Here is a 216802-nt window from a genome sequence, read left to right on the forward strand (position 1 = left end):
AGCAATCTCTGTACCCAGAGCGGCGCTCGAACCGTGGACCCGGAGAGCAGGAGTCCCTAGGTCTGCCCACTGAGCCAGCCCGGAAAGGGGAGTTTTTAATGGGTCTAGAGCTTGTTTTACAAGATGGGTGATGGTGATCGCTGGACACTATGAATGTATTTAATACCACTGAACAGTGCACTTAAAAATGGTCAACACGGCCAATTCTGTTATGTGTATTTTACCACAATGAAGAAAATTGAGAGAAGCAAACCAAAACCCAACTCCCGAAACTGCTAGCACGGAAAGCATGTATATTTCAGAATTTCCACTGCCCTTTAGCCAGTCGTTTGGTCCTCTCTAAGCCTCAGTTTCCTCATTGGTAAAATGGGCACGAAAAAGCAGCACCGAGCGCTTAGGACCGCGTGGAGGGCGAAGCGCGACCATCCCTGCAAGGATCCTGGGTCATAACACCCAAATTCAGCCAGCGGATTGGCCCACGAATCCTCCCCGGGGCCCGCTGTGCGCACCGCCGTCCGGGGAACCGGCGCACGCGCCAAACAAGCTTGCGGACGGCCGCGGGCAGGCAGCAAACAAGTAAACATCACACTTGTAGCAGCTCTGTTACCACTGGGACCCGGGTCCCGGGTTCCGAGCTCCTCGACGGGAGAGGCGGCCCCGGGGGCGGGCCGGGGCGGGGCCCGGCGGTTTATACGCTCGCGCGCCGGGGCGGCCGCAGACAATACGCTTCCCGGCCCGAGCGCTCCGGACGCCGCCGCCGCCGCCGCCGCCACCTCCGACTCGAGGTGAGTCCGAGCCCTGCCGCCCCGGCTGTGGCCCCAGCCCCTCTGCCCTGCGCCCCCCGCGCCAAGCCCGAGCCCGGCAGGTGAGCGCTCAGAGAGCGGCTGGAAGGTGGGGGACCTGTGCCCAGGAATTTTCCGTCCCGGGCAGCTGTCGGTGTGTCACTTTCGGGAAGCTGGCTGCGTAACGCACCCTCTCTGGCGGGGTCTCCAGGCCCCCGCCGGCGACTGTACCAGCCGCAGCCCGCGCGGGCCTCAGTCTCCGCCTCCGTGCAATGGGGCGCCCCCTCCCCCTGCGCCCCGCCCCGAGGGCCGGATACCCCGTCGCCCCGCACCGCCCACCGGCTCGGCCTCCCGGGGCCCGGCTCCCACCGCCCGCGAACCGGGCCGGAGCGCGGGACCGCCAGCCCCCGGCCGCACGGCCCGGTGTCCACCCGGAGTCCGGGAAGATGGCGTCGGGCGGTGGCCCCCGCCGGGACCCGGGGCGCCCCGAGTCGCCGCGCACCTGCCAGGGGCCGGAGAAGGGCTTTATTGTGGCCGCGGGGAAGTCCGGAACAGGAACTGCGCGCGGAGCGGGGGCGCGGCCGCCGCCCGGCACCTGCCCTCCGCCTGCACAGGTGCGCCCGCCGGCGTCGCAGACCCACTGGAGGGGCCGCGGGCGCGGTCCAGCCGGTGGCCCGGAGGGGTCCCGCCGCCAGCCCCGCGCGGCCAAAACAAGGCCGGGGACGCTTGGGGTGTGTGTGTGTGGGGGGGTGGTTTGCGCCGGCCTTGGTTCGCTTTCGCTACGAGCCCCGGCCTCCTGGGCGCGAAACCGCTTTGTAAAACCGTTAATCGTTACTGTAATTTTCGCTGGCAGGAGCCACCCGGGGGGGGGGGGGCGGCGGGGGCGGGACGTTGTTGCTGCGGCTGCAGTTGTAACACTTTCCCCAGCACCTACCGTGGCCGGGCCCTGGAGCGGGTCGTCTTTGAGCTGCGCTCCAGCTCCCCAGGAAGGGAGGCTTATCAGCTTTCTCCTTCCCGCGCGAGGAGGGGGGCGCACGGGGAGTTCTGTGCTGGCCTCGTTTGCGCATGGAGAGTTGGTTCCAGGAGGCGGCCTGCGAGCCGTCAAGCCAGAAAGCCCAGAGCCGTCGTCTGGAAGCCCCGCCAGAACTCGCCACCCGGCCACTTTCCAACGGTGTCTGTCTTAGACGGGCCCCTCGGCCTTCTGAGCCTCAGATTGCCCGTTCTGTGAAATGGGTCTGCGAGGCTTCCCACCAGGTGTGGGGAACGCCCACCCAAGTGATGGTGGCTGTCAGTGGCCTCCCTTAGAGTGAACACTTCAACCTTATTTCCACTTATCTTGGGCGTGCCTTTGGGGTGATTCTTCGGAGTGGCACATCGTAGGAGTTTACTAGTGTGGTTTTTGCACTGGCTCTTTAAATGGTCTGTCTGAGGCTGTAGCTGGGTCTGGATCCCAGCTTTAGCACCTGGCTGGTGCTGCCCCTCTTGCCCGTGGCTTCAGCTTTTACCACCCTTCCCTTCCCGCTCCAGGATTTGGGGGATTTCCCACCATTTTAGCCTCAAGGTCACAGGGCTGTCACTGATGGCTTTGGCTGTGGCCGCTTGAGCTTTACCAACCTTACGCGGTACAAGTTTATTTTTGCCTGTTTTTGGTTTAAAGTGTCTAAAGCATCTGGGGAGACTGGCTTCCAGGGTGTGGGCTTTCAGCCAGGGCCTCAGAACGCCCTCTGGGCAAGAAACCTGTTTCGTCAACCTTCTAAGATGGCTGCCAGGTGACTTTTTTTTCCCCCCCTTTTTTTGGTGGGAACTACCTCGACAAGGATGTTTCTGCAAGCACCAGGGATCCTGTGAGGCCCTCTATGGGATGGCGAGAGGCCTGAAACAAAAGGAGTGATGATAGACTTAGCTCAGTCCCTGGGGGCATGTGGGTATCAGACTCGTCATCTCTTCCCTATCTCGGTTCCATGCCGCCTCCTCTGAGCAGTCTTTCCTGATTACCTCTTCAAAGGTGCAGCCCTTCCTCTCTTTCTGCCAGTGCCTCTGAGCAAGGACCCCAGTTTACATTTTCTCGGGACACTAAAGAGATTGTGCTACCCTTCTGTGCTTAGTGACACTGGCCTGCAGCTCCATGAGAACAGGAGGACCAAATGTCACCCTTAGTGGAGTATCCCCAGCAGCGCACAGCCTGGGCGTGCTGGGAAGAAGCTGGATGGAGGGTTGTATGTGTGTTAATTATCCTAAGTTTTTTTTTTTTTTTTTTTTTTTAACGTTTATTCAGTTTTGAGAGCGAGCATGAGCGGGGGAGGGACAGAGACAGAGGGAGACACAGAATCCGAAGCGGGCTCCAGGCTCCGAGCCGTCAGCACAGAGCCCGACGCGGGGCTCGAACTCCCGGACTGCGCGATCATGCCCTGAGCCGAAGTGGGCCGCTTAACCCACTGAGCCACCCAGGCGCCCCCGTATCTTAAGTGCTATTAGGTGGGTATGAAAGCTGGGTTCACGGAGCTGCAAAGAAACCAGCGAGCAGTGTCAGCCCAGTTCAGTTCTCTTCCGATCGGCCCTCTAACATATGGAAGGGGCTGCTGGGGGATGGCTCCATCCGCTGGTGAGCCTTGAAGCTGACCCCCGAGGTATTTTCCCCTCTCCCTGGAAAGCATCCTGTTTTTAGCGAACCCTATTAAGTTTGTAGACAATTAATGGCTTCTTGCTTCCCCTTGCCTCCAACCTAGTGGATCCCACGAGAGTCTGGCTGTTTGTTCTCCCTGCTCAGAACAATTCCAAGAGGTTTCAAGGAAGTTCCCGGCACGCTCGGGTTTTATTGTGGGTCGCGGCCAGGAAGCCTGCAGCGGGTCCGGAGTGGACACAGGCAGCCACTCCCTCAACTTTTTGTCCTGCCGCTGGTTGGCCGGGGCCAGGCCCCGGGAGACATACAGAATGTAAGCAAATAAGGCCACGGCCCCCAGTTCCTTGTTGGCACCGAGGCCGGCGGGAGCGAGGCCGGGGCCGGGTGGGCAGCTGATTTTCGTAGTGTCAATATTAGGATGTGACAATACAAAACACCCACCGGGCCTTGCCGGGCAGCGCACGGTAAACCTGTTTTTCTGGAGGCGGGAGAAGGTACCTTGTCACCCGGACGGAGAGGAAAGTGCAAGCTTAAGAGCCAAGAGCAACCCGTCTGGCTACTTGGGGGGGCGTCACTGTGACATGAAGTTTTAGGATGGCGAGTTCCGGCCCCCCCCCACCCCCCCCCCAGGTTGGCACTTGTGTGCCTGTGGCTTGGAGCTCAGAAGAGGCAGAGTTCAGAAGGGGAGGGCACGGATCTGCCGATTGCCCACACGCAGACGGTGACGCATCAGGAAAATCCCAGCTCTGACTGGCAGGTGGTCAGCACAGTATGCACCTCTCCCGAGCCCCGGGTCCCAGGTTCGTGATAGTTTCTCATTAGTGAGCACTGACTGTGTACAACGCACGCAGCCTCCGCCTCCTTCTCAACAACTGCCCTTCCTACTGGGCTCTCAAGAGGTGAGGGTCTCCTAGCCAGGAATTGCCTGTCCCTGTGATCTGTCCCTCGATCGGTTTTACAGTCTATTACCTGCCTCCCCTGCCCCCGCATTGTCCCTGTTCACTAGGTCCCTGCTCTGAACTGGGGCAGACAGACAGGTAAACATTTAATGAGACTATCAATGGGCTAGGTGCCCAATCCAGGTCTGTTTGCCCAAGGTGCTGGGATAACTCAGGTGAGGAGCAGTTAATTCTGTCTTGGGGAGGGCAGAGAGGAGGTAGGCTCTGGGCTGGGTCTGAAAGAAGAAGCAGGCATCCTCCCCCCCCCCCCCCCCCCCGCCATGCCAGCCTGGGGGAGGCAGAAGGAGGCCAGAAAGTCAGGTTGAGGGTTCAAAAGGGCCAGCCAGGGTGGCTGGCCTCTGGGGACCTGAGGACTTTGTCCTAGGGAGGAAATGGGAGTCCCCAAAACTACTGACCAGGATTCGGGGAGTAATTAAAACTCTTTTACACTGAGGGAACACCCAAAACTCCGGAAGAAAGGATCCCTGAGGGCTGTGTCTCTCTCCCTGGGCCCTTCAGACCTCAGGCCTAGCAGGGCACTGTCTTTGACTCCTTTTAAACACATGGTAAGAACTTATTGTAATTAGTTAATGCTTCTTTAACGATTTTATTTGTTTATTTATTTTTCATGTTTATATTTTGAGATCAAGAGAGAGCAGGGGAGGGGCAGAGAGAGAAAGACCAAGGATCAGAAGCAGGCAGCCGGAGCCCAATGCAAGGTTCGAACTCCTAAACGGTGAGGTCATCAAAGCCAATGGTTAGACTGAGCCACTCAGGCACCCCTGAAGATTTTATTTTTATTTTTAAAAAAGATTTTATATTTTAAGTAATCTACACCCAGCGTGGGGCTTGAACTCACAACCCCAAGATCGAGAGTCACATGCTCCACTGACCAATCCAGCCAGGCACCCCCACCACCGCCAGAACTCATTTTAAATACATGCTTTTTAAACTTAAAAACTGCAGGCCCAGGTAGTATCTTGGCACCCTGTCCTTTCTTTTTTTTTTTTTTTTTAAACTTTTTTTTAACGTTTATTTATTTTTGAGACAGGGAGAGACAGAGCATGAACGGGGGAGGGGCAGAGAGAGAGGGAGACACAGCATCGGAAGCAGGCTCCAGGCTCTGAGCCATCAGCCCAGAGCCCGACGCGGGGCTCGAACTCACGGACCGCGAGATCGTGACCTGAGCCGAAGTCGGACGCTTAACCGACTGAGCCACCCAGGCGCCCCGGCACCCTGTCCTTTCTAATGATGATGGAAAAGCACAGGGATCCACCTGGGTCCCCTTTTGGATACCAAGGAGGACTTTGGGATCCCTTGGGTTCTCCTTGCCCTGTTTCCACACCTGCTTTCTGTTCACTCTATTGAACTGTGTGTTATAACAAAACACCACAGCCTGGGTAGTTTATAAACCACAAATTTATTTCTCACGGTTCTGGAGACTGGAAATCCAAGGTCAGGGTGCCACAGACTTCCTGTATCCTTGAGTGGGGAACTGGGGGACCGGAAGGGAGCTTTCCTGGGCCTCTTTTAGAAGAACACTGATCCTGGGGTGCCGGGGTGGCTCTGTCGTCGGTTAAGTGTCTGACTTTTTTTTTTTTTTTTTTAATATTTGAGATAGCACAACGGGGGGTGGGACAGAGAAAGAGGGACAGACACAGAATCCGAAGCAGGCTCTGAGCTGTCAGCACAGAGCCCGATGTGGGGCTTGAACTCACAAACTGAGATCATGACCTGACCTGAAGTTGAAAGCATCCCACTCTTGATTTCAGCTCAGGTCATGATCTCATGGTTCCTGGGTTCGAGCCCCATGCTAACAGGATAGAGCTTGCTGGGGATTCTCTCTCTGTGACCCACCCCCCCCCCCACCCCCCCTTGGTGCATGTGCGAGCTTTCTCTCAAAATAAATACGTAAACATGAAAAAAGAACACTAATCCCATTAGTGGAGCCTGCCTGATCTAATTGCCTCTCAAAGACCCCGCCTCCTGATACTATCACCCTCTGCGTTAGGTTTTCAACGTATGAACTTGGGAGTGGACACAGACATCCAGAGCACAGCAAACCGGGGTAAAGCCAGTTGCAAAATCAGTCGCCAAGAGAATTCTTGTGTTGTACTTTCTCTAGGTTGGAGTGTCTTCATAGCTGCTTGAGCAGGAAAGGACATAAAAGAAAATCTCCCCAAGGCCTGTTTTCCAAACGAGGAATTAGGGGTCCAGAGGGGCTAAGGAACTTGTCCAGAGCCAAACGGCCAAGCTGGACTAGGACCCAGGTGGCCCAGCAGCCGAGTGCCCCGTGGCACAGTGTCCCTGTGCATAGGTAATGAACAGAAGCAGTGAGACGTGGGTATTTGCATAAATGCATCACAGAGGATCCTCATTTTGCCATGACTTCTTTCCCTGTTGCTACGCCGACCCACCTCTTTCCATTTTCATGGTGGCTGACCTGACCCGGTGTGGATGGGATGGTGGGGGGCGGGGAGGGGGCACTGGTTTTGCATCATTTCCACTAGCAAACATTCCTGAGCGTACTGAATCGGGCCCAGCTTGGGGCTCCGGGGACCTGGGGTTGAATCAAGCCTGAGCAGACTCCCGCCTGACTTTGACCTAAGCCAGCTGCAGGGGCCAAGAAAGTGTCTCGAGTTGGAGGCCAGGTTTAATGCGGCTTCCGCCCTCGCCTCGGGTGCGGGACAAGCCCTTCCCAGTTCTAAACCTCATTTGAGTGGTGGGTGATGTTCCTCTGTCTCCCGGAGGGGTCAGGCCTGTAAAGTGCCTGATGCCGAACACTGCACACGCGTGGTTTACGTTCGCCGTCATGCCAGCCTCCCCGCTCGTGTGCTCAGAAGGCACGATGCTCACGATGTATCGGGCCGTGACTGGGCCCTACACACGGCCCCAGCATGTCCGTTGCGTCACTGTTCAGTGGGGAAACTTACCTGGCGTTTCAGGCCCCAGCAAGGCTTTTTTTTCTCGTAATTGTCAAAGCTGCCTTCCTTTTTCTAGTATCGTCAACCTGCGTTGCTAGGCCGATGTATTTTTGGAGCCCGGGGGTGGGGAGCATGACTGGGTGGCCGAGAGGCTCTGAATTTCCGTTCTCAACCTTCCTGATCCCCCGTCTGTGAAGTGGGGCAGACACCTCCTCCTGAGGGAGGCTGGACTCAGCAGCTGCACAAAAGAAGGACGTGGGATCCCCGAGAGCCCTTAGCAGCAGGCCCAGAGAGGACAGTCCTTGCCCGAGGCCACAGAGGCCAAGCCGAGATGGGCCACCTGGGTTCAAGTGGGTCAGGCCAGCATCTGCGCTGGGTTTCCGGGGGTGGAGGGCTGCGGGGCTGTGGCTCCCGGGGCCCATTCCAAGCTGCCACTTTCCAGATCACCGAACAACTCCCACAACCCTCCAGGGGTGAATTTCCAACTTGTCTTTCTATCTGAAACCCCTTTCTGCCTCCTTCCTTCTCTCTCCTTTTTCTCTCGCTGCTCCCTGTCTCCCCCCCCCCCCCCCCCCCCCCCCCCCCCCCCAGTTAATTTCTCCCATCACTCAAGGGAAGTGAGCCCTGCCTGCCTCAGAGGAGCGGTTTTGGGCATCTGCAGGTTCCTAAGGGTGGAGGCTGGAGGCCAGACTTCCCCCCACCAGGTGGGGAGGGTGGGTTGGCGACTTGATTCCTGAAATAGACCTTTAAGGCAAATTATTTCCATTTCCGAAACATTCCAGCTGTTAACCCCAGAACAGTTTTTGCTTTATTTTTTTGAATCTACGATCACAGCACGTGGGTGATAGTAAAGGTTCGAGAACACAAAAGCGTACAGTTAAAAAGATTCAGCCCCCTTCCCCGCCCCTGGTCTGTCCCAGAGCGACCCCTTCCCCTCTTCACTAATCTCCTTGCCTCTTTCAGGAGATGATCTGTGCAGATAGAAGTGTTTGTTTATGTCCTTTATTGTTTACACACACGCTGGGCAATACAGTTACAGTTACGAGCTGTTCTGTTCCCTGCTGTGTGCATGTAGCCATGTGCTTTCAAGATCCTGGCACATCAGCGCTCACAGGTTGGTTGCTTATGTTTTTCAAGGCTGCCGGGTACATGCAGGGGTCTGTACAGGAACAGTCCTAGAAACCAAAGGTTCTGTGCATTTGCTACTTTGGTAGATACTAATCTCCCACTCTCCTGGGTTTGTTGATTCCTTAACCAGCTTTGGAGCCCCTGCTGCGGGGCAGAAAGGGGGCAACAGCTGTATCTGTTAATCTTACTCTTTGCTCTGGAGGCTGTGCTATTTCCATGCAGAAGAGCCCTCTCTGAGCTAGGCTCAGAATCAGGTGACTGGTCCTGGTCACACAGCGGTGGCAGAACTGGGAATGGAAGGAACCTGGGTCTGTCTCGGCTGAGGTCAGGGCTTTAATGCTTGAGCGAGCACCTGATGCTTTGAGCGCTGGGTGCTCTGTAAACCAGGACCCCACCCTCGTCGTGGGCAGCGGCAGGGCTGGGGATTGGGTCGGGTGTGGGTGGGAAGCCCCGATGGAAAAATACTGAACTGAGGACCCACGGTTTCTCGGCTGGGTCCACCCCGCAGCCACTGGCCCCGTACCCAGGACTCCAGTGACCTGTGGGAATTGGTGGGGCTCCAGGGGTGTGGCCACCTGTTCCAAGGCATGCAGGGACACATGGCAAGGCTAGGCTTGGGGAGACTCAGGAAACCGCAGGCTGCTGGGTCCAGAGCCCGCCCCTCACCATCTCCCAAGCCCCGCAGGTGTCCTTGTGGCTGTGTGGGCTGCACTCTTCTGCCCAGAGGCGAGATTGGCATCCTCAGCTCTGCCAGTAAAAGAGCGCTCCTGGCTGGTGTTTCCACGGGATGTGTAGGAGGGTGAGCGTGTGGGCTGCAGCCTGGGTGGGGACGCATGGCTAGGTACGCCTGCCTTTTTGCAAATCTGCTGGAAGAAAAATAGATGCTTAAAAGCAGTCCAGGCCCCTGGGCCACCAGTGACCTCAGTAACGGCCTTTGTTTGGTCATGTGACAAACGTGCTCTGTGCCGTGTGCCGGAAGCCAGAGATCAGTGACGATGGCAAGCGCCGGGTTTGTCACCTTACGTGGTGTTGGTGTCGGGACATTAACATTACTCTTTAATTTCTCGGTTGTTATTTTTTGATTAAAATTTTTTTTAAATGTTTTATTTAGTTTGAGAGAGACAGAGCATGAGCGAGGGAGGGTCAGACACACACACACACACACACACACACACACACACACACACACACACAGAATCTGAAGCTGTCAGCACAGAGCCTGACACGGGGCTCGAACCCACGAACCACGAGACCATGACCTGAGCTGGAGTCGGAGGCTTAACCGGCTGAGCCACCCAGGCGCCCCAAGTATCCTCATTTAGAAGGGGGAGAAGCTGGAGGCACAGAGAGTCCATGCTCTAAACCCCCAAAGAGGAAGAAACAGCAACTCAGTGTGGTCGGTTGGAGATAGAAGGGACCAGGGACAGGGGCTGCCTGAGCTCCCTGAGCCCCTCCCTAGCCTGGCTCAGAGGACCTAGGAAGGCAGTGCCGGGGGCTGAGCTCTCGGCAGAGCGTGGTTCACGGAAGCACGTGGTCTTAAGTGTGTGGGAGCCTTGGCCAAGGTTGGATTGGCAGTGCTGGGGCTGGTGAGGTGGCCAGGGGGAGAAGAGAGGGCCCTGATAGCCGCGTGCCACAGCTCCCGAGGGGACTGGGGAGCCGAGTGGAGCGGTGGCCAGGTCAGATCTGAGGCTGCTGCACGGAGATCAGATTGGAGAGATTCTGGTGGAGACTGGAGGCCGGCTGGGCATCTACAGAAGAGCCGGGCGGGAGGTCACCAGCTCTGGGCTCCCCTGGGGCGGTGGGACTGCTTCAGGGACCATGGCTCCCACCTCCCTGACCACACTCTGATTTCTCCCCCTCAGATCTATAGCCCTAAGGCCCACCCAGGCCTGGCTGGGTGAGCATTTCATGAGAATCCTTGCACAGGGCTTAAGTCAGGGCCAAGTCGGGGCCGGACAGAAGTAGGTGCTCAGACATCAGTCTGGATTATCGTAGGCAGTTTGTGCTGCTTCTTGCCTGGAAAATGAACCCTATTAGTTTGGGGTCATTAATCCCCAACTGATAGATGAGGAAACTGAAGGCCTTGCCCGAGCAAGTGAGCACTGGGGTTAGGAGGTTCACCCAAGACTCCCCCCACCTGTCTAGAGGGTCCCATGCTGGAAGCTTAGCTCCAGTGAGCAAGCACAGACCTGGAGAGGGGAGCCTGTCCCCGGTGTCTGTCCCCGGTCAGCTCAGACTGGAGGTCAGTCTGGTGGGCTCGGGGGACCCTTAGGAGGGGACGGTGTAGACCCTGCCCCCAAACAGTTCAGTCTGCTGGGGCCGTCCCACCCTACTGCACACCCAGCCCTGGAGCTAGTGAGACGCAGGCCTCCGCCTCCCCCCTACCCTCCCGCCCCACCCCTGCCAGCTGGGGTGCTTGTGGTCACTGTCCCTGGTCAGGCACATGCTCCTGCCGGGCTCAGGGGCCCCATTCCCATTTGGCGCCCAGGGATCCTGGGAGGGTCTTCTGGAGGCGGATGGATGCTGGGACAGTGGATGAAGGGGAGGCTCAGGCTGCGTGCCCACCCACCGAAGTCCCGTAGTGGCCCCTTGGCTGCGGGGAGGCAGGGCTTTCCATGGGAACACACTGCAGCCTCTGGGGAGAGAGCAGGCCCCTTGCTGGGGTGTGGTGTTGAGGGTAAGGGCTGCTGGGGGCGGATGCAAATGAGGGCTGGGGCTGCTTTTCTTGGGGGATTGCCATTTGCATAGACACCAAGCTCCCTGGGGCCTGGGGGCAGCCAGAGGCCCTGGTCACAATTCCTTAAATGCCACCCCAGTGCAAGCCGAAGGGTGTACTCAGTCCTCAGACTCTGTGCGGTGTTAAAATAGCTCAGCTGTGAGAGTTGTCTCTCTCTGGGTCCTTCATGCCCTTTGCTGAAGTTTGATACGTTTTTCTTTTTAAAAATTTTTTTAAGTTTATTTTGAGAGACTGAGTGAGTGAGCGGGAGAGGGGGAGAGAGAATTCCAAGCAGGCTGTGCACTGTCAGCACAGAGCCCAGTGTGGGGCTTGAACCCACAAACAGCAAGTTCATGGCCTGAGCTGAACCAAGAGTCAGACACTTAACCAGTTGAACCACCCAGGTGCCCCTTACATTTTTCTCCATAAAAGCTTTAAGGATTTAAAATTTTTTAAAATTGTTTTTAAGTCTTTTCTTTCTTTTTTTTTTTTAGCTTTTATATTTGAGAGAGAGAAAGTGAGTGAGTAGGGGAGGGGCAGACAGACAGACAGAATCCGAAACAGGCTCTGAGCTGTCAGCACAGAGCTTGACGCGGGGCTCGAACTCACGGATCGCGAGATCATGATCCGAGCCAAAGTTGGATGCTCAACCGACTGAGCCATCCAGGCGCCCCAGTCATGTTTAAAAAAATCAGATTCATTCCTGGGGTGCTTGGGTGGCTCCGTGAGTTAAGCGTCCAACTTCAACTCAGGTCATGATCTCGCGGTTTGTGGGTTTGAGCCCCGCATCAGGCTCTGTGCGGACAGCTCAGAGCCTGGAGGCTGCTTCGGATTCTGTGTCTCCCTCTCTCTGTGCCCGTCCCCCACTCGTGTTCTGTCTCTCCTTCAAAAATAAACATTATTTTTTTTAAATCCAATTCATTCCTGACTGCAAGCCTTCTATGTCTGCAAATACAGATTTATTTGCTACTGTATTTTCTGGTTGCCTTGTTGCTGTTGGTTTTTGCGTGTTGATCTTGTATCTGGCAACCTTGAAACTCTTCCGTGATTCCAAGAGGTGATTCTCTTTGTTTCCTACGTGAATGTTCATGTCCTATCCACGAACCGTGAGATCATGACCTGAGAGGAAACCGCGAGTCGGACGCTTCACCGGCTGAGCCGCCCAGGCGCTCCTCTTTCTTTTTTTTAAAGTCCGCTCTATGCCCAGCGTCAGGCTTGAGCTCATGACCCCAGTATCAAGAGTCATGCCCCAGAGACTGAGCCAGCCAAGTGCCCCACACCTCGTAGCTTTTAACTGCTACCTAGCATTCCCCGGAACAGATGAATAAGGATTATGCACTCAGAACGGTGCCTGTGCTGCTAGGTTGCTGGCAGCAACGTTTCGGGTTTTTAGAAATGCCACTTGACCCTCCCTGTCGGGGGCGTGCTGGCCTGATGGTGTGGGAGGGAGTCGCTGGGTCTCAGGCCTGCAGGTGCCCTCAGCAGGTGGTAGCACCCCCGCACCCCCCCCACCAGGTCTGACCCGACGGCTCCTTTCAGCCCACAGGGGATGGTGCTGCCCTGACAGGTGCGGTGACATATGTCAGGCCACGGGCTCTTTGTGGCCGTTGTGGCTGTGTTTACACGTCTGATTTCTCCAGCCCTCGCTCCTGCTACAGCTGCCTTTCAAGCTGGGCTTTCATCTGGAACAGACGTGAGCCTACTGGCTTCCCTTTAGGAAACCGAAGCAGCCCTCTTGAGGCCAATTCTGGGCATCTAGTCTCTCTGGAACAATGCTGTTCTTGTGTGGTGTCCTTTCTCAAAGGCCGGAGTGCCCCAGCCCCTCAAATACCTGTCTGCGCCCTTGATGACATCACAGCGCGCCCAAATCTGACCGCGTTTTGGATGCTGTGTTGAGAATAACCTGTCTAGACTCGCCCTTCAACACCTGGAGGACCCAAACGCTCTTCTCTGCTCCCGTGAACCTGTGTCCTGTCTTTGTGTTTCCAGTCATCACCCTTTAATGCTGAAAGCAAGTTGTGTGCGCACTCTGGCGTAGACCCGGTGTCCCCGGAGGGTCCCCGCGTGCGGGATCCACTTCAGGGATGAACATTGTCCACCCTGGACCTGGGGAGCAGTGAGACTTCACTCTCTCTCTTCTTGGCTTAATCCTGAACTTTTCTAAGCCGCCAGTGTCCTCTTACTAAATACCTGCCTTGAAGGTTAGGGATCCGACGAGATGACGAGAAGGTTCTATCAACTCAGGGCAGGCTAACGTGAAGAATCGGAAAAAATCGGAAAGCCCAGGCCGTTATCGTAAGACAGTGGGTTGAAGTGCAAAGGTCATAACAATTGGTGCCCGTTCCCGCAGCATCACACCTACTAAGTGACACAGCTGGGATTTGAACTCGGGTCCTTTGGGTCCACATCCTTCGTTATATTCTGGACCTACGGCTGTTCGGTACAGTGTGGGGTAAATTGTGGTGAATCGGGTCACAGAATCCTACCTATCACCGGCGACGACTTGGGAGTCCACAATTGGACTAGGAGTGCTAAATACGTGAATGGTGATTTGAACATGTTGAGTTTTCTTTTTCTTTTAAGACCTTTTTTTTTTTTTTTTTTTAATTTTTAATGTTTATTTTGAGAGGGAGAGAGACAGAGAGAGAATAAGTGGGGGAGGGGCAGAGCAAAAGGGAGACAGAATCTGAAGCAGGCTCTCCACCGTCCACACAGAGCCCGACGTGGGGCTCGAACTCACCAACCGTGAGATCATGACCTGAGCTGAAACCAGGAGCCGAAATCAAGAGTCAGACGCTCAACAGACTGAGCCACCCGTGTGCCGTGGGTTTTATTTTTCTTCCACGGCTGGGCTGGCTGTGGCTTGTGTTTTTGCGAGTGTTGGGTCATGCCATCAGAGAGCCGGGCTCTGTCCCTGTCTCCTCTGCATATTCTTGGCACGCTGGGTATCCTTAATGTTCAACACCCTGGGTTATAAAATGGCTGCTGCCGCTCCAGCCTTCACTCCTGTGTTGAAGGCAGCAGGGAGGGGGAAGAGCCGCCCTGGCTGAGGCCGCTCCCTTTCAACTCCCGCGTCAGACTTCTGAGGCCTCGTTGACCGGAACTGGGTTATGTGCTCCCCACCAACTGCAAGGCATGCTGGGAAAGTGAGGACGGGAGAGTCCCGGTTGGCTTAGACGCACCGGGACTCAGTCAGTGTCTCTCTCCCCCAGAGAAGGAATGTCTCACGCAGGATCCCTCTCCAGGAACGTCTTTTTGAGCACCTTCCTGCAGGAGCATGGCCCGGAAGTTCTGGACGTTCCTGGCATGACCGATCTCGTGGAGTACTATGATCCTGGGCCCTCCCCTAACAGGTAGGTCCCAGAAACCCTCTGGGAGCCCCACCCCACCCCCCCATTTCTGGTCAGTGACTTTCAGGATATGGTTAGAAGAGCAGGCCTTGTGGGCTCCCTAGGCAGGGCTCCAGAGCGGAAATTCCCTAGGTGTGGTCGTGGCGGCCTTGCCCTGGGCCCGGCAGCTCTGCTCTGATAACCAGCCCACAGAGGCCCTCAGCATCCAGCATATTCCCGGGACGGGTCTCGGCACTGCTACCAAAATGGCTTAGACCTGTGGCTTTAGGGCCGGGTGTCTCCTGGCCCTCAGTGACCACGATCGCCTCTTCACGGCCTTCTGAGTTGGTTCCACATTTTAGAAAATCAGATGGCGCCCGAGGCGACTTCCCACATGGCTCCTGTTAGGGCGGCAAAGAAGGGGTCTTCCCAGGATCAGCCCCTGGCTTCTGGATGGTTCTCTTCTGCCTTAGGCCTCAGGATTGATTCTCTTAATCTCAGTTAGGCCCTGGACCTGGGCACTGGGGCTGGTTGGGATTTCAGAGCTGGAGGGACCTGAAAGCCTGCTTCGTCTTCTGTCCCTGCCCCACTTGTAGATGGCAACAGGGGACGTTCCGCCTGGGGCAGTGTTTTGCTGAGGTCCCACAGGGTATTGGGATAGAGGTGGGCCCTCAACCCTCCATCCGACCTTTCAGCACCGCTGGAATAAGAGAGCACGGACCCGGGGGAAAGCTGGGCAGGTGGCCGGGGCTGAGCCGGGATCCGCAGGGAGGCCTGTCTGCCTGGAAATTCCCAGACGGAGTGTGCGGGCAGACCCCCGAGAGCAGGGCTGAAGCCGGCCCACTGCCCGGAAGGTGTCGGATTTGGAGATCAGGTGTGAGCGCGGGCACCTCTTTCCATCCGCGATTCCAATCAGTGAGCGTAGGGGCCCGGGAGCCCCTCCTTTCTGAAAGGAGTGAGGACACCAGGAGGTTTGAGGATTGGGAAGCAGGGAGCAGGTCCTGGAACCCCTCCCACTAGGAGGAGGGTAAGTCGAGGCTTCATAGGAAGCCAGTCCCAGTGATCCAGGGGGCTCAGAGCCCCAACCTGCCTAGCCCCCGTTGGGTGGTCTCTCCAACCTTGAGTTACCCTTGGAGGGGAGGGGGAGGCTGGAACGGGGCGGGGCGGGGGGGGGCAACCGGCTGTTCACGCAGGCGCTAAATGGCTCCTTGCCCTCCCTCGAGGGGCCCGCACGTCAGGGAATGCACCTGCGGACGGGGCCTCGCTGGCTTTTTCTGGCTGGCAGATTCTCTGCTCCCACACCTCGCTCTGTTGCCCCTGGCCTCCCAAGAACCCGGGCCCGGTGCCTGGTGGGCCTGGGTGTGTGGGATCAGCGCACAACCACACCCCTGTTCCCTGTGCCCTCCCTACAGCAACAGCCCCGACGATGTGGCCATGCGGCTGGCCTTCATCGGGGACGAGATGGAGGTGAGGTGGATGATGCCCCGCGTTGGCGAGCTGCCCGGGATGGCCATGTACAGGTGAGCGGCGCCCCCAGGCCCTGGGAGGAAATCGCTCCCCTCCCAGGCAGCCCCGAGCCCGCAGCCCCTGCTCCCGGGCACCAGACGAGCGGAACCCAAGTGCCTTTCTCTGCTTCCTCATCGAGCGGAGGCCGAACGTTTGCAAAAGGGCCTTGACCTCACGTGCTGACGGGGAATGCCGAGTGTGCCCGGGGGGCTGTCTGTGCGTCCTGCGCGGAGGCATCTGTCCTGAGCACGTGTGCCTTCACGATCTGCCAGCATCTCTGTGGGTTCTCAGAACCTCCCAGAATTTCTCAAGGTGGGGGTGTTCGAGACCAGAGTGAGAGTGGTTTCTTCTTGGTCCCCCGAGAGGCAGCCTTCTGTTGGCGAGCCTGGGCCTCCATCACAACAAAGATCCTCTGGACGGACGACGTGCTCCCCTGGACCTGCCTCCTTGGGCCTGCGGGCAGAGGAGCGTTTTCCACAGGGCCAGCTCCAGAAACCAGACCAAACCCCCCAGTGGCCTGGGGAGGGCGGGGGAAGGAAACAGGAAACTGGATGAATTTTAGGCCCAGAAACCGCCCATGGAGAGAGGCCCTCATCCATGGAGCCGCCCGGAGAAGGGGGATAGGCTGGCGGTGGATGCGAGGGGACGGGGCCCTCTGCTCCCCACAGGGGTGCCCTGAGATGAAGGCCGTCTCTGTCCCTGTTCCTGCAGTAATGGCCCCGCCTCCCCTCCCGTTTGTCTCCCAGCTTGGCCTTCACCTACAACCAGACGGGCCTGAGAGGTGTTCTCAGAAGTCTCGTGGATGGTCTGGCCAACCTCAGGGAGAACATACGGATCTGGGGCTTCCTGACCCTCAGGAACAGGGTAAGATCTCGTGAGCTTGACTTCTTCCCCTCCTGCACGTGGTGACACGCTCCCTGGGGCATGTCCTCTCGGGGCGCCACAGGCCCCACTGACTCCCTGTTGTCTTGTCTCGCCTGCTTCTCCTCTTCGCTACTCGTGCCCGGTCCCAGAGGCCTCTGGCTTTGAGGACTCCATGCTCGAATTCAGGAGCGTGTTGGCCGGCATCCCCGCCTGCCCTCGTGCTTCGTTGGGCAGACGTGACTGGTTCCTCCCTCCTCTGCCCAGCAGGCGCCTCCTCCCCCTGAGCACCTCTCCTCACCCCTCCTCCTTCCTCCGGGGCCCGAGTCGCCAGCAGACTGGCAGCCCGGGTGGCCTGGCTTCTCCTCCTCTGCCCTGTCCTCGGGGGCCTTTGCCCCACCCCACCTGTGCTCTCTTTCTGGCCACCTCGGCCCAGACCTGTCCCGTCCGGAGCGGGGCGCTCCTGTGTCCCCCACCTTCCCTGGCTCGTTCTTCCCACCCCACCGTCCGCCACGCGGGGCTCATCCCCGTGTCCGCGGAGCCGGCGTAGGAGGCGTTGCGGAATGGGCACCCCTGTTCCAGGCTGGAGGTCCTCACCTCTCTCCCCCTCCCCCTCCCCCTTCGTCCCACAGGTGTCCCCCAACTCCGGGCGCGGGCTGGCGCTGTCCCTGCTGCTGCTGGTGTTGCTGCTGGGCTGGGGGCTCCACCTCCTCCAGTGACTGTCCCCTGCTGCTCAGCGTGGGGGCGGGGCTGGCCTCGCCCCCCTGACCACCACCCTGGAGGTGGCCTCAGTTGGTTTTGTTGTCTTTTTAACTGTTTTCTGATGATCCTTTTTTTTTTTTTTTATATTTAAACTCTGAGTGCTGGGACACTATTGAGGTTTCATACTAGTTTTTTCTTTTTCTTTTTGTAAGAGAAATGAATTCATTATACCTCTGGGGCCGTTACTGGGTAACTGCCCGCGCCAAGGCCTGGCTGGGCCTGCTCTCCGGGCCCCACACCGCGCAGTGGCCGGTCCTTCCTCTAGCAGGTCGGTCACAGGGCGGGCAACGGGGGGAGTGCTGGCCGCACCCCCGTGTCTGTGATGCCCGCAGCAAAGAATCTGCTGGAATAGATTTGGGAGGGGTAGGAGAGCTCAATAAAATGTTGGTTTCCAGCTGGTCTCTGGTCCTCTCTGGGGTCTGCAGCATGGGCTCCTCTTGCCCCGCGCAGGAGAGTCAAGGCGGGTAAAGGGGGGCAAGGGGAGCGGGCGGAGAAAGGGCGGGGCGGGCGCCCAGCCACCTGCGCGTGATCACACAGCCTGCAGGCTCTTTCCTGCACCTGCTGTCAGAGTTAGGCCCAACACGATCAGGTTTACTCCTCAGCCCTGCCTGGTGCCTGAAACCTACTGTTAGGGATTATTTCCTTTGGGCTGTCAGTCTCTTATAATTGGGCTGCCTACCCTCCCCGTGTTTGGCCGTGTAGCCTGTGGGGCTACTCACATAGGTGCGAGGGGCGGGGGAGAAGGGGCACCAGGGCCAGGCTTCCCACCGTGCGGGCTCAGACTGCCCCAGGCCTAAGCCTAGTGCTCTTTCTAGACCGCCAGGCCCTCCTCCCAGAACTTGTGCTCTGACTCCCTGCACCTCCACCCACAGTCCCCGATCTCAGATGCCAACGCTGGGCTGGGGTGAGCCACTTGCCTCCAGCCCCTCAGCCCCCCATCTTCTCCAGCCTCCCCTTGCTGTCCCCTCCAGGGCCTAGGCTTGGGGAGCCTTCCCTGCCCTCCATTCAACTCCAGAGCCGTGCTGCGCCCCACCTTCCAGCCAGGCTGGTCAGGTCCTGCCCACTCCAGCTGCCCCCTCCCACCCTCACAACTGAAGGGACCCTCCCAGCCACCACTGGGCCTCCCAGGCTGCAGCTCTGTAAGGTCTGGCCCTTCACAGTCTTGAGGCCTGATTTCCCCTCCTTCTCCTGTGTCAGTTGTCCCTTGGGGCTATGTCAGGCCCTCCCCAGGCTTCGCAGGGCAGGCCCAGAATCCCCCAGTTCCCAGGTCCTCGCTGGGAATGTTCCATCCTGACCCCTCGCTCCACCCAAAGAACACTCCATCCCCAGACAGGCACCACTGAGCTTGGAGACCTGGGAGTGACCCAGGGCTTGCCCTGTGTGGGTGCCCTGACCCTAAGGCCCTGGGGATCCACTGCATAATCGGTAGGTCGGGCCGTGGCTAGACCCGTTCTAGAGGCACCTCTTTTTTGTTTTTTGTTTTTTTGCATTTTTTTAATGTTCTTATTTATTTTTGGAGAGAGAGAGGGAGACACAGAATCTGAAGCAGGCTCCGAGCTCCGAGCTGTCAGCCCAGAGCCCGACGCGGGGCTCGAACTCACGAACCAGGAGATCAGGCCTGAGTCAAAGTTGGACGCTTAACCGACTGACCACCCAGGTACCCCTAGAGGCACCTCTTCTGAGAAGTCTTCTGTGACCACCAGCTTGCTCTCCCCTAAAGTGTGGGGACAGAATTGCCCACCCAACCACGTACCCAGCTTAGAGGTTAGATGTGGCCAGGGGTGCCCGTGGCTTCTCCAGGAGTTTGGGGTGCTTCAGAGAGCGGAGGGAAAGGAAATGCTGTTCATGGAGCCCCCGGGTGTAGCTGATGCAGTGGCTCCCCCCTGCAGGAACTTGGGGACCCCTCCCCAGCGTCCTAGGGTTTGTGATACTCGCACCCATGGACACCGGAGGAGCCCCTACTGTGCTAGGCTTGGGCACAGGTCCTGGGGGTGTGAATACCTGGTCCCTCAAATCTCCCATTGTTTTTCGGGAGGGAAAAAAGCACACGCAGATAAGCTAAGACCTGCGGGCTGTGTTCCGAAGGCGGGAAAGGACTGAGACAATGGCGGGGCCGGGGTGGACGAGCCACGGAAGACCGGGCCCGTCTGGAGACGCCGGCTGTGGCGAAGACGAGAGGGGAAGGGTCACCCAGCTACTGGCAGCAGCACGTACAAAGGCCCCAAGCCGGGGAGACCCTCCCGAGCACGAGGGAGGTGGCCGCGGCCAGTGTCTACTCCGTTCGTGCCAACCCCGGGGCCTTGATGAGCCGGCCCCAGCGTCTGCGCCCCCACGCGAGGTGGCGGCCTCTCGACCCCCCGAGCCGACGCGACTGCGGCCGTCTGGAGCCAGCACTTTACTTGTCTCCTCAAGAAAGCCCACCCCTCCAGGTGGGGAAACTGAGGCCCAGAGAAGGAGGAGGCTCGACCAAAGTGGCACCAGGATCCGCCGATCCCCGATCCAATTGGGGTCCTCTGACCACCAACGTGAGCCGGTCCGGGCAGTAAGATGCCGAGGTTGAGGCCCACAGACGGGGAAGGGGGCGCAGCCAAACCCAGTCTGGTTCATCCACGCGGCAACTTGCACCAGCTGCAGACAGACAGCTGAGCGACAGTGTTACCGGAAGTCACTCTCCCAACAACCGCCAAAAGGCAGGACCGGAGGCCCGTCCCTCCCCGGCAGGGGGCAGACCGCGTGGTCGCCCGGGGGCCTCATGATTCCTGAAGCATCTCTGCGTGACGCCCCTGTCTCCTGGGCCTCTGCAGCAGGTCCCAGGGGACCACAGGGTCCCACTGCCACAGGGTGGACATGGACCCTGACCCCCTGGGGAGACAGGAAGTACTTTCCCAGAGGAGGGGATGAGGCTGCGGAGGCACGAGGGGCCCCCTCTTTGCGGTTTCAGAGGCTTTTGATCAAGGCCTTGGGTCCAGGCAGCATTTCCGCACGTGAGGCAGCAAGACCGGATTCTCTTAGAAGGTGCCCAGGGAAACCCGGTCCCGCCAGGCAGGGAAGCGGCCCCCGGCCCCTGGCGGACTGAGGGAGGCAAGCTGCCGGGAGGACCAACGGGCCAAGGGTCTCTGGTAGCGAGGGACCCGAACGCGGTGGCAGGTGGGATTCCTGCCTCGGGGTGGGCCGGCACCGTGGGACCAACTATGGCACAGGGTATTTTCCTCGGGGGGGGGGGGGGCGCGAACCGACCCGCATCCTGCCAAGGAGCCGGACGCAATTTCCACCACCACCCAGACCCTGGGCTCCCCCATGACTCTCCGCACCTCGTGACTCACCCAGACTCCAAGTCTGCAGGAGCAGGGTGGGCGAGGGGCCGCCCAGCCCGGGTCTCCCCCAGTGGAGGTGAACACTGCCTGCTTTCATCTTTCTGTCCCCCCCCCACTACGGCGCAGAGAGATCTTGCCAGCTTCCTGGAACCTTCTTTAAGGTAGGACCATATGTCCCTTGACTGCTGTTCCATCCCCCTCCTCTGGCTTGGACCGGAGGACCTAAGGACCTGGTAGCGCCATCCCAGACCCCCGAGGAGAAGGGCCGTGGCCCAGAGAGGCAGTGAGGCCTGCCACGTGGGAAGTCTCAGCTCCCGCTTCTCCAGCTCCCCCCTCCTGTGGGACCGCGTTCCTCGGGGCCGAACGAAAGTCTGCGGCACCATTCCCCCCACTGCGTGGCCAGAGAACGAAAGCCTGGCCTGGAGAGCATGGTCTCCCAAGGCTGCCTGCGAGGGAAGCCCTCGGTGAAGAGGGTTCAAACGGACTTGGCAATTATTTAAAAATAACAGCAAGGTTCTCTGTGAATATTTGAAAATTTCCACAACAAAATTTTAAGAGAGAGTTACTTCGTCGCTGAACTCCAAAGAGCGGTCACCTTCAGGCCAGGGTGAAAACCGGGTTCGTGGTCGTATCTGCAGGGGTTCTCTGGGGCTGCGGACACACGTGGGCGCGTGGGGGTCACGATGCCTGGAAGCGCTATGGGCGTGGAGCGGCCAGGAGCCGGGACGGCTGTCCACGTTGTGCGCCACAGTCCCCCACGATGCAGTCCAGTTCCGCCCAGAGGCCAATGGGGCCCCCGTTGAGAAACACTGCTGAATTCAAAAGGAGAAACCTATCCAGGATTTGACACGTGCCCACACAACAGCAACATTTCCAGACAAACGCGGCGGTTTCTTACCAATGTTTTTCCGCTATCGCTGATCCATGAAAAAGCCACCGAGAAGCTTAGGATTACCCCTCAGTATCAGTGCAGGAGCTGCGTCCACAGAGAACCCGCACTTTGCTCCCGCTGTGGGGCCGGCGGGGAAGCTCAGTGAGGATCGCCCGTGCCAGGCTGGGTCACGGGCGCACAGTAGACACCCGGCGATCACCGTGTGAAGGGACGCCTGGGGGTGGGGGAGGCAACAGGGCCCCCGGCCAGCCTCCTCAGACCCCTCCCGCCTCGCTAAGGACCCTCTTCCCCACCAGGGCAGGGGCCACTCGTTCACAGGCATACAGCAGACACTCAATACTATCTGTTGGGTAAGCAAACGAATGTCGCCCCGGGTCTCCCAACTGCTAAGTGATGGACGGGGTGGACAGAATGGCTGTCAAAGCCGACCGTGTCTTGAAGCCCTTTGCATTCAGTGACAAAAGTGCGAAGGTTCTGGCGATGGGTGTCCACGGGCTGCCAGGGCAGCGGAGGAGCCCGCGTGGCACCGGCCTGCCTCGTGGCCACGCCGGTATGCCCACGGCACCCACAGGGCAACAGGCCCAGCCTCGCAGTCCCTGGGCCCACCTGCCAGCCTGGCGGTGTCTGCCCACTTCACAGAGGCGCCCCCGTGCCCCCAGGCAGGGCTGGCGCGGGAGGAGCCAGACCCCGCCAAGACTTCCTGGCATCTTTCCCCCCAGCACCGCACACGCCCCAGGGGGAGAAAAGGAGACGTGCACCCCGTCAGCTGGAGAAATACTTGCAGCGCTTTTTATGCGGCATTCAAAGCACTTTGCAGGCCACGCCTCCCCATCACTCCGGGAGGAGGAAGCCTGCAGGAGGGGGCGGTCCAGCCCCCCCCCCCCCCCCCCCGCTGCAGCCCCTCCCGGGGGGCCCCCTCCCCCTCCCTCCTGCAGGGCCAGGCTAGGTCCCGTTGTCCTCCGGGTCCTCCAGAACGTCCACGTGCCCATAGGACCTCCAGGCCTGCAGGTTGCAGCTCTTGAGGATGCCGCCCAGCTGCTTCCCCGGCCCTACTTCGAAAGTCTCGGGGAACTCCGTGCCCTTTCTCCTCCCGTAGACGGCGTGCATCGTCTGCTCCCACTTTACCGGGGAGACCACCTGCCGCGCCAGCAGTTTCCGGATGTGTTTCGGATGCCTGTACCTGTTCCCGTCGACGTTTGAGTGGACGGAAACCAGAGGCTCCTTCATACCGACCGACTTTAAAGCTCGGGCCAGGGGCTCCACGGCCGGCTCCATTAGGCGGGTGTGGAACCCACCGCTAACCGGCAGCATCTTGGTGCGTCTGAAGTGATACTTGCAGGAATTCTTCCGGAGGAACTGCAGGGCCTGGAAGGACGGGAAAGGGAGTTTCAGCCAAGGCCGTCCTAGGGGGAGAGGCACAGGGGGAGACGGTCGCCAGCGGCACCCGTGCGGGAGCTGCTATCCCCGCACGCCCACACCTGTCCGTCCGACAAACAGCCGTGAAGGACAGGCTCCCTCCCCTCTTTGCTCCAGTTCAAACCGGCCGTGCAGCTGGCACCCTGCGAGTCCCCCTCTGGGGCGCGGCCACTCGCACAGCTACCGTGCAGGTGACCACCGCGGGGCTGGGAAGCGCGGTCCCTCCCAGCGCGCCTCCTACGCACCTTGGGGGCCCAGGGGAAGTCACTCAACCTCTCTGAACTGTTTGCATCCGTAAAACGAGCACAACTGCACCTGCTGCGCCAGGCCGCTGGGAGGTGACCCGACGGGAGGTGTGAGAGGCTGGGACACACGGCTGGTTTTCAACGATCTGTCAGCTACCCTCCGAAATTGTTCGTGAGCCTCTTTTCTTATACTCCGTAAACCTCAAGAGAAAAATGCGGGAGGCTCCAAGATTCGTTTCCTTCTATTGGAACCCCTTCTTCTGAGCTTTCTCTAGAGAAGAAAAGAGCTCTGTCTCCCAGAAGCCAAAAGCCTTCTCCTGAAGGGGGTCTCAGCTCAGAAGGGGCCTCCCTGGCCAACCCGCCCCAACTTGGGACTGTTTGCAAACAACGGCATTTGCAAATATTTAAAAAGTAGTAAATATTCTTAAGGGACCCTATACCCTCTGGACACAGCCCAGGTCCTGCCACCCCGACGGCCCTCCACTGGGATCTGCTGCGGGGCTTCCAGGGCACTAAACCGTCTGTCCGGCCTGGTCTCTCCAGGCTGTCCCCACCCGCAGCGGCTCAGAGGCTGGGCAGCCGTTCCCCAGAAGACCGAAGGGAAGCCTCGGTCACAGCAGCTGTATGACCTTGGGCAGTTTTGCCTTACCTCTCCGTGCCTCAGTTCCCTCTTCTGTGAAATGGGGATAATGACAATAGTTACCTCCCAGGCTACTAAGGAGAACTCTGCTTGGCACACAAGCACTATATACGGGTTAGCAAGGATTTTGTAGGCCAAGCCCATCCACGTCCACTGGAAAAAAGTACGTAACAGGATGGCTCTTTGTGTCCCCAAAGGGCAGAAGGATTCGAGTTTTGGCTGGATGGCACTCGTTCACCCGTCCCTGGGGCCCTCCCTGCACGAGTGTACTTCGTCTACCCGGGCACGGCCGACGCAGCCTGTGGCTCGCCGCGTCTCGGTGTCCTGTGCCGGGAGCCCGTCAACTCAGCACCGCTCAGCACGCTGTACCCGAAGTGTGAGCCACGTCTGCGGGAAGCAGTGAGGGGTCGGGCTGGCTGTCACTGCAGCAGAGTCCAGCCTGTCCTGACGCTTCACATCACCATCCCTCTCCCTCGTCCCCCCGCCACTGAGGGGCACCCAGGAGCCCCCTCCGAACACAGGCCTTCCCACCGTGCCCGGACCGCCTGGGCAGCGGTGTCGACACGGATGGCTACTCTGTGGCACTTCCTGCGTCATTCGGCATCCTTCCACGCGAGGTCTCTGGACTCATCCAGCTCAAGTCCGAGGTTAGGGCCACAGGACTCGAGGCCACGGCCTCGGTGCAGCGGGCTCCTCTGCGGCTGGCCCTTGGCCCAGGCGCCGGTTTAGCAGAGGCCAAGGAGTTTTGTCACATCAGCCGTTGCACAGGGACTGCCTGCTCAGGGAGACCCCGCCCTCGCCTGAGCTCTCTGCTGTGGCACTTCCGAACCCCCCACAGGGCCAAACCCGGGAGCCCGGGGAGTCGTCATCCTGCGTACCCGACTGTCCGGGAGCTCCTGAGGGAGACACCGGCCCTGACTTGGGAGGCCCTCCTGGCCCACTCCGGGCCCTGCCGAGGCTGTGAATGGGAATGAGCAAGCAGCTCCATGATGAACGTGGGGCCACAGTCACTGGTCTTCCCGTCATCTCAGAGCACAAGAGGGACCGTGGCTCTCACTGGTTCAGAGGAGATTCACAAAGACATCGGGCACATGGGCAAGGCCTCACAGGGATGATGGATTGAGCGCAGTCAAGTGGAGGAAGAAGGTTCCAGAATGAGACAGACCGGAGCTCCATTCTGCCTCCACCATCTCTAAGCACTGGCCGCTCTCTCTGCCTCAGCTTCCTCATGTGTAGAACATGCTTCTGTGGAGCAGAGACTGGCCGCAGGGCCGGGACGAGTCGGGTAGGCACGGGCCCGCCCCTGCAGCCCCTGGTGGGACCCTGTGCGGACCCACCTGGCATCCCCTGGGCCAGGCCCTTTCCCGTGGTGGCTCCCTGCCTCTCCGCTGAGACGCCCTCCCCCTGCAAACTTACCCTCCCAGCACCACTCCTGGTGGTGCCTCAGGCCTTCTGGGAGCCAGCCTGACCCTTGCTATGCCCCAAACCTGAGGTCACCTGTTCACGGCTTGTCAGTTTGTGTACCCTCAGTGCTCATTACAGAGGAGCTGCTCGGGAGACGTCTGGAAACACAGTGAATGGAAGGAAGGACAGAAGGAAAGAAAATGAACTCGGGACAAAAACAGACACCTAAGAAAAGACGCAGCAGGAGGGAGCAACCTGGCAAGAATGGCTTCTCTGTCGCCAAGAAAGCAACCAGATCAGAGGTTGTGAGAATCGCAGAATTGACAGGAAGGCCCTGGATCACCTGGTCCAGCCCCTTACCTTCCACGAGGGCCAGGTGATCTGGTTATTTGCCCAAGGTCCTCATCTATGCGTGGCAGGGTGGGGACAGTAGCCCAGCCTCTTGCCTTTCTGCAGTGCTACCCCTGACTCTGCCCCCTGCTGGCCCTCAAGTACTTCCCAAAGGCCACGGCTGGGCAGAGCGCCCATCACGCCACCGTGGGCTCACGAGTGTGGGTGGAACCTTCCGGGCTGGACTGGGGTCTATGAAGGCTGTTCCCATCAACACCAACCTCCAGGTGTCCTGAGATCACCCTGCAATCAGGAAAGAGGTAGCTGGCCACCTCACACACGGGGTTCTCTATGCCCAAAGTCTTGCAGTGCTCCCGGGCTTCCAAACAGGCGAAGGTGAACTTGGACTGAGGCTGGCCAAGGACAGACAGCATCCCACTGGGGACAGCTTCCGAGGCTTCCTGCATGGCCTCAGCTCGGATTTTCACCGCATGCAAACCTATCCGGAGAGAAGCGCATTTGGAACGATCAGGGCACATGAGGAAGGAGGGATGCCCGGACCCGAAAGACAAAGCACAAGTTCCACACTGCGGGCTGGAGACGCAGACGGTGGTATCTGTCACCAGTCCGCGAGGCCACAGTTCCACTACATCTGTACCCATGACACAGGGGCGGTACTGCCATCACGAAAAGGGTGGGGGCGTCCTTGGCACCATAGAAATTAAAGCACGGAGCTCCCGGCCTCAAAGCCGGCTTGATGTACAATGGTGGTTCTTAACCAGGGGTGATTCTGCCTCAGGGCGGTGTCTGGAGACACTTACTGTCACAAGAGCGGAGTGTGGGGGCTGTCGGGGGGGCATGTGCGCGTGCTACCGGCATCTGGCGGGCGGAAGCCAGAGATGCCGCTTGACATTTTGCGGCGCACAGCCCCACCCCAAACATGGAATGTCCGGCCCCAAACGTCAACAGTGCTGCTGTTGAGAAGCCCCGGTGCAAAGGAACAGACTTTGAGCTGTACTGCTTCGGGCAAGTCACGACCTCCCGGGTCCAATTTTTAGTAAAATCAGGATGAGAAGATCTCATCAGCCTGGATTGTTGTGAAAACTGGGAATTGGTGTTGCAACAGTACAGGATTCTCATAAATCCGGCTTTGCTGCCCCCACTTGGGGCTGGAGAACAAGGACACCGCCAAGGCAGACAAGCCGAAATGCAGAGCTCCCGGGTCAGTGCAGCTCAAGTGCAAGGTGAGAGGACAGGCCAGGCAACTCCGCTGACCGTGACGTAAGAGGGGCCTGTAACCTCTGGACGTCCATCGTCCTGGTCCTGGGTCTGCTCCCTGGCGGGTGGGGGGGTGACCGGGCCAAGGAGAGGGTAAGGGACCAGTCCAGGGTTTGCTGGGACAACAGAGGTGTGAGGGGCACCCCCTGCACCCTTTCTCACGCATGTTCCTTCACTTGGCACATACACTCATTTGTACTGGCTTGCCGGCCCCTTACACAGGTAAGGCTGCGGAGCGGATACAGAGACGGCCTGAGGTAGGAGGTAGAAGACAGTATTGCACGTCCTCCCATGCAGGCATTAAGTAAGCATGCAAAACGTCAAGCGAAATAAAACCAGGAATACACATATGCTCTGATCCTGCAAATTATGTGCACATAAAACTACGTACGTATAAAATAGTTTTATTAGGATGTGTGAATATGCAACATTTCTTATCGCTTCCTTAATAGTGCCATAACGCTGCATCAAAGTAAAATGCAGTAAAAGCCAGTTTCAAGTGTATAATTCAGTGGTTTTTGTTGTTTCCATAAAACACCCCGTATCTGCTAAGTAACCTCTCCCCACTTCTCCTTTCCTCCACCTCCAGTAACCTGTCATCTGTTGTCTCTGTGGGTTTGCAAATTCTGGATATTTCATAGAAAAGGGGTCACATAACATGTGACCTTTTGTGTCCAACTTCTTCTACTGAGCATGCTTTTGAGGCTCATCCACGTTGCACCATGTATCAGCGCTCTACTCCTCGTCATGGCTGAATAATACTCCCTGACGTGGCCAGAGCACAACTTGTTCATCATCTGATGATGGACATACGGGTTGTTTCCATCTGTTGGCCATTGCGAATAATGAACACTTTTATGAACATCCGTGTACAGGTTTTTCTGTGTGGACACGTTTTTATTTCCCAGGTATGTACCTATGGGTAGAATCACTGGGCCACAGGGTAATTCTATTTGTAACTTCTTCAGGAACACTGCCAAACTGTCCTCCACAGAGGCCGCACTGGTTTACAGTCTCACCAGCGATGTCTGAGGGTCCTATTTTTCCATTCTTGCCAACGCTCATGATTACTACTATTATTATTATTTTAGTTAAAGCCATCCTAGTGGGTATGAGGTGGTATCTCAGTGTGGTTTTGATGTGCATTTCCCCAATGCTGAGTGATGTTGGAACATCTTTTCATGTGCCTGTTGGCCATGTGTATGTCTTCTTGAGAGAAAAGTCTGTTCAAGTCCTCTGCCCATATTTAACTATAGGTGAAACAGTTTATGAGCAAAACTCTTAGGAAGGAAAGGAAATACTTAGGAAATAAATACATATTTAAAAAAAAAAAAAAAAGAAGTGAAACTGACAGGTTCAAGATCAAACAGTCAATTACCCTTTTTCATTCCGGGACTGTCTGCTGAACACCTATCACGTGACAGGCACTGTGGTGTGTGAGTGGACTGAGAACACCCAGGACAGGGTGCAGGGCAGTCAAGCAAGCAGAGTTCAGGAGATTCCAAAAAGAAAGAAAATCCCCAAGGAACCCTTCAGGCTTAAAAGGGAATCAAGGTAAAGTCTGGTCCTCGGGTTCCCATGCTATTCTCATCTATGTGCTCCTCTATCACCCGAGTGGCTCTAGAATGGTCTCTGGCAGTGTCCTTTGTCCCCAGTTGAGCCCAGCAAGAGAATACCCCAGCACACAACCAAACCCCTTCCTGGGTACCTTCAGAAAATTCCATGGCTCCGGCAAACACTAGGGCTGCAAATTCTCCCACACTGAATCCAGCAGCAGCAACACAGTTCTCAATAACCTGTGGTGACAGAGGCAGGACATGAGGCCAAGTTCTTGGGGGGGGGGGGGGGGGTTCAGTCTGGGGCTCTGCACCTGAGAGCTGGCAGGGTGTGGAGAGGCTCCAGAAGCCAGGAGCCGCTGGCCCGGCGCTCCAGCTAGAAGAGGGCGCTCCTCCTACTGATGAGGACCTTTCCTGGCCAGGCAAGTTAAAGCCTGCTAGCTGGTTCTGTGGTGAGCTGGGACTCCAACCCAGGGCTCTGGACTCTCTTGCCTCCACCCTGGAGATGCCCCTAAGGCCCGACGGAGCTGGAGGGAGCTAAGGAGAGAAGAGCATGTCTCAGAGTCAGAGCTGGATTTGATTCTTAGCCTGGGAGGGTTCCCTAACTTCTCTGAGCCTCAGTTATCCTGTCTGTGGAATGGGGACAGGGCAGAACCTACCTCACAGGACTACTGAGAAGGTTATGCAAAGATCATGTCTCTGAGTTGCTGAAGCACAGACCTGGCCCAGGGTGAGTTGTTACCACCACGACTCAACAGGACCACTCCACTAAGTCTGTTAGTGTCTCTGAGTCACCTTCCCTCATCCACAAAGTAACTGTATTTACCTCACCAGGTTGTGAGCACAAAGGCTGTAAAGTAGGGCTTCACATTTCCTGTTCCGATATCATTAAATAGTAACAGCAGTCAATTCACACCTTCAAGTGAAGTGACATTCTCGCACCTCCTTCTCCTCATGATCCTTCATTTAAGGTTGAAGTTTAATCCTTCTAAAATAATTCAGTAATGGGGCGCCTGGGTGGCTCAGTAGGTTAAGCTGCTGACTTCCGCTCAGGTCATGATCTCACAGTTTCGTGGGTCCAAGCCCCGCATCGGGCTCTTTGCTAACACCTCAGAGCCTAGAGCCTGCTTCGGATTCTGCTTCCTTCTCTCTCTGTCCCTCCCCCGCTCATGCTCTGTCTCTATCTCTCAAAAATAAATAATTTAAAAAAAAGTTAAAAAAAATTTTAAAATAATTTGGTAGTCAACAAATGACTAGGGTTATTTAAAATTGCAGCCCAGCCCTCGACTTCCCAACCCCTTTCCCTGCTCTATTTTCCTTTCTAGTACACCCTATGCAACATGCTATGGCATTGACACAAATAGTTCTTCTTCATTATCTATCTCCCTTCCCCGAACACGCAGGCTCCCCTAGGGCACGGATCCCTGTTTTGTTCAGGGCTGTATCCCCAGCGCCTAGAACAGCGCCTGGCGCCGAGGGGGAACTCGGTGGGAATGTGCCCCGTGCATCAGACGTGGGAGCACTGGGGCCTGGCAGGTGCGTCCTGGCCTGGCTGGCGGAGCTCGCGCAGGGCCGGGCCTCACCGCGGGCTGCAGGTGATGCAGTTTCTCGACGGCGGCCAGCGAAGCCACGAAGACGGCGGGCTGGCAGTGCACGGTGCGGTCCAGGGCCTCCTGCGGCCCGTGCAGGCTCAGCTCCAGCAGGTCGTAGCCCAGCACGCTGCGGGCGGCGGCGTAGAGCTCGCGGACGCGCGGGTAGCCGAGCAGCCCCCGGCCCATGCCCACCACCTGGCTACCCTGGCCCGGGAAGAGCAGCACCGAGCACTGGCCCGGCGGCCGCCGCCGCCGCGCCGCCGCCTCCCGGGGCCCTTCCTCCGCGGCTGTGGCATCTCGCAGCAGCTCCGCCACGTTCACGGCGCCCGGCGGAGGCAGCGGGAAGTTCGAAGCGCCCCGGCGGCAGCCCGCGCCCCAGTCCCGGGCCCACGCAGCCCGCGCGACCCGCACGCTCATGGCGAGGCCGCTGCCCCCGGTGCGTTACCGTGGCGACCGAGGCTCAGTGAGGGCTGCGCGGCGCGGCGCGGCGCGGCGCGGTCCTTGTCGCATTTCCCGCCGGGCGGGCCGGGTCTTCCGGGGGGCGGGAAGAAAGGTTCCGCGGCTACTGGTTCCGCCCCGGCTCCGCGAGCCTGTGCGGCTGCGCGCCGGGGCCTGGGGTGACCCAGGCGCTCGCGGGAACCCGCGCCGGACCGAGTAAGGGTGGGCACCGCACAGCCATCCGCCGGCGCAAGTAGTTATTGAAGGAACGGCGAACGCGCTGTAATACTCACTCTTTCTACCTAGCTTGTGAAGGGCGGTTGAGACGCTTCCGCGTTGTTCCTCCTGCCTGATTTCTCAGCAGCTCTGTGCGGTAAACCAGAGAACAGCTCTCTCGAAGAATCTTGTCTACAAGCCGAACAGGCACCTGTAAGCATCCAATGAGTATCTGTTCCATTGAACAAAGCCCTGGATGTTTTTCAGACATTAGCTTATTTTGTATGTATGTATATATGCATGTATTTAATTAATTGATTGATTAATTTTTTTAATTAACGTTTATTTATTATTGAGACGGAGAGACAGAGCATGAGCATGGGAGGGGCAGAGAGAGGAGGAGACACAGAATCCGAAGCAGGCTCCAGGCTCCGAGCTGTCAGCACAGAGCCCGACGCGCGGCTCGAACTCACAAACCCAGGGAGATCATGATCTGAGCCGAAGTCAGACGGTTAACCGACTGAGCCACCCAGGCGCCCCTTAATTTATTTTTAAAGTAGGCTCCATGCCCCATGTAGGGCTTGAACTCATGGCCCTGAGATCAAGAGTCGCTTGCTCTACTGACTGAGCCAACAAGGCACCCCGTGGCATTATTGGCTGGTTTAATTCCTCACGGCAACGAAGTGATGGATAGGTGCTGTTATTATCCTCAATTTACAGGTGAGTGGGCAAAGGCACAAAGACTGAATGATAGGTGGTTGGAGACAGAAGGGGCATTCGAAGTGGGGGTTATAGGTTTCTGAGCCGTAGTGTGAGGCTGCTCAGGGAGAGTGTAACTCTGACCTCACCCCACTTACCCTCTGCTCCTCTCTCATTTCCTGCCAGCCCAGGAGACAGACAGACAGACAGACAGACACACACACACACACACACACATCATAATGAGAAAGATCCAGATAGAATTACATCAGCAAATCTACTTCAGTGCGTTCGTCCTAAGAATCACATGTGCAAAGCCCTAACTCTCAGAACATCCAGTGCAGCCTTGCTTTTAACAAGGAAAAAGTGGAAATAAGCCATATATTCGACCAGAGGAGATTCCTTAAACGGGTTACGGCAGATCTATATGACTCTGTGGTCATCAAAGATGTGGAGGAGGTTTTCAGGTTAAGACATGAATAGAGCACACGCTGCCTCCAGAAGCCTATAAATTCACAGTAAAGGAATCTTTTAAAGACGTAAATCCGCAAGGACAGGGAGAACAAGAAAGAGGGCCCTTGCAACAGAACTTCTGGAAGCTGAAAAGAAGGAAGACCAGTATTACCTGACTTCATAAACTCTGGATAGCCAAATCCCTCCTGACAGTGGGGAAAGGTGACCAAGTCCTATTTATCAGCAGATTCCTCAAAAGCTTAGGAACTGGCAGCTTATAGACCTAGGGGTGAAAGAAGATTAAAATAAAGAGGTATCTTGAAGGTATCTTTGAAGAACAGATATTTATTTAAAAACAATTTTTTTTAGTTTTTTTATTGTTGAGAGAAAGAGAGAGAGCGCAGGGGAGCGGCAGAGAGAAAGAGAGACACAGAATCCAAAGCAGGCTCCAGGCTCTGAGCTGTCAGTACAGAGCCCGACACAGGGCTCAAACTCCACAGATCATGACCTGAGTCAAAGTCAGACACTTAACCGACTGAGCCATCCAGGCACCCCAATCTTTGTTTATTTATTTATTTTATTAGTGCTTATTTTGGAGAGCGTGAGGGGGAGTGGCAGAGAGAGGGTGGTGGGGACAGAGGATCGGAAGCAGGCTCTGTGTTGACAGCAGAGAGCCCGACGTGGGGCTCGAACTCACAAACCGTGAGATCATGACCTGAGCTGAAAGCAAGAGTAGGATGCTTAACCAACTGAGCCATCTGGGTGCCCCAAACAGTTAGATCTTCAGGCCCCTCTCTCGAGCCACTGAGTGGAACCCCTCCCTCATCTGGCAAACATCTGGGGTTTAGCTCTGGAAAGGACTGGACAGGGACAATGGTGAATGTGGGTACTCTGCTAAAGTGGTTAGATACTGAAGGCCGAATGCAGAGATCTCCAGTGCTCTCCCCCACTAAGCTCCCAGAAACCTGGAGCCAGGCCCCTACCCTCCACGGAAGGGACTCAAGGATCGTGGGGAATCTGACCAGTTCAAGAGGAAATCTGAAAGATCTTGACAATCCAGGAAGTTCCCAGACAAATGGCCAGACAAGTTCCAACTTACAGTGGTGTTAAACCAACAAATACTATCCACACACGTGTTTTCTTTCCTCATAATCATGAGCAGCCAGCCCAAAATTCCCAAGCATCTGAGGAAAGCGTCTTACAAACAGAACACACACACACACACACACACACACACACACACACACACACACCCCACAATGCATGGGATTCAGAGACTATGGTAAGAGAAGAAAATAATTGTTTTAAGAAAACTATCACAGATAGTTGAGAGGTAAGAGAAGGTGCTGTATCCATGAACAAAATCAACACAAAATTATATATAAAAAAAATTTAGAAAACAAATAAGAATCTCTTGGAAATTAAAAAGAGGACAGCAGGAATGGAAAGCTCAATAGAAGGCCAGGAGGAGAAAGTTGAGGACACCTCACATTAGGTAAAATATAACAATCCTGAAATCCGAAAATCAAACCAAAACCAAAAGCCCTTGAGAAGTGGAAGAGAAAAGGAAGTTACGGGACCAGCCTAGGAGGTCGAGGATTCTGAGTAACAAGGGTTTCAGAAAGAGAAGTGAGAAAATGGAGGGAAGGAAATCATCCAAAAGAAATTCAGTTTCTGAAAAACGAAGGGTACGAGTTTCCCGTATGGGAGGGCCCCCTGAGCACAGGCACAGTGGATGAAATTAGACCCCCATAGAGGACTACCCTTGTGACGGTCCAGACCTCTAGGGATAAAAGTCTTAAAATCTTCCGGGAAGAACAAAATAGGTCACATGCAAAGGCTCCAATCTCTGAATGACTCCGGCCTGCTCATCAGCCCGGCGTCAGCAGGAAGACTGAATGTCTTCAGGATCTGGATGGATAACAGTCTCCAACTTTGAGTTCTTCCTCAGCCAAGCATCAGTTAACCATGAGATAGAAGGCAAGATTTCTTTTTTTGAAAAAATATTTTTTTAATGTTTTTATTTTATTTTTGAGAGACAGAGCATGAGCAGGGGAGGGGTAGAGAGAGAGAGGGAGACACAGAATCCGAAGCAGGCTCCAGGCTCCGAGCTGTCAGCACAGACCCCGACATGGGCCTTGAACCCATGAGCTGTGAGATCATGACCTGAGCCAAAGTTGGACGCTTAATTGACTGAGCCACCCAGACGCCCCTGGATTTCTTTTCTTTTCTTTTCTTTTCTTTCTTTCTTTCTTTCTTTCTTTCTTTCTTTCTTTCTTTCTTTCTTTTTCTTTCTTTTTGAGTTTATTTATCTTGAGAGAGACAGAGACAGTGTGAGAAGGGGAGGGGCAGAGAGAGGGAGAGAGAAAATCCCAAGCAGGCTCCACACCGTCAGCATGGAGCCTGATGCGGGGCTCGAACTCAGGAAACCGTGAGATCATGACCTGAGCAGAAACCAAGAGTTGGACTGTTAGCCGACCGAGCCACTCAGGCGCCCCTAGAATGCAAGATTTCACAATGGCCCTTCCTACACAGTCTTTCTCAAGAACCCCTGGAGGATGGGCTCAGCACAAACATGGGTGGAACCAACTAGGAAATGAGCCAGCCAGCAGAAGGGGTCTAGGGCATCCCCGAGGTGGTGGCGAAGAGAGACCCGGAATGATGTGTGCCCCACGCCTACGAGGGCTGCCATCACCAAGACCCTAGCAGTGGCTCTGCTGCCTCCTTGGGAACAGAATCCCCAGTGAGCCCGGCCCAGATTCTTGTCTGCACTTGGCCGATCTGGATCACAGGGTGGTGAGACCCTCTTGTCCCCTCCATTCCCTGCTGCCTGGCTCAGCTGCCTGTTCCCCCCTCTCAGAAGTGTGCACCCCTACTCCTGAGAGCTGAATACAGGTCCGGTGAGCTCACAAGCAACGAGGCAGAAAAGCCCAAGCCTCTGCCCATTTCCTGCGAAATGCCCATGTCGCAGCCACAGACGTGCCGGCAGGGGAGCCTCACCCCCAACCTTACCCTCTGCCCCTTCAGGGGCTCTTGCCAATGTTTGTCAGAGGCCCGATCCAGTCTTCCCTTCCGAGGGGTCTTCCTCTGGTCTGACCGTCATGCCCACTCTCTCCAGCCAGTTTTGTGCTGCCCCGCTGTTCAAAGCTAATCAATAGAGTTCTCAGGGAGTCATAGCTGGGTGGTATTAACAGAACTCTAAAGGAAAGCACGGCCATGTTTAACACACAAGTCCAGTTAGAGGTGATCTTGGGGTGGCAGGGAGGAATCAGAATACCAGGAGGCCCCTGGGGCGCTGGCAATCTTCTATTCCTTGACCTAGGGAGTGGACACTCAGGTGCCTTTTTATTTTTATTTTAAAGTGTACACAGCATTTTATATATATTTCTGTTTGTAGGGAACACTTCACAATTAACTAAAAACACTGTAGGCAAACGTTTGCTAGCGGAGAAAGAGGCTTCTGGTTTATTGTAAGGGGAAGGAAGAAAAATTATAAAACCATTTACAGCGTGAAGGCATTCTTGTAAAGGAATGTGTGACGCCCTTAGAAAAGGGCGTGGACAGGGGCGCCTGGGTGGCTTGGTCGGTTAAGCGTCCGACTTCGGCTCAGGTCATGATCTCACGGTCCGTGAGTTCGAGCCCCGCATCGGGCTCTGTGCTGACGGCTCGGAGCCTGGAGCCTGTTTCAGATTCTGTGTCTCCCTCTCTCTCTGCCCCTCCCCTGTTCATGCTCTGTCTCTCTCTGTCTCAAAAATAAGTAAACGTTAAAAAAAAAATAATAATAAAAAAAAAAAGAAAAGGGCGTGGACAAAGTCACTCACTGAAGTATAGGCAGTGTTTTGCTCTCGGCGATGGGTGAGTAGGTGGCTTTATGTTTTCCTCTGTGTTTTCCAATTCCTTTACAATAAATGTGGATTTCTCATGGAATAAAGTAAACTCGTAAATAACATATAAGGAAATACTGTGCCTGAATCGCGGTTGGAATTGGGAAGCTGAGTGACACATCGGTTAAGAGTGCAGCTCCTGAGGGCGCCTGGGTGGGAATCCTGACTCCATCGCTCTGGCGCTGTGTGACCTCGGGATGTTCCCTCCCCTCTCTGAGCCTGTGAGGGTGTTTTCCATGCCTCCTTCCTGGATCGACTGAGGCCAAAGTTTGGGTTTGGTTGTGTTGTATCCTCCAGGGTTCAGCCCAGCGCTGGGCACCTTGCAGCGCTCAAGATACAGGCCAAATGCCCGGGAGAAGCTCCAAGCTCGGTGCCGTGGAGTTCAGAGGTCACCGCCCACTTAGAATGGGGGTGGCGCAGAGCTGGGGTTCTGGAAGAGCTTGCTGGCGCAACACTGGAGAGCAGTCAGACTCGGACGCGAAGAGGTGTCCAGTAGGGGGTGAGGGGTGCTTTGGCAGGGACACAGAGGAGGGAAAGGGTGGGGTAGTCGGCTTGACCCCATTTTGACAGGGCCTCCGGTGCCAGTTTGGACTGGATCCTAAGCAGCTGGAGGGTCCTCAGCAGAGGAGGGCAGTGGAAGGGACCAGAGGGGAGCTGGGGGCCAGCTAGAGGCTGCGGCTGCTGCTCAGAGGAGGGACAGGGACAGTGGCCCAGGCTCGAGTGGGGTCTGTGGGGCTGGGCAGGAGCGAGGCGGAAGTGATGGGAGGTTTCCAGGCACACCGGGTGCAGCATCGCTATCTGCACGAAGACCTGCAGTGTGAGCCCCTCGGGCAGCGGCTGGCCCCTCCAAACTGCAGGGTCACATCTGTGAAAGGTGTGTGCACTTCACACAAACCTTGTGTGTTTGTTCTCAGTCCCTCCCTTTGGCCCTGGCAAGCAGCAGACATGTGGGGGCAGAAGTCTCTTGAGCCTTGGGCCCCATGTGTAGTAGGGGTGAGGCTGGAGGGAAGCTGCATTGTCTCCTCCCCACGAGTCTTCCGGGGGAGGTGAGCGGGCCACTTGGCCAAGCCACAGGCACCTCCTTACAGGAAGTGGGTGAGGGCTGCCTGGCAGCTCCCTGGGAGGTGTGCCCAGACCAATTTCATCAAGGACAGCAGTCACAGGACCAGCTGCCACAATACTTTGAGGGACCCAGGAAAATGTTTTAATTTCTTTTATTTTAATAAACTAATCAGTTAACTTAATTAACGAATTAAAATATTTTACTTTTTAATGTAAGCTCTACACCCCACATGGGGCTCGAACCTACAACCCTGAGGTCGAGACTCACATGCTCCACTGACCGAGCCACCCAGGCACCCCACCTTTTTTTTTTTTAAGTAGGCTCCCCCTGCCCAATGTGGGGCTCAAACTCACGACCCTGAGGTCAAGAGTTGCATGCTCTACTGGCCAAGTCAGCCAGGAACCCCTTGTTTTAATTTCTTTTAAAATCAGAAGAAAAAGAAACAATGTAGCCTGGATTATACTTGTCTTTTTATCAAAGCAATCAAAGGAGGAAGGGGCTGCAAAGGCCCAAATCATTTGTGCTGCAGCCGGGAGGCTCCAAGCTACTGTGGTTGGGGAGAAGGAGCTATGGTTCATGTTGGTCCCCCGAGGACCAAGTTGGGCAACTTTGGCTTCTGCAGGCTGAGGGTCCCTCGGCCCAAGGACAGACTCTTGGCTTCAGTAATAAAGCAGCACCTGTAGATGAGGAGGTGAGGGGTCCAAGGCCCGGGGCTGGACATGCTGGGCCCATCAGGGTGACTGACAAACTGGAGGTCACCTCTGGGCCGTGATGCTTGCAGTCTCCCCTCACTGAGTGCCAAGCGTCTGCAGGGCTCCCTGCCCACATTGCTCTGTGGCATCCTCATTAGTCCCGAGCTGTCGTGCCCATTTTACAGATGAGGAGATGGAGGCGGAGAGAACCAGTCACAAAGCGGCTGAGCCAGGACTAAGAGTCCAGCCTGCCTCGTGCCCGGGGCACCAGTTTAAGGAACTGGGGTACTCTTCCGGGGATGGGGAGCCAGGGCTACTGTATAGGGGTGTTCGGGGCTTTGCTATCAGGGGGCGTAATTCCCCTCCCTGAGGTCGGGCCCTGTTGCCCCATTTTATAAACGGGAAAGGTGAGGCTCAAGAAGAGAAGCGACCTGTCAGCCGGCGCAGCCGGGAAGGTCACCACGGGAAGGACTGGGGCTGACGGAGCCTCGGGCGCGGAGGCGGAGGCGGAGGCGGAGGCGGAGGCGGAGGCGTGCCTCGCTGGCGGGAAGGAGGCAAAGAGTGAGCTCTCCGGCGGCTTCCAGCCAAGCGGGGCGGAGCCGGGGCGGGGCGGGACCGGGGCGGGGCCTCGCGGCCGGGGCGGGGCGGGCCGGGGACCTGGGCCGCCGCCTCCCGCCGCGCAGTGCCTTCCCGGAGCGCGTCCCCGCGGCTGGTGAGTGGGGCCCGGGCGCCGAGGGGGCAGCGGGCGGGGCGGCCCAGCGCAGGTGCGACACCCGACGGCGCCCGGCCGCCTGCGCGGGGGCCGGGGGCGAAGTGAGGCGGGAGGAGGCGGGCGGGAGCGGCGGGGCGGGGATCCCAGGGGCGGCCGTGGGGCAGCGCTAGGGGCTCGGCCGCCGGGTCAGCGGGCAGGGCGGCCCGGGCCCTGACCTCCGCGGTCGGGGCTGCCGTACGGCGGGGTTCCGGTGGGCGAGCGGGAGACGGAGGGGGAACTAGGGCAGCCTCGCCGGGGCCCGGCCCTCCTCGCCCCGCCCCGGCCCTCTTCGCCCCGCCCCCGCCCCGCCCCTCCTCTCCGCGCCCCTTCCCTCCCCTCCCCGCCGCTCGGGTCTGGAGGGAAGCGCAGCCCCCGGAGGGACCGGACGCTCCCGGCTCCCGCCCATTCCGCAGATGTGCAAGCAGGGGTGGGATGGGAGGAGGGCGAGAGTGGCTGAGCGGGATACCGTGAGGACCACAAAATGCCCGAGAGACCTCAGGCTGCTGATCAACTTGAGACACTCCATTTCTAGGGGAGGAAACCCAGGCCAGATTGGGAGGTTACTTGCACACAACCGGTTAAGGCCCCAGAGGGCCTTAGAACTGGGTCCCAAGATTCCCAGTTCGGTTCTCAGGTACGCTGTAGCCTGGACAGAGGTCTGGTGTGGGCAGAACATCGCCTAGGACCTGCCTGTCCCCTGGCCCTCCTGCAAAGGAGCTCAGAGCCTGGGGGGGGGGGGGGGGGCTCCCGCTGTGAACACACTGCTAGTTCTGGGGTCCACCCTGCTGGCCTGGCCCGGCCTGCGAGCCTCTCTGGCTGGCCTGCTAGTGCCCGATGGTACCTGGTGCCGGCAGCAAGCTCTAAGATGGATGGCAGAAGGGGCTGGGCTTGGGCCTGCCCTAGGGGCCATGGCCTGGGGCTGTTCCAAAAGGGTCATGGGGCTAGCAGAGGGTCAGAGGAGGCTGTGCACAAGAAGGGTGCCAGGGTGCCTGGCACACAGCAGGCTGTTGACCGAAAGGCCTAGCTGGAGGAATGTGGGCCTGGAGCCTCTTCCTCTGCGGGCAGAAGTGGGGAGCCTCTGTGGGGGATGCGGGACAGCAGTGGCTGATGCCTCCTTCATGGAGCAAGGGTGTTTGTCCACTTGCCTGGAAAGGAACCGGGGAGCAAGGGGTGGGGGTAGCAAGCCTCTTGGTGGAGCAGGGGGTAGGCTGCCTCTTTCCGTTTCTAGAAGGCTGCTCAGCACACCCAAAGGGAGTCTCTGAGGGAATCCTTTCAACTGAGGGAAACTGAGGCTCACCCAGGCGCCCTTGTCCAGGGTCACACAGTGACAGCGGTGGAGCCAGGGTTTGAACCAGTGTGGTTCAAAGCCTTGCTTCCTCCACCAGGCTCGAGAGGCTACTTTCTCTGCCTGCTGTGTGTGTGTGTGTGTGTGTGTGTGTGTGTGTATGTGTGTGCGCCAGGCACACATTTGTGCCTGGCAGTGACGGAATAACAGCTGGCTGGATCTGCCAGAAGCCGCTGACAGTGGGTTCCTTGGGGTGGGGTGGGGGCTTGGGCTCAAAGGGAGGGAGCCTTCTTTTTAGTATATACACTTTTGCCTTTTCAGTATTTTGTTTTCAAATCTGTTTCTCTCTCTTTTTTTCAAAGTTTATTTTGAGAGAGAGGGAGGGAGGGTGGGAGAGAGGGGGGCAGAGGGAGAGGGCGAGAATCCCAAACAGGTTCCACGTCCATGGAGCCCCACGCCGGGCTTGATCCCGAGACCCTGGGATTATGACCTGAACCAAAACCAAGAGTCAGATGCTTAACCCATTGAGCCACCCAGGTGCCCCTATTTTTACTTTTTTTTTTTTTAAACTTATTTCTGATTATGCAAGCTATGCCTGAATATGCTCTTTGTGTTTAAAAAAGTAGTCATCTGCCCCATAAAGCAAATACTCCCTTGTCACTCCCAGCCCCACCCCATCCCAGACCTCCCAGGTCACCAGCTGGATGGGGATCCTTCCTGACCTGTTGTCTCTTATGCTGGGTACTTTCATAATGAAGAAGATTCACAAAGGTTATGAATGAGGAGGATTCGCTGTGAGTCATTTAAAAGTAGAAAGGATCGGGGCACCTCGGTGGCTCAGTCGGTTGAGCATCCGACTTCGGCTCAGGTCATGATCGCGCGGTCTGTGAGTTCGAGCCCCGCATTGGGCTCTGTGCTGATGGCTCGGAGCCTGGAGCCTGCTTCGGATTCTGTGTTTCCCTCTCTCTCCGCCCCTCCCCCATTCATGCTCTCTCTCTCCCTCTCTCTCTCTCTCTGTCAAAAATAAAATAAACATTAAAAAAAAAGTAGAAAGGATCTTCTGTGTCTCCTTCTCTCTCTGCCCCTCCCCTGTTCGCACTCTGTCTCTCTCTGTCTCTCTCAAAAATAAATAAACATTAAACAAAAATTAAAAAAACAAAAGTAGAAAGGAGCTTTAAAACAAGTCCCTGGACAGCGGTGGCTTGAGTGAGAGATAAGGCCGAGGAGAGCTGGGCACAGCTGGGGAGGCGAGGGTGGGAATCAGAGAGACAAAACTCTTTTTTTTTTTTTCCTGGGGAGCAGTTTCTGCCACCCCCAGGGAACAGGAGGATCCCCTGAGACTCACTAGCTCAGCCCACACTTCACAGATAGGGACATAGAGGTTTGGGACGTGAGATCTTAGGGCCAGAAATGGGTCTGGAATCTCTTGGCCAGGAGCGAGGCATCTTAAGGACAGGTCCTGACTCCCACGCTGAGGGGAAAAGGATTCAGATCCTATAAGTGCCGCCCCTGGGCCAAGGTGGGGTCTGATGCCCTGTGGGGGCTGGGACATTGGTGCTGGGGCTGAAGAGAGTGAGCCTGTTGACCCTGACAGAATCTTCTGACACTGGGCAGAGGGTGGGACCGCTGAGGCCAGCAGACTCCCAGCTCAGGGGTGGGGGTGCTTTGGGCCTCAGAGTCACACAGATCTGGAAAATTCTGCGACTCCCTGTGCCTCAGTTTCCTCATCCGGACGGTGGGAATAGTAACATCCACCACGGAGGCTGGGAGGGTGTGGCTCAGGGTCCCCGGAAGAGAAGCAGCTGGTCGCCTCCCCTGCAGCCACTGTGACGAATTAAGTAATGACCAGCAGCATGGGCCTGGCCCACAGCTTGCCATCCACCAAGCACCACCCATGATGCTCATTCCCCAGAGGCCTAGAACCTTCTCCTGACCCCAGGTCCTGAGCCCTCTGTGTTGGAAGTCCTCCTCTGGGAGTGGCCCCTGGCCGTCTGTGAAGCATCTTGCCCCATTTAGCACCCTGTGCCTGACTGGCTGATGTTTTCTCAGCCTTGGGTCTATGCCACGGGGCTGTTTCTTCCCCCGGAGGAAATGGGGTGAGTGGCCCCAACACTGGCAGCACAGCGCCTCGCTCATCTGGTCCTCGCTTGGGCCTCCCCATGACCCCATGAAGCCGGCCGGGCAGGTTTTCCACGCAGCTGATCAGCCCTCGAGCCCTTTCCCAGCCTTGGGTGCTCCCTCACCTTCCCCAGCCCTCCCTGGGACCCCATCCCAGAGCACACCTCTCTCAGGCCAGCCCAGCCCAGTCCAGCCCAGCCGAGCGTGACTCAGCCTGGTGGGTCCCCCCCATCGGGTGATTCAATGGCTGAGCAGTCCCCAAGAGGCCACAGGAAGCTCCCTGCCCGGGCTCTCTGCGTGGGAGGCATCTGGCCTTTCTGTGTTCGACCTTCGGGGCGGGCAGACTCTCAGATCCCCTAGGCCCAGTGAAGCATAACCACAGCCAGGCTCTGGAAGGCGCAGCCGGGGGTGGGGCAGGAACACGGACTCAGACCCTACTCTGTCCCTGAGGCCTTAGGGAAGCCACCGCCCTCTGGTGGCCCTTGGTTTGTCCTGTACCCAGGGACCGGGTTGGTGGGGTGTAGGGCCCCCTGGCCCTGTGAGAGAGTCCTGTGTGGGATTTCCTGGGCACGGGCTGGGTGCTGTGGCAGGGTGACACGGGCGCCCCTGCCCACAGCACCTTGGGGAGGAGTATGGACCCACGCGGCAGTGTGAGCACGCCTCAGAAACATCACGGTCAGCGAAAGAAGCCGGGCCCCAAAGGCCCCGTGGTGTATGATGCCATTTACATGAAATGTCCAGAAAAGGTAAATCCACAGAGACAGAGGGCTGGTTACCAGGGGCCGGGGGAGGGAGGAGCAAGGAGTGTACGGGGGTTCATTGAGGGTGATGAAAACGTTTCAGAACTTGGTGTGGATGGTGATTACACGACATTGGGAGCGTAATACTGTCACCGAATTGTGCGCTTTAAGGGGTTAATTTGACGTTATGCAGATTTCACCTCGATTAAGAAAAAAAAGTAGGAGAGAAAAAAAAAAAAAAAAAGACAAAACCCGGGACCGGAGCCACTGACAGTCTCAGAGCAGGAGTCTTGTGGTGGAAATGGAGGCTCGGAGGCTCTCGGTGGCGCTTGCAGTGGGGTCTGGGGCCCGGGCTCAGGGCCTGATGCAGTGACAGATGCCGAGCGTAATAAGCAAGGGACAGTGCAAGCTGTTATCCAAACCAGGATACTTCTTTTTTAACGGTCTACTTGGAACCAACTTGGGACTTGTAGAAAAGTTATAAAAGTCGTACCGAGAGTCCCCACGTAGCCTCCACCCAGCTGGGAAGTCACTGTGGTGTGGCGCTCGCGACCATAGACCCCCAGTCACCCTGAGGAGACTTGAAGTCTGACATTCAATGCCTGACCCCCAGCCCCTCCCCTCAGTGTCCGGGCCTCAGTTTCCCTGCCGGCATGTGAGGATCAGGACGGTGTGAAGGCCTCCCACCTGCTCAGCCATGTCCCAGTCTGGGGGAGACCTAGGGCACAACCTGTGGCACAACCACAGCTCCTGCGGTTGCCAAATGCTGTCACTTTACTGTGGATCCAGCATATTTGTTAGGCAGGCTGGGCTGTGTCCCCATTGCATAGATGAGAAAGCAGCTGAGGAGGCCCGAGCCCGTCACATGTGTCACCAGGTCACATGCTGGTGAGCCCAGCAGGACGGCTGGGTCCCAGGGCTCTGCGTCCAGAGTTCCACATCCACCTGGCAGGAGCACAGGGCCAGGGGTCCTGTCGGTTGTGGTGAGATAGACCCTCAGGCTCACCTGTTCTGTGCTCTCTGGAAACCAGAGGGCAGCGCAGGAGGGCGGGGGAGGGAGGAATCAGTCAGTCCCCAGATGGCAGAGCTGGAATCTGCTAGCACTCTCTCGATTGTTTCCTTTAAAATGGTCTTCATTATAGACGTTTTGGAAAACAATAAAGACGGAATGAACGTAGCGTTGTAAATCCCACTGCCAAGGGCAGCCCATAGAATCCTCGGCTGCCCGCTTGCAGAGGGGTCCCCGGCCGACGCCTGTCCTGCTCTGTGCCTCTGGTCTTCCGCTGGCAGATGGGATGAGATGTCATCGTTCCCCGCAGGGCAAGGATTGAAGGGTGGTGGGCGGTCAGTCGTTCCCCAGCAATGTTAGCTTTGTGATTATGACGGTTCCTAACATCTTCGTGAATCTGTTACAGGTTTTATTTTTGTGTTTTATTAGTTTTTTAAGTTTATTTATTTATTTTGAAAAGGAGAGATCACAAGCAGGGGAGGGGCAGAGAGAGAGGGAGAGAGAATCCCAAGCAGGCTCTAGGCTGTCAGCATAGAGCCCGATGCGGGGCTTGAACCCACCGACCACGAGATCATGACCCGAGCTGAACTCAAGAGTCGGGCGCTTAACCGACTGAGGCACCCAGGCACCCCAAATCTGTTACAGTTTTTTAAAAAAATTTTGATGTTTATTCTTGAAAACAAAATTTTAAAAAATGTTTATTTTTGAGAGAGAGAGAGAGAGAGACAGAACATGGGCAGGCAAGGGGCAGAGAGGGAGACACAGAATCTGAAGCAGGCTCTAGGCTCTGAGCTGTCAGCACAGAGACTGATGCAGGGCTCGAACTCAGGAGATCATGACCTGAGCTGAAGTCAGATGCTTAACCAACTGAGCTAACCAGGCGCCCCTGTTACAGTTTTTAAAATGCTTATTTGTGTTATTTATTTATTTTTAATTGGGATCATTCTGTAGTGAATTTTATATTCTTTCCTCACTTATGTGGAGAACAATTTTCACGTTATGAGAGTCCTCAACAGCTGGCTTTAGGGGTTGACCGGCCCTGATGGCTCCCCATTGCCTCCAGAGCGAGCACACCCCCCCTTCCCTGCACCTGCTCCCCCACCGCCCGACCCCCTCAGCCCATGCCCATGATTCTCTTCACCCTGACCGCTCCCGCCCCCGTGTCCCTGTGCAGGAAGGGCGCACTGTGCCGCCACGACCTTCTTTTCTTTGAGCCCGGGTCAGGGGTGCCCTTTCTGACTGAGGTCTGTGTGCCTCTCCGGGACCCCCACTCTGTCTACCCTGGGCCCCAGCCCCCGCCCCAGGAGGCCGTGCTACAGGTTTGCTGAGCTGAATCTGGGTGGGTGGCTTCTTATCTCCTGCATACAAGCACCCCCAGATTCTCCAGTTAGGATCAGGCTCTGTCAGCGGGAGCCCAGCCTCCTCATTTTATGGTGGGGAAACTGAGGCCCAGTCAGGGTGCTCACAGGCTTAGAGTCCCACAGCAGGTGCGGTCAGAGCTGGCCTGAGATGCCCCCAGCTGGGGGTCCCCCTTGCTGTCACTCTGGATTCTCAGCCCCAGTGAGCAATTCAGTCTGCTGAGAGCCTCACTGGCTGCTGGGCGCCTAGTAGGTTCTCCGAGACCTCAGGGCTGCGGGGCAAGGGGGCGTAGCTGTTGAGCACAATGTACAAGCCTGATGACTGGGTCCCCAGCCCTTGAGGTGGCAGCATCCAGGCCTGGCGCAGGGGGCCTTCCTTGCCCTGAGCCCTGCCAGCCTCTCAGGGCCGCCGAGGGGACCTCACCAGCCCTGAACTCTTGCTAACTCCTGTTCTTTCCCACCCACCTCCTCAATGAGCCTGGGCGTCATGGAGGGAGCAGCTTTTGGACTGGGCAGAGCCTGGCCCCAGAGTGCTGTGTGGCTGCTTTCCCTCTCTGGCAGGCAGGGCAGGATGGTGATTTTAGGGTGGGCCTGAAGGTTGGTGGTAAAATGCTCCCCTACTGAGCTTGGCCTTGGTAGGCAGTGTTGATATCCCATTCTACAGAGGGGGATACTGAGGCCCAGAGGGCTGAAGTGATTTGCCTGAGGTCACAGTGAGTCAGTGGAGAGCCAGGGTTTGAGCCACGCTCTGTGTGATCCCAGCTACTGAATGAATGAATGAGTGATGAGAGAATGAATGAATGAGAAGTGCTAGAACATAAAGTAGAGGGTGTGGACTGATGCAGGCTTCCTAGGACACCGAGCTGTCAACTGGCCTGGGGAGGAAGGGTTGGGAAGACTTCTTGGTGGAGGAGACACGAACTGGTCTTGAATCCAACTTGACAGGAGCCCCAAGGTCAAGGGTGAGGGTAAGAGAGAGGACAGGGCCCTGGCCGCTGAGGCAAGAGCTGAGGTTGGGGCCACCTGTGGGGGCAGGGGTGACCCCAGGCTCCCGCCAGTCAGGGCAGCCTTCTGGGTCGGGGGGCAGGAGTTTGGGTGGAAATGCATTCGTTGCAGCCAGTGCACTCGGCTGGCAGGGGCTGCCTGTGTGAAGCTGGCCCCTCCCCGCCCAGCGCCTGGGGAGGCCTCGCCCCAGTTCTGGAGTGCCGCCCCGCCCCTCACCCCACCCCTCACCCCCACCCCTGTCTTCTCTTTCAGAACTTTCCAGAACAGCAGCCGCAGCAGCAATGGCCCCGCCTTGGGTGCCCGCGGTGGGCTTCACTCTGGTGCCCAGCCTGGGGGGCTTCCTGGGCTCGTACTATGTCCGCGGGGAGGGCCTCCGCTGGTATGCCGGCCTGCAGAAGCCCTCCTGGCACCCGCCCCGCTGGACGCTGGGCCCCATCTGGGGCACCCTGTACTCGGCCATGGGGTAGGTGGGCGGGGCCGTCCTCCCCCTTCCGAGGCTGAGGCTCGAGTTTAGAGCTTCCCCACGTGCTCCTGGGGCCGCAGGCACCGTTTCCTGGCCGGGTTTGCCAAGCGAGGGTGGAGGCAGCTTCGGGACCGTTGCTCCAACAACTGAACTTTCTCCTCCAAGGCCTCCCGGGAGGGGCGGGCCGGATGGCGCAGCCTCACGCTGGCACCCTGGCTGTTTTTGCAACTCTGGGGAGGGGGGGGGGGGGGGAGAGCCTGGCTCAGTGTGTCAAGTCCAGACCTGGGCGGCTTCCAGGACCCACAGCGGCAGCAACAGGAACGGCACTTCTCGCAGCTACCGTTTGTCGAGCACCTGCTCCGTGCGAGGCTGGGTCTGGGTTAATTTGCAAGGCCACCCATTTGACAAGGGGTCTGGAGAAGACACACAGCAAGTAGGGACCCTGCAGGAAACCCTGTGGCGAGACGGCGGCAGCTGGGCGGGTGAGGGCACCCTCCTGGTGGCTCTAATGGGAACTGCAACCGGCCGCTGCGGCCTGCTTCCTGCCCTGGAATGTTCGTTGCTTCCCTGCATCCTGAGTCTATGCCAGCCCAGGGTGGGGCTGCAGATGCCAGGCGCCCGGGGAGCAGGTGGCACAAACCAGGCTGGATGCCCCCCGGGGTTCTGATGGGACTGAGACACCCACAAGTCCGCACAACCCGGGTGTCACGTGGGCATCACCCCCGGAGTCCCAGGCCCTGCCAGTCAGGCTCCCAGCTCTTCCTGTGTCCTGCTTTCTCCTCCCCGATCCTGGCCCAGGCATCACTATGTCTATCTCATCTTGCTTCAGTCTCCAGGCCTCCCCCTTCTTCTTGGCCTTCCTCCTCCAATGAGATCCTGATAAAGCACAAATGTGACCCTGGTCTCTCTGTCATGGGACCCTGCGGAGGCTCCCTGTGACCCTGATGAGGTCGAATCTCTCATGGAGTAAAGACTTCGGGCTCTGGCCCTGGCCACCCGGATTCAAATCCTGACTTTACCTGCTGGTTGCCTGCTAGGGGGTCTTAAGAGAGTCACTTCACCGCTTTGTGCCTGAGTTTCCTCACCTGTAAAAGGCGGGTGACGACACTGCCCACCTTCATTTATCACGAAGATAAAACAAGTTAATGCTCGGAAAGTGCCAGGGCAGTGCCTGCGTGTGTGAGAGCTGGAGGACGTCACCTGTGCCTGTGCCGGTCCCATCCCCGGCTGGGCCAGGAGCCTTTCTCACTTGTGTGCCTCACGTGCTTTGCTCTTCAGAGCCTGATGATGATGATGGCAGATATTTATTGAGTGTTGCATGTGCCAGGCGCTGACCCAAGCACGGCCAGTGTGTTAACTCACATCCCGACAGCAATCCTGTAGCGAGAATGAAGGCCCAGAGAAGTCAAGCAACTTCCCTGAGGTCACAAGGCAGTCAGCGGCAGAGCGTGCCTGAGCCGTCACTGTGCCGCCCCATAGGTGAGCTTTTGGGTCTCTTCCCTGCTGGTGCCCTGACCCGTGGTCTCTGTTTCAGGTATGGCTCCTACATGGTCTGGAAAGAGCTGGGGGGCTTCTCGGAGGAGGCTGTGGTTCCCCTGGGGCTCTATGCCGGGCAGCTGGCCTTGAACTGGGCGTGGCCTCCCCTCTTCTTTGGCACCCGACAAATGGGTTGGGTAAGTGTGGCCTTGGCCAGTCCTCTTGGTCCCTGGAGATGGCCTGTGGAGGAGTGGCCTTTCCGTGGGGGACATGGGGCATCACATCCTAGATGGAGTGAGCGTCTCGCGACGGGGCGGCTCATGGTCAGGATCTCTCAGAAGCTCAGGGGGCCGGCAGCCCTCCACGCTGCTCCTCCTTCAGTGAAGGGAGCACTGCGGACTCCTGATGGAACCAGATGGGCTTGCGGGCTTGGTTGGGGGGCCATTGTATGCTGAACACAGCACACCTGGTGATGTGCCTCTCTCACCCAGCAGGGATCGGGCGGGGGTGATCGTTCCCATTTTACAGATGGGAAACGGAGGCACACAACGAGGGAGGGGCTTGGCTGGGTCGCTGAGGGGTGGGATGGAGGAGTGTTCCCTCGATCACCGCCTGTAAGCGGCCAGCTGGGACGCACGTCTCGTGGCTACGTGAGCCTCAGGCCTCCCTGACCCCTCTGCCCGTGTCTCTGCAGGCCCTGGTGGACCTCCTGCTGACGGGTGGGCTGGCAGGAGCCACGGCCGTGGCCTGGCGTGGGGTGAGCCCACCGGCTGCCCGCCTGCTCTACCCGTACCTGGCCTGGCTGGCCTTTGCGGCCGCGCTCAACTATTGCGTGTGGCGGGACAACCAGGGCCGGCGCGGCGGCCGGAGGCTCGTCGAGTGAAAGCGCGCCTCGTCCGAGGACTGTGGCTGCCCGCCGGTCAGGTGGTGCCCGTGGTGGTGGCCCTTCTACTTCCGTGGCCACCGGGCCTGTAGGCGTGCCCGGGTCTCAGCCCCGGGGGCTCACCGCCCGCTTCGGAAGTGCTCTAGGCCAAGCTCCTGCCCCAGAAACAGCGTCCTGTGCTTTCTGCCCCTGCTCCAAGCAAGCTCTCAGAACGTGGAAGGTCATAAGGCAAATAAAGTTTTTAACCTCCTGGCAGTGGCCCTCTTACTTGGGCAGGGGCTGCTGGCTGCGGGTGGGGGCGGGAGGGACTCATCCTCCTGTGGGATCTGTCCAGGCTGCACCATCCAGACGGGGCTGGACCAGGTCAGTGCTCACCCACGCTCCTCGCGCCTCCCCCCAGACTCTCTGAGAGGCGGGGTGTCTTGCCTGGCCCAGAGCAGCCTGGGTTCAACCCGGAGCCCACACCGGCTATGCCGCGGCTTGGCTGGCGTCCGGCAGGCTGGGACCTCGGTCCTACCCACTCTCTAAGCCCCCGGGAAGCTCAGCCTGGGGCGTGGGCCCACAGTTGGCCTGGGCCAGCACCTCGGCACCCTCAGCTGGCCTCGGCCGGGATGGGGCTGGGCCTAGAGCTGGGGACACCGCCTGACCTGCCCCTTGGGTGGTGGGACTCGTGCCGGCCTCACCCCACCAGAAGCAGCCTCACAAACACCAAATCGGCAGGAGGGCGTGTCAGAGGCAGTAAGGCCTGTGTCCCGGCTGCTGGGAGTCGGTGAGGTTGGCGGCCCCCCCCCCCCCCACAGGCAGTCTCCCCCTGGGGCGGTCCCTCTGCTCCGGCTACGAGCTCCCACATTCCGCGTGCGTCCTGCCTCTGCCGCTCGGCCGCCTGGTGCCCGTGACCTGCCGTGCCTTTTGTTGCCTGGTTTTGCTTGTCGATTACCCAAATTGGCAAAACTTTGGTGTTTCGCTCGGTCATCTCGGGAGGCCGGATGCTTCGCGGCCCGTCTCCCCTTGTTCTATCCCCACTTTACGATGTCAGGAAAGCTCGGGGAGAGCCAGCTGACTGCATTGTTCTGAGAGAAGGGGCGGCTGTCTTCCGGGGCCATCGCCCTGCTGCTTACCCTCAGCTCCGGCGGATTTTGGAGCCCAACAGACGATGCTCTGCAGGAACGCGGCAGCCTGGCAGCCAGGAGCACCTTGGCCAGCTCCCCACGCTGTTGTTCTGACGCTCGTGAGAGCAGAGGGGTCAGATGGGGGACTCTTTGAGCATCCTCATTATTTCCGAAGTTCTCCAAGAAGGTCAGGGGGCCCCCGGATGTGTCACAGCCACCCCTGCGCCTGCCAGATGTCCTGCACTGAGCTTTTTTTTTTTTTTGTACTTAGCACTTAACTGCACCCGAGACTTCTGCCATCTTTTCCGTGATGCTGGTGCAGGCGATTTTTTGCCCCTTCCATTCACTTGTGGGTCCGTTCATCCCTAGCAATATCCCACACACTTCCTACTGGCCACATACCACGCACGGCCACAAAAATGCCTGACGAAACGGACGAGAGGCAGATGCACTTTGCCATTTTGTTTGCTGGCTTTCTTGTGATGCTTCCCCCCCCCTCGCACCCCCTTCTTCATACACAGCGTTCTCTTCCTTTCTGAGCTGTGGTCATCCACTAGGAACGTCAGGGTGCTGGCAGTTTCCACGTTCGTTTAACAGGAAAACCCACACCTCATGGATGGGTCACGTCCTTCTGGGCTGTGCTCTTTGCTGGAGCTACTTCGTGCCGTTGAAATCTGAAATCTGGGCATTTGTCTCCTTCTGCAGCTGACTGGCCATAAAGGACACAAGGCCATTCCCGCAGCCCAGGAGGGCTCGGCCGACCGTCCGCAGGGGCACAGCAGTGACTGTGGGTGTGAGCTGAGCACTTTAACGTGTGGTCGGCCACTCTGAACCCCGCAAGTGGAAGCCTCGTCTCTGGTGCTAAGAGGTTCTCCTACATTGGCGCCTCTCCAGGAGAGCGCCACCGAGTCCGGGGGTGTCGCTGTGGCCACGGAACATCACGGAGGGTCTTTCTAGATGTCACTATGAGCATCTTAAGCTTCACCTTTCGGATTTGTGTGGCTCTGTGGAACATTGGTACAACTGATACCGTGGCTGTGGCTCCCCGGTCAACTCCAGATGTCCTGCGCTTACAAATTTCTTACAAATTCTCCGTTTTGATGAATTCTCAATGCAAACAAAAGGACTCCAGGGAAGATAATACCAGAAAGAGGCATTCCCCGGGGATAAGAACCGTCTCCATGGCAAGCGGTCTGGGCTTCAGGGACGGTGGAGGCCCTGCTTGATGCCCTTCCTTGGGGGTTGTCTGTGTTTCGCTGATCAGAGATGCGAGGACAGCTAGAGTGGGGGACAGCCCATTTATAATTAAGGAAAGTCTGGATCACGGGGTCTTCTGATCCCAGCCGTGCCTGCTCGGAGTGTCCGGGTAATCAGGTTTTAAGTGGACTGGGAATGAGCAGGAGTGCCACCCCTGGTAGGCAGCTGGATGAACAACCTGGTGTGAGTGCCCACCCTGAGGGGCGCAGGAGGCCCCTCGCAGGGCACGCTGGGGAGGGGACCTCTGCCTTCCTGTCGTCAGCTCCATCACCACCAGGGGGCGTCGCTGCGCAGGCTAGCGGCGCTCACGCCCCTCCTGACACTCTGGCTGCCCTAAGAGCGGTTAGGGTCTCCTCTCACCCCCGTCCTCAGGGTGAAGAAACGGGCAGAAAGAGACTCCCATTGCCCGAGGCCCCAGAAGTGTGTGCCGGAGCCGGGGTTCAGGGCTCGCGCGAGGACAAGGCTCCTGGGCGTTGCCTGTGATGAGCCTCAGCTCCACGTCTGTCCCCACGGCGCTCCGCTCCGCAACGGAACCGGTGCTGGGAAACCCAACTTTGGGTTAGGAACCTGCTGTGGTCTGAGTGTCCCCCCCCGAATCCCTGTGTTGAATTCTAAGCCCCGATGTGATGGTCCTAGGAGGCGGGGCCTTCGGGAGGCCTTTAGGTCACAAGACGGAGCCCTCATGAGCGGGATCAGTGTCCTTACAAGAGACCCCGCAAAGCTCCCTTGCCCCTTCCCACCTGTGACCAGGAAGAGGGCCCTTATGACACCATATCCGCGGTCCCCTGATCCTGGGCCCCCCACCGGCCTCCGGAACCGCGAGGAAGGAAGTCTTGTTAAGCCCCCCAGTGGGGATATCTGGTCACAGCAGCCCAGACGGACCGGGACGGGGAACCTGGAAGCCTCACCGCGATCTCGTCTCTCCCATTTTTCAAAGCGCCAGTCTTGGTATTTTGGTTTTCTTCCACAGCCCAACAGGCAAACGGCTGACACGCTGCACCAGGCCTGTGGTTCCAGGGCCTCCCAAGAGAAAGCGAGGCCAGAGTAGAGAAGGCATACTTTATTGTGATACGAATCGAGTCAAGGAGAGGACGGGACGCCAGCGGCCCTCCAGGGAGACGACCCAAGACGAGGTGCCCTGCTCTCGACACCTGTGCGTGGCTGGAGGGAAGGGGCGTCCCCCCGGCCGACAGGCTGAGGTCCTGGGTGACAGAGGCCGACAGACACAACCAAGGAGACACAGAGATGGAGGCACAGTCAAGTCCAGTTTTGCCATGAGGATCACTCTTGGCTTCAAAATGAAAGCAGCTCCCCGCTCCCCGGGAGGCAGACTGGCCCCCCTGCCCTGTCAGCGGGGCCTGGGCGTGCTGCGGCTACACACAGGCTGGCATCTGACTCCAGGTTTCGGAAACAAAAGCATGGAAAGGATAAGAAATTTCGATTTACTCCCGTAAGCGAAAAACTAACAAAAACCCAACATTTTGACTCTAGACTCTGGTGGAAGACGACATCTAACTATGACGCGAAGTTCTCCCTGGAATCATCTTTGTCAGCTCTCCACTGCCTGGTGCCCTGCTGCCCACACTTGTCCCCGAGGCCCCTCGTCAGGGAGTCCCAGCCGACGTCGGACGAGGGGGAGAGCGCTGCTGTGCCCGGCGGGCGGCGAGGTCTGCGGGGGCCACGGAGGTGGGAAGGACGGCCTGCTTTTGCCAAATGGAAAGGCAAGAGCGATCACAGGCGGCGGGCACGAGAAGCTTGCTGGTAAAGGTTTTGGTCGAGGTTGGGGAACAAGAAGGCTGGCAGGTTCCCAGGGGTTTTGGGGACACGGGGTGCAGCGGGGGACCCCGACGCCCTGCCCTGGGGGAGCCACGACGCACAAGCAGCATCTGGAGAAGGAGCCAGCCTGGCCCCGTTCGTGTTTGGGCTCCACAGGTGCCTCCGGGGAAGCCTGTTTGTGGGGACGCCTCGTCACGCTCCCCGGAACCCGTCTTCCGCCGACACCCTGGAAACACGGCAGCCCGGGAACCAAACTCTTTGGAAAAGCCTTTGGCTGAGCAGAGATGGCGGTGAGGGGACTGTGCACGGGGGCCTGGCACTCAGCCCCAGGGGACACGGTGACCGGCCCTGCTCCTGAGTCAGGAGGCAGAGGAGGACCCTGAGCCCCCAGAGGTGGTGCTGGGGCCAAAGCTCGAAGGCGAGGCTTGTCCGAGGGAGGACGGGGAGGAGGACTCTGCAGAAGCGGCCCGGGGAGCTGAGGCTGGAGGACCCAGCCTCAGCAGGACCCGCGGGCACCTAGACCAGGCGGCTGACGTGGCAGTTGCTGGGCTCGTCCAGGTACAGGGTGCTGAAGACGTCGTTGAAGAAGGTCGGGTGGTACCTGCAGGCTCGCTCGCAGTCCGGGTTGAAGTTCACCTCCAGGATCTGTGGCTGCATCACCCGCCTCCCTGACGGCGCAAGAGCAAGGGCACCTCACTCCCGGGAGGGTGGGCTGGGCCCTGGCCGCTGGGGCCTCGGGGCACAGGGCCCTTTCGTTTTGAGCTTCCCCCTGACACCGCAGCCCACCGCCCTTCCTGCCTGTGCTCTGCCCTGGGGACCGCCACCCCTTGGTGGTGCACCCCCCAGACCAGACCTCCCGGCGAACGTGAGGCAGAGTACAACCCGAGGGGCCCTGACCGACAGAGGCAGGGAAGCGGGGGACGCCCTCTCTGTCCCCTGGGGGCGCCGGCAGGGGGAGGGCTGGATGATCGGCTTTGGCTAAGTGGAGAGGGTGTGGTTTGGATTACAGGCGGGGTGGGCGGGGGCCTCACCATCTGGACGGTCGTCCCACTTGAGCATGAGGTCGATGGCATACACAGCCCGGGATGAGGCATAGTCGCAGAGGCCCAGGGGCGGTGGCTTGGCACATGCCGCTTGGAACAGCTCCGTGAAGGCCTGGAAGATCTCACCCTGGGGACGGGGGAGGTAGGGCTGGGGGGCTGCGTGGCTCTGTGGCCGGGACCAGCCCCCAGAGCCGCTTTTGACATGGGCTCCCTGCCTCCACGTGGGCTGCGGCCCCTAATGGCCCAAGACCCCTCCTCCTGCAGCCTTCGCGTCTCCGCACCCGGCCACCCCCTCTCGTGGGTCCGCCGCCCCTCGCTCGTGGGTCTGACTACCGCAAAGCAGCCGGTCTCCTGCCTCAGAGCCCCCTGCTGCCCTCTGCACCGAAGCAGACAGAGCAGCACCAGAAGCAGCTGCTCTAAGAGACGGAGGCCAGCCTGTGTCTCCAGCCGTGTCCCTGCTGTCCCCTCAGGTTTGCAATTTCTGGGGCAGGTAGGGCCTATTGCCATCGGGCCGTCCCCGTAGTGCCCCGAATCCCCTCCAGAGCACCCCACAAGGTCTAGAGTGGGGGGAGGGTTGCAGCTCACACCATCTCCTTCCCTAGTCTCGGTGGGAGGAGCAAAGACCCCTACCCGCCCGATGCCGGCCGGTGAGGGCAAGCCCCAGCCTCTGCGGCTTTGCTCAGGACTCACCTGGACGCTCTTCCAGGGGAATTCTGGGTATTGCTTCTCAAACTCAGGGATGAACTCATCATAGTGCACCTGTGACAGACACAGGGACCGTCACGCTCTGCCCGGGGCCTCCTCCGGGCCGGGAGCGGGGAGGCCTGCCCCACCTTAATTTGGGGCCTCTGACACTCGCCGGGGCCACGTGTCGGTGCCAGCCGCCTATCCAGCACCCCCACCTCTGGGCACAAATGGGAGGCAGGAGGCAGTCTGAGCTCTGGATCTTACTATAGACTCAGGACAAGCAGATTTACTTGTCCGAGCCTCAGTGTCACCGTCTGTAAAACGGGAGGATGCTCCCTGCCCGGCACTTATTTGCAGGGCTCTCGTGAGGCTCAAGTGAGACGCTTAATGCTGAGGGGTCAGCAGACTGCAAGGCCCGGGGGGACACAGCACCACGCCGGTCTCCATGCACGGGGGGCAGAGCCTGTACCCGCATCTGCAGGGCCCAGGCCGGAGCTCACCGCTCAGCACCAGCTCAAAGTGCCTGGGGACGGCAAGATCTCCCCAGGCCAAGGCTTCACCCCAAACACACCTGCATGAGCTGGCAGTAGGCTCAGGCTTCTTCCTGCAAAGGACGAGCCACGGTGGGCTCATTCACAACCTGTTGGACATGTGTCCCCGCACACAGGAGCTTCAGGGGAAACAGGACCCTTGGGGCATCACACAGTATACAGGGCGGCCCTCGGTTGTCTCAGAGACAACTTCCAACCGTGTCCTAGGGTCCCATGAGGGCTCAGGGTCCCAGGCGCCGGCCGCCAACACAGCCCGGGACCAGAAGCAACCGCTGGGCGTGCACGTGGGCAAGGCCACTCTGGTCGCACAGTCATGGCGAGGCGTCTCCGGGAGTGGTCAATGCAGCACGTTCGTGAATAGTGAACACCGCACGTGGCCCAAATGTCTATTAGCAGGTGAGTGACGAGCCCATCCCGGGGACAAGAACACCCCCGGCCGCATTCAGCGATAATGATGGATCTACACACACGATGCTCAACAACAACAAAAGCCACAGAAGGATTTGCTCCATGGCATTTACACACAGACTCGTATAGGACGTGCAAAACAGTCCTTTGAATGATTTCGGGAGGTACGCACGCTGAAAAGAATGTGCCCGGGAAGGATAATCACCCCTTTCAGAGGAGTGGCTCCTTGTGGGAGGCAGGGCAGGGAAGGCCACCTGCAGGCCTCGGGCCGAGCAAGGGTGCGTGAGTGCACGTGCCCTACTTCCTGCCTGCCTCAAACAGCAGGTCAGGGAACAGGGAGGGCCTCCGGGAGGAGGCAGCCTCTCTCTCCTCCCCTCCTTCCTCCACCCAGAGCCGGCCTCTGCCTCCGCCCAGGCCACGCCCACCTGGCCAGGTGCACTGCTGGCCGGCTGGGGTGTGATGCCCTCACCTCGAAGGGAGCCTTGCCCTGATGTCCCCTTGCTCACGGTGCCCAGATAGCACAGGGCACGGAGGATCCAGGCAGGGTCACAGGCCAGCAACAGCAGCAGCCGGCCTTGGGGGTGAGGGTGGCGGCACGTGACATGCACCCTGTGCCTCCCCACCCCCACCCGCCCTTGTGCCGAGTAGATGCTTCCAGGGGAGACCTGCAGGCCACCTGCCGCAGGGCCCGGGGAGGCCGCGGGCACCTCAGACAGAGCTGCGGGGGTGCCGTTCTGAGATTAACACAGGTACCCCAAGTCCGCTCCTCTGACCGTCTACACAGCCTGCCCAGAGGACAAGCCGATGGGTGTGGGTCTGCACCCGCCGCCCCGGTCTCTACCTGCTTCAGCACCACCTCCGGGTCGTAGTTCATGACAGTGAAATGTTTCTCGTAGTCGTCCAGGTCATCGAGCGCGAAGGGCCTGCGGGAGGAGCGCGCAGACACGGGAGGGTCCTGAGCGTGGCCGCGGCCGAGCAGGGACAGTGCCCTGAGCGAGCCCGCCGGACGCCTGTCCCCCCATCGGCGCGAGGGGGCGGCCCCGCAGAGCTTGGGTCAGAGCGAGCGATGAGCCGTGAGGACGCCCCGACGGCCCGGACACGTCATTGCGAGACTCTGGGGTCGGTGCCTGTTCCGCAAGGACCGTCCCCAGCGGTGGCTGAGGCAGGCAGGGCAAGAGCCCCCGCCATTTACCAGCTCAGCGGGCCACCTGCCGGGTGCGCGGTGGGGGAGCAGCCCAGGGCAGGCCTTCTGACCCCCGAGGAAACGAGGGGCCCCGCTGCCCACCCCCCAGCCAGTCTCCCAGTTACCGGTTGGAGAACCGCAGCCAGAATACGTCGTACACGAACAGCGTCAGGGGCTTCACCGAGCGCAGCAGCACGACGTAGCGGACGTCAAACTTGACCTTCCCCACGTCTTCTCGCAGGAATAAGACTGGACTTTCAATGTATTTGGACACGACCTGGAGGGCACAGACGCAGGGTCGCGGGCGGGCTCTCACCTCCCCTGGGCCGGGACCCAGTGCCCGGAGGCACCCCAGCCTCGCCCCATCCGCGTCCGTCCTCACTGGCCGCGGCTCGTGCGGGCCGTCACATTTCCTGGGGACGCAGGTGCGCTCCTGCCCCGGTCCCGGGAGCGGGCCGCTTCCCGTCCTGGGGTCCACGGAGGCGCGTGCACCCTGCACCTGGCTTCTTCCTCGGCCTTTGCACACCCTGTCCAGGCTGTGGCAAGTTCTGTATCTTAACCTTCACTTTAACCGAGGGAAAGGATCCCACCAGTTTTTGGGTTTTGAAAACTGAATACAAATCCTCAGCCATAATCCCGCCGACTCCCCGTCCGCTGTCTGGAACCCCTGCGACAATCATCCCCGTGGCGCGCTTTCCTTGGCTTCCGCCCAGATGCGCTGCGTCTCACGAAGCCCCCGACGCTGCCCCTGTGCCGTGTGTCCCTGCAGCAGCCTCGTCTGGGGCCCCGAGGGGCTCCCTGGCCTGGCCACCTGCCCCCCTGCTCGGCGGCCACTCCTGGTGCAGCACGTGGGGACTCTGAGGTCAGACACACCAGGGGCAGCTCCGAGCAAGGGCTCCCCCACGTCACCTGGACAGTCACACGGCCCTTCCCTGCCGGCCAGGCTGGTGGAAGGAACGGAGTGTGGGCTTCAGAGACACCCATGAGCTGAGTGACCCGACACCGGGACCTGCCCGCACACGGGCCCTGACGCCCGAGTCCCCTTTGCCCCACTGACTCGGCGGCCAGCCGGTGCACTGAGGGCCCCTTGCCCCGGAGCGCCAAGGCCCACCTTGGGGGTGCTCTCACGGTGCCGGATGACGCTGTGGAGGCTCCTGGTGATGTGGGTGTCGAGGCTGCGGGCCAGGTTCCAGGGCTTGCAGATCCAGTGGTTGTCCTGGCCCCTGAGAGCATATGGGGTCGGCTGGGCTGCTCCCCGGGCCCACCTTCCCAGGCAACGTCTCCCCAGGACCGTGGCAGCCCTAGGAAAGGGGCGCCCAACCTCCCGCAGGGAGCAGTGGCAGGTGTCACAGAGGGGGCGTTAGGGGCCGGACCTCAGGGAGCAAGGAGGAACTCGCTCGGCAGGGGCGTGGAGAACTCCCCCCGCAGTCACGGCCGGCTGCGGCACCGAGGCCACGGTCAGCACGAAGCCGAGGCGCGGGCCGGGGGGCCGGTGAGGACGGGTACAGGTAGGGTGGGGGCTGTAGGGACGGGGCGCATGTAGGAGTCTCCGCCTGGCGGGGGCTCTTACCGCCTCTCCCGCTGCTGGAAGTAGCTGACGAACTGGGGCAGCTCGGTGCGCAGGTTGAAGGTACGGGGCAGCCAGGCTGGGCCCTCGGGGCCCCCCGCCCGGCGCGCGATGGAGGCCAGGCAATCCTTCACGGTCAGCAGGTTCTCGCAGGGGAACTGGTTCAGCAGCACGTTGGGCCTCTCCTGGCTGAGCCTCCTGGAGGGCCGAGGGAAACGCGGGCAGCTCGGGGTGGCGAGGGGACTCGGCCTGGCTGGCGGGGGGCGGCGGGGGGCTCACCTGTAGTCCTTGAAGTGGGAAAAGTTGTAGAGAATGTCCGCGTCCGCCTCGCTCTGGGTAAAGGTGAAGCGTGGGTGGGTGAGGTGGCCGAGCACCTGCTGGACGTCCGTGTAGACCCTACAGGGAGAAGTCGGGCTGAGCCGGGCCCCCGCCTATGCTCGCCACACCCCTGCCACTTGGGGGCGCCCCGCCCGGGGCTGATGTTAAGGAGGACGCGGCTGGGTGTAAATTCGACCCTGCGGTCCCAGCGCGGGCCCTGAGGGCGGACAGCCAGGGTCAGACCCCAGCCTCTCTGCTTGCCTGCCGAGGGTGGGGCAGCCACACACCTACCTGTATGACCCCAGGTCCCCCCGTAAGATGGGATCACGGCCTAGCTCACACTCGTCACTGGGATGAAACGGGCTAACCCGAGTGTTTAACAAATGCAGGCTTTCCTCCCACGTGGAAGCAGGAAGGATGGACACACGAAGAACCCTGCCCTCAGAGAAGGCAGCTGGTGCCCTGGTGCCTACAGGTGAGCATGTGGCCCAGACAAGTGTCCTGGATGTAGCCCCGCTCCACACCAGTGCTCACTGCTACCTGCCTGGCCCTCGCTGGCCCCGGGCAGAGGTGAGGACAGAGCCTGAGAGCCTGGGAGCCTGGTTGCGGGGTACGGCAGAGACAGAAGGCAGTCAGTCTGTGGCTGGACCAGGTTTGCGTAGACCGAGGGCTGGGCCCCGCCTCCGAGCCTGCCCTACACCGGGGGGGTGGGGGGGTTCGGCACTGACTTTACACCCTCACCTGTACATGGAGTACCTGCTTCCCCCTGGGGTCCAGCCTGCACCTGCCGGCCTCGCATAACCCGCCGGCCCACCCCTGCAGACCCTCCTGGGCGCCCTGCGCCTTCACTGTCCGCACAGGCTTCCTGCCTTCCGGAGGGGCCGCTGCACGCAGGCCATCCCCTCACTTTTCACGGCGCTCTCTCTGTGATCCTCAGACTCTGTGCCTAACACGTCTGTCACTGCCATGTCGCCGAGAGACGGCAGGCTTCCTGAGCGCCTCCCTGTGCCAGGCGCTGTCCTAGGGGTTGTGGGAACTCGGGGAAGTGAGGGAAGTCTCATCATGAGCCGAGAAGGGAGCTGCGCACCTGAAGACGTGGTCACGGGGATATGCCACCGGACTGATGGCGAGTGGCAGCTTCTCCTTGTTTTCCTCCAAAATGGCCTGGAAGGAAAGCACCGAAGGTGGAAACAGACCCTCGAGAAAGGGAGCACGTGAACACGCCCCCCGGCCCCCACCCTGGCACATCGGGGTTTGAGATCTCAGGGGGCACACTCAGACCCCAGCCAGAGCCAGAGCCCTCTGACCACCCTGCCCTGGGATTCTGGGCCTCAAGGCCCCACAGGTGCCGGACTGCCCGTTTTGTGTCAAAAAAAAAAGAATCTTCCCGAGGCTCTCTCCAAATCACAGGCAGCTGAGAAGACGTCAGGCCCGTCCTGGGAGGGGGCTGCCCGGTCCCAGCGGAGCCCCGAGGTGCCGCTGGAAGCATAAGCAGCGTGGTGGTTTAAAACACCCCCACGCTCAGCAGCCCTGCGGAGGGGGCCCACGTGGCTGGGCGGGTGAGCGTCGTGGAGGCAGGTCCTCAGCCCCATCGAGCCTCAGCTGACAGCCTGGCTATGCGAGCGGGGCTCCGAGCCAAAAGCTCCCCCGACGCCTGTTCCACAGACAGTGGGGGTGAGATTACAAACGTCTGCTGTGTGAAGCTGCTGTCTTCGTGTCCCTTCTTATCCAGTGACAGCTAACTAATACCGGCTACCCCAGGGCTCAGGGCTCAGGGCCCAGGCCGATCTAGATGGTCAAATGGGGAAAAGCAACCAGGGGGTGACAGACAACCAGAGTTTGGCCCCATCGCCTCTTCCTGGGCAGTAGAGGGCATCCCAAGGAAAAAAAAAACCCTAATTCGTGAGTGCAAACTCCACTCTGCAGTCTTAGCTCCTGAGCCCTGAGGTCGGAAGGCCACGTCACCTGCTTGCTTGCCCGCTGAACAACCTCACCACCAGGAGGAAGTCTTCATCCCTAAGCAATTCTTAAGCCTTCCCTCCCTTGCATTCACTTGTTCACTAAGCACCTACTACGTGCAACTATCCTACGAGGCTCGGAAACTCGCCTCAAACTCAAGATGAGTAATCACAGTGATCGCGCAGTTTTCCGCAGGGACGGTTCGACCGCCACTGGCTTACACGGAATCCCCCAGAAAGGTGCCAATAGTTCCATCATCATGGCCTCGTCTCTCCCAAGCAACAGCACTCACGGAATCGACGCCGCCACGCGGCGCGTGCCATCCCCACTCTTCCTGACTTGTCTACTCCTTCCCACGATCCTCTGAGGCGCTCGGTGAGCGTCTGATGTGCCAGTGTGGGCTGGGAGATTTCCACACACTGGGGCGAGGTTGGAAGCCTCTGCCCACAAGCTATCAGGCGCCCCTGGTATTGGAGCCCAGCTCCCCCACCAGCTGTGTGACCGTTTGCAAGTTACTCAACCTCTCTGTGCCTGTTTCCTCATTCTCAGTGAAATGGAGATAGAGACGGGACCTTAAGGCCTACTGTCGTGAGGATTATAGTCAAGCATACCCATAGGTGCTAACCACAGGGTCACTCGTGGCCTGGTTTCCAACTGGGACCAGCCAATGGGAAGCAGTGGCGGGAGATCAGAGGGCAGGGGAGGGAGGAGAGAGGGGCCAGGGTGTCTTCCCTGCCCAGCCCTGCCTGGTCTGGTCTATGTTCCTAGAGGCTCCCCCTTTCCTCCCCTGCCCTGGGCCTCCCTGACCCCGACTCCCTAATTTGCCCAAGAGGCCGCCACAGAGCACCTTTGTTGCTCGTAACAGTGACGCCGATGACTACTTGCTGAGGGCCTACTGTGCGCCAGAAAACGCGCCTTGCAGTGTTCGAGTCCAGCGTCTGTCGGGGGAGGAGGAAACGGTACCGAGTGGGGATCTGTAACCAAGTCGCATGGCCCACGCTGTGCCCCCCAGTCCCGGCGAGGAGTCCCCGAAAACGAGGAGGAGCGGCACGGACGGCCAGCAGCCGCAGCTCTCTGATCGCCTGAGAGCGTGGTTCCCGGCAGCCGGCCCCTGGGGTCTGGGCTCAGGGCTGGCAGCAAATGCTCACTGCCTGGGCTCCGAGCCCGTCTCTCCGGCACGCCCAGACTCTCCGCTGCCCCCCCGCGCTAGCCAGCTGGCGCTCAAGAACATTCGGTGACCGAAGAACATTCCAGAAGCCACCAAGCAGGGAGGCCCAGGGTCGGAGGGGGACGGTCACACCTGGTAGTGCTGGTCCGGCGGCTCGGGCGTGGAGGAGCTGACGTCCAGCATGTCGGCGGGGACCCAGGGCAGCAGCCTGCACCTGCGGATCAGAGGGTCCGCCTCTCCGTAGGCAAAGTCTCGGGTCACCTCCTCTGCATCAAGACACGTGGCCCATCAGGAGGCAGCGGGAAGCCAGGGCCCGGGCCCATCCCTCAGGGCGGGCGGGGGTCGGACTTACCGCCCGTGTCCAGGTCCCTCAGGGGCCACAGCAGCGTGTAGGCCACCTGCTGGGGCATGTAGAAGAAGGGCGCGGTGGCAAAGCTGGGCGTGTCCGAGTGCTGGATGCGCGAACCGAACTCGTCCATGATGTACCACACGGGCACCTTCTCCTCGGCCGTCTGTAGGCGGAGCACACACAGCCGCCTGCGTCCACCGGTCCGCCTGCCTGCCCCCTTCTGTGGCACATCCTCTCTCCCAGCCGCCCATTCACCCGAACGGCGGCCCGTCTACACCCAGCTCCCAGAGCCTGGAGCGACTATCACATGCACCTTTAACCGGGGCCTCCTGGGCCGTTCTGGGCTGACCGCAGCGATCGCTTGCGTGGGACAGGTGTTAGACCACGGCCGCACGGACGTGTCTGGCTTTGTGCGTGTGGCAGGGAGAGAGCGAGGGAGGCTCCTCGGAGGAGGGGACATCTAAGCTGAGACCCCGAGCAACAACTTTTGTCTCTTCCCAAACTAAAAGTGGCAAGGGGCTGGAGTGTGAGGGTGAGTCTGGGGATGCTGGGGGGGGGAGGGGCGGTCATGACAGCAGGGACTCGACTCTTCTGGAGTCAGTGAGGAACAACTGAGGGCTTTCACGGGGACGGGACAACAGAATCTGAAAGCATCAGGAAACAGACAGCCAAGTCACGGAACTCAAGTCTACGGTCAGAGAGAGGGTGGTGTCCCACGAGCTCAAAGGCCCCCAGATACACGGGTCCCCAGCGCTGGGTGGCCCAAGGCAGAGTAACAGGCCCACGATGAAGCCACAGGGAATGAGGGGCCCCACGGAGAGGAGTCTGCTCACCCCAGGGTGACGGCTCTGGGGCCGGGCCCTGGCTCTCCTGCCCAGGGCCGTGAAGGCCCCCGTCCCTGTCCGTCGCCCGCCCCCCCCCAGGTCCAGCTGCCTGCTCACCCCGTGGGACAGTTGGTAGGTCTGGTTGAACCGCCACATCTCCTCCAGCACCAGGTCCACAGCCTCCGCGCTGGGCAGCTCGCCGTGGAACTCGACGCCCATCAGGTTGGCCATGCGGTGCAGGAGCCCGGGCACCTGCTGCAGCTGCTGACGCGCGTGCTCCACGCGGCACGTCCAGGCGTGGTCGATGAGGAAGATGCTGCAGGCACAGACCAAAGGGGGCCGTGAGGCTGCCCCACGGGCGCGGCAAGAAGGGCAGGACAGAAGGGGCCAGCAGGAGATGCTGAGGAGGGAGAGGCCTGCGGCTGTGGCCTGGGGAGGTTTCTCTCCCTCTTCCAATTCTGAAAAAGCCAACGGGGTCTCCGCATCCCATCCGTTGGACCTTGCCTCCCATCAGTAGGACCCTGCCTCATACCCGTGGGTCCCTGCGTCATATCCGTGAGACCCTGCCTCCCATCAGTGGGAGATCCTGCCTCCCATCAGTGGGCTGGTAAAAGAACCGAATGCGACCAAACATACAACACGCTGACCACACACCGTGTACTTGTGTTTCTGCCCATTGCTATTCGTCACTGTAACAACAAGTGTCTTCAACTGGATATGGAACTGCTGCACAGGTGTATGCCCCCCTCCTTGCTGCCTGCAGGCCCGGCACACGGCAGGTGCCCAGCAAAGGCAAAAGCTGCCCACGGCGGAAGGCCAGCGGCAGGCAGCCGTGCACAGAGGCCGTCACTCGGGGCTCACGCACGCGTGCCGGGGGCTTCAGGGCACTTCCTGGGAAAGCCCGAGGCCTTTTTGTGGGAGAGGCTTCAAGTCTCCACACATACGGACAGCTGTGCCCCGTGTGGTCCAGTCCCCCTGGAAGAGCCCAGAGGGGCGTGGCTGCACGGCCCTCACACACGGCGGTGGGAGCGCGTTGGAGGGCCAGGCAGGCATCCCTACCGCGCCGCGGGGCCCGCTGGGCCAGGACGCTCCGAACACACAGGCGTGTGGTTTGCCTGCGGGGCCACACGGCCCTCACCTCCATTCCCTTGAGGAGATGAAAGGAACAGCAAATGCTCCGGTGTTTCCTCTGGGTGGCAAGATCAGCAGTGTTTATTTCATTGTGCTTGTGGTACTCTTTGTTTGCCTACCCGGCAAGAGATGGAGATTTATCCTTGCCCTTGTGCGCAGGGGATACAACCGTAGGATGCAGGGCACCCAGCCGAGCTTCAAGGTGGGATACCTGGGGGTGGCCCCGGGCAAATGCTCACCAGGGGGGGTGGACACAGCACATATGGAGAGAGGATGAGGTTGGAACCCGGCAATCAGAGGAGATTCACGAGGCTCTAACGGGAGAAAGGCCCAGGAGCAGGGAGGGCTGTGGAGCTGAAACCAATGTCCGGAGCTCCAAGCCCAGGACTCCGCCCGCACCCCCTCCTGAACCTGCCCGGTGGCTGCTGGGCCGGGGCCCCAGAGCGGCACGGCCGGGAACAGAGCAGGTGCATGCGGAGGCTGCTGCGCTGAACTTGACGTGAGAGGTGAGTCTGCAAGTTTCTGAGCGAGAGAGCGTGTGGGTGGTGGTTCCTGGCTGCTGTCATGACCTGTGTGGCCTCTCCCGCCCCCTCACAGGCTGGCGAAGGAGGCCAGAAAATCTTTGCAGAAGAAGAGGCCAGCCAGACCCTTCCCGGACACAGAAGATCCTGTCCCTATGGACACAGGGGCCCGGTGACCTCGAGAGGCCGGCAAGTTTCCTCCTCAAGGTTCCAAGAAAGTGCGGAGGACGGGCCCGCCATGGCTGACGCCAGCTTCTTTTGGTCCCTGGGAGGCAGGAGTCCTGGGTTCGGTCTGAGCTCCGCCCCATCTACCCTGTGGCGCTGGGCCCTGGTGCCCCCCGCCTGAGAAGCCAACCAGACCACAACGCTCACAGTCCGGGCATAAAGCCCTGGGAGAACCTGTTTATGTTTCCTGGGCTCCACCCAGAGACCCAGATCCCGTAGGACCGGAGACAGGCCTTCAGAGAAGGCCAGGCTCACGGGTAAGGCTGCCTTGCACCCACACACACGCTCTGAACCAGCTGGCGAAGAGGCCAGTGCCCGGCACACAGAAAACACTAGTGCCTGAATTTACCGCTTCTGGCCTCGGTGACCCCCCCAGGAAGGAGCCCATCCTGAGGGCCACGGGATGGACGACGGGCGTCTGGCCTGAGGCTCCTACCTGTTGGGGTTGGCCGCCTGGAGCCCGTTCTCGCTGGTCACGATGACCTTGTAGCAGAGCTCGCTGCCGGGGTTGGGCTTCTTCCTCCGCACTTCCCGGGCTGCCTCGCCCTCACTCTCCTCCTCTACCTCCTCCACTTGCATGATCCCGAACATCTCCCCGGCATCAAAGACCTGGGGCCACAGCAGGCGTGTTGACGGGCTACCCACCATCCCGCCCCCCCCCCCCCCCCAGCCTCAAGGACCAGCTAAACCCCTTGGGAGAAGCAGCACCTATTTATTATCCGACTACCCATCTTACAGGTGGGGAAACCGAGGCTCCTAGAAATCAGTCAGGACTGGGACCTAACCGCCGTCACCAGCTATTGTCCAAAGTCCCTCAGCCCGGGACACCCGGTCTTGGAGGTAGGGCTGCACGTACGGGGCGGAACCCTATCTAGTCTGGTCTTTACTGCGCAAGGAGGGGAGTCCTGAAAGGCAGCGGGCGGCCCCGGTCATGTCAGAAGTGAACGTAAGAGGTGGGGTCTTGGTGGCAGGGGATCCCACCCCAATTCCACCAGAAGAGCCAATCCCATACCAAGGCAGCTGAGGCAATCCAGAAGGAAACAGGTGCCCTGGAGCCTCCCACAGCCACCACGCCTGCCCAGACAAGAGGCAGTCTGGGTCTGCACAAAGCGGGGCCTTGGCGTGTGGTTGGAAGATAAGGGCCCGGGTCCTTAAGTTTCCCTGCAACGGACAGTGCCAGCCCTGTGCAGCCGAAGTCAGCCCTCTCCTGCTGCCCCCTGCAGCCACACTCACGCACTGTGTCGGCCACGAGTTGGCAAGGGGCCTCAGGGCAGATTCTGGAGCCAGCCTATGGGGCCTTGGACAAGTCACTGAACCACTGTGCCTCAGTTTCCCCATCCCTCCAACGGGAACATCAGAACCTGCCTCAGAGGGCTGTTGGAAGGATTAAATGATTAAGACACGAAAAGCTTAGAAGCGCCTGAGCCCGGCAAATGACGCAGAAGCACTTGCTGTCATCACTGCACTTTGGAGACCAGTCTCTCACCAGGGAGGAAGGCATCCTCTGCCTTCCAGGAGAGCTGAGTGTTAAACCGATAGAACAGTGCACGGTAGGTCCCTGGCACAGAGCAGGGACTCCACGAAGGCCAGTTCTCCCCCCAAACCTACTTCTCATGACTCTGACAGAAAAAAACTGCATTCCCAGCAGAGAGAAACCAGCTACCTATTCAGGCACAAGCAGCTTTTTCTGTGCTGGGCAGGTGGGCACTTTGGGGTGTGAACGTGGACCCCTCATGATCTTGCCTAGGGAGCTGGCAGCCGAGTGGCACAGAGGAGTAAGGTCGGGCCGTGTGACAGGCCCAGGTAAATGGTGCTGGGGCCTGGTGGGAGGGGAGGGTTAAAGCGGGGGAAGCTGTGGCTAGGGGTGGTGGTCAAAGGACCCCAGGCAGGGGGGCACAGAAGCTGGGGGTAGGGAAGGCTGTGGAACCAGTCAGGCTCCTTGGAAGACAAGGGGAGCTGCCTCAAGCCAGGCTCCCTAAGCTGTCTGAGCCTGGGGAAGGCTGCCACCTTCCTTCCAGCACAGAGCTGCTCAAAGGACTGGAATTCACACCCTGGGTTTCAATCTAGAACCCTAACTCCTATGCGAGGGAGAGGCACAGTGGGGCAGTATAAGGCCTGGGGATAGAGGGCCTGCCTTTGGTGGTGGTGGGGTGACCATGATCCCTTCTGGGTCCAACTACAGAAGGCCCTAAGGGTGTAATGAAGGGGTGTGGTCTTGCAGCCAGGAAGTTCCTGCCGGCAGCGGGAGTTGCAACTTATTTTAAAACACTCCCCACCTTTTCCAACAGAACTGATCTGAAGTAAGGCACCACGGCCACGGGCCCTGGGGGGAGTTGGAGGGGCCTGGTTCCTGTTGGCAGGTGCCCACCCCCACACCTGGCCCCCAGTGGCAGCAGGCTTCACTGAAGACAATGGGTGCAGGTTTGGGTCTGGCGATGTGATGACTCACAGCTCTGCCCATAACCCCTAATCGCAAGGGAGGGTCATGGAAAAATACTGGCTGCCCCTTGGTAGAGCCACAGCGGCCAGTGCCAGTGCGGAGGGGACGCTACACTCCGGTGACCGCCCACCATGTGCTGTGGCACCTGCTGAAGCTCATCTCCTGCCTCCCCATCCAATCCCCACTGAGACTGTGGGAGCTGGGGCCCTGTTCCACCGTCGGGCTTTCCAGATGGAGACTCTGGCTTAGCTGGACCAGTGACTTGTCTAAATGAGGGTTTACTGCCCATGGAGGCTCGCTGGACTGGGGCCAGGGGGTTCTCCCACATGTGTGCCTTTTACCCAGCACGAGGACCTTCTTATCCTAACAGATTGGTGGGGTCCCCAGCACATGCCTGGGACCCGAACCAAGTGCTCAGGAAACACTGGTAGAATTGAGAGGGCAAATAAAACAGGGGAAGGAAACTCACTGTTTGCTACAAGAGGTAGGTATGTACCGAATGCCACTGACATCGCGTCTGTTTTACAGCAACTATGTGTTAGGAGCAGGAGGGTACCTGGTGAACCCCGATTTCCCACAGAAAAACTGGCTGGGTGGGTGGGGTGGGGGTGTGTCCAGCAGCTAGGCTTGGGGGACAACCTCTTCCTGGATCTGGGGGTCCCTCTCATCACCTGTGCCCCTCGGTCAGTCTTGGCCCCAGGGAGCAGCAACCCCCCACCCCACCCCCCCAAGAAGAGCCTAATTGCAGCTAAGAAGGCCCCACTAGCTGGCCTGTTGCTCTGGCTTCAGCACCTGGGCAAACTACCAAAAACCAGGGACCGCTCTGATCAGCCAGCACCCGTGGGGTGCCACACTGGAGGCCCAGGCTAGATAAGACTGGTGAGAAGGGAGCTGTCCCCACAAAAGGGCACAGAATCTGGAAGCATGTCAGCCCTTTTCTTCCTTTCTGTAGAGTCCTTTTCCGTCTCCCACAACCTCGGTTTTCTTTCATTTGCAAAATGAGGGTGGGGGGGGTCAAATCGAATGATGAAACATGTAAGAGTTCTATGGCCCCAACAGTTCAAGCCACACAAATTCATGGGGCATCTATTCTCCTTGAAGGAGTGGCTGAAAGCAAGGCACAGGTTCCCGAGTCTGACAGACCTCAGGAGGCTCTTCCTCTTCCTGTGACTCAGTTTTTTCAACTGCACAATGGGGATGTGTGTGGGGCTCGGAAGCGTGGAGAACTCAGTACAGGGCCCGGCACAGAGCAGGAGCCCCAGGCACTGGGCTCTTGCCGCCACTCTTGGGCCCCAAAGTCTAGACACCTCCTAAGCTGCCAAGGAGGCACCATCTAAGTCGGTCGTCACGGCGTTCGTGCTCTTCGCGCCTCTCCCGCCTCGTCCCCGCCGCGCCCCAGCGCCGACACACCCCCAGCGCGTCGCCCCCCCGCCTGCCTACCTGGGCGCAGGACGGCGCCTTCCCCCCTCCTCCCCCAGGCACCCTAGCAGCCTCGTCGGCAGGAGACCCCCGGGGCCCCCTCCCCTGCCTCCCCACCGGCGCACCTGGCCCGGCCTCCCCTCCAGGGCCCCGCCCGCGGCCACACCCTTGCCGCTTCCCCGGCTCCGCTCGGCACCCCGGGTCCTCCCGCGTCGCCCCAGCCCGCACCTCGTGCTCCAGCTTGTGCAGGAGGCGGCCCCAGTACCGCTCGGGGACCCCGGACGCGCGCAGCGCCGGGCCGTGCAGCGCCGCGAACTCGGCGCGGGCCCGCGCGCCCTCCTCCGGAGTCAGGCCCGGGCTGCCGCGCTCGGCAGGCGGGTCCCCCGGCCCCCCGTTGGCCTCCATGGCGCCCGCACCAGCGCCGGCGCCGAGTCCCACTCCGCCGCCGCCCCGCGGGCCCGGCCCTCCCGCCTCGGCCCGCCCGCCCCGCCCTCCTCGCGAGCTCCCCGCGGCCCCCGCCCACCGCCCGCCCGGCGCCGGCTCGCCGCGGGCCGCCGGGGGCTGAAGCTCCGGGAGCCGGACCCGGGGCCCGGCCGCCCGGCCGGCCGAGGGGCGCGTGCGCGAGTGCGTGAACGCGCGGGCTTGCGCGGCGAGGAAGCGGGTGGGGGGACGCGGGCGCGGGGCGCGTTGGGGGGGGGGGGGTTCGGTGCTGCCGGCGAGTGCGCACGCGCGTCTGCTGGGGGCGGTGTTTTCTCTCTCGCCCCGCGGCTGCCCCGGGGCATGCCGGGAGCGAGGCCGTGCGGCTTCCACGCGGTCGGAAGCGGAAGAGACTCCAGACACCGTCCGAAAAGGAAACTGAGGCCTGGAGTCGGGGCCGGGCCCGGCGCCCACTCCGCTTGGAAGGCTCGCAGACCCCGGGGGTGGGAGGGGGTCTCGGGTTCTTTGGAAGGCTTCACCGGAGTTCGGTGCTGCCGCGTAGTGGCGCTTCGATACCCGTAGTGTGGATTCAAGATGTACATTTATTCAGTTAAACTCAGAGGGTTTTTTTGTTTGTTTTGTTTTTAAAAAAATTTTTTAAATGTTATTTATTTTTGAGACAGAGAGACCCGAGTATGAGCAGGGGAGGGGCAGAGAGAGAGGGAGACACAATCCGAAGCGGGCTCCAGGCTCCGAGCCGTCAGCACAGGGCCCGACGCGGGGCTCGAACTCACAAACCGTGAGATCACGACCTGAGCTGAAGTCAGACGCTTAACCGACTGAGCCACCCAGGCGCCCCTTTAAAAAAAAAAAAAAAAAAAAAAATTTAATGTTTTTATTTATTTTTGAGACAGAGTATGAGCAGGGGAGGGTGTTTTGTTTTTAAACAAGTGGAGGTAGTTCAAAGGTATTTCAAAGTGCGATTACAGAATTTCAAAAATCATTCTTTGAGCGTTCTGTGTTTTCAAGTTCTTCTGTTGCTTTACAGGGCTACGTTTCATGATCTTGTTTGCAATTTTGCAATCGTAATTTGCTACAAAGCTTCAGGACTTTTGTTTTGGGTTTTTTTTGCGGGGGGGGGGGGGTCCTTCAGTGGCCGAATACTTTGATTAAAAGTTTTAAACCGAATTTGGGTAAAATGCACCATTTCCGAGGACTCGTTAAATGTCACTAGGACACTTAACGGTGGTGTACCAAGACCCACGCTTCCAAAGTGCCCTTGTTGAGGGGCCCAGAGAAAACTGTTACCCCCATGTGCGAGTACAGTTTTGTATCTACCATTGCCCTTTTTTTTTTTTTTTTTTTTTTGAGAGAGAGAGAGAGAGAATGAGCAGGGGAGGGACAGGGAGAGAGAGAATCTTAAGCAGGCTGCACACCCAGTGCACAACTTGACTACTGGGGGTTTGATCTCACCACCGTGAGATCATGACTTCAGCCGGAATCAGGAGTCAGTCGCTTAATGGACTGAGCCCCCCAGGTACTCCCCTACCATCACCTTTGTCACACAAATTTTGTAGTTCAGTTATTCTAATTATGAAAAAAAAAATATTTGTCAATTTTGGCAACTATGATTTCTAATCCAATTTACAGCCTGTTTGGATGAAATCATTACACCCGATTCCAAGTACGTTTCTGCTCTGTGGGGGGTTCTTAATTTAGTGGGAACGTTAGTCCCTCTCTGCTGTGCCCATCACACTCTAGATGGGTATTATCATTGCAAAAGAAATGCAGTCTGTGTTCAACTTTTTTACTGAACTTAGCTGAGTAGCATTCCCTGTAATGTTGGGTTTTTACTTTGTGATGAGACGTGGGCAGGGAGAGAGAACTGTCAAGGAATTCTTGAGACAGTTTCGGTGCAAAAAGGTGGTTTTATTAAAGCACAGGGACAGGACCCGGAGGCAGAAAGAGCTGCGCTGGGCTTGTGAAGAGTGATTGATCGTATGGAGAAGGGAGGATAGAGATAAATGAAGTTCCCAAAAGGATTTTCAGATGTTTTTTAAGGAAGACTTACAGGATCCTGGAGATCTGGCCGTTGTTAAGCTAAGATTGTTTTTTGTCTCTAGCAAGGCATTCAGACCGTTGTGAGTTCCTTGAATGTCATTCTCTGCCTGTGTCACATAGTTACGAACGGGCTGCAAATTGTAAGGCCACTCAATTTCATCTGCATTTCTTTTGCCTTCGTTCTCCTTGTCACTTTGGACAGAATAAATTTCCAAAAGCTTCATTTTGATTCCATAAATTGGATGGAAAAAAAAAAATGGAACCATCTTAGGATTTTGATATTACATCGGCATCCTCTGTGGAGTAATTCCTCAGCCAGTGGGGCCAATGCATCTAGAGTGATGGCTTTGCTTCCCACAGGAGAATGAGAAAACTTGGAATTGGAACAATGAGTGAAATTAATGTAGAAAAAGTCATTTGATCTAAATGAAGTCATGATTTATGCAGTGACATGTCAACCCGCTTCTGTGACCGCACGTGTTGATTCATTTTTGGGGCACAGTCTTCGAAAATAATTCCCAACTTTCGAAGTAGATGGGATGCTTCTGAATTGGAATTGTGTTATCTGACGTGGCTCGTGGTTAGTGACATCTTTTCAACCCCCATGGTGGAGGGTAAAAGTTGCCCAGTATTTTGTGGAAGTTTCTATTTCGTAACCAACTTTGACGTCGGGCTCTGTGCTGACAGCGCGGAGCATGCTTGGGATTCCCTGTCTCCCTCTCTGCCCCTTCCCTGCTCACTCACTCTCTCTCTCTCAGAATAAATAAACTTAAAAAAAAAAAGAGAGAAAGGACGTAATCAACTTTGAGAAATGGAGATTCAGGACTTAATTTTAAATTAAATGTGGACTCCTCTTTTGTAAGTGTCGTGCTCCTGAAAAGATTTATTGCACTATAAGAAAAAGTACTACTTAGGGGCGCCTGGGTGGCTCAGTTGGTTCAGCTCAGAACTTCAGCTCAGGTCATGATCTCACGGCTTGTGAGTTCGAGCCCCACAAGCCCCCTGTCTGTGCTGACAGCTCAGAGCCTGGAGCTTGCTTCAGATTCTGTGTCTCCTCTCTCTTCCCCTCCCTCGCTCACGCTCTCTCTCTCTCTCTCCTTCAAAAATAAATAAACATTAAAAAATTTAAAAAAAAAAGAAAAAATACTACTAAACAAAATATAAACAAAAACCCTGCATCCCATACGAGAAGGGACAGACAAACTGCCGAAGCAGGAGTGTTCAGTCTTCTCTGCACAATCCAGAGCAGAGCCTCTCAGCCTCGGTTTCCCACGCACATCTCGTGCATGCCGACCCTGTCCTTTCCCTGGCCTCCTGCACCTTGTGAGCTATAGAATAGGTCACAACTCAGGTGGCAGGTAGGCAGGGATGGCAGGACCTCACTGTGAATATTAGTGAATCACAGTGTTATTTGTAACTGGGTAAGAATGAAACTACTTCACTGGCCTGATCATCACGAATAAGAACCATGCTATATTTTTGACCATGCACTACGGCCTTATGCCCACGTAGATAGCATATGTCCTACTTCTTTTCTTTTTCTTCGATGTTGATTTATTTTTGGGAGAGAGAGCACAGGCAGGAGCAGGGGAGGGCCAGAGAGAGAGGGAGACACAGACTCCGAAGCAGGCTCCAGGCTCTGAGCTGTCGGCACAGAGCCCGATGTGGGGCTCGAACTCACGGACCGCGAGATAGTGACCTGAGCCAAAGTCGGACGCTCAACCGACGGAGCCCCCCAGGCGCCCCAGCATACGTCATACATCTAATAATTATATTATGAGCAACTCTGTGTTGCACTGGCTGAAAACCCACCTGTCATCCCTGACACCACATCTTCCTCCCCTCCGTGTAAGTCTGGAGTTATCCACTCCAAGGGACCGTAAACCCAGCTCGAACTGGCTTAAAGATAAAGGGTATTTAGGGGTGCCTGGGGGGCTCAGTCAGTTAAGTGTCTGACTTCCGCTCAGGTCATGATCTCACAGCTCGTGAGTTTCAGCCCCGGCGTCGGGCTCTGTGCTGGCAGCTCGGAGCCTGGAGCCTGCTTTGCATTCTGTGTCTCCCTCTCTCTCTGCCCCTCCCCTGCTCGTGCTCTGTCTCTCTGTCTCTCAAAAATGAATAAACGTTAAAAAAAATTAAAAAAAAACCCCAAAGATAAAGAGTATTTATTGGCCCATACAATGTTATGGCCTGACTGTGTCTACCCAAATTCAGATGTTGAATTCTGACTGTATTTGGAGAAAGGGCCTGTGAGAAGATAAACGTTACATGAGGTTGCAAGAGTGGGGTCCTGATGGGATAGGGCTGATGCCCTTACAAGAAAAGGAATAGATATCAGAGTGCCGTCTCTGCCAAGTGAGGACACAGTGAGAAGCCAGGAAAAGGACTCTTACTAAGAACCAAACGGGTTGACCCCTTGATCTTGGACCTCCCAGACTCCAGAAGATAAATTTCTGTCGTTTGAGCTACGCAGTCTGTGGTGTTTTGTTTTGCCAGCCAGAACTGCCATATGACACTTCACACAGGTGTTCAGACAGGCTTCAGGTCCAGCTTGATCTAGGCGCACACAAGCATCGCTGGGATCCGGTTTTCCTATCTTGTCCCTCAGCTCTGCTCTTCTGTGCACTGGCTTTCCTCTCCGATGGGCTGTCCCCTTGTAGTGATAGAATAGTTGTAGCAGCTCTGGCCGCATCCTCCCAGAGGTCATTCCCACTGGGAGAGGGAGCCTGCGTGTCTGTGTTTCTCTCGCACCATGGTCACGTCCTGTGAACGTGGCTGACCCGTCCCTCTGACAGGGCAGGCCTGTTTTGCCTTCCCTTCCCCAGATGCAAACCCGATGGCGTCGGGTCTCTACTTGAAACCTCGCGTGGCTCCCCAGTGCCCAGGAGTAAAAGCCCAGCCCCTCATGGGACCTCCTGGCAGCACCTTCTCCCTCGCTCTTTGAGTCCTGCGCCTCTGGCGCCCTCCAGCTCTTGCAGTGGGTCGCACAGCCTCTGCTGGGTGTGTGGGGGGGGTTGCTCTGCCCCTTCCGCCTGGGGGCCCTCGCCCTCCGCTCCCCTCAATTCCAACTCATCGTTTGGGTAGCATCCGAAGTGGCGCCCCCTTTCAGGAGGCACTGAATGTGCAATTTGATTGACACCGAATCCCGCCTCTGCTCCCCTCGCCCCTAGGAAGAAGGAAGGAGAGGAAAAAGGAATTTCTATCCCGAAAATTGCAAGCCCCGGGGTGACCTTTGGTCCCTGCAATCTTCTCCTGCCATGGGCTGTGCTGAGGGTCCTTGTAGAACACGGGTTTTTCATACACCCTGGAGCCTAAACCCAAGACAAGGATTCACCTGTTGCTCAACCAAAGAGGCAGAGGTTGGCTTCCCTGCTGGGGTGGGGGGTGGGGAGGTGAGGGAGTGAGGAGGTGGGGGGAGTGGTGGGGGGGCGGGGAGCCCGCAAGGAGACTGCAGGCTGGTAGCTTCCAACGTTTTTTTTTTTTTTTTTTTTTTTTTTTTTTTTTATTTATTTTTGGGACAGAGAGAGACAGAGCATGAACGGGGGAGGGGCAGAGAGAGAGGGAGACACAGAATCGGAAACAGGCTCCAGGCTCCGAGCCATCAGCCCAGAGCCTGACGCGGGGCTCGAACTCACGGACCGCGAGATCGTGACCTGGCTGAAGTCGGACGCTTAACCGACTGCGCCACCCAGGCGCCCCCAGGCTGGTAGCTTCCGAAGGACATGTGTTCAAACCCACACTTTCCCTTTGTTTGCCCATAAAATAGTACAAATAAAGCGAGAAGGGAAACCCTGCGGAAGTTGTCAAGCAACAAGGGTGTGGTGCTTTTTCTCCGTCTCGATTTTCCCTTCCTTCTCCTGGAAGGGAGATCCTTGTTCTGGAAGGGATGTTTGTGACTTCCGTGCTTTAAACTATTCCTTCCAGGGGCGCCTGGGTGGCCCAATCGGTTGAGCGTCTGACTGCAGCTCAGGTCATGGTCTCAGGGTTCTTGGGTTCGAGCCCCGCGTCGGGCTCTGTGCTGACAGCTCGGAGTCTGGAACCTGCTTCAGATTCTGTGCCTCCCTCTCTCTGCCTTTCCCCCACTCGTGCCCTGTCTTTCAAAAACAAATAAACGTTAAAAAAAAATACTCCTTCCTCACATGTGCGTGTTATGTTTACTTAAGCAATATATGGTTCGGTTTTGCTTGTTTTTGAGATTAAAGATATGGTGTTATTAACTTGGGAAGCTTTTTTTCAGTCCACATTGTGGTATTTTGTTTTGTTTAGACTTGAACTGTTTTTACTCACATTTTTCACACCAAATGTGTGTGTTTTTTGCCCCCCACCAACCAATTCTCCACCTGCCTCTAATTCAGTTTGATTCTGACACGGTCTACCCGGAGCTAGCACAGACCCCCACAGGTGAAGGGCTCAGTCCCCAAGGCTGCCCCCACCTGACACCCCGGACCCACGTCCCAGGGGGTCACCCGTGCTTCTGACCAAGCTGCTATAAATTCAGGGCATTCCCATGACCTCCTCCTGGGGTTTGATAATTTGCTAGAATGGCTCACGGTGCTTTCCTTACTACCACTGGCTTTGGATAAAGGATACAGCTCAGGCACAGCCAGCTGGAGGAGATGGTAAGGCACAGCCTATGGGGGAAGGGGTGTGTGGGTTGTACCACCCTTACGGCACCTCTGCATTGCCGCCAACCTGGAGGCTCTCTGAACCTCCTTCTTGGGGGGGTTCTATAGAGGTTTCATTACGTAGCCACAACCGATTGAATCATTGGCCATAGGTCAGGGGGTGGAGCTCAAAGTTCCAACCCTCTACACAGTCTTTCCAGTGACCAGTGACCAGTGACCAGCTCATCCAGGGACCCCAGCCCCTAGTCCTTCATTAGCCTGCAAAAGACATCACACTGGGGGCTCTAAGGGTTTTAGGAGGTGTATGCCATGAGTTGGGACAAAGACCAAATCCAAATGCCTATTGCTTTTTTCTTTATTTCTTTTTTTATATTTTAGAGAGCGTGCACGTGTGCAAATTGGGGAGTGGAGCAGAGAGAGAGAGAGAGAGAGAGAGAGAGAGAGAATCCCAAGCAGGCTCTACACTCACAAGCCCGATCCCATGACCCTGGGATCATGACCTGAGCTGAAACTGAGGGCCTGGTGCTTGACCAACTGAGCCACCCAAGTGCCCCGGGGCTTCTCTCCTTTTTAAGGCTGAATCCTATTCCGATGGATGGACCATGTGTGGTTTATCCTAACATGTTCCTAAAGGAGCACTGATGTTCCTGTTGATGGGGACTTGGGTTGCCTCTATCTGTTGACGATTGTGAGTCATGCTGCTGTGAATATGGGTATACAAACTTATCTTTGAGACCCTGCTTTTCAGTTCTTTTGGCTATATTCCAGAAATCTCCTTAGACTTTTAAATTGTTGTGTGAAACCAACAAAACAAAACAAAACAAAAAACCAAGCAACCGACCAAACAAGCAAAAACAACCTTGCTGTTTACTGTCACTTATTTGGAATATTAGTATCATTTATGAGATTGTTTTTTCTCCCGTTGAGTGCATGATGCCAGACGATTCTCCAGATTATCGAAGAGAGTAATGGTTATCAGTCTCTTTGGGGTTCTGGATTTCTTTGAGAAGCTAACGAAAGCCGTGGGTCATATTCCGAGAGAAACACATGCATGTGTATGTGAGCACACACAGCATCGATTGTGCATCTAATTTTGGGGGTCCCATAGTGACCGTGACTCCAAGATTAAAGCTGCAGCATAGGGACGCCTGGGTGGCTCAGTCAGTTAAGCGGCTGACTTCGGCTCAGGTCATGATCTCGCGGTTTGTGGGTTCGAGTCCCGCATCCGGCTCTGTGCTGACAGCTCGGAGCCTGGAGCCTGCTTCCGATTCTGTGTCTCCTCCTCTCTCTGCCCCTCCCCCAATCGAGCTTTGTCTGTCTCTCAAAAATGAATAAATGTTAAAAAAAAAAAAGCCTCAGTGTAGAGGAACATCTCCTTTTTCACACTATGAGTCATGAGGAGCAGTGGAATTCGAGACACAGAAATTTTACCTCCTGGCCGCTCATTTAGGAACATGTCAGTTCCCTGACTTCGGGTGCTCTTAACATGCAGATCTCAAACCCACTGCTTTGCCTTCCAGAAGCTTACCTTAGCTCCTTCACTCTTAGCCCCCAACAACAGCCAAGGAGTGTCTGGGAAAAAAACTTTTTTTTCTGATTCCAGTTCCCTTCCTTCCCCCTCTGGATGACCTCTGATGAATGAGGGAAAGGACCAGCATGTAGGTTCATTTCCTGTTTATTATTAAAGTGATTTCCACAAATGGTTAATTACATGCATACGTATGAAAGTGATGGAGAAAACAAAACCTTGACTACCGGGGGCAACTAAAGGGAAAAAACACGGTTGCGTTGGTATTTGGCCACTCTTGTAGGCAGAGTGATTGCCTGGGCCTTCCCAGGACCCAGAGGGGAGGCTGGGGGAACAGGGCCCCCCGGGGGCTGTTCAGAGGTCCTGTTCCACGAGCCGGGACGGACTGGGTCTGCTCAGACTGGTTCTGATCTCGGCGGATTAAGACCTTCCCCGGGGATCTACGGGGCCTCTGAACCGCACGACAAAGTACTCGGGAGGCATCGGCGAGCTTTCTTTTTTGGCCCCTACTTTTCAGCACGCTGTTTTTGAGGGACACCCGCATTCTTTAATGTTCGTGTGCCGGAACCTGCAAGGGGACCTCTCCGGGGTTGGGGGCCACTCCGCGCCAGCGCCCGGCTGCGGCCGAGCCTGCCCTGTGGGGGAAGGGACCTGTCCACGCGGGGGAGGGGGCGGAAGCCGGTCTTCCTCTGAGTTTTCAGCTCCAGAGGGAGGGAAGGTCGCTACGTGCCCCCGCCCTCCACCTCCCTGCCCTCCATCCCTGCCCCCAAACTCCCCACCGCCAGCTCTGCCTCAGCTGCGCTTCCCGAGCTGCACAACCGTTAGCAACATTTCACGGACATTCCGGACCTTGGGTTTCGAGGGGCTTGGGTTTGGTTCTCCCTTCCAGCAGTTATGAGCCATTCGCCTCGGGCGCGTCCCTGGGCCTCCCAGAGTCTCAGCCTCCGCAGGGGATTAGGGTCAGGCCCGCCCGCCTCGCTGGGCCATGGGGGGGCTCAGGCCTTTCAGCGCCTCCCGTTGAGACTTGAGGGGTACAGTTTCGGGGGTCCTGCTCTCTGGGGGCCATGTGTGCAAGGGGCCGGGAGGGGAGGGGCGGCCTGCCTGTGGCATCTCCGAGATGCCCTCTCCGAGAAGCAAGGCGGCCTGGATGACGCGGCCTCCGGCCCCGTGCCTGGCATACAGCAGGTGCTCAGCACTTACCCCGGGGCGTGGGGGGCCGGGGTGGGGGAAGGCTGGCTCCTGCAGGTGGATTGGGGCGGGGGACAGGGGAGGCAGCCATGGGCGGATCGAGCTGTCGGCTCTGTGTGTGGATGAGGGGTGTCTCTCCAATGTCAGCCCTTCTGCCTCTGGCCTGAATGATGTCACCTTGGCACCGTCACCCTGGTCAGAAGGGGCTGAGCTGCCACCACGTGTATCTTTGGTGAAGAAAAGGGGCTTCGATACAGATACGGTTTACCAGGTTGACATCTCCAGGCGTGTAGCAGAGGAGGTAAAAAGCTGAGTCCCGGGGGAACAAGAAAGGACCCTCCCTTCTGGAGCATGGACTGTTCTGGGCGGGGCACTGGTGCTGCGGCGGGGGGAGCCCGCTGTCCCGTGCGTGGTGACCAGGGTCTCCTCTGTATCTCTCTCTGCTGGTGGAGAAGAGCGGCCATGTCGTGAGGCCGGGCTGGCGACAGCTTCTCCTTTGGGACACGGACTTCGGGACTCCCTGGGTGACCCCTGCTCTGCTCTGCCCTCCTGCCGACACTCTCCACCCCCCACCTAGGGTAGCGGGAGGTGCTGGAGGGAGGGACTGCCTTCTCCGGAAGGAACGCCGGGGTCTGGCCACCCCCGGGCCAGCCAGCCTCAATCACCTTTATCTCTGTGACCAAGAGGGACTTTCCAGGGGATCCTGCCAGCCAGCCCCACGGCTGTGCAGCAAACGTTTGCTAAACGACTTAACCTAGCTCAGTATCTTCTTTTCCTGCTGGGGGTGGTAGTGAATGATTATTCAACCCCCAAGATGTCACAGAGGCAGGCACTCCAGCTCCAGCAGGCTGGGGGCCTCTTTGGTGGAAAATGGGTGATGTTGGCCACGTCCCTGGGAGAGTGAGGGTTCGGGTAGGACACAGGCCGGAGGCAAGAGGTTCTCTTCGGGCTTTCAGAATCGGCCTCTTGGGGCCATTGCTCTCTGGTGACTTTTTGGCCCGGGTCGCAGTTTACCTACGTGTCCCAAACCAACGGATGGCAGGAGGGAAAGCTGTCTGAGGCCACCATCTCGGGCCCCACGGCCTCCTGGACTCTGTCACCACAGAGGTGAGGAGGGGCTGGCAAAGGCTGACCCCGGGGAGCCCGAGCAAGGTCACCACCACTGGCAAATGCCACCAGCGGGGGCGAGGGGCAGAGGCAGAGTCTGAGACTAAGGGGAGGAGGGAGGCCGGCACAAGGCCACAGCTGCAAGGCTCTGGCTCAGGCAAGAGGGCTGCCTGATTCGGGGAGGCAGACGAGGTGACCCCAGCGTTCACTCGCTGAGGGCCCAGCCGGCCCCTGAACCTCGGGGCAGGTTCTCTTCCTTTCCTTGGTGTGTCTCCTCAGAAGCAGAGAGCCAGGAGACGCCAGAGGTGCGGGGCAAAGGGGCTTCCTCCAGGTCCGCCGCTCCTGGGTCCCACCTGACCGCCGTCCGCCGGTCACCCGCTGCAGGGGCACCTCGGGGCGCTTCCCTGGTCACCCCAATGCCAGGCCCCAGGCCTTGGCAGCTGCTTTCAGTCCTGGCCAGCTGGGCAAGCTTTTGTTTCCAGAAGCTTGTTCCTTAGCTCTTTTCCTTGGGGTTTATCGACCGGCCAGACGCCGAGGGTCCTTGCCGGGCGAGGGGCGGCGGTGGCTGGGATGGGGCTGCGGTGGGGGCTGCTTGAGGCCGATGTCCCATCCACGAGTGGGGCGCTCCTTCTGGCTCAGCCCCTGCACGTCTCCAGTCTCCCTCGGGCAGCCCGGGACTCCCGCACCCTCGTCCTTGGCTTCCGTTCTTCAGGACTCACGCGGGGCACCCGCCCCACCTGGGCTCGGTCCTTCCTCTCTCTCTCTGCCAGCACTTCGGCACCAATCTGCCGCCAGCTTCCGGAACACGGATGCACGGACACGCATGCTTTGTTGCCCGGGGAGCTCTCCCAGGACCATCAGGCTCTGCGGACCGGGGATGGCTCTGGCTTTAACAGGTGGGACCCTCAAGTTTCCCAGTGTGGGGCTGAGGGCTGACCCCATGCCCGGACGTCTAGTCCCCCTGATGGTGTGGGTGTGGGGGGGCACTTGGATTGGGGCGGGAGGGCTGAACGGTAGGCAGCTGGCCAACTGGGGTTGCCGGCGACCCTGTCCATGTGAAGGGCTAGGGGCCCCGCATCCGTCCTGCCGTGTCGGGGGGACGCCGGGCAGGTCTGACCACAGCGGTGGGGAATGCCGCGGAACGTGGGTGGCCTCCCACTGGAAGGGCTGGTGGACTCGTGGGGTTTGCAGGTGGCAACTGCCAGAAGCCACCGAGCGGGGCAGCAGCAGGAGTCGGAGAGAGGTCCTGTTTTGAGAGCATTAAGAAAATGCTCCCCGCCCCCCCCTCTGGGGAGGTTGCGGCCGGAGGCCCATTCTGGACGACACCCGTCTGATTTCTGGGCCTGAGCAACGGCTTGGGAGGGAGGGCGGGCCTCTTTCTGGAGAGGACCGTGACCGGGGGAGGGCGGTGCTGGCCCAGGGGGGCTCCCGACGGACACTGACCTGGCCGCCAGATGCAGCCCCCTCCCACCCCAAGGTGGACTTGGGCGTAGCCGGCGCTGGAGGGAGTGCCGCTCGAGCTGGGGACTCACCGTTGCTGATGTAGGCGGAGGCGGTGGCTGGCCCCTGAGCTCGGAGCCCATCGTGTGGCCTGCCTTGTCATCGGCCCCCAGACCCCGCTCGCCTGCCCTCGGGCTTCGCCATCCGCGCCACGCTCCCTGGCGTGTGGGGGCAGGAGGAGGCGTCTAGAGGCACTTGGGATGGGTGACTGGAGTTCAGCTTTCAGACTCTCCCGTGTGTCTTGGAATTTTGAGTGTTTGTTAACCCTAAACATACAGACCACTTCCTATGCGTGTCCCACAGCGGCAGCCAGCGGGCAAGGACTCAGCGCGTTGGGGGGGCTTTTCTGGCTTCCCGCCTGAGGGGCGTACCGTGCACCCCGGTCAGACTCCGGACTTTTCTTCTTTAAGGACGGACTCTACGAGGGACGCGGCGTGTCGCGGCGGAAGGAAGGCTGCTCTCGGGGCCAGGCCTCCCGACACTGGCCACCTGCCCTCCCCGGACGGGTGGGACGGAGGGGTGGGCTCCTGCCCTCGGAGGCGTCGCGTGGTGGCCCGTGCTCCCGTGGGAAAGGGCTCACTTCCCTGTGGCACGCGGCCACAGTATGGATGCCAAGGTCACGCCTCAGGGCCAGCCACACGCCCCTTGCTGCGTTTACTGCTGGGCCCCTGTACCCACAGGAGAGGGGGCAAGGGGAAACCGTCTTCTACCACATTCCGTCTGAAGGCAACACTCCAGCAAAGCCTCGGGGCCCAGTTCCCAAAGAATCCGCACTCCAGGTGGGTCCGGAAGCAGCCTGCCGTCTCCCCTTCCTGCAGGCTCCCTCCTACCTTCTCCCCTTCCCGGAGGCTCCTGGCCCGCAGACACAGGGGCAGCACGCTCCTGGGGAGGGGTGAGTCACTCAGGGATGCCGGCGACAGCTCGTGGGGGAAGAGATGGGTTGCAATTCGTATTTATAGTTACTAAAGAGCATTTTCCTAAAGTACCCACAAATAGAAGTATATATATATTTATCTTTATATTTATATATATATAGGACTTAATTAGATGCTCTATCAAGGAAAAGCACAAATCTACAGTTTCCTCCACCAGCAGCTCTTTTCTGTCCCATCACAGAATCCTTAGAGCCCCGCCACATGGCGCTGCGTCCTGGGCCCGAGGCCGGAGGAGTCGGGGTGTGGATGCCTTGCAGGTGTAGACACTGGCTTATCAGAGCTTCCCAGATGCCTTCCCGCACCCCTCCTTCCACAGCCTGGCTTCCTGTCTCCGATTAGGCCTCTCAGAGCCTGCCTGGAGACAGAGGCAGCCACACTCCCCTCTCTCTTGAGGCGTCGGGTGAGGCCACCCGTGACCCCCGAAACGTGCACTCTGCCCAGGAGCCGGCCGCGTGGTGGCACAGAGCGTCCTGGCCGCTCAGGAGAGGGCACTGTCCTGGAATCGAGCCGGCGGAGGGGGGGGGAGGGAGAAAGGCCGCCTCGAGCAGTGTTTTCCCAACGGGGCGATCCGAGGGGTGCGGCGGGCTGGGGTCTCTGCTTGGACGCGGTCTCACCCCCACGGGCCGGTCAGTGTTTCCGAAGGGCAGGTGCCCCGGTGACTTCCCGAGGCGGCGCGGAGGCGTGTGGAGCCGCCTTTTGGCTTCCGCCGTGGAGGGAAGGCACTCTCCCCTCCCCGTCTGGGTACCGGGCCGTCCCCAAGCTGGGCGGCTCCACGGGCATTATTTGTAGGGCCGCAGGAATCGGGACACTTTGGAGCGCAGCAGCTTGATGAAGGACCGTGGGAACATCTCCTTGGACTCCTGGGCTGTGTACTTGAAATAGTTCTGGGGGTGTGCCAGCACGTCGAACAGGGCCTTGATGAGCTTTTTGTCCTGCAAGACACGGCGAGGCGGGCGGTGAGGCCGAGTGGGGGGCCGGGGGCCCCCGCCGCTCGCTTCTCCAATGTCTGGGGTGGGGTGTCCGTGAGGACGGGGGAAGGAGGAAGAGTCTACACTGCTCGGTGGGTTTCAGGATCCCACAGACTCTCTTTGCCACGAATTGCTTTTTGATTTAAGGGTTTACTGGTTTGGACTTGGCAATGCAAAATATTTTATTTCAAATGGGTTCTGCAAAACCAAACCCAGGTAGGGACGCCCGGGTGGCTCAGTCGGTTGAGCGTCCGACTTCGGCTCAGGTCATGATCTCGCGGTTCGTGAGTTCGAGCCCCGCGTCGGGCTCTGTCCTGACAGCTTAGAGCCTGGAGCCTGCTTTGGACTCTGTCTCCCCGTCTCTCTCTGCCCCTCCTGCGCTCACGCCTCTGTCTCTGTCTCTCTCTCTTAAAAAATAAATAGACGTTAAAAAAAATAAAAAAAAACAAACAAACCAAAATAAGACGTGCAGCTGAGGCCCTGGCTTTTGAGGCCCACAGTCTGGGGTCTGAGAGCTCAGCCCCGTGTACACACCAGCCTCTTCACCGGAGGAGGGTGAGCCTCGGCGCTCAGGGCGGGGCCCGTGCGGATCTGAGCAGCAAGCGAGGGCCAGAGGCCGCCTGCACCAGGACTCGCTGTCACAATGAGACTTGGGCCACATTTGCTGCCCAGGGCCGGCTCTGTCCTGGTGCCCGCTCATGCGCTCTCTCTCTCTCTCTCCCTCCCTCCCTCTCACACAGGCACTCACACATCCTTGCCCTTGGGAAACACAGAGCTCTTCCTGTTTTCCAGGAGCAGGGCCAGGTGCTGGGACAGGACCCCCTGCGTCTCCTCCACTGAGAGGGAGGGAGTTGACTGAGGCAGGCGCTAACAAGGAGGGCTGCGTGGGGCTCTAGGAGTCTGTGACCTGCCCAGAGGGGGGGGCGCCTAAGCTGAGGGCAGGACAGTGGGACGTTCACTGAGGAGAGCGGCTGGGGAAGAACGCTCTCGAGAGGCCCTGGCGAGGGAGTGGAGGGAGCGTGGAGGCCTGAGAACCGCTCGGAGGCAGGTGGTGGCCTTGCCGGTCCAGGTTTTGTCCTACGTAATGGAAACGCTTCTAGCTCTGGAGAGATGCTCTTGGCTGCAGGGTTAGAGCTGAGGGCAGAGGGCCCGGGGTGGCAGGGAAGGGGTGAGGAGGAGAGTCAGGATGGACTGATGGAAAGGCCAGCGTGACCTTCTGGTTCCTACTAAACAGAAGGAACTAAACAGGCTCCAAAACGTCTAGGCCTCACCCCGGTTGCAGCAGCATCAGGGGCAAATCCCTCTGCCTACAAACCGCCTACTATGTGCAGGGGTGTGCCAGGCCTGGGGCTGGAAGACCTGAACTCTGCGAGCCACCCGTTTCTTAGAGGGGTTGCCTGGGGCCACCGGGCAGGTAAGTGACAGCTAGAATAGCAGTCAGCGGGGGCGGGGGGACTGGCCTGGTCCTGCTCTTGTCCCGTCCACCTCAGCTCCCGGGCTGGGAGAGCCGTCTGCCTACAGGCTGGGCTGGGGCCAGACCCCCAGAGCCCGAGCAAATCCCTGGGTCCGGCCTGGCCACTGCCCACTGAGTGACGGCCACAGCCCCCCTCGACGACAAGGAGGCTCTGCTTCCCAAGCCCTCAGCAAGATGAGGAGCCAGGCGGTCCCGAGGGCGGGGGTGGATTCTACCGACTTTCAGCTCATTTCACAGGCGGGGAAAGTGAGGCCAGCAGAGGCTCAGGAAGCTGCCCAAAGACCAGTCACCAGGTCCTGGGCCAGACACCCACCGGGGAGCCGGCCTCGGACCTCCCGGTCTGCAGGGACAGACGCAGGAGCCAGGCCCCGCCCCCAGGCCCCCCCCCCACGCCCTCCTCCTCTCTTGTCACCACCCTCCCCCGCTCACGTCTCGGGCGTGGGGGGCGGGCGCTGGGGGCAGGGTGGCCCTGGGTCATCACAGGCCACTATCCTGGGATCACACGGATCCTTTCCCATAAAGAAGCTCACTCACTTTTAAAATTTCCTGGTGATTCTCCGAGGCGTAGAGCCGTCCGTCGCGAACGATGTCTTCGATTAATTGCTGGTAGTCCTCTGCGAAGCCCGCCGGCGGGGAAGGAAGGGCGGTGAAGGCTCCAGACCCTGCCTGCCCTCCCCCCTCACCTCTGGCCTCTGCCCCGACCCACTTTCAGGCTTCAGCCCTCGGCCAGAGCAGTCCTGCCTCCGAACCTCCGTACCCTCCACCCAAACTGTTTTCCTCGAGCTTTGGCTAGTGGGAAACTCCTACTCAACCCTCAGAACCCTGCCTGGGCGGCACCTCACGCTGAAGCCCACAGACGCCACTAAAGGCTCCCTCGTCTGCACCACCCCTGCCCCCGTGTGCCTGTCATCTCTGTGTCGGCGGGGCCGGCCCGGGCCGGGCGCACGGCGCAGCCACACGTACCGTCGTAGGTGACGTAGGGCACTTGGAACCCTCTGCCGCTGTTGCCTTCGTTGGACTTGAACTGGATCCAGAGCTTCCGGGAGCGGGAGGTGAAGGCGATGGGCCTCTCGTAGGTCTGGCAGGTCTCGTAGGTGGTGATGGACGTGGGTGAGGCTGGGGGCAGAGCCCAGGACCTGAGTGGCTCGCTGAGCCACAGCTCTGCACCTGGCCCCTGTCCTCCTGCTTTGGGCCGCGTGTCCCCCCCGACCGGTCGGCCACCCGGGCCCCACATCCAGTCCCCCGAACAGTCCGGCTCTGATCTCCACCCTCGTTCCCTCTGCCTCAAGTGCCTGTCCTCACCCTCAACCCCGGTTCCCACTCATCCTGCGGAGACAGGTTTGTGTCTCCCCGTCCAGGAAGCCTTCCTGACTGCCTGCCGTGTTCCTGCGCTGCTCTGGTGAACCCTTTGTCACGGCCCCTCTCTGCTGGGTTGTCACTGTCTCCCCCGGGGGGGAGGGACGCTCCCCCAGGACAGGGCTCATGCCTGTACCCAGCACGAACCAGGGCCGGGGTGGAGGGTCACATTTGGGAAGCCCCCTCTCCCTGTGAACAGATGAACAGGAGTGAACCTGCTGACCCTGGGGTGCGTGGGGCTGGCCAAAGGGTCCCCCAACTCTTCACTGCTCCCTGGGGAGCCTACCTGAGGTGCCCTGCAGGCGGGAGAGGCTGACCCCCTAGAGTCCAACCCTGCGGGCAGGTGACAGAGTGGGTGGGGGGGGGGGGGACGGTCGCGGGCTGGGCTCGGACCGGCTGTGGGATCCCGGGCAGGCACCATGCCCTTTCTGGCCTCTCGGCTACACTGAGTGGGCGATGCACACACGTGGTAACAAGCAGGACAAGGGGAACAGAGTGGACAGAAACCCCTCAGTCTCCCTGTGCCTCAGAGACATTCCAGCCCCAAGCGGGCAGGTGTGTCTTGTGCCTGCCTGCGTCCACCTCTTCCTTCCGTAACGTTCTGACTGGAGCTTGCTCCCCGTGGTCCCCACGGCCCTCCAACAGCAGTCAGGCGCCCTGGCCTAGGCACCTGCTGCAAGGGACTTCACCTGGTTCCTGGGGGGACGCCGGTGCTTCCCCGCCTTTCTCGTCCTCACCCACCGCGCCCACTGCTAGAGCCGGCCTGCTGCCCGTGGCCTGAAGTCCCTCTACGAGCCCCTGACGGGGGTGACGGGGCGGGACGCGGTGACTCACAGAGGGGAAGGTTCAGGCTGTCTGACCCTGGGGTGTCCTGTGTGTGCACAGGCTGGCCCTTAGCTTGCGAGTCCCCGAGGGAGCGGGAGGCGGGCGGGGCAGGGGTCGCTCCCGGGGCCTCACCCTAGGTGGGGTGGCGGGACACTTGGGGGGAGACTGGCTGGCGGTCAGCGTGGGGACCGGACCCGGCCGGGCCCGGCTCCCGCTCAGGGTGCGCCCCACGCTCGCCACCCTCGGGGCAGGGCTTGAGGCAGACAGAGGGGCGCCGAAAGCCCGCCCGCGGGTGACCCTGGGCGGCCCCTCGCTGCCCTGCCACCACCTGCACCTACCGCTCTTCCTCATGACCAGGACGTCCCCGCACTCGTCCTCGACGGGCAGGAAGATCTCGGGGACCACGATCAGGATCCTGCGCTTGGGGGGCGGGGAGATGTGCCAGACGCACTCCGTGTTGGCCGGGTAGTCGCCGGGGTAGTTGGGGGACTCGATGTAGCCCGTGTAGTCGCCGAGCTCACCGCCACAGTGCTGGTCTGTGGGCACCGGGGCGCGAGGGCCTGCTCAGGCCGGCTGCACGGGTGCCCCAGAGGCCCGGCCTCCCCCCGGCCTCCCCGCCAGCCGGGCCTCCAGATGCGCTTCTCACGGGGTCTCTCCCGTGGGGGGCCCCGCTCCCTGAACCCCACTTCGCCCACTCACTCCACACCCCACGCACCGCTAGGCGCTGAGTGTGGTCACCCTCCCGGCCGAGCAGGACGGCTCAGGGGACAGGCAGGCAGCACGGTGAGGAGAAAGAGACAAGCTTCCCCTTGTTTTCCTTTTTAGCCAAGCCGTGTAACCCCGAAGAGGCCAAAAGTGACGGCTCGGTGAGCCGAATAGTTTCTAGCCTCAACCTGACAAAGGAGGCCACCTTAGTTCCGCAAAGAGAACTGAGGGGAAGTATTTAAAAAAAAAAATTTTTTTTTTTTTACATTTATTTATTATCAAGAGACAGAGCGAGACAGAGCATGAGCAAGGGAGGGGCAGAGAGAGAGGAGGAGACACAGAATTTGATGGAGGCTTCAGGCTCCGAGCCGTCGGCACTGAGCCCGACGCGGGGCTCGAACCCACGAACCGTGAGATCACGACCTGAGCCAAAGCTGGACGCTTAACCGACTGAGCCACCCAGGCGCCCCTGAGTGGAAATATTAAATATACAGCATTTTCTTACACGTTTTCATTTAGAAGACTCAAAATTGCTGGGAAGCATTTCATTTTTACACTTATCTTCCAGAAGCTTCCCCTCCTATTCGGTTTCTCCGCTTTAACTCACGAGGACATTTGAAACCCTGTCTCGGGGCGCCTGCGTGGCTCAGTCGATTGAGCGTCCGACTCTTGATTTCAGCTCCGGTCGCGATCTCACGGTTCGGGGGTTTGAGCCCACATCGGGCTCTGTGCTGACAGTGCTGAGTCTGCTCGGGATTCCCTCTTTCCGCTCCTATCCTGCTGGTGCTCTCTCTCTCTCTCTCTCTAAATAAATAAACTTAAAAAAAAAAAAATAAAACCCTGCTTCTGTGGAGCTCGCCCACTGTCCCTGCTCTTCTGCCCCTGGAGGCCACGAGCCGTGGGGATGCCCCGGGGAACAGAGGGTTCCACCTCTAGGATTAAGTCCCCTTCGCGGGCCTTCAGGCTGTTCAACATGCCAGCAGCCCAGTGTCAAAGGGCTAACTGGCTAGAAGTCGCTTACGAGAAGGGTACGACACTGGAAAAGCCGTCCCCAAGGACTCCGAGAAATGAATTAAAAGGTATCTGAACTAAAGGTAGCGTCCTGTCGGGCCCAAATGACTTGCTAAGTGAGGGAGCGGCGTATCTGCTTCCCAAATTGTCTCGTGCTGCCCCCGGCACTGATGTCCTTTGGCTAAACCGAGCTCCTCTTGGACACGAGAAGGCCGTGTGCTGGTCGCTGCAGCCACACGCACGGAGCGCGTCCTTCCCGGGTCCGAGGTCATCCGCTCTGTGTCCGCCTGCCGGTCCGGCCGTGCGTGCCTTCAGGGCGGCACAGCCTGGGCCTCCGCGGCTGCCCCGCACGGGGCCTGGCTTTTCCCTCCACAGGCCCGGAGCCCGGGGCAGGGCCCGGCCGGGCACAGGGGCGCAGGCTGCCCTGGTGGGCGGGTGTCACGCGGGGCAGGTATACGTGCCGGAGCAGGGAGGAGTCCTCCGCCGGCCCGCGGGCACCACGCGAGGTGAGCAGCCACCCTGCCCCCGGCAACGCCCCCCAGCCTTCCCAGCGCCCCGGCCGTGGCAAGAGCGGCACCTACTTTTGCAGTGCGTGACGTTGGTGGAGCCGTCGAAGTCGGTGCTGGTGTTGCCCGGGCAGGTGATGCAGTGGTTCTGGCCGAACTCGGGCTGGTAGGTGCCCACGGGGCAGCGGATGCACCGGTGGGTGGTGGTGTTGTAGTGGTGGCCGGGGGAGCAGTGCACTGTGGGGCGGGGACGCCGGTGGGCAAGGGCAGGGCGCGTTCTCGCCAGGGCCTCCTGCCCTCGAGGCCTGTCTCGGCACAGAGTTCGAGGCCCTCCTCCACCACCCAGGGACCCCCCCGCCACGTGCGCCCGGTCCCGACCCTGCCCGCAGCCGTGCGTGTGTTCGGGGGCAGCAAATGGGACACGAGACGCTGTGAGGCCGGGCGTGGGGTGGCTCCAGAGGTGCAGGGATTTTGAGTGGAGACTCGAGTCGTGCGCAGCTGGCCGGGAGGCTCTCTGCGGGGAGGAGGCGGCAAAGCGCGGGCCCGGGGTGGGCTGCACGGCTGCCGGGTGTGGCCGGGGGGCAGGTCAGAGGCCACGGGGACGAGCTCCCGGGCCCAGGGGTCATGCTAGGCTTTGCTAGGCTTTGCTCTGAGTGAGGGCACCCGGGGCCCTGGCATGTTCCCGGCGGCCGCTCTGGGGGGAGGGGTGGCAGGACAGGCGGCAGGGGCCTGGCTCAGGGGTGCCAGTGGGGTGGCGAGAAGTCATCGGTCAGAGGAGCTGGCAGGGGCTGTGCACAGACTGGGAGTGAGTGCCCAGGCCGGGGACCCCGAGCACGACCGGGCGGGGGGTGGGTGAGGCTGAGGCGTGCTGGGGCCACAGGCACGTGGGAGGTGTGGGCTGGGAGTGGACTTGGCTCTGGCCTTGAGGGGAGCGGTGACCGGGGGGCAGCGGGGCAACAGACTGACTAGGGGGGTTCAGGAGAGGGCGCGCGAGAGAAATAGAGTCCACACGCTTTTGCTACAAGGTTCCCAGTAAGGAAGAGAAGTCCTGGCAGGAACTGGAGGGGGGGTGGGGCTAGAGAGTTACGACTTTTCCTTCCAGAAGGGAGGCTTCAGAGCAGTCTGTCCGTTCCCAAGAACACGGGGGTCAGTGAGCGGGCAGAGTTGTCCCAAAGGCCTTGGCGGGCCGGAGCGTGTGGACGGGGAGGCGGGCTCATTAGGGACACGTGGTGACGTGGAGGGGAAGGTGTGGCTGGACCGCAGGGTCCCCACGGCCCAGGTGAGCTGAGATGCCCGACCTCGCCCCACTGTCCCTGCTGCCCCCGCATTTCTTCACCTCCCCCAACCTTCCTTCTAGCCAGGCTCAAGGCTCCGTCTACAGCCACTGCGCCTCCTGCCCCTCCCATCTGAGACCCTCGGGCAGGCTTGTGTTGGGCCCTGCGTCCCTGTCCTAGCGTGCGGCACGGTGACGGTCACCAACGTCCGCTGCCTGACAGCTCCCGGCTCCTCCGCTGCCCTTGGAGGTCTGCCACCCAGGAAATGAGAGGGGTGGAGGGCAAACGTCCCCCAGCAGCCCAGCCCGCCTCACCTCTGGCCTCGCAGTCTTGGAAGGAGGCTGTGCCCTCGTGCTTGGTAAGTATCCCTCCTCCGCAGGGGAAGCAGCCCGTGCGCCCAGGCTCTGGCTGGTACGTGCCCACCGGGCAGGCTTGGCAGGGCCTGAAGCCATCCGGGGAGAAGAAGCCTGGGGAGCACTGACCTGGAAGTCAGAGGTCACGGCTCAGGCTGGCCGGAGGGGGCGCCTGGGTCCCGACCCTGCTCTCAGCTCTCCCCTGCCCTGGGGAAGGGCACTAAGGGGGTGGTGGGAGGGACCTGGCCCCAGTTTGGACGTTGCCAGTGGCTCAGGTGCTCTGGGACCTTGGCCGGGCCTGGCTTGACCCTTCCCGCTGGCAAGAAGGGCTGCGGGTTAAAGGGCAGGTGGCCTTGCTGCTGAGCTGGGATATGCGAAGTTGGAGGAGGTCACTTCCATCAGAGGGGCTTCCCCCAGGGGAAGGACCACACTGTGCCCTCGCGAGAGGAACGGGGGCTCCAGGCTGGCGCACCTTGTCTGTCTGCAGGGCTGGGCCGAGCAGAGGGAGGGGGCTCGTGAGGTCCCTGAGGGCTCCGCTGGGACAACGGGAGGGGACAGCACATCCAGCGGGAAGTCGGATGTAGAGGGCGCTCCAGCACTGAGTGAGGGGTGGGTGGGGGGCCCTCTCAGCCCAGACCCTGAAATCCCTGTTCCTACCAGTGGCTACTCTCTGCTCTCAAACAGTCACCTTCCTGCCAAGAGCAGAGGCCATACTCCTAGAGGGCACAGTCGGCCAGCCCGCAGAGACTCAGGGCTGGGCTCTGATCTCTCCTGTACCCCAGAGAAGGCTGGCTGTGGTCTCCGCTGTCCTAAGGATCTCACTCATCCACCCTCGTGGGCACACCTTTCCCCACCTGTTCTCTTGGGTGGTCCCCACGATGGCCTGGGAAGGGAGGCTGATGGGTGGGGGGTATGAGCCCATTTCACAGATGTGGTCATGTGAGGTGTAAGTGGAAAAGCTCTTTGTAAACCAAACTGTGCTTGGTAAATCAAAAAAGGGCTTTCCAAACCATCTACAGGGCAAACTGTAAAGTTCTTTATAGAGTACAGTTCTTGCCGAGTATATGGGGCGCCCCGTAAAGCATTTCGACGATGAGGCAGTTCTCCGCACAACGTAATGTGTTTTGTCAACCGTGAAGCGCTATGTGCCTCTGCGACGGTAACTTGACCTGTAAGTGACCGAGTATTTGTAAACTGTCAAATCCTTTCTGAACCGCACGCTGCAACTTTCAAGTGCGCTAAGTACAGCCCGTGCTCGCCGGCACACAGACGCTACGGGTCTGCGGCGTCCTTTGTGAGGGCAGCGACGTGGAAGTCATACCGGGCTCTGCGAACGGCAAAGAGCTTTACAGACTGTCACAAGGTACCAGGCCTTTGCTTTGGGGACCTCAGTGGAGACAGGAGGTACTCCCAGCACCCCCACCCCATCCCAACCCCTCCCTCCTGGGGGGGCCCGCACTCGCCTCCACATTCGGACACGTTGCGGGCACCAGCTAGGCTGAGCCCGTCGCTGCTGGGGCATGGCGTGCAGCTGAGTTGGCCGTCCCCGTCCTGGTAGGTCCCTGGGGCGCACGGCACACACTGGCCCGGCTCTCCGCTGAAGTGGGTGCCAGGCCCGCAGGCCACTGCAAAGGCAGAGTGGAGAGATCGCTGGTGGCAGAGGTGGGAGTGGTGGCCGGGTGGTCTCTCGGGCTCTGTCCTACCAGATAGGGTGCATCCCTCGTCCCTGGGGCTCAAAGGGCCAGGAGGAGCCCAGACCCATCTCAGGAGAGAAGGAGCAAGGCGGCAACCATCTGTGAAGGCCCTGGAGGCCTGACCCTGGTCTCGTGCCCCATCGTGGCTGCTCCGCTCAGGGTCCTGGGCAGACCCTTCCTCCTTGTCCTGCCCTCCAGCCCTGACCCCTCGGCCTGCGTACCAACTGCTTCCTGGGCATCCCTCATCCAAACCCAGCTCTCCTCCCCTCCCCTTTCCTTCCTCACGTGGGGGGGTTGCCATCTGAGGAGATACGGGGTGGTGCAGAGGGCGTGGGGGGGTGACAGAGGCAGGGGCAGGAAGGTCCGGTGGCTGAGGGTCGTCCAGGGATGGGGGGCTGAAGGGAGAGCAGTGTGGTTGGCTGCATTGAGCAAACAAGCAAACCAGTGAGTAAGCAAACTGACTGAGCAAATGAGAAAGGGAGTGAATGTTTCTCTGGAGAAGACATTTAGAGAGAGAGAAGGTTAGAAAGAACCCTGGGAAACTGAACTGGAGGTTCAATTGAACGGGTGTGAACTCATGGTTTTATAAAACACACACGCGCACATGCACACACACACACGTGCACACACCTGCACTCTGGTGTATACATCTGTATCTATGTAAATGTATACATGTGCTAATGTACGTGTGTATTTGCACATAGATAGAAACCTATGCTTCCTAGTTCCGTCCCGTGGGAGGGCCTAGAAGCAATGAATACCCCACCTTTGGCTTTTCAATATCCTCCTCCTCCTTTAGGGGTCCAGGGGCCCTGACCGATTCCAAAGGGGCAGGGGAAGTCCAGGTTTTGTGCCAGAGAATCCTCAGTGAGTGACAGAGGCGTGGGGCACGTCCCAAGGACGTGGGAGCCAGTCTGACGGGGCACCTACTGGCTACAATGGGGATGATCCGAGCACTGAGCTAAATAATGTTAGGAATGGATTACAACCCCTTGGGTAAAAGAAGAATGTGTAAGTCCGCACTGACATAAATACACAGCCACGCGGACACGCAGACAGATATATAAATGAGGGGGGAAGCAAAGCTCTTTCTTACGGGAGAACGCTAACTTATACACAGACAAGGGCCAGCAGGAATAGAGAATACCGCCCGGTAACCACTGGAGAGGAGGCTGACCCGGCAGGAGTTGCCACCGGGTGCGACGGCTGGTGGCTGGGGGGATGTCTGATGGGGAGCAGGATGTTGGTGTAAACTCAGACTACATCCCCAGAAAAATCCTCATCAGTTACATACGGAAGGAAAAGGGTGAATTAAGGTGGAGGCACCAGCCGTGGGCTGGGTCAGTATCCTGTGCCTCCTGATGGGGGCGCTGAAGAGCAGGCGTCCAGCGTGAATGGGGCTGGTCGCCGAAACGTGGGGGCGCGGCCCGGTAGCACTTGGGGACAGCGGGGGCAGGAAGCGCAGGGAAAGAGCAAGGAACTGGTCCAGAATGAAGGAATCCGGGGAGACAGGACGCTAAGTGTGGAGGACAGGGGCGTTGTGGGAAGAGCGGGTGAAAGGTTAACGGGTGTGCGGCCCGGATGGTGGTGTAAGGGTCACACACGCACACACCCCAGAGGGCGCGACACAGCACACGGGGGAATCGGGATGAGGAGAACACGGAAGTCCCTTGTTCTGCCTGGCGATATTTCTGAACGTGTGAATGGTTTCAGAATGAGCTATTAAAAATAAAAGAGTGACATCACGAAGGCCGCGGTCCTCCCTCCCTGTCCGCTCCTCCCTTCCCCCCACTAAGCCCCGCCTCTCCTCCACCGGCTCCCCAATTCATCTCTGTGACCCAGCCTATGCTTCGCGCTCCAGATTCCCGGCTCCGACCACCCATTCGACGTCTTCGCGAGGACGACTCGGCTGCGTCTGAGCACAGGAGGACAGACAGAACACCGTGTCTCCACCAGCCCCTCCGCCCCAAGTTCCCCACGGCGCCCTCGAAGCCTCTCCCCTCCTCCCCCCCCACAGCTGCCCCCCCAGAGTGCACTCCAATGCGCCTCATTCCTTCCTGGCCTGCTGCCAGCCCCGATCCCCGTTCAAGGCTCTGCCGGCTCCCACTGGGCCTCCCCTCTGTGGTCCTCCCACCGGGAAGCCTTCTCCTGATGAGAGAGCAGGTAAGGCTGCTCCCCTGCTTGGTCAGGTCACCTGCGGCCTGGGCCTGGGCCCCGGCTGGCTGCCCTGGCCGAGCTCCCGCTGGGGGCCTGGCCTCGCCTGCTCCCTGCAGCTGGTGCCCCCTGAAGCCGGTGCTCCCCGCAGCTGGTGCCCCCTGAAGCCGGTGCTCCCCGCAGCGGGTGCCGCACTCTGGGCGGCCTCGGCCTCCTGTGCATCCTTGCCCTGCTGCTCCTTTGCCCTCAGCTCCTACGTGGCCTCCGCTGGGAAGCCTTCTCTAGCCACACGGACTAGTCCTCACGCCCCCCGCTGCCCCTTCACTGTGGCCGTGCCAGCCTGTGCTCTCCCTGTCCCACCCGTCCTCAGGATTATGGCGAGGGTCAGATGTACAAATGTCTGCCCGGCAAGAGCCTTGCCCAGGGGGCGGCACCAGGGGAACGTTCCTCAAACGACAGCCATGATGACGAGCACGACAGTGCTTCTCCCTGGCAGGCTTCTGCGTCTGACTGTCCCCTCCCGAGGCATCTGTTTACCCAGGCCACCCGTGGAAGGAAGGGCAGAGGGAGTTTGCCCAGTGGGCATCCCAGTGGCCGCGGGCAGGGACGCACCGCATTTCCCGTCCTGTAGCACCTGGCCCGTGCTGCACGCCCCCGGGCCCTCCGGGGCCTTGGCCGGCCACTGGGCCATCGCGTACTCTGTGCCTGCGACCTGGATGGAGAACTGCTGTCGGCCGATGGACCTCCGCAGAGTCTTGATGGCGGCCTGTAAGCTCTGCTCCGCGCGCTTCCGCATGCAGTCGGCCTCACAGGTGTCTGCAGGGGTGGGAGGGACGGTCACTCACAGCCCCTCGGGACTGCCTCTTCCCGAGCTGCCCCTCTGCCAGGCCTCTGCCGAGGGCACAGGCTCGCAGCGGCCGCGGGCCCCCTTGCTGCGTCCACCTGACAGATGAGGAGACCGAGGAGGATCCGACAGGTAGGACCTTCCCCAGGCCGCCCAGCAGGCCTCCGCCACTGTGACGCGTCACCTCCCTAGGGCACGGCTCACGGACGGGCGCCCCTCCCTGCCACTCAAACAGCCTTGAGGCCGCCACTGTTCCCAGGATGACAGCCAGCTCTCTGGCCTTGAACCCAAGGCCCCTCGTGGTGGGGCCCCCGCCCGCCGCGCCAGCCCTGGCCCCCAGTCCTCCGACACCCACCGTGGACTCTGCTTTCCGCCCTGCCCTCCTGAACACACTCCGTTCTCTCTGACCTCTGTGCCTTTGCCCGTTCCATTCCCTCTGCCTGAAGGCCATCGCCTGCCACCTTTTCCACTGGATCTTTGATTTCAAGCCCTGATTCACACGGCGCCTCTTCTGGGAGGACCTCCCGGGCTCCTCTCTCGGGGAGACGCCTCAGCTCTGTGCCCCCCACCCCGGGGGTCTCCCTTGGCACCGGGTAGTTTGTGTGCGCGTCGGCCTCCCCGTGGCTGGGGGTGCCGCCAGCGTGAGGACCTTGGTCTGGTCCCCTCTTTCCACGGTGCCCAGCGCTGGGCACACGCAGCACACGTCTGTTGACAGAGCTCAGAAAGCACGGACACGAAACACAAGCCGGCCATGTAAGCCCCCTTCTGGAACATGGGAAAGGCAGGCCAGTGGCTCAGTTGTTCCGGAAAGGCCACAGGCGTTAGGCCCTTCCGGGCCCCAGCGAGCGCACGGGGGACGGTTGGGAGAGGCCGTGTGGCCATCATGTGGGTCCCTGAGCCCCGTTCCTCTCACTGCCCTGGGCCTCCTCTCCCACCCCGGGCTACAGGCAGCCGTTTCAAGGACCCGGCGCCGACCCGCACCAGTCCCCCCATCTGCCTGGCTGGGCCTCTACGTCCAGGAGCCGTGGCTCGGGTGGGAGCCCGGACCCCGCCAGCCACCCCCCCCCCCCGCCCTGCATCCTCTGTCCTCCCTCCGGCCTTCAGGAGCCTCACCCACCCGAGGCCTCGTCCGTCTTTGCCTCCACCTCGAACTCCGCCGTGATGTGGGTCACCTCCTTGGATGGGGACTTCCGGCCACGGCGCCTCTTCTTGGAGGAGTCACACTTGAAGTTCACAAAGGTCACGTGGCAGTTTTCTGGACAGAGAAGGGACCGCTGTGGCGCAGGTGGCACAGGGCAGGAAGCAGGGTCCTCCCGAGCCCCGCGCACAGATCGCCACCGGCGGGGCTCCCGCTTCGCCTAACGGCCTGCGGTGCGGATGGGGAAACCGAGGCTGGAGAAGGCCAGGCTGGCTCTGGGTCTCACGCGGGGCTGGTGGCTGAGCCACGCCCCGCACCAGCCATTCTGAGTCCGTCAAACCGCCGCAGGCGGAGGCGCCTGGCGCGTACTCGCTTCGTGGAGCCGTGCCGCTCAGTTCCGTGGGGCCCGGCCCGGGTCGGGTCGGGGCTGCTTGGGCGCTGGGCTCTGTTAGGTCTGGGAGGGAGTCCTGAGGTGTCCGGGAATCTTGGTGGAAACAGAGCCGGGATGCTTTTCGCCCGGGCTCTTCTCGTCGGGCTTTCCCTACACTAACCCCTGACCCCCCTGGGGTCAGAAGCCTGGAACGTCCTTCTTGGCCTCCCTCATTCAAGGATGAGCCACTGCCCGACTCCCACGAGGCCTTCTGGACACAATCAGGCTGCACTTGCCCTGGGGGAGCTCATCTAACCCGCTCCAGGTGGGGCAGGGGCAACGGGCCCCGGGGATGCTGGGGGACCTGAATTTTCCACTCAAATGCCGGCCTTCCTCCCGAGGGACACGACCACTGTCTCTGGTGCTTCAGGCGTGGCTCCTGGGGCTCAGGGACCGTGATGGGGAGGACAAGGAGAGGCCCCCACGCTTGAAGCCCAGCCCCACTGGCCCCTGGGCTCCCAGCTCCCAGGCACGGGGACCCCCGCCACCCCCGTGTGGGTCAGTGCCACGGCCGCCCACTCACCCAGCAGCGGCTGCCTCGGGGCCTCCTTTGCTGGCTCCTGGCTGTGGGCCCAGAGGCGGCACCTGGCATCTCGGATCTTGAAACGGGCCTTCTGCCTGATGGAGGCAGGCGCACCTGGGGAAAGCCCAGACCCCCCTGGTGGCGGCCTCTCCTGCAGGCAGGGAGGTGGTGGGGCCGCGGGCTACACAGGGGGCCGCCAGTGGGACAGATCCACTGGGAGCTGGGGCCGGGGAGCCTCCACTGCCTCATTTCTCTCCCCGCAAGGCCTGAAGAAGGTGGGCGTGTGGACGGCGGGGTCAAACTCAAGCCAGGGGGCCACCCAGCCAGAGGTCTCCTGTGGAGGAGGAGAGGGAGGCCTCCCGCCTCCTCCCCCATCAGCACGGCCGGGGCACGTGGCTCATGCTGTTGGGAAACGGGGTTAGAACAGAAAAGAGAGGGAAGCAACGGAGGGAAGGGGGTTTGAAATAACACAGGTGCTGTTATTCACTGTGTGTGTGTGTGTGTGTGTGTTAATCAACACACTGCTGATTCCTTTAAAGAGCCAACCACAGCTGCTGGTACTGAAGAATCCTACGATCGCAGATACTTAGACTCACATCCTGTGTGTGTGAAATGCACACAGATGCCCCCGTATCATTGAATTCAACATCCCGAATGGGAAAAGCTGCTGGAGACAACCTCCTGCGTCTGCCGGGTCGCCTGGGACCTGGCTGGTGGGTCCCAAGGGGCGTGGGAGGGGGCTGGGCCTCCAGTACTGCCCGGACCTCGTGCTCACAGCACACGTGAGTCACTTCACTGAAACGGAGCCTGAGACCCACAGGCTCCTAGCACCTCGGGGTCACTGGAGCCGCGGCCCAGAGCCTCCGAGCTGGAAGGGCCCTTCCCTCCGCGGCTTGCTGCCCCTGGGCTGGGACTCAGCCCGCAGACCAGTTGCTTGTAGGTCCCAGCACTGCTCTCAGCCCCCCCAGGACCCTGGATCGTGCAGGGCAGGCCCCCGGCCAGGAAGCTCTTCCCCAGGCAGCGCCCCTCCCTCTCGCCCCAGTATGGCGCTGGACGCCAAGTCCAGGGCTCACCCGGGCACGGGCAGCACGGACAGGCCGGGGGTACCTGAGCAGCTGGGGCCAGCGCTGGAGCCAGTGCTGTTTCGCTTCTGTGGCGTCTTGCCCTGGAGACCCGGGACGCCGCAGCTCAGGCTGTAGCTGTTTTCCGAGTCTGCGGAGAGGCCGGTGGCCAGATGGACTTGGGTGCCCCCCACCTCCCCACCAGGGGCCCCTGATCCTAGAGGTCTCAGAGAGATCGCTCTGGGTAAGTGGCTGGGCGGGAACGAGCCCACCACACTTGTTGGGAGGGATGCCGTGGCCCGCGGAGAACCAGCCAGCGGGCCGGGATCACTCGGCGATCAAGGCCGGGGGCGGGGTGGGGGGGGGGTGGGTTCATTCCTAGGTTGGGCTCTTTCCTGGAGAACGGAAGGGAGCAGGGGCTGCACCTCAGGGAAGGAGCCCCCCACTCCCTCGTCCCCTCCCGGGGACGGCCTCAGGTTACCTGGCACGAAGAGTGAGTGGGCGGGGCAGAACAGGGAGCACCTCTCCACGCCGCCCACCCTGCTGCAGGACAGCTGGGCCCAGGTTGAGGCTTTGGCCCGGGAAAGGCACCTGCCGGTCTCTGAGGAGAGGGAAGACATAAGAGCAGGTCGGAGGGGGCCAGGGTGGAGGCTTTCTGGAGGCCCTGCCCCTGAACGTGGACCATCAGGGACTCCCACCACACCTCTGCCCCGTGGCCAGACCTCGGTGGGAAGGGGCTGGGGGATGGCAGGGTCCGTCCTCCCTCTGACCAGTCCAGGCCGTCTGTGGCAAGGGTCATGCCGCTGGCCTGGGCCGGAGGGCAGGGCTGGATTCTCTAGGGCAGGTGCCCGTGCCCCTCTGAGTAAGGGAAGAGCTGACAGTGGACACAGGCTTCGTGGCAGTGACTGACCTCGAAGCACGTGAGGTCGTGGTCACTGGGAGCCCCTCTCTGGGGCAGCCGCTGGACACGGCCATCAGGTGTCTAAAGATGTCCCCCAAATTAAGCCCCCCAGAGTTTCTCATGTGATTTTTAATCTTTTGAGGATGACAAAAGTCCCCAGACTCCCAGGAGACTGACAGGTCTGCAGCCATGGCAAAATAGGAACAGATTTCGTGGACAACAAACTGGTCGGTGACAACTGGCTGAGATGAACACGCCTCTGGAAGCCTCGCACCCAGTGTCTGTCACCAGCGGTCGAGCTGCTCCAGCCAACGGGCTGAAACAGGGGACGTAGCCGGAAAAATAAGCTGAGAGGGGAAGCTGCCCATCTGGATGGTCTCCGACATGTGGCTGAACATTTTCAAGGAGTCTTAGAAAGTAAATAATCTAGAAATGCAAACAAACCCCTGGCGCTCCAGGTAAAACCCCAAATAAACACAAGACCAAAGAATCAAGAACCTTCAAATAAAACCCCCTGCAGAAGAACCGACGTTCACGCTGGTTAACACGCAGCGGGACAAGCATCGGCAAACTTCCAGGGGAGACGTCAGCCCCCGACCGTTCCCCGGACTGTCTCTAAATTCCTAAAGGGAACCGTCACTGACTCTGGCGGACGGCAACACCGCCTTCTTGTCCTCACGGGCGTCGCTCGTTGGGAGAGGCAGACCGTCCTGGCCCCGAGCATCCTGTGTGCTCTTGCGGGGACGCTGAGGATGCACAGTCCCCGGACAATTTCTCAGGGTCGTGTTTGCCTCCAGCAGCCTCGGGGATGAGGGAACATCTCCCCCTGGAGAAGCAGCAGGCTGGCTCTGTTCCCTCCCTCGGCTGCGATGCAAGGTCTCTACCTGCACGGCGTCAAGGGCGCAGATGGGACGTGGGGGTGGGCGAAGGGGAACCCACACAAATGTGCTAGGTTGCCATGCTGTGTACAGAAGTCCTTCGTCTCTGGCCCAAGGGCTCCAGGACTTCCAGAACTTTCCTGGCGCCCTGAAGCAGCAGCAGCCTAGCTTGCTAGCTGTATGTGGGCAGAATCTCTGACCCCTCCACGTGCACCACTGAGTCCACCATCACGGAATGCCAAAGCCCAGAGAAAAGCTTAAAGTCACCACCTAATAAGCAAGAGGGAAGGCAAACCGACCGGTGGTAAGTGGGGGGGGGGGGGGGAAAGAAAGAAAAAGTATCATTAAAATAAGGATGTCAGGTTGTGGGAGAACACGAAAGTAGTAGTAAGAGGCAGCTCTGAAAGTGGGCGAGAAGTTGCTGAAGGCGTGGCGGCCGTGACCTTGATTTGCTCTGGTTTACTGAATCAACCACGCAAGTAGTGAGACTCTGACAAGCCTCGGCTCTTTCCCAACCTCCAACCTGCGACCGCTCCTTGGGGGCCGTTATCAGACGACAGCCCTCCTTCTGTGGGTCAAAGCCCCTACCCAGGTAGTGGGGCAGGATCTCCTCCACAAATGGAACTGCCAGCTAAAAATATGCCTAAATATAATACACCTGAACAATACCTGTGAGGTTACTTTTACAAGTCCCTGAAAATCCTCCTACATAATTCAGATTATAGCTGATAGGAGCCTTAATATACCCGTATTACGTATGACTCACCAACAGGATCCCAGGGCGCCTGGGTGGCTCAGTTGGTTAAGTCTCTGACTTTGGCTCAGGTCACGATCTCGTGGTTCATGAGTTTGAGTCCTCTCTGCTGTCAGCATAGAGCCTGCTTCGTTCGGGTCCTCTGTCTCCCTCTTGCTACCCCTCCCTCTCTCAAAAATTAATAAACATTAAAAAGATTTAAAAAACCAGGATCCCTGGGGCAAAGCTTCCACAACTTCAGTAGAACAAATGGAACAGAGTCCAGGAAGAGTCCAGACTGAGTGTTCCCAGACTGCCATACGCATACATATTTTTTGGTATGAACACGCAAAAGTTAGGCCATGCTCTCAGGACGCAAGGTCAACAGCATGGCAAACATCCATGGCCAAGGCGTGTCCTCCCTGCCTCGGGGCAATGCCTTGGCTAAAGCAGTTGGAGCATCTTTAGGTCTTGTCCCAGAATCACCTTCAATCCAAGGGTACCACACGCAGTATGATCCCCACCGTGAACCGGGAGCACCCGGTATTTTTTTCTGCTTGTCATTGAACTAATTATGGCATCTGGTTCCTTTATCCTTCTCATGTTACCACGGAGCAACTCCTACCCCTTCCTGAGGAGGAAACTCATCTTTGGGTGTCTGTACTTCAGAAGCGTTCATATCCAGAACAGATCTTTTGGACATTCCAAGCCAAATCCTGACTTAATACTGTTTGTTGAAGGCACCTGTCTTAAAAACGAAGAGATTTAAAAATTCATATGGAAATTCAAGGTAAGTTTAAGAACAGCCAGATCAATCGTGAACACCAAAAGACTAAGTTGGAAGACTCTCACGTCATGATTTAAAAACTTACTAGAAAGCTACATTAATCAAGACAGTGGGCTACAGACATAAGACAAACAGATCAATGGAAAAGACAGTCCAGAACTAGACCCACACATTTACAGCCAATCGATTTCAAGATGGCAAGGTCATTCAGTGGGGAAAAAGAATGGTCTCAACGATTGGCATGGTGCATCTGGATATCCAGACACAAAAGAATGACGCTGGATCCCTATCTCACACCATACAAAAATTAATGCGCCGTGGATCAAAGACCTAAGAGCTACAATGCTAACGCTTTTTAGAAGAAAACAGGTGTAAATCTTTGGGATTTACGAAGATTGGATTATTCAGTGGTTTCTTAAAAATGACATCCAAAAGGAAACAAATAGGTAGATTGGACTTTATGAAAATTGTGCTTTATGAACCTTTGTGCTTCAAAAGACACCACCAAGAGAATGAAAAGACAATTCACAGAACGGGGAAAATTCCTCGCTAATCCTATATCTGGTGAGAATATACGTAGATTATACGTAGATGTCTTATAACCGAATAATAAAGACAAATAGCACAATTACAAAATGGGCAAAAGATCTGAATAGACATTTCTTGAAAGAAGATCTACAAACAGCCAACAAGCACATGAAAAGGTGCTCAACACCACTAGCCGTCAGGGAAATCCAAACCACAATGAGAAAGCGTTTCGCCCCCACGGGGTTGGCTATAATCAAAAAGTCAGAAAATAACAAGTGTGGGTGAGGATGTGGAGAAACTGGAACCTTACCCACTGCTGGTGGGTGTCAAATGGTGAAGCTTCTTTGGAAAACAGGCTGGCAGTCCCTCAAAAGTTAAACCCAGCGTTACCGCACGACCCAGCCATTCTCCCCCTAGGCGTATACACAAGGAAAGTGAAAACATATGGTCACACAGAAATGTGCACATGAGTATTTACAGCAGTATTGTTCATAACGGCCCCAAACTGGAAATAGCCCGAATGCCCTATTCGGATAGATAATGGATGAATATTATCCATGAATGGATAAATGATGAATGGATAAATAAAATGTGGTATAACCATACAATGGAGTATAACTGGGCAAGAAAAAGGAACAAAGCAGTGACGCGGGCTACAACATGGGTGAACCTTGAAAACATGAGGCTAAATGAAATAACAAGCCAGTCACAAGAGGCCACATGGCACACGATTCCACTTATCAAGTGTCCAGAATTGGTGAATCCACAGAGACAAAAGTAGACGGTGGTTGCCTACGGCTGGGGGGTTGACTGCTATGGGCACAGGGTTTCCTTTCGGGACAGCGATGAAGACGTTCTAAAATGGCCTGTGGCCGCACAGCCCTGTGATTCTCCTAAACACCACTGAGCTGTGAGCTAAATGGGGGAATTGGATGGCATGGGAATGATATCTCAATAAAGCTGTCGATAAAAACAAAAAACAAAAGGAAGAGAGACAATACTAAGGCCGGATACACAGGAACGGTCCAGGCTGGAATCAAGCCCCAAGGGACTCACGCTGGCTCTGGCGGCCAAGCCTGTGGCCCGCTCTAGGGCCTGCGGAATTGTTACCGATAAAGGGCGGATAGGTAAACGGACAGCTGTGGCGTTCGACTTAGCAGTGCTTTGGAAACAGAGAGGTTTCCTGCCCGTAACTGAAACGCGGAGGCCCACAGTACGAGGGATGAAAGTCAGAGGAGATGCTTCCAGGATCACCACGCCGAATGGGCTGCTCTGACCGTGATCCCTAGGCCAGGACTTCCGACAGTGCAGAGAGGCGCATCCGTGGAGAGGCGCGGGGATCCCAGCACAGGCACACGACGTTTGCCTGCCTGCTCTGGAAAGGGGCCAAGCGGGACAGTCGTGTGGCCAGCTCCCTGAGGGTGCCATCTGGCGAGCCAGGACGGCCCCCTGGAACCACCAGACGGCCTCATATGGACGTGCGCTAACGTTTTCTTCAAGATAGCTCGTCCCAGGGGGACAAACCAATCGGCTATGGTGGCCGACGACGTGGTGAGAAACTCTCCCAGGACAGCGCAGGACTGGAACCAAACCCTCGGGGACCCCTTGGGCATCCCCATGTGGATTTTATGGGTTATACATGTGCGCTCATAATAACCACGTTTCCTTTCTGAGTGAACCAAAGCAGTTGCTTGTTGGAAAAAACCCCAGCACTCGTAGGAGCTAAAATATACTAGACCTTGTGTTCCTTATTTGGGACGTTCTGACTCATTTATTTAGAAATATGCAGACACCCTTTTACTGGGAGGGTTATTCGTAAATCACTCGGAAGGTTTGCTGTCTTTTTACCCCGTATCTTTGGGGGGAAAACAGAGGTGGCTTTTTCAGAACTTACTACAAAGTGCACAACTGACAGCTCTTGAACTGGGTGGGGTTCCCGAGAAGCTCCAGAAGCTGGTTGCACACAAACCAGCTACACCCCAAGATGCTCGGGACAGGTAGCAGCGGTTACGAAGCTCTTGCCTAAGACCACTGGGATGAATTCTCCCTGATGCCTGCAACCACTGTTGTCCACACACTCTGTTACACGCCTTTGGGCTTCGTTCTTTGGGTCACGCTTTCCCACCTGATGCTTTTAAGGTTATATACACTTTTGATTTACCCTATCACGCTTCCTTTGCCAATGATAACTGGCCTGGCTCCTGGCCTTGCTACTGACAGCCACCATCGTAATTCTTTAGATCAGTCCTCGCAAACTACAGCCGGGGAAATGGATACTGAAAAGCAGGATAAAGTGAGTTACGCATGCCTTACTAATTACGCCCCTCTTTGTAGACCATACAGAGAAGAGAAGGAGGACGCCCTTGTGCTGGGAGAGGTGGATTCTGCTATCTGGCAACATAACCGACCGGCTATCACAACCCAGCACCCACAGACAGTATCCCTACAGCCCCCCGGAGGTGGAGCCCATCTCTTGTATGGGATCTGGCTCGTCAGCGCCACCCAGGACCGCAAGCTGACTGTTCTGCGGGGCTCTCGGACTGTCCCGAGTGGGTGGCTCTCCCCACCCCTCGGTGAACGCCGCCTTCTTGCGAATCATCTGAAGCTAGAACACCCTTCCGAGAGACACCAACAGCACCTGGTGGAGCTGATCACGGAGGCCGTCGGTCCCACGCGTAGGAATCGGACAGCTCTAAGTGGTCATCGAAGACGTGCCCCTCGTGTTGGGTGACAATAACACAGTCACGGCATGGTGCGGGGGGGCAGGACGGACCAGTCTGTCTTCCTGGTGCAAGCGGTCGTGGGTAACAGGAAGACCCTGGATTTTCTTTTGGCCACCGTGGGGGTGTGTCACTGCCAGCCCTTCCCTCTGAACCTGGACTCGCAGCAGAGGTGCTGGGACAACCCACATTGCGGTAATGAGGGAAAGCAACCTGAACGCCGAGGGTGGCCTCGGGGAGTTGGTGGAACCAGTTTTCTTGGTCAGCCCCGGGAACTCTTAGATCACGGGTCTGGAGGGCCTTCCGGCACCTTCCTACAAGGTTACGCTTGTTCGTGTCAGTCACCCCACATCTAGCGTCCAGAATGCTAACTGCTTCTACGTCGTCACCGTGGTCCTGGCAGATGACTTAAGGTACAGGGACGGGGTAAGATCCCGCGGACCGACAGTGACAGACAATCAGACCCCCGATGACCCTTTGTGGGGGGTGGGCGGCAGCGTGAGGACCTAGACAAGCCCCCGCGGCCTCTCCTGCAGCGCTGACGGAGGGCGGGGCGGCCGGAAGGGTGCTGAGAATAAAAATGCCCCTTCCCCCTTCCCTAGGGAAAGCCTGCTGGCCCGCAGCTTTGGTAACAAGGAAATGCCAGGCCTGGCAGGACCCTAACCAGTCAGTAGACACGTCTCTGAAAGCCAATCCATCCACGACAGCCCCAGGCTTGGAGATTCAGCCACCGGGTGGCAGATTCACTCAGCGATCAGTCTACCAAGGCTGGAGTCAACCCATTCTTCCTCAGTACGCAGCACAAGCCACACCCCGGGTCACATACCACCCAATCCTTTGTCTCCAGCACAGCCCCTAACGGGCTCCCCCCTGCAACTCAGGACGAGACCAGCGGTCTGCTTTGCTCACCAAGACTGCCTGAACAGCACAGCATTCCTTACTTAAGCGAGCAATACATTCAGCCTTTTGGTATCAGATGCCGAGTGACGGTATCCATTCTTTAATACGTTCACTCATTCGTTCAGCAAGTATTTACTGAGCGCTTACAACTGCCAGGCTCTGTTCTAGGCGCTGGGGATTCAGCGGCGAACAAGACAGGAATATGTGCTCAGCCGCGTAAAGCGCACATATGTCTGGCGGTGGGAAGCCCAATGACAGAAAAAGCAAAGTGGGGAGGCAGGGGGGCGGGAGGGGGGTGGAGGTGCTCAGGGAAGGCCGCCCAGAGCAGACAGCTACAGGGGCGAGGAGCCTCCAGACCAAGAGGGGAGCACGGGCACAGTCTCGTCAGTTGAGGGGGGTCGAGGTCACTGAGGCTGGCATGGGGCGAATGAGGGTGAGGGCAGAAGGCCACCAGGCCAGGGTGCAGAAGCCTCTGGGCCACCCTAAGAATTCTGGTTTTGCTTCCGCTTGGAGAGGGGTCCTGGAGGGCTCTGAGCAGGGAGGGACTCACCCCGAGTCAGGTTTAAAAGGCTCGCTCTGACTACCCCGGGCATGTTAGAGCACCGTGGGGCAGGGAGAGCTGTTTCGGGGCCGTGGCCCCAGCACCCAGAACAGGCCTGGTGCCTGGTGGGCAATCATGTGCTCGTAAAACCAGAGAATGTGGGGGGTTGTCCAGAGTTCAGCCCAGAGCTGCCCCGTCTCCGGCGCAAGTCAGCGGAGGACACGGGAACCCCACGCTCTCTGGGAGCCCACCTCCCTTCCTGTGCCGGACGCCGTGGGGCTGGTGGCCTGGGCAGGTGGCGGGGATGCCAAGACCCAGGGGCTCCCCTCCGGGCCCTGGTGCCGCTGCAGCCCGAGTAACCAGCCCCTCCCCTCTCCCAGCTTCCTGGGCAGGACAAGGGGGGGCCTCAAGCTGCACGCCCTGAGCCCCGGACCTTCACCTCGGTGACCCCTCCCCCCCCCCCCGCAGGTCCGCTTCTGTGCCTCTGACGCACCCCAAGTGTGCCCTCTTCCGCAAGCCCCGCTTCCCGTCGGCCGCATCCCAGGCGAGGTCGCCCCCGTGCCGCTCGCCCCGCCCTGACAGGCCCCTGCCCCTCCCGCCCAGGCCCCGGGTGGAAGGGGGGACGCCAGCGCCCGCGCCCTCCTCGTGGGTCCCCACTCACCCACGCAGTCCTTCCGGTTCCAGTGGAGCCGCCTCCCCGGGGGACAGACGCATTCGTAGCTGCCCTTGGTGTTGACGCAGCCCTGGTCGCAGCTCCCGTTGCTCATGCTGCACTCGTCCACGTCTGCAAGCGCAGGTAGGGGTGAGGCGGGAGGCTGGCAGGGCAGGGCCGCCCAGGACGAGAGGGCCGAGGAGCCCGACCCCGACGACAGCCCGACACCGTCCTCGGAGGCAGACGTGCGGCCGCACGCGTCACACGCGGACGCCGGCCCACGTCCCTCCCCCGCCGGGGACCGTAGCGGTTTGCTGAACTTGAGCGGCTGTGCCCAGACTGGGGGGGGGTGGGGAGGGCAGAGGCGGCACAAAATTCAAGTGCCAAGCAGGTCTCATGGGGCCGGGTCGTGAGGCTTCTCTTACCAGGGCCGCTCCCTCCTGGGCCCCGGGCCCCAGTGTCAAGGAAGCCGCCTCCGAGGCCCTTCCTTCGCTGACCACCAAGGAACCAAGGCCCCCCCCTGGAGATGGGGACGGGCTGGGCCACACTCACACTGGGGTGCCCGGCTCTGAGCATCTGGGTGGCCGGGATTTGGGCAGCGGCAGGCCCAGGGGAGCTAGTGCCCGGGTTTTGGGGGGGTCCCTCCAGAAGAATCTGCAGCCCACCCCAGGAGCCACCCCCGTGCCCCCCACCAGCTGTGCCCGATCATGTCGCTGTCTGACCCCATCCCACCCGCAGAGCCGCCCAGCAGAGGGATTGTGGTCACAGGAAATGAGGCCCGTAGGACCTCGGGGCCAGTCTGATCTCTTCCCACCTTCACCTGCCGCCCCACACCTCTCCAAGTCCCATCGTCTATAGCTAAGCACATCTAGAACCTTCCCCTTCTCTGGACGCCCCCCCCCCCACCCCGACTTCACCCGAGCTCTGGAGCTCTGGCTCCCATGCCTGGAGTTGCCTCCCTATTGGTGCCCTGGGTTCCTCTCTCCCAAACGCGTGGCAGCTAGTGACCTCGTCACACGGACATGGCCACGTCACACCGCTACTCAAACCCTCCAACAGTCTCTCTTCGCCCTGGGGGTAAAACCCAAGTCACCTCCAGGGCTCACCAAGCCTTGCCTCCTCCCTGCCTGCATCTCCCACCACGTTCTCCTTCCCTCACGGGGCTCCACCGGCTGCTTCTTGGCCCCTCGGTGCTGCCTCGGTGACTTTGCACATGCTGATCCTTCTGGCCTGCTTCCTTCACCTCGTGCCAGACACCTCTCCTTTAGGGTCCCCCCACTGTCTCCACACGCCTCCCTTCTCTGTCGTCACCCTCTCCCGCTGGCATGAGCCATCTGTGGGATTCTCTGCGTGGCAGTCACCCCGATCCGGACCGAGGTCCCCTGGAGCTGCCGTCCGCAGGCCTGAGGCCACAGCCTGGCAGAGGCCGGGCCCCTTAGTGGACGCTTGCCGCTCCCTCCCCCATCCTCCACTCTGCTCTTGGCTGAGCCCCTCTGCCCACCAGCCCCCAGCCTTGCTTAGGTCCCCTCCCGGCCCTCCGGAGTCAAGGTCAGGGTTAGGGTGTGGGGCGCAGCGTGGGTGGCCGTGTGGCCAGGCGCGTGCCTCGGGGGGGGAGGTGGCCCTGGCGGGCGGGCTGCAGACCTCCGCAGTGGGTTGTCCCGTAGAGTGTGTAGCCGCGGTGACACAGGCACTGGAAGCTGCCCGGGGAGTTGATGCAGATGTGGTCGCAGGTCCTCTCGAAGGAGCACTCGTCGATGTCTGTGTGGCCACAGGGAGACAAAGCCCGGGGAGGAGTTTCAGGGGGATGGGCACAGCCTGTCACTCGACGGTCACCCAGTGTACGTCTGTACACAGAGTCCCTGAGGCTCCGTGCACGGCCGACCCGCGGCGTCAGCCTTCTCGTCAAGGCCCCATTTTCTACTTTATCTCCGCCAACCTCACGCTTCCATCTGCCGTCTTTTCTGGAGGTGGGCAGGGTAGAAACACTTTGACCGCAAGGTATTATTACGAATGTCTGCTATTTTAACATCTCACGTTCAGTTGTGGTTGGTATTTAATCCGCATCTGCAGGAGAGTGACAGAGGCTTGCCTGAGGATACACATGAGCTGGGACATGAAGCCCGGACCTCTTGGATGCCGACCAAAGTGTGTTTTCCTATTCACTTCAAGATGTCTCTTGAGGCAGTAAGGAAAACAGCCCAAATAGAAGGGGGTATGCCATTCATGAGGGTTAACAAGGTAGCCTTGACACTATGTGAAATTTGATCCTGAGCTTCCTGGTGGCCAGAGTAAAAAAGGAAAAAGGGTCACAGAGTGCTTGTTATCGGACAGAAAGGAAGAAATGAACCACATGCTCATAGGAGACAAGCCTGTCCTGGCCAAAAATCCTGAGGAAAATGGTTCTCGTGGGATAGCCGACGGGGCTCCTGAGGGCCAAACAGACACTGACCCACCTCTCCATGGGCACCGTTCACTCTTGGAGTACACTGAATGTGACCACACATATTGACGATATACATGTGTTTGTAATAATTCCAGCACAAGCGAGGAATCGCACTGTGGGTGCTCCAAGGAGGATATGATCCCTCCCTGCAGCAGAATCTGGGAAGATCTCCTGGTACTTGTGGCATCTGGGCTAGGCCTTGAAGGATGGGACTAACTCGGCAGTTAGGAATGGAAGTGGGGGAAGGGCACTCCAAGCAGCGGCTGGGGGGGGGGGGAACGAGGCACCAGGGGACTATGTGGAACTCAGGGGGGTGGGGAGGGGTGTCTGAGGTCCCCATCCCAAGGGCCGGAGTGCCAGGCAAAGGAAGGCAGGCTCCTCCCTGCTGGAGCTGGGCAGCCCAGGCTGGTGCTGGAGCAGGGCTGGGAAGTGGCCAGAGCCCCAGGGCCTCAGAGAGGGGGGCCTGGTAGAGGGTGGAGGGGACTGGCTGGAACCCAGAGGCAGACGCCTCATCGCCTCCTCTCGGCAGCTGCCCACCTCTCTCGTGGGACAGCTGGGGGTACAAAGTCAAGGGCTCTCCCTGAGCCCTCCACAGACCTCGGCAAGACAGGTGGAGAAGCTAAGTCCGAGCGTAGAGGAGCCTGGACAGGTGCTGTGCTCCCAACAGGCCTCATGCCCTGAGAGGAAGATAGAACCCGGAGATCCACCGAGGGATGAGGAGGCGGAGCCCGGGAGGGGACTTGCCGGGCTCAGGTCACATGCCAGGCTGGCGGCAAGCCAGCCCCGGCCCCTCCCTCACCAGCCTTCCTCGGTGCCCTTGGGAGAGCACAGCCCTCGCCCCTCATGGCAGCGCGCTGCCCCAGGGCCAGCCTTGAGCCCCACTAACAGGCAGGAGATACAAGCCCTATGGCCCGACTCAGCGGTGTGCAGCCTGCCACAGAGGAAAGGACTCGTCTGCAAGAGTCACTGATGATGAAACTGAGCCACGCTCCTGCCACACAGGACACCCTGGCTACTCCCCCTGTACTTTCTCCCAAAGCCAGCCCCCGGGACACCCCTGTCTTCTCAATGACCTCATACAGTTCCACGGGGCTCCTTACGGCTCCCCGAACTCTCCTTGGGTGGGTTTACCTCCCTGGCTTCTCCAGGAAAATGCCTATTCACCACTGTCCCCTCCACCAGGAAGTCTTCCCCGACTACTCTCTCCACTGCCCATCCTCTGGGCTCTCCCTGCAGCCCGGAAGTCTCCTGGACTTGTGCTGGGCTGTGATGCTTGGCTTCTGCCCAGGCCTGTCATCACCCCATTGGCTCCTTGCAGGCACCCGGGAACCCTAAGGAAGGACTGCAGGAAAGTGTAATGTGCCCTGCCTTCCAGCAGGTGGTAGCATCTCACCTCCGAAGCCTCCAAAGGAGGCCTGGGACCACAGGGATGGAGGGTGGAGCTTCTGAGCTCTGCCTGGACTCACTGTGACCCCCCTGCCCCCCTCGCATCCCCGGGGGCATGTGCAGATGCCTTTCCGGGCCTCACTTTCCCATCCATAAAGGGGCAGGTTGGCCTGGGTGGCTTCTGAGGGCCCCCAGAGTCCTGAAGGACAGAGAAGGCGGGGGCGGGGGGGGCAGGTGCACATGCTGGGAATGGGAAATCCACAGCTGCTCTCTCACAACAGCAGGGCTGATGAGCCTGGCCCTGGGCCTCTGCTCCTAGGAGCCTGCATAAGCCCGAGGTGGGCGGGACAAGGACGGGGTGTCCCGGGGCGCACGGGAGGCTCACCTTGGCACGTCCGCTCATCGGTCAGCAGCTTGTAGCCCTTCCGGCAGCCACACTCGAAGCTGCCCACGGTGTTGCGGCAGAAGTGGTCACAGCCTCCGTTGTTGGCCAGGCACTCGTTGATGTCTGCGGGGACCAAGCAGGTGGGGCAAGGCGAGTGGGCTTGGCCACCAGGTGGGGGGACAGTTCGTCTCCGCTCCTGACTGCCGACGGCCCCCCATCTGAGCACAGCGAGCGAGGGGCCTGGCTCACAGCAGTGGGGGTCAGGAGGATGAGTCATCCCGCCTCCCCCAGACTGGGCATTCGTGGCATAGAAGGGAGAGGAGTGACGTGTGCTGTGCCCGGCAAGATGACAGGGACAATGACGTCCACCGTGTCCTTCCATGTGCACGTTTGGGGCGTCAGTGCGGCCTGGAGCAGGCTGGCTGCTTCCCGGTGGCCGTGACCTTGGGCGAGCTACTGCCCCTGGAGCCTTGGCTCCCCGGCTGTAAGACAAGGGTCAGAAGCACACCTTGGAAGGACACCATGAGGATTAAATGACAGTCCTGGGGGCTGGGGGCTGGTGCTTAGGGAGGGCTCAGTCAACAATTTGTAGCTTTAACGCCCCCGCTTTACTGATGGGAAACGGAGGCTTAGAAAGGTAACTGTGTTCGAGGGGGGGTGCTAACGTCCCCGGTTCTTGCCTGTTGGTCTAAGTGGATTCTTCACTCATCATTTAACCAGCTGTGGCTGTACCCTAAAGGTCACCGGGCCCAACCCCGTGCAATAAAGGGCCCTTCCCAAACATCCCTGCCAGTTGGCTTCTCCTTGCATACCTCTGGTGACGGAGGGCTTTCTCCTTCACAGCATGCCTGTTGGCTGATGCATCACCAGCTTCTCCCTGACTCCTGTGAGTTCCCTCCTGCCTCCCCTGCCCTGCTTCTCTGGGTTTTGCTCTCTGGACCCCAGGCCAGCCCGGCAGACCGTGTCATCAGAGACCTCGTCCCTGAGGTCTCTTCTTGGTCCAAAGTTCCTCTTGGGCCCTGACCCCAAGGCTCCCCATGCTGACATGACCCAGCAAGCAGTAACAGATGACTTTCAGAATGGTGTTTTCACCCTGGATTGCAGGGGGTGAAAGGAAGTGATGGAAAACAGAAAGGACTTCTCTGTGTTGGCCAAAGGCCACATCTCTGCAGAGTGGCTGACTCAGACTCCAGCTATCGCTGAGCCTGTCCTGAATGTGAGGGCCCAGGTGCCCCTGTCCCATGAGCAAGGTCCATCTGCCCCCTTTGTGCCGAGCTCCGTGGAGGAGACTCCGTCCCATCTCAGCGGCTCCAAATGTCAGATGGAGCCTCACTTCTTCTTCCTCAAACCAAACAAGCTGGACCTGACACGTGCAGAAAGTCCTAGAGCAGTGCTCCCGCAGAGTGCTCTCCAACAAGATAAAACCCAAGTGTGGCCCAGGACACTAGGGGAAGGAGGCTTTTATAGACAGCAAGGCTGAGGGGCCAGGCCTGGGGTGGGGGGTGGGGGGGCTCAGTCGGTTAGGCGTCTGACTCTTGATTTCGGCTCAGGTCACGATGGCACGATTTGTGGGATCGAGCCCCACGATGGGGCTCCGAGCTAATAGCACAGCACCCGCTTGAGATTCTCTCTTCCTCTCTCTCTGCCCCTCCCCTGCTCTCATGTGCTCACACACATACTCTCTCTCTCAAAATAAATAACCTTAAAAAAAAAAAAAGACGGCAAGGCTGCAACCCTCCCACCCCCGGCAGGCAGTTCTCAGAGCCTCTGGGAGGAGACTGGCACAACCCGGGGGCCCAGCGAGCCTGGCAGGGGCGGACCCCAGAGCTGCTTTTCTGGGGAGCCCCCGTGGGAACCGCCTCTGAGGAGTGCAGGACACCCAATGGGCGTGCCCCTGCATCTCCTTGCCCTTGGTTGCCCCCCTCTCCATGCACCCCCACCCAAAGACCCATTCGGTTTGCAAAATCTGGTGACTCTGGCACAGGGAGGAGGCGGAGGGGAACCGGAGGTGGTCCCCACTAGGTGAGGCCTGCGGTTCGGCCTGCCTGGCCCTGACTCCTGCTGTGCCACCTCCTGGGTGACTTCACCCCTCTAAATACAGTAGGTGCTGTATATGTGCGCAGCGAGATGATCGCTCACGACAATCTCAGCTCTGGACAGCTCTGTACACGCCCATGTTCCAGGAACAAAAATGCCCAAGGGTAAGGCTGCCCAGACCCCACGGTAGGTAGTCGGACCCTCTGGGGGGGTCCCTGCACCTACTGGGTACAACCTCATGCTGGCGACCGGGCCAAGCGCTTTGTGGCAAGGCCTTGTGTGATCGTCAAAATGACCGGGGGACCAGATCCCCCGTTTTACAGAGGGGGGGTCACAGCTACACGCAGGAGCCAGCTTGGAGCCCAGCTCCAGCTGTCTCCAAAGACGAGCCTTCTCCAGCGCACCCTGCTGGCCCTGCGGCCTCCAGAGAAAGCAGACATCAAGTCCAGTTGAGGGCCTGTCCAGGGCAGAGGCTTGGACATCTCTCTTGTCCTCTCCCCCTGGGGATTATGGGAAGATGGGGAAATTTCTTAAAAACATTTTTTGATGTTTACTTATTTTCGAGAGAAAGAGTCAGACTGTGAGCAGGGGAGGGGCAGAGGGACAGGGAGACACAGAATCTGAAGCAGGCTGCAGGCTCTGAGCAAGCTGTCAGCACAGAGCCCGATGCGGGGCTCGAACCCACAGACTGTGAGATCGTGACCTGAGCCGAAGTCGATGCTTACCGACTGAGCCACCCAGGCACCCAGGAAGATGGCAAGAGAGTGGAGGCCCGTCTCGGCTCTGACCCAGGGAGCTGTGTGATCCTGGGCAGGGAAAGGCACCTCTCTGAGCCTCAGGTCCCCCATCTGTGAACTGGGCTGCCAACAGGCGCCTCTCACAGACTGAGTCCGCAGACGGGGTCTGCCTCTTCAGGAATGCCTCAGGGCTTCTGGACCCCCCCAGCCCCATTCCTATCCCCATGTGGGCCTGTCGGCTGAGGGACTGTCACAGCAACCAGACAGGCCGTGGGAGGCATGCTTGCTTGAGGCCAGGCTGGTGGAGAGGCTGCCTGGGGGTCCGAGTGGGAGAAGTGCCCCCGGCTCTAGCCCGAGATGCAGTCACGCAGGCCCTGGACCTTCATTCTGACGGGCCTCGGCCCCTCTAAGGCTCCTCTCCCTCTTCACCCTGCCCCCACCTCCACCAGGCAGCCAGCAGTCCTGTACCTGTTTACAAGTCTTCTGTGGCCCCGGGTCATCCGAGGACGAAGGCCCAGCCCTGTTTGCAGGCCCTCCCCTTGGCCTCCTCGGCCCGGATGCTCTGCCCTCCTCTTTCTGTGTACTTGACTTCTGCCTTGGTGGCCCAGACTCCGGCTGCCTCACTCGGGGCAGCCCCCACCGCAGCTTGGGAACCACCACCTCTCTAGGAAGGCTTCGCTGACATTCCCTTCATCAGTGTGGGCTATCCCCTTGTCATGGGACCTGGCCTCGGCAGGGGGCGGCGAGAGGGCCCTGAGGACACAGATGGGGAATCTGGCTCCCGTCTGGAGCCCCAGGGCCCAGCAAGAGGCTGCACAGAGTGTATTCGCTGATGAATGACGAATGAATGAGTTACGGTGGCTAAGAGCAGGGCTCTTGAGGGCCTTGGGCCATCAAGGAGAACTTTCAGCCGTATCAGCAATGTTCAAGCATCAGTGGGAGGGGGCACAGCCTGGAAACCCAGGGGCCATGTGGGGGGCTTTTGGGTGGGAGTGGGCTGATGTCACCCTAGGGCAGCCTCGTGGGGAGGGCAAGCCGCTGGGCTGGGCTCGCTGGGCAGAGTGAGGGAGAAGAGGAAACAGGTGGTGGGTGGGCATTCTTCGGGCTGTTCTGGAAGGTGTTGGGAGGAGGGCCTGGTGTCTCTGAGGAAATCCGGGCTGCAGCTCAGGGAGTTGAGGCTCCAGACCTCCCTCCTCTCAGAAGAGCCCATTAGCAAGGTGCCCCCCTTCCCAATATCAAACAGGTGCAGCACCAAACAGGGGGCCTTGAGATTGGACCCCTGCCGTGCCCACACTGTTGAAAACAAAGCTGGGGGCAAATCCTTCAGACAACTCCACAGCATGTTTCAGGCAGGAACCCCCTCCCCTCCCCTCTTCTATGCCGGTCTCCACACGCCCGTGTGACCCCTGTGTGCTCAGGGCTTTCAGTTCTGGATTTTCCAAGACCTCTGTTACCTTTACCCTCTAGTCACGGGTCTTGCTTCACCATGGCTTTTGGCTTCCAGAACATACTAAACCTTTGAAATCACTCCTTTGATATCCCCTTCTGGGCCCGGGCCAACGCCAGGGCGTGCACGCCCACCGAGGAGGCAAAGCCCCGGGGCCGGGGATTCCCAGCCGGCCGGTCCTGCCAGGTGCCCGCGCCCTGACCTGCACCTCACCGGTGGCCCCCGAGAACTCGGGCGGTGAGCACGAGGCTCTGGGACCCCAAATCCTGGGGTCTGGAGGTCAGCGTTTGTTCCCCAGTGTTCCCTGAGTTGAAGACGTCATGATGCTCATCACATCGGGCAGTTCTAGACCCATGCCAGTCCTAAATGCCAACTTGTACGACAACATCCGGACTGCTCTGCTTACCGCCGCCTCCGCCTGGTCCAAGCCGGGTCGTCTCCAGCCCGGGTGACGACAGCAGCTGCCTCACTGCTCCTCCAGACCCCGCTCAGAGCCCCGTCCAAGCGGTGGTCAGGGACCGGCTCAAAATGCAACCCCGGGCCCGTGCTGCCCCTGTTCAGTGGTGTCTGGGGGCTCGCCAAGGCTCAAAGGGTACAGGGCCGAGCCCCTCCCCGGCACACAGGCCCCGCGGCATCTGGCCTGGCCTCCCCCGCATCTCACAGACCGGGGCGCACAAGATGTCTTTGGGGCCTTAAAGCCCTTGGCCTCTGCACGGCCGCCCCCATGCTGCTGGAAACGCGGCCCGGTAGCGCCTCTCCCGGCGCCCTCCCAGCCCCGGTGCGGGGCAGGCTCCGGTCCTCAGTCTTCTGCCGGGTGGTACGCCATCCAGCACCCAGCGGTCTGTAATACACGTCCATCTCGGTGATTTTAAAAGCTGAAAAGCTGTCTTTTGCATTCGATAGAACGGGAGGCGGAGCGGCCTGACTTTACCCTCTTCGGCCCCAGCTCAAAGGGCACGGGGCCAGGCCTGCCGCGACGCCGCTGGCTGTGAGGACGGCCGGGACTGTGGGGAGCCCTGGCCGGTCCCCCCTACATCGAGTCCACATGTCACAAGCGGGCACCGAGCGGGCAGAGCGGGGGCTACGGAAGGGCTTTCTTTTCAAACAAACAGGTGGAAGGAGCTCTGCTTCTGTCAATAACTCCTCGGTTCTTCCCCGCAAGGCAGCTCAGAAGGAGTCAGATGCTGTCTAGTTTTACAGGCTTAAGAGAAAAGCCCACCTCGGACTATTTAAAATCGCCAGAGGCCTCTGCTGTCCGTATTGTCACCCACTGGGCTTTGGAAGTTCACACTCCTCTGCCCTTCCGCTGCCTTCCAGCCAGGCCTGCTTCCTGGCAAGGTGGGGAGGCAGGTGGCCAGCGCTCCCAGGGATCCGAAGGGTTCAGCTTGGGGCCTTGTGAGCGGCACTGAGGGGAGCTCTCCCTCCCCTGCAGGGGGCTCTGGTGCTTGGGGCTCCTTTGCGAGGGCTGCAGGGAGGCCCCTTCAGTCTCTGGACCTGCCAGCTCTCACTTCTTGTTTCCTGACGGACCCCTAACACCACGAGCACCTCCGGGGGCACTCAGAACCCTGTGGGTTGAATCAGGGAGCGAGAGGGGGAAGAGCCGAGCAAGCTCCATCTGCTGTCACGTCCAGTGGCCAGGAAAGCGGTCCATTCCCGCAAGATTCTCATCCTCCCGGAACCTCACCTCTAACTGCAAACGGAGGTCCTTCTGCACCCCTAGTCCCGAGAGCCCCCACAATTTCACTCCTCCAGCCACAAGAACACGCAGCGTTCTCTTTTTTCCAACGGTGACAAGAAGACAATCCCGTCTCTGTACAAGGAGACCTGTCCTCCCCAAACCTCCCCGGGTCGTGCCGATGCCCCAGCTCTGCCAGGTGCTCCCGCGAAGGGGAGGGGAAGGGACGGCCACAGCTCTCACCCCGGGTGTGTGTCTGTTGAGGGGACCACGATGTATCACCGTGGGCCTAGGAGGCCCCGCAGTGAAGACGCTGCTCGCCCAGCACAGCACAGCACACAGCCGGTTTCTCGGATCGCAGAGCGCCGCTGTTTTGCTCAGGACCCTACCGATGCAGCGTTCTCTTGAACCCTGCTGGGGGGCACTGGTACCGACCCTCCCCCTTCTCGGCCTCTCCAGCAGAAGGCTCGGGGACCGCTGACCCCTGCCCTTGCAGTCACTCGTGGCCACACACTGGACCCGAGCGCGCGGCCCCGTCCCTGCCTGAGTGGCGAGCGCAGGGGGGTACCCGTGCCGCCGTGGCTTTGCGCTGACCTTTGCACGTCTTCCCATCCGGTTGCAGCGTGAATCCCACCGGGCAGCTGCATCGCACGCCAGTGGCTGTGTCCCTGCAGGTCCGGTCACAGCCTCCGTTGTTTACTGCACACGTCTCTGGGAGAGGGGAAAAGAGACAGAGATGCTCAGTCTCCTGGGATGGAAGCCACCATCGCCTTTCTCCATTCATGGGGCGGGGGGGGAACCTCCTGAGAGAGGAGACCTGAATTTGAGTTCTGGCTGATGCCTTCTAGCTGTGGGCTTCCCTGAGCCTTGGGCTCCCCGTCTGTAAAATGGGAGAATGACACCGTTTCCGTGGGATTGCTGGTGAGGACCCGCTTCGATGATGGCGGATGGGAAACCGTCTACACACGACAGAGGGCTGTGCTTGTGTAAAGGTCTCCCCCCCGCCGCACAACAGGATCAACACTACCACGTGTAGCCATCGCTGAGATCAGCTTGGCTGGTATTTAACTGCCCAGCGCCGGATTCCTAAACCCTTGTCCTGCCTGGACTCAGACTCCAAACCCGGGGACTGGCAGTCCCTGGGGCTCCGGAACAGGTCTCAGCATGGACTGGCTTGTGACCCTGGCCGTGGGGTTCCCAGGGGGTGGTTCCCCGAGCCCGCACACCATCCATCACCTTCATGAGGCACTCAGCTCAACATCTGTTCTCATTGAGCCATAAGCCAAAGGCATCTGGTTTTTGTCCACTTGAAACTTGTCTAGTGCTTTTTTTTTGTTTTTTTTCCTTCCTTTGCAAATTCAAAGGGCCTGGAGTGGCTGGGGCAGAGCCCCAGGTCATCCAACCCGTCGTGTGGTGAGAGTGATCCTCCCCAGGCCTGGAGAAGGGGCTGGCAGAGCTGGGTCACCAGGGTGCAGGTGGCCCGCACACGGAGGGGACCGTTCCTAAGGCCTCTGAGCTCTTTCTGAGCCTCTGTGTGCTTTGATCTTGTGGGAACCGTGCCTGAGTGGACTTCCCCTCTTCCCTTCCACGTTGGGAACTGAGGAGCCGAGGGCCCCATCTTTTACAACCCGAACCCCCCCTGCCTGTCTACCTTGGCTTCCTCCGCGCACCTGGCCCTGGGGGCTTTTTTCCCTGAAGCCTCCCCCTAACAGGTTTATTCCGTCTGTCCTTCTGTGGTGTCTGCATTCCTGCGGGAGTGATGACTGAATACATACCCCGATAGCCAGGAGTCCCTGCTGCTGATTCTACCAAACTCTGATGCCTTTCCTTTGAACTTCAACTGTGTGTGTGGGGGTGGGCAGGGCAGTGAGAGGCGGACATCCGGCTTTCCCTTCCGTGTGAGTGTGCAGATTCTGCGGGGGCCGTGGCGGGCCTTGTCCGGAATGTCCCGGACACAGGGGCCACCGGTGGCAGGGGACCACCGGCCCTTCTTCTCAAGGCTAATGCCTTCCCCGTGATGGGAGGAGCTGTGACTATTACTGAAAGGCAAGCGTCCCGGCCCCCGACTCCTCCTGGTCTGTCCTTCCGAGGGTCTCCACAAACCCCAGCCCCGCAGCCTGGTGTGCCGGCCCAGGGGCTCGGAGGCCTCCGGCTTGCTCAGGTCCCAAGGCCCAGCGCAAAGACCACCTCCACGCAGAGCCTCCCCAGCCCCAGGCGCGGACAGGCCCCCGCCCTTCCCTGCACCAGGCTGGCCTCCGTCAGCACCAGCCACGCTCTGACCCGCACGTGGCCTGCTCTTAACCCGACTGTTAACCGGGGCAGTGGAGGTGCGCGGGCCGGGGTGTCACTCACCGAGTGACCGAAGAAGGCTACCCCTCGGGTTGGTCCTCGGCACCCTCGCCCGGCAAGCCTTCCCTCCCGAGAGAGCCGCGGTGAAGTTCAAACTCCCCACTTCATAGCCACTGGTCTGGGGCCCCGCGGGGGGGGGGGGGGGGAGTTGCTTAACAAGCGTTAGTTTCCCCTCCTGGTGTTCTAACCAGAGAGGCCTCCCAGCCCCAAATCAAAGAGCCAGCGCAACCCTCAGGTGCCTTTTCGGCCTTTCATGTGGGACAGCCCTCTCTAGAGTGGGGCCGGAGGACCTGTCTGCTCTCCAGGTGCAGGTAATTAGGGCCCAGGCCTTGGGGAGCTGGGACGGGGGCACAGCCGGGACCTCACTCGTGACCGTGATGGCGCCTGGGGCTCCCCGTGGCAGCGGAGGCGGGGTGAGGCGGGGGCACTGGGGGCTGTGTCCCTGAGAAATGGACCTGACCAGGCAGGCTCCCATGGGCCCTCCCCACCTCCGGAGGCCCCGATGGGGCTCGGAACCTTGGCCTTCCAGAGCGCTGGGGCCTCAGGACCCACTGGGCGGGCAGAGGCCAGGAGGAGGCTGGGGTCAGCTTGGAGGGTCACCCCCTCTCTGGCCTCTCCCCTGCTCTGGGTATACTTTTAATCTCTTATGTTGCTCTAGATGAGGTGTGGTGTCTAGACTTCAGGTCCTGAGCAAGGAGCTCTGGGCCCCCAAGAAAGGCCCTCAGGGGCTATTCTGGGTCCAGACCTCCTCATCCCATAGCACCTGGTTATGGCGGGTCACCTGCTCCGGACCCAACTCAGCCTTCCAAGCCTCGTGTGCCCCGGGCTCTTAGCAGCAAGGTGAGGCTCTCCTGCCCCCTCCACCTCCCTGGAAAGGAATCTGCCCGGGGCTGTGTGGCCGGCGAGTGGCCGAGCTGCTGGGCCCTGCTGGGTCTGACTCCAACCCACCTGACGGCCTGAAACCTCCAGCCCCGGCCCAGGACCCCACACAGCCGAGCAGGTACTATACTTTCCACATCCCTCCTGTTCCAGTGTTCTCTGTGCATCCTACCCCCACCCATCTGCCCCCTCGCCTGGGGCCCCCAGGCCTGGTCTTGCCACTTCTTTAACATCTGATTCCAGCCCCTGCCCTTACTGCTGCCATTCTGGGCCAGGCCACCAGTGTCTTCCTTTGTGACAATTACGGCCTCGCAAGGGTCCCTCTCCGCCAGACCACTGCCTTACTCTGGGAAGGACCCCGTGAGCCTTCTAGTCTCTCCCGGAACCCGCCTCTCCAAGACAGCTACTGGGTCTTTCCAAAGGCCTCTCCTCTCCCCCTGGAGAGACGAGGAGAGACCCTCCCGGGGCACAGCCCTCTACAGCCAACAGAGGATCTTCTCCTCCGCTAACATCTGCTGGCCTCACAGCAGCCCCAGAGGCTGGCCTCTTTTGCAGGAAGAGAAACTGAGGCTCCAGGAAGTTAAATAGCTTGTCCAGGCAGACGGAACCTCATATTAGGAGACCCAGGGCAAAATTAAAACGAAGGGCCCTTGTTCAAAAATTAAGCATTTCAAGACAGACAACAGAGCACTCAACCAATGGGGGGGAGGCCCTTCTGAAGGCAGGGCCTGGGGCAAGCCCCCTCACTCCTGGAGCTCAGGCTTCCTGACGTGCGAAGTGGAGGTGATGGTGTTGACCACGGAGTTCGTACGGGGCCCGGACAGATGTGGATGTCATGGTGCTTTGTGAGTTGTCACAAAGCGTTTCTTGGGGGCCCAGAGCGGGTCGACCACACGCTCACTCTCAGCGCCACCTCTTATGACCTCCCGTGAGGGGTCTTAGCACCCAGTCGGTTGCCGACTCGGCTGACAGCTATTTCCTGAGCTCCTGCTCTGTGTGGGGCACATGCGCCTCAGACAGTCCCTGGTCTTGTGGAGGCCTCAGCCTAGGGGGGGCGGCAGATGGGCTCACTGCTCTGACCACCGGTTTGGGAAGGACTCCTTGGCACAAGGTGGCTGAGGACTGAGGGAGAGGAGCTCGAGAGGAGTCTGACGGCAACCAGGCCTCAGGGGTTAACGGTTTATCGGGGGAGACAGACTCCTGCTCTTCTCACAGGAGTCCGGGCCCGCCGCCGCCCTCCACCCCATCAGGCCTCAGCCCTTGGCCCCGGCTCGCGTGCCCCTCACGACCCAGGAGGCCCCTCCGAGCTCTCCTGAGCCCTGCTGGCTCTCCCAGGCCCTGGCCTCGGTTTGGGTGGCGGTCCCCCCCCAGGGACCACTCGCTCCCCAGGCAGGGCTGTGTCAGGGTGACCCCAAGCCCGGTGCGGGACTGATTTCTGCCGAACGGCCAGAGGAAAGAACAAGCCTCTGGAGGAATGGGATGAAGCGGAGAGACCGAGCCCCGGCCCCATGCTGGGCCTGGCAGGGGGAGGGCACCTGAGATGAGCCTGACAGTGGGGGAGGACCCGCGTCCAGCGGCACCGGCCTGCGTCACGGGCCCTGGGCGAGGCGGGTGCCCACGTGGGCTGACTGCAGGGGGAGTGGCTTCGCCTGGCTCAGAAGGCAGGGGGGCGTCTCAGGCCAAGGAGGGCATCACCAAACGGCGCTGGGCACTGTAGCACAGGGTGGGGCCGAGGTGGCGTGCCCTGATGAGAACCGGACGTGGGTCCAGAGGCCCGAATGCCACGCTCAGTTCCCGATGGGTGGGACGTTAGGCCACGGATGCTCCTGTCTCGGGGCTTCTCCCCTGTGGTGGGCCTGGAATCACAGGCTTGTCTACAGTGCAGGTGTCAGGCCCCGCCCCGGAGGCTCCGATCTGGTGGCTGAGATGTGAGCCCAGTGACCCACGGAGACCCTGTCAGCCCAGGGTCTGTCCCTTTAAGGCCCTTACCCTGGTGGCGGGAGCACCTGTCTAGTCAGGGCTGGTCCGCCTGCCCTTTTGCCACTAAGGTCAACTGAAGCCAGCTGGGAAGAGGGGCTAGCCACTGGCTCTCCCAGCCCAGCTGTGGACTGTCTGGCCTTTGATCTCTCTTCCCTCAGCTGATTCCTGAGCCTTCCATGGCTCCCGTCACTTTGGGATAAGAGAACTCTTAAACACTGGCCCGGCTCTCCTTCACTGCCCGTGTCTTCGAGCAGACTCTACTGACCTCCGGGCGGGCCCGTGGCCCGTCATGGGCATTGTCAGCAGGCCGATGTCCCTCACTATGCTGGCACAGTGAGGTTGGTCACCTTCGTGAAGTCCCTCGGGCAAGTGAGAAGAGTCAGGCCTCAGGCCGACAGCAGAAGTCGCTTCCCCAGCCTCTCGGCAGGGACCGGGGGGAGTAGGGGTCGTCCCTGTCTGCCGCCTGCCACCCCTGCTCCTTACCACACTGCCTCCTCACCTCTGCCCGGAAGCCCCGCTCTGCCGGCTCCCGGGAGCGGTCTGCGGAGGGTGGTCTTACCCATGTGGGGAGCCGCACCGTGAGGGCCGGGTGCCGGATGATCCCGCCCCAGGAGCACCCCGGTCTCTGAGCTGGGCCCTGGGGGACACGCTGGTGGCAGTGTGATATGGGGGCTGTGGGGGAAGGGGGCGTGTGGAGCCGGGGGCGGGGCAGTTGTGGAGGCCGGGACTGCAGGCCCTTCAGGGAAGGGGGGCCAAGCCGGGGTTTGAGGGGAAGTGGGAGGGAACCTCAGAAGCCTCGCTTAGCACCCAGCACTGCTCTGTCACATCTGAGGCCAGCGGACCCTTGGGCCCATGATTTTCAAAGAGCCGGCCAGCCCTGAGGCAGCCTGAGCGGGTTCTGGACTCTGCCCTTGTCGCACATAGGTGGGCGACTGTGGGACGCCCCCCCTCCCTGCCCCGGGCCCTGTGCGGGCTCTGGCCAGGCTGCGTGGAACGACCAGGCCCTCAGGCCCGCATCACCCCATGGGCTCCATCCACTTGGGCCCCGCCCCGGCTCAGGGCAGTTTGCTGCGAGTAAGTGTCCGTGAAACTGTCCTCTGGAGACACTGGGCAGGTGCATGATCTCAGGGACCATACCCTCTCACGGGCCTGCCTGGTGGGTGGGGTTTCCACTCCGGTGCTCGGAGCGCAGGGCCCTTCCGGACCTGAGGGACGGTGCCCGGCAGTCTGTGGCAATGGGGGTGGGGGCTGACGGCAGGGAAGAGGCCGACCAAGAGTGAGATGAGCAGACCTTGGGGAAGTTTCTCCAACTGAGGATTCATATTAATGCCGGGGGCAGGGGCAGAGCCGCGGCAAGCCTTTACCCTGGCCTCTGACTCCCGCCTTTACTCTGGTTCCTAAGGGGAGGGGTGCTAAGGGCAGATCGGGGGGGGCTCACACGCACCCTCTTGTTTGAGGCAGTCCTCACCGGGGAGGGGGTGGTCATTGTGCCCGTTCTACGGAGGGCTCCCGAAGGCCCGGCTGGTGACCCTTCCAACCACGTGTGGCCGTGGAGGTTTGGGGGTCGTCAGACCCTTCTTCCAGAACACCCGCCACCAGCAGCTAAGGCCCTCCGGCTGTGCGTCACCTGCCCGCCTTTCCCTGGAGGGGCTGTGGGAGGGTCAGGGGGCTCCTCGGCCGCTCACCCCCGTGCCTCGGTCTCACCTGTACCACGAAGGGCGCCCTGGCGATTGCTGGGAACCTCTACGTGTCTACGTACACAAAGTCTCAGCCCAGAGGCCGCCCGGCAGAGGGGAGCCTTGTTCCAGATTCCTGATGGCTGCCGGGACTCGGGGACAGCCCGGTCCGAGCACGGCCCTGGGCTGAGGGAGGCGCCGCCCGGCACCCGCACACCAACGTCTGGCGCTCCCCCTCCGAGCCCGGGACTTCCTGGGGCCGGTGCAGCCGGCACACGGAGCCCGCCCTCCCGCTCCGGAGCTCCGGCCTGTGAGCTGGGTGGACCTCACGGAGGGCTCTAGACGGCAGGGGCCTGGCTGGCCTCTGAAAGGCGCCCGTTCACCCCGCTGGCTCTTCGGCCCCCTTTCTTCTGGCATCACCGCCCGTGACCCGACCGAGGTCCGGCAGGCCCGAGGCCTCTCGCCTCACGGCCTGGGCCCGGCATTCCGGGTGCCCTAGTACAGTGCCGAGGGCCTGGGGAGGAGAGGGTGGAAAGACCGGATGCAGCCGGGCGGCCGCCCTGTGCCCCACGTGGGCCAGGTGCTCCACATCAAGCACCTCATCCAAGCCGCTTCAGAGCAGAGACTACAACCCCCTCCTTGCGAAAGAGAACGCTAAGGCTCAGAGACGTGAGGTGACCCCAGTCACTGGGTCGCCAGGATGCAGCCCGGGTCTGGCTCCAGAGCCCGGGCCAGGACGACAAACTGGAAAGAGTCACCGTTAGCAGAACCCTAATCAAGAACGCGTGGTCCTTAAGACAGAGACACGGCCCGGCTGAGCAGCGTGACCCCCCCGACCCCTCCTTGGGACAGACCTGGAAATATGCAGGAAGCCCTGAGCTCTGGCTGTTCCTTGGTCGGTGGTCAGCCGGCCTGCAGCCGCCGCCGGGCCTGCTCCTGGCTGGTGCCGGCCCGGGAAGCCCCGAGCGAGGCCAGGGCGAGCAGCAAGGGAAGGTGGGGCAGCAAGGTGGCTGGGGCAGGAGGGGCGCAGGGGAGGGGGGGTGGCCGGGGCCCCGGGGCAGTTTCACTTGTTTCTCCCCGCTGGGGCCCCTCTGGAGAGCGCAGCTGAACAATAGATCGTACTGGTAAAATAAAGACGCCCTGCGCTCCTTGGGGTGCCTTCCGTCTACGGCCACCACGGACAATCAGTATCGCCCCTCCAGGGCCCTCCTGAGTGTGGCAGGGCAGGGGAGCCACGTCGACCGGCAAAAACCTCAGGAACTGGGCCATTAGGTGTTGGGGGGGGGCGTTGAGGTCACATCCCAAAGGGCTCTGGGACCCACTTGGACCAAATCCTGAGGGGCCAAGAAAACTAGGGAAGGGTTAAGGCAGGACAGCGAGGGGCTGCGGGCAGGGAGCGTTGAGGCCCAGGAGTGTGCGGGGGTCAAGTGTGCCCGGCCGCCGGTGGCACGGAGCGGAGTGAGGAGCAGCGGGGCAGGCCGGGCGTTCCAATGCCCGGTTCATTGCCCCTCACCCCACGCCCAGCCCTCTGGTCCAAGCATGGATTCCCCCAGGGAAGCCACAAAACACCCGCCCCTGAAAAGCCAAGGGACCCTGGCTTAACCCTCACCTCCCTGAGCCCGGCCACCTCTGCCAGTGGAGGACGACTGTCTCCCTCAGTCCTCAGGGGTCATCCCACCTGGCGGTCTGACCACGTCACTCTCTTCGTGACACCATTCGGAGCTCCCCGCACGCTAGACCCCACCCCCCTCTGACCTCCAGCTTCACGGACACGCTCTGGCCCGTGCCGCGTCCACACCGCCACACGCCGGCTTCACGCTTTAGGATTCCCTGCCGCACGCCGTGTCTGCAAAACCCTGTCTACCGCAGGGTCTGAAGCCCAACAACTGGGCCTCGGCCCACGTTTCCTGCCAGGTTCTCTCCGCCCCCCGCCCCGTCTGCGGTCTCCCCTCACAGAACCCGCCCCCAGAGCCTGGGCCACGGCTCGCCCACACGGACCTGTACCCACACCTGTAGTTGGGAGGGAGAATGTCCGCAGCTCCCCGTACCCTGCCTTCGCCCCTACCCTCATTCTGGGGGCCGAGACAGGGGCGTGCGGGAGAGGTCTTGTGTTAGCTGTGCCCCCAGAAGGATCGTCTCTCACAGTTTTTATGCTTTAGGAGACGGGCCTACAGACCGGCTAGAACCAGATTCAGATTTCACGTGGGGCCCGGAGAGAGGGGGAAGGCTGCAAGGCCTCAGGCTCCAAAGGCAGCCCAGGGACTTGAGGGCGAGTGCCCTGGGCCTCTGCAGGGTGGGGGCGGGCCCGCTCCCCCCCCAGCCAGGCTTGGTCCTTGCAAATGCAGGGCCCGGGCACCAGGAACCTGGTTCTGCCTGACCTACTGGGAGGCTGGGGGTGAGTCACGCCCCTCTAAGCCTCAGTCTCCCCTCTGGGTCAGGAACCTGCCCTGTGTCATCACCTCCCTTGCCTCACATCTGCCTGAGCCCCTCCCCACTGCCAGCCTTGCCCAGGATTCAGGATCCGGGTCTGCCCCTTCTCTCCCAGCCGGACACCTGCCTGTGTGAACAGCGAGCAGTGAGGCCCCACTCAACCCCGCTCCCCTCCTCCAGGAAGCCTTCATTCATGCTCTCGGCCAACCAGCCTACCCTGTGCTCCCGCTCTGGGCAAGGCCCCACGCTGTGCCCCCAGGGGCCATCAGAGCTGGCATAGTCTTGGCATCTGCCACACGTCAGGGAGTCCCAGGCTTATGACAAAATAGGGTGCTGGTGGAGGAGGGGCAAGGAGTGGAGATGGGGGTGGCAAGGAAGGACCAGTTAGGTCTGGACGAGCCTCCGTCAGGCGGAACTCTCTAAGATGGCACCTGGGTAAAGAAAGGTGGGTGACAGGGCCCACTAGAGCATGAAGCTGCAGGCGCAGGCCTGAGGGACAGGCAGAGGGTGGCTTCCAGGAGGTGACGGATGCCAGCCAGGTGGGTCTGTGGGGGGAGGTGGCCTGGGAGGTTGGTGAGGCCTGGGAGGTGGTGGCCGCACAAAAGAGGTGGCAGGCGGGCGGCCCCTGGGTGGGCAGAGGGGCCGGGAGCTGGGGAGGAGGAGTGTGAGTATTCCCTTTGCGGGGCCTCACCTCCGTCTGCAAAGTGGGGACGTCTGCCTCAGGGCTGCGGGAAGACTCACTGGTGAGGAGCGCGAGTCAGCAGAGGGAGTGGGCTGAAGGGCACTGAGACTGCCGGAAGGAGCGGTGGGTGCTCACCGTGGTGGGGGGGCGGGCGGCGGGGGCTCTAAGCCCACCTGCAGGGGCGGGGGCGGGGCTTCCTGCACCATCCAATGCATCCCGTGCTGCCAGCCCCGGGCTTGTGCTGGGAGAATGGTGGCCCCGGTGGCCCTGGGATAAACCAGTAAAGAGGGCAGACGTGGGCTCTGCCTCTGGGGCTCACAGCGGCCAGACATCCCGGGAGGTTCCTCTGAGCCCAAGCGTGAACCCCCTGCGGTCAGTATAATAACAGCTCCCTGAAACGTCCTTAATTCCCCATGACCCTGCATGGCAGAGGCGACTCTGCAGATGCGATTAAATTAAGGCCCCTGAGATGGGAGCTTGTCCTGGATCATCTGGGTGGGCCCGATGTGGTCACAAGTTTCCTTAAAAGTGGAGGAGAGAGATCAGAGAAAGAGACAGGAGCAAGGTCAGGGAGATGTAATGCTACCGGCTTTGAAGACGGAGGAAGTGGCCAAAAATCAAGAAATGTGGGTGGTTCTAGAAGTTTCTAGAGCTTCCAGAAAAAAAATGCAGCCCTTGCTGACACCTTGATTTTAGCCCGGTGAGTCCTGAGTCCGGTCTCTGGCCCGCGGGAGACAACGAATTGTGCTGTTTTAAGGCACTAAGATTGCGGTAGCTTGTTCGCAGCAACAGAAGCTAACACGGCATCCAACCCACGTACGCTGTGGGGAAGGGACTGACCGAAGACCCGGGCTGACACGAACAACAAAACAGCGCCTCATCAGTCTTGCTGTGAGTGGGGCCCCAGGGGCCCCTGGCAAACTTAGCGGGGTGTTCAGGGGCTTTGCACAAGTCGGCCAGATATTTGAAATTTATCACTCCAACCCTCAAACCCAAATATTTCAATTGATTTTAATGTCAACAGAAAAATCTCCTACGTATTTGGAGCCTCTTGAAAGGAAATGTAACCGCCCCTGCTCTTCGCCTGTGCTCGGTGACTGGGGGTAACTACAGACAGCAACGGCTGGGTGCAGCCGGGACCCCAAGGGTGGGGCAGGGCTCTGTAGCCCTGAATGGCCCCAGGCTGTTCTGTTACAGACCATCACCCTCTCTGTGGCACGGAGAAGGGGGTGTCACCCCGAGGCCGCAGAACCAGTCTGTTGTTGACGTGGGGCACCACGGACAGGGCCGGGATGGCGCATGCTCACGGGGCCTCACGGGGCCGCCAAGCGCCGCCCTGCGCTGAGTCTTATCCTACCCCCCTAAAAACGAGCCCTGTTGACACAGGAAGGTCACTGGCATCTCAGCCACCGGGGGACTGCAGCACGCGTGCCCTGCTCTGGCAGAAGCCTGTACCGTGACTATAATGGGCACCGCTCATAGTAGACGGTTCCAGGGCATTCCGGCTCTGCCCTTCCTCGCTAGTCTCTGCCCTCTCAGGAGGATCCGGGTCAAGGGGGGCAGACTCTGGAGCTGGGTGGCCCAGGGTCCGACCTTGCCCTCAAACCCTTCAGGGGCTTGCCTCCCTCATCTGCTCCTGGGCCACAGAACAAGGTCTTTCCCTCTGCCTGTTCTACCGCATCCCCTCCAAGGACCCCAAAGACGGCTCACGTGCCCACCAGCCACAGGCTCCGTCACACCGGCCAACGATGCTCATCCAACTCTGGTTCCCTTCACGGTCTATGCTGCTCTTTCCACACAGGGCCGGGCTCTGAATGTGATGCCCCAGGCGTGCTCTGACCAGCACAGGGGACAACGGGGCTGGCGACCTCCCTCGTTCTCCGTTGTCGTGCCTCCGTTCACCCAGCCTGGGAGCAGCTGTCCTCGCCAAGTGCTGCTAGTTAGAGCCTGGAGTTCAGTAGGATCCCAAGTCTGTCCCACATGGGCTGCTCTCAGAGGAGACAGGTGCTAAGAATTATGGGCTCTCGAGGGAGGGGCTCACCAGTGCTCTAGACGGTGCCTTTCATGGAACCCTCAAGGATGGTTACTTAGCTCTGGGTCCTGGAGAGTCGTGGGCACGCCTGCTCGCTGGGGCCTTCAAGCCCGCCCCGTGGCCATTTCCAGCCCTTCCCAGGCCAGCCCAGACAGCCCAAGTCAACATGACAGTCCCGTCCAGAGAGCTTTGGGAGAGGGGACTTCCAGACAGAAGTCCTGTCTGCCCGTGTGACCAGAGGTGAATCCTCCAGACCCCCTGGACCCTAGTGTTGTTTGAGAAACAGGGCGACGCCTGTCCTGCCTGGCATGGACTTCAGGCTTCACAGAACACTGTCAGCCCGGCTCTCCTCTGCTCCTTGAAGCTCCACCAGGGAGGGGAGCCTCAAGCCTAGTTCCCAGCACGAAAGGCCCCATCCCTCCCGTGGCCCCATTTACGTTTCCCTTCTCCCTAGATGTCTGGACTCTTTTGAGGTCCATATGAGGACCATGAAACTAGGTGACCTCTCCGGGACCCCGAGGCTCTGACTTCCATGGCCCCGGGACCCTGACGCTTAGGATGGCCCACACAGCCGTGACCTTCGGGCTAAGCTCAGCTGCGCGGGGTAGTATGTGACTGCGGGCAAGCCAGAGGACCCCACGAACTTCGGTTTCCTCCTCTGGGACATAGGAAATGTACCACCTGACCCACAGCGCCCCAGGCTGGTGTGCCACAAGGAAGGGCGTGACAATCCCAAGCGACCCTACGGTTGTGCTCCAGAGGCCCGGGCAGCTGGCACCACTCAGGGGCCAGCAAGCGCAGAACTGGAGAGCTGAGGGCAGGGGCATGGATGAATGAGGGGCAGACTTGCCCCGTGCTTCCGCAGCCTGAGCTCGATGGACGAGCAGCCAGCCGGGTCCTCCTCCTCCTCCTCCTCCTCCTCCTCCCCCCTCCCCTGCTCAGGGTCAGCCACACCAGCAGGCCGCCCAGGCCACCCTGGGCAGCGCCAGCCGTTTCCGGGCGAGCCTCCCTAGAATCTGGGTCCAGCCCGGGGCCAGTGTCTGGAGCGCAGCCGCCATCACACCTGCCCTCTCGAGACAAGCGGGGGCCTGAAGCAGGACCAGCACAAAATGGGCCAAGGCTGTCCCCGTATGCCCACCTCAGGCTGGGTTGTTCACAGAGTCAGGAGCCTTGGGGCCGGAAGGGGCCGAGTGAGTCTTGCTTTGACCTTAACGGTCCTCTCCTCTCTGGGTAGCAGATCTCCCAACTATCAAGCAGGCCCCGGAGATCCCCTGGCCCCGAATCTAGATGGGTCTTTTTCGCCCTGAACGTGGCTTCCCTCCTTGGCAAGGAGACCGAGAGGCACGTTGCTGCCTGAATCGCTGCTCTGCGCTAACGCCCTCCTTTGCTTCTGTGTCTCAGTGTCGCTTTGCTGACCTCGGGGCTCCTGACAGCCAATGTGGGCATTTACGGTGGGTAGAGGGGTCTCCTTACCCGCAGAGGCCCCTAGACACTGGCTCTGGGTTCTTTGCTACAAACACACAGAGAAATACACGTGTTTGGTGAAGGGCAAAACCTTTAACAAGGGAAGAGCGAGTTCACATCTGGAGTGGAGCCCCCTCCCCCCCTCTCGGACACGGCACGCGCGGGCACACGCAGGGGGGCCCCCCCCACGCACGCACACCCCGCACGCCAGCACGCACTCCCAGCCCCCCACCGCAGCACGCACGCACGCGCACGCACACGGACAAAGGTGCAAGTACAACAAAGGAAGTGGAAGAAAAGTGTTACCCATGAGTAGCCGCCGTTTCACCCGCTTGTCCACATCAGCTACTGACGTGGCATTGAACTGAGAGCGCTCAATTGCAGCCTCATCCTTCTCTAAAACACAAGTAAGGGACAAACACGGAGCCGCTGGTTAATGAGAGCCCACTTCCCGCGGCCCAAGACAGTCAGCCTCTCGGCGTGGCGCACACACAGCCAACACGGCGTGCCGGGCCGGCGCGGCGTCTGCGCGGAGGGGCCAATCCCGGGAACCTCCAAGGGCGTGTTCAGGGCAAGGGCGAGGAGGCAGCAGGGTGGGGGGTGCGGAAGGGGGGTGGGGGTGGGGGTGGGGGCGGGGGCGGGGCGACCACACGAGGGCACAGACGGGACGCGGGGCCCATCTGCCGACAGACAGAGGAGGCGGCTTGAGGTCAGAGTGGACGGACCCAGCCGCGGGGGGCCGCGGAAGCAGACGGCACGGCCTCAGCGCTCGGGCAGACACACGTGACTGCAGACACCCCGGCTCAGGCTGGACGGGCAGGCACAGGCACAGGACGAGGCACAGGACAAAGGGACAGGGCCGCGAGGTCCGGTGATGGCTGTGCCTGGACAGCAGACGCCCCGTCTCGAGGGCACGGACGTGCGTCAGACACTCATGCAAAGTTAAGAACAAAACACCCGGGAGAACAAACACACGCACAACGATGGACCCAGTCCGACAGACAGACAGACAGACAGACAGACAGAACAGGGGCTCGATTGGGGCAGCGCTGGTTGCCTGCTTGTCTATAGAGGACTAGAGCGAGACATTCAAGTGCTTGACAGGGGCCGCGAGAGGGGCCAGTCATCTCAGGAGCGTGCGGAGAGAGAGGCGGGCCGGCCGGCAGCATCCTGGCCGTCGGGCAAGACGCTGTGCCCCGATGCTGCCCGTGGAGGCGCACGTGAGGTTAGCGGCCGGGCGGTCCTCGGCTGGGCCGGAGGTGCGTGGGGACACGGGCTCCCGAGGGGGGGAGCCTGCGCGGCGGTGAGCGGAGGCACACGGGTGGTTCTCCTGGCCTGCGGGGGGCGATGGCCCAGGAGCTGGGTCCGGAGGAGGACCGCTAAGGGGAGGGGAGGGAAAGAGGGGGCGAGGGAGGTTACGTCAGAGAGGAGAGTTAGGCAGGGGCCTTGACATGCAGCAGACGCTGAAAGGTAAAAAAAATGAGGAACGACGAGTCAGGTGGACAGAGACAAGATGCGTGAGACCAGGCTGGGTGTGTGTCTGGCCGGCGGCTGAGTGCACTGGTCCCGTGGCCGGCGGGGGCCGCCGCGCTGCAGACACAAACAGGGAGGGCGACCCAGCAGACAGACAGGAAGGGGCTGGGGGGGCCTGGGGGGCCCCCCCGGCAGGACAGTGGAGACAGGGAGAGAGGCGGGAGAGGGGGTTCTAGATGGGATCAGGCTGCAATAGAGACACTAGTCTGAGACCAGGTTTTGCTTTGAAAAAAAAAAATTTTTTTTTTTTTTTTCGTTTTTTGGTTGTTTCGTTCGGTTTGGCTTTTGGCTCTGAAAATACTTAATGAACGTCGGTTATCAGACAAGACAGGCAATCAGGGACCATCACCAGAAAAGCAGGAGGAAGGAGATAGGATGAAACCAAAAAGGCCGTCTGAGAGGAGACCACACAGAGGAGGGGAGAACCACGCAGGTAGCAGCCCCTGGGAGACAGCCGGGACCAGGGTGAGACGCTGGGGGCCGGCCCCGGCCCCGGCGCCCCCGCTCGGCCCCTCACAGGACGAGGGAGCACTCACGGGGACAGAAGGCGACAGCAAACTCTGGCTCCCCGGCTCTGCCTGCTTGCCACCCCTTGTGTGTTACTGGAGAGTCCCTTCAGGAAAATCTTCAGAGTCAATATGAAGAGATGCCCCCCACTCCCGCCCTTAAAAAGAACAGACGTGACCACCGACCGTGGGCTTCTAAGGGTGGCTGACGTTGAAGGGAAGGAAAACAGAGGATGAACAAAGTTGGGTGGGTGCCAACTTTGAATTCTTCTTTTTCTCAGCTGCAAGATGTGCTGTTATTTTTGGGTGGGAAAGAAGCGACTACTGATCACGGCAGGAGGCAACCCCAGATATTCTAGCTTCCTCTTGGAAATAAGGACCGGGGGGAAGGGGACTCCATGTGACGACAGGTGAGGTGACAGAAGGGGCAATGCTGACAAGAAGGGACTCTGGTTGGGAGAAGTCCAGCGAGAGCTCCGTTAGCTCAGGAGTGGAAGCAGTTAAAAACACCCAGAGTCCCCCCCCGCCCTACCCCGGGATTCTTCCGTCCGTCTCCCCTGGTGTAGACGATGAAGAGTTAAAGCCGCTTTCTGAGCAAACCGCTTGGCTTTCTAGACTGTGGCGGGCAGCTCACGTCGCTAATGGGGCCAAGATGCAGGTTAGGCGTATGTGCTGTGCGTCCCCGTATCGGGAGGGAAACCCCTGCGCTTTAAAGACAGAAGGTCCCCTCCTCGGGCGCACACACCTTCCTCCTCCTCACAGGCCACCCCCCCGTTGAGGAGGAGGACCCGCAGAGAGCCCACAGTGACACGAAGCAGAGGTGCTCGGTCCTGGGTGGCTGGATGGCCCTGCGTAAGTCTCTACAGAAGGCTTCCCTTGGGGACGTGTGCCGGCCCCCTAGGTGGGGACCTGGGTGCTCCCTCAGGCTCACTTCCTGGGAACCGGGCCGCGGTGGGGTGCTGGCCAAAGGCAGGGCCACACGGTGCACCCTGGGGGGGCGGGGGGGGGGCGCACGGGTGCCAGTGCCCGGCACACTTACTTACCGATGCACGTCCGACCGTCTGAGTGGAGGGCGTACTTCTGGTGGCAGCCACACATGGGGCCCGTGTCTGTGTCCTCACAGCTGTGCTGGCAGCCTCCGTTTCCATAGTTACAGGTTACTAGTTAGGCCCAAAGCGTACATACGTGTGTATAAAAGAAAAAACAACAAAGAAGATTAGTTTATCGGTGCTGGTTGATTCTCTTAAGGGACGGGGCGGGGGGGAGGGGGGTGCAAAGTGGCGGCATAAGATAAACAGCGAGTAAGCACACGTTTCCCTGGACTTCAGCCCCACCAGGGTCTTGGATGGGTTTGCTCGCTCCCCGGGCGTGAACCGGGGTAGGACGGGTGGACTTGGGTCGTGTGGGCTTCAGGGCCGGCTCCAGCTGACAGACTCGGACGGGGTTTGGGGAAGAAAGCGCTAGGGGAGACAATTTTATCCTTCCTAGGTTCCAGGGGCACTTAGACACTGCCTGTCTGGACGGGACAAGTGTCTGTTAATGCCAGGCATGCCCTGCCAGGCGAGGGAGGGAGGTGGCGGGCCCGTGGCGAGGGGGACACTCATTCCGCGTGCGGGAGGGTGTCCCCACGGAAGTCTGCTCCCTCCTAGTCCCAGCGGCCATCTCCACCTGTATCCCCTCAGAGCCCGGATCCCCCGGAGGCAGTGTCCAAACAGACAGAACATATGCACGTTAATGTCATCTCAGGTGCGCTTTTGAGAATGACCTCTTATGGAAACACGTCACGTAGTTTGCAGCGTCTAACAGAGTCTTAAAACGTTTCACGGCATCAGCGACCCGGGTCGGCTAAAAGGGGGCCGAACAAAACACAGCCGGTCTGAGGTAGGAGAAGATAAATTCCGGTTTATTTAAAAGAAAACCGCTTGTTATCCCGTCTCAGGGTGAGAAGTAGAGCCGAAGGAGATCCGAGATCTCTGTGCGAGGGGTTCTCGCAGCCCCCGCTTTACTCAGCTCGTAAGATGACAGGGTGCCCATTGCCTGTATGCAAACGGTGCCCCAGGGCCTTGAGGACGGGCTGTCTTCCTGGCACCTTAACCACTTATCTAGAATTCTATCTACGCTCTTCATGTATTTGGCAGGACCCCAGTGATGATCAAATATGCAAAAGTAAATCTCAGGCCAACCACCGTCGGAGGGGCCGAAGATTCCGGAGTGGCGGTCTGGATTAATGACGCTCCTTTGGGTGGCAGATCCCCACGACGGGTCCCAAGCATTCCAGAACCGAGGCCCGCGGCCGCCTCTCCCAGGCACCCCTCTCACCCAGGGCACGGCACAGAGCCTCCAGGGCGTCCGTCCCCAGTGATGGCGGGGACCCTGTCAGCCTGGACACGTGCCGTCTCCCTGCCGGCTGAGGAGGACACGAAGAGAGTGGCTTCTGCTCAGTGTCTCAGATGCCGTCCTTGCAACCAGAGACAGGCTCTGCCGGGCTGCCTCTGCCACAGGGAGCTAACGTCCCGTCTGGAGGAGGAACCCAACCTCCGGGGTGACATTTCGAGGACGTGCACAACTCTTCAGGAAGCACAACGGGGACTTGGAGTGCGGAGCCCCTCTGGCCCCTTCTCCACAGGAGCATCTCTTCTCTCAGCTTTCCCGGGGAGCCCGGCAGCCTGCGGTCACAGTCTCCCGTCTCTGAAACAGCTCAGCTCTCTGCCTAGGAAGAGCCCCGGGGAAGCCAAGGACAGAGGCGGCCACAGATTTCAGGTGAGGGCAGAGCCCCAGGCACAGCCCTGCCTCGGGCTGGACGTCACGCGCCTCCCCAGATTGAGAGAAGCTTCGTTTCACAGTGGGCAGGGGTGCAGGCGTGAGGAGGCCGCGAGGACACCGCAGACCGTTGTTTCCAAGCTCTGGGCTCCAGGAGATGGGCCGCGCCCTGCAAGCGACTCCGAGGGCGAAGGTCTGCCCGAGGCAAGCTGGGGGAGGGCCGTGCTGAGGGTCCCGTGCTCCCCCACACGGGCGTGCCCGCATCTCATGGACCGTGGGGGCCGAGCTAGCGGGCACCGAGAGCGCCCACAGCTTGTACGTGGAAGTGCGTGCTGGCGCCTTGAGCTCCGGGACCACCAAGAAGGGATGGAAAAAGCCCCTCTGGCCCCGGCGTGGGCCCCGCACTCTGGATAGAAGAGTTGGGTGCCGAGGCCCTGCGGTCCTGCTGGCCCACGGAGGCGGGCTAGGCCCCCAACCCAAATCCGGATGTAGAACTTCCTAGACCTCAGTCGGCCTCGAGGGCCAGGGGGAAAGCCTCAGAGCCAACTTTATGCTAACCCTTCACGTCGAACACACGGCAGGAGCCAGGGCCATCCGCGCGGGCCCTGCACAGGAGGGCTGTGGTCACCCACTCCTTGCCCCCAGGACCGGTATCCGATTCTATAAACACCTTGGCAATACGGAGCCCCCGCCAGCGGAGAGGGCGGGGCTTTTATTTCTTTAACCAGCAAACATGCGGGTCGAGGGCTTGAGTCTTCTCACTGAAGGGTGGGGAGGTGGGGGGGGGGTTGCTTCCCTGCTCACAGAGGGCCCTGCCTTGTCCCCGACCTCTCAGATCAGCTCGGCCCCTCGGGAGACGTCCTCTGAGCAACCTGTTCCCTTGCAGTGCTCATCCCAGACGGTTCAGTGGGTCCCAGCCACCGCCTGTGGCTCGCAGAGCTCTCTCCCCAGCACCCAGCTCAAGGCTTGGCCAGTCTTGCTGTGGAAGGAACACTCTTTACTTCTGGCTGAGCCTGTCAACAAGCCTGCCCAGTCCACACGTGCTTGTCCCTGGCCTTGGTCCGGAGGACTGGGAAAGCTGCAATTCTGCACTCTCGGTTCTGAAGGGCACCAGGCGCAGCGGGTTTCTCTGTAGTTAAAGGAACTGTCCGATGCAGAGGACAGAGGGCCTGGCAAAGTCCTGGGGCTGGAGCCGGGCACTCGCCCGTGGTGACCACCCACACGCTCATCTGTGAGGCCCCACAGGAAAGGCCAGCAACAAGGAGGGAGGCTGCCCGCATCTCGGGACGTGCCTGGGGAGAAGGAAGCATCTCCACTTCGGGGAAAGGACGCATCACGAGTGGGGGCTGGAGCACGAGCTCCTTGGAGACAGGGACTGTGCCTAGTGCATGTGGGTCCCCAAGACCTTGGTGACTGAGGAGCATGGGCTGGGAAAGGTGTGGCGGCCACCCACAGAACAGCTGATGACAATCACGGACTAAGGACGACAGGCCGGCAAGGGCCAGCTGTCTTCTCCACGGAATGAAGGATGGAAAGCAAGGCCAGTTTCTCTGTGAGCGCTGGTCAGCTCAGTCTCCCGTTTCAGTGGCAAGGCTGGGGCTGCTTTCTCTACCGGGAATCGGATTCGGACTCCTCCACACCTTTCTCTGCATCACAGAGCGGGGCTGGAACGAAGCACGCGTCTCTGGCCAGACATGGGCAGCAGGCACACCGGCCTCCCTCAGCTCTTCGTACACACAGAGCAAACACGGCACCACGGCGGGCATCCCAGCTGCCCGGTGAGCCGAGGCCGACCCCGCCACTCCCCACGCAGCTGCTGGGAGCTGGGTCTGACGCTCTTGGGGACTCGTGTGTTTGGCCACGGTCCTGCTTCGTTTGCGGGCTCCCAGTCCTCCCGGGGAGGACCACATTAAGGGGCTGAATGACACCTGTGCCCCGTGGGCTGACCTCCAAGCTGGTCCTGAATGGCACCTTTGGCCAGAGGCCTCATTCAACCCAGATCTCCCAGGGAATCACCATTTACAGTGGGCCCCGCGGGGCAGCCTGAAAGCTCCGATCTGTGATCCTGGAAATAAGGTCAGCACGGGCTGGGCTGGGTCCCCTCCCCCCCAAGCTCCTTTCCTTCTTGATATCATCCTGTCACCAAGGGCCAAGCCCTGGCCCCAGGGAAGCCTGGGCTTGTAGGTCTCTGTGCCACAGCCCTCCATACCCGTGGGAGGGCTCGGCTCAGGGCCCATGGGTCTCTGGGGTCAGGGTCACAGCTCGCGCCGGCAGGGCTATTGAGCAGGGTCCTGCCCCGGGGCTGTCGGTGATTCGTGCCAGGTGGGGAAACCGCCGTGTCTAGCGATCACAGCCCTCATCCCTCATGCCTCCCCAGGCCTCTTCAGGGACCTTGCCCTCCTCTCGACCCCGAGGGGAGGAGAGCCCTCCCTGGGAAACGTCCAGCCGACTGGACAGATCCCCCCACCCCCCAATAAAGCAATGGCAGGAGACGCATGGGGATGTCTGACCCATTTGCCTCCATCTACCTACGTGTGCAGTCCTTCTGATTCTGGGCAAGGTCAAAGCCGGGCCTGCAGTCACAGGCCACCCCACCTTTGGGCGTCTCCCGGCAGATGTGGGCACAGCCGTGGTCTTTGTTCATGCAGTTCATACCCTCTGGGAAGAGACAGATGAGAGAGAGAGAGAGAGAGAGGACCGGAGGAGGGAAGAGAGAGAAAATTTCAGGCTGAAGAGAGGCAGCCTCTAAAACGTCACCATCAAGTGCAGCGTTCTGGGGCCGCCGTTGGCACGTGCACCGTCCGCGCACGGTGGGGTGTGCACCTAGCCGTCCAGCTGGAGAGGTCTTGGGGAGAAACCAGGGGACCCATGGAAGAAGCGTTCCCGCCCTAGGTCGGATTACGGAACCGAGTTCAGGTCGGGGCTTCGGACCGCTTCCCTACTAAAGCAGGCGCGGCGGCATCTCAAACGATGGCGGCAGCGCGGCAGGCGGCTGGGCCCCGAGGGGACGCTGACGGGTCAGGGGACCGCGGGGGTGGGGGCGGGTGGGCAGCAGCAGTCAGGAGAGGTGTTGTGGCCTGGGAGGCGCCGTCGGCCCCGCGCGGCCACCCCTCACCGCGTTCCTGCACGAGTCAGAGGCAGCTGTGCTGCTCTCTTGGACCTCAGGGTGGCAGAGGCTCATCTTCACCAGCCCCACGACCACGCCCTGACCTACACACCACCCCCCCAGCTGCCAGAGGGGGGTCTGTCTCTGTCCCCGGTCCCTGCAGTGCGCCCCAGGACCCGAGGAACCCTCACTCCCAAACGCAGAGCCCCGTACGACCTCCGGCTCCGTCCGCACGCCCCTGTACCCCCCTGGAGCCTGTTCCGTGTCCCGGGGCACGCAGGTCACCATTGCCACAATCTCAACCCGAGGCTCCTGCTGGTTGGCAGATGCTACTTTTTAAAGACGCTACTTTTTAAAGGTTTGCAGACCTCGGGTGCCTTGTTCTGCGAAGACCCAGCCCCCTGCCTTGCTGGTTGGGAGGCATCAGAGAGGGGAGCCTGTCCCAGGGTGCTGGGGCCGGGCCACCCCACCGCCTGCTCGTGTCCCCATCCTGTAGCTGGAGCCCTGCCCCTGTCGCACCTGCTTGGCGGGCCCTTCCGACTCGTCCTCCCGGCCGGGCTCAGAAGCCCTGTCCCTCACAAGGCCAGCTGTGTTCCTGTCTCCTCTCTTTCCAGGCTCCCCGAGACTCTACTGGGGCTCCAAACCCTAGGCAGGAGCAATGAGCTCGGGCTCCTTGCCCCTATAAAGGCAAGCGCTCCCTTCAGAGGTGGGGAAACCATGCTTGAGACACCTGCCCAAAGGCCCACGGTATGCTGAGAGGCATCACAAGGACGTGGACCAGCACCTCAGACTCTAAACCTCTTTCCCACTCCTGGCCCAGAGGCCTTGTGGAGCGCAGAGAGCTGGGCCACCCTGAATTTCCGGGGCAAGGACCATGGACCATTCACCTCGAGGCTCCAGAGGCCTGGCCTCCAGTCAGTGCTCACGGAGAGTTACATGGAAATGTTCCCTGAGGGCTCTGGCATAATGGGGACAACGAGGGGCGCCTGGGGTGGGCCGTGTGCCTCTCTCCTCAGTCACCCATAGTTCCTGGGACATTCCCCCCACCCCGGGAGCCTGCCTGGAGTGGCTTGGACCCCCTCCGGTTGACCCCAGTTGATGTTTATCTTCCTGGTGATTTGTGAGGAGTTTCCAGGATTTATGAGGTCACTGGGGTCAAGTGAGAGGCTGTAGGTCACAAGTCCATCAAGAGGCTAAGGGCAGATGAAAGGAGGAGCTGCTGTCCGCCCACACAGCGCCCTGAGACCTTACTTCCGTGTCCTACCCGAGAGCAGCCAGCCTTGGACGGAGGGAAGGAACGCCACGGGCGGGGACACACGGGGGTCTCCCTTCCCCTAGGTGGCCCACGTGTGTGTCAGGACTGGCTCAGTCTTGACCCTGTCCACTTTAAGCATGGGTGGCGGCGGGGGGGCAACTGAGATCTGACATCTATTTAAAAACACAAACACCCGGGCAGCTACAACCAAGATGTATTTTTAAATGTTTATTTATTTTGGGGGGGGGTGGGCAGAGAGCCCGATGCGGGGCTCAAACTCACGAACCCGGCGATCATGACCCGAGCCGAAGTCAGAAGCTCAACCGACTCAGCCACCCAGAGGCCCCACAACAGAGAGTTTTAAAAAGTCTAAATATCAGTAAAACGAAGAAACGGCCACGAGTAAAGCCTGCAGTTTGCTCAGCGTGCTGACCTCTGGTTTCACCTGACTTGACTACCCACGTTGTTCCTTCACCTCACTTGCCTTACTTATTCCAGGCACGCGGTTGGACAGACGCAGAGCGTGACCAACGACCCAGCAGCGGAACAAACAGGGCTCCTTGTAGGAAGCTTCAAGTTCATCCGGAGAGACGGCCCCTTCCTCTGGCCAGAGTCCACAACAGCACCTGTGCACGCCTGGCGGACGGGGGCGCTGCGCGACGCGGAACTGGGAGTGGGGGTGCCGACGGGGCTCGGGGTGGGCGCGAGCGTCGGCCCGCTGCCGGGGTGCCAACGCCCTAGCACGGCTGACCTCCAGGAGAGGTCCCTGGAGGCAGCTGGGGAGCAGTGCACAGCCGGCCCTTGCGAGCCGGGGAGAGCCAGCCTCACCAAGGTGGCATGGCTCTCTTCGGTCACTGCCAGGGCAGCAGCTGTGGGCATGCGCCTGGCCTCCTTCCCGGTTGCGTGTCTCAGAAAAAATCGCTTCACTTCTTGAGTCTCTTCCGTAAAACGGGAATGATAATCTGTGCTCCACAGACAAGACAGCGTAGGTATTCCGACGCTAGGTCTTTCTACGGGGGCACCGAAGGCCGGGATCTTCTGCGGATCTGGAGAGAGGTCCTCACGGGGACCTTGTCTAGGCCCGGCAGCCCCCCCTCAGAGAAGGCTCTCAGTTGAGGGGATCTCACGGGCCACTGAGACATACGCTGTCTCTCATCAGGTCTCCCGAGAGACTCCCGCCTTGGCCAGGGGCCGGCCAGTGGGGGGTGGCCGCCAAGGGGCCTCCCTGACCACCACCACCCTGATGATGGCTCCCTGGCGCCCACGAGGTACAGGGGCTGGTGTTCGGGCTTCTTCCCAGCTTCGTCTCCCTCCGCCTCCTACTCGTACTCCAGCCTGCGATTTCACGCTGCCTGCTGACCGACCCCTGGCTCCGCCCCCTCCACGCCCTCGCCCCTCCTGTCTTCCACAAACAAAATCCTAGGCCTGTCTCAAACTGCACCGGTTCCACAGGGCTTCCCGATGGTGACCCCACGCGACCCCCACACCACCACCCCCCGTATTAACCGCCCAGGGCTGTCCTGGGGCTGGCACAGGCAATCGATGCCACTCAAACGGATCTGTGCTTTCTCCCTAAACTGGGAAGAGCCTCAGGGCCCCTGTTTGCGCTCACGCTCATCTGTGAAGAGAGAGATTCAATTTCCATTCCCAGCCAAAGAAACACAACTCACCAGAAACCCTGCTAATTATCACTAACCATAAATTTGTCACTGGGGAGCGGATGTGGCTTTGAACTTTGGCTGCTAAACCGAGTACAAGGCTTTAGAAGTCCCTCAGCTTTTTCTTCCACTGTGGCCTTGCAATCAGGCAGTCTTTCTTTCTGAGAATCCAGACTTAAAAATGAGCCACGCTGTTGTTGTTTCTCTGGCAAAGGATAATTTAGGGGGTAATCCGGAGTTCCAGTCTAAGTCGACGTGGAAGCAGTGACATTGGGGCCGGAAGGGCGGGCCCCAAGCCCCACCAGTGATGGGCTGACCTCAAACGTGTCCATCTCAGTGGCCTTGGCAACCGTGGGAGAGGCAGGCGAGGCCCCCGTCTTCCGCCTAAAGTCCTGAGTGAGGTCAGGGGACCCACCGAGGACTCCCCACCCAGGCTCCGAAGCACGGGGCACTTTTCCTCCAGCCGAGCGCAGGGCCAGTGCTGGATCATCAGCGGAGAGGGCTTTGGGACCGCTGTACGTTTCTGACCGTTACACGGGAGCCTGCGAGCTTCTGTTCACGTGTTGACGTGCTGTAGCTGCTAATATCTGCTATCCTGGAAACTAAATGGGGCGGTTTGTATTTGTAAAAATAGAAACTGAAAATCTATCACATGTTAACATTAACACATTTTTTAATTAAAAACGATACTTTCCAAAACAAGGGGAGAGTTGGCTGAGAGGAGAGTCATCGTGGAGGAGAATGGGGTGGGTGCTGACTCCTGACCTTGCTGTTGGAACCCCTGGGGGTGCAGGTGGGCCTGAAGCTAGGTCCCCATCCCCCATCCATTCTCAGGCACTCATCACCTCTCGCCTCTGCCGGGGCAAGGGGGTGTCTCTGTCCCTGCACCTGCCACAGACTGGACGCTACAGGAAACGGTCAACCCGTGAGGTGTCCCATAAGGTGTTCGCTCCATAAGGCCAAGTGCCACTGCGTCCCTTCCTCCAGGAAGCCTTCCTCGGTCCCCAGCCTCAACTCGCAGCGCTGACACGGTGGCCATATTTCTCCTCTCTGGGCTTAGCATGACTCTCTGGCCGGGCCCTGCGGGCAGGCTGAGCTCTGAGCCTTCTCAGTGACCTCACTGTCCAATATAAGTCCTGCCTGGGAGGGGATCCTCCACAAAGGGAGGGAAATGGAATAACCTTCCCCTCTTCTATGGGGGTCTGGGACACGGGTCTGGGCCTCACAGCCAAGCAGCAACCGTGCTGGGAAACAGGCCGATACGGAGCAAGCCGCCGAGAAGAGCAGCCACCAACAGCTGGCTTCCCGTGGGGCTGGGCTCCTCTCGGCCTGAGGGCTTCTGGAGGCACCTCCTCCCCGCCATGGCGGCCAGCCGGGCATCACCATGGTGTCAGCGACCATTCCCCAGACGGCTACGACTGCCGGCCTGGGGCCTGGAAGGAACCTGGCCGCCTCTGTGCCCGTAATTCGGCTCTACCAGCTACAGACGCAGTAAGCACATGACCTTCTCCTCACTCGGGGGCACACCGGCTTCTGCAGCCCACGAGAAGAGGTGAGGCGTGGCTGGCAGAGCCACAGATGGATCCCTGCGGCCCATCTTGTCCATCCTTCCTGCAGAAGGGGAAAATGAGGCCCCCAGATGGGAAGTGTCTGTCCCAGATCACATGGCAGGACTGTAATCCAGGCTGCTGGGCTCCCAGCCAGACTCTCCCACCCCGGGGTCCCTGAGCTACACTTGTGGGACCCAGAAGGCGGACTGGCAGCATTTCGCGGGGTGAACAGAACTGGGAACCTGGCACCAGTGGTTGTCTTCGGAATTAAACACCTATTAAAATTCAAGGCCGGTTCAGACACCTCCTCCTCCGTGAAGCTCTCTGAGCAGCGCCTCAACAAAGCACGTAACCCCTGGCTCCCGTGACCTCGCACCGGCTACCACCGCGCATGAGGGTGGAGCCTCAGCTCAGCTACAGGACCGTCAGGCTCGCACGAGGCCTCGACTCTTGTGCCTGCGTCACCCCTTTAGCCTTTCCGAGCAGCATGAGGTTCCCTGAGCAGCCTGCCCGCCCCCCCACTCCTCGCCCGCTCGTCCTCTGAGTCCTGTTCTCCCTTTGCAGCCGTGCCGGCCTTCCCACCGGGCCGGAGGCACCAGGGCGGCCTCGGACAGGCCTGGCCCACACCCACCATGACCGCTCAGAAAGGTCGCGGGCTCTCAGCTGAGCGACGAGCCGACGCGCCAGCCCGTGAGACCGATGCCTCCGGGCAGCACTGGGCACAGCCCCCGCTACGTGACGGAGACGTGACCGAGTCTCCTGGCTCCGTGTCTCTTCCTTCCAGTCGGCAAAGTGCTGATGGGGTGGGAGGCAGGGACCGCTCCGTTTCTCCCCCGTGCACGTCGACCTGCGGCCACCTCTCCCACGAACCAGAGAGCTCCCGCAGGAAGGAAGGGGCCTCGTCCACCGCTACGTCCCGGTGCCCAGGACCCTGGCTGCACGTAGCGGGTCTTACCGAACGCGGAGAGCCAGAGGGAGGGGCCAGCTCCCGGGCCCAGAGGGTGGCCTGCCCGTGGGCTCACCATCCTCTAGGCACCCCGAGGAAGGCTGTGCAGAGCTCAAGAGGGGCTGGGGCTGAGATGCGTTGTACCTGAGCCTCTGGTCAGATGCCTTCTTCTCTGGGTCTCTGTTTTCTAAGCTGGGAAATGGGTTGTCATGACCTTTACCTCCGAGGGTTGCCACGACGCTCGAATGATAGAACTACGTGATGCGTGTGGCACAGAGCGGGTTCCTGCCTTTGTCTACCTTGTGCTACATGTGCGTGGTTGCGAAGTCACCCTCCTCAGCCGCCATGGGGAACTTAGAGGGACATCTTTATCCTTGTCTGTGTCCTCAGTGCCCAGCACAGGGGTGAAAGAAATACAAGGAGAGCAAGGGTGGGAGAGGAGGAGGGAGGGAGGAAGGGAGAGACGAAGGCTGTCCCGCCTGACAGCATCTCACAGAGAATCGTGACGGCGTTATGTGGCATTCGCAGCCATGCGTTCTCTGGGACGGCACCTCGGGAACTCCACAGCACACATTAAGGGCTCTGACAAGTCCCGCGGTCACTCGTGGGACAGCCCCCTGCCTCTCCCTTAACACAGTCCAAACCTACGATGACCCACGTCAGTCCCTCACCTTACGGATGAGCTCGACCAAGGTGGCTCAGGCCTGGGCAGGGGAAGGGGCTCTAGCTCCGTCTCCTGGAGCCTGGCGTGGGGCTTCCTCTGCCTCGGCCCCAGGGGTAAAGAAGGTGGCACTCTCTCTGCCCTCTCCCGGGGGGCTGTCCTGAGGACAGTGAGCTGACAGGTAGGGTTACCAGCACAGCTACTGCCGAGGGTAAGTGAGTTTGAATAGATGAACCCCACGGCATGTGAGGTGCTCCAGGGGAACAGTCCTGGGCTCCTTACCGGAAGAGGCCTCAGCGTCTTCCGCTCCACCCCCTGTGCTGCAGCCCCACCCCGGCTCCCCTGAGGGGGCCGGGGCACTCTGGCCAGTTCTAACCGGCACGCCGTCTCTACCGATGCCAGCCCGTAGGCTCCTTCAGGGCAGAGGCCAAGCCCGGGGCCGGGCACGGCGCGGCTCTCCGTGAGCCGCAGAACGGAAGGACCTTGGCCCAGACTCTGTCCTCCTGCGGCCCCTGCTTTGCACGGCATGTGCTCTTGGGAGCCGGATGACAAGACGGCATCCTTGGGCGGGGTGCAGCCTCCCTTGGCCCGGCTCCCCGTCCTGATATGGGGAGTAACCACAGTGCCAAGTTCAGCAGGAAGGCCTGTTTACCTCCCTGCCTAGAGGGGAAAGAAGATCGAATTTCAGAGTCGTTTCCAGAAATCCTGGTCTTCAGGGACCCGGTGCCAGTCAGGCCAGGCTGCCCGCCAGGTCGAATCTAATTTGATCTAACCCGTCCAAATCTAATGATGCTCTGCAAACTCCGACCGAGTGTCTCTTTGTGCCCAGGATGGGGCGGGGAGTGATGAGGAGACAGACGCTTCACGGCCGCGTCACGGGGTCCGATTTCAGACTCTGCCACTTGCCCTCAGCACCTTGGGCAACCGTGTCCCTCTGAGCCTTAGTTTCCATCCATATAAAAGTGGCTAAGTCACAGGCCGGGCCTCCCAGGCGCTCACTCAGTGTGCCCTCCCCTTCTTTGGGCCACTGAGGCTAAGGACACAGATAAGAGCTTGAGGGACTGCGTCCCAGGCTGGGAGGGGGGCGGGCACAGGAAGGTTGTAAATAGGGTAGGGGTGCACTTCCGTGGCAGAGAGCTGTGGATGCTGTCGGAGGGCAGCCAGCACGGGCCACAAGCACATGGGAGGCGCTATCACCCTGAAAGGGACAAAGGAGCCTAGGGAGGGCAGTGGCCGTGGGAGAGGGAGAAAGGCTGGGTCTGGGACACAATCAGGAGCCCTTTCTCAGTCTTTCAGAACACGTGATATAGAGACTAGGGCTCTGACGACGCTCTCGTGTGACTGAGCCCTCATCATGAGTCGCAGACATGGGTACGGCCATGCCCATCTCATGAGCAAGCACACGGAGGCTAGATCAGGGCGGGGAAGGACCTGCCAGGGCCGCGCCGTGCCTGGGGAGCAGGGCCGGGGTCCCGGGCCCTGCCTTCGGCTGCCCGGTGCCCAGGGCTTCCTCGCGATGGGCCCCTTCTTGATTCTTGCCTCCTCCGGGCCCTGGGACGGGCCCCGGCAGCCCTTCCCCGCCAGGGCCTGGTTTTCCCAAAGGCCTTCCGTCACGTCTGGATTCTCCATGAGAATGTGCACAGAGCTAAACCACTGCAGAATCTGCCTGCCCCAAGCCAGTGTGCACATCGCGTCTTCTCGGCAAAGCAAAGTTCACGGATGCATCTCAAGCAGGACGGGGCGGGGGGCGGGGGGGTACGGGCCCAATCTGTTTGTACTTAGGAGCTGGGCCTTTCTCTCTGCCCTGGCCCAGGATAACAAAGCCGGAATGCGTGCCTCCCGAGGGTCGTTGCTATGGCGACTTCATCAATAACATCATTTTCCGCACCCATGTCCCTTAAACACACGGGAAGGGAAGGCGAGCTGGGAACGGGAGAGAAGAACAATTACCCTGCTCCGCCCTTCCCCCCACCTCCGGAGGGAGGGATTCCCCTCCCCTTCGACCTCATCAATAGAAAATTACGGAGCCCAGAAAGAGGCTGGAGCCTTTGGGGGTGGCAGGAAGACGCTACCGCCTTCCCCAACCCAGACGAGGCAAGCCGTCCAAGCGAGGCAGGCGAAAACCAGGGGGATGAAGGAAACATGGAAAGGCCGTGCCACGACGGAAAGGCACAGGAGCGGTGGCAGGGATGGGCCACTGGGGGAGCGGGGATTCGAACGACGACCACGACCGAGCCCGACTGCCCAGAGCTGCCCGTGTGCCGAGCTGTTCCACACACCAGGGTATTAGCCCCACTTAACAGATGGGAGCGCCGAGGCACAGAGAGGTCACCACTGAGGGGAGGCCTGGGGATCCAGGGGGCCGGATCTGGGGGCCCACCAGAAACTCGCCGCAGGCTGATGACAACCACGGCTACTGTCAGTGAGCGCCTGCTGTATACGCTAACTCTTTACATGAATAATCTCCTCAAAGCCTCCCGGGCACTTCTCCGAGTAACCTGTTCTCCCCACCTTGCAAGTGAAAAGGAGGAAGGAGTGAAGAGAAGTTGGGTGGCTTGCCCAAGGGACACGGAGCAGGGCGCCCCCACCTGGGGAGTGGGAGTACAGGAGACCACAGACTCCCGCTCACCCAGAGCCCCTCAAGGCCAGGCCCCGTGCAATTTGCCCCTTTGCGAATGTCCCTAATTGACTGTCTGCACGACTCTGGGCACAGGTCCTGTCAGCAGGCCCACCTGAGGGGTGACGATGCTGAGGCTCAGAGAGAGATCTCCCAACTGGTGGGGTGGAGCAGGGACAAGGTCCCCTTGGGCCCCTCTCCAGCAGCGGTCACACGCTCGCCCCACACCCTACCTACCACCCTGGGGCCCCCTTGGCTGCCCCCCTGCCCGTGTCTCACTGCCTCGGTGGGTCTGATCTTCCCTCACTGCCCCCCACCCCCCCGCCCCCTAGGCAGGACGCTTCGGCCCTCCTACTGCCGGCCGCCCTTCCTTCAGGCTCAGCGGCCCCCTGCCGGGACGGACCGGCCCTTCTGAACTCGCACGCCGCCTCCTCTCGGTGCTTGCCGCCCAGCTGGGCCAGCCGTGCAGGTCCAACCCTCCTGCGACTGGACTCCTAACACCGTCCCCGTCATCTGCTCACTGGCCTACTTGCGCTTTCTTGCGCGTATGTTTAGGCCGGGTCCCCTCTACACCAGACCGTTCCACAAGACCGGGCTGCTTCTCCTCTGTGCCTTTCGCGGGCTCCGCTCTCGCAGGGGCCGCGACCACAGTCGAGCCGCTCGTGGGCGTTCAACACACGCCCGCGGGGCGGTGGGTTCCAGGCGCAGCGGTTGTAGACAAGTCATGGCTCTAAAGTGAAGCGGTCTCGCTGTGGATTACATGCCAGCAAACAGCCAGAAGGGACCAGTTTTCTGGAAAGCTAGAACTGGAAGGGACGTTGGAGACCATGTAGACAAAAGCCCTCCTTTTCCACTGGGTCACGCAGCAGTCAGCCCGGCGTCTACACAGAACCTTTCAACTCTGTCCCCTGGGGCTCCCGATGCCCCGGCTCTCAGGCTCCGCGTTCTTTCTGCCACGTCAGGAGGCGGCTCACGAGGTGCTCGTCGGGCCCTCGCACATTCCATGAGCCTTCGCAGAGCACCACCTGTGCGAGCCTCCGTGCGGAAGCCGCGAGCCAGGCCAGCGGGATGTCCGGCCCACACGGTCACCGCTGCTCACTGTGTGGGCAGGCACCGCGTGCGACGCGCTGCTGAGATGTGGCTGGCTCCCGGCATCCCGGGTGACAGCAGGGGGGGTTGGGCCGGGCCTGCCCTCTCGGAAAGCAGGGACGGACACCAGCCTTTCTCCGGCGCCTCGCCAGTGCCTGGACCAGGTCCGACACCCGGGCCCCCGGAAAGCTGTCTCTGTGGGATGGGAGGGAGCCTGTCTAGTGGATGCGAGGACCACGCGGCGGTCTGGGCAGACACGCGTGGACAAACGTTTGCAGAGCTCCGTGGGCGTCGCTGAGGCGGTGTGGGCCTGGTTTCCAGGTTCTGCCTCACGCCTCCCATCCCGGCCCATTTGAAGGTGTGCGGCCCCGAACCGGCCCAGCCTCCTGCTCTGTGAAGCCCCTCGGGTCTCAGGTGCTCCGTGAAGGCGACCTGTCTCCCCCGTGTCCCCTCTTCCCCGGCCCCTGGGTCACCTCGCGGCTACCCCCCTCCCCTTCCGACCCCCTGAAGTTCCCCTGCTGACCACTAGGCGTCAGCACGAGCACGTCCAAGCCCGTCTGAGGCCCGGCAGGCTTTTCACTCCGCCCAGGCTCGAGAGGCCTGAGGTCTGGGGTGTCCTTCTCCTCCTCCCAGGGCTGCCAGATTTACACACGTGCCTGACAGACACAGAGGATGCCCAGTTACGTGTGGATTTCAGAAAAACAACAGACACTTCCAGGTATCAGTATGTCCCAGATGGCACGTGGGTCATACCTACACTAACAAAGTATTCGTTGCTTACCTGAAACCCAAGTGGCAACAGCGTCCTCTCTTTCATCTGACAACCATATCCCTCCCTAGAGGAAGCCATGGGGGACAGTCAGCTCACAGCCCCCAGACCATGGGCCTGGCCGTGACCAGGGAACAAATCGTTTCTCTCTCGACAGGCGACTAGATGGAGGGGACCTGGGGGGGGGGTGCCCGGCCCCCACAGTGTTGCCACAGCAGCCCTGGGGCCCCTGGGAGGAGGAGCCGATAAGAACGCTGGGGGACACGCTAGCAGGAGGTCCTCTGAGGACACAGAGCAGCCCCCCGGCCCCACAGCTGGTGCTTCTCCTCCGCGGCCTGCCGCGGCGCAGTTCAGAGCGGGGGCTCGAGAGACAGAGACACTTTGTGTGGCTCCGTCCCAAACCAGCGGTGCTGCGGTCCCTCCCGGCACCCCCATCCCCTGCTTTGTGCCCTGTGGTGGCGGCTGTCCCTGCCAAGCGTCCTCTGGGAAGTAAAGGGTATAAAGGGCTAGGTACACAGTAGGCACTCAACAAATGTCGAGTACGTCTCCCTTTCCCGCGAGCTCATATCAAAGGCAGGTGTAACCACTTGTGGGAACTTAACGCAGATTCTCACCATTGATTCTAACTTAGACGGCCTAGCTGTGGCTTCCCCGGATACATGTTTGGGTGCACGAGGGGGGAGGGCGCCGGGAGGAAGAGGGCAGGGTTGGGGCAGCAGGGAGGAAAGGTGCCCCGATGAAGAATCGGCGTAGGCAGAGAGGCAAGGAGGTGGCCGTGGCAGGGGAGAGTCTCCGAGCCTCTGGCAAACTTGGGCTCTCCCGCTGGAGGGGCCTCGGCCGACTGCACGCAGCCGGGGAGCCCACGCAGCCGGGGAGCCAGCCCAGGCGAGACCGGCAGCCGCGGCCCCCAGCCAAACCACGGCCTGGCTGCACGCGCGGGGCAAGTCCTCGCCGGGTGCCGCGCATCCTGCCCACGGGAGGGACCTGCCACCGAGGCCACACACGATTCAGACCTTTGTTCCCCCCACGAGGTCAATCCCATCCCGTTTCACTGCCACTCGGCACGTCTCCTCTGCTCCCCGCACTGGGTTCGGCGTAAGAAACATGTCTGTGCCCTTTCTAGGAGCTCACACACGGGTCTCCTGAGAGAGAGAGAGAGCGAGAGAGAGAGAGCGCGCGAGCGAGCTGAGCCGCTCAGAACCTTGTGGCACACACGGAGAGGAAGACGTGTCTGGCAACAGTCAGAGGTGGCTTCACAGAGGAGGCGAAAGCGAGCCGGGTTCTGAAGGAGGACGACGAGTTCTCCAGGAAGCGAGGGGCTGGGGAATGGCATTTGAGGCAGAAAAAGAGCACCCTCCGAGGCCCGTAATGGGTAAAGGACACACATGGGAGGGCTCCATGCACAAATCTCTCTGCTTCTCAATGTCCACTTTCTCGCCTGCAAGAGGGACTTAGCAGCACAAGACTGTTCTCGGGATCTGATCACTCGTGGCAAAGCACAGGCACGGGGCTGGGCACACAGCGGTGCCTAGGCACACTGTGTCCAGAGCAGTCCTTGTAAATATTAATTCATGAGTATCAACGAATACCGATGTCTGCCCCACTTCACGGAACAGAAACTGAGGCCACGGGACTTGTGGCCGCCAAGGGGGCCAGGGCTAGGTGCCTCTCGGGCTGGGTCCACCGTCTGCCCTGCACGGTCCTCTCTGGGCGGCCTGAGGCGCTGCAGCACAGGAAGATCCCCACCGCCAGCGCCACAAAGTAAGTGCTGGGGTCCCGGTGCCCGGCCAGGGCTGGCTGGAGGCCAGGCCAGGAGAAGGGCGTGAAGCTGGGCTCACCAGCCAGAGGAGTTGTTTATGGGGTGGGAGGCTCGTAAAAAATAATGGGCTGGATTTATCGTCCCCGCCTCCGGGGCCGTTCCGGACTGCACAGGGCTGGGACGGGTCCCCTCCGGCGGCACCGTAAATCTTCCCGCTAAATGCGAGAGCTGTTTATTCTCCCGCCCACCTGGCCTGCAGCAGGCAGGGGGATCGAGGAGAACCTGTGCACAAGCCCTGCCCTGTGCTCTCGGCCCGGCTGGTTCACCCCGGGGAGAGCTGGCAGGGGTAGCCCTGAGGCCAGGGTGGGATCCGCTAGTGTGGCCAGGCCGTTTCCCCTCATTACAACAGAAACTTCCCAGCCCATGCACCTGCGGGGTCCCAGCACCCACAGCTGATGATGGAAAGCTCCGGCACAGGGCAGGAGATGTCCCTGGCCCTGTAGGAGCCACGCTGGAGCCCCCTGGGTCAAGGCCTGGCCTTGGGCCAGGGGAACCACATCTTGGGAGCCCAGGGGAGCCCGCCAGCCAGGCACACTGATAAGATCCTAAGCTGTGCTTTGTGGCTGGGGTAGCTCAGAAGGGACTGTGGGTCTGTCCACAGGCTTGTTTACTGGAATCTGGAAGTAGATGGAGCAGGAGAAGGGAAATGGCTGTAGCATTAGAAGGTCGGCCCCTCCTCGTCCTGAGGACCGTCTCTTGGGGTGGCCCGGCTCAGGTCTCCCTCCAGGAGTGGGGATGACAGCACTCACCCAAAGTACCTCCCAGAGTGGATGCAAGTGTCAGAGTGATGGGGAGCGTGAGCTGAGCAACAGAGGGGTGGCGATGAGCCTAGCAAGGGAGGACACCTGCTCGCAGAGAAGGTGCTGGGGACGGAGTCCAGTCTGACTGCCGGCCAAGGTGAAGGGCAAGTCAGAGCAGGAAGGGCAGGGTAGAAGACAGAGTCCAGAGGAGGGCCAAGGACCGGCCTTGGAGGAACGCGGAAGGAGGGTCTAGGACGAGCGCAGGGACCGACAGAGAGGCTGCTCCTGGGGTCTCGGCAGGCGGCCCTCTGCTCTGGCCCAAACCCAGGGCCCTGTACCCGAAAACCCCCCAGTGGCTCTTGCTGGGGAGTTCCCCAGTCAGTGCCTGAGTGGTGTGGGCTTTAGCAGCGGGCTCAGATCCCGAGGACAAGGGTCTCGAGGACAGAGGCTTCTTGCTGTGGCTGACTGGAGGGGTGTGGCCTGCAGGGCTGGAGTCTGTGTGCTGGCTGGAGGGACTTCATCTGAAGTGCAGCACTCGGTCTTCTCTGCTGACTGAGTGAGCGAGCCCGCTGGCACTCCCCCACAGCCCAGGACCCCTGTGCTAGAGCCTAGTCCCCCCTCCCCCCGTGCCGTGCTGGCACCCCGACCCACAGCCCTCACCTTCCTGTCTGCCTCCCCTGCCGTCTGTGCGTCCTGGGAGTTCACGCCCTGGCTCAAAGGTGGGGCTCTGAGCACTGCCCCCCAAGCAGGACGGGGGAACCCAGACCCTTCCCATGCCCGGTCACAAGGTCACTCGGTGACATCGATGGCAATACGCCGTCCCCAAGCCCCCAGAACACGTGCAGGGAGACCAGAAATTCCACTTGAGTATCCCAGGCCCCTAAACCCCGATGAAGCCCCAGATTCCGGAGATTTCCCTCACATCCGTCAACGCCCAGAGAGTTGCTGAGGCTCCAGGCCGGGGCCAGGCCAGGGCTGACCAGGCGACAGGGGTGGCCACTTTTACTGGCCCCCAGCCTCTCCCCGGGCCAGGGTGCTGAGCACGTTCAGCCTCATGGGAAGCAGCGGTGGACTGGTCCTGCGCGGAGCCTGCGGGCTCCCCTCCCGGGCTCCTTGGGTGGCTGGAAGCCAGGCCCTGTCTCGTCCGGAGGCGGCCGCCACTGAGATACCCTGCACCCACGTGACTCGGGCAACAGGCTCCCCAAAGTGTAGACCTGAGGGGGCGGGGCTCTGCAGAAAGTCCCATGTGCCCTGCCTCTCACCTTCCCTCGGCCACCCGTCACCTCCTCCTTGACCGCTGTTCTGTCACCTTCCCTTCCTCTTGTCACCTTCCCCTCGGCCGTCCTTCTGTCTTCTTCCCCTCGGCTACCCTCCTCTCCGCCCACACTACCCACATGTGAGTTCTAGACCCTGACGCCCGCCAGCATCACTTGCCGGAAAACTGCTTTATCTCGCTGCCCACCCCAAGGTGCTTAGTGACCGTCCCGAAGTGTGGACCGTGCCTCCGCCCCCCAGGACTGACAGGGTGCCCTGCAACATTCACAGCAAAGTCCACAAAGTCCCACCGAGCACAGTGCCTTGACCCTCTCACTCGCATCCACTTTGGGTCTGGTTTCAGGGTCTGGGATGGACTCTCTCCAACAGGCAAGAGGGGCTGCTGGGACACAGGCTCTCCTGGCCAACCAGAGCAGAGCTGACATCTTTGGTACAGAGGACCCCTGGCCAGACGCGAGGCCACGCCAGCCTGTGTGAAGGGCCAGGCAATGAAGGGCAGCTGGGTGACCCACGGGGAAGAGAAGAGTGCGGGGGGTGGGGGGGGGGTGGGAGCGGCCAGAGACCCGGAGTCTAGGCTAGGTTGGAAACCAAATCAAAAGCAACCACATATGAGAAGCATCACGCACGTCGGAGGGGCTCAAATCGGAGCCCCCTTCCCTGCACGGTACAGACGTGACCTGTCGTCACTGCGACCTGCCAGGCCCAGTCCGATGGCGCCAGGGGGTGGTGTCTGAGGGCCCTCCCCGCTCCAGATTATTCCAGAACTCAGGCCCATGAAGGGATGAGGTGGGCCCCCTGTGTCTCGGGTTTCTGCCTGTCTCCACGGCCCACTTCGAGTTGTTTTTCAAGGTTAGCTGCTTCTGACCCGTTACTTTCAACCCAGGCCCGGACCCAGATGGTCCCAGCAGCCTCTCACCCTTCCCTTCCCACCGCAACCCCCCACTGCCCCGCAATCTCCCAGGGGCCCCTCTGCCCACCGCCTGCCCTACTCACTACCAGCTGGCTCCCTCAGGGGCCACCCGCTCTGAGGGACTTCCTCCACCCGCTCCACCTCCCCCAGGCTCCCAGCCCCCAGACAGAACTGAGTTCCCTTTGGCCGAGCCCCTCAGCACTGCTGCTCTGGGCCCACGCTGACCACCCAGGATGCCACGCCATGCCACGCCATGCCACGCCATGCCACACCCAGGGTGCAGGCTCGGGCACCACAACCCCAGGCCAGGTTGGCAAGCACGCTGGACGAGAGAGTCCCTCCTCTCTTTAGAACCCAATTTCCATGCCTCTCGGAGAAGAGGTGATCCACGGGGTCATGGTGGTTCCTTTCAACGGCGGTGGTCCGGATCCACAGCCAGACCACCTGGGTGCCGGCTGGGCGCCCCACCCCCCCAGCCACGTGACCCTGGGCGCATCTGCGTGTGGGGGTAGCTGGTACCTACTTTGAAAGGTTCAAGGAGTCACACGAGGAAATATTAGGGTGACCGTATGTCTGGCTGTGCCCAGGACAGTCCCAGTTTGTAGCCGCTGCCCTGTCGTACTTAATCATGCCTCTTTTGCTCTCGAAGCGGGCGGGCGTAGATACTAACTCATACAGCCCCCCATGGAGAGAGGCGGAGAGGGCGCAGCGTGCCTGGCAGGATGTTCAGCTATTGAGTGATAATTCTAAGATTTATTGACTCATTTAAGTAATCTCCACACTCAACGTGGGGCTTGAACTCACTACGCCGAGAGCAAGAGTCGCAGGCTCCAGTGACTGGGCCAGCAAGGTGCCCCCACGATGTCAGTTCCTGATCGCTGAAGCGGTTACGCGAAATCGACATGTAATGGGATGGCCGAGAGCCGTATGCATACACAGTACGGCTGTCAGCTTCCCCGTGTAGATGCTGTTCTCCAGTGACGGGAGATGTGGCCGTGGGGGAAAACTGGGTGACGTGTACACGGGACCTCTCTTCACTGGTTTTTTTTTTTTTTTGCACTTTCTTATGAATCTGTAATTATTTCAAAATGGATGGTTAAAAAAATCCTATCGTCTTGTCTCCAGTTACGCTCCTCATAAGCCTACAGGAAAAAGGAACAGATTCTGACAGTCTTTCCCGTAGAGATCTAATGAGCAAAATAATTTTTAACTCAATCGAGGCCATCTTTGCATAACGCAGTCACCCAGAGTCGGGCTGTGACCTGGCAAATGCGTGAGAATGTTCCCACGGGGCAAACGGCTGGGGCAGAGCCCAGGCACGTCACCAACCGGTCGGGAGTCCCCATCGTCCCACCTGCGTGTGCACGTGGAGCCCCCACCACAGTCTTCACAGCAAACCCGCTGTGAGGCAGCAGCACGGATCGGCTGACGACAGCAAAGTCAAAAGGGAAGGGCTATTTCCGGCTCGGGTGTCTGGGGACATTCGGCACGGGGACAAACACTAACGAGCATTCTGTGGCCCTTAAGGGGAGTGGCTGTCTTGGTAACTGAAGTTCATAAAGGTTTTATGAACTGTAAGGAAAAGAGGCCAGGCTGACTCAGGTTGTTTCCCCGAAGAGGAGAGGGAAATGGGTGTGCCATTTCGGGAAATTTCCACCACAAAGCGTGTTTGAAACTCTTGGTGCTCAATGAGGCATGTGTGGCGTAGGGAACGCTCACGTCTGGGGAACGCCGAGGAGGTGTCCCTGCTGTCCCTCGGGGCCTCTCCTGGGTCTCACCCCCACTGGGCGGACTAGGCACAGGGGTCCAAGCCTTGTCAGAACCCTCCACGTAGTCTGCCTGGGCTTAGGGGCCAGACCAGCAGAGCAGTGGCCACGCAACCTTGGGCAGGTTCCCTAACCTCCCTGTGCCTCAGCTTCTGAATCTGGAAAATGGGGTCATGGCAAGGATGCGATGTGCGAGTGTGTGAAAACGTCCGGCATGCGGTAGGCATACAGTAAATGCAGCTCGTGCTATCATTCATCATTTAACACAAAGGAAGCCAAGCTTCCCTGTTCCAGGCCCCACGTCTGATTCTCGCTGGAACCAGAGTCACCCCTGACGCCAAGTCTTGAGCTCTGTGAGAAAGTGCCACAGGGAACGCCGGTGGTGGGAGGGCAATGGGGTTTCCTACCCGTATTTACACGTGCATTTAAACAGGCTCAGAGGGCGTTAAAGGGAACGGTAAATGTGCACGGGAAACCCGTGATGCCGCTGCCGGGACAGTGCCAGCCTGGCTCTGCAGGGGGCTCAGCCTCCCAGGGGCACAGACGCTCAGCTGCCCTGTGGCCTGTTCTGGGGCATCAGACGCGGGAAAGGGGGCAGCACGGCCCGGCTTCCACGCGCTCAGCCGTGAGGCAGCCCAGCCTCTCCCCGGCGGCCTCACAGAGCCTCCGGGTCCCTCTCACTGGGCTCAGTGCCTGGCCCAGACCACACCATTCCCTAGCTTGCACTGACCAGGAATCTGCCCGCACAACCCGAGGCTGAAGAGGGCCTGGGGGCCCAGGGAGCATCATTCTCCTTTCTCCCCTTGTCCTTTCCAAAGGGCCCGATGTCGGCACAGGACACAGGGCTGGAGCGAATACAGTCCCTGCCCACGTGGAGCTCCCAAGCTGCAGGGGCACAGGCGCCAGGTAGAAGACAGTTTTGAGTAGCCAGCCCGAGACGGGGTGGGAGACGGGCCGTCGCTGGAGCACAGAGGGGGCAGAATTCTCCCTGGGGTCGGCTCAGGCCGGGCTGCAGAGAGAGCGGGTGGGTGTTCTCACTGAGGACTGGGAAGGAGCGGCAGTCAGCTGATGGTGGGGTGGGGCACCCCAGGCCTGGGAACACTGTGTGTGACAGACACCCGATGACCTCTTCATGCCGGGGTTCCCGACTGCCCGTGCCCGGCAGGGGCTCGGCACGCGGCTCAAACCTCAGCAGCAGGATAGGGGGCTGGTCTGACCTCTGCAGCCCTAGGTGGAACAGAGGGTGGATGCTGGCGAGCCTGTGCCGGCCGAACGAGTGAAGCCAGTCATCTCGACGGGCCCCAGGCGTTGGCACGTGCCATCCTGTGCGCGGATAAATCCAGACGTGAGGGCGAGCAGTTTGCCCCTGGGAAGGGGGTCTCTTGAGGATGAGGACTTACTCCCTATCTCCCCTCCGCCCTCAGCTGAAGCTCAGGCTTCAGCCAGTACCCAGCACACATCGGCAGAGCCTTGCCCAGGGCGCACCTGCTCTGACTCTGCTGCTGGCTTGCTGTGGGCCTGGGGTGAGGCCCCGTCCTCTCCGGACCCGTTTCCTCATCTGTGACCGATTACCGTAATCGGAACCCACGTTTATCAAGTGATCTTTGCGGTATCTTTCCCACCCTATGAAGCAGGTACTGTGCTATCCCCATTTTATGGACCGGGCACGGAGGAGTTGAGGGACTTGCTCAAGGTCACGTGGATCATGACTGCTGGAGCTGGGATTCTGATCTAGGCAGCCAGGCCCCAGAACCCGTGCTCTTAACCGCGGTCTGACACAGGGATGACAGGTCTCCTTGGGTGTCTAAGGGCCCTCTGGGTTGGGCTGTAACATGTGCAGCCCCTCAAGCCCCCTCGCGAGCCTGTGGCTGTTTCCCACAACTGTGGGGACAACGTGACGCTTCTCTTGACCCTGGTGCCTACCGCCACCGCCAGAGATCAGACCACGAAGGTCTGGTGAGGTTTCAGGGTGCAGGCGTGCAGGACGGCTTCCTGCTTAGAAGGGCGTGGACTTCTCCAGCCCACCGTGTCAGCAGCCGTGGCAGCCGAGGACCAGTGCCGGGAAGGGGGCAATCCTTCACCAGGCTGGTGAAACCATTCTCTTCACCACCTCCCCTGCTCAGACCCGAACGCTAGACCCCTAGGAGCTCCAGATCCTTCCCTCCAGAACGTTTTTTTCTCAGCTCGTTATTCTACAGCAACTCCAACCCTTATTTAGCATTCAGTCTTTCTTCTAGACCGAACGCTTCACAGGGGACCATGTCTGCTTTCGCTCACACTGGGATCCTGAGGACCAGACAGACACCGGGCAACACGAATGAATGAAACGGTGGCCTGCCATCACACAGCTGGTTAGACCTACGCCTTTCTGAACACCTTCTTCTCCTAAATCCGTTCTACTCAGACTGACGGAAAGAATTCTTCACCGGGAGGGAAGAGACAAGTTCTTCCAGGAGGAAACACCTTCGTGGAACACAGACGTGACGGAGATTTAGGCAAAAAGGGCAGGCGTGGGAGAGGGAGAGAGCTAGAAGGTGCCGGCTCCTCGGTGGCCCATCCGCTCTGGGCTCCCAGGACGCGTGACCACAAAGGGGGCGGTGGAGGCTGGGACTGGCCTGGACCGGCTGCCCCCAGGCTGTTACCGCTTGCTGGGCCAGGGGCTGAGTGGGGGTGAACGTGGGCTGTGACGGCACCAGAACCAGCACCTGGAAGCACCGAGGAGAAGGAGATGGGCCCCAGATCCCAACAGCTCTTCATCACCCCCCGCCCAGTGCCGGGACAGAGCCTGGGTTCCTCACATCGAGCCTGCGTTCGAAACACCTAGAGAAGCTGCCTGCGAGTGGCCTCCCCTAGGGCAGGTGCTGCGCTCGACTCCTTCACGGGGTTTCCCTAACGGATCCCTCACTTGCCTGGGAGGGATCACCGGTCCCGATTTACAGAGGAGGAGACCCAGGCAGGCAGGAGTGGCTGTGCAGGGGCCACGGAGAAGAGCTGAAAGCCTAAAACTCCCAACCCCGGCCCGGCCAGATCCACATACCTCCGGCCAGGGTTTGCACCGGTGCCTAGGAAGCGGGGCCACTCAGAAGGGCTGAGTCCCAGGCGCTCGTTTCTCGGCCAGGAGCACAGACCGACCCTGGCTGACCTTGTGCGTGCATCCAGGCCCCTCTAATCAAAACCAGACCTCGTGCTCTCCTCCCTGCTCGGGGCAGGCTCCAAGGCGCCGACAGGCATTAGGAGAAGTCAGGTGACACGAGGAGTCTGATTTGCCAAATGGCCCTGGGCTCATGGGCCCTCCAGGGAGGAACAGGGATCAGGGGGCATTTAGGTGCAAAACAAGCTGGGTCTCTGCACCCCCGACACACTCTGAGTTTTGAGTGATGCTCCAACAAGCATCACTGTGGTCGGCACGCACTCGTGGCGGGCAGTTGTCACAACCGACGGAGGCTCAGGAGGGAGGCAACCTGCCGGGTCACCTGTGCCCGTCTCCGGCCACTGGCATTAACGAGCGGTCAGCAGACGTGCTGTGCACTTGGCCTGTCTTCTTCAGACCTTCCACACGGCCTGTGGGAGCCCTGGAAATGCTGTCACTCGCCCCTCGGGAGGTATCCCGGAAGTTGTCTGCTGCTTTTTGGATGGACTCGTTGCCCAGATTTAAAACTTGGGAGATTGACACAAAAATCCTAATAAGAGAAGGGACTTCTTTAACCAACGTGCTGGTTGGTGCTGGTTAACAAAGACTGGGCTTGAGGCCCCCAAATCTGCACTCTGGCTAAATCTCAAGTCCTGGCGTCAGGATCCGGTCACCCCAGGGCCTTTGGGAAAGGTGAGGCGCGTGGGCTCAAGGCTCTACTGCACGCTTGATTTGAGGCCCAGCCTCTGAAGTATCTGAGAGGCCCTGGAAGTCCTCCACTCTCCCCTCCAGCACGTTTCCCACCTCTGCTCGGCCAGCTTCCCACAGCTGCCCTCTCTGCACACCCTCTAAACTCCTGCCCATGCTCTGGCGGCCTCACAGGGTCTGGGCCCTGCCAGGCTCCCCTCCTCCTGGGCTCCTCTCCCCTTGGCTCACTGTGCTCCACCGCCCTCGCCTTCGTTTTGCTTTTCGCCCGAGTCTGGTCCATTCCTGCCTCAGGGCCTTTGCAGACGTGCTGCCTGGCACGCTTCCCCCAACTCTTCCCGCGGCGGCTCTTGGCCATTCTGTTTCAGCTCACGTGTGGCTTCCGCAAAGAGGAAGCCTGCCTACTTCTGTCTGTTCTGCCACCTTCTTTCTTTCCTGACCGGCCTCATCACATCACAGCTCAAGACGTGCGCTGGGATCCCGACTCCGCCCTTTCCCTCTGGTGTGACCTCGGGCGAGTCTCCTAACTTGACTGCTTTGGCTTCCCCGCTGTCCCAGGGTCATAACATCCCCGCCTCACCGGGTTGCTGTGAGGGCCTAGCTCAGAGTAAGCACATGACCCCTCGGCAGCCAGCCGGCCGCTCTCCACGTTAATGTGTCCCCTGACCCTACTCCTCCGGCTGCTGCTGAGGTTTGTCCGGTGACATCCTTAGCCAGATGAGTGCCTCCGGGCCAAACCGGGTCCCGGTTACCGACAGAACGCGGCCGGGGTCTTGTATCCAGCCTCGCGTCGGCCCCCCCTTCCCACGCATCCTCCTTTCAACCAGGGGCCTCACAGCTTCACCTGGACCCCGCTCGCGGGAAAGCTGCTCTTCAAAGGAACAGGGCAATACCGCCTGGCTGGAAAAGAGGCTCGGCCACCCCGGCCTCGGGGACTTCACGGCTTGCTCAGAGCCGTCACCCTGTAAACCCCCCCTCCGCGAGGAAAGCAGGAACTCCCTCCTCACCACCAACTTGCACTCGCTTCCCCATAAATCTGCTTCCTATAAAACTCGGGTTGGGCCCCCGGTCCTCATCTGGGACAGCTGGACCGCGCAGCCCTGCAGCCCCATAGCCCCGGCCGCAGGCTCCCGGGGAAGTCCGCACGACACAGCGGCAGTGGGCACCAGGGCACGCAGAGCTTGGCGCCCACGTCCTTCTGGGGACACGGCAGAGTGGGGACCGCCGGACTTGTCGTGTCCTTGAGGAAATTGCCTGAACAAGCACGGAGCATCGAAGGCATCCAGTGAAACGGCTCTGCTTCCCTATCCCGGGCTTTGTACTTTTAACTGTTTCCTTCTTTGCTTTCTCAGGAATTGCTTCCAAATAACAAGCACACCCAGCGTCCCCCAGCCTCGCCTTGCAGCCCCTGTAGCTTTAGTGCACGCAGAACACTGCACACGCAGGGTCCCGTCCCCCCTTCCGGAGAGCCTGGCGGGGCACCACCACATCTCCACGCTGTGGACAAGGAGGCTGAGGTTCTCGGCTCACTGCCAGGGAGCAGCAGCACCGGAGTCGTGCCCGGCAGGCTGAGCCGGAGCCCGGGGCCTGCCCTTCTGTCCCCACGTTTCAGTGTGAGCCACTCCCTGGTCTCCTGCTGGTGCCACGGACCCCGGGCTGGGCCCTCATAGGGGCCCCTCGAGGCCCCTCCGGTACCTCCGACGTGTCAGGGGTCAGCGATGGGGGAGGGGCTCAGGCCGGGGCCAGGCGGCTGTCCTGGCCTCCTTCCCCATCTACTCTCTTGACCACACACGATGGCCAGGCCCCAGGAGCGCTGGTCCCCGCCCCTGCCCTCAGCCCACTCCATTGCAGCACGTAGCCTGCCCCGAGATTCCAGACCTTGCCATTATCTTAAGCAAGATATGCCTCTGTGCCTTTGCAAATGCTGTTCCCTCTACCTAAAAGCCCCTCTCCTCTACGCATGTGGGTCCTGCCTTCTGGCCAGCTGTCCTATCTCACAGTCCTGCTTCTCTGGGCCCAAACTCTGACCACCCCTCCTCTGATACTGTGGACCTTCACTGCCAGGCTTGGCTGGAGGCCAGGCTCTGTCCCAGCCTGGGGCTGTCTCCAGGTTACTCTGGCTGGCCAGTGCTCCCCAGTTCCTCTATACTGCCCCGGGCCGGCCTGCCACCCCACCCAACAACCAGAGGGAGGCAGGCTCCCGACCACAGGGACCCTCTGCTGGCTGGTGACCCGGTGAACGTTTCAGAGACCAGGAAATTGGCACTCGGCCTGCTCAGGCCTCCAGCCCACCTCGGGGAAGGGGACCATGGAGAATGGGGCCCCACTCTTCCTGGCCACAGCCGGCCTTCGGCCCAGAAAGGAAAACAGCTTCTCTGGTCACATCTGCCCATTTGTGGCCCCACCTCGCCTCCACATAAAAACACCAGGAACACCAGCAGTCCCGGTGTAGCGGGCGGTGGGCGGGAGCTGGGAGGAGCTCCGCGCAGAACCGACACCAGGAGCACAAAACAGCCATTCAGGCCACCACCAAACCGCCCCCCGCCCCCCGCCTTGACCCTGAGGCCCCCGGAGTCAAGATGTGGAGAAGGGGGTTTCCAGGGGCCGCCGGATTCTGCGGGGCGGGGGCGGGGGCGTGTGCCTGGTCAGCACGGGCCGCACTCACCGTTGGAGCGGTGGATGCAGGTATGCTGGTTGTCGCTGAGGAAAAAGCCACTGTGGCACTGACACTCGTAGCTGCCCATGGCATTGACGCAGATCTGCTGGCAGCCACCGTTGTTGTCCTGACACTCGTCCACATCTGCAAGGAGAGACGGAGAGGGGGAGGGGAGAAATCGCACCTGGGGCCGGAAGTGAGACGCGACCAGCTTCCCAGGCTGCCCAGAAGGCCCTGCACACGGCAGCACTCTGGTGGCGCTCCACAGGGGGACCCCGCGGCTACACCCCGCAGGGGGGCCAGGTGCTCCGCAGAGACACTGCGCAGGGCTGTACTCTACCAAGATACTCCGCGGAGTTACTCCGTAGAGGTAGTTACGATGCTTGTAATGCCAGCTGCCTGTCGGTAACCTACGCGACCGGCGCTCTTCTAAGTATCCGACCCGTACTAACTCCTTTCATCCTCACGGCAGCCCTGTAGATCAGATCCGGGTATTAGCCCATTTGCTAGATGAGGAAACTGAGGCCCAGAGGGGCCAAGCCACCTGTCCCGGGTCCCACCCGATAGTCCGACTCCCAAACCGTGGTCTCACTGATCCTGTTGGACTCTCCCTCTCCGGGAAGACTGCAGCCTGCACTGCCCTTCCCCAACCCACGGAGCCTCGCCAAGCAAATTCTCCCGTCCCCTCCGTCTTCAAGCCTACCTCAGAGTTACAACCAGTAACACGAGACCCTGCAGCCTGCTTTCTGCCTCACAAATGGATTTCAAACGTCTAAGAATGGGGAATTTTTTAAAAGGCCCTGACCTCTGGCCACCAAGACGGCCGCAGAAGGCCTCTAAGCGGTCTCTCCTGCTCTCTAGGAGAGAGAGACCTCAGGGCTGACACTCGGCGTTGACCAGAGGCTGCTGGCACAAAGGCTGCTATTGGCTGAAAAGAGTCTTTATGGAGTTCTGGGCTTGAACAGAACAGCATGTTTCAATTACCAAAGTCATAACCCCTTACACTGTCAGTTTGTGTAACGAAAGATGGGCTTCTTAAACCTTAACGTGCCGTGTCTGTATCATCATTTTAACAGGCAAATGTATGAAACCACAAAGGCAAGGTGAGCTACCAGCCGCTTCTAGCCAATCCCCTGGCCCCCAACACACACACACACACACACACACACACACACACACACACACTTTGGCCGTAAGCTTTTAATACAGTTGTCCTTCACACAGCCATCTCCCAGTACTGCAACCAGAGGGATGTGGACACGTAAAGAACCAAGAAGACTGACCTGCACTGAACCAGGAGAGGACTGAGCCCTGGAGCTGGGTCAGCTGGGTCCTACTGAGGCTTAGGGACAACAGGTCGCTTCACCACCCAGGAGACCACATGGCTGCCTCCGCGGCCGATGCTGAGGCAGGCCATTATTCTCCAGCAAGCTCAAATGTCAGCTGTGTGGCAGCCCGGAGGGAGGCGGGACTCTGAACTCTAAAAGCCACCAGCAGTTACAGCTGAAGTGGGGAAGGTGGCTCTTGCTGAGAGGAGACACAGTGGGGTCCCGGGGGAGCTGGAAATGACACAGAGGGATTATTCTGAAAACCTTTCTCCACTCAACGGAGTCTTACTTACTGGTGGCTCCCTAAAGGGCCACTGCCAGTGCCCCCTTCGCGGGGGGCACCTCCCCTCCAGGGGTGGCTGCCTCTGGGGGTCTGTCCCTCGCCTGCACTAGACCCTGAGCAGCTCTAAGCCAGGGACCGAGTCCTGTTCATCCTACCGATAACGACGCGAAGCTGACATCCTCGAGGGCTCCTTATGCGTCAGGCACGGGGCCTCACAAATACCCCCGCGCTCCACCCCTGCGGCAACCCTGAGCGACAGGCTGTGTTACGGCCTCCACTCTACAGGTGAGGGCACTGAGGCGCAGAGAACCAAAGTAACTTGAGCAAAGTCACACGGCTGCTCAGAGCAGAGGCAGGACTTAGACCCGCCGTTCACCTCCCGAGCACGTGGCTCTGCCCCGCCGCTCAGCTGGCCGTGCCAGAAAGCGTGTCGAGCCCAATGCTGCGAAGAGCCAGCTACTCTTAACATGAGCCTGAGCGGGGTGCCACCTTGAACGTGTTTGGGAACCCCAGATGCAAACGCAACGCCGGAGCCAGCCTGCCGTGGGTAACACGGGGCCTGTCCCAGCGTACGTGGGGTTAGTCCCGTCTCTGTCCCAAAGACACGCCACTGAGGCACTTGCACCCCGGTGCTGGCACACGTCTCACAGCGAAACCCGCTTCTGGGACTCGGTCCAGACCTCCTTCAAATCACATGCTTTGCTGTTCTTCCCGTGGTTCTCAGCTTCTTTGCTCTGTACCTTGGCTTCTCCAGCCCTAGTAAAGGTTCAGTTGGTAAAACAAACCAGATACAGGCCCTCAAACGCTGCACTGGTGGCGAGAAAGCGCCGCTTTGACCCCACCGTGAACGAGCTCCCTGGAGCCCCCCGCCTGGCCCGGCCCATCTCCCTTCACTGGAAGCCAGGAACCCGAGGGCAGTTAAATCTGCACGCATCTACAGAAGTTCAGGGAGCTGGCAGAGTGGCTGTGCCTTGGGACAGCGCTGTTTACACTAGCAGGGAACAATGACTCTCAAACACTGATGAATAATTTGAAACAAATGCAAGGCCGTGTAAACATTTCTTTTCCCCGCTCCCAAATGACAAAGCCCCAAGATTAAGCAGGGAGGGAAGGGGGCGGCCCCCTCTGCGCCCTTTTTCCACTGTGGTCCCAACACAGGCCTCCCTGGAGCTGGGCAGGAAACCACAGCCTCACAATCCCTTTGGGGAGCCTGCGGTCGTCACCGGCTTCTCTAAGGGCTGGATCGGGGGCCTGATGCCCACCTCATGCCCCTCACACCCCCGTGGCTCAGCCCTCCACGCGGGGCTCACAGTCAAGTCTGAAGAGGGACCGGCTGGAGGAGCTGGGGCCGTGGGTTGGCCACCCACCGGCCTCGGGCAGACTGGGTTCACCTGGAGGCCCTGGCCAGGCCTAGCACAGCACTACGGGAGACACTCGGCCCCCGGGCCCTCCTGATGGGGGCAAGCCCAGCACACATCGTTCCTTGGCCCCCTCAGGACTTAGAAAACTCTGTCATGAGAGGTCCTGCGGGGCAAGGAGGGAGCCTACATCTGGGAGTTCTGGCTCTGGCCTTTCCCCGCTCTCCTGCGATCTGGTTTCTCTCGACGAGGACGCCTCAAGCCCAATCACGGCGACGAGAGCCGGTTCCCCGAGTAGTTCTGCTTAACACACCACCCCCGACCTTACACGCTCATGTCTCCGACGCTCCTCCTCTCTGAAGTCTTCCCGGCGCCCGGAAGACTGTGCTCGTCCCCTGTGCCCAGGCTTGCTCTGCCCTGGACCTCGGGCTCGGTCGTCCTGTCTCTGCTCTGGGCTGAAGAGAGCCCTGAGTCTTTATATCCCTGCGCCCCGCTGACGGTCAGACCGAGCGGGTGCTCAAGTGTCCGCAGGAAGAACCGAATGGCACACGTGTGTCTGCACTCGCCACCGATGGGGAGCTCGCGACCCACAAAGGCCAGTCCCCTGGAGCAGCGTGCTGTCCCGGTTCCTTCTGGGCACACGGAGGGGGCTCGTTCGGGGCTCCCCGCAGCTGCACTTACCTCCGCTGTTCTCTGAACAGCCCCCTGTTCACGCTTGCCTTCCTGTGATCACACCCACCTCCTCCTGGGATGCCCTCTCTCTCCTTGTCCAGACGGAAGTTCTTGCCTTTGAGAACCACCCAACAGGCTTTCGTTCATCAGTTCCCTCCACAAACACTGGGTGCCTGCTACGTGCCACGCTCCCCAAGGGCCGCCAGGGCACCAAAGTGAACCCAGCTGCTGCCATACTGGACCTGAGCAGAGGCGGGAGGCTTCGTGGAGGGCCGGGCCGAGGGCGGCAGGGAGGTCTGTGACCCGAGGCCGGGGGAGGAAGAGGTGTCGTAGAAGCTGACTCTCGCCGAAGGGGCGTGGCAGGGCACAGATGGGGAAGGGCCCGCGACCACTGGGGCAGAGGAGGAGTTCTGGAAGCTGTGCAGCCTACACACCCCCCATCAAGGAGACCCCAAGGGCCCTCACAAACCCCGGCTCTGTCCGGGTCCCCCTGGCCCCCGTTCTCACCGGTGCTGCCGAGGGAGGGGACAGTCCTCGGGGAAGATGTCTGCGCAGCCCGACAAGCCACAGTAGCGCCACCGCCATGGCCTTGGGCAGAGGCTGAGCCCGTTGCGTGCAGTGAGGGCCCTGAGCAAGCCTGTTTCCGATCCAGGCTGCACGATGCCTGAGTGGGCTCTGGGTGGGATACAGGGGCTGCTCTGCCTCTGAATCCTGCCGGCAGCTCATGGTCCTTCATCTGCTTTTGCGGCCACCGTGGAATGTTCCCAGAAGGCAGGGAGTGCCCTGGCACGAGGACTTTGCGATAAAGCAGACAGGAGGCCCTGTGGGTTTGGGGGCAGACCTGAGGCTCCTAGCGGGAAACTCTTTTAACTGGCAATGGAAGAGCTGATGACTATACTATGCAGGAACGACCCCAGCAGCCGCAGCGCTGCGAGGGTCTCGGTTGGCCCTCTGTCAGGGGCTGCCTGCCCCGGCCGGGTCGCTCTCTGGAAGGCCCCAGCCCGCGGCACCCTTCCATTCCCGCCCCCCAGCCCCCGGCCTTAACACACAAACACACCTCTGTGCCACTGGGACTGGTAGAGCCCCTGACTCTTTTGGGCTGGGGTGGGGGCAGCAGGCGAAGGGTGCTGGGAGGGGAGGGGACACTGAGCCGCGGCTGGCCACGGCGGCAGGGGGCCCTTGGCCGGCGGGGCCGAGGGATACCCTCAGAAACAGACCATCCCAGTGCATTCTGGGATAAGACATGGGGCCACCGCTCTGTGCAGGCTGCTCCCCAGCCTGAGGCCCAGCGTCTGGGGGTACGGTGAGCACTCACTCGTCCAGCCAACGGCTGAGGGAGGACCGAAGGTGGGAGGCAGACCAGGGTGCCAAGAGGGGCTTCGCTCCAGCCCTGCCCTACCCCCGCCCACCTCCCCTGGCCTGAGCAGCCCCCTTCTGTCCCTCCCACCACCCGAGCAGTCACCAAGGATGCCGACTTCCTCACCACCCTGCCCATCTGTTTTGCCTCCACTACTGTGCCACAGCCCTGGGTCGGGCCTCGACTCCTGCCTGGAGGCACAGTCTGTGTGCTTCCCCTAGGCCTCCGGGCCCCCGGCCTCCCCTCCCAATCCCAGCGGCCACCGTGACCAGTTCTAGTCGGAAGAGGCCAGGGCACCTCGGCACCAAAGACGGAGTCCGAGCGGGGTCTCTGGGGTCAGGTGCCCCCACCTTACACTGTAGCGCCTGACGGGAGGTCTGGGTGCTGGGGTCGGGGGGGAGACAGTCCTCATCTGGCTCTCCGGCCAGTGTCTGCTCGGTGGGCCCGCCGGTCCCGAGCACGAGAGTGCTGTGTCTGAGACGGGCTCACGGGCTGCGATGGACGGCTGCTCTCTAGCCGACGCCCACAGGCTGTAGGTTGAGCTGGTTCCGAAAGGCCTCTGCAGGCAGGGCTGCGGTTTGCCCATGAGGTCTGTTTATTTTTATTAATAGCTGGCTGTTTGTCCTCCTTTGGACCAAGAATCCAGGTTTGCAGTTATTTATAATAACTAAAAATTACTTCTGGACCCAGCTTTGCTTGCTTTGTGTTTCCCACGAACATTTCACGATTCGAAACAGAGACTCTGTGTTCTGCCCAGGCCCCACCCGTGTTCTCGTGGCTGCCAAGGGCCTACTATGTGTCAGACCCCGTGCCTGGCCCCGGCACCACAGGTCCCACCGAGGGTCCGAGGACAGAGGCAGAGGCCCCGGCCCATCGTAGGAACCGAACTTGACCTCCACCCCTGAGAGCTCCCTCCTGGTCCCTGAGGGCTGAGGCCCCAACCCTCCCCTGGCCCCTGTCAGAAGGGAGGCTTAGGCACAAAAGCCTCTTGGCCATCGAGCGGCTCTTGCAAAATTGCATTTGATGAGTTAAGTGTAAATAAATGAGAACCAGATGGATTAGATTTCGGGTAAAATACACACGGGTCTCAGAGCTTTGAGGCCTGGGTTCTGCCAGATCCAGAACATTCCCTGAGCTGTCAGAGGTGCTGGCAGAGGCAGGGGGGGAGGTATGACAGGGCCTCCCGGGACCTCTCCGCTTCCTGGTCTGGGCATCAGCTGGGCCTTCTCTGGGGGGCCTGACTCTTAAGCAGGTCAGCCGTATGCAGAAGACACACGGTCCCCCACCGTAGCCCTGCTCTGACCCTGAGCCCCCCGGGTTGGGCCTGGAGGTTGCTGCCTGGTCCGACTGAGGACCACTCTCTTTACGCCGTCTCTGCGATGTCTCCCTGGGACCGCTGCCCACGGGTTCTAACTCTTGCCCTACAAGGTCACACCAGCTGGGGTGTAAGATTCGGTGAGCAACCTGCTGCGTGACCTTGGGCACGTCATTTACCCCTTTCGGGCCTTGGTCTGCTTCTTCACAAAACGGGGATAACAGGCACCTTAAGTTGTCTGGGGAACTGAAGGAAATAATGCAGCGAAGGACTCGGCTCGGTGCCTGGCACACACACACCACCAGTGAACGTTAACAACCGTTGAACAAAGCCGCTGCAAATGCTTCGCGGAATCACAGGTGTGAGCGTGCCCCAGGGGACGGTAAGGTCCCTGCCACACTGGAGAGTGACAACAAGCTGCGTCCAAGGGAGCCCCCAGTGTGGCCTCAGCAGAGCAGCTTCAGCTTCCGGAACTGCTCCCTCCTGACACAGGTTCTGGCTAGCTCCCCACCCTGTCACTCTTGTCTGGGGGACCGCAGTCTATCAGGGGCTTCACGCTGCCTCAGAACTGGACTCAGAGCCATGTGTGTGGCCTGCCCGGGCTGTGGGACAAGCCCCAGCCTCTGCACGTGCCACCTCTGTCTTCATTCATTGAGATACGACTCACGTTACATAAAATTCACCACCCTAAGGAGGACGGGTCAGTGGTTCTTGGCACATTCACGAGGTGGTGTGAATGTCACCAAGACCCAATTCCAGAACGTTTCCCACCACCCCAAAGAGACGCCCTGTGCCCATTGTCAGTCAGTCCCAATTCTCCCCTCCCCCAGCCCCCGGCAACCATTAGTTTACTTTCTGACTCTACGAACGTGCCTGTTCTGGACCTTTCATACCACTGGGGCCATACAGCGTGCGTCCTCCGCGTCTGGCTTCTCTGACACCCCATGACGTCTTCAAGGTTCTCCCACGGCGGAGCACACGTCATTCGTTCTTATGCCCGAATAATATTCTATCGTACGGATGGACCACGTTTTGTCTACCCGTCCACCAGCCGCGGGACATTTGGGTGGTCTCCCCCTCCTTAGCTGTTAGGACACACGCTGCTGTGAACGTCACGTACGAGCTTTTGAGTGAACACGTTTAAACTCTCTCGGGTGGGTACCTAGGCGCGGCATCGTCGGGTCATAAGGGGATTCCACGTTTCACTTCTGGAGGCACTGTCACACTGCTTCCCACGGTGGTGGCACCATTCCACGTTCCCATCGGCAAAAGACGAGGGTTCCGATGTCTCCACGTCCTTGCCAACACTTCCCGTTTTCCATTTTTTAAAATGATAGCCATCCTGGTGGGTGAGACATGGCACCTTATCGTGGCTTTGACTCGCGTTTCCCTAAGGACGCCGAGCACCTTTCCACGTGCTTGCCGTCCGTTGGTACATCCTTTCTGGAGCAGTGTCTATTCAAATCCCTTGCCCACTTTTACACGGGGTTGTCTTTCTACTGTTGAGTTCTGAGAGTTCTTTGTGGGTCGCAGATACTAGACCCTTACCAGACATATGGTTGGCAAACATGTTTGCGTTCTGTGGGCACAACCTCCTGTAAAGCAGCCTTGGGAGCACGGTGCCCTGGGCGCCGCGCCCCTGTGGGGCCCAGGTCCACGAGGCCTGCGCTCCTCTTGGGCTCCGATCTCAGGAGATGTCACCCTGTCCCACGGCTTTAACTGCCACCTATTTGCCAATGCCGCTAAGCCCTCTAGGCCCGCTTGCTCCACTGCCCTCAGGCTGAGATATCAACGGCTGACCCAGATGTCCAAAGCCACGACAAACCTAACACGGCCCTTGCTGGACTCCTGATCTGACCTCCTGTGAGAACAGAACAGAATAGAACAGAACAGAGCGAAGCCTGGCCCCGCCCTCAGCCTTCCCCATCTCGGCCAGTGGCAGCACAGCTCACGGTGGCTTCTGTCATCCTGGAGCCCTCCCTTCCCGCTCCCCGCCTCGAAGCCCTTAGCAGGTGTGGTCCTCAGCTCTGCCTGCAGATCCAGCTCCCCGCCCCCTCCCCTCAGGTGGCCGCCGGGTCCAGCTCCCCTCCTCTCCGGCCTGGATTACAGCGGTGGCATCCCAGGTCTCCCTCCTTCCACCCTGGTCTCACCACCCTGCTAAACCACCCTGGAGAGTGTCAACGAGCCGTGCTATCCCCTGCCTGAAAGCCTCCAGAGGATTCCTCGTCAGCTTCGAATACAACACAAACTCCCCTCTCTGGCGGGCGAGGCCCAAGCGAACCGCTATGTCCTCGCCTGGGGAAACACCTCTGCCTGTGTCGCTCTCTCCCCAGGGAATGCAGAGTCCTCGAGACGGAGGACCACGGCTGTCTCGAGTGTTGCTGTATCTCAGGGTTTGACACAGTGCCTGAGGCACATAATCCACGTCCGTGGGCCGAGTGACTGACTGACAACTACAAAACGTGGCTGGGGGCAGTGGCTCTGGCCCGGAGGCCCTGGTTCTCGGCCTGTCCCACAAGGGCTGCCCTGTGTGGCCCCGGAGGGGCTGCCTGGCGACACCCGGTTCCCGGGTCCAGCCAAGGAAGCAGCTCTGGGTGAGTGAGAAGCCTGAGTGCTGGCCGGGGGGTCCCGGGGGGCAGAGGCTGCGGGCCCGTCGGAAGGGCGAGTGAGGGCTGGTCAGAGAAGAGCTGTGCTCGTTTATTCACCCGCGTCAGCCTTGCCTGGGAGTGAGCCCCTTTGGGGGGGGGGGGTTCGGGGTGGAGGAGGAGTGGATGTCCCCAGATGCTGGCGGCCTGTGAGCTTTGCTGCTCGATGAACGAGTGAAGCCACACAGGGCTCTTGCCACGTCAGCCCTGCCCACAGTGTCCGGTGTCCTCCTCCCTCGCCAGTGCCTTCAGTGGTACAAGGACAAACGTCTTCGGCCAGAGAAAAGCCGTTCTAAGTGGGCAGCGCTTTAAGAAGCAGGGAGAGGGGACCGGGGTTTGGAGGCGGCGGGACGCGCTCCTGAGGGGCGCCGCCCTGGCCTCCGCCACACCGCCACGGCAAGACCAGCTCTTCCTTTAATGTCTCAAGCACGGGCGGGAGAGGGGGCTGCAGGAGGCGGCAGGGGAGCCGTGTGCCCTGAGCTCCTGCTCGGTGCCGGGCGCGCTCGTGACAGCGTCTCACCCAGGGCCTCAGCCCGAGGCAGCGGGGGCGTCATAACCAGGAGCTTCGAGGGGCGAACGGCCCGCCCTTGGTCACAGCACGCGCGCGCCGGTGCCAGGATGGGAACTGGACACTTTCATCCCTGCAGCCTCGGGCCTCTGACAGCCCAGCTGTGAACGCGATCCCGGCTGGACGTCTGTGGGAGGCACTCGAGTTTTGAAAACTTCTTTTGATGGGGAGAAGAACAGAGGACTGGGAAGGGGGAAGGGGAGGAAACCCAAACAAACAAATCCCAGAACCAAAGGGAGAAGCCGTGAGAAAAGAAAGGGGAAAGGCTCTGACGGATTCTTCGCGAACATCCTCAGAAATAAAACAGGCCCCTCTGGATGCAGTTAGTTCCCCCTCGGGCCCGTGCGCGGGGCGGGCCGGGCACACGCACGGCCCACGGAACCCAGGAGGGCCCCGGAGCTCCCGAGGCCACCCGGCTGACACAGTCCTTTCTGCCGGACGCTGGCCACGGCACGTGACTTGCTCCCGGCATGTGCTTCCCAGCCTCGGTACTGCCTGGAATTCTGGACCAATTCTTCCCGATTAAACTCTACGGTTTCTTCCGCTTTTTTCAAAGCCGTTGAGTATAAAAACCAGTGCCCTCCCCACGAGTGTCAGCACGGCCGGAAGTTCTCCGTGAAGGTGGGGCCCCCAGGCCCCGCGGGCTCCCGCGCCTGAACGGCCACAGTGCCTTAACTGGGCCTGCTGTGGACTAGTTGGTTCCTTCCCACACTAAGTGGTCCTTTGCTGACAGGCCCTCCTGTGGGCCACGGAGCTACAACGGGATGGGAAATGGTTCTGTGCCGACAGAGTCGACACTTAAGAAAATGGCAGAGGGGCTGTAAGGGGGCGGACGTGGAGGGGTGAGTGTGGGCACCAAGGGGCTCCCCGGAAAAGGGGGCACCGAGGGTGGCTGACGTGCTGGGAGACCACCACGGCTCCCCATGGCCAAGCCCACCCTTTCTAGCCCATTTGTGGCCCTCCTCCCCTCAAGACACGCAGCACGGCTCCCTATCACTTGTCCAACAAAACTATTTAAGATTTTGAATTTACAAGGAATTCTGAAAAACAGTGGGAAAAAAAACGGGTCAACCGTCCTATGCTCTGGCTGCGACCGTAACCATAGGCGTCTATTTTGTTTCTGTCTTTTCTCATGGGCCGATGTTCTCCTAGTGCAAAGGGGTCTCTCTGTATGTGACCTGCTCGTTCACCCTTCACTGAAAGCAGCGCTTTCCGGGGCTCAGCCCCGGTGCCCTCCTCACCTGCTGCCTGTCCAGCCGGCAGGCGACCCCCGCCCCACCACTTGGTGCACTTGTCTCTGTTCCGGACCCCGTTAGTCAACTCCCCTGTGAGGGACACAGGGCATGTAGAGCCCTTTCCGTTTTAGGGTTTCTTTTCTTCAGACGGATTCCCAGAGGCGGAGTCCCAGCCAGAGACCGCCAGCTTTTCGCTTCTCATCCCTCCCCACGGGACGCCCTTAATCTGCTGGTGTTGCCCCTTGGAGCCTGCCTGCGCCGGCCACTGCCTCTTCCGAAGTCCCTTCCTAGTGCCCACGTCTTCCCGCAGAGAGCCTTCCGTGATCAGCCCCGTGTGTCGGTTCGTTCACGCCCTCACTCAACGAGGGCGCAGTGAACGCCAAGGCAAGGCCTGCCCTCAGGGAGCTGCCCGGCCAGGGAGAGAGAGGTGGGGGAATCAGGAGGGATTAACTACTGTGGGGGTGGGGGTGGGGGCTGGGGCAGAGGGCTGCAGGACAAAAGAGCGTGTGTGAGAGGGCTCAGAGGCCACGCTGACAGGCGGAGGGGTCTCTCTCTCTCTCTCTGCCGCGTGCGGACAAGCACGGGGAAAAGATGTGCTCGGTGGTGGGATGTGGTGGGATGCAGGTGTGCATGCGTGCACGTGTGTGTGTGTGTGTGTGTGCGTGTGCGGCTGCAGCAGCGGGTGGGGCCCCGGTGGCTGTGGAAGGGGGGCCGGGAGGCAGGCTTGAGTCTGGGATGTGCCCGACGCGCAGCCGAAGGGGACCCCTGACATGCTCGCGCCTGCAGACACAAATCTCCAGGTCTCGGGCGTTTAGCCGACAGAAACTACCCTCTTATGTGTCACCGTACTCCGAGCCCACTCTCCTGCCTGGCTAGGCCTCTCCCACCTCTAGGCTTTGCACCTGTTACGCCTCCTCCCCTCACCCCATCTCTACCCGCCACCCGGTGCCCTGTCACTCGGTCCCGGTGGGGTGAGCCGCGTCCCATACTTGGTTTAGTATTAATTATGCCACGAAAATCATCTCAGGACCCCCTGACCTGGCAGATAAGGGCACTCAGGCAGCATCTTTGGACCCAGAGGTCACAGATCCTTCCTCCCAGGCGTTTCTAACCAGCCCGCCACAGCAGCAGTGGCTCTCAGCGCCCACAGGCTGCCAGGCTCCCACATCCCGGGCTTTGATTACAGTCCCACCTCTTGGCCACATGATGACGCGTCAACAGCGAGGAAAGTTCTGACAGAACACCGGGAAAGCAGCCTAAGAACACCCGTGCGTGATCGTAACCGCGGAAAGTCAGGGCTGCATGCAGACGACACGGGCAAGAACCCGGGGACGCGGAGACCGCAGAGCGGGGCGGGTGGGGAGCTTGTGGGGGTTACCTTCTGTGCAGTCTGTACTCCCTTAATGTTTCTGTATAATCGGCACACAGGCGGAAGACGGCTGCGTGAACAGAACTTTTCAGCCCTGCGTGAGGGGCACTGTGACTCCTCAGTTCGAACGCGGGGTGGGAGGCGAGTCCCCTGAAGGCCGAACTGGAGTGCTTGGGACAGGAAGAGAGAGCGCCGGCCCCTTGGGCAGGGGGAGCACAGGGCTGCGAGGCGCCCCGGGACAGGCTCAATATGCATGCGGAGCAAAGGCGCGGCTGGCTGGCCTGGCCAGGGGAGCCCAGGCCACGAGGGGCTGGCTGCCAGGCCGAGGCGGCGACTCCCCGGCGGCAACGGGGGCCCCGGGAAGACCCCACTCAGGGGGGGACCTCCGCTAAAGCTTGTCCCAAATGACTGCACGGGCGTCTGGCCCCTCGGTGGCCAGCGAGCGGGTGCGCCAGGGGAGGGAAAGTCGGCCTGTGGGATGGGACCCTCTTCCCCCGGTTAAGGCAGCCCAGGAGGTTGCTGAAGACCCCGGCCGAGCAGCTGGGTGGCTGCCGTGGCTCCCCACGTCCCACAAGCAGGCGTCACAGCGGGGCACAGGGCGTCTCTATTAGCCGGTCTATTTCCAGCCGCGCGCGGTTGGGACGAGACGGGTGACGGGGAGGGATGGTGGAGCCGGCAATACACGGGGCTGGCTAGCGGCCACCGTAAACACGGGGCCAGGCCTGTGGTGCCGGGCGAGCAGGGTCACGGCAACGTCTGTCCGGAGGCAGTCAGGCTCAACAAATGTCCAGGGTGACCCCAAACCCCGGCGAGGGCCCAGGCGGCTCCAAAGTAAGCGAGATGGTTGGCAGAGGTTCTGGAGGTTCTGGGACAACACACGTGTCGACCGATGCCCCCTTTTAGGCACATGGCTCATCTCTGGTTTGGGATGTCTGTTTTGGTTGGTAGAGTATTTTTAAAGAGTCTTCACAGGACCCTTAGTTTTTGTTGATTGCTCAGATTCTGACCGAGACCCTGGCACATAGACCGCAAACAAGATGGAGGAAAGAGTCTGCCGGCCCGTCGCGTCCTCTGCAACTGGGCGTTTTTCTTTGCCGTTTATGGACTTGGCATGTTCTGCCCTGGGACAGAGCAGGACTTCTTCCCCAAGCTCCCAAATCAAGACTTGGTCAACGGTGGGGCTGGCACAGGGGGAGTGACGATCGATTTCAGCCAGGTCCTACCAACGGGAAGGTTGGCCTCATACAGTGATGCGGTCCCTGCCCTGGCCCCCCAGCCAGAGGGAGCGCAGGAAGGAGGAGAAGGCAGCGCAGCTCCTGAGGCCTGCCGGGCGCCCCTGTGCTCACGGCATTTCCATAGCCCCCTCCCTGGAGCGACAGCGGACAGCTGCCCCCCAACACGCTGCTAGGAAGGGAGCTGGGAGCCAGGCTCCATGTGTCAACTCCCAGGTCCCCATCTCCCCTCGTCTGGAACAGAGACCAGCAGGGGCTGGGCGTTGGGTTGGGGACACGGGGCGCTGCAGTCCCACGGGCTGCGGGGGGCACCTCCGCAGCAGATCTCTGCAGCTCTGAGTGCACTGATGCTCTGCCCCCGTGGCAGGCTCGTGCACCCACCACTATCAAATCGTGCTCCTCTGGATGGTCAGAATCAAACATTCCGTCCCGTCTCCAGCCACCTGCCATCCCCCCATCCCACAAATGAGCCTGTGCTGGGCCTGGGGAAAAGAGCAGAGCCATGCCGGAGTCTCGCCCTCCAGGGGCCTCCTGAGGCATCAGGGGAGGCCCCAGAGAGGTCTCGTGACAAGCCTGGGGGCTGCGGGCGCCCACGGGAGGAGTGTGTAACTTCTGGAGGGCCTGAGGCCCAAGCCGAGTCCTGAGGGACAAGTGGGAGTCAGCCCTGCATTCGTAAAGAGCAGGGGGAAGGGCGGTTCGGGCAGAAGGGACCTCTGCTTATGGACTTGGCGGGCTCTGTCCGGGGACAGACAAGGTGCATCGGTGCAAGGATGCTGCTGGGCAGGATGGGGCGGTGTGTTTAGGGGAACGAAAGCTGTTTGGCCGGCTGGAGATGCCAGTTCTGGGAAAATCAGAGAGAGAGAGAGAGAGACGGACAGGGGCTGCGTCTGGCAGAGGCCGGGAGGACACAGCAGTGGGCTCCACCCCTGTCCTCGAGGACATGCCATGCCACCGAGTCATCGAATCACAAGATGCTGGAGGGTGAGGAAGGGCTCTGACACCACAGCCAGGCTAGGGGTTCCAAACAGTGCTCCAGCACCCCCCTTGCAGTGGGTGCTCTGCAGAGAGCAGGGCTCTCACTCCTGCCGGCCCTGCCCTCCCGCTGCAGCCAGGGCAGTGCCACCACTGCGGGAGTCGGCTCGCACTTAAGGGTTCTGCTGCTAGAAGTCTGAGAACTACCGGGCACATCCCACCCCTCCGTTTCACAGATGATGGGGAAACTGAGGCTCGGAGAGGTGGGGAGTTTTCCAGAGTCCCCAAACAAGTCCATGGTCCAAAGAGCCGGGCCCGAGACGTTGCCTTTCCACCCCAGCACCGCCTGGCCCCCTGCGCTCTCCCACACTCCTCCCTGTCCCCATCCTGAGCTGGCTGTAGGCAGGAGGCCACACGAGCTCACCCTACCCCCAAAACGCCCCTGGGTCTGAATCAACCCCCCTCCCCACACCCCTAGCTCTACAGTGGTTTGGGGGGAAGAAGGAAGCCCGTTTATAATGATGCACAAGTTTCCAGCATTTTTCTTTTTCTCAGGTTAAAGAACCTCCACCAGATGAACAGTTGTAAAAAGCTGGGGGGAGGAGCGGGCCTGACTCTGGCTGGTCCTGGCAGGGCAAGTCCCTCCAACCAGGCGTGTTCCCATCACCTGAATGTGGGCCAAGAGTGGGGAAGGGTGGGGCACAGATAAAGAGAACAGGAAGAGGCCTCTGGAGTTCACCTTAAAAAACACTGGTGTTTGTGACTGTGTGAAGCTCGTCAGTTTCACATTAAAGTGGGCGGCGTTTCTTTCCCAGCAAGAAATGCATTTGAGCTGTGGAAGTATAAAGACAAATAAACAGAGGCAACTGGAACCTTCTCCGTGAGGGGTGTGAGGGAGCAGCACATTGTCTCCAGCTGTCCTCCGGGATGAGAGGGGGTGCCTTCAAAAGGGCCCAGGCAGCGTGACCCTTTCATCCTGCCAGGGAAGGCCCAGCCGCCACCCGGAGCATCTGGCACCTGCAGTGACTTCCTCCCACGGGCGCAGCTGGGCTCCTGGGCCCCGTCAGCCTCCAGGACCCCTCTCCTCTTCCTCCTGAGCCTCTGCTTGGCAGCCCGCAGGGTCACCTGCACATCTAACTTCCCTTCGGATCCGAATGGGCAGGGATCATGCCCGTTTTGCAGAGAACAAAATTGAGCCTGAGAAGGAGGTGGCATGTGTCCAAGGTCACAAAAGGAGTACGTGGCCCAGAGCTGGGACTGGAAGCGCTAAGGCCACATGGCCCCGTGTCAGTAGACAGGGACAAGCATCCGTGCAAGAGGATGGGGGGAGCTTTCTGACCCCGGGAGGGCGGGGAGCAGCGGCTCGTATGCGGCAGGAGCGCCGCGTGGAACGTGAGGCGTGGGCCCCGGCCAAGGGGCTTCACCCACGGCCCAGGGTCCAGCTCAGAAAGTCATCGGTTCTCTTTACAAAGTATGCTGGCTTCGCACACCAGCGGTAAGTGAGAATTAGGTAATTCACACCCGTCGAGCCCTCGGTCACGTGCCAGGCACCGTGCTACGTGCTGTACGAAGCTCGCCTCATTCCGTGTCCCCATCATCCCTGTGCAGCAAGCGGTCCTCGCAGCCCCGCCCTACCGATGAGGATACGGAGGCCCAGAGAAGTGACGTTACTTGCTCAAGGTCACAAAGCAAGTAAGTGACCGATCCGGGATTCAAAGCTAGGCAGGCTCACTCCCTATACTTCTTGAGGGCTGGGACCATGTCATCTACTTCCTGACAGTGAGCTCAGGACAGGTGCTCGTTGAGATCTCTACGAATCGAATCCAGCTTTCGCTGCCATCTAGGAGCTCCAGACTCTCATATACCGCCCCCCCCACCCCTGCCCCACCGCCCAGACCTGATTACTCCGCCGACTTCCGAACTCACACACCGTTTCCATCTGCACGGCTGTCGCGCGTCCCGGCTGAACGTGGCCAGACTGACCCTCAAGTCCGCCCCTCCCAGCTCCAGCCTGACCTGCCCCCCAGGCTTCCGCACCTGAGCCGCTGCCCGCAGTCGCCCACAGACTCCAGGCGGTTGGTGGTGGTTACGCTTTTTCCCCTCACCTCTCACGTCAAACCCATAAGCGATTCCTGTGGGCTCTGCTTTCAAAATGTGTTCTGAATTCAACCACCTCTCGTCACCCGCACCGCCGGCACCCTGGAGTGAGCCACCACCGTCTCAGACCCAGACGGCCACAGTGGTCTCTCCCTCTTCCTCCCTGGGACACATTTTCTACTTCGTAGCCAGAAAGCAAATCCCTTTAAGTTAACATGCCCATCAGATTATGTCAATCCCTAGCTAAAGTGTCCCATGGCTCCCAGCTAATTTAGAATAAAATCCCAAGGCCCTTCTAGAACCTATAAGGCCCTGCCTACCTCCTGAGCTCATCTCCGGTCCCTCTCCCTCACTCCCGGGCCTCCAGGCACATTGACCTGTTCCCAAACTCACCCAGCTTCTGCCCATTTCACTTGTCCTCTCCCTTCTGCTGGGTGGGAAGATCCTCCCTGTAATTTTCTAATGGTGGCTTCCTCCTCCTCACCGAGGCCCCCACCCCCATGTCCCCTCTGCTTGAATGTGGGGACAAGGCCTTTGTAACTGCCTTGACCAGCAGAATTTCACGGAAGTGCCCGCTGGGGCCAGACCGTCAAACTTCCATGCGCTCTCAGACCCAGCCGCCATGCTGCGAGGAAGGCCACCCCAACCCCTGTGGAGAGACCACACGCAGGGGCCGCCCCAAGTGTTCTGGCTGACGGCCAACGTCAACCACTAGACAGCGGCAAAGGAACCTCCAGAGGATTCTAGCCCAGCCACCGAGCCATCCTCAGCCTTCGTGACTTCCCAGCCGGGGCCCCAGACACCGTGGAGCAGACGAGCCGCCCCTGCTGTGCCCCATCTGAATTCCTGACCCAGAGGATCCAAAAGCCAAATTAAACGGTATTTTGTGCCACTAAGTGTGGGGTGGTTTTTCCACGCAGCAGCAGTAACTAGGATTCTACCCTATCCGGTGCATCATCTCTCTCCCCATCACCCTCTATCACGTTATTTTGTTTTATTATTTTCAGTGGAGCTGACCTGCCTGAAGTTACCTTACTGACTTACACGTTCGCCTGTTTGCTGTCCCCCACCCCCCACCCACCTATGCAGGTTCAACTGGATGTGGGTGATTCTCCTTCTGTTCACTGCTTACTGGTTTCTTCAGCACCCGAAACCATGTCTGGCACACGGCAGGTGCTCCGAACAATTTTCTGGAATAAACGAATGGACGAACACTAGGCGGAGGGCTTTGGGGTCCCTGCCCTCACGGCCTTCCACCTGCCATTACAGTCGAGAACGTTTCTTTCTTATGATCCCGGGAGTCCCGAGAGAGATGGCCCTTGATCTTTGCCATGAGCCCAGCATGGAGGTCCGCTGAGTGAGAGGGCCCAGGTTATAAGGCACTTTTGCAAATGTGTTTATTTTTTCATTCTGCAAATACTTTTCGCATGCCTGTGATCTGCCAGACACGGCACTGGGCCCCGAGGAGGAAGGTGGAGGGTTAGAGGAGACAGCTTCTGCTTTCCTGGGGAGAAGAGAGGACCCCAGCCCACAGCCACAGTGGCCACGTATACAGCGTGGTCACAGGACTTCAGAGCAAAGGCAGAGGCAGGCTGGGTCTTGGGTGACAAGAAGGACCACACCAGGAACCCGCTGCGGGAAGGGCCACAAGGGAGCAGCAGGGAGGTGCAGAAGGACGGCTGGGCCAGAGGGCGCAGGTTGGCACAGGTTGGCACAGGTGAGGGGTGAGGGGGAATGGCTGACAGGGCCCTGATGAGGGGCCTCATGGGCCAGTGAGCAGAGGCACTGGGTGCTACTGTGGAAGCCATGGGAAGCATGAGAGAAAGCTCTGGAAGAACAGGGCTCTGCACAGTCACACAGGCTAAGACAACATCCTGAGGGAAGCCCAAGGGGGACACGGGCCGCAGGCTCCTGCCTGGGCCAGGGGAGGCAGTACGGGCTTCGGGGGAGGAGGTGCCCTGGAAGCGAACTCTGGAGTCAGGGGTTCCTTCTTGCCGCCCAGCACGCCACCCACCGGCTGGGCTTGGCAGATGCTAGGATTTCTGGATGTCCTCAGTGACTCCCCAGCTCGCAGGGGGTGCATACCTATCAGCCCGCGGAAGGAAGCCCCTCCTTGAACCTGGCCAGCCTCCCAGAGCTGGTGCTGTTCGGGCACCAGGGGGGGGGCAAGGGGTGGTCGGTGACTTACAGGCCTGCGGGCTTGAGTGGCCAAATGGTCCCAGCTCTGCTGGGTGGCCTTGTGTGGGTCACTTTCCCTCCCTGAGCCTTGGTTTCGCCATTCATAAAAAGGGGATACTAATGGCTTCCGCTTGTGGATGCCACGAGGACCAAGTGACAGACGGGAACACCATATCCTGGACCACTCCGGGCGCGTGGTGGAGACTCATGCAGAGTTCCCTCATCCCGCCTAAGTGGAACTGCCTGCCTAGCACAAGGCTAGGCGTAGAGTAGGTGCTCAATAAGCATTAATGGGAAAGGAGTGATGTCGTTAATGATGCTTTTCTGCGGAACCCGGCTACAGATGGCTTGTGTTCAGCAGGGGAAAAAGTGCTGAGAAGCAAGTTCAAAACTCAAACTGTGAGCAACCTGAGAAACGTATTTTTCAGTAAGTCAAGGTAAAGACCGGGGTCAAAGAAAACATCTGGCTAAATGAACGAGTGGCTTTGGAGAAAAAGGGCCCTTGCTTTGCGGAGATGGGGAAAAATTATCCACTGCTGGTTTTAATTTAAGATGAAAAAAACATCTTATTCTATTAGCCTAAATATTGCTCTCATGTCCAACTGCATGGAGTTTGGAATAATATTTTTCAAACAGAACTACTGCTATTTCAAGTAATTACAATGCTAAAAGCAGGCATTTGGGGTTGAGCAAGGATCTCATCCTGGTTTCAAATCCCTCTGGTGTCATTTTCTGTTATATTTGAGAAATTCCTCAATAAAGATGTCAAATAGAGAGAGGGTTTTGCTCCCCAGAGGGCAGATTTGGCCACCCTCCCAGGCAAGCCATCTCCACAAAAAAAATAACCTCGTTTGCTCAAAAGAAAAGGTTCAACTGTGAAAACGCAGGCGAGAAAGGAACCCATAAGCCATCAGCCTCCTTTCTCCTAATGAAGTCAGAATGCTTTTCATACTCTGCTGATCAGGATTTAGTCCAGCCTTCATCCCCAAGGAGCTCAGTGGTGGTTGAGAGAGGAATGTTACGGCTGGACAAGACTCCTGACCCAGACTCCTACACACCAAAAAACAGGAGGTGCAAACCAGCCTGACTGTCCCTGACGGCCGACGGGCCGTGAGTGGGGCTCACGGTGACAGACTAGAGACGGTCAGGACTACGCAAGGCAGTGAGAACGGACAACCTTCCAACAACTCTGTCAGCCTCCAGGACCACTGAGCACCCACCGGGCGCAGGCCCTGTGCTGGCAGCTTCACCAGGAAGCACGAGCACAATTCCCACTGAGACCAAGCAGGTAATTAAATGCCTAAAGCTGCTGATTGTCAGCAACAGGGCACGGTGAGGACTGTAGCAAACAGGAAGTACACTCCCCCTCCAAAGAGGGCAGCCGCAGCACAGCATCCGGGCTTCGGCTCTGGCAATTCTCGAGTGACGTACGGGCAAATCTCGCCACGCTGAGACGTGGGCAAGAGATGTCCCTGTGCTGGGCCTCATGCTTTGGGGGGGGGGGGGTAGGGGGGGCGGTCCCTGCTCTGCCCCTCCTGTGGCTGCAGCCCTCCCTACGGAGTAAGGAGTCCAGAGGGGGTCATGTGCACCTGAACACACACACACCTTTCTAGACCACACTCTGGGTATTTGAGACCCTAAAATTCCCTGCCCAAATGGCCCCAAATCTTTTCTCAAAGGGACAGATGACACTTAGGACCAAGCAATGGAGAAAGGACAGGTGGTGTGGGAGCAAACGGCCAGAGCCTGAACATTCAGGTTAGCGTGTCTTCAGGCTCCCCGTGGTGTGGGGACGCAGCCAGCCATTCCACTGCCGCTCGATGACGTGAAGCTTCAAGGACTCCCGGATTCTAAACTCCAGTCTAGCCTTCCAAAGGTCATTAGGAAGGAGTATCGCTCAAGGCAGAAGAGAGGGATTATATTCCAGCTTTGAAGCTTTGTAACTTTTACATACATAGCCATGTGGCATCCAGGCCTCCGTCTGTATTCCTGCCCAAGCCCCACAGTGTCAGGGGCTGGGTGAATGTGGCCGAGCAGGAACGACGCTGGAAATTACGACTTTTATGGGACATTCTTTGACTTTTTAATTTTTATTAGGTTGATTGGTTTCTAAGTTTTTATTTTAATAACCTGGCGCTCACGACGGCAAGTGCACTCCTGAATCCCCCCCCCCCCCCCGTTTCACCCATCCCCTCCCCCCTCTGGTGGCCATCAGTTTGTTCTCTATAGTTGAGTCTGTTTCTTGCTTTCTCTCTCTCATTTCCCACCCCCCCTTTGCTCATTTGTTTTGTTTCTTAAATTGCACATATAAGTGAAATCATTTGGTATTTGTCCTTCTCTGACTGGCTTACTTCACTTAGCACAATTCTCTCTAGCTCCATCCATGTTGTTGCAAATGGCAGGATTTCATTCTTTTTAACGGCTGAATAATATTCCATTGTATATACATAATACATCTTCACCCATTCATCAATCGATGCACACTTGGGTTGCTTCCGTATCTTGGCTATTATAAACAATGCTGCTATAAACATAGGGGTGCTATAAACATTAGTGTTTCTGTATTTTTTGGGTAAATACTCGGTCTGATTGCTGGACTGTAGGGTAGTTCTATTTAAAACAATTCTTGTTTAACGTTTATTTATTTTTTGAGAGACAGAGAGACAGAACATGAGCAGGGGAGGGGTGGAGAGAGAGGGAGTGATAGATTCCGAAGCAGGTTCCAGGCTCTGAGCTGTCAGCACAAAGCCCAACACGGGGCTCGAACTCACGAACCGCGAGATCATGACCTGAGCCGAAGTCAGACGCTTCACTGACTGAGCCACCCAGGCGCCCCAGGGTAGTTCTATTTTTAACTTTTGGAAACTCCACACTGTTTTTCACAGTGGCTGCACCAGTTTGCACTCCCACCAACAGTGCATGAGGGTTCCTTTTTCTCCACATCCTCATCCAACACCTGTGGTTTCTTGTGTTTATGATTTTAGCCATCCAGACTGGTGTGAGTGTATCTCATTGTGGTTTTGATTTGCATTTCCCTGATGATGAGTGATGTTGAACTTCTTTTCATGTGTCTGCTGGCCATCTGGCTGTCTTCCTTGGGAAAGTGTCTATTCATGTCTTCTGTCCATTTTTTAATTGGATTGTTTGTTTTTTGGGTGTTGAGCTGTGTGAGTGCTTTATGTATTTTGGATACTAACCCTTTATCAAATATGTCATTTGCAAATATCTTCTCACATTCTGTAGGATGCCTTTTAGTTTTGTTGATTGTTTCCTTTGTTGGGCAGGAGCTTTCTATTTTCATGTAGTCCCAAGAGTTTGTATTTGCTTTTTTTTCCCCTTGCCCCAGGGGACCTATCTAGAAAACAGTTGCTACAGTTGCTACAGAGACATTATTGCCTGTGCTCTCTTCTAGGATTTTTATGGTTTCAGGTTTCACATTTAGGTCTTTAATCCATCCTGAATTTATTTTTGTGTATGGTGTAATAAAGTGGTCCGGTTTTCCCAACGCCATTTGTTGAAGAGATGGCCTTTTTCCCATTGGATATTCTTTCCTGTTTTATCAAAGATTAATTTGCCATATAATTGTGGGTTTGTTTCTGGGTTTTCTATTCTGTTCTATTGATCTATGTGTCTATTTTTGTGCCGGTCCCATACTGTTTTGATGACTACAGCTTTGTAATAACTTGAAGTCTGGAATTGTGATGCCTCCAGGTTTCCTTCTCTTTTTCAAGATTGCTTTGGCTACTTGGGGTCTTCTGTGGCACCATACGAATTTTAGGATTGTTTGTTCTAGTTCCTGTGAAAAATGTTATTGGTATTCTGACAGGCACTGCATTAAATCGATAGATTGCTTTGGGTAGTATAGCCATTTTGACAATATTTGTTCTTCCAACCCAGAAGGAGGAATGTCTTTCCATTCCATTGTGTCGTCTTCAATTCATTTCATCAGTGTTTTATAGTTTTCAGAGTACAGGTCTTTCACATCTTTGTTTAGGTTTATTCCTAGCTATCTTATTATTTTTGGTGCAACTGTAAACAGGATTGTTTTCTTAGTTTCTCTCTTTGCTGCTTCGTTATTAGTGTATTGAAATGCTATAGGCCTTTGTAGATTGATTTTGTATCCTGCAATGCTACTGAATTTGTTGATCAGTTCTAGCAGTTTTTTGGTGGAGCCTTTAGGGTTTTCTGTCTCTTGTATCATGTCATCTGTGAATAGTGATTTGGATTCGGAGTCCTTTTATATCTTTTTCTTGTCTGATTGCTGTAGCCAGGGCTTCCAGTGCTATGTCTAATAAAAGTGGTGACAGTGGACATCCCTGTCTTGTTCCTGATCTTAGGGGAAAGGCTCTCAGTTCTTCCCCACTGAGGATGATGTTAGCTGTGGGTTTTTCATATATCACCTTTATTATGATTTTTTTTTTAATTTTTGAGAGAGAGAGAGAGAGAGAGAGAGAGAGAGCGCGCAAGCAGGAGAGGGGCAGCGAGAGAGAGGGAGACACAGAATCTGAAGCAGGCTCCAGGCTCTGAGTTGTCAGCACAGAGCCAAGATGTGGGGCTCGAACTCATGAACCATGAGATCATGACCTGAGTCAAAGTTGGATACTTAATTGACTGAGCCACCCCAGGTACCTCTGGCCTATATTATGTTGAAGTATGTTTCCTCTAAACTTTTGTTGAGGGTTTTTATCATGAATGGATGTTGTACTTTGTCAAATGCTTTTTCTGTGCCTACTGAAATGAGATGGTTCTTATACTCTCTTATTGACATGATGTATCATGTTGATTGATTTATGAATTTTTTTTAAAGCAGTGCCTTTTTAAAATGTTTGTTTATTTTGAGAGAGAAAGAAAGAGAGAGAGAGAGAGAGAGATGAGCAGGGAAGGGCAAAGAGAGAAGGAGAGAGAGAATCCCAAGTCGCTTAACTGACAGAGACACCTAGGCACCCTGATTTATGAATACTGAGCCACTCTTGCAACTCAGGAATAAATCCCACTTGATCACGGCGAATGCTTTTTTCTTTTTTTTAATGTCATATTGGACTTGGTTTGCCAGTATTTTGATGAGGATTTTTACATCTATGTTCATCAGAGATGTTGGCCTGCTGTCCTCTTTTCTTGTGTGGTGTCTTTACATGGTTTTGGTGTTAGGGTAATGCTGGTCTCATAGAATGAATTTGGAAGTTTTCCTTCCTCTTCTATTTTTTGGAATAGTTTTGAGAGGAACAGGTATTAACTCTTCTTTAAATGTTGGGTAGAATTTGCCTGTGAAGCCATCTGGCCCTGGACTTTTGTCTATTGGCTGTTTTGTGATTATTGAATCGATTTCATTGCTGGTAATGGGTCTGTTCACATTTTCTATTTCTTCCTGCTCTCATTTTCATTAGGTTCTACGTTTCTAGGAATTTATCCATTTCTTCCAGATTGTCCAATTTGTCGTAATATTCTCTTATAATTGTTTGTATTTCTGTGGTGTTTGTTATTTCTCCTTTTTATTTGTGATTTATTTAGTTCCTTTCTCTTTTTCTCTTGATAAGTGTGGCTACAGGTTTATCAATTTTTACTATTTTTTCAAAGAACCAGCTCCTGGTTTCATTGATACGTTCTGAGTTTTTTTTTTAGCTTCTATTTCATTTATTTCTGCTCTAATCTTCATTATTCTCTTCCTTCTGCTGGTTTTGTTTTTATTTGTTGTTCTTTTTCTAGCTCCTTTAGGTGTAAGGTTAGGTTGTTTGAGATTTTTCTTGCTTCTTGAGGTAGACCACCTGTATTGCTATAAACTTCTCTCTTAGAACTTTCACTGCATCCCAAAGGTTTTGAACGGTTGTTGTTGTTTTTTTTAATGTTTATTTATTTTTGAGAGAGAGAGAGAGAACATGAGCAGGGGAGGGGCAGAGAGAGGGAGACATAAAATCCGAAGCAGGTTCCAGGCTGTGAGCTGTCAGCACAGAGCCTGACGTGGGGCTTGAACTCACAGACTGCAAGATCGTGACCTGAGCCGAAGTCAGGTGCTTAACCGACTGAGCCACCCAGACACCCCTGAACTGTTGTGTTTTCATCTTCATTTGTTTCCATGTACTTTTTCATTTCTTTTTTTATTTCCTGGTTGACCCATTCATTGTTTAGTAGCATTTTATTTAATGTCCAAGTACTTGTGGTCTTTTCAGAATTTGCTCTCGTGGTTGACTTCTAGTCTCATAGTGTTGTGGTCGGAAAACACGCATGGTATGACTTCCATCTTTTAGAATCTGTTGAGGCTTGTTCTGTGGCCTGATGTGTGATCTATTCTGTGACATCCCTTGATTTCTTTTCAAGTTTTTTTTATGTTTTATTTTTTATAGTTGAGAGAGAGACAGAGAGCGCGTAGGGGAGGGGCAGAGAGACAGGAACAGAATCCGAAGCAGGCCCCAGGCTCCGAGCTGTCAGCACAGAGCCGGACGCAGGGCTCGAACTCACGAACCACGAGATCGTGACCTGAGCCGAAGTCGGACGCTTAACCGACTGAGCCCCCTAGGGACCCCGACAGCCCTCGTTTTTTAAACATTCACAAGCCATTGACTGATGATGGCGACAGTGGTGATTACAAAACCACTGGGAGGACGGACCAAACGTGCTTGCAGGCTGGATGGCGACTGCGGGCTGCCGGTTTGAAACCTCCACCGTGCCATGACAACAGCATGCAGCACCTGTGCAAAGTGTGACATCTGTACATGCAGCTCTCCGTATGTGCTTTTGCACGTGACTGTCACGGTGACCCTCTGAGATGGGGACCTACGTTGTCGTTAGGGGAATGGGGCTTGCAGGGTTTGAGGAGCTGGTCCTAAACCGTTGACTCTTGAGCGGTGGTTCCGGAACTTGAGCCTGCATCTTCCAACTCCAAGCCCAGCTTCCTCTTATAGCGTTCTGTGTTTCAGCCAACGTTCATCCCGACACACACCAGACACTTAACCCTCACGGCATGTTACGGATGAGGGATTTGAGGCTCTATGAGGTCACGTGATCGGTGTGGGATACAGCCGGTTGGAACCAAGGTCTGACTTCTCTAGAGCCAGAGTTTTGTCTTGAGAAGGAAAAAGCCCAAACAAAAACAAGTCTGTTGGGAAGGTTCCGCCCTCAGCCAGAAGGAGAGGAGCCACAGAGAGAGCCTTTTCTCGGTTGCCATATGTATGAGTTAGAGCCGTACGAAGGTGCAATCTGTGCTCGGAGGTGGGGGCGGGGGGAGTCTTACCAGTTCTTGAAATTAACCAGCATGAAGAGAATATGTTGTAAAAATAAAAATAAACCCACCCAGACTTTGCCGTTAGACGGGAGGCACTGGGCGAACGTGCCGTCGTCCAGAACCAGGCTATTTACAGACACATGGTCCCGCGCAGGTGCGAGCGCCGTGACCAGGAGGGGAGCCCCACGGGTCAGACACAGCCCAGGGAGTGCGTGTGGCTGGCTCTGGCCTCCACGGGCCCACCTCAATGAATCTCTTTCTGAAAGTCGGTCAGCGGATCGACGCCCGTGACGTCTGGAGTCCTCGGTGACAGGCACTCTGCTAGACGCTCTATAGCCACGATCCCGTTCACTCCTTACAAGACGGGGACTACGGATCCCATTTTACGGGTGAGGAAACTGAGGCAGGGGGGCGACGTGGCTGGCCAAAGGGCACACGGCTGGTAACTGGCAGAGCCAGGATCTGAGCCCGGAACTGGCGGTCCCCGAGGTCCGTCACCTTGGCCACAGGGTGCTGTTCCCTGTTGTCTCGCAGAGATATCAGCTCTGCTTTCCCGGACTAGTCAATTAACGAAACCAGCCTGACTGTCATCTGAGAAAGTGGCAGACGACTGGTAAAAGTAAGGGCTTATGCTTTGGGAGGATTGAACGAGACAGCACTCGGATGGTACTTAACTCGGGGTCTGGCACAATAAACGTCCTACAGGACAGCCCCGGTCTTTCCGATCTAACCGAATGCCCTGCCTACCTCTGCAGCCTTCTGACGTGCTTGCCACCCACCCTGAGCCCAGCTGCCACCCCCCCCCCCCCTCCCGCCCTCTGCCCAGGCTGGGCCCTTGTCCCAGCAAGTGGCCTTCTAACCTCTGCAGGACCCGCTTGAGGAGTCACCCTGTGTCCAACCCCACCCTCGCCTGATGCAGGGGAGGCTCCTCACAGGCCCCATCTGGGCTTCAACGGCCCGCTGTCCAGACTTCCACTTCGGCACTTACTTTGGGTGTAATTACGTGTTCACAGATCTGTTTCCCATAACAAGTTTGTCTGAGATCCAGCAGGCATTAAACAGAAACAGGCAGGGAAATCTACAGCTAATACACCACGGAGAGGAAAAGTTCCAGGGCACCGGGGACGCCACACTTCCTGTGCCATGCATCACCACGCCCGCTGGCACAGGGGAAGGTCGGCTGGGCCCTTTCATCGAGTTCTGCATCGAAAGCCAAAAAAACATCCAAATGACCCTCTGACCCAGTGGTTCCGTTCCTGGGAAGACTTGTTAAAGGCAACAATTAAACAAATAAGAAAAAAAAAATTTCTTTCTTTCCTTATCTTGAGAGAGCGAGCGCGCGAGCAAGCCCCTAGCCGGGGAGGGGCAGAGGGAAGGAGAGACAGAACCCTAAGCGGGCTCCGCATTGTTAGTGCAGAGCCTGACGTGGGGCTTGAACTTGCGAACCGTGAGATCATGACCTGAGCCGAGACCGAGAGTGGGATGCTAAACTGACCGAGCCGCCCAGGCGCCCAAGAAAATATAAATTTAAGCCCAGAATCACCTCCAGCCTCGGTTGCTGAAAACAAGCAAATGAAATAAGCAAACGATCTTATTTGCCAAGCATAAAAGGGAGGTTGAGTCACCCAGAGGAATGGTAATGCCTGCTTGTTGATTATCTGCACGTGCTAAACGCCGATCACTCCACTTCACCGTGTCATTTCGTCCTTGCACACAACCTGCATAATTGTCCCTATTTCACAGTGGGGAAGACTGAGGCTCAGAGGTTGTGACGATAGTGACAGCGACTAGAATGGAGAACTCCGTGCCGGGCATGCTTCTCAGCATCAGGACATCATGTCAGCTCCTGCTCACCAGGGTCTGTGAGGAAGCCGCCCTTTGGAACCCCCGCCACCAACAAGGGACCGAGACCCAGAGACAGTAATAATGTATCCACAGCCACGCTCCCGTCAAGTTCATGGTCTTACTTCCTCAGCTCTAGCCATTGTGCCCTGTGTCACTCCAGCGGCCAGTCGCAGAAGAGGGCCTGGGGGACAGGTACCTCTGCTTTGAGACCCTGTGCTTCCTGCCACGATGGTGTTCCTGCTGCAGACCGCAAGCCACCTCTGTGATGGGTTGAATTATGTCCCCCAAAAGATGCTGAAGTCCTAAAGACCAGCATCTATGGAACCGTAATGGAGATAGGGTCTTTGCAGATGAGGTCATGGGAATATGACTGTGTCCGTATAAAGCAGGGAGGTTTGGACACAGAGACACGCATGGAACAGAGGCAATGTGCAAACACAGGGAGACTGTGACTGACTAGCACAGAATGCCCGAAGCGACCAGAAGCTAGGAGAGAGGCCTGGAGCAGATTCTCCTCGGAAGCCCTCAGAAGGAATCAACTCTGCTGACAGCCTGACTTCAGACTCCTGGCCTCCAGCCTGCGAGAGAACACGTTTCTGTCGTCTCGGCCACTCAGCGTGGCACATCGTTATGGCAGCCCCGGGTTATTAGTCAACTTAGCAGATTATGAGGCAACCACAAAATGGTGAGCACAGGGGCCAGGCTGAGAGTACCCGAGGTGCACATGATGTTAAAGGGGCCACCTGACTGCCACCACAGGAAATCACAGCTGGGTGCAGAGAAGGCGGCAAGCAAACGCACCAGCGCGACTAAGCCATTTTCCAATTCTTTCTGTTCTCTTTCATCTTCCCAATTTTATTGTATTACTCTTATAACTGGCTTAAACGTATGCGTTTGAACCAGGAGAATCTGGAGATACAGAAGAATTCCTTGTTACGGGCTGAACTGTGTTCCCCAAATCCACATGTCGGAGCCCTAACCCCCTAGTGCCTCAGAACGTGACCTATCTGGAGACACAGCCTTTAAAGTGGTAATTGAGTTACAAATGGGTTGTGAAGACAGGCCCCACTCCAGGAAGACCGGTGCCCTTATAAGAGGAGGTGAGGACACACACAGAAAAAGGAGAGACACAGAGAGACAGAAACCAGCGACGTGTATGCAGAGATGACCGTGTGAACACAAGCAAGAAGGTGGCCGTCTGCAAGCCAAGGAGAGAGGCCTCAGAAAACCCAACCCCGCCAACATCTTGACCTCGGACTTCCAACCTCCGGGACTGTAAGAAAATAAATTGCTGTTGTTTGAGCCTACCGGTCTATGCTATTTTGTTCTGGCGGCCGTAGCAAAGCAATACCAGGAACCAGGGCGGGGAGGGGGCGAGACTTCCCACGGCCCCCAGCACCGCACGCTGGAGCCGAAGAACAGGCAGGGCGAGCCTCGCAGGCAGGGCACGGCGGCGTCACTCACCCAGGCAGTTGTGTCCATCGTGGGCCAACATGAAGCCGTCAAAGCAGGTGCACCTGTAGTTCCCCGGGATGTTGATACATTCGTGCACACAGCCCCCATTGTAGTAGTCATTCTCACACTCGTCGATGTCTGCAAAACGAGGGCCAGGAGAGGGATCAGAGGAAGGGCCTGGGGGTCTGGCCGCCCCGCTACCACTGAGGCCCCCAGGGCATGACTGGTTTGGGGGTGGTGGGGGGAATGACTCAGTAGGTGTTCACTAAAGTCCTTGCCGGGGGCCGGGGACCCGCAGACGACAACGACAAGGCTCCTGGCTCTGCAGCGAGGCCGGCCACCTCCTCACAGAGCAGAGCCACGTGCCAAGCCACATGCAGGGCGACTTCACCATAGCGAAGCAGACACGATTCACACCCAGCGCTGCCTCCCTCAAAAGCCTCCCAATAGCTGCATGTGGGGGCCCTGTTTAAAATCCCCCCACGCCGGCTGCCTTCAGTCTATCTGAAAGCCTCCCAGAGACAGAGCTCATTACGTGTGAAGCAGGGAGTACTGAGTAACGTGAACTTTGCGCACCGCCAAAAGCGTCGCCTCTGCAGTGAGAGGAAAGTCCGCACACTCTGCCGAAACAGTTTCCTTCCCCAGCAACGTCTGAAGCCTGGATTTCCACCGCTCCAGTTTCCTTGTTGTAACAAAGGCTTCTGTCTCATAAACAATGGCCAACAGCCTCTGTAAAGGTCACCCCTTTCGCTGTTTTAAGTCTTTTGCAACATTTCCCATCAGGGGTCAAAGGGCTATCAGTTCTAGAGTTCCAGAGAGATTTGAGAGACCTCAGAGAATAATAGGAACGCGCCTAGTTAACATTCAACGAGCCGCTTCTATCCCCAAGGCCTGCTGGCAACACCATATGTCATTACCTCCCCACACCGCCCAGTAACTTGGGAAGGGGGACACCGTTATCCTTATTCCACTTTACAAGGGCACCAAAGAAAGCGAGGCACAGGGACGCCAGACCCCGGCCCGAGGTCACACACCTAGAAAGTGGTACCAGTGGGATTCGAACCGGGCAGCCTGGCCTGGGAGCCCCATGGGGCGCGAGCCCACCGCATCTCTGGGAGTAGCAAGCAGGGGGAGCCGGGGCCCAGGGAGAACCACCCCCAGCACCGCCTGGGGGCACCTGCCCTTCTCCGAGCTCTGCCTGGGCTTCGGCAACCCCTGCCCAAACGCTCCCCGCATTCGCAGTCTCAGCCCCCACCCCGGCCGACTTCCACAGGCAACACAGGAAGGCCTGGAAAAGGGAGCCGGAAGTGCCCCACGGGGGAACCGGAAGTACTGTGCTCAGGGCAACCGGAAGCGCCCGAGCTAAGGAGAACCGGAAGTGTCTCTCGGGAAAAATCAGTCCCTCCCCTCCAGGGTCAAAATGGGATACTGGAAGCCAGGTTCCGGCTGCGGAAGCCGGTCCAAAGAAGAGAGCGTTCTGAAGGCAAGCCTGGCTGCTCCCTCAAAGGCCTGGCATAGAGAGACACCCAGCTCCATACTCTCCCCGTGCTGGTCCTGAGGGTAGAGCTGCACCCAGCGGAGGAAAGCCACGGGGGGCGAACTGGAGTTCGCAGGTAGGAATGTCCATTTGGTCAGAGGCTCTCTCAGGAGGTAGTGAGCTCCCCGACTCAGGAGATGACCAACCACTGTCTAGACGTCTGCCTGCCAGTGATGTTGCCAGCAGATGGGATAACTTCGGTGAAAATGGCGGCGCGAAAATGCCAGAAAACAGAGCCCGGACTGTGCCCACCGGTGCAGCCATGACGAGGGAATAACAAAGGAGTCCGGATCCCCAAAGGGGTGGGAGACAGGAGCTCCCACCAAACCCGCCTGCCATGGCCGTCAGCGTCAGCTGGGAAGCCGACTCAGTTCTGCAAGTCAGTTGGATTGTTCTTAACCATTATATTTAATGCGCGGAGACATTTTAAATACCACTGAAGTTAGAGATAAGATTTCACGTTTGAAAGGGCACATGGGTTTATAAGACGGAGACGTTGATTACTTCTCATTCTCTGCGGCCCTGACCTTTTGCCAGAGCCCCAGATAAACCAATCCAACCACCTTTCCCCCTGAATCTCCCGGACACTCCAAAGGTAACACGGCCTGATTTTAATTCATCAGCCTGTACTTCCCTCGGGGTCCCTGTCCCCGTGGATACTGTAATCCTTCCACCTCTCCACCAACATCACAGCAGCTTCCAAAGCATGGCTTTTCTACACCCTTAACATGGTTGCAGTCTGCCCACTGGTCACCCAACCCACCACCTGCTCAGCATCAGCATCGTCTCTCATCTGATCTGAACACAGCAGCTCCCAAACCGTTCCCTTCCTCCTTTCCTTCGTGTAAACAGTGACTCAGGAGAAGATGGCCTGGTCCCAGCTCTGGGGGGGGTGGGGCCTGGTCAGTCCAACCCAGACAGTACCTGCAGCAGCTATTGGTTCCAGGGTGGGCATGTGACTTAGGTTGGATCAGTCAGATTGAGCGGAAGGACTTCTACCCCATGCTCGGGTAAAAGAATTCTCTCTCTCAAGTTGTACCCCAGAGGGAAGTGTGCAGATATTTCCTCCTGAAACATACACCGGCTCATTGAATTTTCATAGCAACCCTCTGGAGCGGGTATTTTAACTTCATTTGAAGGTTGAGCAAACTGAAGTGCAGAGAGGCGAGGTAATTGCTCAAGGTCACACAGTACATGGTAGGGCAAGGGTCAGAAGGAAGGTCTTTCAGTCTGAAAAAGCGGTGTCCTTTCTAGTGAGTTAGAATGCCCATGACGTGCCAGGCATTGGCAAATTACTTTATGCCCCTTATTTCACCCTTGGCACATCTGCACCGTGTGCTGCGAGAGTGTTATCTCATCATCCAAACACCTATTTGTGCATCCATCCTTCCACGTGTCTATGCATGCTAACATCTATTCATCTAAATAGCCGACCACCCTCCCATTCCTCCAATCCTCTATTATTCACCCATCCAATTGTGCAGCCAGATATCTGCCCATGTGTCTAACTATGCATCCATCCATCTAAATATTAGGCTAGGCACCCATCCTTAACACCTAAACATCCATTCACTCATCCACCTACCCAAATGTCTAACCACCTATCCATCCGTCGATCCACATCCATCGATCCAAACACCCATCCATCCCTCCGCACGTGCACACACACACACCACCCTTACCCACTCTTCCATTATCCAGCCATTCACCCACCCATCCATTTCTGCAAACATGATCCATCTAAACAGCTTATGAAATACATACAATAAGATTTTCAAAAAGAATAAGGTGTTAGGAAGAAGAAGAAGAAGAAGAAGAAGAAGAAGAAAAAGAGGAAGAAGGAGGCGGAGGAGGAGGAAATAATGAGGGTTGAAGAGTAAGAGAAAGCTGGTGAAACCCTGCAAAATTACGTTTGGTAATTTCCAGCACGATTTCAAAAAGTTGGCCACAAATACGGCTCTGAGCCTCCTGGAAGCCAAAGCAAAGAAGGAAACACTATCAGTTAGAGTCACCACGTCCATAAAATGCAAGGAAACCAGCTCTTTCAATGGCGGGAAGGTCTAAGAAAAACATCTCTTACCCTGGTTAACATAATCGTATGCCCCAATTTGCTTGGCATAGTCCCAGTTTATGCTGGAATTACTAAGAAAACACTCTGCACCCGCAAACTAACAAACTATTTGGTCACTATACCCATAATGCATTATAAAGAGATTGCTGAATAATCAATAAAACAACTCTATCTAGCCTTTCCTTCCTGGGACACCCGATAGTGTTGGCCACAGTCGATGCCAGTTTGGCAGAAGAGTGCAGGCATGTCTATGGCTCACTGTCTTCCCTTCATTTATCTCCGAAGGATTCCCCCCACATCCAAGCATCTTAGAACCATCAGTTCCCCTTTAATCCCCGGGCCTGACGTGCCTCTGAGATCAGCCTGTAATACCTGCTCACAAACGAAGCCCCCCTCCCCTGAGGTCTGTGTCTGTGCATTGAAGTTTTGTATTTTGTAATCATGTTTGTTTTTTTTTTTTTAACACATAAGAGATAAACACACAAACAAATCAGCTAAAATCATCTCTGCCGAAGCAAGTGGATTTATTACTGTGATAAATGTATCCGTGAGTTGGGGCGCCTGGGTGGCGCAGTCGGTTAAGCGTCCGACTTCAGCCAGGTCACGATCTCGCGGTCCGTGAGTTCGAGCCCCGCGTCAGGCTCTGGGCTGATGGCTCGGAGCCTGGAGCCTGTTTCCGATTCTGTGTCTCCCTCTCTCTCTGCCCCTCCCCCGTTCATGCTCTGTCTCTCTCTGTCCCAAAAATAAATAAAAAATGTTGGAAAAAAAAAAAAATGTATCCGTGAGCTGCCAGCCCCGGAGAAGGCCACGCAGGCTTCCAAGATGCCCCTCGGGCTCTGACTACTTTTTCAGGACTGTTAAAGCCGGAGAGTGAGGGTGCCTGGGTGGCTCGGTCGGTTAAGCGTCTGACTCTTGGTACCGGCCCAGGTCACAGTCTCACAGTTCGTGGGATCAAGCCCTGCTTGGGACTCTCTCTCTCTCTCAAAATAATAAGCCTTGAAAAAAAAAAAGCCAGAGAATGAGAAACAGGCAGATGGGGCAGGGAGAGGGTGAAGGAATGGAGGGGAACAGAGCCAAGCTCTCTGGATGTTTATTCCAAAACGATTATTGTGGGTTGAACTGTGTCGTTCCAAAAAACGTTTCGGTGCCCTAACCCCCAGTATCTGTGAATATGACCTGATTTGGAAATAGGGTCTTTGCAGATGTAAGCAAGTTAAGATGAGGTCATACTGGAGTGGGACGGGCCCTAATCTAATGACTGGTGTCCTTCTAAGAAGAGGGAACTTTGGATACCCGCAGAGAGGATGCTGGGACAAAGAGGAGAACACCATGGAAGAACAACACACAGACGCACAGAAGGAAGATGGCCAGGTGGCAACGGAGGCAGGCACTGGAGGGCGGAGGCTGTGTGAGAGCCAGGTGTCAGGGCTACTCCCATTTCACTGACATGGAGGCTGAGGCACGGCGTGGCTGAGCACCTTGTCTCCGAGCCCCTGGCCGGGGGCTGTGTTCAAAGGCAGACGCCGCACCTGTTGGAGCCATATCCTTAGGGTGCAAGAGGTGAAGACTTTTGAAAAGCGCTTCATGCTCCAAAAAGTTACTGGGGAGAAAGTGGGAAGGAGACGTCACATGCATCGTTATTTGTGTTTCCCACGTGCATACCTAGCCTTGAGGTTGAGGGGTGGTGATGGGGAGGGGTCACGTGAGTGGGAACCGCAGGGAAGGGGGGGGGAGATCTGACCCGAGTGCTCACCCCAGCCATCCCTGCTCCTTCTCCAGCTTGCATTTTCTTTAAAATAAAAGAATTTTTTTTAACGTTTGCTTATTTTCAGAGAGAGTGCCAGAACGTGAGCGGGGGAGGGAGACACAGAATCCGAAGCAGGTTCCAGGCTCTGAGCTGTCAGCATAAAGCCCGATGCGGGGTTTGGAGCCATGAGATCATGACCAGAGCCGAAGTCAGATGCTTAACCGACTGAGCCACCCAGGTGCCCCGCATTTTCTTTCTTTTTTTTTGTTTTTGTTTTTCCTTTTACATTTATTTAGTTCTGAGAGATAGAGACAGAGCACAAGTGGGGGGAGGGGCAGAGAGAGAGGGAGACCCAGAATCCGAAACAGGCTCCAGGCTCCGAGCTGTCAGCACAGAGCCCGACGCGGGGCTCGAACTCACAGACCGTGAGATCATGACCTAAACTGAAGTCGGACGCTTAATCGACTGAGCCCCCCACCAGGCGCCCTGCATTTTCTTTCTTTAGTGAAAATTCATTCCTCAACAGAAAACAGCTCCCAACATCTAACAGGGTAGAGCAAAGCAACACAGGAGCCACTCATTATGGGATTTTTAAAAGGACACAAAGTTCCATTTTTCCTGCATTAAAATGGCAGCGTGTGCGATCCCACAGCTCTGGTTATATGCCAACAACACTGCAACTCGGATGAGAAGAGTATAGTTTTTTGTTTTTTTTTTTCCATTTAATCCAAAATTGATTCTTGCTGCCCCATAAAATATATATTTATTCGGTGGTGCCTAGGTTCTAAAAGATTGTATTGCAATGAGTCAGAGCTCCTTCTCATTTTATTTGAATCCTATTTCAGGGCCTTTTTGCTAAGAATCAGGACTGACTGGAAAGGTTCTCGAAATGAGGATTTTTAAAGCACCCTGCTCTCTACTTTCAGAGATCATTACTGAAAAACGTCTTCTCGTTCCTCCTTGAAACTGGCATTTTTTTTTTTTCCTTGACGTTCGTTGCAGGCAGTGGAGACCAAACGCTCTAACAAAGACCCCTTCCCTGGCTATAGCATGTCTTCTCCTTTGTCTGGGGGCTTTAGGAAAAACCATGCACCCCTCAGATCAGGCATCCATTCTGGGAGACATGTATGGCTTAGGAAGTTGAGTCCTTATTGGTGAATAAATCTTAATCCGGTTTGTTGGCTAATTACGCTCGAGGGAAGCTAGTTTTGCAGGGCGCCTAGCAGGAAGGATTAAGCCTCCTGTCTCCGGTGGCACAGGGTTAAGCTCTGGGTTTGTAATGATTGAGTAATGAGACCCGGCTCTCTGTGGACCCCTGGCATCCATTGATCAGGTTTCCCTTCTGGGGAGACAATGCCAGAAGTGGGCCCAGCAGTTAATTATGGGAAAGGTCAGAGGTCACGCAAAACCAACACAAATCTATATACGTTTTCATTCCTAACTGCACACAATGACCGTGGCTCAGCCGGAGGGTGGGAAGGCCCTCCCCACTGCCCAGTTCGAGATCCAAGATGACCATGGGGTTCGAGCTGCTTGCTGACCGCCCCCCCGTGGCCGGCATAGATTCAGGCCACCACACTTTTGCTCCTGCTGTTCCCTAGCCTGGGGCTCCTTCCTGTTCATAGGACACCTACGAGCCCCAGCGTCATCTCCCTCTTGAAACCTCGACTGATCCCCTGGCAGACAGGGCTCCTCCCCCCCTCTGGGCCCCAGAGCCCTGTGCATGGAGTCTACCACGGCTCTTGTTTGCTATGTATCTGTCCTTTGGGGCTGTGAGTTCCTTGGGGCACGAGCCGTGTTCTGTTCAGCGTAAGCCTCAGCACTAGCAGAGCCCTGCTCGACAAAAGTCTGCTCAACACAGAACAAATGAGCAATCGTCCCGAGCGTAGCTTCCGTTCACCGACCCCCACAACGTGTGGACGGTAGGCAGGCCCTTCACGTATGCCCCCTCGGAGAGGTACGTCCCAACATCTTTGTTTTGTAGCAGGGGAAACCAAGACTCAGAGAAGTTGCCTCCTCTGCCCAAGATCACACAGCTGCTACAAGTGGAACCAGAACACGAGTGAGGCCACTTGACCTCAAAGTTAATGCCGTCCACGTCACAAAGGACCACGTGTCATAAGATTCCATTTACATGAAGTCTCCAGAAAAGGCAAATCTATCGAGACAGAGAGTAGATGAGTGGTTTTCTTGGGCTGGAGGGCTGGGGAGTGACGGCTAAGAGGTGTAGCGTTTCTTTTTGGGGTGATAAAAAGGTCCTGTAGTTGACTGTGGCAATGGGTACACAATTCTGTAAGTGTACCAAAAGGCAACGAACTGTAGGTACACCTTAAAGGCATGGTGTGTGAATTATATCTCAATAAAGTTGTTTACAGTTAAAAATTTTTTTTAACATTTATTCATTTTCTGAGAGAGAGAGAGAGAGACAGAGTGCAAGTGGGGGAAGGGCAGAGAGAGAGGGAGACACAGAATCCGAAGCAGGCTCCAGGCTCCGAGCTGTCGGCACAGAGCCTGACGTGGGGCTTAAACCCATGAACTGTGAAATCACGACCTGAACCGAAGTCGGATGCTTAACGGGCTGAGCCGCCCAGGCACCCCTGTTTACAATTTTTAAAACATTAATGCCGTCACCGCTGTCATCTGTTGTGCTGGCTGGGTCACTGGGGCTCTGCCTGGACACAGGAAAACCAGAAGGATGTTGTCCCGAACCAGCCTCAAATACCACCTGCCCGGTGTGGGCTCACAGCGGGTGTGTGGCTCCCAAGCCCCAGGAGGAATTTTCCTACCAAACCAAAGGACAAGGGGCAGTGGATTATTCCCCTTCTCCCCACCAAACACCCTGAACCCTTCGCCGGGGGCTCTTCCCAGGCTCTGGCATCCAGCCTAAAGGATACCGAACCTGGTCAAGGGAAAGCTGACCTGTCGGAATGTTCGAGATGGAAGCGACGAGGGGCCCCGGGCGGCCAGCTCAGAGCTGAGGCCCCCGTCGGTCCCCTCTGCCAAGTAGAGGCACGGTCATTCTCCTGTCCCCTTAGCAAAAGGCAGAGGAGAAGCCCTAAATCCCGCTAAACTGCGGGCGCTGAGGGACTGCTATGCGGGCCCAGCCACCTCTGAACTCAACAGGATGACAGTCAGAAACACGGAGCTGCCAGAAAGCCCGAGCCGCCCCTCAGAATGGGTAAGCCGGCACCCCGGAGCCCCTCTGATGCCCGCTGGACTTTATAAAGGGCTAGCCGAGCCCACAGAGGGGAACTCAAGAGCTAATCTTACCAGCAAGTCAGGGGCGGACAGCACCTTGAACTCAAGACTCCAACCTCAGAGGCTCGGGCAGGGGGCAGCCCGCGCTGGCCTGGGGCAGTTCGTTTTCCTTCTTTCTCTCCAAATCCCCGGTGGGGTTTCTCTCCAACACAAACAGCAGCAGCAGTGGCAACTCCACACCAAACACCATCTTAATGGCAAGCGGCTCACCCCTCACTAGAGCCCAAGCAGGAAGGCTTAATTAGCTTCCCTCATCACAGACAAAGAAACTGAGGCTCAGAGGGCTTAGGCGACTCGCCTACGACCACCCGCTAGTAAGGGGCAAAGCCAGTGCTGGAACTCAGGCGGGCCGGTTCCAGACTCTGCCCCCCTAACCTTACCACGACCGTCTGGAGAATCTCCTGGTCTCAGTGACCGAGGAAGTCAGGGCCCACGGTCCTTACCGAGGATCAAGGCACCTCCCCGCCTCCTCCTCTCCCTACCAATGCCTTCCCCAGGCTGGCGCCTCACCCTCAGCCCGGACCCTGGCCACAAGTCGCTGCCAGCCTGACGAGGGACGACGGCCCAGACACAGATGAACCCGTCTCATGTAAGGAGAGCCTCCCCCACCAGCACACCGGCCAGGCCCGGGCCCGTCCCCAGGGCTGCCGGTGGGAAGGGACAGGGGACTGACAGTCCAGCCCAAGCCCATCGGCCAGCCCCAGAGACTAAGCCAACATTAGGTGCCACCGTGGCGAGGGGCACCCTGAAGAAGGAGCTGCCCGCTACAGGGGTCCGAAGGGACCTGGGCTCGCCTAGCTCTGGCCCTAAACTTTGCAGTCAGCCCACTAGGGCCCGAGAGGGCCACAGACCTGCCCAAGGTCACCCAGGGCCGGCATCCAGTTCTCCATGGACCCATGCCTGGCTCCACTCCCCTTGACACAAGGGGCAGGACACCCACACGGAAGGATGGCCACTCCCAGAGAAAGTACATTCTGGAGCCTGGAGGAGAGTAGGGAGTGATCGATACCGGCGGCCAGAGTCCGAGCAGGCTGACTGGGGTTTTAAACTCTGTCCTCCCAGGGCTACAGCCCCGGCCCATCTGGAGGACCCCCCCGGAGTCCCTCCGAGGCCCCGTGACCTTGCCCGCGCACACACGAGCCCTCTGGCCCTCTTTGTCTCAAGGCCTTGGGGAAAGGCCATCATCCATTTCAGTAGCATCCAAAGGCCGACAGGCCCGCAGTTTATTTTCTTAGAAATAATGGTTTTTTTCTGGTTAGCATTCCTCAGATGGAAAAACAAATACAGCCACTGTAATAAGAAGCGGCCAAGAGGAGGAGAGAGAGCCCAGAGGAAGGGGCAGAGAGGGGCTGCTGCCCGAGGGTGGGGGGCTGGGGCTCTGGGGGCGGGGGCGGGGGCAGAGACCCTCGAACCCTAGGAGAAATGGGGATTTAGAGGAAAAAGAAAGCACGAGGCGCAGGCCCTGGGCTGCCTTCGACACACTCTCAGCCACAGCACAGAGGCCCTTACCTCTGCTCAAATTCTCTTCTGGGAGGCAGGTGCCACTGGTCTGACTGGTTGGATAAGGAACGAGGCCTCCGGAAGGTTAAGTCACTCACTGGACTTACTGAGTCAGCCAAGACCAAAAAAGGCCTCTGCATCCATGCTACGGATGCCTTCCTGGACCGTCAGAGCTGGAAGGAACGTCTGCGTTCCTAACTTAGCCTGCATAAACGCTTCTCCAAGGGAGCCTCTCTAACTTCTTCCCTCCCGAGGCGGAGATCCACACTGTCTCTTCTTTACCCCCCGAGTCAGGTCTGTATTTCCACTGCTGCCCTCCCCACACCCTGTTATGTTCCCGTCTTTCCCAGTCTGTCTCTCCCACTGACCAGTGAGGCCAGGAAAAAAACGTGTCCTGGCCCCAACACCAAGCCTGGCACAGAGTAGGCGCTCAGTGAACATTCTCAGTTGCAAACTGAATCCGGTCCAGCGGACACATTTTACAGATGGGCCAACTGAGGCTCACGGGGGCCAACTTGCCTCCGGTGCCTAAAGGCCAATGGTATGACATTGTCACTTTTCCTTCTCAACATGGATATGGGGCTCCGGGAAGCCTCAGCTCTGAGGCAGAGCTGGGACCAGTCGCAAAAGCAAGGCCGTCTAATTGCTAGCTGACTTGGAATTTTAAGCAACTTGGAATTTTAAGTCACATCTGACTTCTTCCTGCCTGCTGGTCTGCTGGACTAGAGCACTTTCATGTTCAGTGGGGCACACGTTAGCATGCATAATTGCACGTTTTAAGACTTGAAGAAGAATTTCCCCTCCCCAAGCCTGCCCCCGCCCCCAGCCCACCTCCTACTGCCTTTCCTGGCCTCCCAAAAAGCAGAATTTTACCTGCAGTTCCAATAAAATGTGCAATAATGATCGATGAAAATGATTTAATAAGGTCATAGGCATTATTCCCTAAGGAGGCCAATTGGTTTTAAGATTTCTTTTTTTTTTTTGCTGATGTTAAACTAAACGGATCGCCGGGTGTGTTATTAGGAGTTTTCTTAAAACGCTTAATAGCATGCCCTGTAATCTACCTGACTTCAGTGACTGACAAGTGTACCCTGGGGACATAAAATTCAGGAAATGGCTATTTATATTCATTACATACATGCTCATTTTGTGATCTCTGATGCCTATAGGGTTGTCGTCTTTTTTTTTCCTTCTCACACACAAAAAGGGGGAAAATAATAATATATTTGATTTTCTGTGGCCCAAACAAAAAGTTATTTCCCCTAAGAGTTTTAATTATAGCATTCTGGAAAAGGCCCGAGTTGGAACTTGCAAGTGGAATAAACGACTTGAATAAATAGTCTAAAAATTAAGTACCCATAGAAGGGGTGATGTGCACTGTTGGTCGAGACTAAACAGTGATTATCAAGAGGGTCTTAGTTATTTAAACAAGCCATTTGAGGGCGGTTTGCTCCTCGTTTGGGGTCTGGTCCTGATTATAAACGAGAGCTTTTAATTAAGATTAGTAAGACCCAATTCAAGCTATAATTTGGTCCTTTTCCTTAGCAAATGTCTATGAAAACAAAGCAATTAAGGTTAAATGAGTTGAAGCATTTAAAAGGGATGAAATGCCCCCTCCTCGCCCCTGGCCTGCCCCCTCAGCAGAACAAGCATAAACAGGCCCAACTAATTCAGACCAGGAGGCCAGTGCACAGGGGTCTGGTGAGCTGGGGAATGCGTGGGCTTAGCTAAATGAAAAGAGGCAGGGGAAGTAGAACGTGCAAAGGCCCTGGGGTAGGAAGGAGCTGGCCAGCGTGAGAAGTAAAAAAGTGAGTGATGCTGGGATGCGGTTGGGAAGGGAAGGGTTGAGAGGGACAGCAGCTCAAGGCGAAGGGCTGAGTGCTTTCTCTCAGCTCTATGGATGGGTGGTGGGCTCAAGACCCTCGCATCCACAGAGCCTTGCTCAGATGAGCTGGTGGCAGCAAAGGGGGGATGTGAACATAAGAAAAGTTCTCCACAGCCTCCTCTAGCTAAGGAGCTCTTTCTGCTTTGTTCAGACAGGCTGCTAGGGGCCTGGCCTGCAACTGGGACCCCGTGGCTGACTCGGATTGGATCCAGGCCCTGCCACTTCTCAGCTGGGTGGCCTGCTAGAGACTGACCTCCCAGGGGCCATTTTCCCCAACCTTACTCCGTCTAGACTAGCCTCTTCCCTTCTCGGTCCGTGGCTTCCTCACCTGTAAAACTCTCAGAGCGTGGAAGCTCTGGGAGGCCTTTCCTGGTATCCCTGGGATTTATAATGGTCACTTGTTGTCCACTGGCATCGGCTCTGGACCCAGCCCCGAATGAAGTCATCTGGGTCATTGCAACCCAGTGTCACAGGTGCTCTGCAGGGGGGATGCTCACAGGTGACATGGGCAGCCGGGAAGACTTCCCGGAGGAGGTGACTGCTAGAACTCATCTACCCACCCTTTTACTCAGCAGACGCCTTCCAAGCCCTGTGCCAGGCCCGGCACCGGCTTCCAGGGAACGGAGCAGAACAGGTCACGGACCCTGCCCTTGTGGAGCCCACATCCCAGGAAGAGACACGGGGAAACATAAATTCAGGGTGACGCGGGCCAAAACTGAGGTGTGTATGGGCCTGGAGAGGGTAACAGAGACAGCTGGTCTTCTGCAAAACACGGGGGCTACCCTCGATGCCCGTTCCGGTCCCTTCCAACCGGGCACATCCGTGAGTGTGCCTCGAGTTACCTGAGGTTCTGTAAAGACGCAAATCATCCAGAAGACACAGATTTATCCTCAGCCTCGCCCAGAGCCCTTCTGAACCACCTGAGGCACCTCAGCCTGGCCTGGGCAAGCCCCCCTGCCAGGGTTCAGCTGACCACACAGGGCTTCACGGTTGCTCTCTGGCATTGGCTGCAACACGGCCGAGCCTGGGGAAGCCCGGTCATCGTCACACGCGCACTGACCACGTGGCAAGACGGCCCCGGAAGTGCGGTTTGTCGAAGGGGTTTCCATAACCAGCAGCAGCTTCAGGGTGAAGCGGTTAAGGGCGTAAGGGGCTCAGTCGGCCCCACACAGGGCTCCCCACAACCTGGGTCCATTTCCCTCGAAGAACTAGTGAGAACGTGGCACGCTTTGCCGAGAATCTGCCCTCTTGCTCATCACCGTAAACAACAAAGTCCACCAGATCCGTAGGAGAGGGTACCGATCGCCCTAAGGCTCCATCGCCAACCTCCGCGCAGCCCCATATCCGCTCAGGACCCGAGACGAAGGGGTCCAGGGAGAGGAACAGGTTTTATCTAAAGTGGAAACGGCCGTCTGGAGGGGGCCATGACTGATTACCGATGTCTGCTGTGGCAGAATGTGGTGGCCTCTTCGCCATCCCTGCGGTCGGTTTAGTGGAACAAAGGAGAGCTTTCTGTCACTTGTAATTTTCACTGCACATTCTCGGTGAATGGTCATCTGCGAATGGCACGTGTGTCTCTGTATGTCTTTGAGGATATGGAGGCATGCGTGTGGTGTATCTGAACAGCCTGTGAGCCAGAATACCCCATTTCCCAGCCACGTCAGATCCTGGGGGCTGGCGGAAAGAGACAAAGTTTCACTCCTTTCCGTATATCGGACAACATGATCGGCGATGAGCGACAACATCGTCAGCGTGATGATGGTCAATATCGTCACCAACATGGCCATCACCACCACCGTCATTATTACCAGCACTGTCACCAACACAGGCACCGTCAGCATCGTCATCCTCAACATCACCATCACCTGGGACGGCTCACCTGGTGTGCCTTTTGGACCAGGCCACGTCCAGATGCTCTGTGGACATTAACTCATCTCGTTCGCACACGATCTCTCTGAAGCAGACACTATCCTTACCTCTACTATATACACAAACAAAGGGAGTCTCACCGAGGCTACCCAGGCAGGATCTGGACCCGAGAAGCGTGGCTCCAGGGTCTAGGCTTCAACCACTGTGCCCAACTGAATATTGACCGTTGATTCCCTCTTCTCAGAGCAGAGAGTCGCGGGTGGCAATAACCCCTTGCAGAACGGATTGAGAGAAATGGGACCACCAAACCTGGACCCTGGTCCCAGCTCAGGCACGACCCCTGCCTCCTCGGGCCTCCATTTTCCCATCTGTAAATCGAGGAAGTGAACGAACATCTGGATGAGCTCCAAGCTCCCTCAGGCCACCACTGCATGTGACCTGCCGGCCCCCTCCCCTCCCCGCCAGATTCCAAAGCCTCCAGAAGTCCGCATGGTCCCTCCTGGGGAAGCTGGTGGGCCAGCTGAGGGCCCCTGGGGGAACACTCCAGCAGGCTCCGTCAACCCTGGCTGATGACTCTCCTCAGGATGAGAAAACCTCAGTGCAAGGGGCACAGCGTCCACTCGGGTCCCCAGAGCCCCTGCCAGCACTCGCTCCCAGAGGTCTGGGGACTGAGCAGCCAAATGGCAATCCTCTTCTGGCAGCTCAACAGGTACAGATTTACCACCCGTGTGACCCTGTTCATTAAGAACTTCCACCGATCTAGGCACGCCTGGCTGTTAGCAGGGTCGTGAGTTCAAGCCCCGCGTTGGGCACGGAGCCTACTTAAAATAACAAGAAACCAAGCAGACAGAACTTCCCCTTGATATGTAATTTCAGCTCATGCGGCCCAACCCAGATCAAAAGCTCCTTGAGGGGAGGGGCAAGATTGCACTATAATTAACACCCCCGAGGCAGGCAGCACGGAACCATTTTCACAAGTCTCCACCGTTCAAGATGTCATTAAATGAGCCAGCTCACACCGCCTCTCACAGCCGGAACCGCTGAAAGGCGTTGAAGACAGATGATGGCGATGGTGACAAGGACAGTGATGGCACCGTCATCTGCGTCCCGAGCACATGCTGTGTAGTGAGCGTCTGCCGTGAGCCAGGCAGTGTGACCGGCCCCCGGTGCCCTACACCGCATGTCGTTCGATCCTCAGGACAGCCTACGGCGGGGGGTATTTGGGGCCCATATAACCAGAGGGTAAACTAAGGCTCAAGAGGTCAAATGACCACCTAGACTTTCACATCAGCTGCAACGCTCCCATGCAGAGGCCAGGCCCACTCTCGCTCCCCTCCCTCATCAGACAGGGTGGAGGTGATACCATGGCAAAACCGAGTTCCCACATGGACCCAGCACTCCACGCTTCCCGGCCGCCCGCACAGCCCCTCTGTGGGCATACCATCTGATGGGAACTCCAGTCTGGGCAAAAGACAGCCAACTCGGACTAAGCCTTTTCTGCGTCCTGCCAGGCCCTGCCCCAGGAGCTGGGGAGATGGGGACAGACGTGGAAGGCAAACTAGGGGCTCACCGTGAGCCCAAGTGTGACAGCGTCAGTGTGGAGGCCCCAGTGCTGAGCCCATGGCCAGCCCTCAGTAAGTGAGCTCATAGTTGGGTGGGAGGAAAAGACACTTAATTATAATCCGAAGGCAGAAATGTTATGATGGAGAAAATCCCAGGGGCTTCTGGGGTCAGAGGAGATACACGATGGGGCTGTGTGTGTGTGTGTGTGTGTCTGGGTGTGTGTGTAATTGTGTAGGAGAGCTTCCCAGAGGAGGCAAATCTAAAGCCTGATTAGGAATTGGCCAGGACACAAAGGGTGGAAAAGGAACGCCTCGTAGGGGAAAGACTCAAGCTGGGGCTCAGAAACACGGAACAGCCTGCTGTGTGGATGTGTGCCCAGGACACAGGTGCTATTAAGGGTTTCAGGAGGTGAGGGGCAGAGGCTGGAGAGACAGCCAGGCCCCTGGCGGTTCCAGAAGCGCATTTCCAAGCCTCCTCCTTTTTCGTGCTTCCACTGAGTCAGCGGGTCTAACTCCCAAGCTGGGCTCAAGCAAGTGGAGAGCTGAAGCCGGACTCTGAAGGGCTCCAGGGGAACAGGCAGGAGACAAGATGTGGGCCTCGAGGTCGGGGGATAGCAGGAGGGGGACTGCAGGAGCTGGGCGGGAGGAGGACAGGTCAGGTCAGCGGCTTACGCAAGCAGAGATGGGGGGTTGCCCCCGGCCCTCCCTTGCTAGAGCCCTGGACCCGGAGTGGGGAACGGAGGGTCAGGAAATGGTCACGCAGCGCCCCCACACGTGCCACTCGGAACCTCCAGGCACTGCCGGCAGGGGGGCCGCCCGTGCCACCGGGCTTCTTGCTCGTGACCTGCCCTATTTGCCTCCAGCCTGGCCTCCTTCCAGAGGTCTGTGGGTAGGCGCCAAGCTCCCCCCTCAGGCTTCTGGGCCCCAAGCAAGGCCGGAGGTCTGGCCAAGCCAGGCAGGATCCAGAACGCTGTCAGCTGCCCGGCGCTCAGCCTTAAGCGGACGCCCAACAAGTGAGACGGGTGAACAGTGTGAGCATCCCAAGGAGGCACGGCCACATCGCAGAAAGCTCCCGCAAAGCCTCATACAGAACGGACATCTTATTCTCGCGGGTTGCTTTCGCAACGCGAATCTTCCGCTTTGCGAAAGCAAGCTGGGACGGCTTGGGGACAAGAAAGCGAGATGCTAGGGAGCCGTGGAATGGCAATTAAAAGACCTGGGGCTTAGTACTCGCCGTGCCCTGTGGGACCTGGGGGGCTTGTTTCTCTCTGAGCCTCAGCCTTCCTCATCTGTCAAGTGGGGACAGACAGGGAAGATTTGGATCAAGGGCTCTCATCTGGGTGTGCACGTGGGTCGTGGGGACAGCTGTTTCCAGCTCCCTGATGATGGGTTTCCCCAGAGCCACCCAGTCAGACCCTCCCTGACAGAGGCACCCACGGGTTCCATCCAGTTGGGAGAGTCCTGGCTCCAACGACAGCCAAAGCTGTTCGCGTCTCTCCGACTTTCAGCTTTTTGGGGGAGGCAGTTCCAGTGCCGAGCGGTCAAGCCAGCACTCCGGGTGCAGGGAAGGAAAGGCTGGACAGACAGATGGGCACAGCACACATTTACATCTTTGCCCAAACTCTCGTACCTGAGCTAGCCCCCAAAGGCCGAGGCTGGCTACCACTCAGGTCTTTCAGGGAAGTTACAGGCCACACGGGGTGGTTTTGGTGGTCCTGAAGTTTGGGACCCAGTGGAGGGTTACCCCAGGCCTTTACCCGCCCCCCCCTCCCCCCCATCCAGTCAGGGACTGAAGGACAAATAGATCATTAGACACTTCACCTCACTTAATACACAGCAAAACAAAAGTTTCAATTCCAGGGTGAGTTAGGTACCCCATGACTCCAAATTCCTCCCTCCAGGGAGACAGTAGGTTCCCAAGAAGCCCCCAGCCTCCCTCCCAAGGCTGAGTGAGGCCCGTGACGCTGGCACCCGTGGGGTGCGGGTGCTGGAGAATCAGCCCCTGCTGGTGTCCACGGGGGCGGGCATCAGCCACGTATAGTGGCCGTGGCAGCCGCAGGGTCCAGCGGGGAGGGCTGGGCTGGGCTCACCTTCACACTGCCTGCCCTCTCCTTTGTAGCCCGGCTTGCAGAGGCATTTGTAGGACTTGGGCGTGTTCTGGCAGATGGCATCGATGTGGCAGTCATCTGTGCCCTCCGAGCACTCGTCCACGTCGACTGCCCCTGTAGGGGAGGGGGAAACACCTGGTCAAGTGTGGCCACAGGGGCGGGGGGACAGGGAGCTCCTTCTGCCCCCCACCTTCCACGGATCACAGGGGTAATTAACAGTAATAGCCATCACACGACAGTCTGTGTGACAAGCGGCGACAGGCAGCATTTTGGGGAGAGCTACGAGGCACCATGCTACCTAAAGGCTGGCCCCCATTTATTTTCACAACAATCCCATTAGGTCAATCTATTTCTCCTGCTAGGAATATGACAAAACCGAGGCACAGGAGCACGGCCAGGAAAGCCTCTCTGTGCGTCTTGCTCTCCCCACAAGCACGGCTCCAGCCCTCCTCCACTCTCCTTATTCTAGAATTTGAAGCCAGAAGGCTCTTGGGAGAATTTGAGTCCATCCTCTTTAGGTTACAGGTGGGGAAACCAAGGCCAGGATAGAGCGATGAACAGAGGCCAAGCCAGGAGGCCCAGGTGGGTGACCTGCCCCCACTCAGCCCCCAGACTGTGAAAATAGATGGCTCTTCACCCAGCTTCTGCCCCCAGGCTGCAGGAGCCGACCGTGGAGCCACGTCCTCAGTGGGGCTGAGCCGGCCTCTCCACGGTTCTGACCTGCCCATCCCCTCTCCCCTCCATCTCAGAAACCAAGGGGCGAAACTGGTTCTCGGATCGCAACTCCTAAACTCAAGTTCAGTCTAGGTTTAAAAAATTTTTTTTTTTTTTTTTTTTACATTTATTTGTTTTTGAGAGACAGAGCACTGGTCGGGGAGGGATAGAGAGAGAGGGAGACAGAATCCGAAGCAGGCTCCAGGCTCTGAGCCATCAGCCCAGGGCCCGACGCGGGGCCCAAACTCACAAACCGTGAGATCATGACCTGAGCCGAAGTCAGACGCTTAACTGACTGGGCCACCCAGGTGCCCCAAGTTCAGTCTAGGTTTTGAGGGCTCTCGACACTCCTCGCCTCCCTCCCCAACACACACATACACACCTTCCGTCTGAAATAGCTGTTGGCCAAAATAACGCAAAATAGATTCTGTGTATCTGTACATTCATCCACCCCATTCCTCCCTCCCCACCAGCACAGAGCTCAGACAGGGAAAGGACCCTCGGGACACAGGATAGCACAGCCAGAAGAACCTTAGCTATAATACTGGTTACAGATGAGGAAACTGAGGCCCAGAGAGGTCTGTTGTAGGTCAGTAGTTCATTAGGGGCAGAGACTGGAGTTCAGATCTAGAGCTCCATGTGCCATGTTACTTCCAGCTAGCTATGAATAAAATACAGTTGGACTCAGAGGAGCAGAAAAGGAACTCTCAGCAGCTACCCTGAGGGCAGCCACCCAGGGGCAAGTGTGGCGAAGTCCTCGAGTGACCCCCACCCTTTATGACTCCAGCCTTACCCTAGACTGTCTGGTTCTCAAGACTGTCCACTCTGGATTACTCCCCTGGCTGGCATCGGGTTCTAAGTCTGTGTGTGGGGGGGTGTCTCTAAGAGGGCAAAGCTCCTCTCCTACGTCCCTAAGGCTCCAGCCTCCCCCAGAGGAAGAGAGGCATCAGCCAGAAGCACAACAGAAACACTTCTGTACACATGCACGCACGCACACACACACACACACACACACACACACACAGCTGGTGGTGTCATTTTTCAGGCTCGTAGTGTCTGCTGAGGCCAGCGGCCCATCCTCTGTCGCTGCCCAAAGGAAGGTGGAACGGGAGCTGGGAAGCAGTGGGTGTAGGAGACCAGGGGCCAGAAGGAACATCAGACCAGCAGAACAGCCCCTTCCTGGGAATGACAACAGAGGGACCCCCATGCAGGGACAGCACAGCCTCAGGGGCAGGAAGCCAGAGGCCAGGGAGGGCCAGTCTGCATCCTTCCAGTGGGGAGGGCTGGGGCCACTTCTGAGTTAGGACCAGTGGGGAAATAGGGCCACGGGTGCACATCCCAAGGGTCAGCGCACAGGAATGAGGGGGAGGGAAACTGCCTGCGGTTCTGGGACCCCTTTCGCCCTTGTCGCTAATCTCTGACCTAGGCAGGTGTCCTCGTGGGGATGGAAGGGGATGAACGTTAGCCGAGGGGCTGGGGGGAGGGGGGCATTCCCAACACATCTTCCAAACATGTCTTTAGGTGGGGGCTGGGGAGAGGGACCATGTGTTCCCCCGGTCTGGGCCTTGCTCTGTGCTCAGGGCCGGGGACCCCCCCCAGAGGGCAGCCCAGCCCTTCCATCACCGGCTGTTTGCTTTGACTTTGGTTTGTCTCAGGCACAAGGCTTCCAGGGGTGGGACACAGAGACAGACACAGGGGAGGGACAGAGAGCAGGAGAGAGGCACCTACAAAAACAGGGAAACAGGGGGTGAAGAACCCGAAAGTCCGAGACAGACACCTACAGACACAGGAAAGGGGAGTGTAGGCAGCAGGGCCCAGCTTCCGTGGGCTCCAGCCGTGGACAGTTTAAATGGCCTGGCATCCTTATTCAGGGTACGACTCCCATGCCAGCAAATACAGACTTCAGGGAGCCCAGCATGGCAGCCTGGGGGTGTCTGGAGATAGCCGAGGAGAGCGAGGAGAGCGGGAGCAGAAGCAGGCAGGATACCCCACCCTACCCCCTAAGGAGAGAGGGAGGAAGCTCCTCTAAAGCGGTGGGTGGAGAGGCTGTCCTTGTAGCTTTGCGGGAGCACCCCTTCCGGGAGCACCCCTTCCAGACAACCAAGAGAGCGGGAGGGGAAGGAGCGGGCACATGGGAGTTCCCTGCGGAATCCTGGGGCGCCCCTCTGCTGTGTTAGCCTCTGCTGCCTGCCCCCAACCCATGCCCAAAGGCTCTGGATGCTGTTCCCTTCTTCGGTGCCTCCCGCCTCCCTTGCCGGGGCCTCCTCCCTGATGTCCCAAGTCTGGTCTCCCCTCCCTCTGGATCCTGTCCATCTCCTTCCCTCTGTGTCAGTCCCTCTGTCCCCCCATTCCTGTCTGTGCGTCCGTCCATCGCTTTCCACACACGTCCATCCTTCCGTCTTTCCCATCTGTCGGTCTTGCTCCCTCCCTCCCCTCCCACCCCTAGTCCTACGTCTCTTTCTCTGCTGTCCCCCGCCTCTACCTCTCCTCCTCTCTCTTCCTCCCCATCCCTCAGCCCGTCCCTTTATCTGTCTTTTTCTTTCCAGCTGCCCATTGCCTCCTCCTTCCTCCCTCGGGTTTCCTCCTTCCCCTCCGGTCTTCTGCTCTCCTCCCTGCTCTAAGCGTCCGTCTTTCTCTGGGATTCTTTCTGGGTCCTTTTGTGTGTTCCCTCTGTGCCTCTCTTTCTGTCGGTCCGTCCCTCTATCCACCACCTCCCCCACCCCCTTTCTCTTTAGGTCGGTCCTCGTCCCCGGCTCACCTCCTCTCCGTCTCCCCTCCGGGCCTCCTCGCTCCCGCGCGCCCCTCTCCCCTGGGTGGGGGTGGGGGGAGCGCCCGTCGGGCTCCGGGGTCCCCACTCCCTCCCGCCCGCGGTCCGAGGTCCGAGAGCGGAGAGCGCCGGGGCTCCCCTCGGCCGGTCGTCGCGCTTTCTTTCTTCCTCCCGCCCTCGCCCTCCCCTCCCCTCCCCTCCCCCGGGGCCCCAGCCCACCCCGCCCCTGCTGCGGCCCCCGCCGGGCTCCCGGCGTCCTCCTCCCCCCCTCCCCCCCCCCCCCACCCCGCTCGCCCGGGGCCGCTGGGGCTTCGGGGAGGGGGGCGCCCGGCGTCCGCCCCAGAAGTTACTCTGCAAAGAGGCGGGGCGGGGCGCGGGGCCGCGCGGGCTGCAGCCCTCCCGACGGCGCGGGGCGGGGGCCCACCCGGGACCCCGCCGCCCCGCGCCCGCCGCCCGCCGCCCGCCGGCTCCGGGCTTACCTGGGAGCCCGCTGCCCCCCGCCAGCCGCCCGCGCGCGCCCAGGGCGAGCAGCACGCACAAGTGCCAGCGCACGGCCGCCGCGCCCATGCTCGCTGCGAGCCTGGCCGGGCCGGCCGGGCGTGCGGGCGTGCGGGGCGCGGGGACCCCTCCGACCGGCCGCTCGGCGAGCGCTCCTCGCTGCTGGCTCCTCGGCCACCGCTCGGGCTCGCAGCCACCGAGCCGGCGCGGCTGACGAGCTGACAGCCGCGCGCTCATTGGCCCGCGGCCGCCGGGGGCGGGGCTCTGCGTGCGGCCGGCCAATGGGCGCCGGCCGCCGGGCCGCGGGGGGCGGGGGGAGGGGCGGGCGCGGGCGTCGGGGGCGCCCCCTCCGCTCGGGGCGGGCGGCAGGTTGCGGGGTGGGGGCCGGGGCCCGCTCGTGCGGCCGCGGGGCGCGGGGTCGCCGCCGGGCTGGGGCTCGCCCGGAGGCCGCCCCCTCCCGCCGCCCGTCCTGGCCCCCGTCGTCGAGCGCGGCCGCCGCTCCGGGGGCAGCACCCCCACCTCTGCAACATGCACCCTCTAGGGAGAGCGGGGGTGGGGGGTGGGGGGGGGTGGGCTGCCAACCGGCCCTCAGGGGTTGAGAAAGGCCCGGCGACATCCATTCGTAGTGAAAGAAATGGGACCGCGCAAAGCAGCATTGCGCACTCATCCATTGGGTGAACGTTTATTGAGCACCTATTGTGTGCCCAGCGCGGGCGATGCAGCGGCGGAGAAGCCAGAAAGGAAGAAATCACGAGGATGCCTTCAAAACAAGTGAACTTTTCACCGCTCGCCACAGGACAGTGGCTCATAAGTGTGCGCGCGGCATAGGACGGCCGCGGCAGCCGCATCCAGGAGGGGCGCCCAGAAAGCTCCTTGCCGGACAATGCCACTTTGCGGGCAGTCCCTGTCTGGGCGCAGCCCATCTGCTGGCTGACCTCTTAGCCAGTCAAGTTTGATGCCCTGAGAATTCGGGGCCTGGGGCCTCCGCGGTAACAGACTCCGGCAGGGATGAGCTGGGGGGCGGGAGGAACATCACCGTTTTCCAGCCCACGCCTTGCTCTGGCCTGACCTGGGATCTACACCTGACACTTGTCGGCCTTTGGGCCTCGACAGAGACCCCTGCCCAGGAGTCGCAGCTGGAAATAAATGGCCCCTCTCAGCCCGAGGCAGGACGCTTTAAGGAAAGAAAGTTCGGCAAACCCCAAGGCCCATCTCCTTGACAACCACCAATAGGAACTCCTTTTTTCTTCTCCTGCTCTCCAGGCCAGACTCAAAGACAAGACTTTCCTCTTTTTGTCCACTCTGCCCGTCTCGGTCTGCGCCTAGCTTCCCTCTCCATACCGGCTCCCTTCCCTGCCCCCAACACACACACACACACACACACACACACACACACACACACACACACCTCCCAACACACTGCCCTCAGACATACAGACACGTGCTCTCTTTCTCTCTCTCTCACACACCACACAATCACACGCACCCTCACGGACACACACCCTGCACGCACACTCACACGGCCTTCTGTAGACAGTCACTGCAGTTCTGGAAATTGAACATGTGTGTCCAGGCACCCTTACTCCCAGTCTGACTTCATGTCACAAATAGCTCACGGCAGTGGCCTGGTGGCTGAGGCAAAGGGGGCCAGGAAGGGTCAGCTGTGGCTGTCCAGGAATGAGAGGGGAAGGCAGTGCTGCTCTCTGCCTCCTCTAAGCCTTAGCCCTGTGACTCCAGACATTTCCTTCTGCGTGGTTGCTCCTGGCTGGTGGCTTAATTTGGGAGACCCCATTATCTTTGCAGGCTTTATTTTGTCCTCCTCCCAACTGCGTGGTTTTGGGTTTCTGGGGGGAGAAAGCTCCCTCAGAAATGCACATGGTCTTGTGCGTCAGTAACGGGGCAAGAAATGTGAGGTTGAGGGCGAGGTCCTTTTGGGGGGCGCTAACTGACCAGAAACAATGTCTTTCAAAGGGCCTGTTCATCAGGGGCCCCTCGCTTCTGGCCAGGTGGCTCCCAAGCTTGATGACAGCAGAGGAATTTTCTTCCAGGCTTTGTTCCCCCCACGCCCCCCCGCCGCCCTCCCCCGCAGATCAAGCAGTGAATGGAGGCAGGGCGACAGCTTTTTAGACTGTGATTCCACAACCCCGGGGCAGCTCTCACTCATACCAAGTTCTAGTCCCCAGCCTGACTGGTGGAAGGTGTGCAGATAGAGAAAACATGGTTCTTTCCAGGAGGAGATTGTGGTCTGTGCAGAGGAGTCAGGGAGCAGGGGACGGGAGTGGAGAGGAGAGACACTGGTAAGTCCCCACCAATGCACTAGAGGCGGTGGCAGAGAAACGGGTGGTCACTTCTGCTCCTGGGTTGGTCACGGAGGCACCCGAGACCCTAGTGCTGGGCACAAAACAGGAAAAGGATATTTTCCTGATAGTCAGGAGAATGTGCCAGCATCCACTGAAGAAGGCAGGGACCGAGGAGTGAATGCTCTCGAAGTGCCTCGAAACTGTACAGCATTGCACGTCTGTGATGGTGACACAGTGGAGAGCTGCCCACGGAGACAGCAGCAACGGTGGGCGAGGACCAGTTGGCCCGGGTGAGAACACGTATGCCTGGACTCCAGCAAGGGGTATCTCGCAGCTCTTGCAAACTGAGCCACGAGAGTGGCGGTCTAGGGATGAACCCGACAAGTCACTTTGGGAGGGAACACTCCATAGCTCCCTATCACCTTCCAAGCAAGCCCTGAATGCTTTGTGCCGCTAACAAGGCACCCGCAGCAGTCCCAGCCTCGCGGAACCACAGGCGAAGAGGGCCCCACAGACGTCCTGCTGTCACACCCCTGGGCCCTTGCCTGTGTGTCTCCCTCTGCCGGGAGCGCCCTTTATGCCCTTCTTCACAAAGCTCACCCTTCTCCTCTGCCCACACCTCTGCCCCACGCACCTGGGGGCTGCTGTCCTCATCGGAGTCTGGCTCACCTGGGGTTTCACAGCTCCCTCTTCCCAAACTGGGGGTTCCTGAAGGCGGGGTTCACGCCCCATCTGCGTCTGGGGCTGCAGCTGCCCCCTGACGTCTAAGCAAGGATTGGTGAATGAGCGAACAAAGAAACAAGAACCAACGTCACGTAACCGAGAATTCACATTGCTCCAGGGAGCGGACAAAGATTCTTTGGCTGTTTGACGGGGTTTTGGGGAGTGAACCCCGCTGCCTGCTCGCCTGGCCACCCTCATCCCCTCTGCCCTGCGGGGGAAGCTGAGCAGGCTGGCAGGACCGCTGGCCTCCGGGGCCCTTTAGCTCCCCCTGGTGACGCCTCACAGAAGTTTGAGGAAGAGGGGGGCTTCCTTCCAACACACACACACACACACACACACACACACACACACACACACACACACGCAGCCTCTGCTACCCAGCTGTCCCTGCTGACCCCAGTCCTCAGCAAAAGAATACCTTACTTTAAAAAGAAAACTTCTTCAAGAAGAAGTCTCTTGATTAATAACAGTTGCAAAAGTTCTTTGAGGAAACAAAGTTCTCTGCCGGCATGAAATGTCATTCCATGAGTTTAGAGGCTTTCTTGTCCTTTCCTATTAAAAATGGGGTTTTGTAATAATCCCCCTTATGCCACACACTTCTTTAGACCTTCAAGGAGAATCTCTCTTGCAGTCCTTCCGTGACCCTGGGCCCCGCCAGTTGGGTTTCTTGGCTTGAGCCCTGGCTGTCAAATGGGGGTCTCAGTCCCCAGGACCTTAGTCATCTCCTGCTCACATTCTAGCGACTTCTCTGAGATGACCCACCTGTGTTCGGGCACGCAGCATATCCTGACCTCCTTACTAATTCCTCCCCTGTGATTACAGTAGTTCCCATGTTCTAGTGTCCCTGTGTACCTGAGACATGTGCACACGCATGCTGTTTCATTACATCCTGAGGGGTTGAAACCGCCACCCCTCCCCCCCCACTAACCACCAGAGAAAACAGAGACTCAGGCCGCTTGTCTGGGACCACAGAGCTAACAAATGGTAGAGGTGGGATCTGAACCGAGGTCTGCCCGACTCTGATGACACTCTTCACCATTACCTGCTAATAAAACTCCCTCAAAGGCTCA

At 59.0% G+C, this 216802-nt stretch overlaps 5 protein-coding genes across 20 annotated transcripts; 2 read left to right on the plus strand and 3 right to left on the minus strand.

Annotated features, from left to right (window-relative positions):
- The first annotated feature begins 3183 nt into the window (after window positions 1-3183).
- Window positions 3184-17960, plus strand: BIK (BCL2 interacting killer). Of its 3 annotated transcripts, XM_042948040.1 has the most exons (7): window positions 3184-3715; window positions 4985-5076; window positions 6466-6657; window positions 14321-14461; window positions 15850-15957; window positions 16690-16807; window positions 17437-17960. In XM_042948040.1, exons 4-7 carry the CDS (start codon window positions 14328-14330, stop codon window positions 17521-17523), a joined length of 447 nt encoding a protein of 148 aa, XP_042803974.1. In that variant the 5' UTR covers window positions 3184-3715; window positions 4985-5076; window positions 6466-6657; window positions 14321-14327; the 3' UTR covers window positions 17524-17960. The 3 variants fall into 3 exon arrangements, with proteins under 3 accessions (XP_042803974.1, XP_042803972.1, XP_042803973.1); XM_042948039.1 differs by lacking the exons at window positions 3184-3715; window positions 4985-5076; window positions 6466-6657; window positions 14321-14461 and having other exon boundaries at window positions 15618-15957; XM_042948038.1 differs by lacking the exons at window positions 3184-3715; window positions 4985-5076; window positions 6466-6657; ... (1 more) ...; window positions 16690-16807; window positions 17437-17960 and adding an exon at window positions 15034-15582 and having other exon boundaries at window positions 13910-14461.
- A 3439-nt stretch (window positions 17961-21399) lies between these two features.
- MCAT (malonyl-CoA-acyl carrier protein transacylase) lies at window positions 21400-30718 on the minus strand. 8 transcript variants are annotated; one of them, XR_006205160.1, is made up of 6 exons: window positions 30225-30718; window positions 28794-28881; window positions 26089-26306; window positions 22953-23137; window positions 21779-21889; window positions 21593-21676 (listed from the first exon to the last, which is right to left on the minus strand). XR_006205160.1 is itself a non-coding variant. In XM_042948042.1 (5 exons), the coding sequence occupies exons 1-5, from the start codon at window positions 30648-30650 to the stop codon at window positions 21577-21579; spliced, it is 1017 nt and encodes a 338-aa protein (XP_042803976.1). In that variant the 5' UTR covers window positions 30651-30718; the 3' UTR covers window positions 21400-21576. The 8 variants fall into 8 exon arrangements, 5 of the variants coding, with proteins under 5 accessions (XP_042803976.1, XP_042803977.1, XP_042803975.1 ...); XR_006205161.1 differs by lacking the exons at window positions 21593-21676; window positions 21779-21889 and adding exons at window positions 23504-23634; window positions 24083-25635 and having other exon boundaries at window positions 23051-23137; XM_042948042.1 differs by lacking the exon at window positions 21779-21889 and having other exon boundaries at window positions 21400-21676.
- Window positions 30719-38322: 7604 nt separating this feature from the next.
- Window positions 38323-49018, plus strand: TSPO (translocator protein). Its single transcript, XM_042948046.1, has 4 exons — window positions 38323-38390; window positions 46197-46407; window positions 47942-48080; window positions 48578-49018. Exons 2-4 carry the CDS (start codon window positions 46226-46228, stop codon window positions 48764-48766), a joined length of 510 nt encoding a protein of 169 aa, XP_042803980.1. The 5' UTR covers window positions 38323-38390; window positions 46197-46225; the 3' UTR covers window positions 48767-49018.
- A 3159-nt stretch (window positions 49019-52177) lies between these two features.
- On the minus strand, window positions 52178-69126 carry TTLL12 (tubulin tyrosine ligase like 12). The gene is made up of 14 exons (XM_042948047.1): window positions 68930-69126; window positions 65279-65451; window positions 63083-63281; window positions 62145-62304; window positions 61925-62058; window positions 59753-59829; window positions 58627-58743; window positions 58351-58545; window positions 57892-58003; window positions 56906-57057; window positions 56439-56520; window positions 54642-54710; window positions 53940-54078; window positions 52178-53576 (listed from the first exon to the last, which is right to left on the minus strand). Exons 1-14 carry the CDS (start codon window positions 69104-69106, stop codon window positions 53425-53427), a joined length of 1938 nt encoding a protein of 645 aa, XP_042803981.1. The 5' UTR covers window positions 69107-69126; the 3' UTR covers window positions 52178-53424.
- Window positions 69127-80995: 11869 nt separating this feature from the next.
- SCUBE1 (signal peptide, CUB domain and EGF like domain containing 1) lies at window positions 80996-212778 on the minus strand. 7 transcript variants are annotated; one of them, XM_042948048.1, is made up of 23 exons: window positions 212691-212778; window positions 208713-208844; window positions 191203-191331; window positions 162078-162212; window positions 137949-138074; window positions 133700-133816; window positions 130924-131013; window positions 117720-117836; window positions 111230-111352; window positions 108657-108773; window positions 107025-107147; window positions 98857-98976; window positions 98422-98526; window positions 97315-97428; window positions 96341-96478; window positions 94992-95195; window positions 91995-92156; window positions 90493-90660; window positions 88980-89141; window positions 87021-87218; window positions 85465-85617; window positions 85036-85115; window positions 80996-82991 (listed from the first exon to the last, which is right to left on the minus strand). In XM_042948048.1, the coding sequence occupies exons 1-23, from the start codon at window positions 212776-212778 to the stop codon at window positions 82839-82841; spliced, it is 3054 nt and encodes a 1017-aa protein (XP_042803982.1). In that variant the 3' UTR covers window positions 80996-82838. The 7 variants fall into 7 exon arrangements, with proteins under 7 accessions (XP_042803982.1, XP_042803986.1, XP_042803985.1 ...); XM_042948052.1 differs by lacking the exons at window positions 208713-208844; window positions 212691-212778 and adding exons at window positions 191770-191922; window positions 192228-192501; XM_042948051.1 differs by lacking the exon at window positions 130924-131013.
- Between the last annotated feature and the right edge of the window lie 4024 nt (window positions 212779-216802).

The sequence above is a fragment of the Panthera leo genome, chromosome B4, assembly GCF_018350215.1.
Source record: "Panthera leo isolate Ple1 chromosome B4, P.leo_Ple1_pat1.1, whole genome shotgun sequence".
NCBI classification, from domain to species: Eukaryota; Metazoa; Chordata; class Mammalia; order Carnivora; family Felidae; genus Panthera; species Panthera leo.

Bases quoted from the DNA above. Each gene is read 5' to 3' on its own strand.
- BIK (XM_042948038.1), top strand. From the start codon at position 14,328: ATGTCTCACGCAGGATCCCTCTCCAGGAACGTCTTTTTGAGCACCTTC. The intron at 14,462-15,033 runs GTAGGTCCCAGA...CCCCACTTGTAG, and splicing joins CCTGGGCCCTCCCCTAACAG to ATGGCAACAGGGGACGTTCC.
- MCAT (XM_042948041.1), bottom strand. From the start codon at position 30,650: ATGAGCGTGCGGGTCGCGCGGGCTGCGTGGGCCCGGGACTGGGGCGCG. The intron at 26,307-28,793 runs GTACCCAGGAAG...CTCTCCGGATAG, and splicing joins AGCCATGGAATTTTCTGAAG to GTTTGCATGCGGTGAAAATC. The intron at 23,138-26,088 runs GTTGGTGTTGAT...CCGTCCTTCCAG, and splicing joins TGATCTCAGGACACCTGGAG to GCCCTGCAGTTCCTCCGGAA.
- TSPO (XM_042948046.1), top strand. From the start codon at position 46,226: ATGGCCCCGCCTTGGGTGCCCGCGGTGGGCTTCACTCTGGTGCCCAGC. The intron at 46,408-47,941 runs GTAGGTGGGCGG...TCTCTGTTTCAG, and splicing joins ACCCTGTACTCGGCCATGGG to GTATGGCTCCTACATGGTCT. The intron at 48,081-48,577 runs GTAAGTGTGGCC...GTGTCTCTGCAG, and splicing joins GCACCCGACAAATGGGTTGG to GCCCTGGTGGACCTCCTGCT.
- TTLL12 (XM_042948047.1), bottom strand. From the start codon at position 69,106: ATGGAGGCCAACGGGGGGCCGGGGGACCCGCCTGCCGAGCGCGGCAGC. The intron at 58,546-58,626 runs GTGAGCCCCCCG...TCGGCCCTCCAG, and splicing joins TCCCACTTCAAGGACTACAG to GAGGCTCAGCCAGGAGAGGC. The intron at 53,577-53,939 runs GTGAGGCCCCCG...TTGCGCCGTCAG, and splicing joins GTGGGACGACCGTCCAGATG to GGAGGCGGGTGATGCAGCCA.
- SCUBE1 (XM_042948048.1), bottom strand. From the start codon at position 212,778: ATGGGCGCGGCGGCCGTGCGCTGGCACTTGTGCGTGCTGCTCGCCCTG. The intron at 90,661-91,994 runs GCGAGTGCGGGC...TCTGACTTCCAG, and splicing joins CAACGTGTCCGAATGTGGAG to GTCAGTGCTCCCCAGGCTTC. The intron at 85,116-85,464 runs GTACGTGTGGCT...CGGGCTTCGCAG, and splicing joins GCCCTACGTCACCTACGACG to AGGACTACCAGCAATTAATC.